Raw genomic sequence first — 288,358 nt, forward strand, 5'->3', positions numbered from 1 at the left:
TCACTGACTACATTTTCCATTTTAGAGTCACTTTCAGGCACGACTCCAGGTGGCCAAACATTTCACATTAGGTAAATAGAGTAAAACAAAACCTTTGTCCATTGAGCAAATGGATTTGCCTCATCTCCAACATTTCCAGTCGCTCTCAAATCACTGAAACAGCATGATATGATTTCTATTAAAGGACACTCCATATTTTCATTTCATTTGGCTTACTTGAATTTACCGAGGACTTTACTGTAGCTAATCCTAATCAAATTAATTGAATTAATTGAAGTTGAAGCCCTAGTATCTATGAGCACTTCCAGCCCTTTTGCTTGAATGTTTTGCTGCTTTGCCTGTCTCTTCTGAATTGGAAGTTCTAGATTGTTGTTCCTACTATTACAGTTTTTCACGTAAAAACTCTACCAAACCAGCTCTTAACTAGGTGTGTATCCCAATCACAATCTCTTTATATCTGTCTTCTGGGCACACTCAAACAAGATTCTGACTTAACTGGTATAGAGTGGGTCCATGGCATTTTAAAGTTCTGTTGTGCCCCATCTACCCTGGGCTTCAAACAGGACCAAGTATTTCTTTCATCTCAAATACATTGCCCTTAAATTTAGTCCAAGTCATTACCATTGATAAATAGATTTCTATAGACCAACCTCTCCCAAATGAATACATTGTTGTATCAAACCTACCCACAACATCTAACTCTTCATAGGAATTGAAGGGCTATAAAGTTAATGCTTATCCTACTTCCAGAATCTAGGTTGTGATCTGGGCACTGGGATTTACAATTTTTCTCAGGTGATAGTAATGGTAGCAATGGCACTCATAGCTGAGAACCACTCTATAGGGCCTGGACACTTAAAATTCAGGTCTTGCCTTGTCCATTACAGCACCCACTTTCCCAAAGCAGTCCCAAGGGACACCTAGTAAGGGATAGTGACAGAAAAAAGGAAATAAAGCACAACCATTATGTGTGCACATACGCTTCTGCTTTTAGAGCTGTAATTTAAGGAGACCTATGTTGGAGTTTATTTCCAGACTTCTGTCTCCAGAAAACATATTTTCCCTCCTCGATTACAGGGTCAGATCTAGGAAAAATGAAATAGGAAAATATTTTTCATGACTCTTTCTCAGTTTCTTTTTTCAACTTCCCTTTTGTCTCCTCTCAATATCTTTACTAATATCTAGTAATTTCTCCTAGGTCACAATCTTCAAGACCCGTGTTCAAGAACAGGTCCTTTTAAAACTTTGCTGGAGGGCGGGCAGGGAAGTAGGAGCAGCAAATCCCATTAGGATGGGGTGGGGCTAACACCAGTGGTTGGACCATGTGGCCACCTGGCTTCAGCAATGGCAGTGGGGGGGTAGAGCCTAGGATGGTGTCAGGGTGTAGATCACACCATAGATAAGACTGCGCCATTTCCCTAACAGACAGAAATAGACACTATTAAAATCCTAATAATATACTCCCTTTCAAAATTTTTCTTATTTATGTGGATACCTATTCATGCCAAGAGAAAAATATCAAAGATCCACTTCTGTAAAGCCAATGTGCTTTATCTCTAGACATAAAGCTCAGTTCTGCCAATTCAAGCTTCCCTTTTACAGACTCTGTGCACATCCATTCTCCTCTGGAAAGAAATCATTTCTTCACATAGAACAAGCATGGTTACTGACATCTAATCTTCCTCAGTTCCACTGCCATCGGGTTTTGCTTCCTTCCGTTTGCAGCAGATGGTCTTTGATCATTACTAAAGAACAATGATCTTATCTCTTGTAATCTGCTTCTTCCTTTTTTAATTCAATTCTTGTAATATCAGTATAATTTGGGGTATCTCCTTACCTCATATTAAATTCCTCTCTCTCTCACCAAAGTTCCAGTGTGTCTTTTATATTCTATATTTGTATGCTATATGTAATAGAATAAAAAACAATAATGGAATTACACTATACCAACAAATTTGTATCCTACTCTTTTGAAGTCTAATTATGTTTTTAATCTACATTAAATAATATTTATGAAGTACATGTAAGATCAAATTAGTAAAAAAAAGTTTCTACTGCCAAGTTTTAAACTTAGGACGTTGAAATACTGTGAAGCTCACCTTCTATGACCACTATCTCTTTCCCTTCTGTACTTCTATGGTTCTGTGGGTCCCACAACTAGCCTGATCTATCCCTTCTCACCCACTCTCTTACTTTGTCTTGTGTTTAAAGACAAATACATACATTTCCCAGTCTCCTTTTTCCTCCAATGTCTCAGTAGGCTAGCCAGTGGGAGAGAGTGGGGAGACGGTGCCAGGGGAACACCTCTCCCTGTGGGATTTCCATTAAAGCCTGCCTCTTCTGTGGGTCCAACTCCTGCAGATGACCCTTCCCTTCATGAACCAGTTCCTACAAGGCAATGATGACCTTAGTTCGAGCATCTGCCTGAGGCTCTGGCCTTGTGGTTCTAATAATAATGCCTTCTAGTCCTAAGAGCAGTAGTAGTTTCTTTCTCTTGAGTCACTGAATCATCATTCCTCATTTGGCTTCCATCATCTGTGTAATCAATTTCCTGTATTAAATCATTTCTGCATGAAAGACCCAGAATACTTTCTGATTTATAAGTGGACACTAACAGCTCTTCTATTTCTAGTTACCTAAGAAGATTTATCATCCTTAATTATTTAATTTTACTGAATTTATATTCCACATCTACTGAAATGCTGATTTGTTTTTCTTCCTTTAACTTGTTAATGTGATGAATTATATTTATAGATCTTTTTATTGTGAAAAATCTTTGCATTTATGGAAGAAGCCCATTTTCATCCTATATCATCTTTTTAAATAGATTATTAAACTTGGTTTGCTAATTTTTAATACAGAATTTTTTTCATAGGTTCTTGAGGGAGCTTGGCCTATAATTTTTCTCTCTTATACATTTGTTGTGTAACATTGGGATCAAAATTCTCTTGACTTCATAAAGTGAATCAACGAATGTTCCTTCATTTTGCTATTCTGATACAGTTTTTTTCCTAAGATGAAAATAATCTATTCCTTGAAATATTTTATAGAATTCACCAGTAAACATATTTAGGCCTGTTGGTTATCTTTGAGGGGAAAAAATACTGGACTTCTAATTAAATCTTTTTAATAGGTTTTTAGGTTTTTCTATGTCATTTTGAAACTTGATGAAATATAATTATTAGTAGTGCTGAGGCATTAGTTCCTTGAATATGACCTCTCCCTGATTCTGTTTTTCTGTTGTGGAGCAGATCTGAAATATACTTGGTGCCAGTGCTGGGGCCCAAAATGCCAGCATCCCATATGGACACTGTTTGAGTCTTGGCTATTCCACTTTTGATCCAGCTGCCTGCTAATGCACTTGGGAAAGCAGCAGAAGATGGCCCAGGTGCTTGGGCCCCTGTACGCATGTGTGAGACCTGAAGGAAGCTCCTGGCTATTGGCTTTGGATCCTCCCAGCTGCAGCCATTGCAGCTGTTTGGGGAGTGAACTAGTGGATAGAAGATCTCTATGTCTCTATCTCTCCCTCTTTCTCTGTAACTCTACTTTTCAAATAAATAAATAAATCATTTTAAAAATATAGACTGTATTTATTGTTTCACGTAATCCATTTTTCCTTTCATTCTTGCTTGTGCTGTATTGAGCAAAATTTCCTCATGCCTAACTTCCAATCCACATGTTTTCCCTTTGGCTCTATCTAACAGGCTATTTAACTTGTCCATTGAGTTTTTAATTTCCATTGAATTTTTTATTTCTAAAGTCTTTTTTAAATTAATATTTATTTGTTTATTTATTTGAAAGGCAGAGTTAGAGGGGGAAACAGAGAGAAGATCCTTCATCTTCTGTTTCACTCCACAAATGGCCACAATTGCCAGGGCTGGCCAGGCTGAAGCCAGAGCAAGGAGCTCTATCAGGGTCTCCCATGTGGGTGTGGGGGCCCAAGCCCTTGAGCCATCTTCCTCTGCTTTCTCAGGCACTTAGCAGGGAGCTGGATTGGAACTAGTGCCCAAATGGGATGCAGAAGTGATGGCTTTAACCACCATACCATATCACTGGACCCTCTTAAATTCATTTCCAAATTTGCTTAATACATATTTACTGCTTCTAATTTACATTACTGTTATACCTCATTGTTTAACAAGATTAAGTATAGTTTTGTTTCTATTTTTAAGCAGAGAGAGAGATAACTCATCTACTGATTTGCACCCCAAAAGTCCCCCAACTACCTGGACTGAGCCAGATCAAAGCCAGGAGCTAGGAACTCTAGCTGGGTCACCCACATGGGTAGCAGGGACTCAAGCACCTGAGCCATGATCTGCTGCCTCTCATAGTGGGCATCAGCAGGAAGCTGGATTGGGAGCAGAAACAGGACTTGATCCCAGATACTGCAATATGGGATGTGACCATTCCAAATTGTGGCTTAATCAGCTGTGCCAAGGACTCACACCATATTCATTCCTTTTCAAACCAGTGATACTATTTTTAAAAAAGTACACATTTTGATATTTGTTGATTTTTATGGAGCAGGTTCATGGACATCTGCTTTTTTAAAAGCATTATATCAAAGCATTTTTCTTGCTGTTAGTACTTGTTATAAATGTATTTTTAAGTAACTGTGCAGCATTTGTTACATCTTTTTTGTCATATGTTAAGTGGTCTATTCCCTTGTTTCTGAAAGTACAAGTTATACTCAGCTTTCAATTTAAGTAATGCTACAATAAGCAGCAATCTACACATGCATGAATAACGATTTTCTGGAAAGTAATTAGTAAATTTTGTTCAAGAACAATTTTGAGGCTGGAAATACATATTTTCAAATTGCATATCAGAAATGATGGCAACAACTTATACTCTGATCAGCTGCATGTTGTAGTGCCCATTTTATTTCACTTCACTCACACTAGTGTAAGCTATCACCATTTATTTAAAAGATGTATTTATTTATTTATTTATTTGAAAGCCAGAATGACAGAGAGGGAGAGCAGAGAGAGACAGAGAGAGAGATCGATCTTCCAACCACTGTTTCACTCTCCAAATGTTCCCAACAGCCAGGGTTTGGCCAAGACAAAAGCTAGAAACTTCACTGGGATCCCCTACATGGGTATCAGGGGCTCAAGTACCTGGGCAATCTTTTGCTGCTTTCCCAGGTGCATTAGCAAAAAGCTGGATTGGAAGTAGAGCAGCCAGGATTTGAACCAACATTCCAGTATGGGATTCCAGTGTTGCAAGCAGTGGTTTATCCTGTTGCACCACAAAGCCAGGCCCATTACTGCTTTTATACCTACAAATATGGTAATAGTCTTAGAAGGCATCCTATTATTTCATATTTCTTATTTATCAAAGTACTAAATTACTCAGCATTTTATCATTCATTTCAAATACAGCATAAAACATTTTCTATTGTTTTATATCATTACTTTATTCATCTAAAATTATTTTCTTTTGCAAAATTATACATTATTGTTCTATTCCATATTTTATATTAAATTTTTCTCCTTTATTTTTATATCCTACAAAATCTGTCAGAATTATATATTATTTATGAACAGTTGATCTTACATAATATAATGATTAGGATATTCTCTCTAAAACTCTGAATTTCATCATTCTCCCTTTAAATAGCTTTATAGAATTTCCTCTGATTTTAACATTTGCAGATAAATGTCCCTCTTCTATTTCCTTTTGCTTTGGATCTGTGGCTTTCTCATTTGTCTTGAAATAAATAAAATTTTAGTCCCAGACTCTACAATATACTGTTTCTTACTCTCCGGCTCCTACAACATTTGAAGGATTCAAATTGACCATATCTCCTATTCTTATTTCAAGGTATCAGCATGTCAATACCTGAGAAATCTCATCAAAGGTTTAACAGTCCATACCCTAGGATTCATTCTTTATTTCAAGTTAATCTTTCTTATTCTCATTCAACGTCTTTTCCCAGCAATATAACTTCTTCCAGATTTTTATTTCCTAACACATTTCTCAAAATAACAGCTGTAACCCTTGTTTGCCCTCGTTCAAAGAAAAAAATGTGCTCGGTTTCTTGGAAACTGATGCATTGATAAACAAGTGAAGAACTAAAGATCATGTTCCCCACAAGCAGAGTAAAGCTAGGATTTCTTAGGACCTCAGAGGTTTCATTTTTTTAATGTGTTTATTTTTTTTTTTTAGATTTTATTTATTTAATTGAGAAACAGAGTTATAGACAGAGAGGGAGAGACAGAGCAAAAGGTTTTCCACCTTTGGTTCACTCTCCAATTTGCCTAAACAGCCAGAGCTGGGCCGATCAGAATCCAGGAGCCAGGAGCTTCTTTCAGTTCTCCCACCTGGGTACAGGCGCCTAAACGCTTGGGCCATGTTCCACTGCTTTCCCAGGCCATAAGCAGAGAGCTGCATCAGAAGAGGAGCAGCTTGGACCAAACCAGTGCTCATATGAAAGCCACGGGCAGAGGCTTAGCCTACTAAAACATGAAAACAAATTGCTTGTCAGAGTGAGTACTGTGGTACAGCAGGTTAAGTTCCTGCTTGGGAATGCCTGCATCCCATGTTGCCGTGTTTAGTTCCAGTCCTGGCTATGCTGTGCTTCCAATGCAGCTTCCTACTGATGTACCTGGGAGGCAGCAGTGATGGTCCAGGTGCTCAAGTTCCTGTCACTCCTGTAGGAAACCTACATGGAGTTCACATACAGAAGATCTCTGTGTGTGTGTGTGTGTGTGTATGTGTGTGTGTGTCTGTCTCTCTCACGCCACTTCTCAAATCAATAAATAAATCTCAAATTATATATATATATATATAATACAGCTTTTCAAAACAAGTTTTTCTATGCTTCTCTAATACAGTTATACATGGTTACACTTGTCTAATGTTTTACATACATTTTATTCATTTATTTTTCATCTATTCATATATTTATTTTATTTGAAAGGCAGAGAGACAGAGACAGTCAGAAGGAGATATCCTATCGGCTGGTTCAATTTCCAAATGCCCAGAAGAGGCAGGTCTGGGCCAGGCTGAAGCTGGTAGCCTGGACCACCATCTGGGTCTCCCACGTGGGTGGCTGGAATTAGAGTACCTAAGCCATCATCTGCTGCCTTCTTCCAGGGTGTACATTACAGGAAGCTGGAATCAGAAACAAATCTAGGACTCAAACCCAGGCACTAAGATATGTGAAAAAGATGATCCATCCCTACTTGCCTAATTTTTTTTTTTTTATTTTCTAGGCTTTGTTGCTAGAAAAGGGGACAGGGGAAGGAGGGTCTTGGGATCTATCACATCAGCTTTACTTGAAGACTTGTTTGAAAAGCAGAATTTGAGGCCCGCCTAGATCCACTGAATCAGAATCAGCGATTTTTCAGGAGCTTTGCATAATTCAAGTGTACAGTTCGGTTTGCAAGCACAGCTCTGGCAGACTGGAAAATCTATCTGCTTCATGTAAGCCGCAAGTGACATCAGTTAATCAAGCAAAAACAAGGCATTTCTTAATGAGAAGAAGGAAACACTGAGTATTGTTTTGATGGATCAAAATAATAAATAGTAAAACAGGATATTCAATCCCAGGTACAAACAGAGATGAAAGAGACTGAGATTAAGATTTTTAATTTGAGACTCACCTTCCATGCCATTGATTTGCTGAATGAAAACCAGCTGAACAATTGGATAAAGCTTTCTTCTTTCTGCTTCTTGAGGTGAGGGGAAGAAACAATAAGCTCACAGAACTCAAGGAACTGGATGCCAGCTAGCAAAATATGCTATCCAACTCCCCCATTTCACCATATTGTTTTATGAAAAACACTGAACAGAACTAATTAACATTGTTTTAAAAACCAAATTCCTCTAATTATATATAAAAATAGTAATTTTATTTCAGAAGTTTTATAGAGTACTATTTACAATAATTTTCTTCTGGTTTCATTAAAATCTGAGGGGCCAGCGCTGTGGCATAGTGGGTAAAGCCGCCGCCTGCAGTGCCAGCATCTCATGTGGGCGCCAGTTGGAGTCCCGGCTGTTCCACTTCCGATCCAGCTCTCCACTGTGGCCTGGGAAAGCAGAGGAAGATGGCTCAAGTCCTTGGGTCCCTGCACTGGTGTGGGAGACCTGGCGGAAGCTCCTGGTTCCTGGCTTCAGATTGGCGCAGCTCAAGCCATTGCACCCATTTGGGGAGTGAACTAGTGGATGGAAGACCTCTCTCTCTCTGCTTCTCCTTTTCTCTCTGTGTAACTCTGGCTTTCAAATAAATAAATAAATCTTTTAAAAAATCTGATTAGCAGTACATACAATTTGTACTTTATTTTCAGTCAGTAGGCTTTCTTCTGACAAACATTTTTCTTCTATTAACTTTATAAAATGTGATTCTGACATTAAGCATGCCCTGGAAAATAAAACTTTGTGATCCTGGATATTTTTCAAATTGAAGATACAAACCTCTTGCATCACAAAACACCCTTAAGATGCTTTACAGTGCATTTAAATGTTCTTGGATACAATGTACTTGGCATCATGGTAACAAACCATTTGTTTTTCTACACCAAATGAGATGTGATGGAAAAAGAAAATTCTATCTAGTACTCCTACTTTAATATTACACAAATTAGGGACATATATATTGTATTATACTTACAAGTTCTAGGGCTTTTCTCTTAAAAGTTGAATAATCAATACATGTTCATCATGACACACATGAAATATGTGTATGTTTTTAGAAGATTTATTTATTTATTTGAAAGGCACAGCAATGTGTGGTGGGGGAGAGGCAGAGAGAAAGAGCCAGACAAACAGAACTCTTCCAATAGTTCATACCCCAAACGGCCACACATAGCCAGGTTTGGGCCAAGCCAAAGCCAGGGGCCAGGAACTCCATCTGGGTCTCCCATGTGGGTGGCAGAAGCCCAGCTGTTTGGGCCATCATCCACTGCTTCCCAAGGCTAATCAGTAAAGAGCTGGAATAGAAGCATAGCAGCCAGGATGCAAACTGGCACTCCAATATAGAATGTCAAATGCCAGCATTGAAAGTGGCATCTTAACACACTGCCCCACAACACCAGCCATCCCTGTGACTGTATATTTTGAAAAGAATAGGCAGATCTAAAAATCAAACTTGGGGACCAGTGCTGTGGCTCAAGTTAAGCTGCCACCTTCAATGCTGGCATCTCATATGAGTGAGTGCTGGTTCAAATCCTGGCTGCTCCACTTCCAATTCAGCTCTCTGCTAATGTGCCTGGGAAAGCAGCAGAAGATGGCCCAAGTGCTTGGGCTCCTGACATCCGTGTGGGAGACCTGAATAGAATTCCAGGCTCCTACCTTCAGCCAAGACTGTGGCCATTTGGAGAGTGAACCAGGGGATGAAAGATCTCTCCCTTTATCTCTGTAACACTCCCTTTGAAATAAACAAATAATACATCATTAAAAACAAAATAAAAAACAAAATTGCTGAATTGTCACTTTTTTTAACGATTTTGTGTTGAAATTCAGTAGCATATAAACTGAGTATACAAACCAAAATTAATCCTTTTCTTGATTAGTTACAATTATCACTATACAATTAAAATGTGATATAGTTAAGAGTTAAATACTGGCAGCTGATATGGAATTACTAGGCAATTAGTTGAGGGGCCTGCGCTGTTGTGTAGTGGGTAAAGCTATCACCTGCAATGCCAGAATCCCATATACACACTGGTTCATGTTCCAGTCTTTCCACTTCTGATCCAGCTCCCTGCTAATGGCCTGGGAAAAACAGTAGAAGATGGTTTAAGTGTTTGGGCCCCTGCCACCCACATGGGAGACCTGCAAAAGGTTCCTGGCTTCAGCCTTACCCAGCCATTCATCATTGAGACCATCTGGGGAATGAACCAGCAGATGAAAGATCTTTCATTCTCTTTTTTTAAACTTATTTCAAAAAGGTTAGTTTAGCTGGAATTCTTTTTTTTTTTTTTAAATATTTATGTGTCTGAAAGCAGAGTTACAGAGAGAGAGAGAGAGAGAGAGAGAGAGAGAGAGAGAGAGAATCTTCCATGCTCTACAGTTGCAGCCAAGGCTGGGTCAGGTCAAAGCCAGGAGCCTGGAACTCCATCTGGGTCTCCCACATGAATAGCAAGGACCCAAGCAATTAGGCCATCTTCTGCTGATTTCCCAGAAACTTTGGCAGGGAGCTGGATCAGAAGTGTAGCAACTGGGAATCTAACAGGTGTTCATATGGTGTGCCAACATCAGAGGCAGTCACTTAACCTGCTGAGTACAATGATGCTGTCTCTTTAACTAGTGGATTAATACGTCCACCTTCCCAGGATGCACCGGTCCCATCCAGGATCAGGGCATGTGCTAAGGCCCCATCCTGTTTGTGTAGCCGATTGGGGTACCACCCCTTTCCTTTTAAAAAGAGGTGGAAGGCGGGAAAGAACTCTTTCTCCGCTGTGGACTGCTCTGCAACAGACTTCTCCCATTTGTGCTTAAAGGTACCATTCTCTCTCTCTCTCTCATTCCTGGACAAATCTTTGACCCACTCATGATGGATATTTCTCTGTGTGTTTGCATGTGAATGTATGTTTATTACCTCACGGTAAATTAATTCTATTTGCACATTTCTATTTGCACATGATACCGGTCTTTGCTTAGAAATTTTATCTCTGTGGGAGACAAAAATCTGGATTGGAAGTTAACACAACCACTGCTTTTCAGGACTTCAGGGCATTTTGTGGGGGAGTAAATAGCATATGAATTGAATAGTAAATCAGGTTCCAGTAGAACTGGGTCTTCTAATATGTGAATACTATCTTGCTTTTCCTGAACCACAAGGATTTCCTTAGCCTTTGAACTACATCCACTTGTGTTTGAATTTGCCTTATGGGTGCTGATGTCATAGGTTAAACCATATTAGTGCTGGTTGGAGTCCTGGCTACTCTATTTCAGAACAAGCTTCCTATTAATGTGCCTGGCAAAGCAGTGGAAGACAGCCCAAATAGGTGGGCCCTTGTTACCCACAAAGGAGACCTTTATGGAGTTCCAGGCTCTTGGCTTCAGCCTGGCCCAGCACTGACCACAATAGCCATTTTTGGGAATGAACAAGAGTATGGAAGATATTCTCTCTCTTTCTCTCTTTCTCTCCCCCCCCCCTTCCTCCCTGTGTGTGTGTGTGTGTGTGTGTGTGTATCTGTAACTCTGCCTTTCAAATAAGTAAACCTTTAAAAAAAGAATAATAATTTACCGTATAATCATGAGGCATGACAGGCTCTGTTTTTCTGTTCCACATTGCTGAATCAATAGTCTGTGGTTGGGTCTTGCCTTTTCTGTTTTGGCCCATTTTTATTCTCGACTTCTGAATCTTATTTCTATTTTACAACAAACATAGGTGGCACAATATTCCATTAGGTAAAGTAGATGCCGTTAAGTGGATGCCATTAAGTAAAGTGGAAAAAATGCCTAGGAACTGTGTTTAATGTTTTTCTTATCACAAACCAGACACCATAAAACAATTCAGGAATATGCCCATGTTCAGTAGCCTTCAGTACAGTTAACACTGGTCCAAAGTTTTCAGGAGCAAGTTTTTTTGGAAGATTCATTAGGGCTATCACAGAATTTTAGAGCTTCAACTGAGTAGTAATACAAATGAGTTTTAACTGTATCTTTTACTCTCCTATTTCCTCTGTATGTGGTGTTTACTTTGTGTATGTGGTTATTGTTATCAGATCAGAGACAAACAAAGGTGAATCATGACCTTTTAACTTTTTCTTAAAGATGCAATTTCCTGCCCAGTTAATGTCTGTCCTTTGCTTTTCTCTGCAAGATTTAGGGACAATTAATAGAACAGTTCAGAGTGGCCGTATTAAAGATAAATCTATATTCAATCAGTTCCATTTTTAGAAAAGATATTGGTAAAATTACTTCATATTTTCACATTAAAATCATTACACAGTTTCCAGAGATTGAGAACAGGGTGAACGTCTTTCTCCATTCTCAGATGGTAATAAAGAAAACTGAGTCCATAATAAGAACCCAATGAAGACAGAATCTTTGGCTGACTATTTAGCTGGGATTTCCCATTCCTCTGTGCTAAGAAATCCCTGGTACTGTTTAGGACCCTTTTCTCAATGGATGAATCACAAAGGAATACGACCAGGCATGTAATACCATTTCCCCTTTGCTTGTCATTGTGACCTGTTTCTGACCTCTGAGACACAAAAGGAAATATGTTGAGAAATTTGGGAAAATTTTTATCCATAAAGCAAAACAAGGTTACCCAGGAAAAAACCTTCTCTCCCCTGTATCTACCTTTGTACCTTGGAAACTTTGAAATAAATATGGGCTCTAGAGCTGTAGTAGCTATTTACAAGTAGGAGGTAATGACTCTCAAAAAGAAATTCAAAGTTCCAAGGAACACAGAGTAGAAGGTTGGAACTGAATTTTCAACACACCACTAAGCCATAAAACCAACATTAAGACCAACTGCCTTAAGACTTCTCGTTAAATACAAACCAAATGCTGCTAAGTTTATAAGGTTTTCTATTGCTTTCAACCAAGTTCATCCTAACTGGAATAATCTGAAATGATTAATCGTGTATAAAATATCTATTTGTCAAATTGACCCTGATTATACACTGTTACAGTTTTAATGATTTTGTGACTATTTTAAATCAACTCTATATAAGTGAAGTTGAACATCATTTCATTTGGTTGTTGTTTATAGCCCTGCCTATTTTCCTGCTGAACTGTGGTCTTTTTACTTTCTTATTTGCTGAACCGTTTTGGAATACTAAGCCTTTAACTATAATGTAAATTAAAAATATGCCATTTAAAAAATAAAAGGCCAAGTTGAAAAAAATTCAACAAACATTAAAAAATCAATTTATTTCTAAAATTCAATAGTTCCCTTGTTAGAATAATTCCATATCCATATAAGTAATCAATCTTTGCTTGGATTATAGTTATGATAATTCCTGTTATTGCACTTTCTATTAATATTCCCATTTATTTAATATGCTGTTTGCCTTCTCTTGCATAATGTAACCTTCCAATATATTGTTTTGAAATATAACTAAAATAAATACCTTAAAATTTGAGACAATCCTCCTTGGGAAGGTCAAATCGTACCCTCCAAAGTGAAGGACAAATTATACAACTTTGTGTCCTTGACCTCTAATTAAGAGCTTAGATGCTTTTGAGATCTTTTGGGATTTTAGAGATCTCAGTTTCTCACCTGGGTCTTCTTACTTCACAACTTGTAATACTGCCATATTTTGATGAGACTAAGACCAAGAGAATGATTTTTAGGTGTCCCAGACAGTTGTGTCCCTTGGTCCTTTTTACAATTTTTCGTTTATTTATTTCCACTTTATCTGAAAGGCAAAGAGACAGAGAGAGACACACAGAGAGACCGACAGACCCATCTACTGGTTCACTTCCCCAAATTCCCACTAGAGCCAGCCTGCACCAGACTGAAGCTAGGAATCCAGAACTCAATCTGGATTTCCCACTTGGTGGCAGGGACCCAAGTACTTGAGCCATCATCTTCTGCTTTCACAGAATATGCATTAGCAGTAAGCTGGAATTGAAAGTGGAGCCAGGTCTTGAGCCAGACACTCCTACATGAGATGCAACACCCCAAGTGATACCTTAACCACTGTGTTGAATACCCACTCACTTCCCTTTGTTTCTTATACCCAGCTGCAACTGAGACTCTTGCAAAACAAAACTGTTCATATTAGGATTTGAAGAAAAAAAATTCTTCCTTTGGCAAAGTTTTTTCTTTCAAGAAACAACTCCTGATTTGATCCTAAGCCTTTGTAGAAACAGAAGTCCTATCAGTGGGACAAAGCATGCCAGCACGAGCTGCATATCACACAAAGACGTTGTCCAATTATCTAGCCCACTCTATCAGAAGGTGGGAATAATATACTGTAATTCACACTTGTCTTCACGGAAAATTACATATGTCAGTTGATTAATGAGGAGAAAATTGAGTCTGATTTGCAGAAGTCACAGTGTGATACCACACAGCACCAGCCAAAACTAGATTGCTTTGGTTTTATAGCCCACTGAGGTGCAATCTTAAGAGACCTTCAGGCTATATAGATGGCTGTGCACTATGCTTAGAAGTAGATATTGTTGACTTATGTGTGATAGTTAATCATTTGGCTAGATGATTAGGGACTTGGAAGGAACAAGACTGGAGGGTTGGTGGCAATGAGTTTTAGAAAGCAATATGTGAATGAACCACTGAGAGTAGACCAGAGTGTGAAAATATTTCTGCTTAATATGAATGCTTACCAAACTATTGTCAAGGTCATAAATCAGATATGTAGGTGTGAAAGAACCTCATTACCTTGCTTGCTCAGTAGGCTAATGAACAAAGCAAACATAGCAGTGGCAGTAAAAAACATACATAGGTTCAATAACAGGCACTCTCTCTTACCAAAGCCAATGTAGCTGTCAAAACTGTTAGGTGTCCAATGTACAAACAGCAGAGACCAAGGCCAAGAACATAATAACAAATCCAGGATGAAAGAACCACATACCTTGTGCAAGTTTGTTGACTATACTGAATTTCTCTATCACAGAGAGAACAAGGAATCTTGTGCTGGAATAGACATTTATTCTTAGGTTACATTTTCTCTGCCTGACACTGCACTTCTCTGTTCACCACTTTTCCATGGTTATATTCAGCATCCTACATGCTGCCACAGAATCCTACATTGTTTTCACTCAAGCATCTTGTTTTAAGCTGAATTGCTGGTGTGTGGGGTATGAAGCAGTAGATGGGAGTGCTCACTCTCTCTCTCTCTCTCTCTCTCTCCTCTCTCTCTCCATTTCTTTGGTCTGTTCCTCTGTCAAGTAAATAATTTTTTAAATAATAGAAAAAATAGTATAGTGATGATGTTAGAATGACAGACATCACCTAGAATTCTTGGAGTAGAACCTGTGACTAATGAGATTTTTTGATTGTTCCGTTGCTGAAGAAACTGTAGGTTTATGTTAAATTATTGGAGAACTTCTTTCATTCTGTTAAGAGAAAGTTCAGATTTTTTTTTTTTTTTGACAGGCAGAGTGGACAGTGAGAGAGAGAGACAGAGAGAAAGGTCTTCCTTTGCCGTTGGTTCACCGTCCAATGGCTGCCGCGGCCGGCGCGCTGTGGCCGGCGCACCGCGCTGATCCGATGGCAGGAGCCAGGAGCCAGGTGCTTTTCCTGGTCTCCCATGGGGTGCAGGGCCCAAGCACTTGTGCCATCCTCCACTGTACTCCCTGGCCACAGCAGAGGGCTGGCCTGGAAGAGGGGCAACCGGGACAGAATCCGGCGCCCCGACCGGGACTAGAACCCGGTGTGCCGGTGCCGCTAGGTGGAGGATTAGCCTAGTGAGCCGCGGTGCCGGCCCGAAAGTTCAGATCCTTTGTGTTTAATTTCAAAAGGAAAATCTATATTGAGATTGGGCAAATGCAAACATGAATATTTATTATTATTATTTGACATTTATCCCTGTGTTGGAGGAGTTCCCTAGCCTACCTATTTTGAAGAGATCAACAAATCACCAACTGCTTTAGAAGCGATAATGCCAAATGCTTGCTTTCTCAGCCTCCTTTGCAGCTAGGGTACAAACATATGATTTAGGTTCTATCAATCTGTTTGCCTCTGCTGAATTTTGACTTAAGAAAAAGAAACAGATTCAGTCAAGCTTTTTCTGCTCCAAATGGAGGCAGTAAAGCAGCTGCTAAAGTATCTGTTGTGTCTTGAGCAAGCAGGAATGAAAATGGTGGTTTCACAGTTGACCTAGGATTGAGCAACTGGTATACTTATTCCTCTATACAAGCTGCAGTAGTGGTGGCAGCAGTTTCCTCTTTGGACGCTTGCACAGTCTGGCTTAGGGCGTGTTTCCTGGCTGTTCTGCTTTGAGTTTAGCTTTCCAGCTCTCTCAACAGTTCTTTAAGCTCTCCAGTATCCCTCTGATAAATGTCCTGATTGTTAAATAGATTGTAATAATCTTCTATACTTTATAATTTTGAAAATCCAAGACATACAACATAACAGATGTCAGCCAATGTTTGTCTTTTTAAGTTAAGATGTGATCTATGTCACATTGGATAGAAGAGAAAGAACTCAAAAAGTAATTGAGCTAAGGACCAAAGATACCTTAAGCCAGCTGGTTTTAAAAATATAAGTGAATAGATCTTAGGTTTCTAACCAAGTAGAAAATAATTTGGGTAAAATCAAATAATATATTAATATTCTAAAAGGTCTAGAGTGTTTAAATGCTCAATATAACCTTATGGGGAAAACAGAACATGAAAATACACTGAAAATATTGAACTGTATTTTTCAACTTTAGAAACAGTTTTTCACAGGTTTTGCAATGGGCACTATATGGGAAAAATGGAATATATGTTTAATAAATATGAAAACTTTGGGAATAATCATAATTAAATGGAGTTTTCCCTTAAGATGTTTAATATGTGATGTCTTGTACATTTATGAAAATGTAAAAGGCTTAGTATTTTCTAAATGGATATGAATGTGGAGTATTTTACCCACTATAAAATTAACAAGTAAATATTGCCCTAAACACTCTATAAATACAAGTATAGGTCAGTTATGCCCTCACATAGTGGTACTAATGTATTAGGATAATTTGGTTGCAGGTAACAGAAACCCTAACTCAAACCAGCTCTTATGAAATAAAGCTTTTGAATAACAGTAAAGACTCAAGGGTAGTTTAATGTAGGAATTTAGCAATGACAGAAAACCGATGCTCCTTCCCTCTTTGTTCTTCCACTCTGTTAGATATTACAGAGTGAATCTTTGTGGTTCCCCAAAATTTGCACATTGAAACCTAATGTGATTGGATTTGGCAATAGGGCTAATGGGAGGTGCATAGGTAATGGATAGAGTCCCCTTGAAATGGATGGGAAGGAGTGACCTTGTTAAAAAAAAAAAAAAAGCCCCAGAGAAATCCCTTGCCCTTTCTACCAGGTGAGGACGTAGCAAAAAGACAGCTATGTAAGAACAAGGAGGGGCCAGCTCCGAGGCGCAGTAGGTTAATCCTCTGCCTGTGGCACCAGCATCCCATATGGGCGCCAGTTCTAGTCCCGGCTGCTCCTCTTCCAATCCAACTCTCTGCTGTGGCCCAGGAGGGCAGTGGAGGATGGCGCAAGTCCTTGGGCCCCTGCACCCACATGGAAGACCAGGAAGAAGCACCTGGCTTCTGGCTTCAGATCAGTGCAGCTCCAACCATTGTGGCCATTTGGGGAGTGAACCAACAGAAGGAAGACCTTTCTCTCTGTCTGTCTCTCTCTCACTGTATGTAACTCTACCTCTCAAATAAATAAAAAAAATCTTAAAAAAAAAAAAAAAAAAAAAAAAAAACAGGAAGCAGGCCCCTACCAGACATCAAGCCTATTGTCTCCTTGATCTTGGGCTTCCTAGCTTCCCAAACTGTAAGAAATAAATTTCTATTTTGTGTAAAGAACCCAGGGGGTGGTATTCCAGTCCAGACTAATGCATCAGATCTGTTTTATTCTATGGGTTGAAATCCATGTCATTACAAGAAACTGCCAATTCCTTATATCTCTTGCTTCATCTGCTGCTTTCAGAGAAGGGCATTTTCCACTTGACCATCGAATGGAAAAGCCAAACTTCCTTCTGACTTGACTAGGATAAACTTCTGCCACTGCACCAATTACCGTGTCCAATCACTGGCATGGGGATAATCCATGGGGAGCATCCTACTCAAAAGCTGTGAGACTGAGAAACTCATGGCTTGGTCAAGAGTATGTGTTGAGAGGGGACCACTCAATCCTTAGGAGGCCACCAGAGTGTCTATTGCAAGTACTTTCATCTCAGTAGACTTTCCCATTAAGATACTACTAGAGGGACAGGCATTTGTTCTTGAGGGGAAGACATTGGATAAGATGCCCACATCCTGTATCAGAGTGCCTAGGTTCAAGCCCAACCTCTGATTTCTACTGATGCAGAACCTAGGAGGCAGTGGTAACGGCTCAAGTAATTGAGTTCCACCTATGTGGGAAACCTGGATTGTATTCCCAGCTTTTGGTGGCCTAGTCCTGCCCACTGTGGACATCTTTCTCAGTCTGCCTTTCTGACTCTCAAATCAATTAATGCAACAAAAGGGAAAAAATATTCCTAGAATGAAATCAGAAGAGCAGCTTTTGTTGACCGGACAAAACAAGAGTTTTTTTTTTTTTTTTTTTTTTTTTACAGATTTATATATTAGAAAGTCAGAGTTACACACAGAGAGGAGAGGCAGAGAGAGAGAGAGAGAGAGAGAGAGAGAAAGAGAGAGAGAAAGGGAGGTCTTCCATCTGCTGGTTCACTCCCCAAATGGCCACGTCTGGAGCTGTGCCGATCCGAAGCCAGGAGCCAGGAGCCAGGAGCTTCTTCCAGGTTTTCCAAGTGGGTGCAGGGGCCCAAGGATTTGGGCCGTCTTCCACTGCTTTCCCAGGCCAGAGCAGAGAGCTGGATCAGAAATGGAGCAGCCAGGACTTGAACCGGTGCCTGTATGGGATGCTGGCACTGCAGGTGGCAGCTTTATCCACTTTGCCTCATCACCAGCGCCAAAACAAGAATTCTTGTAACTGAACAGTTTTGAATTTCACATATGCCTACATGCCCCAGTTCAATTTATTTTAAGTAATCTTTAGATTCCTTTAGTTTGGTATCCTGTTTGCTTATACATGTGTGTACTATGTTTAAGATATGTAGTATATGGGTATGTATGTATAAATACACCCCTACTTATACACTCTCATACAAAATTGTTTAAAGAGTAAAGAGAATAGATGGGTACAGTAGCTGAAAATAAGCATTTATGTACATTTATAACATTTACATCAAAATAATAACTTACAGATATATTAGTATTTTAAGTGGGTGCTTAACCCACTGTGCCACAAAGCCCACCCCACCCCCCAAATACTACTCTAAAACAAGTACATAATTTTCCTTAAATAATTTAGGCTCTCAAGATACCAAGGTATATCCTGCATGTAATTCGCATAACAGGGTCTTCCATTGAAATTTAAAAGGCTCCTAAAGTTTCAGAATGGGCCTAACAGATGTACTTGCCCTCATGCCCTGTGGTCTACAACTGCAAACCAAATCTGAGAGCGTTACAGGATGTTACAGAGAGCAGGCACCTCCTGTGTTTGTGTTAGTTTCTACTAGTTTCTGCATCTTTCTTGTGTGTCTGACTGCCGGAGACCAGCTCCAGCCAGTCCAGGGCCCCAAGGTGTGACAGGTTTCAGCGCTCGAAGAAATGAGAGACACTCACAGCAAGGCTGATGGCAGGGCTCTGACTTTCGAGCACCAGACTTTATTTTTATATCATAAGCCACACAATGATTTTTTCTTCTTACAATGAAAAGCCTGTTGTCCATTTTTTCTAATTACAATTTTTTTTGATTTTCAAGGACATATTTAGAGCATGGGTAACAATCACAGACAGGTGCAAGATAACAGGCTGCCCACACAAGCCAAGGCCTCGAGTGCTGCTGAACTATGCAGAAATTGGCTACATAGGCTAGAATAGCACCTTCCTAATCTAATCTTTACTAGAAGCCCCAAGTTCAAAGCAGACCCTTTTAAAAATGTATCCCCTTTGCAGTTCTTTCTGTAATTTTTTAATTTCTTTATTGCACTTATTTAAAGGTTCACTTAGCTCTATTCTACAGTTTTGACATCCTAACCATTGTAGTATTTGTAGCATATAGTGAATAAAAGCTTTATTTATATCTATCTTTATTCTAGTGGGAAGTATATACCAGAGAGCCTGTTGCCTTTTAATTCTTTTCTACAAACAGCTCAACCTTGCATAAGGCATTAACCCTTTCTTCTACGCTAACATTCTGCTTGATTAAAATTCTACAAGGCAATGGACATTTTGGAGGTTATGAGACTAAGTGCTCTTCCGTAAAATTCGGAATACAGCAATCATTAGCAGGACCACCAGGAAGCTCCAGCTTGTAGTTCCCATCAAACCTAAAACCACCAAGAGGACCGCAGCTGTCCTTCTCATGCCTTGCTGAGACAGACCTTCTGCTGTGACCTTGTCAGCCAGCTGAAGTTGCCTTGGCCTCGTCATCTGACACATTCCCTGATACTGTTTTTAAATGCTCCCTTAGCTACAGAGCTGATGGGCTTGTATCTGTAAGGGGTTTCATGTGAACCTGTAAATAATTAAAGATGCATTAGCTCCCTGGAGGGCCACCATGATTCCCTGAATGAGCCGATATGCATAGAGACCTAATAATACAATTTTCCTAAGAAGTAGCCTCACTTTGAGGTGGAAGTCACATCACTCAGCAATGAGTATTGTAATTACTCACAGCAGTTTGCCTGGTGCTATATAACATCCAATTTACAGAATTAACGGTAATGTAATTCAAAGAAAAATGGCTAGTTTTAAGGAATGAATGGTCACATCAACTATTTGCCATGTCTTTGGGTTAGAGAGTCTGTATTAGAATTTTACAAGGTTTACATTCTTTAATTAATATTCTATTCAACTTGCTGTAACTTCCACTGAGCTTTTCTAAGGCAAAGTAAATCACAATTTCATGTTTGACTATAAGCCAAAAGCAAGCTGAAAGAAAACTGACACAAATTTTGAAGACCAATGTCTATCAAGGATCACTGTTCTAAGAGGGTAGAGACTAATGAGACAATAAAGACCAGATACAGACAAAAATGGAAGGAAATAACCAAGAAAACAATTTTTTTAAGAAAGAAGGGTTTAGCCCATTAGAAGAGTCAGACATTTGGTGACCTGGTACTGCTAATTTCAGGGCAGGAAAAAATCAAATAAGAATTGCTTAAACTATAAATGAGGCTTTAAATGTTTTCATAAAGAATTTGGAAGCTGAAGTACACTGTTTTTAGCATTGCATTAATATTTAATTTATATTCCAACCACTTAAAATTATACTTCATTGTTATATTAAATTATTTTATTATAAAAACAATAAATGTAATAACAGTAGATTTAAACAACTGATTGGGTTTTAAGTGAGAACTAAATATCTTCTTCTCCACTACCTGTAATTGCATTACTTGGAGGTAACTGCTAATTAAAATTTCTTATTCATCCTTATGTTTTGCATTTTTTAAAAGAACTATACTACACTAGCACACATACCCTTGAGCCTTGCTTTTATCACTTAATAATACGCCCAAGTACTCGTTTCTTTAAACCCTGGATCTTTGTCCCGTGCTGTCAGTGATTGCTTCATGCTTTGTTCACTTGATACTACTTGCCCTCTCTTATTGATGATTACTTTAGATTATTTCCAGTTTGCTCTTGAAGGTACTGCAATGGATATCCTTATACATGTATTATTTCAAATACCGCATAATGGTTATTCTAAGAATGGTACCCTGCTGATTTTGTTAAATACCACTAAATTGTGTCACCAAAAAAATTTCATCGTTGTACATACTTTCCAAAGGTATATAACTCTTCTGTGAACAACACTAAATTTTATCAAAAGATAAATTTTGACAATTTATTAATTTAAAATGACAGCTCAGTGTTATCAGATTTGAACTGCCAGTGGCATTGGGCATCTTTTCACATAATCTCTGGCATTCTGTTTCTCCTTCTTTGTTTATCTTCTCCTGTGTAATACTTGCTCTTATCTACTTTTCGGAAAATTGGATTCTTCATTGTCTTTTAAAATAATTTTTAAGTAAATAATCTTTTTATTTGCTTCAGAAGATTTTAATTTTCCTCAAATTGTGTGTCTTTTAACAATGATGATTAAATGTCTTGTTATTTTGGAATATTTTAAAAATATTTTGTACAAACCAATGTTTTTTCTTTGCCACTAACACTTGAAGGTTTGGAATCTTCTAGCCTCTCCACAGACCACCTACAGGAAATTCTCCTCAGAAACACTTCACTTTTCCAGGACTTTGTCTTCGATCTTTATCTTTCTTTCTGTCTGGCTTCAGCACAAGTTCTCTCCTTTGCATTTTACCTTAGGGAAGCTAGTCTTTTCGACTAGAGATCCACCCTCTGGGATTTCTGATACTTACACTGCATTATAAACAAAATCTCCATGTCTCAAAGAACCTTTCCTTAATCTATTTGCTTTAACTAATGAAAACTCAATTCTTCTCCCTGGAATTCTGCTCCCTGATATAGTGTCAAATGGAAACTCTTTATTTGAGAGCTTGAATTTCACTGTTAGTTTGAGTTTTACATTATAGTTTCCCTGTCAACATATGCAACGTGCATATGCAGGCTGGCCTTGTGGCATAGCAGGTAAATCAGTCCCCTGCGATGCCAGCATTCCATATAGGCACCTGTTCAACTTCCTGCTGCTCCACTTCCAAAACAGCTTCCTGCATGGCCTGGGAAAGCAGTGGAAGATGGCCTAAGTGCTTGGCATTTGCGTCCACATGGGAACCTGGGATGAAGCTTGCCCAGCCTTAGCCATTGCAGTCATTTGTAGGGTGAACCATCAGATGGAAGATCTCTCTATCTTTTCCTCCTTGTAACTCTGACTTTCAGAATAAATAAATTAAATCTTAAAAAAAAAAAAAAAACTAGTTGGATTTAAGTAGTTGGACTAAACTCTCTACTAAACCCTCTACAGCTCTTAGGTAGACATGATAGAAGTTTCTAAAGGGACAGTTTTGGGAGGTGTTTTTTTTTTTTTTTTTTTTTTTTTTTTTTTTAAGAATGTCCTACAATTTCCTCACTCTTCTCCTCCCACAGATGTCTTGCTCTATTGCAGCAATCTGGCTTCTACTCTCCTCATTCTATTGAAACTGTTCTAGCAGAGGTTCCTAGTCATTTAATTAACAAAAGCAATAGACATTTAAACCACTGACAACATATTTCTTTAAAAAAGTGTCCTTTTCAGGACATGACTTTTCTCCTGAATTTCACCTTACTTCCTCATTATTCCACTTTTCTTTCTCTTCTTACCTTGCCAAAACTTAAATATGGTGCTTCCCAGTATCCCACCCTTGGCTCTCTTTAGTAATCTTTCACTGAACATTATTCTATTTTGCAACCTCACCAATTCTCTTGGCTGTAGGTACAACCAGATGACTCCAGAAAGCTACCCTGTATTCCATCCTCCATGGAAAATCTGCACCCAGATATGCACAGGCATCTCAATCTCAATTGTCTCTTACACTTACTCCCTAACTCCCTTCTAACTCTCTGAAACCACTCATTCTGGTTTTTCCTCTGCCTGCACTGCACAGCCAACTCAGTCACTCAAGTCAGATGCGGAACACATTCAGAACCTCTTCCTTTCTCTCCAATTGTATTTCCACTTGGTTAAAGAATTATTAGGTTCTTCATTTTTAACTTTTCTCTGACCCTTCATCTTTAGATATAGTAGCCAGAAATCACACACTACCTCATGGCAGAGATGGGATATATTCCTCCTTTCTCCTGCTATCAATTAGCATATTGTTTGCCTCTTCATGTTGTGTGAGGCACTAGGGAAATCTTATCACTACATAATTTCTTTATATTCTCCCAACAATCCCATGAGATATGTGTACCGTTTGTTTTTCCTATGTTAAGGATGAGGAACAGGTTTAAAGAGCTTAATTTTTCTAAATCATAAAACAAAGCACAGGGCTGGCACCGTGGGCATAGCAGGTAAAGCTGCTGCCTGCAGTGCCAGCATCCCATATGGGTGAGGATTTGAGTCCTGGATTACTACACTTCTGATCCAGCTCTCTTGCTCTGGCCTGGGAAAGCAGTGGAAGATGGCCCAAGTTCTTGGGCCCCTGCACCCATGTGAGAGACCTGGAAGAAGCTCCTGGCTCTGGCTGCGGATCAGCCATAGTTCTGGCCATTGTGGCCATCTGGGGAGTAAACCAGCGGATGGACTCTCTCTCTGTCTCTGCCTCCACCTCCCTTTAACTCTGCCTTTCAAATAAATAAGATAAATTAAAAAAAAAAAGTGGTGAGGACAGAATTCAAATCTAGTCAACCTGAATCTGAACTTGAGCATTTTTCTCACAGGTATGTTCTGTTGTGAGTTAACAGCATCTACAACCTTTTGCAACCTGTATTTGTTAAGGTCTCTCTCTCAAAAAATCTACTATAAGATAGGGAATGTGTTAAAACTTCTCTGCACTCCCCAGATAGCATAGGACCTGGAGCAAAGAAAATCATAGAAAACAATTACTAAAGAAATTGTTTTTTCTGTGATAGTTGGTATAACCATTTAAGTAAATGTGACTGATTAACAATTACAATAAGAAAGTCCAGAGAGATGGAAATTATAGGTTTTCCCTCAGGAAATTTATAACTTACTTGGAAAGGTAAATTATATATGCTTAGAAAGACGTAGGGGTATTTACAGGAGGGTGTATTAAAAATGAGCCAAATCAAGTTTGCCCATGGACAATCAAATTAGTGATTTTATTTTGTCTGGCCAGCCAGTTAGATTTTTCCAAGATTTTGATTTATGCTTTAATTTTTAAAAAGTATTAGATTGAGTTTCTAACTAGTTAAACCTCAGTTTGAACCCCATATTTGGAAACAAGTTATTACAGAGTGAACAATTAGGATTAATTTTATTCTATGCTACCGTGAAGCAGAAAAGACAGATTTTAAACTGTGTGCCTGAATTCATTTTAAATGATGGGGAATAGGAGGTGTGGCAGTATACTTGGCTTTGAAATAAGATTGTGATTCGATCTCAATATAGATAAACTATATATTCTAATATTTGGCCCTAGGAAAAAATCATGTATCACATTGTAATCGTGCCTTAGAACACAACTTTTTAGTCTTGTTCCCTGAATTGATATCTTTCTACTTCATTCCTTTGATGAAAGCAGACTCAAAAATGAATAGGAGTAAGCATACAGCCTAGCAGTTAAGATGCCTAGGACACTTGTCTCCCACATTATAGTGCCTGGCTTCAATTTCTACCTCTGCTCCTGTTTTCAGTTTTCTGCTAATGCATACCATGGGAGGCAGTGATGATGGTTCAAGTAATTGACTTCCTGCCATCGATGTGGGAGACCTGGATTGAATTATCAGCTTCTGCCCAGGCCCAGACAGTCCAGGCATTTGAGAAGTGAACAAGATCTTTCTGTCTATAACTCTTAAATAAATTTTAAAACAATTTTCAAGGGAAGGATAGTCAGCTGAAACTTTTCTTCAAATATCACTTTCCCTGGAGTGAGAAATTTAATCAAGGGATCTAACCATCCATATTGAGGTCCTAATACTCAGTATCTCAGAATGTGACTGGGGGCTGGTGCTGTGGCGGAGTGGGTAAAGCTGCCACCTATAATGCCAGCATCCCATATGGGTACCAGTTTGAGTCCTGGCTGCTCCTCTTCCCATCCATGGCCTGGGAAAGCAGCGGAAGATAGCCCAAGTTCTTGGGCCCTTGCACCCACGTGGAAGACAGGGAAGAAGCTCCTGGCTTCAGATCAGGGCAGCTCTGATCATTGCAGCCAATTGGAGAGTGAACCAGTGGATGGAAGGTCTTTCTCTTTCTCTTTCTCTCTCCCTCTCTCTCTCCTCTCTGTGTGTAACTCTGCCTTTCAAATAAATAAATAAATTTTTTAAAAAAAGAATGTGACTGTATTTGGGACAGATTTTATAATACATCTTTATTGAAGAAGACAAGAGGCAGAGACAGAAACAGACATGACTCTCATCCACAGGTTCACTCTTCAAATACCTGCAACTTCCAGACCCAGGCTGGCACCAAAACTAGTAGTTGAAAACTCAATCCAGATCTCCCTTATAAGTAGTAGGAACCCAGTTAGTTCAGCCTTCAAGCTGCCTCCCAGGGCCTGCATTGCCAGGAAACTATAGTCAGAAGCTGTGCCCAGGTAATCCAACGTGAGATGATGGCATCTTAACTACCAGGCTAAACACATGCTTGTAGGGATAGAGATTTTAAAGAGTAATTCAGGTAAAATGAAGTCAATCTGGCTGGCGTCCTTACTAGGAGAGGAAATTTGTACACAGTCAAGCATGTGCACAAAGAAAAGACCACAAAAAGCTGAAAGGAGTAAGTAGATATTTATAAGTCAAGGAGAGAGCTCTCAGAATTAACTGACCTTATTGAAGCCTTGGTCTGACACTTATCACCTACAGGAGAAAATTTCTGCTGTTTAAATCACCCAGTGTGTGGTAATTGTTATAGCAGCCCTAGCAATTGAATACAGGAAATATGTATACTTATTTAGATATATAGACATAAAGATACATAGATAAACTATCCTTTCCTGGTATTAGAGAAGAAGAAAAAAAATGTCAGATTTAACTCCTTTCAGCTCTTTTTGAATTGTAGAAACCCTTCTTTCATAAATAGAAAAAGCAATAAAATTAACAAAGTAAATAGAATGCAAAATAATACTGTTACTTTTACTCTTTGTAATGTTTGCAAATAAAATTATTGAAGTATTGCTTTTTATTTACATTGAGATGTTGATGCTTGGAGCTTTTAATAACATGGAAAATCCATTCGTACTTCAGCCATTCAGAAACTATAGGTGAAATATCATAAAGAATCATTTTAAGATACGTTAACTGGGGAACAACATTTGGTCTAGTGGTTAAGAAGCCAGTCATTTGGTAATGGCCTCACCTGGATTCAATACTCGCCTCTGACTCCTACCTCTGTCTTCCTGCTGTATCAGATCCTGGGAGATAGCAGATGTCTTAACCAACTGAGTTCCTGCCTCCATGTGGGAGACCTGCATTGAGTTCCCAGCTGCTGTTGAAGCATTTGGGGAACAAGTGGGGGAGAGGAACTCTGTTTCTGTCTCTAAAATATATATTTTTAAATACATAACTTGGTTAGAATAAGAGAAAACTATGTACTGCCCCCTCTGGGTGCAAAGTCAAGTATTGTACTAGGGCCAAGGCAGTGCAGGTTGCCAGAGGATCTGGTTCTAAGGACTGACATTTGGATTGGGATATAAAATGAGAGAGAGAACAAAGGATAACCCAAATTAGATTAAATAATGTAGGCAAACTAAGTAAGTGGCACATGGTTATTACTGGTGCTATCTTAGTTTTTTCATTTCAAAACTTTTCCGACTTCTTTGTAAACTTGAAATGATTTTCCAAAAACATTGTTTTAATTTAAAAAAAAAAAAGGATACTCTGTGGTAATATTTTTTTTAAATGTTCAATTTCAACTGCTTGGAAAGCAGAGCCAGAGAGAGAAGGGATGGGGGAGGGAGAGAGAGACACGACCAGGCTGAATCCAGGAGCCTGGAACTCCCTGATGTGAGTGTCAGGGGCCCAACACTTGCACCGTCCTCTGGTACCTCCCAGGATGCATTAATTATCAGGAGGTTGGATTGGAAGCAAAGGTGCTAGAACTGTAGTGGGCACTCCAGGATCGGATGCAGCGATTTAACCCACTGCACCAGTGCCTGCCCCTCTGTGGTTAACATTTTCACACCCTTTTAGATTGCTCTTCAAAGCTCACTGAACACATGTGACTTTGTCCTTAATGGAGAAAGGCATTTGCTTCCTCTCCAAAGAAATCATTGCAACCTCACTACTCCAAGTGTGAGAACCTCTTTCAGTTCAATTATTGGTTTCTTTCCCCTACTTATGTGTATGCGTATAAGTATGACACCAGGCATCTCTTTTACTTATTTGAGTCCAGACATCATCTCTTCTGGAAATCATTGCATTCTCAGTAACCATGAGGAGTTGGGCTAAGTCAACCTGGCTAACTATTGACTTCATGGCAGTTATTTGGTTGGCACATTTATTTGTAAAATATTTTATGCTTAGTTGGAGAACCTGCATACACAGCTAGGAGAATGTTCTTGGCAGTGTCTGGAAACTCAGATCTTTCTTCCTTCAGTGAACAAACAAATAAAAATATTCAGAAATGCAACTGTTTTGCTCATGTTTGTAGATGGCTTGTGAAGTAACCCATGAAAAGCAAATGATAAGGGGAAAAAGGGTTATTTCTTTTTTTTTTTTTTCTATTTTATTTCTATTTGAGAGGTAGAGTTACAGACAGTGAAAAGGAAAGACAGAGAGAAAGGTCTTCCATCTTCTGGTTCACTCCCATTTGGCCCCAATGGCCGGAGCTGCACCAATCTGAAGCCAGGAGCCAGGCACTTCTTCCTGGTCTCCCATGTGGGTTCAGGGGCCCAAGGACTTGGGCCATCTTTTACGTCTTTCCCAGGCCATAGCAGAGAGATGGACTGGAAGTAGAGCAGCTGGGACTAGAACTGGCGCCCATATGGGATGCCAGCACCGCAGGCAGGGGATTAACCTACTGCACCACGGCGCCGGCCGCAAAAAGGGTTATTTCTTAAAAATCAATGCTGAGAGAGAGAGATGTAAGGAAAGGGTAAGAAAAGAATCATTATGTCTTATCTGTGTTAAAATCTATTTGTAAAGAATTCCTGACTTAGTAACGGTTAGGATGTAGTAAAATATTCTTTTCTTCAGATCATCTGACATCATCATAATAATTTACTACCTAAGAATAAAAATTACATTTCATGAAAAGACAGAATGACTCCAAGGACCTGAGCTCTCAAGATGTCTGTTAACAAATGTGGATCTGAAAAAACCAAGGAATAGAAAAAGATTTGGGCTTGGTGTTTGTAGAAATTTTAGGTCCTGCAGAAGCACTGTAGCCTATTTGTAAGAAAACCGGAATTGGAGTAACGTCAGGAAGAAGAGATAACTTCCAGTGGAGAGTGATAGCACATAAGACAGAAGATGGTTTGATCACTTGTGACTGCAGTGAAAGGAAGGCATGTGAGGTTTGATGGAACTTGTTTTTAAAGATTTATTTATTTTATTTGAAAGGCAGAGCTACAGAGAGAGGATGAGACAAAGAGTGGAGAGAGAGAGATTTTCTGATGGTACTTTTTGAATACACATTTTCCAAAAATAGTTAATTCCAGCAACCCTTGCTCCTTTCCAGCTGAGGAAATGGCAGATTTGTGGACAGATGTTTAGGCCTTTCTAGAGAAGAAAAGCTAGATACTGTCTTTTATTTATTTTTTTTAAAACATTTATTTATTTTATTTGAAAGTCAGAGTTACACAGATAGAAGAGAAGCAGAGAGAGAGAGAGAGAGGTCTTCCATCGCTGGTTCACTCCCCAAGTAGCTGCAATGGCCAGAGGTGCAATGATCCAAAGCCAGGAGCCTGGAACTTCCTCCAAGTCTCCCACGTGGGTGCAGGGGCCCAAGGACTTGGGCCATCTTCTACTGCTTTCCCAGGCCATAGGAGAGAGCTGGATTGGAAATGGAGCATCTGGGATTTGAACTGGCGCCCATAGGGGATGCCAGCCACAGCACCAGACCCTTGATAGTGTCTTTTAAATCAAGTACAGGAAAATAATCTTGAGGGGATAAGGACCCCTCTAATTTATTTTTTATGACTATCTACATCTCTGTAATGTCAGTAGTTTATTTTCTATTTTTCTCTCCTTCCCACCAAAGCCTTTCAAATATTTTCTAAACCATTTTGTACTCATTGCCTTTGTGGACAAATGTGAAAAGAGAAATAGAAGAAAAATGTTTTTTTGGTTTTGGTTTCTGAAGTTCTAAGCTTATAAGAATACAGAGAGGATTCAACTTAAGGTATTTAGAAGATTTTTCTCCCCATCTTATTCCAAGAACAAATTTTTAAAATCCAAAATCCTCTGTACTTAAAGTGGAAAAGAAGAGGAAGAAGAGGAAGATAACAAATGCAGAGAAATTTATCAGGGTGAGAAAGAGGGAGCCACGCCTAAAGAGCCACTCTGATAAGAAAGAGGAAATACCAGAAGCCAGAAGTCTTGCTGGGGACCCAGGAGAGCCGAGACTGCATCAGCACTCACAGCCTTCCCTTGCAAAAGTGAGTATATTGCCCAACCACAGGGGCGAGGCTCACTGAACTTCCCCTCTGTGACCTGTGCACACTTCCCTGAGCAGCAGGTAGCACTGTGCCTGACAGTCATTGATGACCCCTGTCATTGCCCAGAGGGGTAGAAAATGACATCCCCAAAAATGCTGCAGGAGAAAAAGGGTGTTGGAGAGGTTTACACAAAGAGAAATTCCCTGCTCTTGAACCTTAGCACAACATATCCCTATGTTTTATAGCTCCTTCCACTAACATCAGATAAACAATATCTAATGTCTCCCTAGAAATGAGTTTTTGCAGAAGTTCATTTTTAAAAAAAGTCCTTTTTTTAAAGTTGACAAAAGTAGTGTCAAAATAAAATGAGAATTTTACTTATTGTAGTGTAGCAATATTAATTTTCCAATGTTTGTTTTTGCTGTTCTGAAATTTCCAGCATGGGAAAATATGTAATCACTTTTTAAACCTACAATTTGAAAATCAAACTAACTTTTTATTTTAATGTAAACCAAAATGTTTTAAAATTCTGTCAGTAATCTATATCATTATTGAAAAATGTAAATACAGAAAAAAAGAAATAAAAACATCAATAACATGACCATCCAGAAATAATCACCTTTAAACTCTTGGTCTGATTTCCAGGTACATAATGGAACATAGTCATTCAGAATTCAAGAATCTGACTTTCTAAAAATTTGATTTTGGGCTCTTGCTTCATTTTACAAGACTTGGGTTAAATAAGCCAAAAATTGGGGATGACCATGAAAACATGAAGGCATCTTTGCATGTATAAAGTTGGTGATTGTCATGGTAGGTTTTCTCTGCAAGAAAAACAGTTTTCTAGTTCATACCAACAATAATCTGGTGGACTGTATTATTTTTCTGAATTTATTTTACATTTGCTCTTTGTTTCATTCAGCAGTTGCCACCATGATGCTAATTAACAAACCATACTCAGTGGTTTAAAACAACAACCTTTCTCTGAAGGGAGGAGAGAACTTCCACTTTGACCATGGCCTTGTCTAAAAATTATCAGAGTCAGTGAACTCAGGGGGCTTCCATAGCCTTGGCAGCTCATGACAAGAGCCTAGGGTGATTACTGATGCCATAAACAAGAGTGTCAATTTGTTAAGTCAACAACAGGAGTCACTGTGCACTTACTCCTCATGTAGGATCTTTGTCCTTAGTGTGCTGTACATTGAGATTTAATGCTATAATTAGTACTCAAACAGTATTTTTCACTTTATGTTTCTGTGTGGGAGCAAACTGTTGAAATCTTTACTTAATGTATGCTAAACTGATCTTCTGTATATAAAGAGAAACGAAAAGTAATCTTGAGGTGAATGGAAGGGGAGAGGGAGTGGGAAAGGGGAGGGTTGCGGGTGGGAGGGACGTTATGGGGGGAAGCCATTGTAATCCATAAGCTGTACTTTGGAAATTTATATTAATTAAATAAAAGTTTAAAAAAAAAGAAAAAAAAACCAACAACCATAATTTATTCTGATTCATATGTCATTGCCTGATCTAGGTTGGGTAGGTTGATGTTGGTTCCAAGTTGCAAGCTGAATCTTGGTTTGCCCTATACGACTTTTATTCTTCCAGCAAGCAGCAGATTACCTACAACATATTTTTCTCATGGTAATGGCAGAAATGCCAGAGAGAAAGTCCAACCACACAAGCACATTGTAAGTCCCTGCTTGTTTGATACCTGCCAACAACCTATTGGTTAAAACAAGCCAATGGGTAAGGCCAAAGTTAAGGGATTGCAATCCTACAATGCATGAAGCCAAAGAGAGTGTTATATCCAACAACAGTTTAAAATGCACATTTCCCTCATGCAGATTCGTGAGAAAATTTTGAGTGATAATGTAGTCTACTCAAATAAGCTTCAATACGAATATTATATATCATTTTGTGTAGATTCTTGAATTATATATATTATATATAATTATATGTAGAATTACATATATACCTATATAAATACTACTAATGCAGTTGGGTTCTGATTTACAAAACCTTGGCCTGTGACAGTTTTTTTCACAGTTGATGCATATTCATAACACAGAAAAATAAAATTAGTCTTCAATGGGTTTATCCTTACCACGTTGCTCTGTAACTGCTTTTCTATGAGAGCAACTGGTGACAGCAACACTGATTCTAATTCCTGGTTCTACTACACATTTTCTTTGCAACCTATAAGCAGTTTAAACATAAAGCAATCAGTTTAAATACAAAGCATTCCCAAAGTATTTTGTCCAAAGACCAAAAGAGAAGAGAGTCAAAAGAACAGCAACTTGGACTCTGTGGGCTGCTTTTAGGGATCAGAAACTAAGGAAAGGGGAAGAAGACACTTTGACTACTATAATGTCAAGTAAGAAGTTTGAAAAAGCCTGTCCTTAGGCTTTTGTAGAAGTAAAACCATAAAGAAAACCACATGATTTTAAAAGAGTGAGCCAATGCAATTCTTCAACAAATATGTAAGAATACTGCTCCCATTTCAAGCTGGTAGAATACCTCCTGTTAAGAAGCATTATACTCTTTCATTCCACCCATCCTTTCTTTCCTAAACTTTAATATTTATATATTCATGGGTTTGAAAGCAATGTGAAAACACATTTAAATCATACCTCTGGCATTAGGCAAGACCACACCTAAACTAAACTACACTGAAGAGAAAAAATATGTCTAGGGTTGACAACCTTTTTGTTGGAAGCTTGCTAATGTCAACATATTAGGAGACTGGTATGCTAAGTGGCATGAAGAAATATACTTGTACTGTATGAGATATATGAGCTATTGGTTTTGATTTAAAGTAGTGTTGCTATTGTTGCTACACCTGCTCCTGATGTGGTCAAACTCAGATTGGGACTGGCATCGTTCTAGGCTAAGCTTTAGGCTAAGAATGATTTGCTAAAACAGGCAATAACTTTCTTAGAACTATAAGCATTTACTGTAGGGTAACTGTTTATGCAACTTTCTGCCAAGTTTGCCATACAAAACTATTGTTGAAGGATGCTGGCCAACAGATATTGAGCAACTCATGTCATGTGTTTTCCCTTTCGAAATCTTACAGTTGGCTAAGAAATTCAGATATTTGTGCTTAACATACAAGTTCTTTCATGATTTGACTTACAAGTATCTTTACTTAATGATATTTAATATATATATATTTGAGAGAAAAAGTGTCATTATCTGCTGGTTCCCTTCACAAATGTCCACAATGGCCAAGGCTATGCTGGGGCTGAGGCTGCGAACCAGAATGCAGTCTCCCAGGTGGGTGGCTGAAACCCAACTAATGGAACCATCACTTCAGCTTCCCAGAATGTGTCAGCAGGAATCTGGAATCAGGAGTTGAAACCAGGCACCGCATTGTGGGAAGCATGTATCCATTAGGTTACAAGGCCACTGGCTCTGCGTCCCTCTGCAGCCTCATCTGCAGTAACATCCCTGTCCCATTCATGCTTACATGTAGTGGCATTATAAATGTTCCAACAGTCGGCTCCTGGTAAAAAACAGAAATGTCTCCTTGTAGTGATTCCTGTTTCTGTGGTGTAAATATTCCCACCATGGCTGACTTCAAGCTACCACTGTGAAATCACTTAACATAGAGTTGGGAGAAAAGTGCTCAGTTGTTGCCACAAGCTTATGTGAGCCAATTCTGACACACAAGCCTTCCCACGGCACCAGTGTCCTTCGCTCTCTTCACTCCTACTCTTCCTTGCATACTCAGCATCACTGACACCTCCAATCCTCCCTCCCCAGCTCAGGCTCAGTTACATGCCTTTCATCTGTGTTTCTATTTTGCACCATGGCACAGAGAAGGGTTGCCAATAAAGAGCATAGGCTGCAACTATAATTACTGCACTGTGAGAAGGAAACCAGAAGAAATCCAAAGTATAAGGAACAAAATCATCCTTTTCTTGACAAGATTCACCACCCAAAGACATGAGTGACTACCCTGGATCCAGTCTAGAGAAATGCAGTGAAGTGAATTAGCAAATGGTTTTGTTAATCAGACTAGTAAGAGACTGCCTTCACCCTGTCCCACATGCTGACTCTGAACAGCTAAGTGGGTACTTGACCCAGTTCTAACTTCACAGCACTTCATCCGCTTAGCAACAATGTTTGCCTGAAAGGTAGATCTTTGATCCTTATTGGGCAACGAATTACATTATTTTTATTCTGGGATTAATATATAGAATCTGGGGGAAAAGAAGTTAGCCTTCCCCGACTGGGTTTACTACACTGGAATGTTATAGGTTTGAGATTACTAGAGGACAAATTTTCCCATTATTTGAAAGCAAAAGAGAAATGTGAAACAGGAAAGAAAATGGGAAGAGAAAATTCTGATTGAGCTGAGTGCTCTAGTGCAAATCCCCAAGCCCCTTTTTCCTCTAGTTCTTGCTTCAGTCTGCTAGGCCACCCAAGTAGGATTTCCATTTACAGACGCCAGCAAAATGTGTCCAGTCTTTGCTGGTTTGAATGAAAGTTTTGTCATGCATCTGAATATTTCCCAAAAAATATAGTGACCCTGGATGAGACCTCAAGGAGACAGGACTGGACTGTGACTGCCAATAAAAAAATTCACTCCTTGGGGGAGGCACAATTATGTCATCTTTTCTCTCCTCCTCAAATCTGCCTGGATTCCCAGATAGCACCAAGCACATGAAGATTGCAAATCTCAATAAGATGCCCGTAGGCTGAGACTTACAACTTGCAAACACATTCAGGAAATATGACAAAGAACTACTGAATAAACTGTGGGGAAGTGAGGAAGTGAGAGACTGAATAAAAATGGCTCAATAATTACATCTTATTAAGTAATTTTGATATTTCTCTTTGCATGTGTTTATCTCACTTAATTCTCTTTTACATATAGCAAGAGATAGAGCCTTTGTTCTTCCCATTTTTCAAATGAGAAAATTGAGATTTTTGTCACAAGAAATTGTGCATCTTGCCAAAGTTCATGTCTAGTAGGTTGTGGATTCAGAAGTTGAGTCTAACTGTTTTACTCCAATAATCAGTCACCATAAGTCTTTCTTAAGATAAGTGTTAAAGTGTTTTACAATTGTATTGGCCGGTGCCGCTGCGGCGCCGGCACACCGGGTTCTAGTCCCGGTTGGGGCACCGGATTCTGTCCCCGTTGCTCCTCTTCCAGGCCAGCTCTCTGCTGTGGCCTGGGAGTGCAGTGGAGGATGGCCTGAGTACTTGGGCCCTGCACCCCATGGGAGACCAGGAGAAGCACCTGGCTCCTGCCTTCAGAGCAGCGCGATGCGCCAGACGCAGTGCACCAGCCGGGGCGGCCACTGGAGGGTGAACCAACGGCAAAGGAAGACCTTTCTCTCTGTCTCTCTCTCACTGTCTAACTCTGTCAAATTAAAAAAAAAATTAAAAAAATTGTATCATAAAGAAGAAAAATAATCACTTTTACGTGAATTTAATATTACTGAAATTATAGAAACATAATTCTTGAGTAAAGCATTGCTCAAATCAAACTCACTCAAACACCGAGTCATCTAAAATGTTTTGAAAAAAAAACACATCAGGCATATCAAAAAGTCAAAAGTATTCAGAGAAATCTAACTTTATTCAGTCCATTTTCTCCCAAATTTACTTGGATCCAGGACCATTTTTTAGGGGAAATCTCATTATATAATATGAAACTAATATCTCATAGAACACTCTGGAAAGATTGCTTGTCTTTTGTAAAGAAACATGCAGTGTTTCAGGTTAGGATAAAATGAAATCAATCAATAAATGAATCAATGATTATATACTGTGTACTCCCAATGTACTCAGCATTGTTTCTAGGACCACTTAGGGGTAGTGGACACAAAGAATAGGTTACCAGTTCAATTTAAATCTCAAAGAATTTAAGATAACAGCAATAAAAATAATAGTTAAGACTTCACATCAACTCAATAAGTATCCATTGAACTATCATGTAGTATATTAAAATAGTCTCTCTGGTAAGCTCTGCAGCACTTACTAACATGAATGTAAACAGTTTCTGCCTTCAAGGAACTTGTAGGCTAGAAATAGGAAGTTCAGGGAAGAGAGATTAGTGAGTTGGAAAAATCAGCAAAGATCTTTTGGATAAGGTAGTACTTGATCTGGAGTTAGCTTTAATTTTTTTAATAAATACTGATTTAAGAGTTTTATATGACTAAGGAATATCTATAATATAAAAGGGATTGCTATCTGGAATATATAAAGACCTCCTGCAAATAGATATGCATTTTTAAGATTTATTTTGAAAGCAGACTTACAGAGAAAGAAGGAGACATGGAGAGAGATCTTTCATTTGCTGGTTCACTTCCCAATGGCCACATGGCTGGGGCTGGACCAGGCCAAAGCCTGGAACTCCATCCAGTGCTCTCACATGGGTGGCAGAGGCCCAAATACCTGGATCATTTTCTGCTGCTTTTCCCAGGCCATTGGCAAGGAGCTAGATGGGAAACAGAGCAGGTAGAACTTGAATGGGCATTCACAGGGGATGCCCGCCTTGCAGGTGGAGGCTTAACTCACTTTGCCACAACACCAGCCCCACAGATATTTTTAAACAGAGCCACAGTATCCAGTATGGAAGGACACAGAATAGAAAAGAATGTGACGGGTAATCCCAAAGAGATTAGGCAAATTACCAATAAACATTTAAAATGCTCCACCTCATTAATATCAAGGAAATAGAAATAAAAATGAGATGAAAACATTTCATCCTGCTGATTTAGACAAATGTAAAGATGGATGATAGTTGAGAATTCCTTAGAGAATTAGGTATTCTCACAAACAATTGGTGCAGTATAAAATGACAAAACAATTTTGACAGCCATTTGTTTATATTTATCAAAGTTACTTTTAATTTAAGTTTTTATTTGAAAGGAAGCGGGGTGGGGGAAGGGAGGAAGGGAGGGAGAGAAGGAGAAATGACAGAGATCTTTTATCTGTTCGTCCACTCCTCAAATGCCTGTAACAGCCACGGCTAGACCATGTCAAATCCAAGAGTCCAGAATTCAATCCAGGTCTGCCACATGGGTGGCAGGGACCCAAGTACATGAGCAATTACCTGATGCCCCTTGGAGTGCACTTTTGCAGGAAGCTAGGTATGCAATGGAGGAGCTAGGACAGGATGTCAGTCACTCTGATATAGGATGTAGGTGTTTCAAGCTGTTTCTTATCTGTTACACCAAATGACCATCAAATTTTTAAATTGTCAATTTCCTGTAATCCAATCAGTCCATTTCTAAATATCTATCCCAAAGTAATGGCTGAAACTGTGCATAAAGATGTGCATTTATTGCACCACTTTTCAGGAATCAGAGAGCATTTTGAAAAAGTCATTGTGACAGCAGAGGGATGGTTAAAATATATTATGGCATATCCATAATTCTTTGCAATGACTAAAACAAAGGAGCTCGATCTCTTTGCACTGATGTAGAAAGTGCTCCAAAATGAGTTAAAAAATCAAATTACAGAACAACAGGTAATATGCAGTTTTATTTAAATTGGAAATTCTTGTGTGTGTGTGTATAGATACATGAATGGAAGAATGGATGAATTTCCAAATTACTTCTAATATTAGTGCTGGGGTGAAGAATGAAATTAGGAGTTAGGATGAGTGGGGATTTTCATGTTTTCAAGTTTATTTATTTTCATCTATTTGAAAGGCAGAGTGAGAGAGAGAGAGACAGAGACAGAGAATCTTCTATCCACTGATTCACTTACCAAATGCCAACAACAGCCAGAGCCAAGGCCAGACAGAAGCCAGGAAGTCAGGCACCTGGAATTCCATACAGGTCTCCCATGTGGTGGTGTGGCTCTAAGAACTTGAACCATCACCTGTTGCCTTCCAGAATGGTAGTAGGAAGCTAGATTTGAAGCAGAGTAGCTGGGACTTGAAATAGCTCTCTGATACCACATGTGAACATCCCAAGCACTGGTTTAATCCTCTGTGCCACCATAACACCTGTTTCAAATCACTTACATATATTCATGCAGTACTTACCACTATTAAGCATAAAGAAAAGGAGAGATATTTCAAAATAAGGAATTAATATGAATGAGTACAAACTAAAAATGAGTTTGCTTTCATGGGATGAAGTATCTAATCTAAGTAGGGTGTAGGATGCTTCAAGGGTAGAAAGGAGACTTGAAGTTTGCTGAGAAAATACATGGGACTACATTAAAGCAAAAAATAGAAGAGTTCACACTGTTGGATTTTTTTGATTCAGAGGATTCACACTGTTGCTTTTTTTGATTCAGTGAGGTGCTAGACAGGGCCATAATCCTTCACCACCACTGTGCTGCCCTGTTTGACCTTAGCTTAGAGGATATGGTAGGGACCAAATTGGGACAAATGTCACATCCAGCTACCTAAAACTCACCTCTTTACTGTCAAGTTTCTTCAAGGTTGACTTTAGTTTGCTCACACTCATACTTCGATTGCTAGGCCTACCAGATGAGGTCAAAGAGAGAATTGCCCAATTCTACCCTACGAAGCAGCAGCCGGCGGGGCTTAGCAGGCATTTTAAAGTTCACAGATTTCTTCCTAGTACAGAATGACAGCAAGAAGGGGTTATATAAATCTAATAATCAAAACAGAATTTCGATATAATCTTCCTTTCAATGGCTCCCCATTTCTCTCACCCCACTGTGCCCTTCTTCAATGATTCTGCCACGTGAGCAAGCTATTATAGGGCCTTCACTATGGCCCCATGAGTCTGCTGGGAAATCCCATAAAGTGTTTGCTACTGAAAATCCCATGATGCATTTGGCAGGGGCACTCTTGTCTCTTTTGCTGACCTTGCTTCCCTTCATCTTTTCTTAATCCCCCTGGAATAGGAGAAGCCAGGCTTTTACTATGCTTAAGGCTTCACCAACAAACAGGCCTTTGGGGTAAGGGAGTTGAGTGCAGGAAAAAAAAAAAATATGACTGCCACCAGCCGAGGCTATTTTGAGAGCCAGTAGGCCCCCAGCTTCCCTACAAATCCAATATAAGGTTTCTTGTTGGCTTCACTCCTGGCATGCAGCCCTTGGTGGGGCCAGGTTCCTTCCCATGGAGGCTTCTGCACATTTATCTTCCTTAAAGTTCAGTTCAGCAGCTGAAAGGTTTGGGGAGAGGAAAAAAGTTCATTGTAATCCATGTCCTGGGGTAGAGCAGTTAATGATCCCCTTTGCTCCTAAGTTATTTCTTTTGAAAAAGGTGATTAATAGTAACAGCTATGCTCATACATGGAGTATCTGTAAATATTAAATGAGTGGGTATAAGTAAAGCTTTCAGAGCAGGATCTGACAGTAAGTTCTGGATGGATGGGAGTTAATTAATATTCACATCACACTGTTGCACTTAAGGCTGCACGTCCATTACCTTATACTTCTGCAGTCAGAGCTTTCAGCATAGGCAAGTCATTTACAGTTTTCCTCTAATAAATTCTATCTGTTGGCGTGCGATCATTTTTCTAAACTATTTGACTAGACTCTGTCATCCAAGATATAGATGATTATCTTCAATTTACTATGCAATGCAACCTGAGTGCTTCCTTATTGTAAATGTTGAATTTCATTTATCTAACAAAGTTATGATAGGTCTATTACATTCTATGTACCTGACTGTGTATGTGTATTTTGTGTACATATGCTAACACCCTTTTATCTCAAAGCTGGGTATAGTTTTTAATCAACATATCCTTAAATAATAAGGAGCACACATCATGCAAATAAATAGGTGTCAAAGAGGTGGCGAGGTTAAGAGAGGTACTAGCTGTGGGTACAGTTTGAAAGAATCATTCCATAAACATCTAGCCTGGCACACTGATGTCTTGGTATACTTTTTACTGGAGAAACTTATCTTGCAGAAATGCAAACTAGATAAAGAAGTTAGTTTCTCATTTTTTATCTTACTCCTTAAAATGTAAAAATATTCAAATGTATCACACCTTAAGGGCATGAGGGGAGTGAGGTTAGCTTTGTTTAATAAAAACAGGTCAGCCTGTGAAACTTGAAAAAAAAAATCAAATACAGGGCAAATCACAGGAAGACCTATTGTGTGGCTCCAGTAGTAACGTAAGAGTCAATCCATACAAAAAACATGTTGGTAGCTTTTAAGCTATTTCAAATTATTGGTAGTAAGGGGTCTACTTTAAGAATGTAAGCCCTGTGGATAGACAACTATAAAACAAATTTTTGAGGGTTAATAGATTTTATGCCTTTTAGAGACCTTAGAGTATATGTTGGAAGAAGAACACACTTGTGATACTGAGTGGTGATATGGAAGAGAACAAAGTTTTTTTGGTAGCCAAGGAGGCTATCCAATACAGCATAGCCAGGAAGGACTTGAACCTGACAGAGGCTGGTCAGCACCCATTCCAGGAGAGGACTGGGCAGGAGGTGTTAGCCTATGTGACTCTAATGCGTCAGAAACAAGACCAGATCTTGATCATGCAGAGGGAGGTGTGTTTCCTTTATAACTCACAATGACTATAGCTGTACAAATCATTTCATAATATTTTCTTTTCTGCAAGAGGCAGGATCAAGAATCCATGATATATCATTGCCTTTGACTAGTAGAATCTTAAGAATCAGTCAGGGATGACAGCTATTCCTCCTCTCCTACACATCATGGTACCACTGTTAGAAGGAACTGAACAAGGGTTTGAGGCAGTTTGAAGGAAGCTCCTTGCAACTCCTTGAAACTGGCTGCGAGGAATGAGCATTCCTGCACGCAGTCAATACCCAGGGCCCCCTCGTGTATTCCAGGCACTGCACAAGGCACTGGACATGCAAGGCAAAGTGAGACACGGTCAACCAGAGGGAGCATTCTCAGTGGAAAGAAACGTGCCCCGTTGGAGGCCTCTCCATACTGCAGACGGTAACAGAGGTGGGGCCCCACATTAGGCTGGGGTGTCCTTAGGCAGAACAGCAAGTGACCATCAGAGCAATACCACGTTTCTGATTAAGATTGTAGGTGCATTCCCTTGACCAAACGGCAAGGGGGGGTGACTTTAAAAAAAAAAAGCCAAACAGATGTCCATCTTTTGGTGAGCCGCTCCAGTTCCCTCTGCCAATTTGTTTTAAATGAATAGAAATACCTAGGAGCAAATAAGTGGGGAGTCTTTGGGAGTGTGCCCCAAAGGGGCTGAGCCACTTCTATCTGGAGAATAGAAAACCTCAGGCATTAACGAGAACTGGGAGGGTGCAAGTCTGGAGTAATTTAAAGGCTTTTTCCATCTTGCCTGCTGGGGCAACAAGGAGAGATTTGTTCGCCTTATTTATTTATTTTTTTAATTTCTAAAGATTTTTTTTTCCCTCTCAGCCACTCCGGTTTGGGTTTTCCATATGACTCATAATTCCTTCCGAAAGTGGAGTCGAATTCATAAAAGTGGTGGTGTGTGTGGGGGGGGGGGGGTGCGGAGGGAAGGCTGGGAGCCCCAGGGAGTCTTCACTACCTACACTGCCACTCAGCTCCCAGCGCTGAGGAGCGGAGGGCGGGGGTGTGGAAACGCAGCCTGCGCGGGATGGCGGATACTATTAAAGCCCCGGCTGCCCGCGGCCGGGCCGGCTGACGGGCGGCGGGCGCGGGAGGGTCTGCGGCGGGCGGGCGGGCGGGCGGCGCTGCAGCAGCCTGGGCACGGCCGCCGCCGCTGCCGCCGCCGCCCGCGGGCGCGAGTGTGCGCGGGTGTGGAAGGCCGGCGCGCGGGCCGCGAGGGGTGTGCGCGCGTGAGTCGGAGCGGGGCTCGCCCCTCGCCGGCGCCCGCCGCCCCGCCGGCGATCGCTCCCCGGCCGTTCCCGGCACCCTCGGCCCCCCAGGATCGTTGGTCCGGGCGCGGGGGAGGGAGAAAGTGAGACTCGGTGTCATCACCATCCATTGTCAGAAGGGGAGGAAATTGGAATCCAGCAGCGGCGAGCAGCAGCAGCTGGGCGGTCACATCTGGGAATGCAAAGCCGACCTCCCCCCCCACCTCCTCCTCCACCACCTCCTCCTCTCACACCCAGGAGCACTTCCGAAACCACTTCGCCTTCGGCCCCTGCCTCGGCCAGAGGTTTCATTTTTTTTTTTTTAAACTGAATATTTACGAAAGCTGGAAGCGTGCGAGGGGGGTGGGGTGGGGTGGAAATAGCGGCTGCTTCTTTTCCAGGGATTTCTTTAATGGGGATGTGTTCAAGGCAAGAGCGAATTCAGAAGGATATCGACGTCGTGATCCAGAAGTCCAGAGCCGAGAAGGACTGCCTGTTTGCAGGTGAGTTCTCGCCTTCCCACAGCCTCGGACCCGGCGCCGGCTTCCTCAGCCCGGCCGCCCGCCTGCCCGCGCGGCGCCCTTCGGTCAGCGACGCGTGTGAATGGGGTTGGGGGTGGTGGGTGGGTTGCACGTCCCCATTCCCCCGGTTCCTTCGGTTCGTTCGGCAGCAGGAAAGCGGGAGCCCGAAGGGGGAGGGGGCGCTGGCCTCTCCCCGTCCCCTCCCCCAGGTCTGGGGCAGCCACCGGCTTTGGAGGCGGATCCCCGGTGGCCCGAGCCTCCGAGGTTTAGGTGGCCCGGCTGTGTATGGTATTTCTGGCCCCTCGCCCCCGCCTCCCCACCACCCCGTAGATGTCCGGAGCGTCCAAGCCAGCCTCCGGGTTCCAGCGGCAGCGGCCGAGCGGGCGGTCGGACTCGCCTGGTTTGCGCAATGGGCTGAGCGGCGGCTTCGGGAATGGAGCCTGCTGCGCCGTGCCGCGCTCCGCTGCTGCGCCGGCCGGCGAGGACCCCGGAGGGGCGGCGCTGGGCGGATCTTCGGTCTCTCCCTGTCGTCTCCCCGTCCGACTGGCGGCGCACTACCCCGGAAAGAGAAGAGACATTTCCAGGGTTACCTGAGGCACCCGGCGCCCCTTGTCTGGGGGTCGCCTTTCGTCCATCTTGCTCCCCTGGGCCGGGGCTCGGATTTTGCTTTCGCAGCCCGAGCCGCGCGGCGGGGGCAGCTCCCGACCTCCCCAGTCGGGAAATTCCCGCCGTTGCCATGGCACCCGGCACTTGTTGCAGGGGGCGGCCTCGCGCAGCACCCGGCCGGCCCGGGGGTGCAGCGCACCCCTAGGGCGCGCGGGGTAAGAGGGCGCATCACCGCTCTCCAGCCCGCGGCTCCCGCCGGGCCAGGCCTCCCCTGGAACTCACTGAACTGGGGCCCCCAAATCTCGGTCGGGATTGAAAAAAATCCACTCCACGGGTAGTTGTTAACAGGACTTTTCCGTTTCAGATTTCAGATACTCAGACTCCACCTTTACTTTCACCTACGTTGGCGGCCCCAAAAGGTATTTATTTATGTGTCTAGAGTTGCTTCATTTCCTGTCCTCACGCCTCTGTTTCCTTTGTTCTTCGCGTGTTCCCTGTGGGATATTGTATTTGCTTGCTCTTTTGGTTTAATTCTTGCTGCTGATGGAAGTGTTTCAGGGACCAGGCTACAGGCACTGAGCTGAACTCTTCGTGTTCCCATTCCCACTGTTCTGCCGCATGGATTGTTCTCCAGGCGTTTTGGGGTTGTTAGAGAGTCAAGAGGGTGTAAACACAATGCATAAAAGAAAAATGTCACAAAATAGTTGCCTCACGAGTGGGATTTTCCTGGTGAGTTGGTGCCGCTCGTTCCCGTGTTTTGTGAAGGTTGACATAAACATGCAGCCTGCCAATTCTCTGAACTGTTTTTTTATTTTTTATTTTCAACGAATGGTATTTTGGTTTTCACATTTGTTTGTACGAAAGAACTTGGAGAGTTGTATGAAGCTGCAGTGGGTGACTTCTTCCCTTTGGAGGAGGCATGAGAGAGACACATCTTAAAACCTAGTGGTAAACAGTGTGGAAACAAGCCCAAATCCGATTTTGTATTGAGAAAGTAGAATTAAGATGAAAGGTAGCAAGGTAGCCACTGATAGATGACTTGCTGTCTTCACTTGTTAGGATTTTCTGCTCTGTGTTCCTTAGGAACACAGTGTTAGGAAAGAGCGGCGGCCACAGTCAGGGATAACCTCGGTGGAATCCTCAGAACATACGATTTGGTATTTAATATTAATTAAATTTGGTATTTAATATTATTTGACCACATTACAAACATCTCTTAGCTGATTCACACTTAGAAACATACATTTTGCAAAAGACACTTTCTTTTGTAAGTACTTTCAGAAAGCTTAGTGTTACTGTGAACCTTTAAAACAGTGTCTGTATTGAGTTGTACATCTTAAAACAGCTTTAGTTAAGACAGTTGTCAGATTTTGCTTATATACAGTATGCCTGAGCCCCAGCGTTAGTTTATCTATATATACCAATGGAAAATAGAACCAGAAGGTGCCAGACTAAAATATGTACTTTTTGGGAGGGAATTAAATTACATGAAGGCCCGCGTATAGAGGCTTAGGTACCCAAGGTACCTTGGGGGAGTAGGGCCTAGTGGAAGTTCTTTAGTTATTCGGAATGTGTCCTCAGAAGGTATTTCCTGGTTGTTAACGAAAGCCTGTGTTTGGGCTCACCTACCCTCTGCTTCCTGGTAGCTTACATGATCCTTTTCCCCATGTGCTCTGCCATCCATCTTGGGGCCCTCACCAGAGCCTGCATTACCACTTGAACTTTTAGCCTTCAAGGTGTAAGCTAACTAAAATTCTTTCCTTCACGAGTAGCTTGTCCTGGTTATTTTGTTTTAGTAGTGAAAAGTCAATATATAATATTTCTTAGTTTATGATCATATTATCATCTTTGTAATTATGAGTAACAGTAAGTTAGAGGAGATTTGATTAAATTATTGCTGGAGATCCAGAGGGTGATAGTGTATGGCTGATATCTTTTGGAGTGATTTCAGTAGTTAAAATATGCTCGGTAGCCCGTTTAAACACCCCGTGCAGTTAGGTGAAGATTCACTGGTGTCCAGTTGTTGCTGTTCTTTCAGGGAGGTGTGTGGTCAGGAATGCACTGAGTGAGACTATTCAACAATCCAACTTGCCGAGTTTCCACAAAATGATGCTCTTTTTTAGGCCGTAGTTTGCTCGCTTACCTGTACTGCCGGGGGAGGAGGGGAGGCGGCGGTAAAACCATACACTTCTTGTCTGAGATCTATTAGATGCTGGAATTGATTCCTTGTTAGTAAGTTCTTTTTTTTTTTAATATTTATTTATTTGTTATTTGAAAGGCATAGTTACAGAGAAGCAGATGCAGAGGCAGAGAGAAAGGTCTTCCATCTACTGGTTCACTCCCCAAATGGTTACAACGGCCATAGCTGGGCCAATCTGAAGCCAGGAGCTTCTTTCAGGTCTCCCATGGATGCAGGGGCCCAAGTACTTGGGCCATCTTCCACTGCTTTCCCAGGCTGTATCCGAGAGCTGGATCGGAAGTAGGGAAGCTGGGACTCGAACCAGCGCCCATATAGGATGCCGGCACTGCAGGTGGCGCCTTTACCTGCTACACCACAGCACTGGCCCCATGTTAGCATGCTCTTGATCAAGCATTAACAGTTAGAGGTGGAGAAGATATGAATGTCTCCAAGGAGCAAGGCTGTGGTGTTGGGGTGAATAGTTAATCACAGTAACATTGGTTTTCCCTGAAGGAACGAGTACCACGGTTGCTCTTAAGGTAAGAGGTGTTTCCTTTTCTGTGTAATCCTATTAAGAGGTGATATTTTCTTTAGTCCCTTGTTAGGATTTGTGTGTCTAATGTGGAACCGTCTGGCCAAAGACAAAGACAACTGGTAAAGCTTCTAGGATGATTGTTTCTCTTCTTTAAAGCTTATGTGACAGTACAAGAAACAAAAGGCTGTTTTAGTGTGGTAACCATAAATCATCTCTTTATGGTTTGTACTTAATGGCAGATAAGACATTTTTCTTTCCTAAAAATATAGAATACTTGTTTTTATTACTTACATTAGAAACCAATATTTTTTTTTTCTTTTAAACTTAGATTTTAATTATGTACATAAATAGCAACATGAGAACAAGACGTTCTAAGGCCCGTACAGTATCTTTAGGTAAAGGGGATTTGGATTAGTCTGCTTGTAGTATGGCATCCCCAAGATAAAAGAGTCCTAGGATAGCTTTTCCTGAAGAAGAAAGTCAGTTTACTACATTCAGCACTGACTCTTCTGCACTTGTCTGTAGAAATACCGATTTCCCATGTGGTGCTTTTTTTTTTACCTACAACTCATTAAAATGAGCAGAGCATGGAGTTTTCTACTTATTTCCAGGTGAATTCTTCACATTTCCTGGCTTTTGAAAGTTCTCCTTCCACAAATCTTTTACAACGATATATCCTCGTAAACCCCAGTCATACAATTTCTCCCCACTGACCTGGGCAAATGCGATGGTTTGTTGTGGGTAATAGATAGAGGCAGCTAATCCCATGAAACCAGGAGGATACACCAGCTTCTTTATTTTTGAACCTCTAGCCAAAAGAAGTCCAACAAGGCCAGCAAAACCAATAACACCAAGTCTTGGAAAAAATCCAGGAGGTGCATTTTGGAGATATTCATAGCTGTCTAATCCCCATTGAGCCAAACTCTGCATCTTGGGCTTAGTTTGAGAGTACATTTCCTGACACCAACTTGTATACGGCTCGCAATGATGTCGAAGCTGTGAGATGCTTTCTTCCAGTTGGGTCTTTGGCTCCTCCACATACTTGGACTGACCCTCAGGAACCGAGTAGAGTGAAAGCTCATCAACCTTCATGGAGCTTTTGTGAGGCGAGTCCTTTTTTGGTGCTGCGTAGACTCTGAAAGTGAGCAGGCTCAGGCTGGCTGGGCCCATGGACCTCTGAATTACCTTGAACATGTTGCTGGCAGCGGCGGTTCCGGCAGGGTCCAGAAACCAATATTTATTATCTTTCTCATCATGACATTTCAGACATTTAAAATTAAAATGAATCCACCCTATTTGTTTAAGGATTCATTTTTTATTTGAAAGGCAAAGTTACAGAGAGAGAGGGAGATAAGGAAGGCTTCCATTTGCTGGTTCACTCCCCAGATGGCTACGATGGCTGCAGCTGGGCCTATCCGAAGCTAGGAGCTTCCTCTTTGTCTCCCACTGGGTCTCCCATGCAGGTGCAGGGATCCAAGGACTTGGGCCATCTCCTGCGGCTTTCCCAGGCCATAGCAGAGAGCTAGATCGGAAGTGGAGCAGCCAATACTCGAACCGGCACCCAGATGGGATGTCGGCACTGCAGGCGGCAAATGTATCTACTACACCACAGCGCCAACCTCACCCACCCTATTTTGATTGCCAGTTTGTAATATCAATTAGTTGTGTTCTTTTGAGTAAACGAGACCTTCACCACTGAAGGAAGTGAGAGTTGTGGAGAGAAAGTACATCATTATCTTGAATTGTGTTTGACTACCATTTTCATCTAAACCATTGAGAGTATATTTCAATAATAATTTTCAATTCAATTTGTAGATAAAACTTAACATTCCATTTCCTCTCTTGGCACTTTGCAAAAATGAGCTATGCATTGTTTTATGGACAAAAGTTGTTCTTACATTTGAATATTAAGAATGTTTTTACATGTACTGTTTTTAATGTTTATTTGGAGAAAAGGAAATGCCAAGAGGTGATTGTGTCAGGACTGGCTGCTGGCCTAATAAATTGGTCTTTATTTGGTCATCAGAGGGACAGAGTGCCTGTTAGCATCTGCTAGGCTGTGTTGGTGGATTTTCCGTGAGGAATGATGGGGAGGAAATGGTCAGCTCCAAGACTGAGTTAATCTGATTTTGCCTGCTGGGACAGCTTCTGCAGTAAGACCCTCACCTTTGGATGTGCAGACTGAAGCTCACAGAGTTGAAGATATGTGGTCAGATTCACTGTGATAAATGATGGAGCTGTCGTGTAAATGCTGTTCTGTCGTGCTTCTGAGACCTGCACTCCTGCTTTCCCATTAGGGCTCCTGAGATTTTTGAGCATGCAGACACTTTGACAACCAAAAACTGCATGCATATTTACTTGAACGTTATAATTTTGATGTCTGTTGATCGGAAATCATGAAAAAGAAGGTTCTAATTATTAGGAATTTGATTATGAACAGCATCTACAAATGCTTAAAAACTTGTAGTATGTTTTTAGTAAGATCAGTTTGGTCTAGCAGTGATCCTTATACCACCGCTGTGTTCCAGACTCCTGAACAACTCCACAGCCATCAGTAGTTGAGAGCGCGTCATAGACTGCTACCCAGTGCTGCTTCCCAATTTCAGAAGTGTGACAAGAACTATAAACCAAAGGCCTCAAACTTATATTTTCTTCTCTACCTTTTGTCATTTGTATGACCTCCTGTCTCTTTCTTCCTTAGTGATTAGTAGTCAGCTGTCTTGTAACCCAAAAGATTTCAGGTTCTGATTCCTCGTCTGGCTTGCCCTTGGACTTGGTAGAAGAAACAGAAGGGAGGAGGTGGGTGGTGACAGCTACTGAGGCTGAGTCCCTGGGGCCAACAGATACCAAAGACAAGGTGGGGAGTGGAGGAGGCTCATGGGCTTGACGACTGGGAGTCCCTGAGTGTGAATTTCAGGCAAGAAAGTATTGTAAAAATAGAACTGAACTTTTAAAAGTGCATGAAGAATTGTTTGTCATGAAAAGAAATTAGAAAAGAGATATGCCAAAAAGAAGAAATAACAGCCACATGATTCCCAGTTTGCTGTTAATACATTAGAGTTTACTCTTAGAATTTTTATGTGTCCATATGCATACAGCATATTTGCATCCAAAGATTGTGTTATATGGTTTTGAAACCTCATTGTTTTATTGCCCAGGGATATAACATTAATGCCTTTTTAATAAAGGATATGAGAATAAATAAATGGTTTTAAAATTGGGAGTTTCCCAGTGAAGGAGTATGAGTGTGCATGGCAAGAATTCTAATATTTATATTAGAAATAATTATAAGATTAGAAATTTGGTATTTGGCAGAGTGTTTGGAGTTGACTGCCAGTGTGCACCCTGTATTGTATGAACACTGATGTGGTCATGGGTAGAGGAGTACTTATTGATGTGTATCTTCCTTATTTTAGGAGTTCCTGGCCAAATGATTGTTTTGGAGCAGCTGATGTAACACTAATAATAATAATACCCCAATGAGGGGTCATGAGGACATACTGTTTGCTCTTTCTACTTGGCCTTTCATTGTGCATGTTTTCTGGAACTCCTGTCTCCATCTTCTCCCCCATCTCATCCCTAGCCAGCCCTGATTGTTGAGATCTTTGCTCAGCTAAATTCTCCTTTGAGAAGGCATCCGCCCTTGTTTGTTTCTGCTAGGTGTTTCTGTAACTATGTTGTAGCATTATACAGATATTCCTTGACTTATGTTCTGGCAAGCCCATGGTAAGTTGAAAACATCAATTGAAAATGCACTTACTACACCTCTCCTTCCAAACAAAGCTTAGTAATGCAGTGTACTATAGAAGATGGGTTGTTTATCCTCCTGAGAGTGTGGCTGATTGGGAGCTGTGGCTCATGGCCACTGCCTCATCTGGTAAGTGTCCTACCTGTATCGCCAGCCTGGAAAAAGAGACAAATTCAAAATTCTAAGTATTGTTTCTGCTGAATGTGATTTGCTTTTGAACTGTTGTAAAGTCAAGAAATCATATATGGAACCATCCTAAGTTGGGAGCCATCTGTACTGTAAATGACTACTTACCTCTGGTTGTCTGTGAGCCTCTTGGAGAACTGTCTCTGACATATTCATTGCTGCTGTCCTGTCCCTTGCATCAATATGTAGATGTTTAATGAAGCTGAGAAAAAGAATGCTAAGCCATCCTCTGGCTTTTTATAGCCTCAGTGACCAGTTGTGGAGATATTCAAACACACACAGTGTATTGATATCACTTTCAGTGAAACTTTATAGGAAGCCAGAGTGATAGACAATGACAGGCAAGGTTGTAAGTCCTGTTCTCTGGGTCATGAGTTCAATGCTTTAGAAGGATGGACAGACAATGCAGTTGTTGAGGATATTAGGGAGTTATGAGGACTATGGCGTACTGGGAGTGTTTGGGCTCTAGACGTAATTAACTCATTCGGAAAAAATAAGAAGCACTTTGATAAGTAGGCAAACTTCCTAGGAGCTCTAATCACCTTGGGTCCCCAAAGTGTAATTCCATAACTCAGGGGATGCCAGGGAGGGAGACAAATGGCTTGCTTGCAAAAAACCATTTGTTTTCTTTGGACTTCCTTAAAAAGAAGTGTCAGTGTGGGCAGGGGCAAAGAGTGGGGAAGGTGTAAAAGCAGTAGTATCATCTTAAACAGAGTTATCAGTTTTCACTGTGAAAGAAGCAGGAATGTGCTCACTCTAGAAATCCTGTAATATGTGGTTGTTTTGAAACCATCAAGTATTCTTCATGGTGTCAGAATGAAAAGAGTGATCGTTTTTTAAGTAGAAAATTAACATGATCCTCTTGGCAGTGAGGGTTCACCATAATTTTACATCAGTTTTTACCCAAAATATTGATTTTTTTTTTAAAAAAGCGTGTTCCTTGGAGCCCTGGGAAGCCACTTCTGATGCTGGGGGAGCTGGGGAAGGGGTGAAGGAAGCTGAGTCAATGAGTGGGAACAGCTGCTCTTTTTCTCTTCTGTATGAAAATTGTTTTGATAATGGTTTCATTGTTAAATGAGTTTTAAAACCACTGACCTAAAGTAACCACTGGTTTAACCAGATACAACTTTATTGAAGCTTATGTATTAAAAAAAAGTTTACATTCCATTTATTTCATGGACTAAGGCAATACTACTAATGAGGTTTCTTGAGCATAGTCCCTGGAATACTTTTGTTTGCCTTCTGTCATTCCTGTATTTGCAACAAACAGGCATTTTATCAGCTATTTTACATTTTATCACTAAAGGAACTGAGGCGTGGATAATTTAGACGCCTTACAGTTGGTTAGAAAGAGGCAGTGGAAGGATCCATTTCAGTGTAAGGCAGTGTTTGTGTAGGGTTTAAGGGGCGTTGGCTGACCTGATATGACTTGAATAACAGGGATTGTTTGAGGATGGAGAAGGATTGCTAATGGATGTGTGCCAGGGACAGTGCTGAAAATCTACTGGTTGGCAAAGGAACTGCCTGAGCCCCATGTTAAGTATAATAGTTGGAAAATTGTGTACATTGGCTGTGGAATCCTCGTGCAAATATTTGGCCAATCCGTTTAAATTCCCCATTATTTCTCTTTAGCAAGTGAAATTTCATCAGTCCTAAAAAAATATTTTGTAATTCTCTGCCAGATTTGCTTTTGCCTTAGTAGATAAAGCTTGTTTATGAGATTTGCCCCTGATTTAGTCAATTCATTTTAGTCAGTTTTAGTCAAGTTATTGATCTTCTTTTTGTCCATACTCTGAATCTTGGGTTTCTTTTAAAGTTGCATTTATTTTCATTCTGTAAATTTCTTTTTTTTTTAAGATTTTATTTATTTATTTGAGAGGCAGAGTTACAGACAGTGAAAGGGAGAGACAGAGAGGAAGGTCTTCGCTCCATTGGTTCACTCCCCAAATGGCCGCAACGGCCAGAACTGTGCCAATCCGAAGCCAGGAGCTAGGAGCCTCTTCCTGGCCCCCCCTTGTGGGTGCAGGACTTGGGCCATCTTCTACTGCTTTTCCAGGCCACAGCAGAGAACCGGGTTGGAAGAGGAGCAGCCAGGACTAGAACTGGCGCCCATGTGGGATGCCGGCGTCGCAGGCAAAGGATTAACCCACTGTGCCATGGTGCTGGCCCCATCATTCTGTAAATTTCTGAAATCTCACTTTCCATGTTCCCAAGGAAAGAATAGTAAGACATGTGTTTTTATTTTTTTTTAATTAAAAAAAATTTTTTTTTGATAGGCAGAGTGGACAGTGAGAGAGAGAGACAGAGAGAGAAAGGTCTTCCTTTGCCGTTGGTTCACCCTCCAATGGCCGCCGTGGCTGGCACACAGTGGCCGGCACACCACGCTGATCCAAAGCCAGGAGCCAGGTACTTCTGCTGGTCTCCCATGGGGTGCAGGGCCCAAGGACTTGGGCCATCCTCCACTGAACTCCCTGGCCACAGCAGAGAGCTGGCCTGGAAGAGGGGCAACCGAGACAGAATCCAGCACCCTGACCGGGACTAGAACCCGGTGTGCCGGCGCCGCAAGGCGGAGGATTAGCCTGTTGAGCCACGGCGCCGGCCTGACATGTGTTTTTATTAATAAGTTACTTGTTATCTCAGTTTCATTGTGACATGATACAGTTTTCCCGTTCAGTTGTCTCACTTGAACGCTGCATATTTTCCCTCTTCACTTCAACCCAGCAATCCCTCATTTCCCTCTTGAAGAGAAACTTCTCTCCAATCTGCCTGGTCAGTAGTCTATTGCTGGAGCCAGATGTGGGGATCACATCTCAGGCTTCACATATCCCATCCTCCTTTTCTCCATCTCAGGTTCTCCACCCACCTCTACTTCGTAATCATTGCCAGCATCTGCATTCCTCCCCATGTCAACATTTAGTCCATGCCCTGTTGGCTTCGTTGTAGATTAATCACTTTAACCCAGTGTTTCTAAACAATTCATTATTGGCCTCTGGCTCATCTGGCTCATTTATGCTAATACTCTTTAGTTATGAATTTAATCATATTTATCTGTTCAGAAGCATCCAAATGAGACTTTTTCTCAATATCAACCTCAAATTGCAGTTCTTGGCTTTGAAGAGCCACCTTCCCTGCCCATTCATGTATGTTTCTCATTCTGTTTGCTTGCTGACCCCCCTCTCTCCATTTGCAACAGTTTGTATTAATTTGGCACACAGCTGTTCAAGGTTATTGATTGATAATATCTGCGTTGCATGGTACAGTGGTTTGCATATCAAAATTATAGTTTTTATTATCATAAAGACCAGTGCATTTAATCTTATCTGTGCCCACAAATGACTGTTCTGTTCACTAGAATGTGTGATATATTTATGCACAAGAGCATGGAATGAGAACATGAGTAGAACAAAGTGAGGAATGAAATTTGAAGAGGATAGGATGGGAATGTAAATAGATTATCCCATCCATTACTGATTAACACCAATCATACTCCCCTTGAATGTCATTTATTTCCATATGAGTGATCCCCAGTTTGTGGCTGACACCTTCTTGGAATTAAATGGAGGGTGACATATCATTCAATATTAAATTTAAAAGGGAAACACCTGCTAAAACCTTCGTGCAGTCAGGTCATTTTTCCCTGTAGTGGAATTAGCAGAAAGCAAGCTGCTAGTTGACTTTCCTCAAAATAGGATTGTTTCTGAGCATTCTGAGTGTATATTGAACATGTTAAATGCGGTTGTTGTTATCTTCATCATTATTTTAATATATAAAAAAACTATATATTCTTATTATCCAAGAATCGCTTATTGAATATTTATTGTATATGAAATATATAACTCAAACAGACTAATATAACTACATTTGTGGTCTTCGCCCATCTGTGTAGAAACAAAAATATCATTAAGTACAAAGCTGCAAAAGAGTCAAATTTAAAAAATGGTCACACAGAAATAAATACAATGTTTTGATTAGAGACTAGAATATGGTAAATATTTTTTAATATTTCTTAAATGATTGGACAATAATGTTCCTATGTTATGTGGTAGTATTTCCCAGACTGTTAATGTGATGTTAGGTTTGTAGCCAAGTATGTCTGGGAAATGCTTAAACAGTTTTAATGGTTAGTGTTTTTTTAGGACCTTTATATAATAGTGTGCATTATGCATCTCCAAGAGGTGAATGAAGTAGTCAGGGTTTTTCAGACTGACTTGATTACAGATCTGGAACATCTCAAGAGACTTGTTTTGTGGAAAACACTTTGGCAAACTCTGAGTCTTACTCATGAAAAATAGTTTTTGGGTAAACAGCAGTGTAATAGAAATGGAAATAACTGATTCATATGCAGTGCTGAGAAATTTATTTTCAGCAATTTTTACAGAAGTTGCTTTATGACCATGAAGGCTTTGGTTAAAATGCACTTGGCATTCATGGCACTAACTTTCCTACGTGAGCATTTTTTTCTCTGGTCCACTCAGTCTCTCTTCAGTTGTGCTGGATCCATTTATGATAAGGGCTCTCAACTATTATTATTCATCAAAGTCCTGAAGTTCGAAGAGCCCTCTTCGGTTCATGATTGGAAGTCAGTCTCCTAAGGAAGTGTTAGCGATAGATAATGATTCTGTGTAGCAGAAGGACTCATTATGTCCTCTTAAATTCTGTCATTCTGCGGTAGAGCTTCTTAGTGAGCAGTCTGTGATGGAGTATGCTCTTGGAGAAGTTCACGATGAGGTGAAATCTGCAATTTATCTAATTTCATTTCTTTGATAAACTACATTTAAAAAAATCAATGAGGGTATCTGTTTGGAAAACCGTTGTCCCCCAAGTGATCAAATGAGAAATGTGGTGAAGGCCTTAAAAACACTTCTCAGAATTTTTCAGTGTTAGGAAGTGCATTCCCTTTTTGTGCCAGTGGCATCACGTCAAGTCAGGCCAGTTTTGGGGACAGGTGATTGGAGAGTGAAACCAGAGTTTTGAAGCCCATGCCTGTGGACACAGGAAGAGACATGCATTTCATGTGATTTGTGTTAGTGGTAGGCATTTTCTTGTATGCATGCCTCACAGTCTTTGAGATTCAGGGGTCTACGGGACCCTCGCAGGTAGGAAGAACCCAGTAACTCTCGTTTTTTATTTGGCAGATCTTGTGTGCAATCTTGACGGAGTGAATTCTTTATTGTATGCACACATTGTCAGTCTTTATGTGTCCATGTCATTGATCTTCTTGAGAACAGAGTCTTAGATATTGACTGGGAGACCTAAGCTGAATGCTAAAATCTGTTCATGGATAAAAGCTGATGCAGTCATCATTTCTCATTAAAATGCACCACAGTTAGGGGAAAAAAGGCCCTCCAGCTGAAAAGCAGTCATTACTTTATTATCACCACAGAATTTGAAACGATTTCTGTAGTGAACGGTCAAATTTATTTTTAGTTAGCTAAGGAAAAAGTTTGAATAGGCCCCTGTAAGCCAAATTATTTCTTCTTTTTGGAGCAGTACATCCTTCTGGGAAAACCAGCCTCAGATGGTGATTTTCGTGAGTACCAATTAGGTGACTTCAATGAGATCGCATATTCTTACTTGAATTTGGCTTCAAAATGATGAGACGTGGGCCAAGAAAAAATTTAAATTTAATTTTTTGAAATCATACTAGTTTGATTTAATATGAGCTTCTTGTGTTGACTTTCTATGCCATTAATTTAAAATTTCCAGTACCCTCAAATCTGGGTGCCTGTTATGCACAGACTGCTTTCCAGCTGCAGGTAATTGGCAGGGAAAAATCTACTTATGACAGTAGTTTCACAGAGGATTTTTTTTAAACTGAGTAATGTTGTCATTTTCAGACTCTCGGGTGCATTTTGGGAAATGTTAATTGCAAATATACCTTTAAAATCTAACAGCAAGAGTTTTCTGACTTCTAGATAAGGATCCTGTTTTACAGAAAATTTAAATTTTTTCTGTTACACTAGCATATACATTTGAAGAAGACAAATATAAAACTGGATAGTTCCTGGTACCTTGGCACAAAACCATATGTAGCTAATTACATGAAAGTAAATCAGATTTGATATTATTGAAAATCTTTCATTTTCATTCTTACATTGATTATAAAACTTACTAAGCAATAAGTAATTATTTAGTATCACAAGACATGTTAATAACTTAAAAAATTCTATGCCTACTAATTTTCTAATCACCATAGAAATGTAATACTTAATAATACCAGTGCACTGTTCACGCCAATTAAAAAATGATGCTATAAAAGATTTCTGTGTTTGAATACTGAGCCAAACATAAACCATGTTTGGAGTGTGTGTTTGCCTTCCTCTACACCTTCATTCACATGCCTACAACACATCATGCAGTTGTGTACGCTTTCCATGCCAAATACCCAAAGGTAGCCTTATGAACTACATTTTTAGACATTAAAAATGTATTTCTCTCTGTACTTTCTCCTCTCTCGCTCTCTGGGTGCATTTATATATATATATACACACACACACGCACACATAAATGTCATATTTACTGTCTATAGGTAAATATAGGTATCTGCATGTAGATAGGTATATAGATACAGATAGGTAGATGCAGAAATACAGATGGATATATGAAAGAGATGGTGAGACTGGAGATCTCAAAAATGGGAAATGTTAATTGCAAATATTAATGCAAATGTTAATAATTGGGTTATTCTGAAATAAAAGTTTTTTGTTTTACTTTGTTTTTGTTTGAGGAGGTCAGGGATAGGTAAATAAAAGATTCAAAAGATTTCCTCAGCAATTTTAAGATCATTTTATTGCTTTTGGAACCACCACAGACATATATAAATACATAATAAATATAAATTGGACTGACTTTGTGGATTTATTATAACCAAAACATTTTCAGGGTTCATGAAATTGTATTTTCCAAAAAAAATGTAGTGAATGTTAGCTCAGTTTTAAGGCTTTTTCTTAAGCATTCTTTATAACTCATAACATTACAGTATTGTGTAGCAGAATGAGTATACTGATTTTGATTTCTTCTACCCAACCAAATTACCTAATCTCTCTGAGTCTTGATTTTATCATCTGAAATAACAGTACTTTTGCAGGAATTTCAATATTGACATATATAATATGCTAGGTGAGGGGGTTCCCAGGGCCGCTCTCAGGCTCAGTGGTTCACATAGAAAGACTCATAGGACTCAGAACAAGCTATTACATTCACAGCAAAGGATATGATCAAAGCCATCAGAGGACAAAGGTTCTTGGGGCGGAATTTGGGAGAAAGCAGGTACAGGCTTTCCAAGTGTCCTGTCAGTAGTTACGTAGGTGCTCTCAGTGTTCCCAGGGACTTTGTGTGACAGCACATAAAGACATGGCTGGCCAGAGAAGCTCCCCTGAGCTTTGGTTTCCAGGCTGTTTATTGACGGACAGGTGCATACAGCACCTTTGTGACTGGCCATACTTACTCAGACACCAGCCTTGCAGAGTGAAAAATATTCACTTTAGTAAATCACGCTTGTTAACATAAAATATCTAATCAAACTGGTGTCGGGTGGCCCAGGCGTACTAAACTACTCTTAGCAGCTGGAATATTCCAAGAGCACAGAGCTCATTTTCTAGTTGCTGGCAAGAGCCAGACCTAAAGGCAGTTCCTGGGAATGCACAGGGTTTGGACAACCAGGACCTGAGGAGTTAACCCTTTCCTGCACATTTGCTTGCAGTGTCCATCCCAGGGCCAGAGACAGGAGGCAGTTCTGTTAACTTGATTTATAGCACCTACTGAATTCTAGTTCCTGGTGACTGTGGATAACATGAATAAGGGAAAAACATTGCTCTTTTGTAGGGCAACTGGTCTGATTGAAAAATACAATTTTCTCAATTTAAAATGATGATTTGTAAAAAGAGTATTGTCATCAAATAATAACTTCTACTAGAAATTTACACTAAATGCATGCAGAAGTGAAAAACAAAGTAGCAGTGCCGGATGTCCTTTCCTGTAATTGCATGCTACTTATTTTCAGGGCCATAAAGTCCAAGGCCAAACGTTAGAATCTCAGGATTCTCCAAACTAACTTTTGGCCTTTGGGATCACCACAGCATTCCATTGATAGTGCGCTCCCTCCCCATTTTCTGGGTTCCTGGTCTTCACCTGTAGCTATAGCTAGCTGTGCAATAGACTTTTTTTTTTTTAATTTGAAAAATTCTGGATTTTGGCCCACATTTCTTATTTATTTAACCTTGTATGTTTTCAGTTTCTTTAACACAATTACATGTCACTGAAAATTAAAATTTCTCTTGGACGTCAGCTTAAACCTATTTTAGGGTCGCCACAAGAGCCCTTTTCTTGGCAGGTGCCTCAGATTGTACCAGCCTCCCCTGTCTTTACAAAGCCTATTTGTTCTGCTACATTTGACAGTTTGTCCTGGCTCTTCTTGTATTGTCTGGCATGTATCAGTCTTCCCTATAGAGGGATGAAATTGTATTTCCGAGCTGCATCACAGCTTTCCTGAACAGACAAGTGGTGACTCCAGTGCAGAGAACACAGAGACAGCAGTTGCACAAGGCAAAGCATTCCATTGAGGGCTGAGTTCTCATTTCTGTTGACAATGGCAGGTAGCACCATAACTTCCTCCTGTCTACAGTGATTAGGAAGTTGATTTTACAGACTTAACATAGACAACATGAATTTTGTAATAAAAAACTCAATGCAGTTACTGAATGAATGAAACTGATACGGAATAGGCAAAGGATTTGTAAATACTTCCTAGTTCTTGCCTCTAAGTAATGATCAAGTGATTCCCAGTTAATTTCTCCTGGAATCTTATGCAGAAAAGGCATTAGAAAGAAAGGATGGTTGGAACCACTTCATCGGTATTGACAGCCTGAACTGCTGCAACATTTACATTTTAATTTTCTGTTTCACAGATTAATTTTAAGCAGTTTCATAACGAGAAAGCTGTTCAGAGTCTGTGGCAAAGGGAACTGGGGACTGGAAAGCCGCTGTCAGATTGGCCACTTCCGCCTCCTTCATGACTCCTTTCTGCTTAAGACCTTGCATGCTCGTTCCCTCCAAGCTCGCAGGTTTGTTTCTTTTCTCTTGGAGGCTCTTGGAAGGTGGGAAACAGGAAGGGCAGATGAGCATAGACATCATTTGTACATTTAGTGCTGCCTCATTCACTCTGTGCCTATGCCTGTGTTTTTAAAATGTACAATACATGCACAGAAGCCTACAATGTTTGTAGAGCAATTATCACAGTTAAAGCCTGGAGGAAAGCAGTATTTTTAAAAGCAAGTACCAATAAGCAAATAAATAAGTTGATTCATCCTCCTCCCCCAGCTTGCTTTAGTGCACTCATTCTGTTTACCTAGTAAACAAAAACATTACAAGCTCATTAAGTATGTTTTACTTTACATAGTCTTCTACATGTCAATAACTTAGTGCCCCCTACTCGCCTTTAAAACAGATTTGTTTATTTGAAAGTCTGAGTTATAAGAGAGAGAAAGATCTTCCATTCACTGGTTGGCTCCCCAGATGGCAGCAATACCCAGGGCTGAGCTAGGCTGAAGCCAGGATCCAGGGACTTTATCCAAGTCTCCCAAATGGGTGAGCCATCTTCTGCTGATTTTCCCAGGCCATTAGCAGGGAGTTGGATCGGAAGTGGTACAGCCAGGACTGAAACTGGCACCCATGTGGGGTGCTGATATCACAGGTAGTAGTTTTACCCACTATATCATAGTGCTAGCCCCTAGGCTCCTCCCTGTTTTTAAAACATTATTTAATGTATACAAACTTAACATATTTCATATATACAGATTTTGAAACATAGTGATACTTCTTACCCTACCCTCCCTCCTGCCCAGGCTTCCACCCTTCTTCCTCCTCCCTCTCTTATTCCCACTCTTAATTTTTACAAAGATCTATTTTCAGTTTACCTTATACTCGTAAGATTAATCCTGCACTCAGTAAAGAGTTCAACAAAGACATTGTATAAAGGCAAAGACATTGTTTCTCAGTAGTCGAGACTAGGACTGTAAACAAACATGGAATCTCAAAATGTCAATTTTACTTCTATATATTACATTTTAGGTACTCTATTAGTTACCACAGATCAGGGAAAACACAGTATTTGTCTTTCTGGGACAAAAAGCTTATTTTACTGAGTATGATGGTTTCCAGTTACATCAATTTTGTTGCAAAAGACAGGATTCAATTTTTTTTTTTTACTGCTGTGTAGTATTCTATAGTGGAAATATACCATAATTTCTTTATCCAGTCAATAGTTGTTGGACATCTTACTTGATTCCATCTTAGCCATTGAGAATTGAGCTGCAGTGAACATGGGGGTACAGATAACTCAGATGCTGTTTTCATTTTGTTTGGAGTGGCATTGCTGGGTTATATGGTAGATTTATTTTTAGATTTCTGAGTATCTCCATACTGTCTTCCACAGGGGCTGCACCAGTTTGCATTCCCACCAACAGTAGATTAGGGTATCTTTTTCCCCACATCCTTGACAGCAATTGTTTTTTGATTTCTGTGTGACAGCCATTCTAACTGGGGTGAGGTGAAGCCTCCTTGTGGTTTTGATTTGCATTTCCCTGTTGGCTAGATATCCTGAGTATTTTTTCATTTGTCTGTTGGCCATTTGAATTTCGTCTTTTGAAAAATGCCTATTCAAGGCCGGCGCCGTGGCTCAATAGGCTAATCCTCCGCCTGTGGCGCCGGCACACCGGGTTCTAGTTCCAGTTGGGGTGCCGGATTCTGTCCCGGTTGCCCCTCTTCCAGGCCAGCTCTCTGCTGTGGCCCGGGAGTGCAGTGGAGGATGGCCCAAGTGCTTGGGCCCTGCACCTGCATGGGAGACCAGGTGAAGCACCTGGCTTCTGGCTTCTGATCAGCACAGTGTGCCGGCCACAGCGGCCATTGGAGGGTGAACCAATGGTAAAGGAAGACTTTTCTGTCTGTCTGTCTCTCTCACTATCCACTCTGCCTGTCCAAAAAAAAAAAAAAAAAAAAAAGAAAAAGAAAAAGAAAAATGCCTATTCAAGCCCTTTGCCCATTTCTTAGCTGTACTGTTTGTTTTGTTGTTGAGTTTATTGAGCACTTTACAGATTCCGGATTATTAATCCTTTATCAGTTACATAGTTTGGAAATATTTTCTCCCATTTTTTCAGTTGCCTCTTCACTTTGTTGATTGTTTCTTTTGCAGTGCAGAAGCTTTTCAACTTAATTTAATCCCATGTGTCAATTTTGGCTTGATTGCCTGTGCTTTTGGGGTCTTTTCCAGGTAGGCTCCCAATTTTAAAGGATGGTGTATAAGTGATACTGGGAGCCATGTGGTATGAAGGGGAGGACAAGATTAGGAAATCAGATTTCTGTAAATAAGTAAAATCCAGTGTGTTTGGTACAGACCCAGGTAGCCCTTATACTTTGTTAAGACCCAAAGGTATGCTTGATTTTCATATAGTCAGTGCCTTGCCATTAAAACAAGCAAAAATTCTATCTGATACTCTACCTGAGAGGGCCTCAGAATACCTTAAGCAAAATTTTTTTGAATACTTGTGAATTCAAAAGACAGATTTTTGTATCTTGCCAACTGTTTTGCATAGATCATGTACCATATACTAGACCGTAAGTGGATTTTAGTTTCATTTAAAAAGAATACATATCACCATGGATGGAAGAATTGTAAATATTTTGACCCAATTAGAAAATAATGCAGGGGCCGGTGCTGTGGCTTAATAGGTTAATCCTCCGCCTGTGGCACCGGCATCCCATATGGGTGCCGGTTCTAGTCCTGGCTGTTCCTCTTCCGTTCCAGCTCTCTTCTGTGGCCTGGGAAAGCAGTGGAGGATGGTCCAAGTGCTTGGGCCCCTGCACCTGCATGGGAGACTGGGAGGAAGCATCTGGCTCCTGGCTTTGGATCAGCACAGTTCCGGCTGTAACAGCCATTGTGTGTGTGTGGGGTGGTGGGTGAACCAACAGAAGGAAGACCTTTCTCTCTGTCTCTCTCACTGTCTATAACTCTATTTGTCAAATAAAAAAATAATGCATTTTCTCAAAAATTTTACAGGAACTTAATGATCTTGAATTTCTTTTTCATTTTTAAAAACTCTAATCAGCTACAGTTGAGCAGTTGATCTTTGTTTCCTCAATATCTGTAAGCTTTTTATTTTGACTTGAAATTGAGGACATTTGGCTTTAGATCCATTTCATGAGTTCTGGAAGGTCTGGTGGTTCACTGATCTGTGAGGCAAATGTCATTTAATCATCCTTCATGTGGTTAGTGACTTAAAGCGAAAGAGCTTTTTGGGAGGCTGACAAGAAGGGGTGGTAAACCATCCTCTTAAATATCCACAGCAGCAGGTTTGTATGTGGTTCATTATGCTTTCAGCTGTGAACTGTTGAAGAGTTTCACATAAAATTCAATTGCAATTTCAACTAGTTAAGCATTTGATCCAAAATAAAATACAAGTCTTCTCTTTGAAGTGAAAGAGGAGACTGAAGAGTCAGAGCAGGCTTGCTTTCAACCTGGAGCTCTTTAAGCTTCTATGAGTTGAAAAATTAAATGAAGAAGCAAGCCATTTAGTGTGATTAAGGGGAAACTATCTGGTGTCTTGGTGTAAGCTGGTTAAAGGACATTCCAGCTCCTAATGCTCCCCATTTCTCTTCTTTTGTCTCCTCACGCTCCCACCCCTACCTCATGTTCTTCTTTGCCAATTCGTTGCTTTTGTAATATGACGTGAACAGAAACCAGTTAACCAAGCATGTTAGAATCGTGCCAAACATATGGCTGGCGTTGAGGTGTGGTGGGTTAAGTTGACCTGAATGCCGGCTACACAGGCATGCCATCCACTTGGTTTCCAATCCAGTTCCCTGCTAATTCATCTGGGAAAGCAGCAGAGGATGGCCCAAGTAATTGGGCTCCTGCAACCCATGTAGGATATCTACATGGAGTTCCAGGTTCTTCCTGGCTTCCGTCTAGCCCAGCCCCCGCTGTTGTGGCCATTTGAGGAATGAACCAGCTGATTGAAGATCTCTCTCTCTTTCACTGTATCTATATGTCTATGTCTCTCCCTGTCACTCTGCCTTTCAATTAAATAATAAATACATAGTCTTTAATAATAAAAATAATTGTGTTCAAAATGATACAGACTTTGTTAGAAGACCTGATGGAGTTTAAGGATATGGCTTCGTGACACGTTTTGTGATGATCTGAAACTTTTTTGTTTGTTTTGCTTTTTCCACGTTTAATTTGTAGGTATTATTTCATATTCTCTGACTTGGAGGTTTGATTACAAAACTGTAAATGTTGTACATGGCTACCATTTGTCAATGGCAGATGACTATGTGTAGATGGTTTGATTTTGCTCTTTGATCAAGACTATATCAGGGGCCGGCGCTGTGGCGCAACAAGTTAACGCCCTGACCTGAAGTGCTGGCATCCCATATGGGTGCTAGTTCTAGTCCCGGCTGCTCCTTTTCCAATCCAGCTCTCTGCCATGGCCTGGGTAAGCAGTCTGAGAAGGCCCAGGTCCTTCGGCCCCTGCACCCACGTGGGAGGCCTGGAAGAAGCTCCTAGCTCTTGGCTTCGGATCAGCACAGCTCTGGCCGCTGAGGTCATCTTCTGTGGAGTGAACCAATGGATGGAAGACCTCTCTCTCTGTCTACCTCCCTCTGTAACTCTGTCTTTCAAATAAATAAAATAAATCTTAAAAAAAAAAAAAAGACTATGACATTGGAATTTGTCTTCCCAAGTATGGAATTACGTTTCCCTTTTCTTGAGTGGACAAACCCAGATCTCATCAGAGTGTAACTGACATGCACAATGGCAGGGTCGTGGTGGTGGGTGTCCAACCTTTAACACCACATTCTTTGCTTGTAAATTGTTCATTTCGTTTGAATGTTAATAAAAAGATTTTCTGCCGAGTATATGAAACTAACATTTTGTTAAGCTGAATTTTAATGAAATAATTTAGACCTTTTTATAGGCACTTAACATTTTCATTTCATGTGTTAATACTGATTGTACTTGCTGAGAGAATGAAATGGTATTCAGTCAGAAAACTGCCTTGTTACTACAGAAGGGTGGAAGTTTTGCATTTTAAATATCTGCTGTTTTAAGTTAAAAAAAAAAGTTGCCTATGTCCTACAGCACTGAGATCACTATATGTTGGCCTGTGTCCCTTTTTCATCTTTCCCGTATAAACTGAAGCCTAGAGGCCTTATACAGTTTTAAATTTTCAGAATTAGGTCACATCAATGTTGTGTCAGACTTCCGATTCACAAGTAGTGTCTTTATGAATAGTGAAGATAGTATATAGATTTATATCCTAATTGTTTATAGATTTATATTTAATTGTCCCAGGGTCCCAGGGGTGAACACATGGCAATAGCAGCATTTTCAATGGTTAATGAGCAGTTTTTCTGTGATCTCTTGTTAAAAGTGTGATGACCCTTTTTTTTTTTTCCTTCCTGAACTAATATTGGAACATATGGTCTAATAAGTGTGAGTACATTTGGGGAGGGCGGGAGAGAAGGCTTCAAATCAGGACTGACCTGGAAAAGCTTCGGTGCCTGCGTTTGTGGATCAGGAAGGGGAAAGCCTGGCAAGGAACTTTAAAAGCAGTGGAATGGCAGAGGGTGTAGATCGGAAGCCAGAAGCAAAACTCCATCATGAAAAGATTGAGGAGCCTTCGTGCCATTAATGCAGCAGGGCTCAGATTGAAAGCCGTCCTCCTAGGATGTGATTTAAATTCCCTGATCCTGCTGGATTTTGAATGCTGTATTTATTTTGAGGAAGTTGTTTAACCCTTCTCACAGATTCCATCAATTTCAGAGTAATGTAAATACATTTCCCCTTTGGCTATTTTACAAGGACGTTGAGGATTAATTAAATTTAAAAGAAAATAGTGCAGTGAACTCCCAGGAGAGAGAGGGAGCTATTTATCATTTTTCTCATCATTCATTTCTTATTCATTCACTTTACAAATATTTGTTGAATACCGATTATAATGAAAACACTTTACCAGGTGCCCTAATTGGGAATACAAAGATGAATGATTAAAGTGACTTCTGCCCTCATTATATGTTCATATTTTATTTTTAAAATTCCCAGTATAATTTGAGTAATTGTGTAGGGATATAATATTGTCAGCCTCAGCAATAGTTGAGTTGATCTTTGACTAAATCACTGACACATATTTTTCACTTTGTATATTCATTTTTCTTTTCTAAATTTATGGCTAGTTCCTTTTCCTCTGTAAGAACTACACAGCATAATTTCTTTTTTTTTTTTTAAATCGTAATCAGTGCTAAATGAACTATTTTTTTAACCAAAATAATAGTAGCAAACTGAAATAATCTCCTTATGGATTACATGTCCCACTATAAATATCTGGTCTTATTTTAATTTTATTTATTTATCTCAAAGGCGGAGAAAGAGAGTTCTGTCATCTGCTATTCATTCCCCAAATGCCTGCTGTGGTTGGGACTGGTCTAAGGTAGAAGCTGGGAGCCATGAACTCAATCCAGGTCTTCCACCTGGGTGTCAGGAACCCAACTGTTTGAGCCATACCTGCTGCATCACTGGGTGTACATTAACAGGAAGTTAGAATACTTAGGAAAGCCAGCACCTGAACCCAGGTACTGTGTATGGGATTCAGGCATCCCATCTGGCCAAATACTTATGCTGGTCTTGTGAAGATCGTCATGTCATTTAACATCCCTGTTAGCCATCCCACTTGCTCCAGACTACCTAGCCACAAGCCCCTTTTTCAGAAATGCAGATTTTGTGATACTCCTAATCATTCTCTTTGCATGCCATTTAACAGTATTCTTTGTAATTCATTAGAGAATGGGAATAAGTAAGCTAGGATTTCTGGTATGCCAGATCAGTGCCCCTGCACATGGAGAACTCCCCAGAGCTGTGTCTTGACTTTTGGTGTGTGTCAGGATCTTTTCATTAGCTAATGACAGAATACAACTCAGACTGGCTTAACTAAAAGGGAATTTTGTTGTCTTTCTTACTCTGGGTTCAGTGGAGAGTTGGCTCTCTGGGTTGAGTGGTTGAAGGCTTTGTGATACCTTCAAGGATTTGGTTTTCTTTTCAAAAGGTCCACTTGCGGTGGTCCTTTGGGGCAGCAGTTTAGATGCTACTTGGGATGCTCACATTGCCATATCAGAATGCCTGGATTTGAGTTCTGGTTCCACTTCTGATTCTAGCTTCCTGCGAATATGCACCCTGGGACGCAAGATGGCTCATCTGAAGGAGTTGGGTCCCTTCCACCCACATGGAAGACCTGGATGGGTAGAGTTCCTGCCTCCTGGCTTTAGCCTGGCATGATCCTAGATATTATAGGCATTCGGGGAGTGAAACCAGCTGATGGGAGAGTTCTCTTTCCCCCTTTCTCTCCCCCCCCCCCACCTCCACTCCTCTCTCTCTCTTTCAAACAAATAAAATTTTCAAGACCAAAATTAGCTCTTGCCTTCTGTGTTAAAAAAAAAAACAAAAAAACAAAAAAACAACCTTGTTTCCCATGGGATTGCGAGACAGCTGCATTCAACTCCAGTGGTTCTTCCTTTCCCATATCTGGTGGGAGCAGAGGGCGGTCTTTTTAGAAGCTGATTATTTTAGGCCTAAATTCTATGTCTCATCCCTGGAGTCAGGAGTCAGAGGGAAAATGACCTTTCCTCAAATTAGCTATTCCAAGGAAACTATGACATAGTAATGAATGGCAGGAACATTTCTATGAAAACATTTCTGAAGGGTAGATATTGGTGTCATAACCAAAGTCCATGGAGGGGGTGGGTGGGTTTCTGTTCTTATTTCGTAATTTGCTTTTCTTCTTAGCCTCAGAAAATCTAGGGAAAACTCAGACTTATTTTATGCAAATAAATATACTGACTTTGTGAGAATAGTTCACTCTGGCACAGCATCAGTGACACACATAAAACATACTCTTTGATTTGAGTGTGCCCAGGGTATATACTTCTGTGACTCTTATCAGTATTTCTGCCATGAACCTTAAGGGTCTCCAGTGAGCAGGCACTGCATAGAAGATGCTTCAAAATAGACTGACTTTCATGTAATAATGTATCAGAGCATATCATGATGAATATCTTCATTCCACTGCATGTGATGGAGATAGTGATGTGCAAATATTTCTTGGATATTGAATTCATTTTGAACTTAAATGTGATTTTGGTGTAGGTTTCAAACACACATGAATGATATAAATTGTATATTGAAATAAGAATTGTCTTATCTATATAAAATTATGAAAATTCACAATTATTTATGTAATAACCTGAAAGTAATTGTAGGTTGACTCTTAAACTAGCATTTAAATTTTTTTTTGTGAAAGAAAACCACTTAACTACATTGTATGATTGTATATACATTTTATTGTTTTAATTATATAGCTTTGTCTATTAATAAAATTAAGAATGTTGTGATATTACTGGTTGAACTGTGGCCTAAAGCACTCAGACAAGAAATTGATAGCTTAGGTGTACTTGATCTTGGACAAATACTGCCACCTAAAACTGCTTCCTTATTTGTTCTAGGGGATGATATGAGGTTTTAGAAGATGCTTAAATATGAATAATTTTTCTTGGTGAGTTCTCCTGGGTGTCTTAAACTGCTGTTTTGACCTTCTGGCTTTGTGAGGGAAGCAATTTCTTTAATTCATTGATTGCTTGAAGCATGATTTTCTAAGAACAGGCTCTTTGAAGCTGTAAGCTGGCTATTTACTTTTTTTCCCACTCTGTCCACTCTTGTCAGTTGTCACAGCTTTTGATTTTCTTGGACATCACTGAAGTTTTCTACATTTTCCATGTATAGCTTAGGCTATGTTGCAATCACTAAGTAACTGAACTTTGAGCTACTTAATTCCACCAAGGTTTATTTCCCTCTTACTGTCTGACTGGTGGGAGACTCTGCTCTACATAATCACATGGGGATTCACATTGAAGAGCTTTTATCTTGTATGTGTGTTATCTGGAAACACTCTCTTTTCGGTCTGCATTTCTTTTTCTTTTTTTTTTTTTTGACAGGCAGAGTGGACAGTGAGAGAGAGACAGAGAGAAAGGTCTTCCTTTGCCTTTGGTTCACCCTCCAATGGCTGCCGCGGCTGGTGCGCTGCGGCCGGCGCACTGCGCTGATCCAATGGCAGGAGCCAGGTGCTTCTCCTGGTCTCCCATGGGGTGCAGGGCCCAAGCACCTCCCATGGGGTGCAGGATGCCCAAGCATCCTCCACTGCACTCCCGGGCCACAGCAGAGAGCTGGCCTGGAAGAGGGGCAACCGGACAGAATCCGGCGCCCCGACCGGGACTAGAACCCAGTGTGCCGGCGCCACAAGGCGGAGGATTAGCCTAGCGAGCTGCGTCGCCGGCCTCGGTCTGCATTTCATGGAAAGGGAGAAACTCAAGAATTCTAAGTGGATCTTTCACTACTTGAGTCCATAAGAGACACAAATCACTTCCTCTCACATTTCATGGGCCCACATTAGTCCTTTGGACCTGCTCAGCTCTAAGGGTGGCAGTGAAGAGGAGCAAAAGGAAAATCCATTGAGCCCTACTACATCTGCTCTATTTTTTATATGACCCCTAAGATTTTGCAATTTCTGAATACCTGGTGAGGTGTTCACATCTTCACTCACTACCACACTTGTTGGAAAAGTCTCTTGGAATTCACTGTTGCAGATGCCTCTTAAATGAGGCATAGCTCCTACCATGTACCTGGGTTGCATGAGGTTTCTATTGAGGCTTCTTTGGGAACACTTTTCTTCCATCTTGAGCCCACTTGTACTGGTATTTCTGGCAAAGGTCCCACTATTGATTCTTGGTTCATTCTATATTTAAAGCTCTCTGCTCATCCGTCTCTGTACTCTCACTGCCTTTCTCTTCTACTTCTCTATGAACCCAAGGGGACAATGGAGGCTATTCTATCCTCTGTAATGTGGGAGAGAAACCCTTAGACACACTCTAGCTTACTGCTTGCAGCCTTTAGAGAATGAGCTGTCCTGAGGCCATCCTTCTTGCAATCTCTCAAGAGGACTACTCACATGTTCATACTCATTTGCACTGTGGATAGGAGGTAGGATCTGTGAGTTATTAATGTATAAATAGCAATAAGATAAAGGACTCCCTACCTGATGGCTTCTGTTTCTTTCTGAAAGAAGGTAGAGGGATAAATTAAGAAGAAAAATGTGGAAGAGCCACTGTGAAGAAGTGTAGAGAGGGGAAGAGAGATCCCTAGTCCTGTTTTGTTTTCCATCCTGTGCAAAATCCTCTGTTTTACTTTTTCAAAAGTTTTATTTATATATTTCAAAAGCAGAGAGACAGGGATGGAGGGATGGACGGAAGGAGGGAGGGAGAGAGAAAGAGAGAGAGAGAAGGAGAAAGAGAGAGAGAATGAATCTTCCATCCACTGGTTTACTCCCCAAATGCCCACAGCTGTCAAGTCTGGGCCAGACTGAGGCCAGGCCATATGGCTGACCCATAAAGGTGGCAGAGACCTGAATACTTGGGCCATTGTCTGCTGCCTTTTTGGTGATATTAGCAGGAAGCTGGATTGGAAGGCAGAATCAGGACGGGACCACAGGTACTTCAGGTACTCGATCAGAAATGGGTTGTGGGCATCCCAAGCTGTAACTAACTCTGCTGTACCACAATGTTTGCCCTCTCTGCCCTTTTATAGCTCCAGCTGGTTTGGTATGCCACTCTTTTCTTTTCTCTTGCTGGTCTTTATAGCACATCGAGTTATTCTCCCTTGATATTTGAGGACTTTGGCTGTGGTTGCAGTCTTTCAATTATGATCTAAATCTAGCAGCACATGGTCAACTTGAGGCTGCACATCAGTGACCTACATGATGTCCAAAGCCTCCTTCACTCATTGACTGTTGCAATGCTTGTATTTTCACATGCTCAAGAACTTGCCATCCTTCAACTGGCACATTTAACATGTATCTCTCACTTTCCGACAACAGTGTCCTTTCTTTCCAACTCACATTACTACTGCTTCATTGAGACTCTTGATTTCATGGCTCATTTACTCTTAAATAAAAATCGAGGGCACAGCTATAGGTGGATAGATACATAGATAGATAGATAGGTAGAGAGACCATAGCCTTCTTCCCTGGTTCACTCCCCAGGTGCCCACAACAGCCAGGAATAGGCCATGCTGAGGCTTGAAGTCGATAATTTGTTCTTGGTATTCCAAGTGGGTGGCAAGGCCCCAACTACATGAATCATCTCTGCTGCTTCCCAGGGGGCCAGCATTAGCCAGAAGCTAGAATCAGACGTCAGAGCTGGGCCTTTACAGGGACTCTGATGCGAGATGTGGGCATCTCAACTGCTATGACAAACGTCCATCCCCCAACCTCCATGCGTATGTTTTTAGTAAAAGATTTTATTATCTATTTATCTATTTATTTATTTTTTGAGAGACAGAGTGACTGGGGAATGGGATGTGGGAGGCAGATGGGGAGAGGGTAGGAGAGACGGGTTCACTCCCCAAATGCTGGTTTGCTTCCCAAATGCCTACAACAGCCAGGGCTGGGCCAGTGTGAAGCCAAGAGCTAGGACCTTTATCCTGGTCTCATACATGGGTAGTAGGGGCTGGCTCAAGTTCTTTGGCTGTCTTCCTCTGCGTTCCTGGGAGCATTATCAGGGAGGTGGATTGGAAGCAGAACAGCCAGGACTCAAACGGGCACTCAGTGGGATGCCAGCATCGTGGCTTAACCTACTGAATCACAACATTGGAATCCTATGTACTTTTCTATTAACTTCCTCCTAATTTTCCTCTTCCTTTTTAGCCATGTTCCATCATTTCAAAGACTCATTTGCCAATATCCTATTAACTTCCTTGCCCTTTTATCCGTTCATTGGACCCATCTAGCAAAACCACATTTAAAGATCTATCCACTTAATCCAGTCTTAGGCCAGGCTGATTAACATTTCTGGAAATAGGAAAGTGAGCAGTGACAATTAATATCCTGACCGTGTCATCTCAGCTCCAGATGCCACATAAATGGCCGAAAGAAAGGAAGTGAGAAACGAGCACACTCTGTTTCTGGGTCAGCCCACCCTCTTGTGTTACCCATAATAAGCTGCCCTCCACATAAACATTCTCTGTGCCTCCACGACTTCCCTTCCCGGTGCTTCTCAAATTTCTTATTCCTCCATCTTCTTCCAGATGACATTACACCAAAATTCGCCTGAAAATCAGTCACCCAAAGGCAGCAACTCTCCTTCCTGTTTGCCAGATTCCTACAACCCTCATGTATAGATCATCCTTTCCTTGTTCAAATCTCACTGGAAAGGAGCTCCTGGCCAACGCCTGACACTACTCTTCTGCCTTCTGCCTCTTTGGCTCACTGTGTCACTAGCTCCTTTCTGTCTTTAAAAAAAGCCAACAAGCACATCAGTGAAAACTCAGCTCCCTAGTACTCTTGCTCCTGACTTTCCTAGCCGGCAAAGCCAGATTCTGACATAAGTGTTTGTGTTCCTCTCTTCACATCCTCAGGTTTTCTCTGCAGCCTAACAGCAGTCTGGCATTGCTTCCAGAACTCCACTGAAGCAGCTGTTACCTGACTTCTCATGGTTGAATGTTGCCTTTGGCAGGTTAATTACTCCTGCCTTTTGGAGATGCTCTCTCCTTTGGCTTCTTCAATGGACATCTGGTTTTCAGCTCACATCTCTCAGCCTGCCGTGCCCCTCCACAGGACTTGACTTCCAATTGCAGTCTCTTAAGTAGCAATGTAGTTTAATGTTCTCTGCTGCTGCTGACCAGCGTTCCACACCCTGGAAAATCTTCGTGGAGCCCCTTGTGTTTATTTCCTAGATTGCAGCCCAGAGATCCCCCAAATTCTTCACTTTTTTTTTTTTTTCTTTCTTTTTTTTTTTTTTAGCTGCTGTTCTTCTGTAATCTTTGTGTCATCCCCAGATACTAGGCATCACATCTTGGATGTTTTAAGACTCTTCAGACTCACTATATCAAAAATGAAGCTACTGCTCACTCATGTTTACTTATGTAAAAACCCGGAGCAATCCAAGGTGCATTTCTTTCTCACACTCCCTGCGTACGGTCAGTAACCATGTTCTTACTGATTTTAATGTCTTCGTATCTGTCAAATGACTGACACTGAATGGTGGCTGCTTCCCATTCTAAACTGTCTCTCCCTTGACTCCAGCCACTACTAGTGTTTTTTGTTTGTTTGTTTTTACTTTATTTTAAAGGCCTTTTCCAAACTAGTCTCTGTTCATCCACTTTTATGTCACTCGATTCCATTCAACCCATAGCAAACTTACGTTAGGTATCAGTCTGTTTATATTACTTCTTCCTCTTAAAGCCCTTCCTAGATGCTCCACTGATTGCAAGGTAAAATATAAATTCATCATATCATTAATAAGAAAAAGAGGGTAGATTGGTGCCTTGTCATATGGGGCACCCAAATGTTAGGAAAAGAGGCGCAGAACAGAGATAAGGCAGAGTACAAATCTGCAGGCAGACCAAGTTTATTCAGAAAAAAATAAATCTGCAGGTGTGGCTGACCAACTGCCAGCGTGCACAGACTGGACATGTGGCAGAGGGCCCTGACTCCAGGGGCTGGACCTTTTTATATTTTAGGTAGGCTAGAGGTGTGTGGGGCAGTAGGCAGAGATGCGCTTCTCCATACTGGTTCTTCAGATTTTGCCCACTGGCTTCCAAACCTGGGGGAGAATGCAGGGGTAGAGTGGGGGACAATACAGGATGTGAGACTGAACTGGTGTCTTGAAAGAAGGCAGGGGTGGGGCCGGTGCCGTGGTGCAGTAGGGTAATACACTGAAGCGGTGCCGGCATCCCATATGGGCAATGGTTCTAGTCCTGGCTGCTTCTCTTCCAATCCAGCTCTCTGCTGTGGCCTGGGAAAGCAGTAGAAGATAGCTCAAGGCCTTGGGCCCCTGCACCCACGTGGGAGACCTGGAAGAAGCTCGTTGCTCCTGGCTTCGGATTGGCATAGCTCTAGCTGTTGCAGCCACTGGGGAGTAAACCAATGGAAGGGAAACCTTTCGCTCTGTCTCTCCCTCTCACTGTCTGTAACTCATCTAAAATAAATAAGTAAATAAAATCTTAAAAAAAAGAAGGCAGGGGTAACAAGAACCTAAAATGGCTGAGGCTTTTGTCCTTGTTCCATCAACCCTGACTCTGAGTATAGATAAGGAGATGGGGCACTGTTTTCTTTCTGGCTGCTTCCTGTTGATACGGGGCATTGAAACAGCATGGGATATCTAGACTCTGGATTTGATTGATTGAAGAAGAGCAGTCTTGTGATGTTCCTGTGTGATGGTATGGGATATAGCGGTCATTCATTCCTGTACAGACTTTTGAAATATGTTAATTATCCACAGTAAGAATAGGAACACTATGATCATGAGGGTGAGAGGAGAAACTAGAAACATTGCCCATGGTGGAGAAGATGACCAAAATGAGGAGGACAAAGGGGGATACAGGAAAGCGAGAGTCCTGTCCATATGCCTGGTTGCCAAGAAGAAAGAACACTCCCAAATCGTTTAGTGTGTACATGCTGGCAAGGGGCTGTGGGGTGGAGTTAGTCTGGTCTGCTTCTAGTCCTGGGCCTTGTCATTTCCTCCCTCTGCTTATGGAAACCCTAGCTGCTGTCAGGGGTTTGGGCGAGGACTGAAGCTGAGTTCTTCAAGCTGAGTAGGGGCAGAGTAGGGACCCGTGGTCAAGACAGAGTTCCAGCAGAAGGTGGCCTCTTGAGAGGGCTGCAGCACTAGCTCACAGAAACTGTCTCATCGCCGGCGCCACGGCTCACTAGGCTAATCCTCCGCCTTGCGGCGCCGGCACACCGGGTTCTAGTCCCGGTCGGGGCGCTGGATTCTATTCTGGTTGCCCCTCTTCCAGGCCAGCTCTCTGCTGTGGCCTGGGAGTGCAGTGGAGGATGGCCCAAGTGCTTGGGCCCTGCACCCCATGGGAGACCAGGAGAAGCACCTGGCTCCTGGCATCGGATCAGCGCGGTGCGCCGGCCGCAGTGCGCTGGCTGCGGTGGCCATTGGAGGGTGAACCAACGGCGAAGGAAGACCTTTCTCTCTGTCTCTCTCACTGTCCACTCTGCCTGTCAAAAAAAAAAAATAAAAATAAAAATAAAAATAAACTGTCTCCATTCAGGGTTTCATGTGCATGGCCATCTAGAATTTTATTGCCTGGAGCAAACAAATCAACCAGATTAAATACGCATGGTCTAAAATTAAGGCCAGAGTCATTATTTGAGGATCTAAGAAAGGTGCTGTCCAAACCAGGAGGGGGTTTTCCCATTGCCAGGCAAACAGAAACTGACAGGAGAGGCTTGATAATAATCATGTGGGCGTTAAGACTTGGCCAGGTAGATATGAGGTCCAGACCTAGCTATCTCTTCACATGTGGTACTGGATGAGACGTCAAAAGGGACATGTGAAACTCCTCAGGGAAGGTACCCTGTTGGCTTTGATTACCTAGCTGGTCCAGGAGGAGAGCTGGCTTGCACAGGTTAGTATTGAATAAGTGGCATGTCTAAAAGCAAGCCTACAGCTCTGCCTGGACTGTTACTGACCCTGGCTGTCCTCCCGATGATGGTGGTTACTTCGGAAGCTGGGCAGAGTGAAGGGCTTTTTCAGCTTGGGGCCAACTGGGTATGTGGTTCTGACCCAGGAGTCCTTCAACCTCTAGAGCAGTTCTGTTTCCAGTGGCTTGGTTCTTGGTAGAGCTGACATAGCTGACGGCTGCTTGTCCAATGCCCCGGCTGCTTGTATCAAAAAGAGTTGCCGTTTGGGGGGTGGCTTGGCCTTGTTGGGCTTCCTTGATATCAGATCATCCTGTAAAGCAACCATTAATTGGCCTGCTGCCTATCTCTACATTGCTCCTGCTGCCTCACTCTTTATCCTGGTCTCTGTTAAAATAGAACACAGAGGAAGCCTTTAGGAATGTCAGCCAAGGGTGAGCTCAATTCCTTCCTTGCTTTTGGTGGCCTGAGATAGAAAACTGTGGTCACAGGCGTGTTACAATATTCTTCCTGAGAGATAAGATAGTGCCCACGAAGAAATCTATGTCCTTCTATGTAAGATCAAACATTAAGACCACGTTATCCAAACTGTCTTATATGAGGTTTAAAGATCAAACTGTACATCCTGATGGTGAGTCCTTCAGAATGGAACTAGTTTCCCATCTTGGAGAGAATAGAGGAGATATGAAGGAACAGGTTTCCCAGATTTCTTCATATCAAGGGAAAACTTAGTAAACAATTTTAGCTGTTAAATAACTTACAAAAACATTTACCAAAAGGTCCAATGCCTTCTATAAATTTTAAGAGTACATTAGTTGGAAATATTTCTTGACTATCTAACACAAGTGTAAGCCAATTAAAACAGCTGTTAATACATTTTGCATGTAGACTTACAGTAAGTATACACTGACAACACGTTACAGGAGAAAACAACAAAACAGTCTCACTTATTAGCAAAGAGATGTTGGCTGCCATCAGTCAAGGCAGGGGAAAGCTAGACGGCTAGGCATGGAGCGTTCTCTGGAGCAAAGTTGCTCAGGACTTACCACTGTTCTGGAGTTTTTCTTTGCTAGCCCTGACAAATATATGACTGGAGATGGCTGAAACAGTGGTTTTGTCTTCATGCAAGATGTGGCTCCATTATGTTAGGTTTTAGGACTTTAGTATTCGTAGGAGAAGAGGAGGTGGCTAGTTAAAGAAGACTTTATTTTAGGGAAGACAGAATGGGCGGGGTGGGTAAAGGGAGTGTAGGGGCTGAGCTCACCCGGACAGAGGGTGGAGGTGGAGGTGGGGGTGTCGGAGTCAGGCTTTCATTGCATTTGAACACCAGGCAGAATCCTTTCTGGAGCTGCTCACTGGGGGAGGTGCAGAGCACCACATGGACCCTGATAAGGTGGGTGGGAAAATGTGAGAAAGGCTCCTGCGTGAAGTTTAGCATTTCCCCTAAGTGCGGGAAACCAGCTGAACACCCCAGGCTCTACAAGGGGGGATGAACTGGCCCGACTGAACACCCTGGGCTCTAAAAGCAGGGATGAACCAGTCACGAGCATCGCCCCAGCACACTTGAGGCAACAGAGAACACTCTTACCAATCCGGTGGGTTGGGAATTAGGTCCAGTGTAGGCATGTAGCAATGAGATCTGGCAAAGGCTCTGGCTGTGAATTCATTGGGAAATTAGAAGGGCAAGCAGGAGGGAAAAAGTGTTCTGGAGAGGCGTCTCTCAGTGCTGTGCCAGTCAGAAGGGAAAGAGGAGATTGTAGGAAAGAGAAGGTAGCGGTGGGCAGAGGCAGAAAAAAAGGGGAAGAAGTTCAGAAAAGAGAAGAAAGTTTGGAGGAAGGGTGGGAGATCACAGCTCTTACCCTGAGACTGGGCCCTCTGCCCTCCTCACATGGGGCACCAAAATGTTATAAAAAGAGTGCAGATTTGGTCCCTCTTCACACAGGGCACCAAATGTAAAGAAAAGGGGCACAGAACAGAGACAGAATACGAACTCACAGCCAGACCAAATTTATTCAGAGAAAATAAACTCTCAGAGGTCAACGAACTGCCATCATGCTCACAGATGGCAGAGGCTTATGTCTCCAGTGGCTTTGTGATCCAAATCCTTCTCAAGATTTATTCATTGATTAATGGGTTAATCTGAAAGGTAGAGCAAGGCTATACACACACACACACACACACACACACAGATTTCATCTGCTGGTTCACTCCCTAAAGGCTCATAATAGACCAGACTGAAGTCAGGAGACAGGGGCTCTATCCAGGTCTTCCACATGGAGTGCAGAGTCCCAAATACTTTTCCACCTTCCTCTGCCTTCCCAGGCATGTTAGCAGAAATGCTGGCTGGAAGTGGAGTAGCTGGGCCTGGAACCAGCATTCCAGCATGGGATGCTGGCATCCTAAGGGTTGGCTTAACCTGCTGTGCCACCATGCCAACCCTGAGCTCTCATCTGTTGACCTTCCTAGCCTTACCTCACCAGGTCTCACTACTTTATCTGTAAGTTTTGATCTCTATTGCTATTTTGCATAGTTACCCTGTTTTGTCTACTTAGATGTCACTTCCTTTCTGCCCTGATACCCTCAGTATGATTAAATATCACTCTGGATATTACTGTACCTCTAAGATTTAGTCATGGGGTGATGGCAATCCCTTGGCTAAATATCTCTATTTATGACTCTCTGTTTTGTATTCCTTTTTAATTTTAGGATTTATTTATGAAGAAATATATTTAGGGATTGCCATCACCTATGAATAATTCTATGTTAAGTAAAGAGTTTGACCAATGGTATTAAGTAGAAAAAGAAAATAATAAAAAAATAAGATAATAACCTGTTCTTTGACAGTCAAGATTTGGGAGGTAGAGTTACAGACAGAGAAAGGTCTTCCATTCACTGGTTCACTCCCCAAATAGCCAGAATGGCCAGAGCTGGATATACCTGAAACTAAGAGCCAGGAGCTTCTTCTGGGTTTCCCTCGAGGGTGCAGGGGCCCAAGCGTTTGGGCCATCTTCCACTGCTTTCCCAGGCACATTAACAGGGAGCTAGATTGGAAGTAGAGCAGCTGGGATTCAAACGGGTGCCCATATGGGATGCTGGAGCCCTAGGCAGAGGCTAAACTTGCTATACCACAGTGCTGGCCACTGCATTCCTTAAATGGCTTCGCTATTTCATCCAAAGTCGATTGTTGGAAACTGAATCTGTAATCCAACAGTGTTGTGCTTTCATTTTGAAAAGTCTCTTTTCCCCTTGACTTTACTAACATCACTCTCTGTGTTTCTTTCTTCTTCTCTAAATACTCCTCCTATTTCTACTTATTTATCTGTTTGTCCCTTAATCTGTTGCTCCTAGCCAGATACTAGCACCATGTTCTTGGAGTTGTCAGTCTCTACATCTGTGAGCCAAATTCCATTGTTCATGAGCAACCCTGTTTCAGATATTCTCTGAGAGCAACGCAAAATAGGCTAAGAAAGCTCTACCCTTCTCCTCTCTGATCCTTTGGTCTCAATCATGCTGTCTGAAAATGCAGCTTGAGTTGTCCTACCTGGCCAGTCGTGGCCCTGTCTAAGAGGCACTAACTCTGTACCCTCTTAGCACCCTGTGCCTATTTGCCACAGCATTTAAAAAATTTTTTGTAATCATTGGATATCCTGCCTTAAATTCGTTGAAGCAGGCAATGTTGTTCTTATCTGTTTGTAAATGACTAGCTCAGGAAAAGAGCAACCCTCAACATTTTTCTTGTAAGGTTGTTGGACTCCTCCCTTTGGAATTTTTTGTATAAATTAAATATCAGAGTTCTCAACATGTTTATCTAGCCAAAATACCATAGGTAGCTTTTAAACCAAGTTACAAGTTGATAAAAGAAAGAAGTGTTCTAGATGCTTTTTTTGTGGCTTTAATTATTTAGTCCAACTCAGTGTAGATTTCCCTACTGATTTTTTAAATGTCCTGTCTCAAATAAAACTTGAATAAACATGAGAAGCAGCTAACATGGGACAGCTTTTCTCATTGTTTTTCCATTCATTTAGCACTACAGTTCAAAGCATGCTCAGGCATTGGATGAACTCCATTTAGCCAGTATTTTGAATCTAAGCCTTGCACTGAAGCCATTAGGAAATTAAATCTACCCAGGTGTTGTTGATTGTGCCACTTGTCATCTGAAGTCACGTCCCACCTCATGATAGAACACAATGACACTTATAGAACATATTCAGTCTAGACTAATATCATAGAATAAATCCAAGCTTTTTTGGTTTATTATATTCATTTCTGCCTTACCTGTGATTTTAGACTTATCCATACTTGAAAAATCTTGACCATACAGAAGGATGTGAAGAAGGAGTAAAATTCCATTATAACAGTTGGATGTGTGATCTTTCAGTTTTTTTTCTGTTCACACACATACACATAAACCATGCACATACTTGTTGTTTGTCTCTCTCTCACTATCACACTTCTATTTTTTGTCTAAAGAAGGATTATCCTAAACCTCTAAATGATATTTTATAAGTAGTGCAATAAGTAATTGTCTACATGTTTATGTTTAAGTATGTATTTTTGAACTTTTTTATTTTTTGTTTCCAGTAAACTGTAATGAACAAGGTTCCTTGTATTTTATATTCATAATATACTCATAGAAGTAAAAACTCCAATTGTTTTTTTTTAAAGATTCATTTATTTGAAAGACAGAGTTACAGAGAAAGGTAGAGCCAGAGAGAGAGACAGAGAGGTCTTGCATCCTCTGGTTCACTCTTCAGTTGGCTGCAGCAGCCAGAGATGAGCTGATCCGAAGCCAGGAGGCAGGAGCTTCTTCCAGGTCTCCCACATGGGTGCAGGGGCCCAAGGAGTTGGGTCATCTTCTCCTGTTTTCCCAAGCCACAGCAGAAAGCTGGATTTGAAGTGGAGCAGCCAGGACCCGAACTGGCACCCATATGGGATGCCGGCGCTGCAGGCTGTGGCTTTAACCCACTGTGTCACAGCGCTAGCCCCAAGTTCCAAGTCTTGTGACACATGTTGTGAAATTGGCCTCATGGAAGTGACATTTGTTACATTTCTGCCACTACTCTCATGATTTAGCTAGTGGAGAGTATTGGAATGCCTGATTCTTGCCAATTCCATGTATACAGTGTTAAGACTCATTACACCTTTAACTTGCATTTTAAGTAATTTATTTAATTTGATTGTGTTTTCATGTGTAGTTTATTCCCTTGGATTTGATCAGAATCCCTTTAGGAGGTGTAATGGTTTGGTTTAGTTTGAATGCCCCCCAGTGACTCATACGTTCTCAGGTTGATACCATTGGGAGATGGTGAAGCCTTTAAGAGGTGGGGCCCATAGGAATTCCTTAGGTCATTGGGGGTGTGCTCTGCTATGGTAGTTATGGTGTGACTTCTTGAGTTCTCATGAGAGGGTTGTTATAAAAACTAGAGTTTGGGCCCAGTCTGTCTGCTTCGTGGCCCACTTATGTGATCTTTCCTACATGCTCCACCATTACCACCTGCCACCTGCAGTCCAAGACAGCGGGGCCTTCTGATCTTGGTCTTCAACTTCCAAAATTGTAAGCTAAATAAACCTTTTCTCCATCTAAAGTTAGTTGTCTTGGGTATTTCATTATAGTGACAGGAAACTGAATAATACCAGGGATCTCATAACCACATTTCTTATGGAGGGAACTCAGCCCTTCTTGCATATATTGGGTGCCATAGAGGCATTTCTTTAGGGTGATGTCAAGAGCCTCAGTTCTAATTATGAGCCTTTCTCTTGAGGCATTTCCCTTCTAGAAACTCTACATGGCTATGTAGAGTCTGTAAAGTAATCGGCTCCCAGGTATTGAAATGGAGTTGAGAGTATTACACTGTGGCCTTGACTGTAATACTGAATTGTCTTTACTCATGGAGGTTTAAATTACAGTGACCTTGTGACCTGATAAAGCACCCTCAGTGCTTAGAAAATGACCAAAGTACCAGCCTAGTGTAGGTTCATGCTTAGTCATTTAGTCTTCCTCAAATTATGAAGGAGGTTGTAAATAGTTGTTGGAGTCTGACCAGTTTAGCTAATTGAATAGGACACACTTCATAAAAGTAAATTAATAGGTTCTGTAATTTGCAATAAAAATCTTTAGTAATTATTTATATAGTATTTTCAATAAAAGAGCAAAACAGTTGTGTAAGCTAATCTTTTGTGATTTTTTAAAAAATTAATTTTGGCCGTCACCGCGGCTCACTAGGCTAATCCTCCGCCTTGCAGTGCCGGCATACCGGGTTCTAGTCCCGGTTGGGGCACCAGATTCTGTCCCGGTTGCCCCGCTTCCAGGCCAGCTCTCTACTGTGGCCAGGGAGTGCAGTGGAGGATGGCCCAAGTGCTTGGGCCCTGCACCCCATGGGAGACCAGGAGAAGCACCTGGCTCCTGCCATTGGATCAGCGCGGTGCGACGGCCGCAGCGTGCCAGCCGTGGGCGGCCATTGGAGAGTGAACCAACAGCAAAGGAAGACCTTTCTCTCTGTCTCTCTCTCTCACTGTCCACTCTGCTTGTCAAAAAATAAAAAAAAAATTAATTTTATCAATTATTTCCTATAGTTCCTTTATAGTTTCATTTTTTCAGTTTTTTTGTGCCCTTCGTTCTATAATTAAATAATGGGTTATTTCTAAACTTCTTCCCTATATAATAAATTATTTTGATTTAAAAACACTCAGAAGATATGAAATTATTATTCACTGAATCTCTACAATTTGATTTACTTTTGAATATGCAAAAATAAAACCTTAGTGTACTTGAGCAATGTTTTTGTGAATTAGGGTTACCACGAGAACTATACATTTCAGATATTTTCACGTGAGTGAATTTAAAACTATTCTCTGCCATGGCATTATCTTGATATATTTCAATTGAGCTTACTGCTTACTTTTTAAACAAAAACATGATTTAGATGAAAGAAGTATATGCTGTATTGTTAGCCTTATGTAAACCTTATAAATTATATTGGTACACCAGCACTTCAAGAACATAATTTAATGTTTATGAAAGAAAGAGTAAAGATTTTAACAAGGAAAAAGACACAGTTACATCTAATTAATTTCAAGTATATAATGGAGCCAAGGATCAAGGAGAATCAAATTATACCATAGCTCCTTCTGTGGTTTAATTTATCTTTTATTAGTTTATATTCACTGTTTTTAGACTATTTAGGCCACTTTATAGACGTAGCAAAAAATAAAATAATTGAAGCTCTATCTGAGTGAAAGTTAAGGTTAAACTTGAGTAACTGAAAACTTTTTAGATTTGAGATTGAGTGAGTATCCAAGGTGCCATGTTTTAAGGTATGCAGAAACATATATTACATTTCTTGAATGATCAGCCAATAATCTTCAGTTTATAAAACAGCCATAATTATCTTATCTATAAAGAGATTACATTCTGCTACCTACCAGCCCTGTCCCTCTCTCTGGCCATCCTTAAATGCCTTGCCCAGTGTTTATTTCCCATTTACTCTGTAAGCCCTTACCACTCTAACTGTTCACCTACTTTATGTCTGCAATTTTGAAAAGTCTTTTTTCCCTAGACTTCACTAACATCTTTCTCTTCTAATTCTGGTTTTCTTCCTCCCACCCCCCATCACTTCTCAAATCTTTTAGTGTCTCCATTTGTACTTCTTTACCTGCTTGTGCCTTCTGCTTTAATTGTAGCTTTTGGAACTTCTTATTCTCTTGCCAACTTAGCTGGCTGTCAGCTCCCTGTGATGTGACCTTCTTTACTCTGTTCCTTTGGATTTCTTTCTTTCCTTTTTTTTTTTTTTTTGACAGGCAGAGTTAGACAGTGAGAGAGAGAGAGACAGAAAGGTTTTCCTTCCATTGGTTCACCCCCTCAAATGGCCGCTACGGCTGGCGCGCTGTGCCGATCCAAAGCCAGGAGCCAGGTGCTCCCTCCTATGCAGGGCCCAAGCGCTTGGACCATCTTCCACTGCCTTCCCAGGCCACAGCAGAGAGCTGGACTAGAAGAGGAGCAACCGGGACAGAACCTGCGCCCGAACTGGGACTAGAACCGGGGATACCGGTGCCGCAGGCGGAGGATTAGCCTAGTGAGCCACAGCACTAGCCATGGATTTAACTAGTCTTGCCTGGAGTGTCTTCTTTATGAGAGTGAGACTTAACGTTGCCACCTCAACTGTTTCTCAGTACTTCCTTCCTAATCAAAAATTACAGATTATTTTGGAAATGTATTGAATAGAATGCCAAAATGTTATCTGGAAATCCTGTCTCACTTGTATATTTCTTATCTTCATTTTTGCCAGTATTTTTTTTTAAGATTTATTTATTTATTTGAAAGGCAGAGTTACAGAGAGGCAGAGGCAGAGGCAGAGGCAGAGGCAGAGGCAGAGAGAGAGAGAGAGGTAGAGAGGTAGAGATCAGGTGTCTTCTATCCACTGGTTTATTCCCCAAATGACCCCAATAACCGGTGCTGGGCTAGGAGCCAGGAGCTTCTTCCAGGTCTCTCATGTGGGCCTAGGGACTTGGGCCATCTTCTACTGCTATCCTAGGCCATAGCAGAGAGCTGGATTGGAAGTGGAGTAGCTGGGACTCAAACCAGTGTCCTTATGGGATGCTGACACTGCAGGCAGCGGCTTTACCCACTGTGCCACAGCACCAGCCCCTTTTGACAGTATTTTAAAGAAGAAAATTCGTACTTATATCAAGATGTCAATAAAATAAAAAGGCTTATTCATTTCAACAAAAACTCCCAAGTTTATTGGTATAGTTTTTTTGATAAACTCTGTTGGTGTTGATAGTTATATTCAAAGCTGTGTGTGTATATATATGTATATATGTATATAAATATAGTAGATATAATTCTAAGGACATAATGATCAAAGGTATATTTTTAAAGTAATATTCTCATTTGCTGTAAGTAAAACATTTTGGCATGTGGCTTATAAATTACCGTAATATCCTCAGTTTTATAATGCAAATATCTACTGTGTTGGACTGATGTCACTAGTATCTTTTCCATCTTAGTATCCATTAGGTCACCATTGACATGTTAGGCAGGAAAGCTTTTTTTCTTTTTCTCTCTCTGTGATTCTGTTACACTTCCCTGTTGGGACAACTACTTTGAAACTGCAGTTTTACACATTTAGATGTGACTTTTGGATTATAGTTTAATTTCTTTCTCCGATTGTAAACTCCATGAGGGCTTTTGGTACCATGTATTTGGCTTACAGTACATGGTAGGTGCTCAAGAAATGTTTCTCAATCAAATACATGCAAACAAATGAGTGAATTGGCACTTCATGTTTAAATTGGAGGTTTATATTTAAATAAAAATCTCAGAGTAAAATGTGTAAAATACTTCCTAATTGATTGATTCATCTTCCATTCTAGCAGAAAGACAAATTCACCACGACCCTTGCACTTGAGTTGTCCATTTGGATCTAAAGTTTCTATTTTTGGTTTTAGGGTTTCTTGAGAATCCTAGAACATATTATTTTTGAAATGCCCTCAAATGAATTCCATCCAGTCAACTTCTTAATATCGCCTTATTGTTGTGTAGCATCTTTTCATTTGTTACTCTGATAAACTGACCCATTGCCTTATATAAAGCCAGAAATGATACCTGAGCATTTTATATGCAGCAGAATCTCAGCGGACATGGAATGACACATTTTTCCCCAAGAGCACAATGCAGAGCATGCAAAAGGCTAGGGACAATTTCCACTCAAAGAATGATCAGTCTTTCATCCTGATAAAATACTCGATTTATCCCGTCTCTGAATGGAGTGAAAACCCATCAGAGGAATAAAATGGCAAACAAGTCTCAACAGGAGAGTATGGAGTCAGGGTTCCCTGAAAAGGTTCAGAAAAGAAAAATGGTTAGAAGACTATATGTTTTATATGATGCGCCAGCCAAGATGAGTTCTAGCTTCTAACTATAAATTAAACTTGGATCAAGTACATGTATTCAAGACATGTTTCCCTTCCCCTGGGTTAGAGTTAGGGCAGGATTTTATTAAGTTTTACAGACAGAAAGAAAAGTTTTCTTGAAAAATATTTTCACCTTGCCTCCTCTGAACTGTAGTGAAAGGTGTTTTCCACACCCCTTTGTTCAGGAAAGAGGACCAGGTGGTGGCAGTGATCTTGGGTGTCCTGCTGGAAGAGGGTAGGTTGGTAGCTGTTCCAGGAGTCATGATCCTGCTGATTCCACTCCAGCTGGGTTGTGTCTGTCCTACTGCCTGCTGACCTAACTTGAATCCTAACACAGCCTGGTGCAAGTAGTGCTGAAGGATAGTCCATTTACAGATGGACTGAGAAATGCTGGAGCATGGGAAACTTTCGATTCTTCCCTTGCTTGATTCGTCACCTCAAAAACATGGGTCTTTGCCAGTTGGAATCTTCAGAAATTATCAAACATAGTATGAATAGATATTGAAGACTTTAGCATTTTCAAAGTGTCTCAACATAAATTTTCCATATATCCTCATTTCCATAGCTGCCTCTCCCTATTTAGCTTGAGCAGATCGGTGTTCAGTATATAGAGGTAGTGAGATCAAGGAAACACACATGTACCTGGCCATCCTTGTTAAGATTTTGTCACTTGCTTAGAACTCCCACATGCAGACATAAAGAGATTAAGCAAATGATTGACAACGCTAATGTCACCAATACGATGAAAATACAAGTGTGGTATGCATTCAGTGTCACACTTGAACGTCCTGGGAGTTCTCTGGGTATCTGTGGAGTTGCACACTCAGATTCATTCAAGTTGGGATGGGTCAGAAAGGGATGGGCTTATTTTAAATCAGCTCTAGATGAGCTTATGCATCTGGACTGTGGGTCAGATTTGGGTCAGTATCAAGTCACGGGGACATAGTTAGTATGGGTGCGGCTCTGGCCTCTCATTGGTCTGCTTTTGGCTGATACATTCTTGATAGGATAACATCACCAGTTGGATGAGTGAAAGTTCCATTAACACCCAGGACAGACAGCATGACTCATGGAACCTGCCTTTGTTGAAAATGAGCAAAATACACCAGACTGAATATATACTCATTTCTGAAAGTCCAGCCATAGGCGGTGAGGCTGTCAGACGTGTTCACTGGTTCAAGGTCAAGAAAAAAGTGGGGCTTAAGCCATTAAGGAATTTTAATGGTTTAGGGGTGAAAAAAGAGTACTTTCTGTCTGTAGCCCATATGCTGAAAAGGGAACTTTTTGTAGCTCTCTTTTTTAAATTCTCAGAGAATGACACTTCTAAGAGAAAATCAAGTTCCATCTAACAATTGATTTTTCTGTAGATAGCTTCATTCACAGTTGAGAGACAAGATAATAAGTTTGCACATAAAAACAGTTCTCATTGAATAGCCTGTGGTTTCCAAATGTAGATTTTTGTTTGATTTTTCTGTAATGCAATGAAATTGGAGACTTAATTTTATCAACTACCGGGAAATAACCGTTCTGCAATCTAAATTTACTAAGAAAAATGCTTTAAGGCAAGTATTTAAATTTATAAGGATTAGAATACATGTTTGATTTTTCTTGTATTATAACTCTATTTGCAGTCTTGACTATTGCTTATATTAATTACTGAATATTTGTGTCAAGGCCTCATTTCTCAAAATTATGTTTTCCCCCTTATGAATACAGTATCAAATATTAAATTAATGTATTAATGCTGGTTCAGCTGTTCCACAAATTTCCATGTCTTTTTTAACCTGGCAAAAGCCTTCTCTCAGGATAATCATTACACTTAATAATCCTCACTCTCCTACTTGAAGTAGTTACTAGATAATCCTCCAGCATCTCTCCAGATCAGTCTGAGTACTCATTAAAGCACTTTGTGATGCTATGTGAGTTTCTGAATTCCTGTAACTATGAGACAGTGGAAATTCCCCAGTTAATGCTAAGGAGAATTTTTTGTATTAGAATTTGTATTCAAGTCTTACATTGGTTTCATACTCGCTTCCAATTGTAAATATGCTTTCCACCATTTTTTTTACTGCCTACTGTAAATTCATATTATGCAATTTTAAGTTTGTAACTCAGTTAACTAATACAGATTGAAGATTGGATAGTGTATGTAATTGTCTCTACCTCCATTTGTTAAATTAGAAGAATGATAAAATAGAAAGTGTCATAATTATGTTTAATAATAGGAGGCTACTGTACTAATGACTATAAGAATCCAAAAGAGTGGAAGAGTTGAAGAGATATGTGGTGCAAAATTGCAGGATTTGGTGTTGGTTGGATATGGGAGATGCAGATCAAGGTGAGACATTAAAATAAAAGTCAAAGCATAGTGAATTTGATTACCAGGAAATAAAGCCTTTAATTCTTCTTGTACAAGAATATGCTTTTATGTGAATTTTCTTTATAGATATTTCTTTCCTTGGCAGAATTTTCACAAATGGCCTGAATATATGTGATATTCTAATTATGTAACTGCATTTACAGTTTGAATACCATTTTAGAAATGATGCTGGTTAGTAAGGGTTGTTTCTTTTCAACTCTGAAGAATTCTGGAGGTTGTTAAAGAGATAAAGTTAACTTGAAAAGCATATTTTAAAATGTGTTGATTTATGACTCCAAAATAAACTGTTTATTATTCTGCACCATTATAGCCCTGTCCTGGGGAGATCTCAGGACAATGTTGAGGTTTTGTTGTTATTATTGGTAAGTAGCATGATTGTACCCAGGCATTTAGAACTTTTTTATTTAGAACCTTTTATGTCATAATTTTATTTAAAAATAATTAGAGAATTTGACCTTGTTCTGACAGTTCTGATTCATGAAAATTATGGGCATAATTGTGTAGCTGTGATTTTTATCTTAGAAACATAAACTCATGCATTTCCCTTGTTTTGACAACTGACCTTTTTAATAAAACCACATGCAGTTTTTCTACATTTTGGGTCCATTTTGTAGAATACATAGTTTGGAACCTGATGAAAATGCATTCATCTTTAGTTGTACAGGTTTTACGTGTTCTTAAGTCAGTTCCTTTTTAAAGGATTTTCTTCCTTTAATTTCTAAAAGATGACATCTAACATTAATTAAATCTTACGTAAGTCAGTAAATTATGTTTTCTAAAAGGGAATATATTAAATGACACTTGATCATATTTTGGCAATCATTAGACCTATTTATCGTTTGACAGTAAATAACATGATCTGTGACCACTGATAAAGCATGAAAGTACAATAATGATTTGATTAGCTAAATGCAGTTCTGTTTCATTGGTGGCCACTAAGCAATACCACTGTTGGACTCGCATCTGCCTTGGAGAAATGAAAGTAATCTAAAAAGACGATTTTCAGGGCTTCTCATTTCATTATATGATTTTCTAATGCATTTTTATTTTTTAAACGATATTTGAAATTCATGTAAAGAAATCACTCTTGTCTCTGTGAAAAAGTTTATCAATCCAGAAATCCCAGTTGCTGCAACGTGGCTCTTGTTCTTCACTCAGTTTCTCTGTCTACTGTCTTCAACAAAAGTGGTAGGCATTGTGTCTTTAATTATTATAGCCTCAGACTTCTTTAATCTTCTTATTGAAGTAATTGGGGTACCATATAACACTAAGTGCAGAAACAAAGATTAGGTGTACAGAAGAGAAAACAGTAAGGGAAATATCTGTCTTCTATTCCTCTAATTGTCCCTCGAGTGCTTCCTCTCCACCAGGCCAGTAGTTATATAGTGACAAGGCTGACAGGGACCCTGCCTTTATGGAGTTTATCAACTAAATGGGGCTGGCAGATAGACAATTACACTAATAAATAAAGCAAATAATTAGAGATGACAGAGTGTTATAGAAGCAGATTGACAGGATGATATGATAATCACTAGGAAATGATGCATTTTAAAAATTGTATGTATTTATTTGTGAAGCATAGACAGAGAGTGAGCAATAGAAAAAGCTCCCATCTGCTGCTTCATTTTTCAGCTGATGTGGGGCTGGGGCCAAAGCCAGGAGCTGAGAAATATAGTCTAGGTCTCCCATGTGGGTGGCAGGAGCCCAATTAATTGAGCCTTCCAGGGATTGTGTTATCTGGAAGCTGGGGTCAGGAACTGGAACAAGTGTGGAACGTGGACATCTTAACCACAAGGCCAGATGCCTACTCATGGAAATGTTCTTTCTGATTAAGGAAATGATTTCTTTGTGTTCATGATTCTTTTCTATATGCATGGTGCGTTATGGCATTTGAACTTCCCAATCAGTTCCTTTCTTGTAGGTCTACTTGGGGGTTTGATTTGCCTCTCGTAAGGACTTCTTATATTATCACTGCCATAGCTTGCTCATGATTCCACAGATACTTATTGAATGTCTGTTGTATTTCCATCACTCTTCTCATTATAGAGAACAAAATTGTCAAATCTCCTGATTTCAGTGAACTCGTCATTTGTTTTCTACTTCTTTGATAAAATCCGGTTTCTACTCCTTTGATAAAGTCCATCCTCTGGAAGATGCCTGCAATTGGGATGTTGGAGTGATTCATCCTGAAAACTCCCATTTTAGGTTTGCACGGATTATGGAACTACTTGTGACAGATGTCTTAGTCTGTTTTTCTGTTACTATAACAAAATGCCCGACACCTGTTACTTTATGAAGAATAGAAATGTATTTGATGCAAGTTTCTGCAGACTGGAAAATCCAAGAGTACATTTCTCCCCATTGCCTAACATCTGGTCTACTTTTGGTGAGGGCCTTCTGACTGCAACATATGTGGTGGAGGGCATTGCCTGGTGAGACAGAGCGAGCCCTCCAGCTCAGGTCTCTTTCTCTTACTAAGACACTAAGAGCTCCACTCTCATGACATCATCCAGTCCCAATCACCTCCCCAAAGTCTAGTCTCTAGATTCTATTAATATGAATTTGGGGATTAATTTTCCAACATACGCTCACATTATCTCCATTTTCCTATTCATATTGGCCTTCAGCCTTTTTTGTTTGTTGGTCCTTTTAATTTTAAAATTTCTTTTGCTTTAGACTTTGAGCTTCCAAAGTGTTCTGGAAATTCAGGGATTGATGTTTCTTTTTATTTGGGTTACTGTTGAAATAAAATATTGTCATTTGGAAAAGTTTTCTAGAGAAGTCCAGAAATGGGTGCATTTCTGATGTATTGATTCTGTAAGCTTGTATTTATTGACTGTGCAGCAGGCCCTTTGCTGGACGCTAACCATGTAATGGCAAGTACACTCACCCATGTGTTTGGCTTCATTATGCAGTCAGACAGACAGTATTCAATGAAACACTGCCAGTCCTATTGTAGAAAATTGATACAATAACCATTAGCATGATCCTGGTTCTTAAGAAAACTATAATGGAACAAAGCTTATAAAATTGAGTTTAGTGAAGAAATTAAATTGAAGCAACATGAATGTTGTATTACTGCGTGTATTGTGGAAGTTCAAAGAAAGGAACCTTTATCGAGGACTTGGGATTTTAGAGATGAGTGTAATTCAGAAAAGCTTCAAGGAACATAGCAGTGGCCTGGCTCAAGTTTTTTGGACATTTGCATTTTGCAGACAGGCACACACACATGCAGCCACCCACAAACACACACACACTTGCCGGTGACATTTTCAGATTTTGAGCTTTAGCTTCTACAAACAATTCTGTTATTAGGTACTTAAACTTTGTAGGGAATATTTTCTTTTATCAATTATGTTAGGAATTAATTGAATTGAGATAGTATGAAAACACGACATAAACAGGAGCAATTCATGTTATGGGAACTTCTTACATAATCAATGTAATATGAGAGAATTCTTACTTATTAGTTATAAAAAACTGATTTTATTTTATCTTTTATAAGCAGAAGTCATTCATGTTTTTAGAAGTATTTACTTATTTGAAACGCAGAGTGACAGAAACAGGGGAAGAGAGAGAGAGAGTGAGCAAGCAAGAGTGAGAGAGCCTGGGAAAGAGTAAGATCTTCCATCTGTTGGTTCACTCCCCAAATGTCCACAACAGCTAAGGCTGGGCCAGGCCAAAACCAGGAGCCACTAACTCCATTCGGGTTTGCTATGTGGGTGGCAGGACTCAAATGCATGAGTCCTCATCTGCTGCTTCCCAGGCGCATTAACAAGGAGTTGGATCAGAAGTGGAGTAGCTGGAGCTTGAATGGGCAGTCCAGTACTGGGATGTGGGCCTCCCAAGGGGCGGCTTAACTTGCTGCACACAACACCCATTCTGAGAAATGATTTGAAAAGAAGCAACTTTCAAAAACCTTTTGGCAGAGATTTTGTTACCTTTGGCTTTTTATGTTAGATAATCCTTATGTTGCTAATTGCTCCAAGGGCTGCTTTGGCTTTTTACTTCTAACTGGAAGGTAGGAATGTTTTGGAAGTAATGTTTTTTGTTGCTGTTTCTATTCAAGTGTTTGTTCTGAGATGTGTGTAGAAGGCAAAAGTGTCCTGGATTCAGCATCTAAACTGAGAAATCTTTGTGTGAAACAGGTAAGGAATACAAACTTTAGAGAGAGACAAGATTTTTCCTAGGTCACTCAGCTTCCCTGGTCACACAGTGCCCAATATGATGTATAAAGCCACATTTTCCTACTCACATTAGGATTTTTTTTTTTTTTACTGTATGTGCCTGTTTGCTGGAGGAGAAAACAAATCTGAAAAAGGAACCATGCCCTCTTCTTCCCGCCTTTGAAAGCATCTGCTTATTGTTAAAAAAAAAAAAAAAAGAACCTCTGAATAAAGAGATTTCTTAAATAATCTTCCATTTTTGAAACTAATAGAAGATGGGAGTAAGTTCAAATTATGGTCTTGTTTCTTATATTGATAGACATGATGGAGGAGGAACTATAGACACAGCGAAATTAAACAGAAGGCTTAGTCTTGCTTTATTTGCAGTGGCAAAAGACTACTTGAGGAGGGAAATTAGGAAACGCCTAGTTGGCTTTATATTTAAGTTCAGGGAATATCTTCCCTGTGTTATGTATCTTTTCAGTTTCCCTGGCTTTTTTTAAAGATTTATTTCTTTATTTGAAAGTCAGAGTTACACAGAGAAGCAGAGGCAGAGAGAGAGTGGTCTTCCATCCACTGATTCACTCCCCAGTTGGCTGCAATGGCTGGAGCTGCGCTGATTCGAAGTCAAGAGCCAGGAGCTTCTTCTGGGTCTCCCACACGGGTTCAGGGGCCCAAGGATTTGGGCCATTTTCTACTGCTTTCCCGGGCCATAGCAGAGAGCTGAATTGGAAGAGGGGCAGCCGGGTCTCGAACCAGCGCCCATATGGGATGTTGGTATTGCAGGCGGCGGCTTTACCCCCTATGCCACAGCACCGGTCCCAAATTTCCCTGGATTTTATATTGAAGTTCAAATTCTGCTAACCACCCAAGCCTTATATTTGTAATTTCTTTTCACAGCCATTTGTAGGAACAGAGAAGCGTGATACCTTTCCTCACCCATCATAAAGGTCATAGCTGATGCTCCTACAACAAAAGACAGGTTAACAAGAGAAAAGCGTAACAGTTTTATTTAATCAAGTTTTATGTGACACAGGAGCCTTGGGAGATAGACTCTGGGAAAATTGTCTATTTTCTCTCTCTCTCTGTCTCTCCTTCTCTATCTGTGTAACTCTGACTTTCAAATAAATAAATAAATCTTAAAAAAAAAAAAAAACCCAGACAAGGCATATTTTGAAGATCATTTTGGGATTGTAGGTGGCTTTTCTATTTAGGGTCGTTTTTGTAAGAGGATTATTGAGTTCAGGGAGGAGCCTTTTTTTTTTTTTTTAAAGATTTATTGTATTTATTTGAAAGAGTTACAGAGAGAGGTCTTCCATTCTGTTGGTTCACTCCCCAAATGACAACAACAGCCAGAGCTGAGCTGATCTGAAGCCAGGAACTTCTTCTGGGTTTTCCATGCAGGTGCATGAGCCCAAGAACTTGGGCCACCTTCTACTGCTTTCCCAGGCCATAACAGAGAGCTGGATCAGAAGAGGATCAACTGGGATTCGAACTGGCACCCTTATAGGATGCCAGCATTGCAGGCTGGGACTTTAACCCACTGCACCACAGCGCCAGCCCTGGGAAGAGCCCGTTCACAAATATGGCCAACCTTTTTAAAAAAATTATTATTTTCAGAGTCCAACACATCTGAGTCCAACACAGTTACCTTTGACATAATCTTTGGAATTAATGTGTTTTCCAGCATACATGCCTCTTTAGGGAGTTTGACTTTACTGATGGCATTGTCTTGAATCTGCCTGCACACATACTCCCAAGTTGTTGCGTCACAATTCTTAATTTGTTCTTGCTTCATGTTACTTAGAATTACTAAAAGTACTGAAATTTGAGAAAAAATCTAGATCAAACCATTTTGAGTTATTTGCTTTTTCTATGTTAAGTGAGAGTTCATGATAGAATATCCCCTGAAGTCAGAGGAAAAGGTCAGATTGGTCAGATTTGCAGATTTGCTGTCCATCAGTTAACTTCTAGGTCCTCCTCCTTTTGCTTGGGTGGCTGTCACCAGGTATGTGGTGACAAGCGAAATGTGGTGGGGTGGAAACATTTCAGTGTTGTCTGTGGAATTATAACTCCTTAACACAGAACTGGAGATGTAGCTCCCTGACAAACAAGAATCCAGGGTAACTGCAATAAGTTTGCTGAGGTCTGTGGCTCAGTGCCTGCATAGCTCTTATAGGAAAGATTCTGTGAGGCTCTTCCCAGTGCCTCAGTTGCATAGCAGTCTCAGTATCCATTCCTCAAACATTAGTATTTCATATAGAGGCAAATTAGGGGAGAAAGTACTTACTGTATAAAGCAAGATTTAGGAAAAATATTTCATTAACAATTATACATTTACGGGGTGTGATGTGACATTTCTTTCTTTGTGCTCCTAGAAACATTTTAAAGTTTATTTAAAGGTTTAACAGTTTTAAACACTTTCACATAGTCACTTCATGTGGGGATATTATGTACATACACATATGTACCATTTTTTTCTTGAAAACAGGGATCATAATAGCCCATGATGTGGAATTCACGACAATGATCATAAAGTGAGGGAAGATGGTCTATTCTCATGTCGATTGTCTAATTCAGTGAAGACAATACTTACAACAATGTAAATACTAAATACTATGAAATTCACAGTTTTTAAATTCACTAATATATGAAAGTATGTTTTAGAATGATCAATTTTACTGTGATTGTTGTTAATCCGGGATGTAATATTTGGCATGTGTTTAACTTACTTTCTGAATCACCTTGGAGTGTTCCCTACATTTAGAAGTCGCCTGGCCTGTGTAGTATGCAGAGAGACTGCCAAGTCTGCTTAGCTTGGAGAGCCTGTCCTGCCGTAGCCTTTAAGACTGGAGGCATGTCAAAGACCTTATCACGGTGGCTGGGAGATCTAATATTTATTGACTTGTTGGGGCTGACTCTTCAGTGCAGTTATCCTAAGGATATCTGTATTTCCCGATCACGAGCCTGATAGTCAAAAAGCCATGATCAGAAAATGATCATGATCAGAAAACGCTGCTTATTTTTCTGACATCTTTGAAAAAGTGTTTTGACCAAAATTACCTGGGTGAACACAACGACTATTTACTTTGAATCTTCACTCTTTATGTTCTCACCTCTAAAGACCTGCAGGAAAAATTTCCATATTCCATTTCTGAATACTACTCCTTTAATCTGCCCTTCCCCAAATAGTAGCCACCTCCAGACTTGGCTATTGAGCACTTGAAATGTGGCTGAGCTGAAATGTGCTATACAGGACACACTGGATTTCCAAGACTCAGTAGAATAAAAGAATGAAGTAGCTCAATAATTTTCATATTGGTCCTATATTGGCATGATAATATTTTGAGTATATTGAGCTAAATAAAATGTATTAAAATTTATTTTATCTATTTGTCTTTAGCATGACAAAAATCATAAATATTTCTTGCAAAATGTTTCTTTTGGACAGTGCTGCTCTAGCAGAGGAATGCATATGGAATGTTCAAAAATGGTTTTTGGAAGCCTGGATTCACTGACTATTTGCAGACTTGCAAGATTACTTTAGAGTAGTGTAATGTGTAAATTTAGAACTACTTTATGATCAGTAATTTGTTTCTTATAAAGCTAATGAAAGTTTTAATATTGCATATGGGATTATCATATATTCATTCTTCAAATCTTAATTTTTCATACTTAAACATGAATTATGGGAGAATTTAACTGTCATCCATAGATAAATGGATCCTGATTATATATTCAGCATAGTTTGAGACTAAGGTAAACAATGGAAAATGAGTGAAAATTTTATTCTTAGAAAGTAGTACTTTAAAATTTTGGAAGTCGGACACGAATCATCCTATGCTGGGGTTTGCTTTCAGTATGTACAATGTTGTGATGAATATCTAGACACTGACATAAACTAACAGTTTTTCTGCTAGTGAGTTTTAGGAGCCCAACTTGATGGCAAGTGAGTAATCATGGCAGCCAGTTAGCTTACTGCCTTTTTTTTTTTTTTTTTTGCAGGCAGAGTGGTGGACAGTGAGAGAGAGAGAGAGAGAAAGGTCTTCCTTTGCCGTTGGTTCACCCTCCAATGGCTGCCGCGGCTGGCACGCTGTGCTGGCGCACCGCGCTGATCCGATGGCAGGAGCCAGGTACTTCTCCTGGTCTCCAATGTGGGTGCAGGGCCCAAGTACTTGGGCCATCCTCCACTGCACTCCCGAGCCATAGCAGAGAGCTGGCCTGGAAGAGGGGCAACCGGGACAGAATCCGGCGCCCCGACTGGGACTAGAACCCCGTGTGCTGGCGCCGCAAGGCAGAGGATTAGCCTAGTGAGCCACAGCGCCGGCCTCTTACTACCTTTTAATTTCCATTCCTTAATGCATCACACAATAGAAAAAAGAAAAATTACTAATTTGATTAAGATGTCTGACTTTTAGTCAACTGTGCTTATTGTTATTTTTAAAATCAAAAGGCTGTGGTAAATGATATAATAATCGAAGACATAATTGTATCAGGCAGTTTATGAAAATAAAGTTTTTAAAAAGCAACTACTCTTTTACTTAGAAAAATAGTTCACTGATCACAACAGTTGCTGTAGCTCAGGCCGCGTGGCTCAGGAGAATGTAATTATAGAGCTGAAAGATGAGAACATGGTGATGCCTTTTGGTCAAATGTCTAGGGACTACTTTGTGATGCCTCGCTCAGTTTTGAAGGGTAAAAGGAAGTTGGGTTATTGACAAAAATTGATGCATTAAGAAATGGGGATTGAAGTATATTATTTCAAGGCACAAAACTGCAAGTCAGTTGAAACACTAATAATTTTTCTACAGATCTGATGAAAACAGTAAGGGTGGTAACATAAGAAGATGGAAATTATGTGGCGATAACCAGAGAGGAAGTAAAGATGAATAAGTTGACAAGGAATTGATGGGACTGAACTAGGACTTTTCATTATAAATTGCACATCCCATTTGATTTGTCTTCCCTTCTCTACTCTCCCTTCAACTCCCCTCCTCGCCCCTCTCCTCTCCTCTCTTTCCCTTCCCTTCCCTTCCCTACCTGTTGGTTTACTCTCCAAATTCCTGCAATGGCTGGGGGCTAGGACAGGTCTCCCACATAGGTGGCAGGGACCCAGTGACTTGAGCTGTTGCTGTTGTCCCCAAGGGTCTGCATTAGCAGGAAGCTGGACTTGGGAACTGGAGATGAGACTTGAATCTAGAAACTCCAATGGAGAAGGCAGATGTCTAAACTGGTGCCTCAACTGCTAGGCCAAACATCTACCCCTGCCTGCATTTCTTCATATTTGTAATTTGGTCTAGGGCAATGTTATGTATAGAATACAAAAAAAATACATAGGAACAAAATGAACATCTGTGATTTGATTGTTGTTTTCAGTCCTTGTTTATACTTCTGTGGAATTTTGGTCTTTCTACTTATTACATGTTGAATCTTAAGGTTAGTGTTACATTAAGTCTGTGATTATAGAGTAGACTAAAATTATATTTTTACAATAATTTAAGATAAGAAGAAAGGAGGGGGATGGAGAGAAGGAAACAGGGAGGAAAGGAATTATGATTCTTTTCTTAGAATTGTACCGTTGAAGTACATAAAATTCTTTACATTAATACAAACTAAAATAAAGTAAAAAATGTGGTTGATTTGCATCAGATTTAGTGGTGTGAATGCTAAATGTAAATTGCTAGGTTCCACCTTAGAATGACTGAATGACATTGTTTGGATGTGATACTAGAAATCTGTTTTAACTTAGCTTTCCAATGGACTCTTTTTTTTTTTTTTAAGATTTATTTATTTGAGAGGCAGAGAGAGAGAGAGAGAGAGAGAGAGAGAGAGGTCCTCCATCTACTGGTTCACTCCCTAAATGGCTGCAGTAGCTGGAACTGTGCCGATCTGAAGCCAGGAGCCAGGAGCTTCTTCTGGTGTAGGGGGTGCCCCTGGAAGACTTGGGCTGTCTTCCATAGCAGAGAGCTGGATCGAAGGAGGAGCTGCCGAGACTAGTACCATGCCCATATTGGATGCTGGCACTGCAGGAGGCTATTCCACAACACCAGCCCCCTCCGCCAAGTGAACTCTTGAGAACTGTAATGTGTGAGAGCATCTGTAAGGTTGTCAGGGTATAGTTCCTTAAATTTCCTTTGTACATAAATAATTACATGCAAAACATTTCAGCGCAAAGTAAAAGGAATGTGCACTATAACTTTATTGGGATTGGTGTAATGTATAACTGTAGCCAGCCTTGCACTGCATGATGGTAGGATTTACAGAGTACTTTTTAAAATTAATTGAATGTAATTGAAGGAGGTAGAGAGAGACAGACAGACACTCGACTCTTCTTGGTTGGTTCATTCCCCCAAATGCCAGCAACAACTTGGGCTGGGCCTGGCTGAAACCAGGAACCTGTAACTTAATCCAAGTCTCTCATTTAGGTGGCAAGGACCCAATCACTTGAAGCATCACATATTGCCTCCCAGAATGTGCATTAGCAAGAAGCTGGAATTGGAAATGTAGCCAGGACTCAACTTAAGTACTCTGATATGGATGCAGGCAACCCAACTGGCGTGTCAACTGCTGGGCCAAGTGCCCGTCCCACAAAATACTTCTTTGATAGTGCTTATTAGGACCAATCTCCCATATCAGTAGCAAGATACCTGCCATTTACTTCCCAAATCATTCACTAAGCAAATCTTCTTGGTATTTTGTAATGACAGCATTGTAGGGAGAACATAAAGATTTAACCTGATACAAAATGTTTTTTAATAGGATCATGGAATCTGCTGCGATCATTATCAGGGATGGCATCTTTGTCTCTTCCTGGTTTCCTGCTTTACAAAGAAATATGTACAGTGCTTTAGCTACGGTATTAAAATATTTTCCTTCCTTCCTTCCTTCCTTCCTTCCTTCCTTCCTTCCTTCCTTCCTTCCTTCCTTCCTTTCTTTCTTTTTTCTTTTTCTTTTTTTAGCAGATTGAGAGACAGGCAGATAGACAGACAGACATCTTTCAGGGGCCAGGAACTCCATGCATATCTGTGTCTTTCAGGTGGGTGACAAGGGCCCAATCAACTGAGACATCATCTGCTCTTTCCCCAAGTGTGCCTTAGCAAGAAGGTGGATCAGAGGTGTAGTAGCGGGACTCAACCGGAACTCTGATAGGAGATGCAGACATCCCAAGTGGCAGCTTAACCTATTGTGCCCCAGTGCCCACCCCACCTACAACATTTTGACTAAGTAACAGAAAACCTGGACTCAAACTGGCTTAATATGTGGGGCCTTTGTGATCTCAAATGACTGGAAGACAGAGCATCGGTTATCTGCAGTCAGCATGTAAATCAGGACTGAGTGTTGTCCTCAGGAAGCCTGGGCATCAGGCTTTGTCCTAAGGCTAACTTCCTTCTTGCCTTCCAGATGACTGCCATTCCTAATTGGTACTGTGTTACAGTCTTGTTCAGGCTCAATAGAAAGAGTAAAGAGAAATTGTTATCCAAGCCAAAAATTTGGCTCCATCCCTGCAATCTCATTGGGCCAGTTTGGAATAATGCTGGGGTCATTTTATTGTTGAGTCTTGAAAGAGGAAGAAATGGTGCTTGAGAAAAAAATTAGGAGTGTTTTTCCATGAAAAAGGCACATTAGGATTTTTTTTTCCACGAAGAATACACAACACATGCATTATCTGGGGCTGGTTTTGTAGCAGACTGTGTTAAAGCACCACCTGGGACACTGGCATCCCGTGATGGAATGCTGGTTTGAGACCAGGTTGCTCCACTTACAATCTAGCTTCCTGCTAATGTGCCTGGGAAGGCAGTAGAAGATGGCTCAAGTACTTGGACACCTACCACTCATGTGGAAGACCCAAATGGAGTTCCAGGCTCCTGGTGTCCACCTGGAGCAGCCCTAGCTGTTGTGGTCATTTGGGGAGCGTGGCCACTTCTAGCTAATACAAGATCTCTTTCTCTTTCTGTCTCTCCCTCTCTTTTTGTCCCTCTGCCTTTCAAATAAATAAATCTTTAAAAAAAAAGACAAAATGAAAATGCAATAAAGATATATAATACTTGATGAGCATTTACTATATGTGGAACATCATTATGGAAGTTTTAATGTGCTAAATCCTATAATACAGCAGTCTGCTAAATGAAGCACTGTTTTCCTGCTTTATGCATTTTAGAAAACTTTTGAACATACTTGCTCTATAACCAACGCTATCAGTTGCTACTATATAATTAGCATTCAGGGGCTCTGTGAGGTTGGTCATCTTGGGGGACTGTGGTCTTTGAGATGAGGGTCATAGCACTTATGAATAAAGTTGTTATAATTCTTTATCTCACTGATGTTTAGAATAGCTTTTAGAAACTCCATATTAATTTTAAATTGAAATGGAGTAATTTCACTCAAACCATAGTGTGGTGGTTGGTAATCAATAATAATAGTAGAGATTGAATATTTCTTATCTGAAATGATTGGGACCTGTAGTGTTTCAGACTTTTGATTTTTTTTCAGATTTCATAATATTTAAGTATACATAATGAGCTATCTTCTGGATGGAACCCAACTTTGAACATTAAATACACCTATGTTTTGTATACACTTATATACATAACCTGTAGGTAATTTTATACAATTTTTTTAATAATTTTGTACATGAAAGAAAGTTCCATGGTGTGGAATTTCCCACTTGTGGTATCATATTGGTGCTCAGAGAGTTTTGGATTTTTGTGCATTTGGATTTCAGATGTTTATTTAGATTTGGGATTCTCAGCTTGTAGTAATGTGGAGATAATAATGATAAAACAAACCTACTTTCCAGTTATAAAGTTCTTTAAATTAACTTGTATTTATAGTTTGAATCACTAAGGTGATTATTTAAAATTTCTTGAAGCCATGTTTTCATTTTTCCCCCATTTACACTCAGTTCATTGATTTAATCAATCAATGTTTTTGTATCCTTTAAGTGTAACTCTATGAGTAGCAGTTATTTGAGGATAAATAAAAGCACCATCTTTACTTTTAGTAATTTTATGGTCTGGTTAAAGGACACACACACAAGTCTGTAGCAGTCATTGGGGGAAATAAATACTGAAATAGAGAAATGGAAACCAGCATTAAGAGGGAGTTCTGGTTGCTGGGAAAGGGGAAAAGTTTGGAAAAGTTTTCACAGGAGAAAGGTGTTGAAAGATGAAGTGGGAAAGTGTGATCTGGAAGGTTGGATAAAAGACTTCAGGAGACATGGCGAGTATATGCAAAGCCACTGAAGACTGAATATCCTGCATCTTTGGGGTAATGTAAAATACTTTATAAAGCCCTGAAGAAACATTGAGAGGAAGGTGGTAGGAGGCAAATATTTTTTTAAATGTTAAAATTTGTAAGATTTCCTGAATTTTAAGTCTTCAAGATGTGCTTATTTGAGTTTGAGCCAGAGACATAATTTTAACCTTCAATGTCTTGAATTCTGTTTTAGATTTAAAACTCTTACTAATTCTGGACCCCCAATGTTTAATAAAACAAATAAATTAAGGGTCGTTAGTCACCTTGCTGTCTTATCTTTACTGCATATACATGTAAGAACTCTTAAATAACACCAGATGTGTTTTAAAGTACTGGAGTATGCTATTTGAAGAAAAATCGTTGAATAATTTTATATTGAAATGAGGATCCAGTTTAAACACATATTTTGAGTACACCATACTAGAAACACACATCATCCATAAAGTATGGGTTATATCTGTTGATAAACTGTTGGATGCTCTAATGAGATTTTTCATGGTAGTAGACTTAACATATTCCACTATTAACTAGATGGTTGTTTCAAGTATTATTGTTTTGTAACTAAATTTCTTTGATAGAATTTAAGCATACAGAAATACAATTCATTGAACAATAATATTTTCATTTTTATGTTTAGTTTATATTTATTTTCACCTATTTGAGAGGGTCTCTCTCTCTCTCTCACACACACACACACACATACACACACAAAGAAAGAGAGATTCCAGTCACTCCCCAAATGCCCATAATAGCCATGGCTGTGCCAGACTGAAGTCAGGAGCCTGGTACTCCATCTAGGTTTCCATGTAGGTGGCGTTGTCCCAAGCACTTGGGCCATGATCTGCTGCCTCTCAGGATGCATCTACAGGAAGCTGGATTGGAAGTGGAAGCAGCAGGACTCAAATCAGGCACTCCAATATGGGATGCCAGTGTTCCATGTCACAAACTTAACTACTGCATCATACGTCTACCCCTGGAGACTTTTGGTTTGTAAAATTATGATTAATGTCAGAAACAAGCGTACTTAACAGTTTTAGTGGCTAGCATCAATATTTTAAGAATTCAGAATATTTTTTGAACTCAAGCGCTTCATGAGCTTGGGTAGTCACTTTCCTAATTTCAAAATAGGAATAATAATATGCTAAACATACACACACACACACACATACACACACACACACTACACACAGTCTCTCTAACTTACATTTACAAATGCCACAGATTTTGGAAGTGTAGCCATAGTAAATTGAAATAGTAGTAATAATAAGAAAATGAGCAGCATCAGCATTCATTTTGTTAAACACCTTGTTTTTAGGGTGCTTTTGCATAAATGAAACTTGATTTTTCTGAGCATTACCTAATTCAGAATCTAATAGTGCATTACAATGCTAGTACACCATGATTAATTTGTGCAGTTTTTGTATACTGGTGCACATATATCTTGCTTGTTAAATCCCTACTCAGGGACTTCATAATTTACACAAAAATCTATATAGCTATTTTTTATTGGGTGTATAAGTGTTAGATTTGTGTATATTTATGCAGCTCACTAAATATGTTCTTTGTAAACTGATGTAAAATCTTTTCACACACATTTATAAAAGCATTTATTGATTTGATAAATCAGTTGCTTGTCAGACATGCATCAGTGTAAATTATTGTTTGTATATAAGCATAATTCTTTAGACACTTAACATAAATATATAAACAATCAGTAGTTTATCTCCCAAAGGCTGCCTCTTGTAGGAAGGCAGTTTTTCTGGATATGTAGAAAGTATGATAGTTGTTCATTTGATGATTGTCCTAGAGTGGTTTTCCTTTCTGTAGATTGTTTTTGAATTTACTTTCATTTATTTGAAAGGCAGAGCAACAGAGAGAAAGAGGGTGAGAGCGAGAAAGATCTTTCCTTGGTTCATTCCCCAAATCCCAATGGCCTGTAGTAGCCAGGGTTGGTCCAGGCTGAAGCCATGTGGCAGGAACTCAAGTACGTGAGCCATCATTTGCTGTCTCCCAGGTGTACTAGCAAGAAGTTGTTTAGGAAGTGAAGGTGAGACTCAGTCTCAGGTACTCTGAAATGGGATGCAGGCATCACAAGTGATGGCCTGACCTGCTGTGCCTCGATGCCTGCCCTTCTGTAGACATTTCACACTTATTTTATTATTCCTTATTTCAAAGTAGCAATTAAATAGACTTGACAACCACCTAGGATCCTAGAACAGAGTATCTTTTCTCAAATATGGTAAGGCAAATTGTGATTGTTTGATTTAAATTCCTAAGTCATTAGAATATACATTTTAAAATCTGAATATAATTATTTAATGTTTTGAAGGTTTACCCTTGAAAAGAGAGCTCTGCCCTCCCCAACACACACACGCACACACGCACACACACGCACACACAAAACAAACACAGGTAGAGAGAGAGAGGCCCAAGGGGGATACGCTTTGGTTCTTTCCGGTGAACTGTTGTACAGTAGAGAACATACTACTTGTCAAGTTTATCCTTTGAGAATTGACAATATTGACTGCTTCTTTTGGATATGAATGAATGCCTGTATCATCCTGCTTCTATTTGCTGTGATCTATTTTTATCTCTGGGGTGTGTTTTTTCTAAAGATGTGTATTTATCCAAGTAGAAAAACACCCAAGTATGGTCATAAAACCAAATAAACCAATGGTTATAAGAGGCTTATATTTACTGTGTTTCAAAATAGTATGCTTACATTACTCTTTACTTGCACCAATGTTAGACAATTTCTATTTAACTGAACTCCCATTGTATTAATGAGTATCTGTCCTTCAACTCACTAGCCAACGATCTCTCACCATCCTCATTTCACAACTTGGATTACCTCAATAGCGCAGTGACTTACTCTGTTTGTTATACCATATATATATGAAATATATATATATATATTTCCCTTACAACTTTTAATTTTTTCAGATTTAAAGATTGCTTATGTTTTTATTAGCTTTTATTTTATTATGTATCAATTCTTGTTTTTTTTTCCCAGTAATTTCTAGATGTGTCATAGCTTTCAACAGTTTTCCCAATTGGTCAGACACATTAAGTAAGTTGTAAGTGATGTGTCTGTCCCTCCTCCTCCCTACTGTAGAGGCTTCTCAGAGCTCTGTTTCTTCCTGGAGTCTGAACCATTTTCTCCGCAGCTCTGTTGTGCATTTTCCTACCTTCTAACAGCATTATATTGTGTCCTCTCTTATTTAGATCTTATATTTCCCATGTTTTGTTGAGACATACACTCTTTTTAGCTGCCAAAGAAAAGTTATTTTGAAGATCTTTTTTTTTAGTTCTGGGAAAATATCATTAATTCATAGATTTTTGTAATTTTTGTTAGAACTCATTGTTCCTCATAATTTTAATGACCTCGCTCTATGATTGTCTGGGATCCAGTGAGGCTCAGTGATCCAGCGGCCTTGTGAACCTGATTTCTTTTTATGTAATTTATCTTTGTATGAGTGTCTCTCTAGAAATTTTCCTTATCCTGAAAAGTATCCCTTAAAGTCTGTGGCTTGGAATAAACTTTTACAAAAATTTATGTCCGTCAGGCTTGACATTTATAGCAAGTCCTTTTAGGGTGGATATGGCCATCCTTCTGGGACGTTGTGTCTTTAATATTTTGTTACCTCCTTCAACTCCATCTTTTGAGGGAGACTACCATTGCACTTTGTGTAATTATCCTGTACATTTTTTATCGTTTTAACAAAGATCTTATCTATCTATTATAAGAGCTAGAGTTACAGAGAGAGGGAGAGACAGAAAAGTCTTCCATCCACTGGTTCACTCCTCAGATGGCTGCAACAGCCGGGGCTGCGCTGATCCAAAGCCAGGAGCCAGGAGCTTCTTCTGGGTCTCCCACATGGGTGCAGGGGTCCAAGCACTTGGTCATCTCCCACTGCCCTCCCAGGTCACAGCAGAGAACTGGATCAGAAGAGGAGCAGCTGGGACACGAATTGATACCCCTATGGGATGCTGGTGCTGCAGGAGGAGGCTTAACCTACTATGCCACGGCACTGGCCCCAAGATTTCTTTATCTTTTAAAATTTCTCTTCAAATATTTTAATTTTCTGAGGTCTCTTTTCTAGTTCTTATATTGTTTTTCTTTTGGAAATGCTTTTCAGAGCATCTTTTGTTTTATTGTACTCAATAAATTCTGGTATTTCTATCTCTGTACCAATTTATTTTTCTACTTTCATATTTCTGTTTTCTCCATTTCTCTTTTTTGTTTGTTTTGATCTTTACATTCATGTTGGATCCTAACTGCCTGTTTGTGTTTAGAGTAAGGCAGTGAAAATAATGTATTGAGAGGATCATCATAGTGGGAGGCAGTAACTAGTAAAATTCTGTAGTGCAATAGCCATAAGATTTACAGTTAATCTATCTTCCTCCTCCCTCATTAATTGCTTGTGTCATTAAAGACTGCTAATTATGCAAAAACTATAAAAAGAAAAATCAAAATAGAAGAGACCATAAGATCAGAGCATCAAAACAGAGAGTTATTGACTAAAAGTCAGAGATGGTTGGGTAGATTGTGTGTACCCATAGGGTGTGTGTGTGTGTGTGTGTGTATGAAAAAGTGAGCGCTAGCGAGCTGCCATGGCAGCACAGTGGGTGCAATGCGATGCCGGCATCCCGTACCAGAGTCCTGTAATCCAGCTTCCTGCTAATGTGCCTGGGAAGGCAGTGCCACCCATGCGGCAGATCCTGCCAGAGTTCCTGGATCCTGGCTTTGAGCTGGCCCAGACCTGGCCATTGCAGCAATTTGGTGAGTGAACCGGTGGATGGAAGATCTCTCTGTGTGTCTCTTCCTCTCTGTATAACTCTGCCTTTCAAATAATCTTTTTCTAAAAGGATTTATTTATTTATTTATTTATTTTAAAGGCAGAGTTACAGAGAGAGAGGCAGGGGGAGAGATAGAGTTCCATATGCTGGTTCACTTGTCAGATGGCCACAATGGCTGGAGCTGGGCTGATCTGAAGTCAAGAGCCAGGAGCTTCTTCTGGATCTCCCACTTGTGTGCAGGGGCCCAAGCACGCGGGCCATCCTCCAATGTTTTTCCAGTTGCTTTAGCAGGGAGCTGGATCACAAGTGGAGCAGCCAGGACACCACACAAGTGGTGGCTTTACTCACTATGCCACAGCACTGGCCCTTCACATAATCTTAAAAAAAAAAAAATTAAGGAATCTGAAGCAGAATTAGAATATGTATATGGATGTTTGATTAATGACCCTTCAATTCAGTAGAGACAAGCGTTGTTCAGATTTTAGCCAGAAAAAAAAAAAAAAGACAAAGAGGGGCAATAGTATTAATAACTTTTCTCAGGCAAATTGTTAGGTTTTTGTTTGCTTACATCATTACACTCCTGAAATATCCCTTTCTCACTTATCTAAAGGTGATAAAAATGAGCACTTTCTATCAGCTCATTACTTACGCGTTCCTTTTCTGCTACTGTTACAAGGAGATCCACTTGTGTGTCTGAGTCATTCACAGGTAAATAGTGAATCTTCTGTACTTTGAAGGATCTTGTCATAGATCCTTCTTCTACTAATTTTTGCATATTTTTCAGATGATTTGACAGTTGTTTTTGCCTTAGAATTTTATCAACAACATTGTTAGAGAAATAACCACATACTTGTTATTTATATACTTTGTATTTCTAAGGATCTTTATTACGAGAAGTTTCTGTTTTGTTTTTTAAGAAAATCTTTTTATTTAGAAGAGCTGTGGTACTGGAAGCTCACTGGGTTGATTTTCGTTGCAGGTCTGGTAGGAACCTTCCTTCCATTAGGAAGCTTTTTGGAGAAAGATAAGGAACAGCTTCACTGGTGTTATACTCCTTCTGGTATAAATTTTCTCGGATTTCAGTCTCCTTTTTCGAAGTCTTACTATTCATATATAACATTTAGCAGTGTCTTTGGTATTGACTTTTGAAAAAGAACACAATTTTATTTCCATGTCTACAACTTACATATTTGGTTAAAAATGAATTGTATGTAATACATTTTTGTTTAAATGGCGTATTGTGTAGTCTCAGTATAACTGTCTCTGTCTCGTCCTTCACGTCTGTCTACACACATATATGTATATGCCCTTCAGGATATATATTTGAATGCTTTGCTGGCCTCAGCATATATTAATGTGTTTAACTACTTGTTGGGAAATGAATGTGTTGTGATTGGCCACCTGTAAAATTGCATCCTAACTCCGTGGTGTAAACACTGCTGTGTTATCATGGACCCTTCCTGTCTCATCCTACCTCCCCAGAGTTTGGTAAATTTGCTGATTGTGGTGCTGACTCTTCTGACACCTTCCCTGTTTCAAGCATTGTTGTTGATCAACTATTCATTCCTAGTTTTTTCCAGGCAAAGAGAAAAGCGCTTTGCTGCTCAGGGATGAAAGCTCACCAGCTTAAGCCATTCATGCGATTGTTTTCACTCTTGCTTACCTCACCCTGATTAATTCCGGTCTCACTGTGGGACACATATTAGCTTCTGGGATATGAAGAGTTTGCTGTGAGGCTTCTCAGACTGATTCCTGTGAACTTAAGAAGGAAAGACACAAGAAGTCTCTTTTGTTTTATACTTTCTTGTGTTTAAATAGGATATTAGTACAGCAGCACCCTTGTGGGCACTCAAGAAGTTAATCCAAAGAGGAAACCAATACACTAAGAGAGACAGAAAAAAGACAAAAGGAACTTGAGTCCCTGATAACATAGCGAAGCTGCTGAGTTTAACAGTCACAGGCCACTTCCCTGCCATACTCCAATGTACATTTCTATACTTTTATAAGAAAATCAGGGCACTTATTTCTTTTTAAAGATTTATTTATTTGACAGGCAGAGTGACAGAGACAGAGAGATCTTTCATCCACTGGTTCATTCTACACATACCTGCAACAGCAGAGGCTAGGCCAGGACAAAGCCAGGAGCCTGGAACTCAGGGTGGGTCTCCCAAGCGGGTGGCAGGTACTCAACTATTGGAGCCATGATCAGATGCCTCCCAGCGTACACGTTAGCAGGAAGCTGGTTTGGAGCTGAAACTCATTCCCATCCACTCAGATACAGAGTGTCCCAGGCAACTTCTGCTCCTCGATACTTGTCCTGGGTTTCTTTTTAAAGTTAGTGCAGTTGGGGTTTTTGGCAGTGGGAGCCAAAAACATCATTGCTGAAACACATTAGTGCTTTCACTTTTTTCCACTTTCTATAGTGATTAATAACACTTGTTAGCCCCCTTTTTTTTTGCTCTTAAGCCCATAAATCATGAGCCAGGATTTGGCCTAGCATTAATGTGATGATACTATAACCTCCAGAAAACATCTCGGGACCTCATCACATCTTCCATCTGACAGATCTTTATGGTGCAACATGATTGTCTTATTTATCAATTTAAAGAGGAATAAGTTTTATTAATCTCCAGGTTGTTCAAGATGATTTGAAATGGGAATGGCAGAAACTAAATTATGTGATATGCTAGATCATCAGAATAGGGTGTGCTGATGCATGTGGCTATTGATGACATTTTTAGACTGCTCCCAGAATTACATATTTGGAAATAGATAATTGACATCTTATTTAATAAAAACCTTAGGAAAGGGTCTTTTGTTTATCCATAGTACATGCATACTTTCTCGTGAACACCTGTAAAACAGCAAAATGAACTGTTCATGTTTTTCATGTTTTGATTACTGTTGATTGCAGAAACAAAATGAACATTTTAGAATCTCTTCTACTTCATATTGATATTATTTTATTAGGCAATATTTTCTTGTAGGAAATGTATGAAATAATAATATTGTAAAGATTCTTGACCAAACAGCTTAGCAGGTTTGCATATTATTTTTTCACTCATTCAGTAAGCATGCACCAGACTATAGAAAAGTCCCAGTGAAGGCACTTACAGACCAGGGGATAGATAAGGAGGCATCCATATAATGTTCTAGCTGACACTGCAGCTAAGTACAGGGAGCTGTATAGGATGGGAACCAAGTACAAAAAGAAAAGATATTTGATATAAGGAATATTTAAGTAGGAAAGTGTGAGGAATATAACTTTTTAAAAATCATATTTCTAATATTGAGCTTGATTGTTATGGTTGGAAACTTTACTACTTTTTTAAAAAAATTTACTTATTTATTTGAAATGCAGAGTGACACAGAGGGAGAGACACACACAGAGAAAGGGACAGAGAGATCTTCCATCGGCTGATTCAGTTCCCAAATGGCCACAACAGCCAGAACTGGGTCACACTGAAGCCGTAAGTCTGGAATTCCATACTGGTCTCACACATGGATGGCAGGCATGCAGATACTTGGGCCGTCATCCACTGCTTTCCCCAGACACAGGAACAACGAGCTGGATCAGAAGTGGAGCAGCACTGGAGCTGGAATTTCAGTATAGGATTCCAGCATCCAAGAGGCAGCATAACCTGCTACAACACAGTGCTGGCCCTTGGAGATGTTATTATTTATGTTGGTGACAGTGGATTAATGTAACAAGCTCAGTGAAGAGATACAGTTCCTACACTAAAATTTATTCGGTGTTTATCATGTTGGTTACAAGGGAGAAGGTGGGAGCCAGACTGCTTCATATTAACCCACTTGCCGAAAATACTTGCTGCAGGGTTTGATTCAAGCATATTAATGGTGCCACGCTCTCCTGGTCTGTAAAATGAGGGTGAGAGTCATCAGTGTGCCATAAGTTTGCTGTGAGGTCTCAGTGAGTTAGTTCTCTAAAGGACTTGAAAAGTACTTGCTCCTATTGAGCATTGAGTAATCATTAGTTACTGCTTTTACTTGGATAACCACATTTGATCTTTCAGTAATCTGGTAAGGCTGAACAGTGGTCATCCTAGTCCACATCCTACTCCATATCCTAGTCCTGGAACCTGTGAATATGTGGCTGAAAGGCATCTGCCCGTGTGATTAAATGAAGACCTTGAGATGGGGAGATTATCCTGGATGCACACAGTGAGCCCGTGGGAACCATCAGGATCCTTCTCAGGGGCAGGAGAGTCCGAGCAGGAGATGTGATAAAGGAAACAGGGAGGAAGGCTCAGAGTTGAAGATGCTATGCTGCTGCCCACAAAGATGGAAGAGGAGCCACTGGCCATGGCGTGAGTACAGGTCTGGAGAGCTGGACATACAAAGAAATGGATTTTCACCTGGAGCCTCTGGGGAAATGTGACCCAGCTGACACTTTGATTTAGGCCTGGTCAAACCCATGTTGGAAGTTTTTTCTCCAGAACTGTAAGATAATAAATTTGTGTCATTTAAAGACACTCTTTGGGGCTGGCGCTGTGGCATAGCAGGTAAAGCCGCCACCTGCAGTGCCGACATCCCATATAGGTGGTGGTTCGAGTCCCAGCTGCTCTGCTTCTGACCCAGCTCTCTGCTATGGTCTGGGAAAGTAGTGGAGGATGCCCCAAGTCCTTAGCCCCTGCACCCTTGTGGGAGACCCGGAAGAAGATCTTGGATCCTGGCTTTGGATCAGCGCAGCTCTGACCATTGCGGCCAATTGGGGAGTGAACCAGCTGATGGAAGACCTCTCTCTCTTTCTGCCTTTCCTTCTCTCTCTGTGTAACTCTGCCTTCTTTTTTTAAGATTTATTTTGTTTATTTGAAAGTCAGAGTTACACAGAGAGAGGAGAGGCAGAGAGAGAGAGAGAGAGAGAGAGAGAGAGAGGTCTTCTATTCATTTGTTCACTCCCCAGATGGCTGTAATGGCTGGAGCTGTGCCGATCTGAAGCCAGGAGATAGGAGCTTCTTCCAGGTCTCCCACATGGGTGCAGGGGCCCAAGGACTTGGGGCATCCTCTTCTGCTTTCCCAGGCCATAGCAGAGAGCTGGATCAGAAGAGGAGTAGCCAGGACTAGAACTGGTGCCCATATGGGATGCCAGCGCTTCAGGCCAGGACTTTAACCTACTGCGCCATAGTACTGGCCCCATGCCTTTCAAATAAAGAAATAAATCTTAAAAAAAAAGACACTCTTCATAGTAGAAAACAACTCCAACTAGGTGTTATTCCCAATATACAAATGAGAAAGTGAACTGTAGGCAGCTAAGTTACTGCCAAGGTTATTGGAAACGCTGGGGCATCAGCAGGACTTATGGACTGAAAGGACATAAGGTAGAGGCACTTAACAGGCCCACGTGCCACCCCTTGACCAAGCCCTGACTTTCACCTCCCTGCTTCTTGCAGCTTACTGTGCTCACACAACCTGAGGTTCTTCAAGGCCTTATTGGAGGCAGATCTCTTCTCCTAGGCCACCACTAGCTTTTCCACTCTGTTAAGTCACTTAACACTTCTCTAGCCACTCTGTGTTCCCATAGTATTAATAACTCTCTTTTCCATTGGTTGCGCTTCCATCCTTCCTGTCATTGTCAATTTTTGCTTTGCTTTTTTCTTTGACTCTGCTTTTTAACAAGTGTGCATTAGGAAACAGCAGTGGGTCCGTCGACCACTTTCAACCCACAGGGCGTATGCGTTTTTGACCGCTGGCAGTGCTTCCTTTCACTCTGTTACTTTCAGAAAACTGTAAACAGTAGCATAAATTCAGCTCAGATGACCACAGCGGAAATGTCTAAGACAGGCTTCATGAAAGCACCCACAGTTCTTATTCCCTTCAGTAACCTTTCTGTACAGTCTCAAGGTGAAGCAGGAGGGGGGACTGCCCTTAGACACCCTACCAAAGTACACATAATGATTACCGTCATCTTTTGGATAAATTCCTATGAATTCACATATATTTTCATGAGCTTTCCAGTAATTTATTCCTCTTGTTATGAATTGCTTCTGCATGTTTGAGGAGAGAAAGGAAATTGCAATGAATGCATTTTGGGGAGTGTGTGTGTGTGTGTGCACGTGCTAGAGTTTGATGCTATTCATAGGGACTTTATAAACTTGTAATTACTGCAAGTAAAGATTAAAAAACTTGGTCATTTACTAAGGAATAGATTGAATGTGTCTAATCACAATTTTAAAAAATATTTTCAAACAATTATTTTTCAGGCTTCTCCATCACAAACAGTAGTAACAAAAGGAATAAATAATTATTGAGAAAGTAAAAAAAAAACTTGAGTGTTTAAATTCTGATGCACAGAATATTTACTTTTAGTGTATGTTAACAAATCCCAGTGCCTGTATGTGGTGGGAAATTGTAAATGCTGGATCTTTACACACCTGTGCAGTTTCTCCCTCCTTCTCATTCTGTGCACATAGATAATTTGTGTTTTTTTTCTTCTGCTGTTGTATTCTGCCTTATTCATCCATCATGGGTGACTGTCCATTTTTGGGGGTGCTTGTTTTAAGGGTTCAGTTCTGAGCTGTTGAACTGTGACTCTGTTCCTTTTTAACTCCTGCTCACAAAAAGGGCGTCTGAATATGTGAAGCTGATGTTGTAGCAAGAATCTCAAATTTATTGCACTTTTACCGAATTGATAAAATTTATTATGTTGTATCAAAATGAACAATTCTTTCCAAATTTCTTCTGCTTCAAGTTGATCCTATCGGACACCTGTGGGGCCTGGTTGATCCTTACATTGGAAGACAAAAGAAGCTACAAGGCAAAAGATCACTGCATGATGTGACACAGAGCTTTACAAGTGATTCAGTAATTATCTGCTATAGGGTAGCTCTGTTGATCAGAGAATAAAAATTCAACAAATCAAGTGTATGATTTGATTGGCTTTTGTTATAGATACTCACAAATTGGGTGGCTTCTTATCTGTGGAGCAGAATGGCACTCTGCCAAGCTGAGCAGAAAGAGTTGGCTTTTTAAGCAGAGAAAGGCTGAAGTAGGAATAAATTTGCTCATTTCAAAGTTACTTCCTTACAAGGTTAAAGCGAGGGGAACTTCATTATCCCACGGACTCAGGTAATTTAGATCCCTTTCTCTTGGTTGCTGTGCAGTCTCCTGTTTCTTGGAAAACAGTTTGATTACACGGCACCTTGTGTGAGTGACTGTTCTGGTTTGATCTTGTCTTTGGGGATTAGTGCAGGAGCTCAGTCCAAAACAATGTTCTCTCATAAATTTTGCGTAACATGATGTAATGCCTCTGACAGTGCAGTGAATATCATTGTTTTACCTGTTAGCCAGAGGGTTTGAATAAATGATCTAATTAATGCCTAAGATTCTCAGCTTAAAGGAATGTGGTAAAATGCTTAGTTTCTTGCTACTAGTGACTGCAAGCTGTGTTTGAATGATCATACTGTATGTCCATTCTGTGTTTTAATTTTCTTCTGTTCATTAATTTAGTCAACAAATATTGATTACACATCTACTTTGTGTTAGCATCTGTCCTCAATGCAGTGTTGATAATAAGTGAACATGGCAAGGTGAGCAGGGGGTGGACCATGTAGGACATAGTAAATAATTTGGATTTTATTCTAACTACAAGGGAGGCCATTGGAGGTTTTTAAGTAGGAAAGGTATATAGTTTGTAATTATGTAATTGTGAGTAGATCATTCTGGCTTCTCTGCACACAGTGGCTACAGTCATGCATCACGTAACAATGGGGATATATTCTGAGAAATGCATTATTAGGTGATTTCATCACTGTGCAAACATCCTGGAGATAGTGTAGCCTACTACATGACTAGACAATTGGGTATAGCCTGTTGCTCCTGGGCTACAAACCTCTGGGACGCATTTTTGTCCTTAATGCTTTAGGCAGTTTTAATACAATAGTAACCATTGTGCATCTAAACATAGAAAAGGTATGGTAAAAATACTGAATGATAGGAATTTGCCAGCTCCATTATCTTATGGGACCACCCTTGTATATGTGGTCTATTGACTGAAATATTGCTAGGTATAGTGTCACTGTATCTGAAGAAACAAAGAGCAAGCTGACAGGGTGTAAGTTATTAAAACAGCCTGGGGCAAAGAGGATGGTGACCTAGGTTGACTTAAAAAAGAGGAAATTCAGAGACTGGGTAGCTTCAGAAAGTTGTGTCGCTAAGGTGGAATAGATAGATGCAGGGAGTGAGGACAGGAAAGGAATCGATCATGATTGAATTGTTTTTAGTAAAGAAGGAAAAGTCTGGGGAAGAACATATTTGAGAAATGATGGTAAGAAGTCAACAGGTCAAATAGAAAGTTAGATTTCTAGTCTTCTGAAGTTGAAACAGAGATCAAGGGAGGAAGAATTGATTTGGACTAAATTGGAATAGAGATGGCATTTAAAGACCGGGACTAGTGGGGTGACACAGATGATGGCATAGAAGAGAAAGGGTTCTGAATCCAAGCCCTGGACTGTTTCCATAATTTTGAAGTCAGTGAAGAAGATGTATTGATCAGTTGATGTAAGTAGGAACAGTAGGCACAGAAAAAAGGAGATATGGTTTCATGGAAGCCAAGAAAAGGAGTTTTAAAAAAGAGAACATCATTAACTGTCCAGTGCTACTAAGAATTCAGTTATTGATAGGGAGAGAGAAGTGATCATTGGATTTAGGATCATGGAGATTGGTTGGGTTAAAGGGAGAATGGGAATGAAAGAAGTGAAAATAGTGAGTATTATTCTCTGGCAAGAAATGCTTGTTGTAGAACGCAGTGATAGGATGGTAGTTAGAGAAAATAAGACCAGATTATACTATAGCTTATACTAGAGTGTGATTAAATGATAATACTATAGATTATACTACAGAATATGGAAATGATTCAAGAGATAGAATCTGATGATGATGAATAGCCTAGTTTCACAGCTGAAGCTGAGATATAAATTTTGGGTAAAATTTAGTGAATCTTGACATCTAACATTTTAAAAGTGATGTAGGTAAACTGATCTTTTAACTTCATTCTTTCAAAGAACTAAATTTATGTAATGACTTCTTGATAAAAATCAAAAACATTTTAATGAATAAGTAGAAAACTTTTAAAACAATAATGAGGCTGGCACCGTGGCTCAATAGGCTGATCCTCCACCTAGTGGCGCCGGCACACCGGGTTCTAGTCCCGGTCAGGGTGCTGGATTCTTTCCCGGTTGCGCCTCTTCCAGGCCAGCTCTTTGCTGTGGCCCAGGAAGGCAGTGGAGGATGGCCCAGGTCCTTGGGCCCTGCACCCCGTGGGAGACCAGGAGAAGCACCTGGCTCCTGCCATCGGATCAGCGCTGTGCGCCGGCTGCAGCGCGCCAGCCGTGGCGGCCATTGGAGGGTGAACCAACAGCAAAAGGAAGACCTTTCTCTCTGTCTCTTTCTCTCACTGTCCACTCTGCCTGTCAAAAAAAAATAATAATAATAATAATAATGAAAACACACACAGTCTTTGTTCTTTGAAGATGTGCCAAGAGGAATTTGGACAGAGAATATTGTTGGTATTTTTGGCTCCTCCATTGTAGGCTTTAAGAAGAGTTTTCTTAAAAGTTGGGCTTTCCTTTTCTCTCAGAAGATTAGTAATATAAAAGGATAAAGAGGGGAATTATAAAAAGAAATATTTTAACAGCTTCCCCAGAGAAAGAATATCCCTTGGTACAAAACATGAAACACAGCTTCAGAAATGATTTTCATTTTGAAAAAGCAGAATCTGCTCCAGATGAGTTTTGTGCTAATAATTTGAGTTTTAGGAGACGTAACAGCACCTGTAGTGTCCTGTCAAGTATATAACTGTTATAAAGCTTGCAACTCTCAGCCAGAGGTTCTTGAAAATATCTGACGCGTTTCCACCCTCATTGGGAGTCCCACTGAGTGGAGTCTATCATTGTCATTAGTGGAGAACCCTGCAGAAGTATGGTGCTTAGGAAATCTTCCTTATGTTCATCACTCCAACAAAAGAGCAGCCTTCTATCCCTTGCTCACATGTGAAGAAATGTTTCACGGGTCACAGTTAAGGTCTAATGCAGGCAACAGTTTGCATTCAGTAGGAATCTAGGCCATATGAGGAGGGACGTTGTGCATTTTGGTCTTCTTATTTCCTTGGTGTGCATGCTGCACCTCTCAACTTCCTGCATCTTCACGTTGCAATTGGGCTCACAAAAAGTTCACAGTTGTGTTGGTTTCAATGAGAAGCTTTCCCTTCTCATGGAGGTCTTTCTGGGCTGATGTGATCACTGCTCGGGGACCCAGGCCTTTCCCCCTCAACCTCTTTCTAATGGTCCAAATGATTTTCTTGTTTCCCATAAGAAGGAAGAATGGAGGGAGCAGAAGGCAAAGGGCCATCTGCCGCATACCACCTAAAGATCCTAGAAGCTGTTGCAGGAAGCTTTTGCTTCTACTAAACTGATGAACACTTGATTCTGTCATAATTCCTTGGAGCAGAGAAATCTAGAAAATAACAGTCTTGATTCAGCACAGCCACATTCCAAGCTGAACATCAGATTTCTATGGAAAAATATGTAGTTAAATACTGAATTCTAAGAGCCAAAGCTGCCACTCCATCCAATCCCTGATGCCCCTGGGGTCTGCATTTCCATGACAAACACTGTGCTCTGGAGATGATCTTTCCTGTGTCCCTTCCTCACACCATACTAATGATTTGATGTGAAATCTCCAGGAATACGAAAATGGCGTCTCTTAGTCCAGACCACACTGTACTAGGATGCAAGGCTTGTTGAGTAGAAAGCAAGTTAGAGAAACACTGTCTTGGGAACCCACAGCCTGGAGTCCTTGGGCAGTGCACAGTTATACAGGTGAACATGACAGCCCTGTTTCCTTGCTCTAAAATGTTATCTTCTCTGTCCTCTGCTACTTGTAGGGGGAAGAGCAATTGAATGGTCTAATTAAAGAAACTCATCTTAGATTAAAGTAATTGATTTTTTTTTACCTTCCTTCAGGAGTATGTACGAAGTTTTTAAAATATTTATTTTATGTATTTAAAAGGCAGAGTTACAGAGAGAGAAGAAACAGAGAGACAGAGAGGTCTTCCATACAGTGGTTCACTCTCCCCACATGGCCAGAACTGCCAGGGCTGTGCCAGGGCAAAGCCAGGACCCAGGAGCTTCTTCCATGATTCCTGGGTGGGAGCAGGCACCCAAGCACTTGGGCCATCTTCTGCTTCTTTCCTAGGCACATAAGCAGGAGCTGGATTGGAAGTGGAACAGCTGGGACTCAAACCTATGCTCATATCGGATGGTGGCATTGCTGGTGGTGGCTTAAGCCCCTATGTCACAAAGCCAGCCCGTATCAAATGTTTTTGAGTTGGATAAAACCTTTCCAGTCTTCTGACGCTCTTCTGCTTGAAACTTTGCAATGGCAGTATCCCTGCTGTCTCAGTACAGCTTTTGTTAGATGGTTGCACAGTGGATCCCTCCTCTGTTTTCAGAAACACACCATTTAGACACTAATGAATGCAGAAGATGCTCTTTTTTTCTTTTCTCTCTCCGTTTTTTAATTCCAGAGTTAAAATTAACATTTGTAATGTACCTGTTCCCGGTAAGTGATTTATTGAAACATAAAAATTGGCCAGCTATTTAAGCAGCATTAAACTGATTGTGGCTTCTGATGTTGCCTGTGTATTCTGTGATTTGTTCCAGCATACAGAACCCACCTAAGTTGAGAGAGAGAGAATTCAGATCAGTGACTATTCCCCTCCCACTTTTTTTTTAAATTCCAAAAGTCGATTACCTGTGACTTCGTAAATAACCAAATGTATTGTTCTTTGCCTTGTGTAGCCTATGGCTGATTCATTGAGATGGGTGGAATCTAGCTGCAGTCTATGGCCTGTACTAAAGAGGGAATGCAATCAGGAGTATTCTGTGGCTGAACATATCTGCTTCTCTTGTAGCTCTTTAGATGGTTTCTGAACTCAGTGCTGTCTTATTTTAGCAAGAAAGGATGAATGGATTTATAAAATATCTTTCTCATTAATTAAAAAAGTTATCAGTTGGTAAGAAATCATGCTTTTGTAAAATGCAATGATAAAAAATGGCTAAAATTGGATTCTGATTAAAAGATTGAGACAAAAGAAAGGCATGAGGAAGGAGGAAGGAAGGAAAGTGAGGGTGTGTTGGTTTTGTCTGTGATGGCCACGGCTGGGCAGGACTGAAGCTGGGAGCCAGAAATTCAATCCAGAACTCCCAAGTAGGTGCCAGGAACCCAGTTACTTGAGCCATCTCCATTGCATGGCAGGATGTGCATTGGCAGGAAATGAGTCAGGAGCCTAGAATAGAACCCAGGTACTCACATGGGCCTTGGGCATCTTAACCATTAGGGTAAATTCCTGCCTCTGTTTTCTTTTTTGTTTTTAGTTTGTTCTTGTGAAGTACACTCTGTTCTTCCTTGTGTATTTTATGTCACTTATGTGTCCATATTCCACTCTAAATTTTTTGATGCTTTGTAAGTGTATTAAGAAATATGACTAAGTAGATGAATCAAATTTTATTTTTCATGCCCAAGCTGTTTCCTTTTTCTGTGTGTCTAATTAAAATGTTACAGTTTTCTCAGTGAATGTTTCAGTGTAACATTTGAAGGATAAGGGAGGGCTGGAATGAACAGTTGTTTTTGAGAACATGTTTTGGGTTACTGAAATCTGGTTTGAAATTTACTTGTAGTTGTTTATCTCTGCTGCCACTAAAAGCCAAACTCATGTAGCTAAGGAAAGAATTTTCAAAGTAATTACATTTTACAATCGACTAAATGCATTCCTAAAGGTAAAAGATCTTGTACAGATGTGTGCCTTGGGCACACTATTTCCCATTCTTTGTGCATGGTTGGATCAGATCATGCACTTGAGTTCCAAACAGTGGACTGTGGGTGGAAGTGATGCATGCCTTTTCTTGACCTGGCCCATGAAACTCTTCTTGATGTCCATGTACTGTTTCCTACAGATGACTGAGTATAGATCGCCCCCTCTTCTCTAGATGCTGTGATATGGATGGGAAATCAATCTCAATTGTGTCAAACTCTTGAAATCTAATATTATTAATGTCCACCTACCCGCCTTTTAAGAATCAGTACCAAAAAATATATGCTTCCCAGACCCCTTGGAATCATGGAATCCAGCTGTGTGCTCTGGAGGAAATGCTAATGGGATGTGGTGGACACATGGTGCTGTCTCTAGCAGTGAGGTTTTGTCAACATTTTCAAGCAGGGACACTCTATGTGCTTCAAATATGGGTTCTATGCACCTGGTAACATCCTAGCTGTTTCCTAACCCAGCAGTGTGATGGGAATTGTATATTCACCAGGAATGTCAATTCTGGATAAATTATAGATTCCTATGCTAGTTCTGTCTCTTTCTTACTGTGGAGTACCAGGGCAACCTATCAGCTTCTCTTTGCTTTCTTGTTCATTGATGTCTATAAAATAAGTTACAGGGTAGTGTGATTCATTGAATTTGTGATTCACCCTTCATGGATAGTACCTTTGCTGTTATTAATTTAGCAACACACTTATGTATGACATCATTGATCACCTGAGGCTCTTGGCATGAGATGTCTGGGCTGTGGAAGTCTTGAATCCACAGACCCCTGTCTGTCTTCAGACAAGGCCGTGAGCAGAGTGGAAGCTCTCCCCTCTCTTCAGAGAAGAGTACATCCTTCTTTGATGACCACTTCTTCCCATTGGGGTCTCAACCACAAAGGTCCTTCATGGAGGGACATCTTTTTGCAGCAGTGTTCTGTCTTTCCATGTCTGCAATGCTCTCGTAGGCTTTTCAGCCAGACCAGATGCCTTATAGGCGGACTCTGAAGCCAGCAAATGTTATTTAACAGCAATTGCAATTCTATGAGTCTGCAGTATGGACTGCTTCCCATGTTGGAGCATTTTTCCTCTTCACCTCTATCTACATTATAATGAAACACTTAAAAAGCTTCTCTTACCATCCAGCTCAAGAGGATTTGAGATCCCATGGCAAGTTTTCAAACTGTATCCTTAGAAGTATGTAGCAACATGTGCAGAGCTATACAGCTGAACAGTCTCTTTGTAGGACCTGAGAGGATAAAAACAGACATGGCTTTTCATGAGCCTAATTATTCTGAAACCTGTGACTTGTATACATTGCGTTAGCTATAATTTTGACACCTTAGAGTTTACATTTGTACACAAAATGGGGTCCATTGTTTTACCCAGCCCACTGAGGGGGCTCTCAATTTTTTTTCTTCCTTGTCTCTTTATCCCTAAACCATTGTAAAGCCAAAATCCCATACCAAAATAAAAAGACAAACACTGCTTAGTCTGAGAAACACTATTCCAGACTGCCACGCCATTCCTGGGTTACTGAACCCCAAGTGGCTACAAATACCAGGTGTAACCAAAAAAAGACTGAAATGAAAAAATGGGGAGCCTGAGACAACTGCACGTAGACATAAAATAAGACTAAAGTAAAAAACCAGGAATCCAAGAAGACCACAACAAGTACGAAGAAAAGAAAATAACAGACTAAAATAAAGACATTAAAACAAAATAAAAAGTCACTCTGCCAACCAGGCATGCAGCATGTGACCAGCCATGGAAGCTACCATCTTGGGAGTGGGGTCTGTTGCCCATTGTCTGGAAAGGGTGGGAGTTCCCATGGGGGCTACCATCTTGGCAACCATGTGTTAGTAATGGAGACTGCCATATTAGGGTGGAAGTCCCCATGGGGGCTGCCACCTTGGCATACATGTTTTTAAAGGAGGCCACCATATTGGAGCAGAAGTCCCACGCTCTGTGGCAGGAAGTGGAACCTGGGCCATGTTTGGAGTCCTGCCTTCCTGATGCCATCATAATTAGTAGGCAATGGGACTTGTTCCCAATCAGAAATTAGTAATTGAAAAGTCATCTAGCGTGCCTGATTTGAAAATCAGAAACCTGAAGCAAAGCAATTGTAGGTAACCTTAAACCAGCCCTTGAAACTTAATTAAGTTATCCCTAAAAACACATTACAAACAACTTGGAAACTTCTATATATTGACAAACACTAGCAAACTGGCCCCACTTTCTCCCATCTTTCTGCCCAAATTCCATTAATGCTAACATCCTGTTTTGGTCTTTGCTCTGCCAAAGCTACCAACATCAGAAACTGAGAGAAGAGAGACTGGGAGACAGAAAAACTTTCAGGATTTAGAAACTGTAAGGTGGTGAGACAGAAACCATTTGAAATCCGCTTACCATGCTGCTGCCTTTGACACAAATATCAAGTCCTTTTGTGGTCACCAATATATTGTGGGCCTAAAAATTAATATCTCAGGCTCTTGCCTTTTACTTAGATTAGAATTTTAAACATAGGCTCAAACACGGCGTGCAACAGGGTAAAGTTGAGTTTATTTAGAAAGTGAGAAGAATACATAAGAACATGAGGGCATTATTAAGGAAAAGTGGGCCAAGAAGGGTACACAGGGACCAGTCATTTCCAAGGGTCCACCAGGAGAGAGAGAGCAAGCCAGAGAGCACGAGTGAACAAGTAAGAGTGCAGGGGAGGGGGTGCTTGGGCAAGAGAGAGAAGGCAGGCCCTGCACCCTCCAGGCCTCTTATTTACTTGCAAAAGGGGAGTGGTTTCATAGTCTGATTGACAGATGGGTGGATGTAGGTGGGATTACGGTTTAGGTAGGAGAGCTGGGTCTCCAGCTCATGAACCTAATCAAACTTCGTGAGCTGTCCCGTGTCGGTCTCCTAGCTGTTTCCTAGCCCTGCAGTGTGATGGAAGTTACACATTCACTAGGAATGTTTGGGGCAGTCCAGACTCAACAAGGAATTTCAGTTCACTTTAAATCATGAATATTCCTGCATCAGAAAATTAAATTCGGTAATTGTATTATTTTAACATAGCCAGATAACTGGAATTATCTGTAATGTAGTTTGGCAGCAGTGAACAGTTATCAGATGCCATTTGAAATAATTTACTGATTAAAGATGTGAGTTATTAATTTTTGCTCAGGCTTTTCACTTGAATGTTAAAGTATATTTGTGCCTCTGCAATATGGTAATGGTTTTACTTAACATGCAAATATTAGTAGTAAGTTAAAAATTCCTTTGCATTCCAAATCAACTTGTTAATGGATTTTTTAAAAATTACCATTTGATTCTTTGAAAGTCTGATATTTTAAAAAGCTTAGGAAGCAGTGGAAAGGTTCCACACTCTCCCAGTGTTTCATTTAGGAAATACTCTGCAGGGTACAGATTGTTCCCTCTTGGCCTATGCATCAGTTACTTTCTCAAGTCTTCAGTGATGATGATGTCAGTGATGATGATGAAATGACACTAATTTCATTGAGTGTTTGGGAATGAAAGGCCAGAGGCAGTTCTTTTCTAATAGAAGTTGTTTTTTTTTTTCTTGGCTGATTCATATTTAATTTCATTTAGGTAGCCTTGAATCTGGATAAATAATAAGATTCCTGTGCTAGTTCTGTCCCTTTCATGCTATGGGGCATCAGGGCAACCTATCAGCTTCTCTTTGCTTTCTTGTTCATTGATGTCCATAAAATGAAAGTTCTAGGATAGTGATTCGTTGAATTTGTGATTTACCTTTGGTGGGCAGTACCTTTGCTGTTGGTGGTAATGATTCCTCAATTCAAGGGAATACATTTTTGAAGAAAGTATTAAGAAAGAAAACCCAAAGTGGAAACTTCACCAAATAAATTTATTTATATTCCTTACTAGATTGTAAAAATATCTTGTAGGAAGAAGCAGGTGTGTATGTGTGTGTGTGTGTGGCAGAGGGAGGTATGGAGAAGGTTAAAAATTTTTTAAATATAAATATTTGAAACATTGAAATATTTTCTACATTTTTAAAAACAACATTTTTGTTAAAGATTTTTTCTTTTCTCTTTTTGTCATTTAAAATATTTTTTATTTATTTATTTGAAAGAAAGAGTGAGAGAACTCTCCAATTTGCTGGTTCACTGCCCAAATGGGAGTGGCTGGGAATGGGCCAGGTTGGAGCTGGAAGTACAAGCACCTAGTGTAGGTCTCCCACATGGGTGGCAGGGCTCCAAATTCTTGAATCCTCTTCTGGTATCTTGCAGGGTGCAGATTAGCAGGAATCTGGAAATGGGAGTAGAGGTGGATCTGAAATCCAGGCATTGCAATGTGGAACACAGGTTTTCTAATCAGTATTTTGAACACCATGCCAAATTCCCACCCATGTTTCTCTTTTAAATTTTATTTATGTAGTTTTAAAAATGTTTTTTATTGATTTTCATTCTGTTTGGAAAGCAGAGAGACAGAGACAGAGTTTTTCTGTCCACAGGTTTATGTCTCAAATGCCCAAAGCAGCTGGGGCTGGGACAGGCAGAAGTCAGGAGCCTAGAACTCAGTACTGGTCTCCACCATGGGTGACAGTTATCCAATTTCCTAATATTACCTGCTACTTTTCAGAGTGCACATTAGCAGATAGCTGGAATCAGAAGCAGGTCCAGGATTTGAACCCAAGCTCTCCAGTATGGAATGCAGATATCTCAACTGGTGTTTTAACCACTAGGTCAAATGAGAGCCTCGCCCTTTAGAAACTTAACAATTTGAAATCTTCCAGAAGAAATTATTCTTTCTGGGCCAACCTTCTGCTGTTCAATAACATGCTTAATAAGTATGCGTCAGGACCAACTGCAGAAATTCTTGAAAATATGATTGTCTATTCACATTACATGCCTTTCCTTTCTGCTTTTGGAATGAACAAACAAATACAGCTCAGTGAAATTATATTGTATGTGTGAAAATTGATTCTTTACTTTTACCTAGCTCATTAAGCATGCAAATTGCTAACTTTTTACCAGATGTCTTTAAAATAAATTACAGGTAATCAAATGTGTGGCTTTATTTCCTTTTAAATGACACTCTGTATGTGTCAGCAGAGCAGAGGAAAAAAAAATCAGCTTAGTTATTCGTTACTGAAAATGAAAGTTGATTGGTTCAGAAAAGGGTTTGCAGCTACATGAACTGGTGTGTAAATAAGCAAGAATCACAAGTTGTCAGAAACAGTTGTTCATGATAAGTCATTGAAGCATAAGATAATTCTTACTTTTTCTACCTATCTATCTACAATTTTGTTCTTTTGTTAATGGAAAATATTATATTTGTGTTAAATTTCTTTTGGTAAAATAAATAGAATCTTTAAAAATTTCTTTTAGTAAAAGCATTACATGTTACAATTTTGACTGTATTATGACACTTTACAGTATAATATTTTATTTCTTTTAATATTTTCATTATAATTGTTAAAGTGTTTTAAATTTTTTGACGTAGTTTAATATCAGCTAAAAAGCTTAATTATTTTTCATTAAGCATATTATAGAATGTGCATGTATTAGCTAGAGTTAATGCTGGTTAATATTTAAAGTAAAAAAAAACAAATGGTGAGTTATCTGTTTACATTTTTAATAAGATACATGTACACAAGTTCAAATGAAAATTTTATAGTTGAATTCTTACTGTTAACCTGGGAAAGTATTTCTCTAACATTGCTCCTTAACATGAGTTCTTGTTCAATCAGAGCATATCTGTGAAATTCACACCTAATTTTGGGTTCTGGCTGCCAATGCAGCTGTTAGAAAAAAAATAGTGTGCTAAAAAACTTAAGTTTAAATGTCATTTACTAATTTGCTAGTTGTTTTTCCAATGACATGTTTTTCAGTGTTTATACAGTATACAACACTGCACTAACACAAGGGCCTTCAGTTCAGGTAAATTGCAGTAGTAGTAGCATATCTGCAGGTCTTAAGCCAGTTTTTATAGAATAAAATCAGTGTACTCTGTTGGTTTTTGTGTTTCAGAAATGGTACTGTTATGTTGGCAGTATCAGTTTGCAAGCAGTAATGTTTAAGGAGCATACAAAGTTAGTTTTTCTAATTCTATGTATTTTTGCAAGTGTTCCTTCAAATCACAGCTTAGAGAAGCAACCTTGGAGGTATTTTGGTGCCTCATTTCTAAAGCTGACATTTTGATTGCTTTATATTTGGTGATTCCACAGCTATGTCATGGGATCTACAAAATTGTTCTCCTCTCAACTTTTTTTGGTTTGTTTAATTCTCTTTTACTTAGTTGTGCATTGGGCAGACTTGAAGTTGAAGCTTTGCTTTAATTCCACTAGCAGCACAGTGATCTCGGGATTGTCTCTCAGGTTGGGAGTCTATTTCCTTGACTGTACAGTAATAGTGAACTTACGGTGTCTTATTAAATAACATGATTAAGAGCTTGGTGCCTAGACGTGTTCAGTAAGTCTGTGGAATGAAAGACACATGTGTAATCTGTTCCGTTGTTTATTTTCCTATTTGATGACTATTCTTGTATTGGTAGGAGTATGCAGATTTGATCTCAGACTTTGCTCAGCCACACTGATTAGCATCACTAACCACCGTAACACATATCATACATTGCCAATGATGTCTCATTAAAAACTCCCCTGGGAACAAAGCTGTATTAAACAAAGTTGGCTTGGGTGCAGGTATGATTGGGAAAGTGGTCCCGTCCCATGCAGGAAAACCCACAAGGGAGCTAACTGGCACACTGGTCTCATGTAGACTTTGCTGGCTTCTGAATATCTTCTGATGAGCAGAAGCACCAGGAATTGTGCCAACAAGTTATGTGCAGATGTGAAAGGTACTAGCCCTAGGCTGCAGGTCTTCTCTGTCTCATGCTGGAGACACTTCCTGAAGGGCAGAGGCCAGGCCCCTCTGTTGCCCAAAAGTGGATGGTGGAAATACTGTGGAGGGAAATTGCATTTTAGAGTAATACAGCCCTCTGTTTTCCAATATTGTGTATTTCTGTGGAAATAACCAAAATAGCATGCCGATGGAACACTACCCTTTTTCTTAAGGATGGGATAATCCCACGCTGTGTGGTCAGGATGATATTCATAGTTAGTCTGAGATTTCTCAGGACTTCGGATGCTGTGAGACTAACACAGACAGTGATTCTGTAGCAATGTTCTGCGAGTGACGGCACACAGCTCTTATGGTATATTTTAGTAAGTATTTATTTCTCAGCTTCCTACCACTAGTAGGACTTCGGTATTTTCATGACCCACCCCTTCCCCCATTTACATGCATGTTTGAGACACTTCCTTGTACCAAGAGCTGCAGGCACATTTGGGCACATTGTGAGTCAGACCTAGCTCCTACGTGCCAAACACTCCTTCTGCTGTTGGAGTGTGCCCAGTGCCATGGCCTGCTGCTGCTTCCCATGAGGCCTTGGCTTCCTTTTGAGGAGACCGCCACTAATGATGCTCGGCTGTGTCTCTTTTCTGCTCCTCTTCCTTGTTCAGGTACTGGGTGGAATACTTTGATGGAGGACTTTTGGCCAGGGTATATAGGGACTGTAGTTTTCAAAAGTGTAATCCTTCAGGCAATCTTGTAAGCTTGTTTTCAGTTAATTTCAGTAAAATGTGCTAAGGTCCATTATAGTTTGCACCTTCCACTGTGTCAGGGGCTACAGATATACCAAGGAATAACATAAAAAAATAAGATATTCAGCATTTGACTTGGGACGATCAGTTTGAAAACTGAAAATTTCAAAGAATGAAGAGTGTACATTGGAGTTCCCTCAATCCTTTCCATTTGTTTTATTTATTTGAATGGCAGAGAAATAGAGCAAGAAAGAGAAACAGAGAGACAGGGACAGAGATAGACAAAGAAAGGTCTTCCATCTGCTGGTTCACTCCCCCAATCCCTGCAACAGCTGGTGTTGGCCCAGGACAAAGCCCAGAGCCTGAAACTCAGTCTGGGTCTCACATGTGGATGGTAGGGATCCAATGACTTGACCTGCTGCCTCACAAAATGTATATTAGTAGGAAGCTGGGATTGGAAGTGGAGCCAGGACTCTACCCCAGGTATTCCTATACGGATGCAGGGTCTTGAGCAGTGTGTTGACCTCTGCACCAAGCTTCCTCTGCCCCCTCCCCCCAAGGCTTTTCTTTTACTCATCATCTGTTGATCCAGGCGACTTACTCTGTGCTGTGTGGCAAGACAATGTGCCCTTATTTTATGCTCTGTTTTATGGTAGTCTTTCTTTAAAGCATTTATCACAACTCTGGTTTCCACTTATTTGTGTGATATTTTTGTGTTTTTCCTCCTTAGACTAGAAACTTACTGAGTGTTGGCACAGAGCAGATCTTCAATAATCATGTTTTCCCCAATTATTGGAATAAGAGTTCATGCTATTAATGACTGATGAGAACCTAATTACTGAATTCATGTTCTTATTACTACTTTTCCAGTTGAATGTGAATGACATTTCTCTCAGGGTATCGTGTTTGTTATACAGCACCTATCATATTTGCTTTAGAAGTTTAATAATGTTTTTAGTCATAAGGAAATGATAATCCATTTGAGTGATCTCCCGAAGGTTATGTTTGTGATTGTTGGCAAGTGTCAGGATGGTGCATACTTGGGAAAGAAGGTCTTGGCCTTGAAGGTGAGCAGACATAGACATAGCCAGGATTGATTTAATCCTGTGCCAGTCTCTAGGTAGAAGCAATTGATGGCATAAGTGTTTTCCTTTCTATTCTAATGAGTACTTCTTAGTGATTATCCCATTTCCTCCACTAAAAGAGAATATCCAGTGCAGAAGCTATGCTGTTCGTTGTAGTTTTAGGTGTCAGAATGGGTCTAGGTAATGAATTGATGCCATTGAAATCAGACTTAAATAATTAAACTTTGAACTTAACCTGTGAATCAGCTCTTAAGAATGATTCTATTGATCTTAACATTTTGAGTTCTGACAGAATTTTCAACATTATTTTCAAACTTTTGTGCAATCCTTTAAAATCTAGATGATTCTCATTCCTTTTTCCTGTATAAAATTCTGAGTACAGTTGAATTGGCAGCTATGTCAACTTCACTTTTTCAGTTTATCTAATATCTACTTACAAGGTGTCTGGTGCGTAACAAATCATCCCAGGCAGACGAATCAATTAATTCACAAGCTTTTATTGGGATTCCGCTCCCAGGCGGGGTTCCCCGGTCCCAACAGAGCGGGGGCAGGGAAAGTTGCGCATCAGAAGTTGGGAGCACTCCTTTTATAGATACAGGGCGTGGGGGTTAAAGGTTGAGGCAGGTCTGAGCCTCATAGGTTGACCTTTAGGCACCCGTGGGGGCCTTGACAAGGACTTTTCATCCCTGGAAGTGCAGGTAGGGACTCTCCATTCCCGGAAGTGTAGGCCTTCTCTCCTTGCAGATCCCAAAGCTACCATCCCGACCTTTTGATGATAGGAAAGGGGGCAATGATGAGTCTCTCTGGATACTTCCTGCTGATTGGGGACGATGAGGTACTCTTCGCTGACATGGGGCGATGTCTCAAGCAGCTGTCTCCTGGGTGGGGAGCCAAATATATCCCTCTAGCAGCATTTGGTTGACGACCTGGTTGTTGAAGGCCAGGGCTCTTCACAAGCTGACTTCTGCTGAAGCCCAGGCTTACCACACTGAAAGCCAATGCAGTGGACTGGCCTGTTGGGTCTCCTTGAGGGCAGCTCACTGTACAGAACAGCCACTAATAGGCTGCCACCTATCTTTACATTGCTTCTGATGCCTAGCTTTCTTTTCCTCCTGGTTTTTGTTAAAGCAGACCAGAGGATGCAAGTCAAGGGGGTGCTCAAGTCCTATCTCTAATCTTTGTGGCCTAAACTAAAGTCTGTATTCACAGGCATGTTCTGTAGTAGTTTATGTTGAGGCAGACAATGCCCATGAGGGGAACTATGTCCTCACTTTAAAACTTTATCTCCCTTTGGTCTGAAAGGGAGGTCTTCCCTGTTTACTGTGCTAATGGTGAAGTAGATCTAGCTGTGAAATTATAATTTAAGCTTTCATTTTGGCTATTCTATTATTACAGAAAATGTTAGCTATCCCTTTTATAAGATCTAAAAATCACATTTTTCATCTTGGAGAGTCCATCAGAATAGAATTAGTTTCCTCCCTCAAAAGGAATAGAGAAATGAGAGAACAAGTTGGACTTAGAACAGAGAAATGAGGGAGCAAGTCCTAGATTGCCTACTGACAATAGCAATATCAAATGAAAACTTAGCAAGCGATTTCAGCCATTAGATAACAACTTAAGAAAACATTTACCAGAAGGTCCAATGCCTTCTATAAACTTTAAGAATACATATATTTGGAAACATCTCTTAAGTATCTAACATGGTGTAGCTTGTTTAAACAGTAAACTTAAGCACAAACATAAAATGTTTTTAGTTTCTTTCCACCAACAAGTTTAAAACATCTGATACAGAGATTCAGGTCACATGAATCAAATATAACTTTGATTAATTTTAGCTGTTTAAATTTATGGGCAATCATGAGAGTATTTTAGGCATGGAAAGCCAAGACACTCTGGCAAAAAAAACAAAAAAAAAAAACAAAAAAAAAAAACACACTAAATGAAAGATCTTTGCGAGTGAGATCCCAGTAGAAAAAATGGGCCATCAAAGAAGGAGGTACCTGTGGGGAGCAACCGGACTAGACTGAGTTACTGGAATTAAGACTTATTCTATGCATCTGCTCTCCCGCAATATGGCGCTGGGAGAGAAGTAAACAGCTTCCGCACAGCTGCCTCCAGTTCAACTAATAAACTGTAGGACTTGCTATTGATTGGAGGAGAGCAGCGTACTCGGCGTGTGGGCAGCCGAGTTAGGATTGGCGGAGGAGGACTATAAAGGAGGAGAGAGACGGCATGCACCGGGAACATCTATGGGGAACATCTAAGGGAACCCGTGCAGCCCCCGAGAAAGCCGGCCGGCGGTGTGCCGCTCCCCTGCGGAAGTGGGGAATGTGGCCAGGGGGAACTGCCCTTCCACGGAGGTGGAAGGGATAGTAGCCAACCCGGGAAGAACCAGCAGCAAACCCGGGGAAGGCCGAGCAGACGAAAGAACAGCGCAGGGTCCTGTGTCGTTCCTCCACGAAGAGGGGGAGCGACATAATGGTGCCATGCCTCGGATATGAAGCCTAGGCAGGGCTTAGTGTCGTTCCTCCACGAAGAGGGGGAGCGACAGTACCTTTCTCTGAAGGGAGGAAAGAACTTCCACTTTGACTATGACCTTGTCTAAATAAGATCGATGTCTGCAAACTCAAAAGGCTTCCATAGCCTTGGCAACTCATGACAAGAGCCTAGGGAGATTACTGATGCCATAAACAAGAGTGTCAATTTGTTCAGTCAACAACAGGAGTCACTGTGCACTTACTCCTCATGTAGGATCCCTGTCCTTAATGTGTTGTTCAATGTGAATTAATGCTATAACTAGTACTGAAACAGTATTTTACACTTTATGTTCTGTGTGGGTGCAAACTATTGAAATCTTTACTTAATATATACTAAATTGATCTTCTGTATATAAAGATAATTGAAAATGAGTCTTGATGTGAATGGAATGGGAGAGGGAGCAGGAGTTGGGAGGGTTGCAGGTGGGAGGGAAGTTATGGGGGGGGAGCCATAGTAATCCATAAACTGTACTTTGGAAATTTATATTTACTAAATAAAAGTTTATAAAATAAATTTATGGGCAATCTTTTATCTACAAGCCAATTAAAAGAGTTCTTAATAAATTTTCCCCTGTAGACATACAGTATGTATACACATATAACATAATAGAATAGCAGATTCAATAATAGCTTTTTAAACTCTTTAACTGTTTTTTAATTTACCAATTGACTCGAACTACTTTCTGCTGTTAGTAACCTCAGTTAACCATACTTTCAGTTGGTACCTATAATACATTATTGGCTTCATCTGTTTACAGAGCCATCCCAAAGTACTGAATACAATAGAAGTGGCTGGAAAAAGTCCATCGGAACCTATAGGAGGACAGCTAAACATAGAACCAACAACGTTTTAGTTTTATGAGCAGCATATATGATATATAAAACTGTGGATGACAAAAGACTTTAAGTTGCCACTTTTAAAATTATAAACTCATTAACCAACCAGAGGCACTTGCTTACTTCACACAGTATTTTTGAAAGCACCTGTAGGATTTTACAAAACATTTAACTCTTTAGGCCTCTGGGGCTTTCTCTTGACACCGGTGGTTGGGCCACGTGGCTACCTGGCTTTCAGCAATGGTGCGGGGAGACAGAGGGAGAGGCAGGACTTAGCGGCAGGGCAGAAGAATGTGCATATTGGGGTGGGAGGTTCCTGGCTAGCTGTGGAGTCCCCAGGAACTCAGGAGGGTCCGAAAAGATGGGGGGAGAAGAGTTTGGCAGTAACACAGAAGAGGCGTCCTTAGGAGGTGGGGGCCCGATCTTGGCCAGCAAGACCTGGGCTGCGTATGAAGAAAAAATAAAAACCACTGTTCCACAGTGGAAGAGATAAGGACTGTAAACAATCATCAAATCACACTTTCAAAAGTGAGGTCCTCCACTCTCCTCAGTTCCTAAAAAATTACACAGTTTTTATTGGCACTCAAGTGAGACTTGGAATTAGTAATGGCTTTTCTTCTGATATGGAAATATTTCCCAAAGAGAAAGCAAAACTAGTATTTCAATTATATTTCTGTCAAGGGAATTAAATATTTTTGAATTAGTAGCTTCACCACCAAAGTTCAGAATGCTCCATAATTTTTGATATTTGATTTTGACATCACTCTTTTTTTAAGATTTATTTATTTGAAAAACAGACTTTATATATATATATATGTACACACACACACACACACATATATATATATATATATATGAGAGAGAGAAGACTTTTCACCAGCTAGTTCACTCCTCAAATGGCTGCAATGACCTGAGCTGGGCTGAACTAAAGCCTGGAGCCAGGACTTTTTCTGGGTCTCCCATGTGGGTTCAGGGGTCCAAGGACTTGGGCCATCTGCTGCTGCTTTCCCACCCGCATTAGCAGGGGGCTGGATCAGAAGTGGAGCAGCTGGGATTCAAACCTTCACCCGTTTGTTTGGGATGCCGGCATCACAAGTGGCAGCTTTTCCTTCTATGCCACAGTGCCTGCCCCTTAAAATAAATTTTACATTAAAGGTTTCAGAGTTTTTCCGCATCATTTTGTATTGGAAATACATGTGTGTTAACTTTGAAAAACATTTAATATTATGGTCAGCCAAATCACAGATCTTCACTTATGTAGAAAAGACCACATTAGCTCATAATTATTCAAAGTGAGAGTTAAACATTTTTTTTTCACAAATTTGCTTTGATATATGACAGTTTTATGGTCCACTCCTCCACACATATTAACGTGCAGTGTTGAATATCACTACTCTTTTAGATTTTTTGCTTTCCTATTGCTTTGGCATCTATGGGCTAAGTAAAAATAGTTTTCAACAGAGTTATCTTGTTAGAAGAACTCTGCTTTGATAAGTAATCTATTTGCAAAACTGTGGCCAAATAAAGTTAGTTTGATTTCTTTTTATAAAAGTGGCTTGCTAAAGAAGATTAAACAATTGTTTCTTTACACTTGGCTGTTAAATGCACTTTGTTATTAGTTTTAACTGATTTCTGGCTTGGAGCTTGAACTGGTGTTTTGCCACCTATATATGTTAGTAAACATGCTCAAAAATTCAGTTAAATACTGGAAATGATAAAATATAAAGTAAGGCATCTGGACCAAAGAAGACCTAAGTTGTGGACCAGGTGCTGTGAACCGTATGGCTAACTGATAGACCTTTCTTGGCCCTTACTTTCCTTGCCTGTAAAGTGAAAGGAACAGATCGATGGCCTGTTTTATAGCTATAATTCCATGGGTGTTATGGGAGTAAATTTTGTTCTCTGCAGTTCAGAAAGCTTACTCTGTTTGAATTATTTCTTTTCAGTTGGGTGTGAATATCTCCTTCAGGCATCTTTCATCCATCTCTTCCAGATTACCTGTCTCAGATGTTTTTCCTTCCCTTTCTTACCGGTGAATTTGTCCTCCTCCTTAACGCTGGTGACAGCCTCAGTATTATTCCTGACACTTACCAATTTTAAACATAAAAATGCTCATTGGTCTTATAAGGAAAAAATAGTATATATTAAGACTATGAAGTCTGGCCTTGGGACACTTCTTATCTTTTATTAAATATCCATTACTGGAACAGAATTTGTTTCAGAATGCAGAAAGAGAGGAGAAGGAAGCAAGATACATTTTAGAATGGAAGCATTGCCAAATAAACATTTAAAATACTTTCTGAATGTGAGCACTCAGAAAAATAAGTTAACTAAGACATTAAAAAGTATTTTTGCTTTTGGACTATGAATCAGGGCAAATAGGTGGTATATTTCCTTTTCCTAAATTGAGCCACATCTTTAAAAACATGAAATTTAAAGGCTTTAGTAGCATTTGGAGAACTTTAACCCAATTCTGTTGATGTGTTTTCATCAATTATTTTGTTAGTGTATATAATTTTATAAATGTCAAATGATTTTTATTTCTTGAAAACAGCTGGTGTAACAGACCTGCTGTGCTGATTATTAACCAGTACTTTGTTTTGGTGAAAACTGAGATATTTTTGTTATATTTTAGGTGATTTCTTTTGAGCAGACTGTATACTTATAGAATATGAAGAAGCTCCTTTGTTAGTGATGATCAAAGGTGAAGCATAAGAAGTTAAGAAACTATTGCATAAACAGGCTTATTAGTGAGAAGAACATGTAGGAAAGCAGCGTGTGTGGAGTTTGGCTCACATGAGCAGTCACTTTATTCTGTTGACCAGATGTTTGGAAGCATATAGAGCAAGAAAAATCAGATCTTGTTGCAGAGTAATCAGAAATTTCTTGCCATAGCAAAGCTCAGTGAAGAAAAATCACAAAAGGCCAAGTAACAGAAAACCTGGCTCTGCCAATGGTTCCACGTGGAACTGAATGGGTATCTCTAAGTCTGCTTCTTCATCTGTAAAGTGAGGGGGTATGGGTAATCTGTGACTTTTATTTCAACCTAAAACTCTGAAATCAAGATCATAATGCATATGTCTGCCACCACTCAAGCCATTTCCCTAACCTTTTATCCTTTGGGCTTCAGAGAGTAAAATCAAAACAAGTCTCTCCTTTTGAATTTCCTTTTTCAGTTGAGTTTTTCTTTTGCTCTTCTCTCCAAAAGAATGCATATGTTGTTCTGTTAAATTTCAGTCACATAAATTCCTAGCAGTGTGCATTTGTTTGTGCAGACCTGGCTTGTGTAACTCTGGGAAGTCTGGAAGAGTTCTTCAGTTTATTTGTATGCTAAATAAGAAAAACGTGCTTGTTGTGCCTGGAGTAAAGAGTTACCAGAGAGCTTTTCACAATTTTCTTTGTAAAAATAGTGTCATCCTAATCTTTGTAGGATAGGAAATGTTTGTGATCTGCTTCAGATACTTCTAGCTTTTCTCTTTCCTCCTCTCCACCTCTCCTCCTCTCCTCCTCTCCTCCTCTCCTCTCCTCTCCTCACCTCTCCTCTCCCCTTCCCTCCCTTCCCTCCCTTCCCTCCCTTCCCTCTCCCTCCTCTGTTTCCTTCCTTCCTTCCTTCCTTCCTTCCTTCCTTCCTTCCTTCCTTCCTTCCTTCCTTCCTTCTTCCTCCCTCTCTCCCTCCCTCCCTCCCTCTATTTCTTTTTCTTTCTTTCTCTCTCTTTCTTTCTTTCTTTCTTTCTTTCTTTCTTTCTTTCTTTCTTTCTTTCTTTCTTTCTTTCTCTTTCTTTCTTTCTTTCTTTCTTTCTTTCTTTCTTTCTTTCTTTCTTTCTTTCTTTCTTTCTTTCTTTCTTCTCTTTCTTTCTTTCTTTCTTTCTTTCTTTCTTTCTTTCTTTCTTTCTTTCAATTTAGTCATTAGGGAAGCATAAAGCATAGAACTCAATAGTTATTTATAAATTTCTTACTATACTCAGTTATGCATTCACTTAATTACAGAACTTGGCCTCATGAATCATTCTTTTGGATATTAAATCTTGAACTATATGGATCAGATACAATTTGTTATCCAGTATTTCTAATCCAAAAAGCTCTGAAAAATGAAGCAAAATTATTTTGAAAATTTGGCCCAAACATATTTAGTGGCAATCTGATTGAACTGATGTGAGGTTATTTATAAACACTCTGAACCTTACTTACTGTTTGCTCTAAACCATATAATGGGAACACTCAAGCATCTCTCTGCAGAAAATTGTTTTTTTTTTTTTAACAGTTTTTTTAAACAAGGCTTCTCACTGGGGATTTGTATTCTGTTTCTTATATATGAAAAGCTTTAAATTTCAAAACACATCTGGCCACCAGGATTTCAGATCAGAAATTTATGATAGGGGCTGGTGCTATGGCGTAGCGGGTAAAGCCACCGCCTGCAGTGTTGGTATCCCATATGGGTGCTGGTTCGAAACCCAGCTGCTCCACTTCTGATTCAGCTCTCTGCTATGGCCTGGGAAAGCAGTAGAAGATGGCCCAAATTCTTGGGCCCCTGCACCCAGGGGTACAAGGCTCCTGGCTCCTGGCTTCTGATCGGCAAAGCTCTGGCCATTGGGGCCAACTGGGGCGTGAAGCAGAGGATGGAAGACCTCTCTCTCTCTCTGCCTCTCCTTCTTTCTCTGTGTAACTCTGCCTTTCAAATAAATAAATAAATAAATATTTAAAAAAAGAAATTTATGATGGTGATGTGAGAGATTCACATAACAGTTTTTATCATCATTAATTTTCCCAAAAGATTAATGAATGAACATAAAAGCATGGATTTCTTGGTATTGTTGATAGTGGAAATTCAACACAATAAATAATAGTTTGGTGGTTGATCCTAAGAAAGGTTGAATCTAAATTTGGAAAATTTACGTACAAAAAGTAAGGGAGAGAACCTTAAAAAAATAGAACATGTGGGAGAACGTATCTGCAGAGTTGATGAAGACTACTTGTGATTTTTCTGTTTAAGTTGTAAAGACGAACACTGTTCAGATTTACTAAAAACAATTAAAAGAAATTCTGAATACAAATAGTAGATGTGTAGAACAATATTAACATAAAACACTAATTAAGTCACTGCTTTGGAGGAAGCACACCTTATTTCATGGAGTGATTTGACTTTGAAGACAGAATAGTAAAAGTTGTATTTTAATGACAAATGCAAATGACATACAATAGCTTTGACTCAGCAGATTATATATATATGTGTGTATATAAAACTACAGAAAATGAAACTGAGTAGATTTACAAAACGTGCTTTTTAAATTTCTGATCAATGGTCGCAGAACTGTTTCAAATTGGGAGAAACTCGTTCCTGACGTAACAGATGATGGCTGTTGGACTCTGATGGACAACCTGACTTTAAAAAAAGAACTGAAGATTCAAATTCTATACACCTGAACTTTTTACGAAATACTTATCTTTCCCTTAAAAAATAATTTTTACATTTTAAAATTCTTGAGGAAGCAGTTTAAGATCTTACGTGATTTCCCTGGTTGATGCTCTTTAACTTAATATTCTTATTATATAAGAAGGCATTTTTTGGAAAGATTATATTAAGCTCTAGATAGCAGTATTTCAGTCTAGATTTCAATTAAACTGTGCTCAGGGACAGAAATAGTGGTTGTTGAATAATGTAGAAAATGGCTCATCAATTATTGACTCGTAGCCTCACAATTTGTTGTATCTAAAAGGGCAATTTGTCAATATCTACAGTTGAATCCGATGTCCTGATTACCGAAGTCTCTCTCTTAGCATGCAAGGCTTTACTTCAATAGTCAGTATAATTATCCCTCTACCAAGTCATATTCCCAGCAGCTTCCAGCAGATCAGGTTTCCACACAGGCTTGTTTTCTCAAATCTGTAATACTCACCAGTTTTGTGTGCTCTGAAATGCCACACACCCTGATCCAGCAGCCTTCCTTGAGTGGCCTGATCTGTGTGCAGCACTTGCTCACTTATCCTCACATTCTGAATAGTAACTCGTACATATCACTAAAGAGGATGAGTTTGAAGCATGTGTTTGTTCTGCAGAGTACTTTGGAATTCAATCAGAAAGAGTTTCTGTTTTAATACTTTTTTTTTTTTTTTTTTTTTGACAGGCAGAGTGGACAGTGAGAGAGACAGAGAGAAAGGTCTTCCTTTTTGGCATTGTTTCACCCTCCAATGGCCGCCGCGGCCGGCACACCGCGCTCATCTGATGGCAGGAGCCAGGTACTTACCCTGGTCTCCCATGCGGGTGCAGGGCCCAAGGACTTAGGCCATCCTCCACTGCACTCCCGGGCCACAGCAGAGAGCTGGCCTGGAAGAGGGGCAACCGGGACAGAATCTGGCGCCCTGACCGGGACTAGAACCCGGTGTGCCGGCACTGCAAGGCGGAGGATTAGCCTAGTGAGCCGCGGCACCGGCCTTGCTTTAATACTATTAAATGTAAACATTTTGAAAAAAAATTTTATAAAGGCTTTCAAGCTTGAACTTCTCCCGTTTCATGTCCACCTTTTTTAATTGGTGCATGTGAAACTTGTAATGTTTTATCAAGGATCTCTTTTGAGGGTAAGGATGGGGACTGGGAAAACTCAGGAAATTTTGCCTCTTTCCTTCCTTTTGTGGCTCTCCGGCACTCTTCAGGAAAAGAAAGGAGACAAGGGAGAAGGAAAGGCTTATGCCGTGGTACAAGAGTAGAGTGACCATTTCTTCATTTAAGGCTGTCAGTGGAGGATTAAAACATACACAGTCCTTCGTGATAATGGTTTCGGTATGGAGGTGAATGATTTGCTCAGAACCACATAATCATTTCAAACAAATGAGTGTGTCAGTAATGCACTTACTGTTTGGGTCTCCTTTTCCATTTCATGGCCTTATTTATTTATTTATTTATTTTTTGACAGGCAGAGTTAGACAGTGAGAGACAGACAGACAGACAGAAAGGTCTTCCTTCTGTTGGTTCACCCCCCAAATGGCCGCTACGGCCGGCACGCTGAGCCGATCCGAATCCAGGAGCCAGGTGCTTCCTCCTGGTCTCCCATGTGGGGGCAGGGCCCAAGCACTTGGGCTATCCTCCACTGCCTTCCCGAGCCACAGCAGAGAAATGGACTGGAAGAGGAGCAACCAGGACAGAACCGGCTCCCTAACCAGGACTAGAACCTGGAGCACCGGCGCCGCAGGCAGAGGATTAGCCTAGTGAGCCGCAGAGCCCGCCCATTCCATGGCCTTATAATTTTCATCCAAATTGCAAATATTCCCAGGATGAGTAACATATATCTTCTACCTCAGATTAAACAGATAAATCCTACTTTCTGTTTTTCTCTGCATTCTACACCCTGAGAAAACTCATTGACTTATGTGGAGCTATGGTTATATAGACGTGACTTTCCATAGGTGTTGGAGTTTTCTCATTTTCTTCAGTGAATTCATTGTGCCAAAATCCAGGATGCCAAGTATTGGATTTACTCTTTAAATATACATTGCATGGAAGGAGAAACTAGACAGCACATTATTTATGCCCACCCTAAGATTCAAACCTGAACAAACAATATTAAAATACACAGATTCAAGTGCTAGACAGTACTGTATTCTAGGGCCTCAATATCATTTAGTGTCACTATAATGTATTGTTGTAATAGAAATTCATCATGGACAAGAGGGTGCATAGTGACTGAAAGAACATTCCTATAAACCGGATTGATGGTTGTTTCTCTCCTGAGGTAGTACTAGAATAGGATCTCAGTGCTCATTTGTCTGGCTCCTGGGTAGCTACCTGAACAGAATATGTATTGCACTGTAATTTATTTTACACCTATTTGCTTGGCCTACAAGTATTGGCATTTCAAAACTTTGGAGGACTCTTTGCAGGTTTTTTTCTCTCAATTTTATACTCATGGTTGCAAATATCAAGTGTAATATTTTTATGATTTGGGGCAAGCTGAATTATAGATGAATGCACTTGAACCCTCTGCACGTAATGTATAAGCAGACAATGTGACTCCTTTGTTCTCTTCACATTATACAGCACAGCAAAAATTCCATTACAATGACTTGTTTCATGCAGATGCATCACAGGTCAAACTGTGTCCCTTAAAATATTGTGGATGTCAAAATCTGCTCCTGTGCCTGAAAGACAAGTTTTACTCATCTCTCTTAAAATCAGACTTACAGACAGATATAAGTTAATTGGATTTAGGTGGTTTATCTTTGATAAGACTTAAAATACTTTTTGTTCTGCCATAATTTGAGCATTCAATGCACATGGCAAGGGAGCTATACATATATTTGAATGTTTGTCTACTTGAAAGGCAGAAAGAGAGAGAGAGAGAGAGGGAGAGAGAGAGAGATCTTCCTTCCATTGGGTCACTCCCCAAATGGTTGGCCAGGCTGAAGCCAGCAGTCAGCAACTCCATCCAGTCTCCCACACAGGTGGCAGGGGTCTAACCACTTGAGCTGTCATCTGCCACCTCCCAGGACACACTAGCAGGAAGCTTTGTAGGAAGCAGAGTAGCCAAGACTGGAACTGATGCTCTTCGGTGGGATACAGTCTGCTGTACCACAGTGCCGGTCTCTATACCTCTGTCTTGAACACCTTTTAGGATGCAAATTGAATATGTAGTGAGCATCTGGGACATGATAGTGGTGTGACACGTAAAGAAATTAGATCTAGTGGGGGAAAGAAGCTTTTACCTGATATTCATCCCAATACAATTGTGGAAACCTTGAGCAGCTTTACTATAGGCTCTATGAAAGTGTATGGTGAGAGGTCTTAACTTCGTGTGGGTCAGATGGGACAATGTGGGGTGGAAGCTGGGAGGGAGGGCTTGAGAGAGTTAAAATATAAACTAATACTTTAAGGATGAGTAGGTTCGAACCAGGAGGTGTTGGGGAGTTTTCACACATATTTGTGAATATATTTTCACTTGAACTATGGAATGTATTTTTTTAATTAAATCTAGCAGTTTTCCCTTTTGTTTGTCATCAGTTACTATTAAAAGAGTTTATTCAAGACAAAAATAGACAAAAGCAAACACTGTCAGCAATAATAGCAATCAATGAACTTTTTCCGCTAAAAGCATAGCCCCAGCGCTGGCACTGTGGTGTAGAAGGTTAAGCCTCCGCCTGCAGTATCAGCATCCCTTACAGGCTCTGGTTCGAGTCCTAGCTACTCCACTTCTTGTTTAACTCCCTGCTGGTGGCCTGGAAAATCAGCAAAAGATGGCCAAAGTGCTTGAACCCCTGTACCCACAATGGAGACTTGGAAGCTACTCCTGGCTCCTGGCTTTGGCTTGGCTCAGCCCTGGCCATTGCGGCCATTTGGGGAGTGAATCAGCCGATGGAAGATCTCTCTCGATCTCTCTCTCTCCTCTCTCCTCTCTCCTCTCTCTCTTTCCTTCTCTCTGGTGTATCTCTGCCTTTCAAATAAATAAATACATCTTTAAAAAAAAAAGTAAAAGCTTAGTCCCTCTTTCTATGAAAGCCCCATGTCTTTATAAATCTGTACAGAGAGTGGGCTTGTGATACATTGAAATATGTGATTTAAAACACTTTTCTGTGCATATATGTACATTAGTATATATATTTTTTAAAACCAGAAATTGTGTTATAGCCTCATTAAATTAGTTTTAAATCCCTTTTAATGGCCTCAGCTTCTTAGTATTGGACACTGTTGAAGTTGTATTGATGCTGTTTAAGTAGTATTGATGCTGGTCAAGTTGGCTTGAGCAGTTTAGCATCTAGGTTAGTCTGAAATAAGGATACAATTATGCATTTCAGAGCATCTTTGATTGTGTTTGCCTGCTAATGATGGTCCAAATGAGAACTGGAGGCATAGACATTTAATTCATTGAGATTAGCAGACAGAATTTGTTTATAATGCCAAGAACAGGAACCATTTGCATTAATATCAGTCCTCTACGATTTATGCTTTGCAGTACCCATTTAAAAATACCCAAGATCTTCTTTGCTTATTTTTAAATTTTTAAACTTTCCCTTAGAGTCTCCCCCTCTGATCATAAGCAATTTTCAAAGGTAATTCTTCATTTAATAACAAAGCTGCAGTGACAGTATTAATTAGCTAGATGGGTCTCCTGGAGTTTACAAATCTAGAACCAGGAACTGTTAAGCATCTATTCAGCAAGGAGATAAAATTAACTTGTTTCGATATTTTCATGTGCAATCCTGGATTGGACTTTTAAAAGCCTTCTTTAAGGCTAGAAAGACAAAAGCAAAAAACTTTCTTCAGCGTATTTCACATTTCATAATCAGATCAATTTCCGTTTAGTTGAGGCTTCCAGGATCCATATGATTCTTGTCCTGCCAGAAAGCCACCTTCTGGGAACCAACTGTTTAGATCTAGGCCAATTTTCTTGGGAGAGTTGGTTGGGAGTAGTGGGTCCACATAAAAAATCATACCTTATTCCTCAATAGTTGCTTACCATTCTGATTAAATGCAGATATTTTCCAAATATGATTCTCTATCCAGAGATAACTTAAGTTACAATATTTGATGAAGAAAGAAAGTATTCTGGTAAAGTAGGTCATATGAATGTAACTTTATGGCCAGGATGAAGTAGGGACATTCAGGAGTTTCTGAATTCTGAATGTGTCATTGAGAATCAGGTGCTATTTTAAAGGGTTTCTTTGTTTTTGTTTTTGAAAGAAATCAACCGCTAATTTATTAATTATATTGAATAGTAAGACAGTGCATTTAAACATAGGCAGTTAAATAGACCAACCATGGAGATGGAAAGTTAATGAGGAAATACTAAATTTAAGCTCTGTGCAGTAGACCTATCAGACGTATATAGAGCATTCCATTCACTAGCTGCAGAACGCACCTTCTCAGCTGCACATGGAACATTCTGCAGGACAGATTATATGTTAGAACACAAAACAAGTCAACACATTTAAGAAGGGTGAAATCATATCAGCTGTCTTTTCTGACTGCAGTGTTACAAAAGTAGAACTTGATAATATGGGGAACTTGAGAAAATTTACAAATGTATGGAAGTCAAATAATATACTCCTGAACAACCAGTAGATCAGTGGAGAAATTGAAGGAAAATTTAAAAATGTATTGAGATAAATGAAAATGTTAACACACTAAAATTTGTGGAATGTAGCCAAAACAATTGTTAACATGGAAGTTTGTAACAATAAGTTCCCACATTAAAAAAAAAAAAGAAAAGTCTCAAGCAACCTAACCTTGCACTAGAAGGAACTAGAAAGCAAAAACAAACTAAGCCCAAAGTTACCAGGAGGAAAGAAGTAATGAAGATCAGAGAAGAAATGGATGAAATAGATATTGCAAAAACAATAGAAAAGATCAAAGAAAGAGTTTTAAAAATTCTTATCACTCAGTCATTTAGGAGGCAAATAGAGACCTCTCATCCACTGGTTCACTCCCTGAATTCCTGCAATAGTTCAGGCTGGGATATGCCAAAGTATGGATCCAAGAATTCCATCCAGTTTCCTATGAGGATGACTAAGACCCAACTATTTGAGCCATCACCTGTTGCCTCCCAGTGTGTGAATTAGCAGAAGCCTGGAATCATGAGCAGAGCTGGGACTGGAACCCAGGCCCTCTGATTTGAGATCCAAGCATCCATAATGATTTTTTTTAACATTTATTTTATTTATTTGAAAGAGTTACAGAGAGAGGTAGAGACAGAGAGGTCTTCCATCCACTAGTTCACTCCCTAGATGGCTGCAACAACCGGAGCTGCGCTGATTGGAAGCCAGGAGCCAGAAGCTTCTTCCGGGTCTCCCACGTGGGTCCTGGGGTCCAAGGACTTGGGCTGTCTTCTGTTGCTTTCGCAGGCCATAGCAGTGAGCTGGATGGGAAGAGGAGCAGCCAGGACTAGAACCGGCGCCCATATGGGATGCTGGTGCTTCAGGCCATGGCTTTAACCTGCTGTGCCACAGCGCTGGTCCCCATCATCATGTTTTAATCACTAGGCCAAATGTCTCCATCAGAGTTTGTTTTCTAAAAAGATAAATCAACAAATCTTTAGCTAGACTAACTGAAAACAGCGGGAGAAAAGATTCAAATGTTTCCACAAGCAGTCTCCACAAAATTCAGTTCAATATAACTTTAAAAAAAAACACTTCCTTATATGTCCATTAGAAAATCTGCAGAATATTAAAACACCACCAATTATAACTAAACAAATAGCCACTATGGAGTGTCCTTCACCTCTAACTCATTCTTACATAATTTTTGTTTCTTTGGATCCTGGGTCAACAGTCTGCTTTCTAGAAGCTTCCAAAGCAAAAAATCTACATACTAGTGTTCAGTTTTGATTTGTATTCAAAATGGGCACTATCGTTGTAACATTTTTGTTTAACCTTTTACCTTTCTTTGGTAAAGCCAGTATACATGGCTGTCTTAGCTATTTGTAACTTTGAAGCTTTTATTTGTGTATTCACTACTTTAATAATAGCATTTGCTAATTATTTACTAATCAGTGAACTCCATGGCCAAAATATATCATTTAAGCACAGTGCTGTTGTTTTCAAATAATTATACTTTCCACTTTAATCTTTTAAGAACAAAACATTTTTCAAAAACTTAATGAATAGCACGAAAGGCTAATTGATTTTGGTAAGCACTTGGAAATACTGTTCTAGAATTTGAAAATATTACCACTTCCCTAAATTTTGTTGTGTTCCCAAAAGACTGTAGTCCAAAAAGAAAGAAGAAAAACAGTAGATAAGACTATTATTTCCCAATGCTAATTTTACACCTATTGCCGATTTAAACAAAAAAAAATGAGTCACTGCAAAAATTGCATGTATTCAGTATGGAAAAAAATGTTTGATTAGGGACACACGTTTGGCCTAAGTGGTTAAGACATTTGTGTGACATATCAGTGTGCCTTGGTTTGATACCTGGCTCTAGCTCCTGACTTAAGCTTCCCTCTAATGTGATCCTGGGAGGCAGTGATGATGGCTCAAGTAATTGGGTTTCTCCCACTCACCTGCATTGATCCCTGTGGCTCATAGCCCAACCCACAGCTGAACAATTGATAGCATTTGGAGAGTGAACTGGTTCATAGAATTCTAGTTTTGGCAATTCTGCTTTTTAAACTCATTCAGTTAATGTATGACTATGAAGAAAGACGAAATGTCTGTGTATATCAGTATTTCTGCAAGTACATTTTTGCAAAAATGCTGCGGCCGGCGCACTGCGCTGATCCGAAGCTAGGAGCCAGGTGCTTCTCCTGGTCTCCCATGCGGGTGCAGGGCCCAAGGATTGGGCCATCCTCCACTGCACTCCCAGGCCACAGCAGAGAGCTGGACTGGAAGAGGGACAACCAGGACAGAATCCGGCACCCCGACTGGGACTAGAACCTGGGGTGCCGGTGCCGCAGGCGGAGGATTAGCCTATTGAGCCGAGGCGCCGGCCTGGATTTCTTATATTAACAGAAAATCCCAGAAGAGGTGTGGGTTTATGGACTATTTATAGTAGGTGCATGGGTCTTGATAAAAGGGTAGTCTAGGAGAGAAGCACTATATGAGAATAAAAGTGATAATTGGTGGGAGAAGGAAATACTGGAATGCCTTGAGCAAGTAACCTTACAATGTCATCTATATTAATGTGTAAACAAAACATTATGATGATATTAGAAAGTTGTAAATGCTTGAAAAAATACCTTATCAGGAAAAAAGCAAGGGAGTCTGATGCATGGGTTCTGGCCTTACTGAGCAGAGTTGTTAAAAATTGGTTTGAGGACTTCTCCATATGGTGCCATTGTCCTTTCCAGCAGCACTCAAAAGCCCAGGTGTAGGAGCTGAGAACACAAAACATGACTTACCCTACGGTGTTGGGCTTGTAGGATCAGTTAAGTCATCTGTAGGGGAAAGACAGGAGCTGTTCAGTTACAGAGTTGGAGCTGCCGTGGAGAGCCCAGTTAAGTATCTATAGTCATAAAGCAGAAAATGAAGCCTGGAGGGACTGATAAAAGATAAAATGAGTGAATGCATGGTTTGAGGAAGCCAAAGTGGAGAAATACAGAAGAGTTGGAAAGGGATAAAATTGTGGCTAGAAAGTCAGATGCGGAGTTTGAGCTTTTAGAAGGGGAGCGTTTGCAAGTCAGGGTTCAAGATGTATTCTTGGATTCGAGGAGGTCAGGGTTGGTGAAGTGTGGCCATGGGACCATGGACAGCTTAACATTGTCCATATAGATGGGAGTAAAGGGAGGATTTTTAGTAAAAAGAATGTCCTAAAATCCCTAGTCCTGGATAAATGATATAAAGAGTGTGGATAATAGTGGTGACTGAGGGTGCTGCAGCTGGGTGAGCAGGACAGTTAGAAAATGGTTTTGGAAGATGAGAATGATGACAAATATGAAGGTCTGTGTCTTGGAAATTGGATGGCATCGAAATAGCAAATGTGCACCTTCAGTGTCTTTCAAATCACTTTCTAGCTTTGAAATATTAGAATAGGTTCCGGAGGTGCATAGTGGGGCAGTTGCTCTTTCACCCTGTAACACTGAGGAGTTGGAAGACAGAATTCTGAGTGCTGCAATGAGTTTTCTTGCAGTCTATCTGAAGGTGAAATATGGAATGTTCTATTCTCAAGTTTCAGCTGCTGACTTGTAGTGGAACAAAGAAAATTGAGCCACAGTATTTGTTACTTCCTGCATTTCTTTCTTTTATGTAAATTCTGAAAGTCTAATAAGAGATGTAAAGATGTGCAGTTTATTGGAGAAACTGTTTTAGACTTTAGAGGGTAGAGTGAAACAAGGCATTCCATGATAAAATACTTTGAAAACCTTTGGATGTGGTTGGAAGAGTGCGAACTGGGGATCCAGGGGTTTTTTGTTACAGATGGCAGACATCACAGCATTTTGGGTCTCACACAATACAGAAAAACTGAAAGGTCTTCTAAGGCTCTTACTTTCAAATCACAGGTTCCATCTGCATTGCGTTAAAACTACCATCTTTCTTGAGCTCCCTACTATTCCTAAAGAATTTTCTTCTAGCCCTGTACTTGCAAATTAAGACTAAATTGTACCTATTCTTGGCTCTTTGCAGATATTTTAAGAGGAAAGGGATGATGGTGGAGCAAATACTGAGTTTAAGTACAGGAATGGCCTTATGAATAATTTCAATTATGGAAGTAAATAAATACTTAAGGAAAATAAGTGATTAGATGAATACTGAACACCTGATGGCTACCCCAGGCACTCCTTCAGGATCTGTTAGCTATCAAGATGCGACTTCTGTTGGGCCAGATGCTTTCAGAAGAATAAGAAGAGATGAAAATAACCATTTTGTGTAGAAGTTGTTAATGTACAAGAAATGTAAATTCTAGTGTCAAACTTGTGATTTTAAGAACTGTGCACCATGCTGCACATATAGGGCATCTCAAACACAGAATGACTTGGCTTGAGTTTCTCTTGAAAACCACCTAGATGTGATGATATTTTAACGTATTCTAAAACTCTGAAGGCCTTTTCCCCCATATAGGAATTCTGAGCTTGCTGTTGGTTTTTCTTCTCATGTTTACCCTACTTACTCTCCCTTTTTGACAGTATTTTTTGACTGCTTTTATAATATTAGGTACAGCAGTGCTAACCATACTCTTAAATCCATCTAAGCTTTGCCTCTTTGCAATTTTTTTGGCACTGCCTATTAGGTCCTTTAGCTTAATCATCCATGTCTGCTTGTACTAGATTATTTCCTTTAGACCCCTGTAAGCCACAAAGTGAAACTGATTAGGATTTTACAGTCCTGGTGATTTTCCTTCTGGTATACTATCAAGAAAGCACCGTAGCCCAAGGAGCTGATGAATCATTTTGCAGGGCTTTTGTTTTCTATTTTGTACTTAAAAAATTAGGTATAGCCACGAGCAAGGGAATGTCTCCTAATATCTTGAAGACAATGCGATCATAAAGTAAAATCACCAGTGTCAGCTTTGGTCTCTGATAAATATAATACATCGTGTTTGTTTTTAGCAATTCGAGTTCCCCAGAGAACATTCATTCATGTAAAATTTCACTTCTGTAAATTTTAATTGCTCATACTGGAAGCTGACTAAAATTACTGAGCACCTGCTGCTGTGTGTCTGGCATTGTCCTGGGGGCCTTACACCTGTTAAGCCATTAAATCATCACAGCAGGTTCTTATGGTGGAAGTATGGATTTTCCCATATTACTGAAATAAGATTGAAGCTGAGCATGGCTAAGTGCCTTTTCCTATGCCACCCAGCTAGTAATCCTCAAAACTGGAATTTGAGTCCTGTTTGACTCTAACCAGAGCAGGCTGCCTATCTGGAGGTAGACAAGGGAATGAATTAAGGCTTTGTTTTGGAGTTAGACATTGATTTGGATGAAAAATGAAGCTAGCTGCCATTGGTTGAGATGGTAGGCTGTTGGGAATTAATTCAGCTTAGTACTGAGCACAATTTCTGGCATGCTGCCAGGCTTCTGTCACATAGTATTGCCAGAGCAGAAGGAGTACCTTGATCATCAGCAATTTCATTTCTTCATAGTACATCCCCAATGTATAATAGGGTGAATCATGGGAAAACAGATTCATATGGGGTCATATTAGATATTTTCCCTAGCTTGTTTGAGGCACCCCTGGCATGGAGAGTTGATCTTATTCTTGGCATTTGTTTTCAGAACCATGAATCCCAAAGCTGGACACTTGGCTGCGGTCCAATATCTGCCATTTGTTCCTGCCTTTGTGTTCCCTTTGCATACCTTCCACTTCTATTTGCTCATATTTTACTACTGCAATAGCTTCTTAACCTGATTGTTCTTTGGTTAAATCTATCCTTAATATTGCCTATTTTTCAAAATACTAATTCTGCCTCAGAGTACTGTTTTGCTTCATGTTCTGTGATTCCATTTACATAACATTTATCAAATGGCAAAATTATAGAGATGTAGAACTTATTAGTTAATGTCTGGGATTAGAGATGTTTGGGTGAAGGGAGACAGATGTGACTCTGAAAAGGGTAGCATGAGGAAGTCTTTGAGTGAGTGAATAGCATTGTATCTTCATTTGCATAGTGGGTAGGTGATGCACATGTGATTAACTGGCATAGAGCTATACATAAATTGTCTCATTAAACCCATTCTTGTTTGGTACTGTACCAAAGACTATAATATACAAGCATTGGGGAAAATGGGATAGGAGAGAGGAGACTACAGTCTCTGCGATTTCATACAATTCTATATTATTTAAATATTTAGAAAGAAAAAGAAAAATATGATTGTACTTTCAAATGTTCATGTTCCTTTGTTTATTATATTCATTATATTTCATATTCTCGTCTATGTTTTGAGCTAATCTTCCACAGTTACGCTTCTGTTTTTTTTCTACTTAAACCTAATTGGGTGTTAAGACAGTATTTGACTTATACTAGGTTACCAAATATGATTCTTGAATTAATAATTAAACCATTAAATATGCTTTACGAGAGAAAACACTTAAATACTTGGTCTCATTACTAATCATCCTTCTTTGCAATTCACCTGTTTACCCAAAATTTCTTCAAAATGGCTAATCTCTTTCCAAGAACCAGGTAGCATGCCAGAATTTGGTAGAGTCTCAGGAACTTGGACTTGCCTGGGAGGAATACATTGTGGCCACAGTTGCAAAGTCTTAAGTCTAGTCACAGATTCTGAAAGGTAGTGACTTTCTGGGGGGTAGTGGGAGGGGGGAGGACACAAAACCTTGGTGTCATAAAGGCAAAATGAGCTAGCAAACCCAGAGTTTGAGCTTGGTGAACCATATCCATCCACCCATTCAGCGGTCTTGAGACTTGTGTTACAACTCAGCATATGATGTATCTTGACATTCTGTTCTGTGAAAATCAATTACCAATTTCAGATCTTCTGTGTCTTGATTTTTTGGGGGAGGAGTCTGGTTCTGTTAGTTACTTAAACTGTGATTGTTGCAGTATTTATTTCTCCCTGTAATGCTGCTAGATTTTCTACATATATTTGGACGCTCTGTTATTAGATGCCTACACAATTATGATGGCCATGCATTCTTCCTGAGGACCTGATCCACTCATCATTCTGAATCATCCCTTTATATCTTTGTCCTGAGGCATCCTATGCTTGCTGTTTGCATGGTGTATCCACTACTTTCTTTTTTAATTTTTTAAAAATATTTTATTTATTTATTTGAGAGGTAGAGCCACAGACAGTGAGAGGGAGACACAGAGAAAAAGGTCCTCAATCCTCTGGTTCACTCACCAAATAGTCCCAAAGGCTAGAACTGAGCCGATCAGGAACCAGGGCCTCTTCCGGGTCTCTGCGGGTGCAGGAGATCCAGGGCTTGTGGTATCTTCCATTGCCTTCACAGGCCACAGCAGAGAACTGGATCAGAAGAGGAGCAGCCAGGACTAGAACCAGCACTCATATGGGATGTCTGCCCAGCAGGCAGAGAATTAACCTACTACGCCATAGCCCTGGCCCCAGTCCTTTACTTTGAATATATCTGTGTTGCTTTATTGAATGTGGAGCTCTTAAAGAGGTCCAGCGTAGAGTTGGATATTGCTTTTTAATCCATTCTGGTCATCTTTTCCTTTTATTCAGTGTGTAGTCCATTAACATTCAATACCATTATTTATATGGTTGAATGCAGGATCCATTTACTTTTTTGTTTGCTGGTTATTCTTTCTGTTTTTTATTCTTACATTCCTCCTTTACTGCCTTCTTTTGGGTTAATTCTTGCAAAATGATTTTTCAAATTCCATTTTAATTTATCTGTTGGCTTTTTAAGCTATTTGTGGGTGTATGTGTTGAAGTTGCTTTAGGGATTACCATACTATGAATACCCTTAATTTTTCTTGGTTATTGTTTAATGTTAAAATATGCAATTAAGTGTGGTCATTTTTTTACCCTTCCTGTTATTATTGGGAGTTGGTATAATACATATTGGGACAATACAGTTGTCAAGTCCTATTTACATATGTTCTAACTCCCATGATATGAAGTGTTATGTTTTACCTTAATCATATGTATTTTTAAAATATCAAGAGAAATGTTGTTTACAATTTCTGTTGATCTTTTTTCCATTTAAAGAGGTGACTTTTCTAATTGTCTTATCTGAAAATTTCTTTATTCCATCTCCATTAAATTTTGCAAAGAAAGGTTTTTATTTTGAAAGCCAGAGAGATGGGAGAGAAAGAGAGTCAGAAATATATCTTTCATCCACTGGTTCACTCCCCAAATGCCTGTAACAGCCTTAGCTGGGCCAAGGCAAAGCTGGAAGGTGGAAATCCAATAAGGTCTGTCATGTGGGTGGCTGGGACCCAAGTACTTGAGCTGCCCAAGTACTTGCCTCCCAGGGTGTATATAAGTAGATAATTGGAATCTGGGGTGGAGCAGAGACTCAAACCCATGCAATGGGATATGACATGCTAGGGTCCCAAGTGGTGCCAACTCGCAAGCAAGTTCTTCATTGTTCATTGGTGGGTGACAACTCCATGCATGGATTCAAATAGCTAATATTGAATGTGTTCTGTTTGTCATGAACTAAAATAGTAGCTGTTCTACAAATAGAAAAATAGACCTTAACCTCAAGAGACCTGCAATCTGGTAGATAGAAAAGTGAACAAATTAGTATGATAAACTCCTGTATGTCATATGAGATAAGCACACAGAGGCAATGGAGTTAAAATTCAATTTGAAAAGTGATTTTTGAAGCAACTCAGTCCTACTGAGAATAGAAAGGTTTTTTATTTTTTTTTGTAAATGGTGATGAAAGATTGGTAATAAAGAAAAAATAATACGAAAAAAATTATAAAAGGTCATATTCATTTTTTAAATTCTTCTAAGAAAGCATTTTTGCAAACCATATCATATTGTGGGGAAGCAATATTAAACAAATGTTTAGGGGCTGGAGTTGTAGTAGGAGTTAAGCAGCTGCCTGTAATGCTGACACCCCATATTGGAGTGCCAGTTTGAGTCCTGGCTACTCCCTTTCCAATCCAGCTTCCTGCTAATGTGCCTGAGAGAGCAGCAGTACTTGGGCTCCTGTTTTCCACATGGGAGACCAGGATGGAGTTCCAGGCTCCTAGCTTCAGTCTGGATGGCCCCGGCCATTGCAGCCCATTTGGCTGTTGAACCAACAGATGGAAGATTTCTCTCTGTCTCTCTTTCTTTCTCTCTCTCTCCTCTCTTGCCCTCCCCCTTTCTCTCTGTCACTCTACATTTCAAAAATCTAAAAGTTTTAAAAAGAAATATTTCTAAAATAAATAAATTTAAATTCTTGAGTGTCACTGGTTTTTTGGTAAGAAAAGATGATTTGATAAAACCTGAGAAAGCCAAACAAATGATTCTAAATTAGTAGATATTAGACCTTGCTGAGATAAAAAAGCCCTGTGTATATACTAAAGAAATTTCAATTTTGGAAGAAAGATTTCATGAACATTCTAGAAATACACATTTAGATGCATTGAAAAATGTATCTTTAAAAGCTTTTTCTTATGTCAGTTATCAAAAATGTTTTTAATCCACCTGAGATATCATATATTTATACACATATCTGTGCAAATGAATGGGAAAATGAGAGGTGCTTTTTTTTTTTTTTTTCAGAAAATTTACCTACCTTGGCAGTAACTTGAACCTTTTCTTTTTCTCCTGTCTTTAACAGTGTATCTTACTCAGTTCACGTGTCTGAAGATTACCCAGGTACGCTTTTATTCTTTTTCATTTTATTGTGGATATTCATGGTTATTTTTCTTGTAGAAATGTAAAGTTTTATATGGGTGAAACATTAGCACATGAAGTCTTAAAAATATAAAAGAATTCTGTTGACTGCCTATGAAACCCGTGTCCTTTATGAGATGCAGACCAGAGTCAAAAAAGTATCCCAGTGAGTAGCTATTTGAGTGGCCCATATGATTGCTTTAGCCTGAAAGTTTTACATCATGACAACAAAGATAAAGAATCTCTAAACCCAGTTGTTAGTTTTGAAACATCATCTGCCTTTCATAAATCATAGTTAGCATTTACTTGTTTCAGTAATTTCTTTAAGTTTTATCAGTATATATACATAATTTAGAAACATAATTAGTTCATAGTTTGGTTTAGAGTTACTGTACATTTCTTTAGTATTTAAATGTTTTCTGTAGCAATTTGCATTAATCATTTAATCCTTTTACAAGTTTAACTATCACATTTTAAAGTAATTTCTTAAATCATAAACCTCCTCACAGTTATTTTGCTGTAGTTTCTATGTATTGTAAGCATAGAGTCCTAAAAACAATTGTACAATGATTCATTGAGATTCGTTATTAAGGGTATGCCTATTTTTAAATTAGTAATATAGAAAGTATTCTAGGTAAATTTCACCAGAAAAAAACAAGACAAGAAATCTTCATAAGAAAAGTATTTTTTTTTTAAGATGGCTCTGCAGTCAGTTCTCTCTCTACTAAGGTATACTGTGTTTTTGATGCGGTGTGTTTGCTAAGTACGCTGGAAAAATAGAAACCTCACTGTTAAGTGCAAATATTTCAGTTGTTTTGCACAGGGCTTTAAATCAAGGTGATAGAAATAATTCCACTCATCAAAGCCTATCCTTAGAACAAAAGTGAATTTTTCAAAAGTGTGGGATATGTTGTAGTAGAAGATGCCTTTAGTAAGCCAAGTGGCTCAAATGTTTAGCACCCTCTTGTGGCCTACAAATTTTACTCATGCTCCCCCTCCTTCCTACCTGTCCCCCAGCTTTATTGGAGCCCCTTTTGGAAGTACTGAAAATTTCAAAGAGAGCATTGGTGTTTCATTTGTGCTGTTTTTATTGAATTCCCTTCTTGGGCAGATTTTTAGTGAATTTCCAGTGTGATGTCAAAAAAGTGGGGAAGAGTTAGTATGTATCTGTTTGATCAAAGTAGGTTCAGTTATGCTGCAATAAAACATAAGGATGGGAGAGAGAGATGTGTGTCTTCTGGCTGAAATACTAGGGCAGAATTTTGAGTTGGTTGACGTAAGCAGTACACCATAGTACACTGTACAGAGCACAGTTTACGAAGTGTTTCCATGTACGTAATTTCAGTTGATTCTAAATGCCAGTTGGATGATAGGCAAAAATGGTAAATATGACATTCATACTTTAAGAAATGTGCTGAGAGGTATTAAATAAAATTTCTCAAGGGGACATGTTCTTTGTTGGTAAAATGGATTATAATTCAGTTCTTTGCTTCTGGGGAAGTAGTATTAGTTTTTTGATGGAGCTTTCTTCAAAGTGAACATTCATAGTCATATTTCCCATTATTAAATTTTAATCCACATTTATTTGTGCTAAGATGTGTCAGTCAACATGCTGACTTTTCCCATGGACAATATTTACATAAAAATTAATATATTTGTTCCTCCTTTCCAGTACCCCTTGTGGTCCCTGCCTCCCCCCTGCACTGGCTAGAACGTCTGGAGCAATTTTTAATAATAGGCGTGAAAGTTGAAAGCTTTGTCCCCTTTTTGAAGATCAGCTTGCTTCCAGTTGTTTTCCTTAAAGAAAGTGGTATTCTTCTCATTTACCAAGTTATTTCTTAAATGGATGAGTAGTAAATCTTTATCAAATTCTTGCTTGGCATGGATTGAGTCATCATATATATTTTCTTCTATAAATGTAAGGTGGCATTTTATTAGTAAATATCTTAATGTTGACATATAAAATTATGTGCATTTTGACAGTACTTTGTTCTGAAAGACTTCACCATTGCCAACAGAATTAAAATTGTTCTTTGTGCCCTCTATTCAGCTTGTGAGCAAATCTTCATAGGAATGGTTCTGGGGCAGTTGTCATATTTTCCCAGCAAGATAATGATCTCTTTCTGTTCCTTAGCCATTTTAAAAAATACTTTCTTCTTTCAAGTCACAATGTTGAGGCTATGTTCAAACACGTAGTAAAAATGTCTTATAGTATTTATTCTATAATTGTAGAAAATCTTCCGTGTCTCTGTGGTTATTTCTCCTTTTTCATGTCTTTTGTTTATATTTGTTCTTGCTTCCCCCCCGCCCCCGCAATTTGGTTTGTCTTTCAAAAAGATTGACTATTTTAAAAATTCTTTCAAGTATTTCTAAATGCAATAATCTCTGTTACCTTTATGAATTCCTTTTGATAATACTCTTTTGGCTTATTTTCCACTTTTTCTAGATCACGTGGTTCAATTATTAGCTCATCCTGTAAGCTTGAAAACACAGGATTTTCTTTGCCTTAGTGTGTCAGCATTATCCTGTGAAGTCAGGATTATGTCGCCCTGGCTTATGACCCTAGGAGGAGATTTGTCATTTTATAATTTTGATATACTAATTAGCCTGGGTCATCTGTTGGCACTTATTTCATAGTTCTTGTGAAACTTTGAAGTGTAAAGAGTTTTTATTGAATTAGGCTTAACAAAACGAGAAGTAAATAAAATGATAATATGCTTACTTTGAAATAAAGAAATGAAGCAGCCTTCTGGTTTACCTGTACTTCTTTGTTGATTTTATGCTGAAGATAGTTGTTTGCCTTAAGATCAAAGATTAGAGAATAGGTGCATATATTACAAGTCATAGTTTGGCTCTGGTCTAACAAAACAATGGAAGTCTTTAATTCTCAATGTTCCCAACATTAATTAGGAGTGAGTTCTTTCATCTCTTCTACATTTCCCACTAGAATCTAGAGGAGTGAGGGGATAGTTTCTAGATTCCCTGATATCTGTTAATATAATTATTATTTATACTCAAAATTTCTCTTGAGCTACAGTCATGAAGAATGGAATGACTTGACTTAATGACACTAAAAGCAATGGTTTAGGAGATGCTTTTATGTATCTCTTCTCATCGCCTTTTGCTGTCCATGGGAGTTCTTACAATGTCTTCATCCTCTGGTAGGGAAGTGAGGAGAGAATACGCATAGCATTGATGTTTTTAACAAAGATCTTCAGGTCCTCTACAAAACATATTTGTTAAAGAAGCCAACTGTCCCCAGAGGTTAGAAGGAAGAAAGCATTGGCAGCTCTGGAGTCAAGTGGGAGAATTCCAGTGAAGGAACTTGAGTTTGAAACATCCTTATTCTGTCACTGACTCATTCTCTTACCTTAAGTGCATTTGTTAATGAAGATGATGTTATTGCAGATATCAAAATAGTAGTAGGAAAATTCAGAATTGATTAAACAAACAAAACAGGAAAGAAAATAGAATGAATTCAAGGGACTCTTGTGTAACATCATCACAAACCTCCTGATTGCTAAGTCCCAAACCTCTTCATTTAATAAGTAGAACTGTGGCTTAGGTTAAAAGAGATCAACCAATGGTTGGCATCAACATCTAGATCTTGTTTAAAAAATAAAATATTTAATTGTCAAAGATTGAATATACTTAGTGCATATAACATGATGGCTTGATATTTGTATATACTATGTAATGATGACTACTGTTAGTGAACACACTCATCATCACGCATTAGATACTCAGAGCTTGTTTATCTTATCACTGAATGTTTTTATGCTTTGACCAATATTTTCCCCTTTTTCCTCAACACCCAGATGCTGGCAACCATGGTTCTACTCTGTTTCTATTAGTTCATTATTTTTAGATTCTACATAAATGTGAGATCATGCAGGATTTCTCTTTTTGTGTCTGGTTTATTTCACTTGGCATAATGTCCTCCAGGCTTATACTTGTTGTTGCAAATGGCAGTATTTCCTTTTCCTAATGGTAGAATGGAATATTCCATTGTACACAGGTATCACAATTTCATTATCCAGTGAAGCATTAGTAGACAATTAGGTTGTTTCCACATGTTGGCTATTGTGAATAATGTCACACTGAGCATGAGGATATAGCTACTTCTTTGAGAGACTGATTTCACTTTATTTAGAAAACAAAAAAAGGGGGATTGCCAAACTGTATAATTTATAATTTCCCAGATTAATGCACCTGGGAAAGCAGTGGAAAATGGCCCAGTGGCCCAATGGCTTGGGCCCCTTCACCCACATGGGAGACCTGGAGGGAGGCTCTAAGCTTCTGGCTTCAGCCATCTGGGGAATGAATCAATGGATGGAAGATCTCTCTTCCTCTGTCTCTCCCCCTCTCTCTGTAAATATGCCTTTCAAATAAGTAAATAAATCTTTTAAAAATACAAGCTAGTAGAAACTTTTTAGTAAATGGTATTTTCAGGCATAATCTCATCCTTCAGTATTACAAAACACATCCCTACCACCTATATTCTCTTGAATCTGATCTTACTACCTTCCTGGTAGAAAGTCCCTTAAATTGAGTTACTCAATGTGTTTTTTCTTAAATGTGATGTCTTAATTTACTTGCTTCTTGAGGCTGTAGCAAAATCTCCATCCTGCCTTCACGGTGGGGATATTGTGCAATTCAGCATCAGCTTGTTGGGCTTTCCTAGATGTGGAAATGGTTATCAGCTTTTACTTTTGCTCTAATTCTCCCTTTTAAAAACTCTTTCTATTCTTTTCTTTGCTTCAAGGAAGAAATTTGCAAAGAAAAAAACATAGTATTTAAGTAGCAAATAATTACAAATTGATAAGGCTTTAGTGAGGGTTTAAGAAAATAAGATCTGGCTCTAATGGAAAGACTTTGATACCCAGCGTATGAGATTGCTGACAGAAGAGACTCCAGATTAAGTGGTCAAAGGCTCCCCTAACATACTAAAACACCAGTTCAAATGAATTTATATTCCATTTGTTTCTTAATCTGTTGTCCTACTTGGTGAACATGAAAATACGTCTTCCTTGATGGTATTTGAAAACCAAATATGGCAGAGTTATTTTGTTTCTCAAATCAAATCTATACTCACCCCCATCACCTTCCTGAGTAACTATTAAAGTCATATATATATAGAGAGAGAGAGAGAGAGAGAGAATGTCTTGCAGCTAAGCTGTGCAAAATATAACTATCATTTTCTCGTACTTATAGTCTTATAACAGTACAGATGTTTCTTAGAAAACAAAATAATGATATATGTATCTATCAATTAAAAATCATGTTCTGACTGTACTGACACAATATTATGAAAACTTGGCTCAAAAAGATCTTTTAATGCATATTCATCTAATCATCTGAACACTAATTGCCCTTAGCTGAAATTGATCCTTGCATCTATTATTTGTTGGTGATGTTTTGTACTATTTAGTAGGTCATTGATGGGCTCATTATAGAACCATAATTAATGAATTAATGGAGTGTTTGTTAAGTAGTGGTTTCACAGATGCCCTGCAATCATCAATTTACAAAGTAAAATAAACACCTGGTGTCATATTACCCTGAAGATCCATATTTAGCAGAAAAAAAAGCTAAACTTAGAAAAATGCTAATTTTTTCACCAGTGGAGACACAGTGAATAAGAAACTTAAGGATTTTGTGGATGAATTTAATGTTCTTTGCACTCGTACATGTTGATAAGATTAATTTGTTGAACAGTGATAATTGTGAGAATTTATATAAATTTTAAAATACATATGAGAGCTATACGTAGTGTATGATTTAAACAAAATCTTCAGGACAGATGTTTCGATTACTTGATACTGAATATTTTCTTATGGCATCAAGCATTCCTCTTTAGCTTTCTCATTCCGTTCACTAACCCACTTCCTGCAGGTGCTGAAGTGAGAAAGACCATGTTTGGCTAGTGGAAACATCCAGTTGCATCCAGATGATTCCCTGCCACATTAGAAATGTACTTGGACAGCTTCTATCCAAAGTCTGTATTTCTTGAGGAGATGCAAAAATCTTTGAAGAGGCCTTTACACTTCACATATAAATTCACTTCATAATTTTTTCTGAATTTAATCAGAATAGCTGTGTGTGCTTTATGGAATCAGTGTGATGTGGATATAACTGAATTATTATGTCCATAAAGGATTGTGTATTTTTAGGTTACTGTGTTTTTTAACTATCTATGCTTCTTTGTAGATAATACATATGTGTCAAGTTCAGAAAATGATGAAGATGTGCTAGTTACTACAGAGCCAATTCCAGTAATTTTTCATAGAATAGCAACAGGTAACAGCAATACGATATTTTTCTTTATTTTCTTAAATTCTGGGTTACTTTATCTTGATTCTAGGTAGCTCTGTCTTTCTGTTTCTTTTCAATGCAGTGGCTCTTTTTTTATCTTTAGCATTACAAATCTGAATCTCTTTATAAACTTTCATCCGTTTGTTTTATATTTTCTTAAATGTATGTTTACAGCATTTCACAGACATCTTGTTTAAATATATTATGCTGATATTGTTGTTGTGTAAATGTTTCCCTCTATAGTGACACTACTAAACAAACTGAATATTTAAAAACCACATTTATGGCAATGAAGATGCTGTGAACTGTATAATGAGAGCTAAAAGAATCTGTTTACCAGTACTTTATTTTGAACATACTTTTATGGATAAGGAAAAATCAGGGTATCTTGCATGTGATATAACTCTCCAATATCATAATTTGAAAATAACCCTTAACTCTTTTACAAAGAAAAAGGAATAACCTAAGAAGTATTTTCATACAGAAACTCTTAAATGTGAGTATATGGCTACCAAAAAACTCAAATAATTTTTAATTATGACTTTTTTTTTAGAATTAAGGAAAACAAATGACATTAACTGTTGCTTATCCATAAAATCCAAATTACAAAAGGAAAATGGGGAGGTATGTAAATTGCATTGTTTATTTTTCAAAATTATATATATATATTTTAAATTTACCAGCTATGTGTAATTACTGTCATCATTGTTATCTGGAATAATATTGTGAATGAAACTCAAGCTCATGGCTTGGGGACTTTTTGTGTAATAAGGGGAATGGCTCAAAATTAGCCCTAAGAAGTTCTCTTACAAATAATAAAAAGGAATAGAGAGGTTTAAATCTAAGTAAAATGCATACAAAATTTTAAGTATTCTCTACTCTTTCATCAAATAACGTAGTTGATGAGGAACACTTATGTAATGTACTGTAACTATATATGAGTACATAATTTAAAATTGGGTTCATAAAAATTGATCTCTTTAACCAAAATGTAACCAAGGATGGGTATAGTCTTATTACTATTGGCCAATGTTAAATAACAAACTCATTCCTTTTCCCTCCTTTAAAAATTTTAGCTTGAATATACAAATAAATACAGAACATTAAACATTAAAACATAACAAGCATAAAACATTAGAAGTGCAAATTCTTTACCTTCAAGCAAATACATTTGATACGACTTTCCCTTCCAGTTAATGTTGTATCATTCATTCTTCTCATCTCTGTCTACACTGAGAATCACTGATTTACGAAAACTTAGAATGTCGTGAAACCTAGATTCCCAACTCAAGGTTTTATTTTTATTTTCCTGAACAACATGAAATTTAAGAATGATTATGAAACATTAATGAATGGAATCTTGTGTGTAAGAGAAGCTGCCTTTCTCCTACCCATGTTAATAGAACCAGTCACAGGAATACCACCATGGATTTCTATGCTTGTTCTTGAGACACATCCAGTTGATGAGAAACTCAGAGTTAAAAACATGAAATCAAATAATAGCCATTTGGAATCTGAATCCTAAAATAATTTGTGGCACAGTCATTGTGCAGCAGGCTAATGGTTGCCTCCTGGTTTGACTATATCCCAAAACAGACTTATAATTTGAGCCCTTGCTGCTTTAATCCTTTCTTTTTAAAGATTTATTTATTTATTTGAAAATCGGAGTTACACAGAGAAGAGAGGCAGAGAGAGAGAGAGAGAAAGGTTTTCCATCCACTGGTTCACTCCCCAATTGGCTGCAACGGCCAGAACTGCACTGATCCGAAGCCAGGAGCCAGGAGCTTCTTTGGGTCTCCCACGCAGGTGCAGGGGCCCAAGGAGTTGGGCCATCTTGTACTGCTTTCCCAGGCCATAGCAGAGAGCTGGATCGGAAGTGGAGCAGCCGGGGTCTCTAACCAGCACTCATGTGGGATGCCGGTGCTTCAGGCCAGGGCGTTAACCCACTGTGCCACAGCTTTACTTCCAATCTAGCTTCCTGCTGATACTCTTGGGAAGGTAGGGGATGATAGTTCAAATGCTTGAGCTCTTGTCACCTACATAGGAGACCCAGCCCCAGCTACAGGAGCCATCTAGGGAGTGCACTAGCAAATGGAAGATGCGCGCGCTCTCTCTCTCTCTCACTCTGCTTTTCAAATGAATAAATAATCTTTGAGGATAAAAGATAAAACAGTTTCTCTTTACTGAAAGTTACCTTCATAATATGATTCATACTTATTTTCATAATTCAGTTTCTATATTATGCATTCAGTTTCTTTTCTTTCATACCATTGTTTAGAGTTGGCAGTGAAAGCGAGAACATTCTGGTATAAATAATGTTGAGGAACTTTTTAATAAAAATTGAATCAGTATGACTTTGCCAAGTGTTTTATCAGAGTAAACCTGAAAGTGTAATAGGTTATATGCAAGTTTTTAATATCCATCAAACATTAAAGCACATAACAAAGATGTACTTTACAAAGAGCTGAATGGACCTAGAAAACTATTTGTCTTCTGTCACCTTTTTTTGGGGGTTGTACTAAGCCAAGAATGTTCTATATATAAAATCCACGTAATATGCATAAGACCTGCCTATTTTGGCATTTTCTGCTTTATTTTCAAATAGGAGCAAATTAGTTTGACCACTAAAATGATCTTACTGTAATATTTTTAAGGAGTCTCGACAGAATAGTACAGTCGAAGAAGACTCTGAAGGCGATAATGATTCTGAAGAATTTTATTATGGAGGACAGGTAAGTTAAGCTGGTCTTCCAAATACCCAGTCTCAAAGTTATCCTAGCCATAGCTGTGAAAGTTCTGGTCAGAAACCTGTGCCTGAGAGTTAAGAGACCTTTGTATTATTCAGAAATCTTAACTAACTAGAAAGATGGTCTACTTTTTGTTTTTTATTTCCTACATGTTTTCAGAAATTAAAGTTAACCTTTGCAAATATTTTACCTATAATCATCCATTTATATTCATCACTGAGATTTTATAAACAGCATTTGATTATGCTTTTAACTTTCACATTTCTTAAGCACAGCATGCTCAATCAATATTGTGAAATGTTGACACTTCTAGCAAAAGCATCAGTTGTCAGTTTTAGATTGACAGTGGTTAACCTCGGTATTGGACATCATCATGCTTTATTTGTATTCACTGTGTTGAAAAATTGTTATGGAAGAATGCCATCATTTAAATGTATGAAAGTAGCCTGGCCACATTTATAAAAGAACACATCAGGTTTTTTTTTTTCCAAGAATAATGTAACAAATTGATACTGAGCTGTTGGATATGGCTATATAATAAGTTAGTTTGTTTATATAAACTCCTTAGTCAAATTGCTTTGTAACTTGGATACTGTATGGAAGGGTAATATGTTAAAAGGGAAGTAAAGCCAAAGTTGTTACATAAATGAATGCAAGTAAATATGTTCATTCAGAATAAGAAGACAGTGGTTGTGTCTGTCAGGATTAAGCAAGGCTACCACTAGAGATAGGGACGTAATAAAACCAGAATCTTTTCTCCCAGTAACAACTTTGTAGCAATGGGATGGTTTTCCTAACAGAATGATTCTTTAACCAATATAGCACTTTAACGTTATGTAAAATACTTCTTCCAGTTTGATATTTGTTCATACAATGAATTTTTAAGGAAGGGAAGCAAATAGTTTCTGATAGTCTTACATGTTCATTTTACAAGTTTTTCAGATGATCTGCAACTTCACCCATTTTTAGCATTTTATATCAAAATAGTGTTGTTTCAATTATTCTAGCCAGATGTGAATATCAGAACTTTAGTGAGTATACTCCTGAATTATCTGGGGTGTTTCACGAAGCTGTAAATGTCCACGGCAGAACACACAGGGTGAACCATCCAAAAGTCTGTATTGGTCCTTTTGAGTCTGTGTACCCCCCATTCACCTCTTACCCCTCCCTCTTCATCAGGTGAACTATGATGGGGAATTGCACAAGCATCCACAGCTGGAGGCAGATTTGTCAGCAGTGAGGGAGATATATGGGCCACATGCAGTTTCTCTCAGGTAAATCAGTACCTTAGGTGAATAAAGATTAAAATTACTAGGTAAGTCATTGAGATTTTCTGCTAGAATAATTGAAAGGAGATTTTTTTTTTTTGAATCCATCACATTTGAAACTGAGAGAGGTTCTGTTGTGTTTCTACTTAAAAACTAGCATTTTTTTTGGGAGGGTGTAAAGTACATATGATTTAAGATAACATTAATTGCATTAAAGAAATTATTTTGGAGCTTTGCTTTGAATACCAATATTAATTAGTTTCAAAATTAATTCCTATAATATGTTTGGTGAGCTGGTCCCATACTGTTAATGTAAATGAAGGCTGTATCCCTGAAAAATAAAAGTAAATAATGCATATCCATGGTGTCCAAATCACATTGTGATTGGATTCCTAAAAAAAATAAAATAAAATCTAGGTTTGCTCAGTTTCTTTGAATGATAATGTTATTTCATTCTGCAGCTACCTAATGTATTACTTGGTGATAAATTTGTAGACTATTTTTTAATTACTTTGAATTATTCAGAAGAATGCACCATCCTTATTTGCCTTTTATTCTGTCCTTATTGTAAGATAAAAACCTTTTCTGCCACCATACTAGCTTCTAGGAGTCAGTTTGGGTTACTTCAGATCCCTGTTCCTTGCTTGCAGCATAATTGTTTTTTAAGTCTCCTTGGAAATCCAGACCCTACCCACCCCAGTCTAACCTCAGTTCAACCTCTATCCACTCAAACCACTCCTATGCCAATTTTTTTTTCTCTTCTGGCATTTGTACAAGCAGTCTCTCTCTCTCTCTTTCTCTCTCTCTCTCTCTCTCTCTGTCTCTGAAAGAGGGAAGGGAAGAGAGAGACAAGACAGAGCCACCTTCCATCTGCTGGTTTACTCTCCCCAAATGGTCGTAGTGGCTGGGGCTGTGCCATGCCGAAGCCAGAAGTCTGGAGTCTCCTCCAGGTCTCCCATGTGTAGGAGCTGAAGTGCTTGGGCCATCTGCTGCCCTCCCAGGAACATTAACAGGGAGCTGGATCTAAAGTGGAGCAGCTGGGGCTTGAGTCGGCAACCATGTGGAATGCCCGTTTCGCAGTTCTCTATTTTTGAGGATAACTTTCCTCCAAATTCCATGTCTCCATTCAAGCCCTGGTCCAAAGCTTAACTTCTGTTTTAGCCTTCTTTAAATCTTAAATGCAGATTAGTTATTAGTTTTTCCTACTTTTTTTCCTTTTGTTTTAGCTTTTACTCATTCTTTTCAGCTCGTTGGCAGCGTGAGGCACGCATGAAATGCAGACTTGAAGATTCTTGATTATTTCAGTGGCAACATCTCCGACAAAAGATGTTCATATTACCTATCACATCTCCAATGCATATATCCATATTCTGGAAGAGCAGATACTTGTAACACAGCTATAATTTATAATAGCCAAATATTTCAATTGCAGAAACAGAAACTCGCTAGCACCCATGGCCTAAGAAAGCTGGAATTGTGTACTGAGACCCTCTCTCCCACCAATGGTGGTATATGGGGCTGCAGTTGAGTGAGTGGGATTAAATTTGGCATAGCAAATCTTTGCAAACTTGAAAGTATGCAAATTAGCTGTGATAACTTCAGAGTTGATGTCTGTCATAGTGCCTCACTAGGTTATATTGGTATTCAGTAAGTATTCATGGAATGAATGTATGAAGAAGGCAATAGGGGCTCTAAACAAATAGTCAAAATAATGACTAATTTTTTTAATAGTAATTGAACTGCTTTCTTAAGCAAAATAAGCTCTCAAAAGACAGTAGAACATAATTAACAATAATAATACAACACAGAATTTGGCCTTTTTTCATTTGAAATACAAACATACTTTTGGTTAGAGGATAAATGTAGCACACGTTGAATGCTTCTGTAGTTAAAGATTTTTTTCTAAATCATAATTTCTGTTACACAGGCCTCAGTTATACTGTCATATGAGTATGGAGTATTCTTTGTTTCTTCATGAAGCATTCATCAAACACCAGTGATGACCTGTATCAGTATTTTTTTCAAAATTATTGATAATTATTAACTGTTGAAATTAAACATATATTTGGAATTTTGGTCAGATGAAATGCCTGAAGTCACGAATGGATTGGGTCATTTTCCCTTGCCTACTTTGCTTTTAAGAGTTTAGATCCAGTCTAAACCTTAATGCAAGCCACGTTCTTTTCCTGCTGTCAATTTTCTCTAGCTGTGGAGGACATTTCCAGAAGAGATAACCTCCCAGAAGTTTCATAGTATAAAGGTGAATCATGGCAAAACTAGTGTGATTTACTTAAGTCAGAATGAATTTACCATCTAATCTCAAATGCTGAGACTTAGACTCATGGGAAAAGGGATAGTTAGGCATAAGGTCCTGCAGTCATCTTCCTTATGAAGTTCTAAGTCTATTGAAAACAGGCTGTTCTAATTAGCTGTTCTTTTGCTTAATTGAAGCTTATAAGAACTTAATGGAGTTTGAAGAGCAAAAGTACCTCAGTATGCACAATAAGCTATTTGGTGTCAATTTTTTTTATGTGACATCTAATGAGAAAGGCAGCTAACCACATCTCAGATCTCTCTGAGATGGAAATAACTGAATAACTAAGGTTGCCTAGATTGAAGCACAGCCCTCCTAAAGTAGGCAGAAGGAAGATACAGAGAAAGTGACTGATGACAGAGTTGCCACTTAAGTAGATATCGACAGCTCTATCTGGCCGTCCCATCCAAAAGCAAGATGCTGACAGTGTCTGAACCAGGCATGTAAACATTAATGAGGATGTGAGTAATACGGTCTCTCTGGAGCAGAAACTTTGCAATCGGTTTGAATATGTCTCATTTTGAATCATGCAGCAAAAATGCATTATGTATTTTCATTGTAAATACACTGTCACACTCATGTATACATAAAAATAATATTGATCAGTGTCACCTGAAAATAATGTGAGGGTAATAGTTTTAGAAATGTAGGTAGGTACAGCTCAGGAAATTCTTACTCTTTGGGGAAAGAAATGACTCTGAGAGTTTCCTTCCTTGCGAAATTGAAAGCTTCCATTCCTTACAAAGTATCCTTTGCTTTATGGTCCTGCCATCCTTCATCTGAGAGACTGTGACCATATGAGTAGCCTAGCCTTTTTATTGTGAGTAATGCCTCATGGAGGCTGGAAGCTCCCAAGGTTGCTGCCCTGCATTTCAATCACGTTTTGTCAGTAGCCGAGTGCAAGAGGGCCTTTTCCAGTTGCTGTTTGGAGACTTAGATCTTTCTGAGGATTTTTGATGGTTTGAGGAACCTACCATACATCAGCATGCATGCTGTTATCATTTCTGTTGATTTCTGAATTCCCATGTTCAAGAATGAAAAGCACTGATTACAGATCCTCTGATTGTCCTGCTCAGATCCTGTGGTAGGGTTGTATTTCTGTTTGCTTTCATGGGAAGCATGGAGCTGTAATTATTTTGACCACTGAAATGTGAACATAAGCACCAATGTGTGGGTTCCTATGTCTCCTCATTTGTCACCCTGGACCCCTTAGTTATGATAATAAGCTGCGGCCCTCACTCCTCAATTTTGTATTAACCCTGTAGTGTGAGTGAGGTATGAATCTTTTTTTGTGTTAAAGTACTGAGGTTTCTGATGATGTTTGTTGTTTCATCCTAACTCCGCCTACACAGAAGTGTGTCATTTGTTGAAATGAGATCTTGAATTGGATCTTGATAATATCCCTTCCGGCATATTCGTCTCCAACCTCTGCCTCTGAGCCAAGGAATAAAACACTGTGTCCCTGAGAATCAGGAAGGCGATGTCAGGAGGCTCATAAGGGAAAGAAACCAAGGGGGTGGTATTTTCAGAAACACTGGAGCATAATCTAGACGCAAGCTGCAGACAACATCCTAGAGACTCGTCTCTGCTCCCAAAGCCTGTGTTTCCTTCAAGAATTTTTAAGGTGACTGCAGAGTTGTTAGCAACTGTTTATAGTGTATAGTTCATGCACTCTTTTTTTATACAGGCATCTTTTCTTATCCAGATCTAATTTTTTTAATTTCTTCTCAGTCTTGTTGTCCGTTAGAGAGTTTTATAGCTACTTTGGATACAGTCTTGTGAATGCTTGAATCTTGCCAAGATTTTTTTTCTCTGATTACTTAGTTTGCATATTTCTTGGCCCATTCACAAGCATCTCCCCCACACATTGAGTAGGCCTGCAGAGATAGACAGGCAAGCTGTGGAGTTTCAGATGTCATGGGGAGATGTATGTTTCTTTACAAAATGTCTTTCTTTTTGAAAATATAGCTGCCCATTATGTTGCAGGCAGAAATGACTAAATAGCAGCAGAGGTTTATGTCCTAAGAACCTGATTTTTTGTGTATATGTAAATTTTAGGTAAATATGTATTTACTTTGACAGTTGCAGAAAGGCTAGAAATCTCAAACCTATTTTAGAACCACATGATCACTGCTGCTTTTGATCACATTGTATTATAAGATATTACAGCAGCAAAATGAATAAGCTTAAAGTGTGCAGAGAAAAGAGAACCAACATCTAATATACTGTGAATATGTATGTATGTGTCTCATTAATAAGCATGTTGTCCTGATTTGTTCAGTTAAGAATAGGAGAATGAATTACTGAGAATTGTAACAGCGTGTATCCTCAAAAGCACATGGTTTTTGAAAAACCAGCATTTTATAATGTGTTCTTAAATAAACCTGGCCACAGTAAATATCCAAAAGCAAATGATGAGATTTCAGGATTCGTAGATTCAAAGACTTGTGCTCCCAGAATTGAAAGTATCACTAGATTTGGAGCATTTCTATTCAGACCCTCATTTCCAGAGGGAAACAATTGTATCAAATCAATATGTGTATTGTTTCCTTTGTCTTAAAAAAAAAAAAAAAAATTCAAGTTCAATTGAATGTGATGTTTTCACAGGGAATAAATATAGGCAGTGCTCCAAATTATTTTTAGTTATTAGAAACTCAGTACTTTGTTCAGAGTTCAATAATATATCTAGTTTCAAAATTCAAGTCGCATTCATATTTCAGGCATTCAACTTGGTTCTTCATTTGCTATTCATGAGAGCCCGGGCTACTGAAAGTTATTCAGATAGAGAAGCAATCCTGATGACTGGGTCGCTGCATCTGGACAAACTGTAATCATGCTTTGTAATCTGTCAGTGGGAAACATGAAATTACTGGCATTATATAAAAAGGGCATCTCAATGGAAGTGGCTTTGCATATACACAGCATCATTTGTGAATTCTTTGAAGTGTGGCATAAAAATGAAAAAAGTAACTATTTACAGATCTACACCTGCAGAATCTAGTTAATTACAAAGCTTTAGGGCCTCTGCCTCTTTAAAATTTGGTGTTCATGCTCTGCAGTGGCAAGGAAGAGTGCTAGTAGTTCTTATTTCATTTTTGATCGAAGGAAATTTACGTTGCTAGAAACTGAAATGATAGCAACTTTTGACCAAAATTGTTTAAGAAATCAAACGTAGAATATTTTAAAATTCACATTTGAAAAGATTTTTAAAAGCAGGCCTGGTACAGTCTGCTTAGACCTTTATGGTGAATTCTGTTAAAGTGGTCTGGAAAACTAGTTATAGAGAAAACACTCGTGGGCAGGGTTCTCAACGGTTCTTGTTACCTCTGATTCCTTCTGTGTCTGTAAGCATGTCATACTGTTGCCAATGTCAATAAATTCAAGCAAAAGTTATTCTCAGAAATGAAATTGGCAAAGGTGGGAGAAAAGAAAAATGCCTGGGATATGGGAAATGGTTGCTGTGATAACCTGGCTCGGGTAGTTATGGTTGCGACACTTTAAAACAGTAATCAAACAATACTTATCAAGAATCCCAAATATAGTCATACTATATTTAACCAGGAACTCTAGAAATGATTCTATGTGAGGATATATGCATATAGATTTTTTTTTTATTTAGAGGACTCTGTGTCCATATTTATAGTGTAAAAACCTAAAGAGCAACCAAATGTTTTATTATACAATTGTCTTTATAAAAATGCCACCATTTAAATTTATGATTTAGAAGAATATTTCATAATATTGAAAAATATGGATCAGAGTAGAAGTAAAGGAACAGGACAAAAAATCTTTATATACTATAAATCCTGTGTATACACAAGACATTGGAAAGGAATATAAGCAAAAACAATTGTTTCTGCATTGTAGCATTACAGGATTTTTTGGTGTATTTTTCTGTTGCTTATGTTTTATTAATAAACCTGTATTTATAATTCAAATAAGTAGGGGTTTTTTTTTTAAAGATTTATTTATTTATTTGAAAGTCAGAGTTACATAGAGAGAGGAGACAGAGAGAGAGAGAAGGAGATCTTCCATCAGCTGGTTCACTCCTGCAATGGCCAGACCTGTGCTGATCTGAAGCCAGGAGCCAGGAGCTTCTTCCAGGTCTCCCATGAGGGTGCAGAAGCCTAAGCGCTTGGGCCATCTTCTACTGCTTTCCCAGGCCATAGCAGAGAGCAGGATTGGAAATGGAGCAGCCAGGACTATGGGATGCCAGCACTGCAGGTGGTGGCTTTACCCTCTACACCACAGCCCCAGCCTCGGTATTTGGCTTTAGAACATATGTAACTTTTTTTAATAAATTGAGTTTTGTGCACACAATTTATAGTTAATATGTAAATACTTATTACTTTTTCTATTATTTTCTTGTTCCAATTTTGTTTTAAAAAGTTTTTATGTTTTTAAGTAACTAATATGTTTGTGACATTTCTCCCAGAATGTTAAATATTTTCATATAAACTTTTAAAGCAGTGGGTAAGATTTCTTTTTTATTTTATCATATCAACATAGGATGGTTCAGTTGAACATTCCTTTATCACTTGATATTCATTTTGTTTCCAATTTCTGCTCTTACACAATCAACCTAGATGAAAGCTTGCAACCGTTTTTTATTTTCTTAGATTAACTCCTGTAGGTGGATGGCTGTAATAAAGGCCTTTTCACCTCCCTGGAAATTTTCTTGAATATAATTCATCATCCCTTCTCATCACTGCATTGAGTGGACTTTCTTTGTACATACCTAACAATAGATATTTGATCTATTATATTTATGGATCATTTGCCAATGTTTGGACCATGAAATTATGAACACTCGATTGTGAGGCCTGTTTTGTACAGGAGCTACAAATAGTTTTTGCTTTTTCAAAAGGTTGCAAAAAAGAAAGAAACCCATCCATAGCAAAAAAGAATATTCACCAGAGACTGTATGTGGCCTGAGAATTCTAAAATATTTACTAGCTTGAACTTCACAGGAAAAGTTTGCTGTACCCTGAACTAGAGGCATAGAATTGGTTCGTTTGCTTGGTCCTTATTTGTGCCATATCTTCTGGATAATTTCATTTCTATCTTTGCTTGCCATCTTATCTTTTATCAGGAACAGATGCTGTGGTGCTTTGATGATTTTTATGAATCAGTCCCTGTGTAAACAGGCTTTACCTCTTTTGTCTTTAACCTTTCAAACCATCACCATGAAAAAGCACAATGTTATAAAGAATAAAAATGCACCCAGTGTTTTGAGATACATATACATATATATATATATATATTAAGCAGAGATGGGAGAAAGTACACAGTCTGAATTATTATATTCCAATATGCTGCTCAGTCATTAAAATTTTCTTCTCTGAACCTTAAAAAATGTCATAATTGTGTATTATATTTGTTTACTTGGTGAGGTTGTGAAGAAGTGATGATTCTCATATACTGTTGGTAGGAATGTAACTTCATACAGACATTATAGAAAATAATTCAGAGATTCCTCAAAAAACTAGAAGTTGCACTACTGTTTGATCCTGCAGTCTCTCTACTGGGTGCATATCCCAAGGAAATCAGTTTAGTATGTCAAGGGGAAGTTGGCACTCACATATTTATTGCAGTGCTATTTACAATAGTCAAGACAGGAAATCAGTGTAGATGTCCTTTGACAGATGAATAGATAAAGAAAATGTGGTATAGATACACGGTGGACTATTAGCATAAAAAAGAGTGATATGCTGTAATTTACAACAGCATGGATATAACTAGAGGACATTGTGGTGAGTGAAATGAATCAGGAACAGAAAGGAAAACACCACATGTTCTTATTATGGAAGCTAAAGTTGATCTCAAGGAAGCAGATAATATTACAGTGCTTACCAAAATTTGGGAAGGGTATGTGTGTTTGTGTGTGTGTGCGTTGCCCAGGGGTGGAGTAGGGGGATGAAGAGAGAATTGTTAATGGGGATAAGGGTGGGGTTGGAGAGGAGGAAGAGCTTTTAATATTCCGTAGCACAGTCGGATAACCATGGTTGAAAATAATAATCAAGTATTTCAAAATAGCCAATAGGATTTTGGAAGTTCTTAGCACAAAGAAATGATATGTATCTGAGGCGATAAATATGTCAGTTACAGTGATCTTATCATTATACATTGTATATATGTATTGATATGCAACACTGTACTTGATAACCCTGTATGATTACTGTGCATAGGTACAAATATATATTAAGGGGTATTGTTGTGGTACAGTAGGTTAAGCCACTCCGTACAGTGCTGAGATCCTGTATTGTGTCCCTGTTTGACTCCTTCCACTCTACTTCTGCTCCTGCTTTCTGCTCTTGTACCTGTGAAGGCAGCACAAGATGGCCTTAGTTTTGCCGGCTTTGGCCTGATCCAGACCTGGCTGTTGCAGCCATTTTGGGAGTGAATCAGCAGATAGAAACTCTCTTTCTCTCCATCTTTCCCTCTTTCTCTGTCACTCTGTCTTTGAAATAAATAAATCTTTTAAAATATGTCTTTAAAAAAGACAGTTTCATTGAGTAATTATTATGTGCCAGATACCATACTTGACAGAGTTGTGAAGTTGGACTTGGGTGCAATGCCCGACTTTCCCACTGACTTCTTATCTTCCATTTGGCAACCCCAAATCTCGAGTTCCTCATCCTCAAAATGAGTACAATAATATTAACCACCTCTCTGGGATCTGAAGAATTCCTAATAAGATCTTCCATTAACATTTGAACTGATTTCCAATAACAGTGATGGTTTCCCAAATATTGAACCCACCTAGTGCTTATATCAATAGCTAGAATGCCTGTGCTACAGAGTGATGACGGGTAAGTTACTTTGTTGCTCTGGACTTCAGTTTATGTATGTGTAAAGTGGAGATAGCAGTATTACCTAGAATGTTTTATATTAAATGACCACATGTATGTAAAACTGTTAGAACAATTGCTGGAATATAAGTGCTCAATAAATATTGCCCATTAACTTTTATAATTTCATTTATTTCTGTGGTTCTGTATGTCACTATGTACAGCATTCATGATTTCAGAATTTTCCAAGAATGTCAGAAATAGAGTTGTGTGTATAGGGAGATAGTAAAGCTTTTATAGTCTGTCATTAATTTTAAAAATATGTTACCTGTATTGTGTTAATGTTGGTCTTCACAGTGCCTTCATGTGGAGCATAGTATGGTTTTTTGTTTTCAGATGTGTCGGACTTCAGACCTGCCTATTAAAACAGTGAAATTTAAGAGGTAGAACTCCTGGGTCAGTTTCAGAACCACTGATGTGGAACGTGGAGAGAAAATCCGTGGACACGTTGTTGTCTGCCCCTACATTCCTTTGCAACGTCAGATGCTCCTTTCTTGCTCTTAGACGCAGCTTCACATTCTCAAAGTGTAATCAAACAGAGCACGCACATGACAGCTTTAATTTGCTACCAATAATTGGTAATATTTGAAACCTTGAACCAACTGACTCTTTTTTTTTATTATTCAATAAATGTGAATTTACAAAGTGCAACTTTTGTATTGTTGTGGCTCCCCCACAACCTTCCTCCCTCCCCCGGCCCTCCCCTCTCCCACTCCATCTCCCATCCCGCCCTTCATCGAGTTTCATTTTCAATTACCTTCATATACAGAAGATCAACTTAGTATACGCTAAGCAAGGATTTCAACAGGCTGCCCTCACACAACCTCACAAGGTATAGGGTATTGTTTGACTAGTAGTGTTGTTTTTAAGTTTCATAGTAAACCACATTAAGGACAGAGATCCTACGTGGGGAGCCTGTACCCAGAACCAACTGACTCTTGAGTTTATGTGTATGTAAAGATAAAAGGCTGTCTATATAGCATAAATAGGTCACAGAAAACAACAGGTTGAATTAGTTATGTCTGCATTCAGCTCTGAACTACCTGTGGAAGTCAGGAATCAGAATTAGTGGTTTAATTTTAATTTTAATTAAATTTAATTAATTTCATTTTAATAAAAATGACCTAGCACATATTCTTTTTTAAGGAAAATTTAAAACTTAAATGTTAATTTTTGCTTTCAGGGAATATGGAGCCATTGATGATGTAGATATTGATCTGCATATTGATGTCAGCTTTCTTGATGTGAGTATCAATTTGTTTAATTCGATACATTTAAAGTACGTTTATTTTTATTACAGGTAGAAATTCAATTTTTGGTTGTTTTACCAACAGATACATGTTGATTTTGTTGAACTGATATATTGAACAGATTCTATGGTTAAAAAGGCAGAGATTACATATATTTTTTCTTTTATCTTTGTTCTTTAGAAGTACTAATGGGTGCTTATATAGTACTTACATAGTTTTCATTTTTATTTTCATACATAAAACCATACAATTACTTTAGCCTTCTCTTCACACAATGATGGGTTTTGAGCTGATTCATAGACATTCATGTTATACTTTATGCATTTCTTCAACATAAGTTTTAAAATTTTTTACTCTTAAAAATGACTAAATCATCTTTTAAACATATTTGTGCAGGAGGAGATTGCTGTGGCTTGGGAGGTAATTCGAACAGAGCCCATAATTGTCCGACTACACTGTTCACTTACACAGTATTTAAATGGCCCAGGTGAGTTTTACTTCTCTGTTTTTTGAAGATTAATTAGCTGTGCATTGTGCCTTAAGCAAAATGAGTGCTCATTTGTAATTCTGAACATAAGTGCTACATATTTTAATCATGATATTTTCAAACTTAAATCTTAAGAAAGATGATTTATTACTGATATAACCTAGGGAAATGGAAGCATGGAACATTTGGTTATGTAGGTTTTTGGAAATTAACAAGTTTCTGTGAAGCAAACACAATAAAACCCAAATGACTGGTTTGCATATAGTAGAAACTCAGCAGGTATAATTTGGATTGACTTTGATAAATTATTTCTCTGGCTTTGAGAGTTAATTTTAATCTTTATTTATCTGATTACTGATGAATTTAGCCTAACTCAATGTAGCATACTTTTGTTTTGGACAACAGGGATCATAATAATAGTTTTTGTTTTCTGAAACCTTAGAGAATGACATATCCCAATTGATAGCTTTTTACAACAAAGGATCCTATTACATGTTTTGCTAAAACAAACTGAGTTAAGATGTTTTCCCCTGCCTTCTAAGGTGTGTATACACACATGTGCACACAGGCACACACACAATTTTCTCTACTCACTGTTCCTGTTGTCTGCTAATGCACTGCAGAACACCCGAAAGCTTAGTGACTCCCAATAACGTATTACTGTTTGAGGGGCTTAACTGGTTAGTTCTTGTTTGAAGTCTCTCCCGACTTTGTAGTCAGGTGCTCAGTGGGCTGGGCTCATAGAAAGGCCTCAATACATTGGATGCACGAGATGCTGGACTTTAAAATGGCTGATGCAGGTGTCATCTGAATGATAAGCTGAGGATAACTTAACAACAGTACCCTCCTTACGCATGGCTTCTCCCTTTGGTTTGGGCTTCTTGTAGTATGGTTATCAGTATTCAGAAGTGTTTCAAGAGATAAGATGCTGAAACTACTGAGAAAAGGCACAGTGAATCTTCTGTTGCATTCTATGATTAAAGCAGTCAGAGCGCCCGCCCAGAATCAAGGGGGCAGGGACACAAACAGCAGCTCTCAAAGCTTGCCATATGTGTGCTACCATGGTGTCTGCAGGGTTTCTTGAATCATGTCACAGATCATATATCTACTTTATTTCACATAGATACTTGTTTATTCAAATTTATGAACTACAGGAAAATCACTTTGAAAGTGAACCACTTTTTTCTGGTATTTATATAATGCATTTTATTTAAGTGATCAATGTTAATATCAGATGGTAACTGATGTTATTTACTGTTAGACAATAAGTAGATATTAGATATTTTCATTCTTATTATTTGAAATATCATGAAGAAAAAATATAGTTATATAGAGAAAACTATTTTGATGGTGTTTGTTTTCTGTGTACATGCAATTTATTTTCATAAAGTTGGCACTGAGTTACGTAAACAGGTGTGTACCCCTTTCTGTTCTGTCATGAGACTGCCGTCAAAACTTTAAATAATCTTAAAGGAATATTCTAACCTGTAGATGTATGTGTTTTTACTATTTCCCCGCAGAGTCTGTCATTGGGCTAACTTCTTTCTTGGTTTAGTCATTTGAAATGTACTCACTGATTTTATTCTGACGATGATGAAAAGAAAAAGAACCCCTTACTCTGTGAATTTTTAACTTTTTTTTTTTTTTAATATTCAGGGTTAGGAATATAATTGGTCCGTTAATCTCTACTCACTCAAACCTATCTGTTTGACATGATAATACAGCATGCCTTTATTTAATCTTACTACTGATACTTTCGTTTTTGATATAATCTTGAACTTTCGGTGCAGACTTTCCTTTACAATAACTCTCTAAGGTCTTTTTTTGTATGCTTGCTTGGTTTTATAAATCTTTTAACCATCATTTAAACTCATGTTTGATGATTTTACTGTTCAGTTCTACTTCATTTTTTAATGAAAATTTTAAAATTTTATTTGAGAGACGGATTGGCCAGGGGTTGCGGGAGGAGAAAGAGTCTTCCTTCTCATTGATTTACCAACACCCACAATAGCCAGGAATGGACCCAGGCTGGCCCTTTGTTCCTTTACTGCCAACCTTGGAGAAAACTGCCCTGAAGTAGACCCCCTGCCTCTTGGTTCATTTGCCTCCTTATTTGGGGTGTGTTGGTGGTGGTTGGCCTTGGTCTACCTATTCTTTCACAGAAGGACTAGTCGTTTGTGGCCCCTTAAGATTGTTTCCACCTGCTCTATTTGTAGCAAAATTTGCTGGAAGTTTCTCACAAAAAAATGACGTCTTTCTGAGGGTCTGGTCCTTTTGCTGATTTCCTCCTGTTTCTATAATGCACTCACTGGTTGTGATGCACATTGCTGTGTCGCTAGTAATTTCTGCAAAGTTTTTATTTTTTTCTCCTTTTTGGAAATTTGAAGGAAAAAACAGGATTTATAGTACTGTGTAATATATGACTAGAGTTAGAAATAAAGGAGCATATATCACTTGTGATTCCAGAAGAAATAATTAGGTTGTTATCCTAGTTTTTAATTTTAATTATTGCAAGCAAATAAAAAGGTGAGAAAATATTTCTAAAAGAGTGTTTTGCGATGTGTTTTTGAAGGTCTCAAAATTTATAGTAAAATGAACTTGCAAAAAATGTCTAATCCAGAATTTAGACTGACCTACTTAACTGCTCTTTCTGAAAAGCATTTATTCCTGTCTTTTGGAAATGTCTTAGAGATCTTCAACCATTTCATGGAAAATGTGTACTACAAAAACAAAATGCACATGGAGTCTAATTTTTCTGCTCCAGAATAAACATATTTTTAAATTCTCCTTTCCTTGAACTTTTTGACACTTCCTTCTATGAATAACAGCTTATTTGAACAACAATTTTTGGCTAAGGCTCTTGTGACTATATCCACGACTGAACAAGAATTACAAAAATTGGACAAATACCTCCTTATTCACTTTGAAATTACGGATAAGGATGATTTTCATTGTGTGTGGGGAAACATACTTTAAACAAAATCATGATATAATTTGTTTGGTTCTTATAGTAATATATATATTTTCCAGAATTTCTGATATGTAATTCTAGTTTCTGATCTCAAGGACAAGGCAGTTTTTTGTTAAAAAGACGAACAACTAACATTATTTTAAAATGTTTCTCTGAAAATCGTCTATTGATATCTTTACACTTAGATGGTCTGAGTGTTAGAATAATTTATGCCCACCTTGTACAGCCCTCACTTGTCAACTCAAACTTTATCAATGGAGGAAAAAATAAGTAACATTTACCCTTTTGAGAACATGAAAATATTATTACTATGTTCTGTCAAGTTCTTCCTCATCTTTGTCTCTCTCCCCATGAACTATGCAGAATTTGATTATGTCTGAGGCAAAATTGTGAATATATCTGTTTAGAGTAGACATTTCTATATTTATTTTGCCTATAAAAGAGTGTTTGTTTGTGTTGTCTAGATTTATATATTAGTACAGTTTGTTCCTCTCCTCTCTCAGAGATACTAGCTTTGGTCACCAATTTTAGCTGAGTTTATTCCTAAATGCTTGTTTGCTCAATTAAACTTTTTATCTAATTTCTAACTCATTATTACTGATCATCTGGAAGCTATTAATTTTTAAAAACATGGCTAAAATTAAAGTGTTTTTAGATACAAAGAAAACTGCAAATACAGCACAAAGTTCACATATATGTCAGTTTTTCTGATTGTTAATATTGACATGAATATATTAAGTATAATTAATTGCATTAATTTCAAAAGCAATTTGTGATTTTTCACGTGAATTTTGGAACCTTTTTCAAAGTAGCATTTTGTTAGATCCTTTGAAATAGATGCTTCTTTAGATTTTATGCTAATAATTGAGTCAATATTTATAATTTATATTTTCCTTGGAAATATATCATTTGGATAAATATTGACACAGTTTCTAGTCATGCATGCCATGATTAAGTTTTTTAAGTTAAATTCTAAGAATAATTTGTTTATTTTGAATAAACATTTGCATTTCTTTTATCTCTTCTCTCTGTCTCTCTAGTCTTAGTTTCGATCTAGTGGATTTCGGATTTTTTTTGCCTTTTATTCCCCACCAGATTCTTTTCATTTGTATGCCACCCTCTTCCCAATCACTTTTTCTTTCTGCCTGTGAAGAGATAATGTCTTATGTCTTGTTAGACACAGTATTGTATATTCCTATTTTATCATCTTTTCCTTTAAAAAGTAATTCCACTGAGTGTTCCAAGTGTTAGAATTTATTTATTTTTATTTATATTTTTAGCCACTCTTCTATTTCAGTTGCCCTGGACTTGAGACAGGTGGGATCAGGGATGTCTGTTCTGTTCTTTGCTCTCTGTATGAAGATCAGGGTATTCCTCAAGAAGGGACTGATTGTTGCCATGTACTAACAACACATTTTCTTGATCAGAGGATTAGTAAGGGTCAGTATGGGGGTACTGCTTTGATGTAAAGTGTGGGACATGTGTGGTCTGAAAATGTCCTACCTTAAAGACAGTGCTTGCTGTAATCAGCTGTCAGTGTGATTGACACTTTCTGTGTAACGTTTCCCTTGTTTCCATCCTCTTTGACCTAATTCTAATACCATCCCTGCAATTCTCCCTCTCCTTTCTGTACTTTTAATTTCCCCTTTTTCTTTGCCTGAAGATTCCTACTGGTAGACAATATTTTTCTTACCTTGAGAAATGCCCTGTTGACCTTGAATCCCCGCTTCCCTTAACTGTTAAGTTTTCACTAGAATTGTCTATTAGCTTCCTTCATTTTCTTTCCTCTTTCTCGCATTGAATTCACTTAAGGTTTAGTCCCATCACTTCACAAGCTGCTCTTGTCAATGTTACCAGATATTTGCTAAGTGACCCTGTTGCCTCAAAGTCTCTATCTTGACTGACTTATGAGCATTTGGTAACAGTTTGCCTCTTCCTTGAAAAAAAAAAAAAATGTGAATTTGTCCTCAGATCAGTGGAACTCTGAAACCTTTCATCCTCCTGGCCATCCCTCTTCAGCCTTCTCACTGAATGCTCATATGCACAGGTACCTAATCCGCAGACTTTCTCTCCTTTTCATCCAGCTTTGTGCCTTTAAGTGCATATACCCTCCGGCTATTCCACATGAATTCCTTTAGTATGTTCCTTTCACCTGGACATTTAGCCGCTGGCTTTCTCTATCCAGATGACTAGTCTTCTCCACCTCTCCAAACCTGCTCCTCCTGCAACATTTCACATATCAGGGAGTAGTAAATTGCACCTTTTAGTTATTTACATCGAAATTCTTGCATTCACACTTGATTATTCTTTCTTGTACCTCATGCCCAATCAATCAGCTCTCTTAGAAAATGGAAGCTGTGAAAAGTTCATGAACATGGCTGACCCAAACCACTATACCTCTTGACTCAAACTGCAATTAGTTTTTGACTGATCTTCCCGTTTCTCCCTTGGACCAAGAGATGTTACACAGCCTGTTCCGTGGTATTTCTCTGCCCTCATCTGCTAACATGATACCTTGTTCGTTCCTCTCCTGGAGCTGGTATCCAGCTGTTCCTAGACTACTTAATCATGTTTCCTCTTCAGAGACATTGCCTTTGGTATTTCCTGTGACTGGGAGCCTTGTCTTTCTGCCCATTCTTTTCCAACTTTAAAAACTGTGCCCACACTCCCCACGGTCTCAGTTCCCTTTCTCCTCCCTCCTGAGAGTCTTCAGTGCCATTTAACGTTGGGCTTGTTTTTCACCTGTCTCCTCCACTGCATGGTAGGCTGCTTGGGAGCAGGGATATTCGTGTGTGTCCATGTTTTTACATAGTAAATACTCTTTAAGCCAGTGAATAATAAATGTTGTGTGACATTTTTGAATGAAGTTACTGATTTCACAATGATTATAGTTACTGGTTTAAAGAAACATGTATATCTGGCAAAAATGTACTCCCCATGAGAGGGTAGATGCAGCAAAGTAAGTGTCCTATGCATCACCCTACCTATTGTATTATTATATTAAAATGTTTTATATTAAAATGTATGGACATAGAAACACGTGTCTCTTCCTCTTACAAATAGTGCATTAACTGTCCTACACATGGCTGTTCAAGTTGTTCCTTATGTTGGAATTCCTCATCATGAGAATAATATATAACATGTAAAATATCTGCATGACTATATAGTGACCAGTGCCTTCATAGATGTAACGTAGTTAGCGATGTCTGGGGCTCCGCGTGTGTGCCTGCGCATGTCGGTACTGCTAACCCATTCTTTTCAGGGCATGTGGTTGAGTTTCAAGTTGATATTTAACTGTGATTTTTCTCCTTCCCAGTGCCCACTGTTGATGTCTTTCAGATCTCCACAAAAGAGCGGTTTGGATTGGGACATCAACTGAAAAAGTAAGTTGACTAAAAGTGAAAAAAAAAAAAAGAAATTCCTGTTCAAGAGAACTGGGTTCTCATTTTGCTCATTTATTTTTCATTTTTATTCTGTGAGAGCATTGCAAAGTGGAGCCTCAGGGGAGGAAATGACACTAACCGCAGCATCACCGTTTAGGCAGAAGAGCTGGCCCCTTGTCTTGCCATCCCACACCTACTCTTCGAAGGCTGGCTGTGTCTTTGATGTGGCCCACAGAGAAAGGAGGGAGAATAAGATGGGAGTATTTCTTGCCCTTGCCCCAGACTTTAGTGGGTCCCCTTGGGTTGACCGTCCTCAATTCAAGTTTACTGCGCTGTTCCAGCCTGGAGCCTGTGACTTTGTCCCTTAATAGGTTCTGTTGGTGGTTCTCACTGTGTGTTCACTGGGGCCTAGAGATGGTAACAGTGTGCCAGCTGCGGGCTTGGGCTACTGTACTGTACTTCCCATTCCTACTTTAATGTTCATTTTGTAAGTAAATCCTCTGTTTTTTGTTTGGTCCTCCATGACTTCAGTGACTCAGTACTGGAGCTCTAATAGATATACTGGGTTCTTAAAAAATAAAGTATGTATGTAATTAATTTGAACATACATAATTTTTACGAATAATTTATTGGAAGAAAAGGAAGTTTCTTGCAGGGATTCCAACAGCTGTAGGGAAGGGAGCAATAGTTAAAATCCTACCTTTTGGAAGGATAGGGTGTGCTGTAATCACAAACTTCCGATTCTGGGTTCTGCACATTCATGAAGAGAGTATGCCAGAGGAAAGTCCTCCCCCATATCCTGCATACAGAGCTAGAGTGAGATTCATTTCTGCTTGTTTTTGATCCTTAGGCTCAAACATGTCAACCTCATGTTGGCAGACATTCATGCACTCATTCAGCTGTCTCTGCAGTGGCTCAAAAGCTGGAAGGGCACCTTGAGTATGAATGTGCAAACTAATCTTACTCTGAAGGATGGGTCATAGTGTGACCACAGAATTCCACGTCCAAGTTCCTCATGATCACATAACACAGAGTTTCCTGGGGTGTGGTCCCCCTCGTGCAAAACAAATGTCGCACAGTGTCCGTTGTTCCATCTGCCTGCACCATTTGCAGGCCTGTCTTCTCAGCATCAGCCAGTGAGGTCTTTAATCTAGATGTTTTTCTCTCCGACTCTTGGTCCTCTTCCATGATGGGGGTGGGTTTTAGGATCCTCAGGTGGTGGGTGCCCCACCACTACCATGAACCATGGTGGGTGCCCCATACTATGAACCATGTGGGTGAAACAGGAAGGAAGGCAGATGCATTTTTAATATGTTATAATTAGTACCTGTGGAACCACATTTATGCAATCACTAGGACTCTGGCACACTTTGGTAGTTTTAAGAGAGCTGAGAGAGAAATAAATGATAATGGGTTTTGAGTTGCAGAAAGGGGTGAAGGAAGCCCTTGCATAGTGCCTCATAAAATCTCCCCGAGGTTTACTGATCATTTTCTCGTTGTTCAACTCTAATTTGCTTTTCTGTTCTGATTTTTAAGCCTATTTAATACAAAAACTGGTTTTTTTTAAATAAATAAAGAAAACACTGATAGATTCAGAAGCAGCAGCAGTGGGAAGAAATTGCATCTGAGAGACAGAATGCTGATAAATTGCAGATACAAGAATTCCCTTTCAAGTCTTTTTAAAGTCAGATGATCACTGTTGTGATTTGAGGCATGGACCTTAGGGGCCGGTTGGCCCATTTGGTGTGAATCCAGAGGACTTGTGGTTTTCCCTGAAGAAAATAATCATGCTGCCCACGCATTCGCCTCTGGCCACCTTCCACACAGAGCAATGAGGCTTTCTCTGCAGACAGAATCTAGATTGGCCTTGACCTTACATAAAAGGGCATAAGATTATCCTCCATCAAATTGACTTTGACTTAGTTATTTTTAATGAATTTTAAGTTCTTAAATCAACAGAGAATATTATATATATATATTTAAATTGGTCAACATGGTGTTTAGAAAATATTTACACTGTGTGATGGCTAAATCCAGCTAATTAGCAAATGCATTTCTATGGTGAAAGCACTTAACATTCATTCTCTTTGCATTTTTCAAGAATTGACTTTTAAACCATAGGCACATACCTCAATTAGCCACGGTCAGAATATAAGCCATAAATCCTGTATTTGTCAAATGATAAACTTTTGGAAATTGCACTTATTGAGAATTCCTGAGGAATTGTTTTTCCTTCTGAATCTGCAAGTTTAGCTTAAATTTAAATTTTAAAGAGACCATTAGATAATTTTATACTTGAAGACATGGCAGAGAGTTTCAAAATGATGTGGTCCTCATTATCACTTTTATTTCAATGAATTTTAATTTAGTGTCATATCTTGGCCTTTATGGAGCTGTATTCTGATAGAAAACACTTTGAAACAATCCATCTCATTTAGTAAATAGGAAACTCACTGAGATCAATTTATCTGATGTAGGAAGCCTCATGTATGATGGCTAGGATTGTACATGTCACAGAACCCTAGAACTGTTTCAAGCTATTATGACTTTAACTTGAGGGAGAAATGGTCAGTGTGAGTTGTGCATGGCCCATATTTGAAAGGATAGAACATTCTTATGAATCTCCAATGTTGGACTGAGTTTCAATACGTATAAATATAAAATTAGATAATGAGCCCTTAATTTTTAGAACTGTGTTTCTCTAAAACTAAATTCAGTTTTCAATGAATACTTAGCACATTATATTATTCCATGTTATCTGGTGAGGACTCACAGGAGAGATTTTCTTGATTCCCTGTTCTAGAACGAGGCATGCTTTCCCAGTGCAGTTGGCTATATATTTTTTACTTTGGGTTTTATTCCCTGCATTGAGATCGTATCTTACACACCTGGGGATGGTCATGGAGCCTGCCTGTATGTTTGGGTGCCACCTCACCTTGTCACATTTTGATTGCTGTAGTTTTTCCTCTCACCGATTTCCTCCATTGTTTTTATATTATTCTACTTTATATTCTTTTGTAAGACACTTAAGAATTTGTTTTTAAGTTGGCTGGGCTTGATCAAAATAAGACGATAATTATAAAAGCACAGATATACAGGAATAAATAACTTTCTACCCTTTGTGGCTTTTGAATATATCATAGAGGCTCAGAAAAAAATTATGTATATAACTGCAATCCTGAGAAATTCAGAAAAGTTGTGTGCTGTGTTTGTTGTTTAAATACCTAGAATATTTTACATTTTACTAATAATTCTATTCAAATTATTAATGTTTCTAAAAATTTACCTTCTTTATGGATAAATTTTAGCTATGTAGAATGTTCATTAATGGAGACTAGAATTCATGATTTTTGATAAATTTTAGTCTTATATCTGTTTAAATTTCCTGAACTATAAATAACTGAGTTTCGCTGTGGTCCTTATGTTCCCTTTTAGTCTAAGATTATATTATATATATATATATATTAAAATATCTAATCTCATCCCCAACAGTAATTCCTGAAAAGAAACTAAAATATAACCAGGTTCTTTTCCAAGAAACACCCAGTAAGTTAGGAATGCAAATTGAGAATCTAGGCTCTGTGTTACTGCCTAAGTTTGTTTTTAGCAAATAAGAGACACTCATTAAACTTGTTCTGTGTACCTTTGTCCCGGTGTGTTTGGAGCAGCAAGACAGCCATTTAAAAACAGCAAATGCTTATGCAGTGCTGACTGTGTCAGGCACTAGTCTCTAAGTTCTCTACGTTTAGTAGATCCAGAAACCATTATCGAGTGCAGGTACTGTTACTGTCACATTCTTAGATAATGAAACCAAATCCCAGAGAGATTAAACAACTTGAGAAAGAAAACAGCAAGAGCAGCTGTTTGGCACAACAGTTAAGACACTGCAAGGGCCTCCCACATCTCATACCTGAGTGCCTGGATTTAAGTCCCAGCTTTGTTTCTGGTTATAGCTACCTGCTAATGCACACCCTAGGAGTCACAGACAGTACTTAAGTACTTAGGTCCCTTCCACATATATGAGAGATGCAGACTGAATTCTTGGCTCCTGGCTTCAGCCTGGCCCAGCCCTGGCTTTTGTGGGCAATTGAGGGCTGAACCCGCAGATTGAAGATCTCTGTTTTTCAAATAAAATGAAAATGAAAAAAATAATTTGATGGAAAAGGGCAGAGCTAGAATTTGCCCCTATTTTTGACCCATATGGTGATTTGCCTCTTACAGGAACCAAGATGTCTCCTTGCCTTATATAACACCTGGCATGCATGTTTGCCATTATTATGAATATGGTGAAAATGTGAAGTCAGTAAAACAGCCTGAATGAAAAAAATATCATATTTTCTCATGGCCGATCTAAAATCAATTCAGTTATCAGTTTTGTATAGAATATCTGTCTTTCAGAGGATGAACATATTACAGTAGAAATTAACTTTGTATGACTTTATGCTGTTTGTATTGATCAAACTTGAGTTGTGTCTCAAGGTGGAAAAATACTACATATTTCTTGTTTTAATTGTGTGAGTTTGACATAAAATTGGATATCATTTTTTATCTACAGAGTTCCACATTTATAAAACCAAATTCACTGAGCAACTTGAGTGGAAATCAAAACACCCAGAATTCAAATTAGTACTATTACTTCAGTTAAATGAATGATATTTACTGGGGATGTTTCACCACCACAGTCTGAATGTAATAGCAGTTGCTCTGTTGCATAGTTCTCTTGAAATCAGCAGGGAGACAACCATGATACCATACATATGTGCTTACTTTTCTCTAAACTGCCATGAAACCTTTTTTCACATAGCTGCCTGTGACATCATCTGTTCTTCACTTGATGTCAGTGTATGGTTTACGTCAAACGCGTTTTGTCTTCTTTTATCATCAGCCATTGGCAGTTGTAGCAATCCTTCTTGGTGCCAGCATAAACACAGCAAGCAGAAACTCAGAGAGGGGTCCTAAGGTGAAATCTCTTGGTGGCTGCAGGAGCAGGTGACCACTGAACCAGATGTGTTCACATGGATATTTCACATGACCACTGGCGTTCAACACAGCATTAAATCTCCCATAGCAGACAGTTCACTCATTTTCATCTCAGAACAACTAGGAAGATAGATATCTTTTAGTTGCTAAATTGACACATGCTAATGTAATTAAAAATTGGGAATTTTTTTGGCCATTTTAACCTGTTAATTTTTTTTTTTACCCAATTTGCTTGTCAAGATAAGGCAAGCATATGTTGGCTTCTTTAGTGCATAGAAACAGCAACATTTCATAGGAAGAAGAGTCCTTATCTACTTGGTACAAAGGGTGGTGTCAGTGGAGATCTCAGATTAGGTGTGGGGAAAAATTATGATTTTACATTACTGCGTCATTTAAATCCTGCTGAAATCTTTGGAGGAAAAAACCTCCAGACCTGAAGGGTAAAACAAATCTTTTTGTCCTGAGTTCTAAGGCAATGTGAATTTGGAATCAGGATGTCAGTCATTGCATTTTTACCCCCTTTTCCTCACCACTTCTACTGATTAATGGACTAAAATAATTCTATGTGAGATTGTTTCTTCCACTGAACTCAAGGAAGCCTGTAGAACAGTGGTTAGGTTTGTAAACCTGATTGGTATGCTTTCTGGCAGTTTGTGTCAGTTTAAGATTTGAACAATATTGAAGATTTAGTAATTGGTCTTTTGCTAAGAGTCACGTTTGTCTCTCTTGAACAACCAATGTTGTACATACATCAACCCCCACTTGATAATATGTGTATTGCAGCCTTGTCTGTCACTGTTATCCAGGCTATTCTGAGCACATTCCATTTCCTTACTGTATTTATAAAATGTGTGCAATGCTAGCTACCTTCCAGAGGTGTCCTGAGAATTAAAGGGGGAAAAAGTGTGTACATGTGATTTTACTCCCTGGCATATTGCAATTGGTAAGCAAATGTTGGTGCTACGTTCTTGTTTCAAATGCAGTCTGTGTCAGAAAGAAATGGAAGAACATGAATAGCAAGCCATGCTTAGTGATTTTTGAGAGAAAATCAAAATGTTTAACTTCACTTATTGCACATCTATTATTTAATTATAAAATGTCATGTCTACGTTAATACTTCTGTTAAGAGGCCCTCCTCTGCTGTCACTTAGAAGTTGAGAAACAGAGAAAGTATCCCAGCCTGTCACAGTGCTATGGCAAAGTCTTTACTTAAAGCATTGGTGAAGTGGTCTTGACATGGAAAACACTGAAATTAGGAATTAACGAAATTCCTGCTTTATAGTAGTAACTAAAAATGTCTAAGAATTCTCCAGATTTTAAAACAAGCACGGTGAAAGGTGAATGGACTGTACTTTTAAATATAAAATTTGCTTACCATGTAATTCTACATAAGCCAGTTTTGCGTGGTGTATTTTTACATGAAATTGCATTTTTATTTACTTGATTTATTCAAAAGGCAGAGAGACATAATTTACAGATCTTGCAGTTTTATTTTTTGCTTTTTTCATGAAGTGAAGTGAAATTGGCTTTACTTGCATCTTAATAAAAAACATTGTAATTGGTAGTGAACAATTTTGTTGCAGCACCAACAAAGTAATTCGGTTTTTTCTTTTTTTGCTGTCCTTATAATTCTCTTTATGTTCTATTTTTATATCATCTGTTCTTCCATTAGGATTATTAATAATATCATAATAACCTTATAATTTAATTATTTTAGTGATTACTAATCATTACCATTTAATGTGATATAATTGGTTAAAGGACTGGTAATTTGATTGCTAACATGATGTTTTCCTACATATGAAAAATTGTGATTCCATATTAGCATCTCATGATGATATGAACTTATTTTTCTTTGGTAAATGCATTCTATACATAATACATGCAGAATTATTGATTTAAATTACCTTGGAACTGGGATAACAGAATTACCTTTGGATTGACAGAATTATGCAGACATTTGTTACACAGCAGTGGAAACAGAGCAAAGAAAAATCCAATTGCCTGCACAACAAAAAGTTATCAGAGAAGAAAGTGAAGTCTCCCCTGCATTTATTTTCTACCTTGCGCAGGTTGGTAACAGAAAACTTCATCATTGTCTCACTAAATGCTAAGCCTGTAATAGTCCATCACTATTCAATTTTGAGCGTTCTTTTCTGTGGTCTCAGCACCTGTTTATTTTCTTTATGACTTCAAACAAAAGACGTAAGTTACAGGCATCCCATCAAAAACACAGATATTCATTTCTGTGTTTGCAGTTTTAATATCTTTTTGGAGTTTCTGCTACCCTATTGGTTCCATGTAAGACTCTGGGATGAGGAACCAAAAAAAAATCTTAGAAATATTTTTTCCACTCAGGAAAAATGCAGTTCAAATCCTGTGTCACCCTGCACCTACCTTTGCTTTCGCTTTTGACTGGGTAGGCTACCTTGAAATGAGGTGGTAAAATATGTGTGGCAAAGTTGAGTCAAGTTTGAGCATGACAGTGCCCTCCGTGCTCTGTTGGTCACTATCTGTCCTGTAGTAACTGTTGTTCAATTTTGAAGGTCGCCAAGTTACCCTCCCCCTGGTTGTGGTAAAAGCAAATCCAAGCTGAAATCTGAGCAAGACGGAATCTCCAAAACGCATAAGCTGTTGAGGAGGACTTGTTCCAGCACAGTCAAGACTGACGACGTGTGTACCACAAAGTCACACAGGACCTTTGGTCGCTCCCTGTCCAGCGACCCCAGAGCTGAGCAGGCGATAACGATTAAATCGCACAAACTCTTGAACCGTCCTTGCTCTGCAGCTGTTAAGCCGGAGGACTGCCTCACCCTCAAGTCGCATAAACTGTTGACTCCATCTTGTTCCGGAGACCCGCGATGTGAGCACAATACCAACTTGAAGCCCCACAAACTGTTAAGCAGGTCTTACTCAAGTAATCTCAGAATGGAAGAATTATATGGGCTGAAAAATCACAAATTGCTCAGCAAGTCTTATTCCAGTGCCCCCAAGTCATCCAAAACGGAGCTTTTCAAGGAACCTAATGCAGAGAGCAGGAGGCTCTCTCTCACCTCAGGGCTTATTGGTATCTTAACACCATCTTCATCTTCATCTTCCCAGCCTGCTGTGCGTAAATATTTTCTCCTTGGGTTCTTAAATGTTAGCTAAGTTTTTGTGTCAGAAAGATCTGTGGAGGAAAGAAGTAAGATTTTTTTTTTTTTGGTGGTGGTGGTTATTTTTAAACCTGTTTTACATTTGAGGAAACTGTTTTGCATACCAGAGATTTGCGACTGGCACCAAAATGTGAGTTTTAATTCTGACCCAATAAATGTGGTGATTGATTTGCAGTCCTGTCCAAATTCCTGTCATAGTAATGAATGCTACTAAAAATGGAAGGAAGTCACAGTCTTTTTCCTTTTATGTGAACATACAACAATGATGTTTTATTGAATAAATGTGTCTAATCTCTGGTTTTTCTCACATGGGTAGTGGAAAACATGTTTGTCTTATAACTCAGAGTAACCTCCTTCTAGTTAAATGTGAGAGAAGAACTTTGATCATGAGTCTCTTTAGTGGTGGAGAGAAGCAATCTTTACATGTGTATCCCAGAGCTTCATCTGAAGTTGTTCTTAAAGTCTGCTGTATACTGAAGTCACTTTTCTCTGGAGCTGGTTAGAGGGGATATGGGTCCAGGAGGGCAGTGTATTAATATCTTAAATCCTAGGCTGATGTTTGTTGGGGATCAGTCTTAAACAAAATTTACCTCTAAAGTGACTGGCATTACTGCTGGTTTCAAATGCAGAAATAGACATCTTTTATGTAAATTATACAATCAAAAGGATTGATAAAAATTTGGTTTACTTAATATGTATGTGTGTATGTTAGCAATGCTTACTTACCTCTAACCCTATACCAGACACGCCCATCAGTATGTGAAATTGGAAAAAATAAGAAAAAAATAGGTCATGTTTTCAGAAAGTTATAGTAGTCTTATACACTTATAGATTTATTTCTAAAATTAAGTTGTAGCTTATACCACAAGATTGATAATTTTATGTGAACATCCTAAATTCAGCCCATTTCTATCCAGTGATAAACTTAAAGGACATGGAGAAAACAGTGTTGAAAATTTTTATCATGGTGGTGTCGCCCAAGAAAGATAATTTCAGATATCTTGTAAAAGAAAATGTCATCATGTCCTTCCACATGCCCAAGCATAACCTGTGGTGTAGTACTGTGCCACTCCCTGTAGCTGTCTCAAAGTTCCCATGAGGAATACTTCTGTATCTGGTTGTGAAATAAATTCAAATTGTCTAATGAAGAGGTGTGGGCATTTGCAGCTGAATAATTGAGGAAATGAATTTTTGTGATCATATAAAGATGCCATTTTTAACTGGAAGATCAGAAAAATAAAGGGTGTTATTTGTTTAGTTTAGGCAGAGGTTACAATAGTAATGACAGAAAGGTTACCATAATCAAAGATATTCTTAAATCTTGATATAATCAGTGACAATTCATATTTCATAGCTTTATAGAAAGATCACTTAGATATTCACCATTAGAAAAAGATTATAATTTGTATGTTTTCTCAATTAAGATATCGTTCTGTTCTTTCACCTTACTTTTTTAGCCAAACGGTGCAAAATGCATTCCAGTGCGAGACCGCGGCTTTCTAGTGCAGGTATGAGCAAGACTCCATCCATGGCAGAAATATTTCAGTCCTTTCTGGGTTTTCAAATCATATGTGAACTTGACTTAATTATTTCTCTTTATTGTTCTGTTCAGACAATTGAGTTTGCTGAGCAGCGGATCCCCGTGTTGAATGAATACTGTGTGGTTTGTGATGAGCCACATGTGTTTCAAAATGGCCCCATGCTTAGGGTAAGTTCTTATTGGTGGGATGTCAGTGTCGATTTTGAATATAAATGGAAAAGGTTAAAATATAAATTTGTGAAGAAGTGCAGTTTAAAATTAATAGTCTCTATTGAACAAATTCTTGAACATATCAAGCGGGACAATTGTGACAAAATGAATTAGTGTTACTTCTGAAAGAGTCTGAAAAAGTGAATAGTTTGATGTTTTTTACTGTAATTCTTGGATTTGTCTAATCTGACATCTCTCTATTCATTTATACCTGTGTCAGCCTGGAGCATCTTAAATGGTAGGGTTTTGAAGAAATGCTATTTACAAAGATAAAGGTGCTTAAATAATTTTTCTTCAAAACTCCACCACTTAAGATGCTTAATTTAGAGATGACAGTGTAGTCTGCCAGTTAAAAGCAGTGCCCAGCAGCATAGGAAGAATCAGAGTAAAGATTTCCAAAATGCCAACTTGCTGACATATGCAGCACATTACCCAGGGAGTAGGCAAAAAGTAAAAAGGAATATATGTGCGTATATTACTTTTGGGAAGAATTACTAAATTTCTGATTTTTCTTGCCGTTTTTAATGGGTACGATTCACATAACATATACATCACTATTTAAAGTGTATAATTCAGTGGCTTTTAATATATTCACAGTGTTGTGCATCCATCTTCACTTTGTAATTCCAGAACATTTTCAGTACCCTGGAAAGAAATCCCATAACTGTTAAGTCACTTCCAATTTCTCCCTCCCCTTATTCCATGACAGTTGTTTATCTGTTTCCTGTCTCCATGGATTTTCTGATAACTAGACATTTGATGTAAATGAATTCATACAGTATATGGGGTTTTGTGTTTCTGGCTCATTTAACTTAGAAAATGTTTTTATAGTTCATCATTGTGGCATTTGTCAATATTTTCAATATTGTCAATATTTTATTCCTTTTTATGATGGAGTAGTATTGCATTTTATGGAATTGCTGAGACGTATTAGCTCTGTTTAACTTCCTAAGGAATGACCTAACTGTTTGAATAATGTGTCTGTGCTATTTTACATTCCCACCAACACTGTCTGACAGCTTTAATTTTCCACAACTTCTTACTCTCTTTTTTTTTAAAATCTTAATTATATAGCCATCATAATATGTATAAGGTGGTATCTCATTGTAGTTTGGATAGGCATTTTACTAATGCTTTCAATATGATTTTGTAGTTTTCAGTATCCAAGTCTTGGACTTTCTTGGACAGATTTATTTTTAACTATTTTATCCTTTTTGATACCATCATAAGTGGAATTTTTTATTTTTGGATTGTTCTTTTGCCTAGTGTATGGGAATATAAGTGATACACATCAGTCTTGTATCCTGCAGCTTTATTCGCTTACTTATACTCTAATAAAATATTTTCAGATTCTTTAAGATTATGACATCTGCAAACAGAAAGTTTTACTTTTTCCTTTCCAATCAAGATGCCTACTTTTTCTTAGTGGACTGGCTAGCATCTCTAATATGTGGTTGATTAGAAATGGAAAGAGCAAAAATCCTCATCTTGTTTTAGTCTTTTCACTGTTGGTTGTGGATCTTTCATAGACGCCATTAATTAGGCTAAGAAAAATTCCCTTCTGGTATAAGTTTGTGAATTACTTTTTAAATCATGAAAGCATTTTTGTTTGTTCTTCCTTTGTCTGTGTTTCTTGACACCTGAACATATTTTCTTTTATTCTAATAATATGGTCTTATTACATTGATTTTTCATATGTTGAATTTGTATTCCTGGGTCAAATCCTAATTGATCATGTGATGTAATTAATTATTAGATGCTGCTGGATTCAGTTCATAGCTTTATTTGTCAGATATACTGATGTGTAGCATACTTTGCTTTTGATGTCTTTGTCAATATCTGAGAGAGATTGTATCAATTTCCTTAGACATTTGGTAGACTTCTCTAGTGAAACTACTAAGGTCTAGAGTTTTCTGTTTTAGAAGTTGTTTTTCTGTTTATGAATAAGATGTTTTATTTCATTCAGTATAAACTAAACAGTTTGAATTGCTCTGTTTATGCTTTGTAGTCCATTATGTCTCAGTTGTCAAATTTACATCATTAGATTTATTTTTAGTATTCTTTTTATTATCCTTTTGAAATCTTCATAGTTTCAATGACAATGTTTGCTTCATTCCTAATGTTGAAAATTTGTATTATCATTTTTTTTTCTTTAAGGTACAGGCTTGTTGGTTTTATCAATCTTTCCACAGACCAACAGGCTCTTTGCTTCAGTGGTTTTTCTCTGTTTTTTTTTTTTTTTCAATTTCATTATTTAAAGTGGGAGTATTAAAATCTTGAATTATTAATGTTGAATTGTCTGTTGCAACATATAATTTTTTCACTAATTAGTGCACTTTGGGGGGCCTGTTGTGGGGAGCATACATGTTTATAAATGTTATGTCTTCTTAATGTTTTGATCCTTTTGTCATACTCTTTACCTTTAATAACAATTTTTGTCTTCTGGTCTCTTTGGTCTGATATTAATATAAACACTGCATCTCTTTATTGGTTACTAATTGCATAGACTGTCTTTTTTCCATGATTTTATTTTTAACCTATTTTTGTCTTTAAAACTAGAGTGAATCATTTGTTGATAGCAAATTGTTGCATTCTATTCTTAAATCCATTTTGCTAATCTATTTATTTAAATGAAATTACTAAGTAAAGCTTGGTGTCATTTGATTTATATATATATATATATATATGCACACACAAACACACACACACATATACTTGTTTCTCTGTTGTTTCCATTTACTGCCTTCTTTTGTGGATTAAATACGTATTTTCTAATATTTTCATTCCTATGTTATAATCTGTTAATCTGCTTTGTCAGTGGTTGCCATGGGGATTAAAATTAACATCTTAATGTTTTAAAATTCACTTTGGATTAATTCCAGCTTGATTTTAATAAACAGAAAAAGCTTGCTCCTACATGGCTTCAGTCTCCCTCGCTTAGGCTGTTATGTATAAAATTGCAAACTATATGTTCATATGTGATATGCTCATCAACGTAGGTTTAAAATTATGGCTTTATTCAGTTTTCTTTTAAACCAAATGGGGTAAACATAAAAGTTAAGTGTATTAAATATATATTAAACATTTTAAAGTACATTTAAATGGAGTCTTTTGTATTTGCATATTACAGTTTCTTGTACACATGCTCTTCATTTGTTTGCATGGTCTCTCTAGTGTCTTTTCAGTCCCAACGTGAAGAACACTGTTTGTTGTTTCCTATAGGAAATCTTTGCTCGTGGTGAACTCTTTGTGTTTTCATCTGAGACTATTTTAATTTGTCTTTTATTGTTTGAATAATAGCTGTGCTGTACAGTAAAATTCTTGGTTGAAAGAGGTTGTTTTTGTTTAAATTCCTCTTATCCCTAGAACTCTGAAGATGTTACCCCACTTCCTTCTGGTGTTCATTATTTATGATGAAAAATAAGCTGTCTTAGTGAGGATCCCTTGTATACGATGAATTGTCTCTCTCTGATTTGGGGCATTTTGTTTAGGAAATGTATGTGTCATTGAGTTTATCGTATTTGGAGTTCATTGAATTTCTTGGAAGTTCAGATTAATATTTTTTCATGAATTGAGAGTGTTGTATTTATTTAGATATTCTTCCTACACATTTTTTCCTCTTTTTACCTGGAATTTCCATTATCTATATTTTATATACTTGATGTTGTTCCACAAATTGTTTAAGCTTTGTTCATTTTTACTCATACCTTAATTTTGTTGGTTCTTAGGTTAAATAATCTTGGTTGACATATCTCGAAGTTCAAAGGTCTCTGACCCTTTTTTTCTGCTTACTTAAAATGGCTCTTATAGCACTTTTAGTGAATTTTTTATTTTTAGTTATTGTATTCTTCAACTCTAGAATTTCTGCTTGGTTCATTTTTATGAATTCTATCTGTTCTTACTCTTTTGTTATTTCTTTAGCTATCTAAAAATAATTTTCATTTAACTTTGTGAACATTTTTGGAAATAGGTGATTAGAAGTACTTGTCTAGTAAATACAATATCTGTGCTTTCTTTGAGATCCTTTCTATTGATTTATTTTATCCTATGGATGGACCTTACTTTCTTATCTCTTTGCATGCTTCATATTTAGTTGCTGAAAAATAGACCTTTTAAATATAATAATGTGGCACCATGGAATAGACTTTGGTCCTTCTTAGTATTTATTTTCATTGTTATATATTGTAATTTGTCGTATGATATTCCAAACTGTTTCTATTATTTCTCTGTTTATCATACTTGGACACTTAGATTTTCTTCAGTTAATAGTCAGCTAATTGTTTAAACTAAGTGTTTTGTGTGCATGTTGGAGCAGGCCTTCAGTACTCAGCCAGTCAGTTTACAGTTCTTCCATACTTTTACTTCCTGCTCATACAGAGCCTTATGGTAATACAAAGCTGACTTTTAAGACTCTTTAAAGTATTTCTTGAGTACGGTGGTGTTGGAAAGCATGTGGTCTTCCAGATTAACAAGAACGTGTGTGCATTTTTCATAGTCCTATGGACAACTCATTCTCCAGCCTTTCTTTCTAAGTTTTTGGTTTAGTATTTTTTTTTCATTGCGATTGTTACCTGTTGCTTCCCATAGCAATAACTAAAACATTTGCTGTAAATGTTTTCAGTCTCCACCCTTGTATTGAATTTCGTTCTTGGTAAGTGCCAAGTCATGCAGAAATAAGGAAGTGTTTTGAGCTTGCCATTCAGAGAGCTATTAGATGGATCCAGAAACAGAGTTCTTTGCAAAGGAGTTCCATTCTACTTCCTCCAGTATCAGGAATATATCTTATTATTCTCAAGGCTGCCATTGAAATGGGGAATGGGAGACAGGATTAGAGTAAGTTTAAACATACACATTTTGTAGCTCTTACAAGACTCAGCCATTTTCATTGAGTAAGTATCTTGAGTTGCTGTAAGCTTTCAGTTAGTTTTCAGGCCATTTTTTCTAGTTTATTTAAAAAGATTTTTAGAGAGCGGTGAAAATTTGGGTTCCTTACCCAGCCATTTTTGCTGATATCAGTATCTTTAAAGTCACTAGAGTTTAGGGTTTGAATTTGAGAAACAAAAATGTAGATAAATAGTAAGATAATGATTGAGCTAGTATCTGCTGCAGTTTACAGGGTAAAGGTGATTTTAACTTGCTGTGTACCAACTGCTGTGTGCAGATATTTTGCATATTGTGTCCTTAGTTGATTTGTATGGAACTCTTAAGGCTTAGATGTTTTTGCTCCTGTGGTGCAAATAAGAAGGATTAAGGTTCACAGAGGTTAAGCAATTTGTTCAGCATCACCCAGATAGCCTGGAGAGAAGCTGGGCTTTGAACATAATTCTTTATGACTTCAAAACTTTGCATCATGAATGATTATTTAAGGCTTAATAAGTAGAAGACAGTAAGCTACATGTTGTGTTACACTCTTAAGAGACAATTTTCTCTTAATCTTTGGGAATATATGCCTGAAAAGATAAAGCATAAAAAGTCCAGAAAGTGATGATCTATTAGAATTTTGTTCACATTTCAAGAATTTTTTTTAAAACTTGTTTAGTAGCTATTTTATGAACACAGTTGTCAAGTTTATGTTTGTTTCACTTTTAGCAAAACAAATGTGAAGCAAGAATTTATTCTTGGTAATCTATGGTATTTTGTGTCAGTCAACTTTTCTCTCAGAAATATAACACTATTCTGAAAATCCAATTAATTAAAAAAGCAATTCTTGTTAAATGATTGTGCAGTTTTGTTGTTCCCATGTGACACATGAAATGTTTGCTTATAATGAGAATAATCTTTAGATCATCTCAGCCTACCACACCTAGGAGCTACATTGTAACTGTCAGTGTGCATCAGTTGATCTTGATCTGTTGCTTGATCCGTGGCAATACCATCTCCTTTGCAGAAGATAATAGTAATGATATCAATAGCAAACCCTTGTTGAGTATTTTTAAGTGATTTTATGTTCAGAATGCTTAAAATGCAATATCAGATTTAATAGTCTGAAAGGTAGGTCTTAGTATCTCTGCAGATGAGGAGAGTAATGATTTAGTGAGTGTTACTTTGCTGTAAGTAATAGGAATGGAACTTTTACATTGGCATCATGGCACCAGGGTAGGACATTTTCCTGTTAGCTCATGTACTTGAATTAATAACATTTATGTCCTGGAAATTTTCTGCACATATTGAAGGGCGCTCAGTCTTTATAGTTTAATGGCTGATAGTTTGTTCCTATAGGAAGTGGTAGAGATATCATAGTGTCTATTAATATGAGAGGATTTCAGAAAGGTAGTGAAAAATGGAATGAAAAGATAAGTTTATTTTGGTGGAAAACAAATTTTGAAGTCTATGCATGTTTTTTCACAATATATATTTTCCATGAGCTTTAAGAAGACTCTGTGTTTGCATGGATTTCAAATAATTTTTGCTACAAAATAAATTTATCTTTTTTTGAAGAAAAGATTTATTTATTTGAAACACAGAGTTACAGACAGAGGGGAACAGACACAGAGACAGAGAACTTCCATCTGCTTGCTGGTCACTCCCCAGCTGGCGGCAACAGCCAGAGCTGGGCTGATCCAAAACCAGGAGCCAGGAACTTCTTGTAGGTCTCCCATGTGGGTGCCGGAGTCCAAGCACTTGGGCCATCTTCCACTGCTTTCTCAGGTGCATTAGCAGGGAGGTAGATCAGAAGTGGAGCAGCTGGGATTCAAACCTTGCCCTCATATGGGATGCTGGCACTGCAGGTGGCTGCTTTACCCACTAGGCCACAATGCCAGCCCTTAAAATTCATCTTTTAATTTCACATCCTTCAAACTTTTTAAAGTTTTTTCATATGGTTGTATCCAACTCCAAATTTTGACTTTATCTGTATCTGTATCAACAGTTTGCTTTTTCTAGAAATAGAAGTTCTTTTGTGAGCAAGAGAGAAAACATTTTCTTAATAAATATAATTTAGCTAGTTATCAGATGGTCTAACATTACTGTGATTTATAGTGTTATATAAGGAAATCTGAAAATGTACTCTGGTTTCTTAAATAGTAAGATAAGAGATACATGAAATCTGATAAAGAACATAAAGCCAAAGAAACTTTATGCTCAAACAAAAAGAGATAAACAGAAATGTCTCTTGATTGCCTTAAATAGATGTTTTACTTAAGTTGGGCTTACCCACTTTTTCTGTGTCTCTGCTGTATTTGTATTGCAATATGTTCAGCTGTAAATTTAAGACTACTATGTTAAAATTCACGGTCAGTGTATATTTTCTTATAGGGTATTAACTGACAAGCTGACACATTGACCACTTATCTAGCTAATATGACACATTACAACTGTAATAAATCCCATAGATATAAAGAGTACAGTTATTATCCAGTTAGTGATTAGATAGGTTAGAATATAATTGAATTTGTATAAAAATCTGTATCTAATGTATTAACACATTTTTTAGCACTTCCTCTTTCCACATCCAGTCTTTCTTACATTTTTTCCTCTTTACTTCAAGCCTGATTATTTTTTAAATCACATAGACCCACTTTAACCTCCGTTCTCCAAAGTCTTAAAATCTGTAGTGACCACTTGTATTACTCTATCATTCTACTGAGTGGCCTGGGTTAACACGCCACACTTCTGGCAACACAAGGAACTAAACTACTTATTTAGAAACACGGCGATCTCCCATTTTCCCCTTCTGCATATAAATGTCACTCCTGGGTTTGAGTCTCGACAAAGGACACTTTGTATCTGCATGTCACTGGTATTACCACCAGGAGAATGGTTCAGAATCCTGGATTTTCATCTTGGTATTGTAGTTTGGAGTGTTAACAGAAAACCAAACCGAAAACAAATGAATGGTTCTCTGTCTTTTGGAATCAGCTTGAATGTTGCTGCAGCAAACGGTTCTTAATGTTGATTGTATCTTCACAGTGTGATTCTGGAAAACAAGAAAACAAGGAATCAGTGCCAGAAATGACAGTTCTATCAGCCTCTAAATTCTTAGTGCTCATGTCTTTTTGTTAAACGTTAAGCTTAAATACCCCAGTCTTGGGTCAGTGCAATTGTTTGTCTTCTTTGAACTGAAAACCTATGTTGCTATATTCAGCTAGTGAAAACCATATGGCTCTCTAGGTTGATGTCCCAGTGTTAGACCTCTGTCATTGATACTTGGTGGTCATTCTGCATGTCTGATACCCATAGACATTCCCATTTCCCACATTAGCGTATTAGGATCTCATTTTCCTCTCCTATTGTGTCAAAATGTCTTGGATTGCTTGCCCCTGAGTGGTTGGATCAGTCGTGAGATTCCGCTCCACTGGTTCTCAGACGTGTTTGCGAATGTCTATCATCCACTTGAACGAAATGTCTAATTCTTTTTTTTTTTTTTTTTTTTTTTGACAGGCAGAGTGGACAGTGAGAGAGAGAGACAGAGAGAAAGGTCTTCCTTTGCCGTTGGTTCACCCTCCAATGGCCGCCGCGGCCGGCGCACTGCGGCCGGCGCACTGCGCTGATCCGATGGCGGGAGCCAGGAGCCAGGTGCTTTTCCTGGTCTCCCATGGGGTGCAGGGCCCAAGCACCTGGGCCATCCTCCACTGCACTCCCTGGCCACAGCAGAGAGCTGGCCTGGAAGAGGGGCAACCGGGACAGAATCCGGTGCCCCGACCGGGACTAGAACCCGGTGTGCCGGCGCCGCTAGGCGGAGGATTAGCCTAGTGAGCCACGGCGCTGGCCGAAATGTCTAATTCTAATGATAGAATCTCTATTGGAAATCCTGGGAATCTATATATATTTTTCTAAATAATTTACTTATTCATTTTATTTGAAAGGTAGAGAAAAACAGAGAGAGAGCACTTTCCCAGACATGGGTTCACTAGCAAGATCTGGGCGTAGGCCAGACCAAAGCCAGAGGCTGGGAACCCAGTCTGGGACTTCCACAAGTGTCAGGGACCGAACTGCTTCAGCCATCAGCTGCCGCCTCTCAGGATGCACATTTAGGAAGAAGCTGGAAGGAGGAGTAGAGCCAAGATGCAAACCCAGGAAATCCAATTTGGGATGTATGTGATCCAAGTGGTGTCTTAACCACTACACAAAGTGCACACCCTTATCCAGCCTTGCTGTGTCCCTTAGACAAATGTTCACGAGGTTCCTATTTTCTGAATGAAACCAGTAACCTTCAGTTATAATTTGGTCATAGCTAAAAAGCATTCCTGTGAAAATTGATGAGAAACTAGGGATGTGCCATTTTATCTTCCAAGCAGAGAGGTCTTTTTGCATTTAGGTCTGACCTTCATTTTTGAAAAGGAGATGAAAATATGTCCCAGTAACACCTCTCCCCTCCCTCGAATCATGGAAGCTCAGATTTCAGGTTCTGAAATACAAGTGAAACTAAAGTGTGAATTATGCAAAACACTTCTAGTTCAAAAACATGTGGGCTTTTTGTTTGTTTTGCATCTAAACTGAGTTGAATTTGACTTCAATGCTCAAACATCTTTTGTTGCATGAGACAAATAGCGATCTCTGTGTTCAGGCCTAGTTAGGTATGTTCCACCTTGTGACTGTGGATCTGCTATGATCCCTGTGGAAACTGTGTCTCTTAGTGGATGGTACACCTTGCCCCACCCTGTGTCTCTCCACCACTGAAAGATTCCAAAGAGTTTACTATTAAACTGGAAATACAGAGAATTAAAGGCTTGTAGGTTTTGTAGTTCTAGATGCTAATGCTAAAATGATTCTTAAATTATTAATACCAGTTTTTAAATCAAGAACTTACATTTACACTGCTTATTTCATTTTGGACAGGATGGATTATAGCAGTAAATTGAATTTTGATAAAATATGGATATGAGAATAAAAGTACCAATTCAAATTTGCTTCAAGTCAAAGTATTTTTATTAAATACGTATCTTAGTAGGCACACTGAATGAAAGCTGCCATAGGCATGTCTTCTCTGAGTTATCTTATATGTTAATATTTATCATTTAAACAGTTCCCTGTAACTGGAATGAGCTCATTTTATATATTGGGCTTCTGTGAATATTTTGCTTGAAAAAAAAGCCAGAAATATTTGAAAACCAGTCACCTACACCATGCTTATCTCTCTACATAAACACATTAGCTAGATTGTCTAGAATGTATCACTTATATTTTTAGTAGAGGGTACTTTAAAAACAATGAAAACACACATTTTCTAAATTACACTGAAGTTCTAAAATATTCTTGAGAGATTGAAAATAGTTTTCAAAACATGTTTTTTGTGTGCACATTTCAATTGCTTTGATTCAAATAAATTAAAAATACATTCATTTTAGGGACACATACAAAAGTTCCCCATGCTTTTAAAAGGTGCATAGTAAATAATGCAGACATTATGGATATGTTGATAATAAAGGGATTTGCCTTGGTATTACAGTCTAAATTGTGAAACTAATTTGCCTCAAGGCTATTTAATCATAATAATATAAAGAATACATAGTATTTTATAAATTTAATATTTATTATAAACTAAAAAATGAACTGATACATAATATAAAAGTTGATTTTATATATATATATAGGCATACATACTTCGTATTAAAGCGTGTCTGAAAAACACATGATGACACTCCTCTGGTAATAGCAACAAATGACTATGTACTATTTTGGTAGCATTTTCTGTGTAAGTAGCATAATAATAACAGAATTTGTCAGGAAGGGAGTTGGGTGGGAATCTGTTTAAGGTGGGAGAAGGCTAGTCAACAGTGTAAGTACTTATGTTGTTTGGGAATAGTAATCGCCTTTCTCTTCCTTGAATAGGATGAAAGTCTTAGCTGAGCAGAAATGCCTAATCTTGAGAAGTTTAGTGCGCCACCTTGTGTTGGCATTTTGAACTTCTTTTGAATAACTGTAAAAAATAATTTACAAATACATGTCTCAAAATTAAATTCATTTATATCTTGGATATCCCTTGAACTTTGTGGTAAAAATGAGCAAAAAATATAAAATATACCATTATTGTTTAAAACTTTTACTAGCATTTATTTAGAATTGTATTTGTATTATATGTGAACTAATTATAGCATTATACATCTGTAGTTGCTATGTTAGAAAAAAAGGGAGGGGAAGAAAAATCACTTTACAAGAATGCGATGTGTGCTTTTACATCTAATTTTCAGTATGGCAACAGAAAAACCCAGTTTTTTTGTTTTGTTTTGTTTTCATTTCCAAAGAGCAAGTTTCCTAGCCTACCTACCTTCTGCCTGATTTCCTGCTTCACTGTGTTGTGATAACAGGAAGTTCCTGGAAATCAGCCTGCCACATTTTAAGTATAGATAGAAGGATTACTTTCCAGCCAGAAACACGCATACGAGAATACAGTAACCGCAAGAACTCGTGGTCATAGTGTCAGCATTAAAATGCTCATTTATTATTTAAAATAACGTAAGTGGCAAGTCCCTGGGATTTGGAACTTCAGAGGTTTGACTAAGAAGGGGTCTGAGAGGGAGACGAAGCAGAAATTTAGAGAAAAGCGTTATTACACAAGCCCTGGAATTTTGCTTGTTGTGCAAGATGGAGAAGAGGGCAGTCTGGGTGAAACTGATAGAAAACATTTGGAACAAAGTCAGAGTGGCACAGGAATAGCTGGGGTCTGTGACAGTGTGCAGAGAGATCTGTGAGAATGCTTCATGTCTATCATGTTTTCCCCTTACGTCTTTGGAATTGTTTATTAAAATGATTTAAATTAAATTTTTAGTGTAGTGAGGTATTTCAGTTCATTTTATTTCCCTTTACAACCATAATTTAGTACTGATATGTGGTTTCTGTTGTCATATTCCCTGGAGATAGATAGATAAATAGATAGATGATAGATAAATAGATAAATGGTTGGTATATAGAAAGATAGATAGATAAACACAAAGTAAATATAGCTGATGTGTGAGGTTCAAGTAAAACTAATCGTTACTCATGTCCTTCAGTGAGCCTTATCCTATTATTCAACTTTGGGGTTGATGTATTTTAGTCATAAAACAGTGATGGTTATTTGACAAGGGTATTATTAAAAAACAAAATAGCTTCTGTGTGTCACTGTTTACTTCCTCAGGGAACTCTGGGTAACTGGCTCATGAATAAATTCCTAGGGCCCTTTGAGGTTTCCAGGGTTTATCTTCTGCCTGGATTCTTGTTTGTATACGGTCTCATTATATTTGGACACCACCGCGGCCCTTGGCACGGTTGTAAACATGCAGCAGTGTTTGCTGCTCTTGTTTCAGGCCATATCATGTTCTAAGCCTCAGAAAGTGAACAAAAGAAGCAGTCCAGTGTCTGAGAGGGAAATTGAGGCTAGCACGCAGATAATACACAAACATGGAAGGTTAAGAATGAGTTAAATACTCATACTGTAGTGGAGACTGAACAGTCTGTTCTGTGTATATCCAGCAGTGTGTAGAGCTTGAGGGTGGGTGCAGAACTTTCTCCAGTTAATTTCCTCCTCCAGTCCTGATGTTTCTGAAATGGCATCAAACTGCACTTTTAAGACCAACAAAGGAAATACACCAATTGATTCTTTTTCTAGAATTCTCTTTAGGGGAAAATCAACCAGCAACATTGTGATCAGTGAGACTTTCTCGCCATCAATCCACACATACGGGCTCATTCTGAACATAAACTAGATGTCCAAAATGGGGCTGTGGCCAGCCAGGAGACCAGGTTGCCCTCTGGGAGCAGTGGCACTAACAAATGCCTTTTGTCTGCTGTGCGCAGGTTCCACGGATCGCATCGTGTTAGGCTTCATCAGCTACCTAATGCAGTGCACCATGGGAGATAAGATAAATCAGAGAGTTGACACTATATTAGATTTGAAAGATGAGCACTCTTCCCAAGTAATTGCAGAGTGTATATTTCAGTGCTGTTGACTTCAGGAGGTTATTGAAGTCAAAAGTCTTTGCAACAAAACCAATCTTTCAAGAACTGGGTAGCGAGCAAGCAGAGTCATGCTTATTTTTTCCCAGACACAGTTTTCCTGGGAAAAAGTGGAATTCTCCTTTGAGTATTGGTTTTATGCAACGTTTGTGTTTAATATTAATTTTTCTTTTTTCTTTTTTTTTTTTTTTAATTTTTGACAGGCAGAGTGGACAGTCAGAGAGAGACAGAGAGAGAAAGGTCTTCCTTTGCCGTTGGTTCACCCTCCAATGGCCGCCGCTGCAGCCGGCGCACCGCGCTGATCCGATGGCAGGAGCCAGGATCCAGGTGCTTTTTCCTGGTCTCCCATGGGGTGCAGGGCCCAAGCACCTGGGCCATCCTCCACTGCACTCCCTGGCCATAGCAGAGAGCTGGCCTGGAAGACGGGCAACTGGGACAGAATCCGGCACCCCGACCGGGACTAGAACCCGGTGTGCCGGCGCCGCAAGGTGGAGGATTAGCCTATTGAGCCACGGCGCCGGCTTAATATTAATTTTTCTTAAATCGCCAGCTTATGTCTTTGTTTTTTTGTAACTATGCACCTCATGGTCAGATTTGTATTAAATAAGTGAGATTTTCCTACTCAAGAATATTTTCCATCTACTGATAAGTGGTATTGCATGCAAGTGCCTAAACTAAGTGAAATGGATAATTCCTTATCATATTTGTGACTATTTTGCTAATTAACCTTTACTCATTGTTACCTAGATTTAGGGATTTGCTTTTTTATTAAAGAAAGTAGAATATTTTGTATTTTTCTTGCAAAAAAATTTCTAAAACTTTGCATTTGCTATTTATTATGTGTAATGTCATAAATTTAATTTAGGAATTAAGAAATGGGAAAAAAGTCTGTAATAATGCCCCACCCCACCCCCGCCTTGTTTTGTAGCCTACCGTGTGTGAACGAGAGCTGTGTGTATTTGCTTTTCAAACCCTGGGAGTAATGAATGAAGCTGCTGATGAAATAGCAACTGGAGCTCAGGTAGTAACACAGGACACTGATTATTTCTTACTTGATTTGAAAATTTTGTTCCAGTGCAGTAGTTACCTTCATTCTGTTATTCTTCAGGGAAAAGTTTTGATAGCTTCTTGTTAAAGGCAAACTAACATTTGATATTTTCTTAGGTATAAACTAAATTTTCTCTCTTCATCTAGAGTGTGCTTTGTCATTTCACAATTTCCAAAGGGAGAAATTAAGCCGCCTTTCTGTTGTATGAAAAATAATTGTAATTCTTTCTTTATAGTGAAGTTGAGGTATTGAAACCCTTGTACATGCATTATGTAAAACTTCTTTGTAAAGTTATACTGCCATAAAATGGGAGGCAATTTAGTTTTTTTAAATATAGGCAAAAAGATAATGGGCAGATGATATAAAAAGAGAACATTCAGTTTTACAGCAGTGTTGTTTATGAGATGATAGGAAGAAAACATAAAAACAAAGAGATAACTTGAAAGTATTGGAGCATTCCATGTTTCTAGGAAATAACAAGTAAATTTTAGAGGCCAACATTGTGGCGCAGTGGGTTAAGGTGCCGTGTGCGATGATGGCATCCCACATGGTTGCCAGTTTGAGTCCCAGCTGTTCCACTTCCAATCCAGCACTATGCTAATGTAGCTAGGGAAGCAGCAAAAGATGGCCCATGTGCTTGGGCTCCTGTTACCCACGTGGGAGACCGGGTGAAGTTTCATGCTCCTGGCATCATCCCGACTGTTGTCAACATTTGGGGAGTGAACAAACAGATGGAAGATCAATCTCTCTCCCTTCCTCTCTCTCTCTCTCTCTCTCTGTCTCCCTCACCCCACCCCCATAACTCTGACTTTAAAATAAACAGATCTTTTAAAAAAACTAAATTATAAAAATGCCAAGATATATTGTATGTTACAATTTGAGCAAATTTTCTTTTTTTCACTTAGTAACCTGATAAAATTACTAATTCATACAAAAAATCAGAAAAAAGCATTTAAAAATTAATGATAGTGTGACAGGCTGGATCAACCATATACAAAAAAATATATAAAATTATAATATTGTAATAAAGCGCAGTATTGCCAAGGAATAGGATGTTAAAAATGACAGATTATTCCCCTAATGGATTGTGTCACAGATAAATTTAATATATACTATAGGAGGTATCACACCCTCACTTACTACAGAATTATTTAGTAAATGAGGTGGAAACAAATGCCCTAAACATGGTGGAGTGGGACAGGGGAAATAATTAGTTTAGTTATTTGCACTGTGTACAAAAGCAAGTTCAAAGTGACTTAAAGAGCAGTTTTACAAAATAATGTTCAAAGTAGAAGAGAATGAAATTGACCATGCACAAAAAGCATTCAGCTATTAGCAATCATAAAGAGAAATCTCATCAGATTTGAGTTCATACAGACTTTACATATTTTACCTGGAAAAATAATGAACCTTAAGAGTGAAGTATGAAAAAGCTACTTTTACTACAAACATAATTGCATAAAAGCTCAAAAAACTTGAAAGCATGAAGATCACAACAGATTAAGGGAGAAAACCAATGCAGGTTTTGTAAAGAAACACAAGAAAATATTTAGTTGTGATAAAAGTCAATTGGAAGGAATGACCAGTCTCTCATTTACAAAATTCATAAAAATGAGTGGGAAAAATGGTCATGTAACAGATGTAGCATCATTCTTTCAAGAAGTATAGCCTACTATAAGGCAGGTGTTGTACTTGATGAAGTACAACAGTTAATTAATACTCATGTATGAGGCTTCAAGAATTTACATGTCCCTTAATCCAGTTACCAGACCATATGATTCATTTACTTGATGAAATATGAAGGGACATATATATATATATTTTAAAGATTTGTTTTATTTATTTAAAAGGTAGGGTTAGAGAGTGAAATAGAGAGAGAGGGAGGTCTTCCATCTGCTGGTTCACTCCCCAAATGGCCACAACAGCTGAGGTATGCCAGGCCAACTCCAGGATCCAGGAGCTTCTTCAGGGTCTCCCACATGGGTGCAAGGGCCTAAGGACTTGGACCATCTTCTGCTGCTTTTCCCAGCTTCATTAGCAGGGCGCTGGGTTGGAAGTGGAGCAGATGTGTCTCAAACCAGAGTGCCAGAGAGAATGAAAGAGAAAAAGGAGAGAGAGACAGAGACAGAGAGATATCTCTCATCCCCTGGTTCACTCCACAAATGCTAACGACAGCTGGGGTTGGACCATGCTCAAGCTGAGAGCGGGGAACCCAGTCTCTGTGACCCCAGTGAGTGAGTGGCCGAGATCCAAGTACTTGTGCCATCCTCTGCTGCCTCCTTGGGTGCTCTTCACTAGGAAGCTGAATCGGAAACAATTACTCTGGTATAGGGTGCAGACATCCTAAGCAGCAGCATAACTATTTGTGCCACAGTGCTCTCCCCAAAGGCAATATTTTTGAAATAATGAATTTTAAATGAAAAATAAAAGGCAGCTAGATATTGCCCCTACATCCAACATGCACAAATTTGCATATTAGAGGCTCTGAAAAACACCCAAAACTAAGAAAATAATCTGTACTTAAGAGGATTTCTCAAAAGCATCTAATGTGGAGCATTTTCTTTTCTTTTCCCTTTTTTTTCTGTTTTTTAGTGAAAATTCTTCTTGTCCATTGGAAGTGATGTTGCTTAAAAAAAGAAGTTGTACACCAGGGTTGTGCATGTGTGTCTGAATATACATACATGTCTGTTACCTATCTATGTGTGTGTGTGCATATATGCCCTTATTAAAAATCATTCAAGTAATACACTTAAAATCTGTGCATTTATCCAAATGTAAATTTTTCCATAAATAAAACAATTAAAGCGTAGAAATAGTAAAGTATTCAAAAGGAAATTAACATAGTGCTAACAGTAGGCTAGGTTGACAGAATAATAGGTAGCTTCCCATGGCAAACCTCTTGGTAAAAGCTGAAGAATAGTAACTACCTTATGTGTATATTTCAAGGTGGTAGATCTACTAGTATCCATGTGTAGGTCTGCGTTGGAATCTCCTAGAAAAGTTGTCATTTTTGAGCCATATCCTTCTGTGGTGGATCCAAATGATCCTCAGATGTTGGCCTTCAATCCCAGGGTAAGTAGTCACCCCACACACCAGTCAAAGGTTTCCTTTCACAGTGATGGCAATTTTAGCCTCATTGGTCTTCCTCTTTCTATCTGAATCTCTGTGTCATCAAACACACCCATGATTATTTTAACTTCATTGTATATTTTGGGGGATTTTAACTTCTAATTTTAAGAATCATGGGTAAAGGGACATGTTTTTCTTTTGCTTTTGTATTTTTGCCCCAACCCTGTCCTCTTCTCCTTTGTCAGCTATCTGAAGCTAGTCAAAGTTGAATTCATATTATTAGGGGCTGGCATTTCCTAAGAACACAATTTTTTAAATATTTATGGAGATTAGAGAGAATCCTTTTGAACTAACAAAATTTTTAAATTACAAGACAGCTCAATTTACCTTAGTTTCTATGCTAGTCATCCTGAGCTTATTTTCTAGCAATAGGTCTATATAATTTCCTTGTAAGAACTTTCCTTCATTAAGTTGCAGTAAGGCACCTGTTTGTGCTGAAAAATCAATTGTCAGTGGAGTGCATGTTGTCATTTGTACATTGTCATACCCTTTTGGTGACAATATTCTAATCAAAAGAAAATTAAAGCAATTGTGAGATTTGAAGTAGATTTTTTTACTTTCAGAGAATTCTGTGATTTTTATTCACTATGGCCAATGTCTTAGTTGTGAAGGCCTGAATCATGAACTTTGTGTATTTCTAGATCTTTCTCCCACAAGCTGAACATGATTTTATGTACTTGTATAAGGGTTGGAATCGTTTTCTTTTTTCGTCTCTCTTACTCAGGATCTAAATATTACATCATTGAGCCATCTTTATTACAGTCTTTGCCTTCATGTACATAAAATAGTCATTTCTTTCAAATTGACCCTAATGGAAAATTCATGAACAGAAATAATGTTTCTCTAGTGCTGCAGATTTACAAAGACTGTAAGTGAGTATTGTTTTGTGTCTTGTTTTTTCATTAAACAGAAGAAGAATTATGATCGAGTAATGAAAGCACTGGATAGCATAACTTCCATCAGAGAAATGACACAAGTAAGTATGTCAACCTTGTGAATTTGTACAGTTTGTTTTGCTTGAATAAAGTCATATTTTAAAGCTCAGAATAATAGCCATGTAGTGAAATGCAGATATTTCCATTATGTAAGGTGTAAATAAAATCATTAAAAGACTGTGCTGTATTAGGATGTTTTAATTAAATTACACCAGTACATTGGCATGCCAGTAGCATCCCTTTGGAAGGGTAACTGCATATTTAGAATGCTAGTACTTTGCTCTCAAACTGGAGCAGGAGCGGAGCCTTTGAATGAAGGTACATATTTTAAGGCAGAGGTTAAATCTGGTACCATCTTCCTGGCACATCAGTTTTAACTAATAGTAGTAATTTCAAGATCTTATTTTTATATTCAAATTTTAAAAAATTCTATAAAATGCAAATTTTGTATCAATATTTGCGATATAACCCAGACTCTAAAAACCATTTTGGAAGATGCCAGACTCCCAGACAGTACCAGTTTATGTTTTTGGTCACTAATGGGGCTTTGATGGAAAAGTTGGATGAACAAGGATCAGAGTTTGTTAGAAAATCTAACACATTCCTGTGCTGAAGTCCAGTACCTGGAAAAACACATAATATTGAATCACTGAGGCTTTCCACTGCCAAAGGTGTGAAAAGAGGTTTAAAACTCGTCATTATAGGGAGAAATTAATAGTTCACACCTTCCATGTGGTGATTTCAAGGCTTACACTGCCCCAGAGACCCTTGAGGTGTGACAGTGAGTGCTACACTCAGTTACTTATTTTCTCCATCAAAAGAATAGAAGATTTTCCTGTCCCAGGGCCCACTGAGCTGTGCTCCTCCCTCCCTACACCCCCAGAGTCACCTCAGCTCCCCTATGTGAAGAGAGTATTCAAAAAGTACATGTATTTGCCTCTAGTTTAGATTCTTGAGTCTTTTGGTCTTTATTCATATAGTCAAATACATATTCATTCATTCAGCAAATAAAATGTGTCAGGCGATGGTCAGCAAAATATTCTTTAATTCACAGATGATATGATTTACTTAAAAATAACCTTCCCTTCTGCTTGTGGTTTTTCCATGCCTGAATGCTTTCTATGTTATGGGAATTCTTTTTTTAAACAAGCATTTCTTATTTGTATAAGGAATGAAAACAATAAAATGTTTCTCAATATGGAAGGAAAAAAATAAGAACTTAGAGTTAAATAAACCTTTATAGTCATCAAAAAGACTTTTGGGAAGGGTATTTATACTATACCCTAGACCCAGATCATTCTGGAATTTAAAAATAGCTGTAAACCTTGAGTCTGGATTCGGCTCCATGCCAAAAATTGCTTCTTTTATTCTGGGTCATGTGTAAGCTATTTTAATAGGAGGCCACGTAGACGACTGAGAGTCAGCGTAGGACGGTAGAAGCCAAAGTTGTGTAACTTGCTTGTCAGTGCTATGGCCTGTGACCTTGGACAAGCTGTTTAATGGCCTCAGTGTCTTTACTGACAAGGTGGAAATAGTAACACTACACCCTCTTTCCATGTGTGCCTCTTGAGGATGCTGTCAGGTTTTATTGCATCAAATTCTTTAAACCCTTCCAAATAAATGTAAGATGGCACAGTCCTATTTTCCAGAATGTACTACCTTATAGTTAGCCCTAACAGAGAGAGTGCCATTTGTTCTATGAAATACTTAATTGTCTGAGTAAATTCCATTAAATGCTTTAATAGAAGGAAACACATAAATTATGTCCAGTTTTCCTGTGTACAGTTCTACACCTAAGTCTCCTAAGATATGAGCATGAGTTGTAGCTGTCGCAAAGTTTGTGTTCATGTTTGTTAAAAATTAAAAATGGTCATTGCCAAACATTCCAGGACAGTTGTCAAAGGTATTTAGAGTACTGCAGTGGAGGAGAGAGACTGCAGCATAAACTATGCTCAACTCCAACTAAGACAGAGGGTCTGAAGTTTATAAAGTTGGACAAGGGAACCAAGGAGGGCCATGGGAAACGGAAAAAGGAGTCAGAGAGAAGGGACAAGGGCAGTTATGTGGAAATGGAAACTTAGAGAAGGGGGTAAGTGCCGAATTACTGGAAGTGGCTTGGCAGGGCAGGTTGGCACGATGCATATTTTGTGGCTTGGCAGCATTGCGTTTTCTTGAGCAGAGTCTCATCTGGGGATGTGGGCATGTGCTTGTCCAGGACAGGGGGTTTACTCTAGTGACATGACCTGGTATGAATGGAAACCGGGCTAAAACCTGGTCAGGTCTCTCAATATAATGTTTGGGCAAGTCCTTTGTACCTCATGGAGATTCACAGTTCCTGTCACTCTGGGGGCCACCATTCCAGGGAGCTGTTGTTCTTCTCATCTCAAGACCAGAAAGGTGCAGTTAAACCTAGATCAGGCACATCTTTCAGTATGTTTTTCCATTTGTAGAGGAAGAAAAAGGAATTTTTTTTTAATCTTTTTTTTTTTTTTGACTTTACTTTTTTTTTTTTTTAAACTTTTATTTAATGCATATAAATTTCCAAAGTACAGCTTATGGATTACAATGGCTTCCCCCCCATACCGTCCCTCCCACCCACAACCCTCCCCTTTCCCACTCCCTCTCCCCTTCCATTCACATCAAGATTCATTTTTGATTATCTTAATATACAGAAGATCAGCTTAGTATACATCAAGTATGGATTTCAACAGTTTGCTCCCACACAGAAACATAAAGTGAAAAATAATAGATGATTTTTTTTTAAATGATGATGAAATCAGAGCAGACCTATTGTCATGTTTAATCCCAGTGAGAGTCAACTTGGGAATTGATAATTTCTTTTTTTTTTTTTTTTTTTTTACAGAGGATCAGTTTAGTATGCATTAAGTAAGGATTTCAACAGTTTGCACCCCCATAGAAACACAAAGTGAAATATATTGTTTGAGTACTCGTTATAGCATTAAATCTCAATGTACAGCACATTAAGGACAGAGATCCTACATGAGGAGTAAGTGCACAGTGACTCCTGTTGTTGACTTTACCAATTGACACTCCTGTCTATGGCATCAGTAATCTCCCTATGCTCCAGTCATGAGTTTCCAAGGCTATGGAAGCCCTCTGAGTTCTCCGACTCTTATCTTGTTTAGACAAGGTCATAGTCAAAGTGGAGGTTCTCTCCTCCCTTCAGAGAAAGGTACCTCCTTCTTTGAAGACCTGTTCTTTCCACTGGGATCTCACTCGCAGAGATCTTTTGCCAGAGTGTCTTGGCTTTCCATGCCTGAAATACTCTCATGAGCTTTTCAGCCAGCTCCGAATGCCTTTAGGGCTGATTCTGAGGCCAGAGTGCTATTTAGGACATCTGCCATTCTATGAGTCTGCTGAGTATCTCACTTCCCATGTTGGATCACTCTCCCCTTTATTTACTCCATCAGTTAGCGTTAGCAGGTACTAGACTTGTCTATGTGCTCCCTTTGACTCCCAGTCCCTCCACCATGACCAACTGTGAACTGAAACTGATCACCTGGAACAGTGAGATGGCATTGGTACATGCCACCTCGATGGGATTGAATTGGAATCCCCTGGTATGCTTCCAACTCCACCACTTGGGGCAAGTCAGCCTGAGCATGTCCCAAATTATACATCTCTTCCCTCTCCCATTCCCACCACCATGTTCAACAGGGATCACATTTCAGTTAATTTTCAACACTTAAGAATAACTGTGCATCAATTACAGAAAAAGAAATTTATCAAGGCATATAATGATTGCTTATTTTTTCCAGGCACCTTATTTGGAAATCAAGAAGCAGATGGATAAACAGGACCCCCTTGCGCATCCCCTCCTGCAATGGTATAAAACTCGAGTTTTCCTCTTAATGAAAACAGCATCTCTTTCCATGGCCTGCTTTAAAGAGAGAGAGAAAAAAATAGAGGCCTATTTTACAAACCCTGCAATGCTACAGTTCTACAAGACTGTGAGACCTGGTGATTTTACAATCCGGGAGTCCTTAATGACTCTCCCTTTAATTAAAACTCATACATCATAAGGGGAAGACAATGCTGTCATCTGCACTACTAGGGATGTACAATGCATTTGACAGCAGTTTGTTCACAGTTTTAAAGGATGTGATTAACTAGAGTACATGCTGAAGACATTTTGGTTCATTTCATTTTCTAATTCAGTGAGGACCAAGTGATAAAAACTCGCTGTTTTATCCCTTATCATTGAAAACCTTCCTAAAATAGGTTTTGGATATTTTGTTCCCTAAGTGTGGGCAGTATAAATTTGATTTGCTCTGCAGAATTTTCACTGTTTCCAAGTGGGCCTGGTGAGGGATACAGCAGCAGTCCATCTTGGATTCAAAAACAAGAGTTAGACTATGGTGAGGAGAGGTGGCTTAGTAATACCTTGCTGGGATGCCTACATCAAATATTTTGCTCATGTCTCATTTGCAAAGCGACAACAATAGCATTTACTTAGCAAAGCTTAGAGGAGTTGTATATACTTTTCTCTTTAAAATCACTTTGAAAACTCAGACTATGGAATGTATCAGTGTTATCAGACAGGAATGCAAACATAAGGATTTGAAGAGATTGGTCTGGATGAGCCTTATTTCATGTTACAATGAGGAAATTTCTAAAAAATATGTAGAAATGAACAGAGAAAAAATAATCTGGCTTTCTCAAGATTCTGGTAACTTTTACTTAGTAAAAATTTTATGACACATTTAATTTAGTCGAAGACCATGACATCGAATTCTATTCTTTCATATCTGTTAATGGTCTATCATTGCTCGGTCATTAACATTTTGACAAATTAAGTAAAAAAATAAAACTTGATCTACATTTTAATATTTTCTTGTCATATGAAAAAAGAAGGCAGAAATGTAAAATATCTCACTGTTTTCTTTTTCCCCTGGGTCAGTCTGGTTGTTAACTTCCAGTTGTTAATGATCATTTCTTCCAGCTTGTTATTCACTACTCTGTCAGGGAGAAGAAAATCTACAAATGTTGTTGGGTTTTTCCCACTTAATATTTTGAGAGTCTAAAGCATAAAGGAGCCGGCGCCGTGGCTCACTAGGCTAATCCTCTGCCTGCGGCGCCGGCACACGGGGTTCTAGTCCCAGTCAGGGCGCCGGATTCTGTCCCAGTTGCCCCTCTTCCAGGCCAGCTCTCTGCTACGGCCCGGGAGTGCAGTGGAGGATGGCCCAAATGCTTGGGCCCTGCACCCGCATGGGAGACCAGGAGAAGCACCTGGCTCCTGGCTTCGGATCAGCGCAGTGTGCCGGCTGCAGCGCAATGGCCGCGGCGACCATTGGAGGGTGAACCAACGGCAAAAAAGGAAGACCTTTCTCTCTGTCTCTCTCTCACTGTCCACTCTGCCTGTCACATTAGCAGAGGGCTGGTTAGAAGCTGAGTAGCCAGGACTCCAACCAGGCACTCTGATATGGGCTATAGGCAACTCAAGCAGTAGTTTGACCTGCTGCACCTCAACACCTGCCCTAAGAACTCATTCTTAATTTAAGCAGGGTAGAGAGGAGCAAAAACAGCAGATGTGTAAATCAGTTTCTGATGTTTGCGGTTAGGTTATCATTACTTGAAAGTACATCCAGGAATGTTCATTGTAGTAGTTGAGGTTGTGCTTGTTAGAAACTGTATCCTAGGTTTTAAGGAACCACTACTAAATGTGTTTTTTTCTGATTAAAATGTTACTGTTTTTGTTTTATAAGCTGCCTAAATTGTTTCAAAACACAAGCAAAAAATTATATAATTAAAAATAATTGCTACTAAATTTAGTTTATGGAATAGCAAAGATAAGTTTTAATCACTTGCCAAGTAAGAAGAGAAAATTCAAATATATTTGACATATATTTTTGACTGATGGATCATTTTAATTTCAGGGTTATTTCAAGTAATAGGTCCCATATCGTGAAACTTCCAGTTAACAGGGTAAGTTGTTTTCTTCCCAGATGCGTATGGAAACGGGAGGGTTACTTGTTATTTGGAAGAACTCGCTGACCCCTGTGCTTTTTAGAAAGCCTCTCCAAGAGCTGAAATAGATCCAGTTTTAATCTAATGCTTCTGTTTGAAATTGTCACTTGTGTACTAGCTCCAAGCCTTTCAAAGATGTCAAATTCAAATTCAGGCTGTTGTGCTGACCTTTAAAGTAAATAAAAACATCAATATGAGAAAATTTAGTCATTACACAAGTGATAGAAAAAATTATGTAGAGGTTGATCAGAAGGAAGTTAATGGGCTTTTCAGTTACCAGATTCAGCACTGGCACCTTTCCCTTTTTTTTTATATCTGAAAAAATATTGTCTCATGATACACTTATCTGCCTAGTAATCTCAAAGAATAGGAAAGCTAATGGACTCAGATTTTGGCTTTAATCATGTCCTAACAGTATCTAAAATCCATCTTTCTGTCTATAAATCTCTAAGGGTGAGATTCTTATGTATAATACAATTCTGTACTGTATTCCTCTATAAGTATATTCCCAGGTAAAAGATAAACAATCAGGAAATTTTGTCAAGCTGTTAATCCAAAAAATTCCTTTGTAATTTATTTCCATGACAAAAGAGGGAAATTATATTTGAATATAGTCAATTTCTAGTGTTATAAATACATGCAAATATAGCATAATGATAATGTTTACCATTTTAAAACCTCACTAACTTCTCTGCTTAGCAAACTCCAGTTTCCTCAGTTAAATGGCTAGTGTATACTTAAGGAATTCAGTAATAAAAATCTTAAAAAGCAGGAACATACTTTTTAAACCAGTAAAATTTGAAATTGTCATCAGCCCAATTGTATGTTACATTTGACATTCTTTCGTTGTTTTGTTTTGTTTTGTTTTCAAATGACAGCAATTGAAGTTCATGCACACTCCACATCAATTTCTTCTCCTTAGCAGTCCACCAGCCAAAGAATCCAATTTCAGAGCTGCTAAAAAACTCTTTGGAAGCACCTTTGCATTTCAGTGAGTATGGCTTAGTGTTCCTGGGGACATGTTCCACGCAGTGTTCCAGAAATGTGTGGGAAGGAAATGTTCTCTTTGGGTAGTTGGCCATTAGTGTTGACTAGCCCACTATTGGTCACTTGGCGTGGAAACAGAATTTGCAGACGGCATCATGGTTTACTACCCTTTGACAACATGACATTGACTTGCTGGTTCTGCTTGTTCCTACCTCTCCTTTTTTTCAGTGGGTCACACATTGAAAACTGGCACTCCATACTGAGGAATGGTCTGGTGGTTGCTTCTAATACACGACTGCAGGTGAATTTTCTCAGTGCTTTAACAAGAGCTGGTTATTCTTCAATACTGAGGTGCAGTAAACAAACCTGGTGTTACACTTTCACCTGCAAAGGCAGAAGCATGTGAGCTTCAAAATATTCAGCAGGATTTCCTAGAGACCTAAATATTTTTCTAGAAAATAAATCAGGCAGAATTGTTCTACAGCTATGCCCAGAAATTATCTGTACACCATGAAAAACAGAAAGTTGAGTTCTCTATAAGTACACAATAAAAAAAATCACACTTTGAACTTAAATAGGAAAACATTAGCATGCACAAGGTAATATCTTTGAAGGCCTTCTGTTAGTCCAAAATGCATTTCTGGGGTACTGTGCCTCAATATGAATGCTTTTAGAAAAGATTATGTAGGAATTTTCAAAGCAGAGGTTAAGTACCAAAAAAGCCATCCCATTCCTGCTTTTCAACTCCATTGCAGTTCTTGCTGTGGGAAGGTTGTTAGGGGTCTGTTCCTCGTCTTTGTTTATGCCCTTCTCTTGTGTATCCCACTTCATGCACACAGCTGAATTTTTATCTGACAGCATAAGGAAATCCGAATATATGCAGCTCAGTCACCTGTGCTGGACGTCACAACACAGTGGCCTTAGAGAGGACAGAGTTAAATGCAAATTCCATTAATGTAGTAATCCATTAGTGTTCAGTCCATACAAATAGGACGTAGGGGCCTAGAACGTGAAGATGGTAAGAAAAAATTACACTGGTTCTGAGTAGTTTCTTAGACTGGTTAGAGATGTTAACAAAACTCCTTGTAGCTTAGTGCTATATACTAAAAATCTGAGAAAGACACTGTTTACATACTAGCATCTGGATTCTAAACAAAATGCCTCATTGTGTATTTCAGCAAGTTTTGATTTTAGAATTTTAGATTCACTAAGTTAAAAACAACTAGGATACTTTCTAATAAGTGACTCTCTTTGTCTCTGGTAATGTGGAAAACATTTATCAAGAATCCTTTTTCTTCTAGCTATCATTTTTCACATATCAACTCATTGTGAATTTTAAGTACAAGGATATTAGTACCATTTTCAATGTAGGCCTTGGAAGAGGAACACTATCATTTTTCTAAGACTTAATGTTCCAACGTGAAATTAATTGCCTTCTGTTGTAAAATATTAACACTTAAACCATTGACTGACCTCTCTCTCCCTGTGTCTTCCCATTTTAGCTCCACGGTGCAATGTATGGAAGTGGAATCTATCTTAGTCCAATGTCAAGCATATCATTTGGTTACTCAGGTAATCCTGTATTTCATTTCCAACTTCAAATTTATTAGGCCTTTGTTCTTTTTTATTGTTACATACTCTAGGCACAATGTTCTATCAAGTGACTGGAGTTTATTAGATCTATTTGTATTAAATTCATTTGATTCATGTCAGAGGCAAAAGCAAAGCTCAGATGTCTGAATGATTTTATAATACTTCTCCTGTTATGTGAGATGAAATATGTTTTGTTAACTAAAAATTAATTTATTTCACTATGTCTACATTTATGGCCTCCACAAATAGGCACTAAGAATATAGTACATGCCAAGCATTATGTATGGCAATCGAAAAGAATACATACACAATGATTTCAACTTATGTAATTCCATGTCATGTCAGCTTCTTATCTTTGGATTCTTATTCACTCCATTAAAAAATGTTGAGCTTGTTTGTTTCTTCGAAATAGAAGAAAATTCCTAAGTCATCCAACTTATTGACAACTGCTTGTTAATATTTTGGTGAGGTGGTGGGAAAAATATTTTGGAGTAAATTGAAAGCATGTCCTGAGGGTGACCTTGGTAAGGTCAGAATGATAAGGGTTATCACCAAGTAGATAAGTAATAAGCATTGGGTGGTGGAATTTGTGATAATTTATTCTTGCATTTTTAAATTTTTGTATGTTTTGCAATGATCATTGTGATTTATCTAACAGTTAACCTGTTCTAAGTATGAGTATTTATGCTCATTGTAAAGCAATTCAGTCTTAAACACAGAATTTCAAGAGTAGAAAATGAAAAGTTTCCATAATTTCCTTGGGTTTAGTGTATTTTCCTTTATACTTTATTTTTTAAAGATTATTTATTTGAAAGTCAGGGTCACAGAGAGAGAGAGAGAGAGAGAGAGAGAGAGAGGCAAAGAGAGAGGTCTTCCATCTGCTGGTTCACTTCCCAAATGGCTACAATGGCCAGGGCTGGGCCAGGCTGAAGCTAAGAGCCAGGAACTTTATCCGGGTCTCCCACAAGGGGCGCAGGCGCTCAAGCACTTGGGCCATCTGCTGCTTCTTTCCCAGGTCATTATCAGGGAGCTGCATTCGAAGTGGAGCAGTCAGGTCTTGAACTGGCACCTATATGGGATGCTGGCATGGCAGTTGGCGGCTTTCCCCACTTCACATCGGTCCCAGCCCATCCTTTACACGTTTGAATGCTTTAATATTTATAAACCTACATATGTCATTTGTTTTGCATAAGTGCTCATGTGTGTATGTGTGTGTGTCTGAGTGTATGCATGTGGTTATATATATATGATAACATTATACAATTTCAGGGGATACTGTGTACATGGTGCCCAAATGATAAGTCTTACATCCTCATGTATAAAACAGAACACTTTGAAACATCTAATGATAGGTGAACCTCAAGCATACCTACCAGTCTTAAATTGTTTGGCAGTGTTCATGCTCTTTCAACCATAGCTAGTTGTTTTTCAGTGATGGGAGAGTAAAATTGGCATGTTGCCAAAAGAAAATAATAATGATGACAGAACTGCATTAAAATGCTGATGGAGAGTGACTTTTTTAAAAATTAAAAGTTTAATAGTTTACAAAGAAGAAAAGCTAGATAGAAAATACATAATGAGAAATTATAAGAGCATATATCCTGATGATAATTGAATTGCTGCCGTGTAACCAATCACCTCAACCTTAAGAAGAAACAACAACTCTGGTATGCACATAGATCCTTTGGGTGTGGAATCTGAGATAGGAGCTGAGTAGGTGGTTCTTTTGCCCCTCAAAGTGCCCATGCAGAGAAACTAGGTTGGCAGCAGGGCTGCACTAGCAAGTGCTAGATATCCTAATTCATAGGCAAGGTCACTTGGTGGAAATGAACTAATCACTCCAGGCCCCTGTGTGTGCCCTGTCCAATGTGCTGAACCCAGGATTGTTGGATTTCTTACCTGAATCTTTCCAGTGCGCTAAGAGCATCAGATGGATTTGGTATGACAATTTTTGACCCAGATTCAGAAGTCACATGATGCCATCTCCTGCAAGGATCACTGGTCAAAACAGACATGAGTCTTTCCATATTGAATAATTAGAGAGTTAAAAAACTTCATCTCCTAATGAAATAGAGACAGGTCACATTATTGCAGTGCATATGGGTTGAAAAATATAGTTGCCATGATTTTTGAAAATACCAGTAGTCCAAAATATCAGTAGAAAATAAATACCAAAAAGTGCAAAGATAAGAAATAAAATAAAATAGTACAAGGGCCAGTGCCATGGCTCACTTGGTTAATCCTCCGCCTGTAGCACTGGCATCCCATAAGGGTGCCAGGTTCTAGTCCCCGTTGCTCCTCTTCCTGTCCAGCTCTCCTCTGTGGAGGATGACCCAAGTGCTTGGGCCCCTGCACCCGTGTGGGAGACCAGGAAGAAGCGCCTGGCTCCTGGCTTCAGATTGGCGTAGCTCCAGCCGTAGCGGCCATTTGGGGAGGGGGGTGAACCAATGGAAGGAAGACCTTTCTCTCTCTCTCTCACTGTCTGTAACACTACCTGTCAAATAAAAAAAATAACATAGTACAAAGGAGAAAACAATTAAAATCAGACTATAAGTCTTACAAAAATGGCACAAAATAAATTATTAAAAAGTCACTTTAAATAGATCCTCAGTGTGGATAAGGAGAAAAATGCACAAATCATCAAGTACTGTGATTTTCTTCCTCTTCTACTGGTTGTGTAGACTCTTAGATGGACTCATAGAAAGGATTGTGGGGAGTTACAAACTGTGTGAATGGATGTAAAATTTTGTGTTTGTGCATTTATATGAGAGAGAGTCCATAGCTTTCATTGCATTCTTTTTTTTAACTTTTATTTAATGAATATAAATTTCCAAAGTACAGAATATGGATTACAATGGCTTCCCCCCCATAACGTCCCTCCCACCCGCAACCCTCCCCTTTCCCACTCCCTCTCCCCTTCCATTCACATCTAGATTCATTTTCATTTCTCTTTATATACAGAAGATCAGTTTAGCGTACATTAAGTAAAAATTTCAAGTTTGCTCCCACACAGAAACATAAAGTGAAAAATACTGTTTGAGTACTAGTTATAGCATTAAATCTCAATGTACAGCACACTAAGGACAAAGATCCTACATGAGGAGTAAGTGCACAGTGACTCCTGTTGTTGACTTAACAAATTGACACTCTTGTTTATGGCCTCAGTAATCACCCTAGGCTCTTGTCATGAGCTGCCAAGGCTATGGAAGCCCCCTGAGTTCACCGACTCTGATCATAATTAGACAAGGCCATGGTCAAAGTGGAAGTTCTCTCCTCCCTTCAGAGAAAGGTACCTCCTTCTTTGATGACCCGTTCTTTCCATTGGGATCTCACTCGTGGAGATCTTTCATTTAGGTTTTTTTTTTTTTTTTTTCCCCAGAGTGTCTTGGCTTTCCATGCCTGAAATACTCTCATGGGCATTTCAGCAAGATCGGAATGCCTTTAGGGCTGATTCTGAGGCCAGAGTGCTGTTAGGACATTTGCCATTCTATGAGTCTGCTGAGTATCTCACTTCCCATGTTGGATCATTCTCTCCCTTTTTGATTCTATCAGCTAGTATTTGCAGACACTATTCTTGTTTATGTGATCCCTTTGGTTCTTAGTCCTATCATTACGATCAATTGTGAACAGAAATTATCACTTGGACTAGTGAGATGGCATTGGTACATGCCACCTCGATGGGATTGAATTCGAATCCCCTGGTATGTTTCTAACTCCACCGTTTGAGGCAAGTCAGCTTGAGCATGTCCCGAATTGCACATCTTCCCTCTCTTCTTCCCACTCTTATATTTAACAGCGATCACTTTTCAGTTAAGTTTCAGCACTTAAGAGGAATTGTGTATTGATTACAGTATTCAACCAAAAGTATTAAGTAGAACAAACAAAAAAATACTAAGAGGGATAACATATTAAGCTGCTCATCAACAGTCAGGGTGAGGGCTGATCAAGTCACTGTTTCTCATAGTGTTCATTTCACTTTAACAGGTTTCCTTTTTGGTGCTTAGTTAGTTGTCACCTATCAAGGAGAACAAGTGGTATTTGTCCCTTTGGGATTGGCTTATTTCACTCAACATGATGTTTTACAAATTCCTAACAGGGATCACTTTTCAGTTAAAATTTAAACACCTAAGAATAATTGTTTGTTAATTACAGAGTTCAACCAATGGTACTAGAACAAAAACAAAATACTAAAATGGATAAAGTATTACATTGTACATCAACCATCAGGACAAGAGCTGATCAAGTCACTGTTTCTCACGGTGTCCATTTCACTTCAACAAGTTTCCCCTTTGGTGCTCAGTTAGTTGTCGCCAATCAGGGAGAACATGTGATATTTGTCCCTTTGGGACTGGCTTAATTCACTCAGCATGATGTTTTCCAAATACCTCCATCTTGTTGCAAATGACTGGGTTTCGTTGTTTTTGACTGCTGTATAGTATTCAATAGAGTACATGTCCCATAATTTCTTTATCCAGTCTGCTGTTGATGGGCATTTGGGTTGGTTCCAGGTCTTAGCTATTGTGAATTGAGCTGCAATAAACAACCCAAATGCCCCTTGAATTCTTAAAGGGCTGGCTTTGGATCTGAAGAAATTGTGAGAAGTCACGGCCACAGACAGAAATAGCTTCTGATTTTGAGGCTGAAAATGTAAGGGTTGGAAAGCAGAGAAGCCGCCCTACATATGATACCCTTTGCCTCCCTCCCCCACAGGCTGCAAGTTGGAAATCCCTGGCCTGTTGCTCAGCCTGACTCCACTCACCTCTGTACCTTTCCAACAGTGCTTGCCTTGTAAGGAGTTAGATAACCCTTCCTTGCACATTGATAAACAGGCGTATTCCCTCCTTCCCCTTACCCTTCTGTCAACCAGTTGGTAAGAATGAAAGTTAGGTTCCAAAAGCCTTGTAAAGCCAAGTTTTAAGAATAATTTTTCTAGTTATATTAATTTTATGCAAAAAGATTCCTATCCCTAGTTTCATCACAAAGAAAATTAAAGTGAGATTTCAACTTCCTAACCCACTTAGGTCTTCCGAAGCCTGCTGAGCTCCCACTGTAGGTAAAGAAGGCAGGAGAGATGCTCCTTTGGGAGTCCACTGTGATCCAGTACCGTCAAACCTTTTACTAAAGTCGAACTTCCTTCTGTAGAATGGATTGTACTTTAAGTTGCACCATACACCCTGGTCCCTAAATTGTTGTTTTGCTGATGTTGTCAGGGATGAACAAGAAGCAGAAGGTGTCAGCCAAGGATGAGCCAGCTTCAAGCAGTAAAAGCAGCAGCGCATCACAGGTATTGTAGCAGTTCAAATGACTGTGTCGAATTAGTGAACTGTGGTCTCATTAGCCAGCGGGACTTTGATAAACTCTCAGGCTGTTAAACTCTGCAATAAATTTTTAAGTGGCCATTACTAATAAAGGAATAAAACTCACCCCAAATTGCATCTCTAAAATAATTATTAAACTGATATTTCTTGATCTCATACTGTAATACTAGAGACTCTTATTGGCATTGGGTACAGCAGAAAAAAAAACAAATATTGCAGTTCTTTTGGATCATAGATTCTGTGGAGGGGATATGGGCAAATTAAATATTTTTTAGGTATATTTCTAGATGATGGCAAATATTATGGAAAAATAAATCAGGGAAAAGGGATGTTTAATGCTGTAGGGTGGATGAGGGTACTGGGATGATTGTGGTTAGGAAAGGATCCTCTGAGAAGGGGATCTTGACTCAAGACCTCTGGATGGTGAACGCTTGCACCATGTGCTCGACTTGCCGGGAGAAAAGCGGATCCAGGTAGAGAGAAGAGTGAGCAGACATCTCATGTTTCAGAGAAAACGAGCATATTCCAGGCAAATCAGAAATCAATCTGATAAATAATGTGACTTTTAAAAATATATAAATTTAATAACTAACAACACAAATTAAAGATTTACTCCAGATTTACTTTGTGAGGTGTTTCTGAAACCCTGTAGCTTAGTAAATAATGCTATAAAAGTGGGTTGATTTTGGATAGTTAGATAGTCTGGAATAATTGATTTTAATTTTTGAAAACGTCGTGCCCATTTAATTTTGTTTACATTGAAATGAAGAGATCAGTCTTCCAATAATAATAATAATAACTTTGAATTTTAATTCTATGATGTAAGACTGTGAGCTATAATTTAGCATTTTTAGTTCACTTGAGAGTAATTCAAATAATCATTATGTACAGAAATTGATACTGCAGAAAACTTGATGTTAAGAGAGTGCAAGAATATTGATTGCTAGTTTTGTTAGGCTTTTTTTCTTGAACCATCATAGAGGCTTCTTTTTTAATGATAAGCAATTTTTTCACTAGAATTACTGCCCCACTTTGACTCTAACTTTTAAATTCTTTTGGAATTTAGTCACAGAAAAAAGGACAGCAGTCCCAGTTCTTGCAAAGCCGTAACTTAAAGTGCATAGCCTTATGTGAAGGTAAGTTGAAAGCTTTGCAAACCTCATAGTGTTTCCTCTCCATCTTGTCTGCATTTAAGAATCTGCATATTCCTATAGAGCACTTGTGGTAGAATCATGAAAACATTTTTCCTTCTTCCCATCTTGAACGGCACAAATGGAAAACAAGCATAATAAAGATCACGAAGTTTAAAACCAGTTCACCAAATTGGTATTTTGTGTTTTATTCCTGGCAGATAGTTCAGAACATTAAATTACATCTTTCTGATCAGCTAGTGCTTACCTCTTTTGTTAAGGTGCTATCTTCTTCTAAATGTAGTATTTGGATATTGAAATATTTGAAAGAGAACCAAACAGTAAGAAGGTACTTCAATAGATATCTTTTCTTTTTCCAAAGATGTTACCCTCCATTCTGAACTTAGGACAGAAAAATTGATAGGTGATTTGCCTGATCATGCACACTTTGTTCTTGCCTTAAAATTTGATTTTGGCTAAAAATTCATTTTTTGATTCTTCTGTTAGAAGAAGTTTCAATAGCCAATGTCAAACATTTTTTAAACTTCCAACACTTGACAGTTATGTAGGATGCTAAATTGCTGTCCTCAAGTTAGGATCTATTTGCTCTTGATAATACTCAAGTGATTTCCTAACTAATACTATTCCTTCCAGTTGTTATTCAGGCAAAAAAGTGGTCCATGACTTTTCATGGCTTTTATTCATGATTTTCTGGATAGCTAATAAGGTTAAATGTTTTTCATATGTTCATTTGTGCATTTTGTAGATTTAGCTTTCAAGAGAAGGGGTACAATTGCTTGGAAAGGACTGGGATTTCTTTTCATTGTTTTTTTAATTTTATCTTGACTTATACAGTGATCACCTCACCTGACCTGCACAAGCATGGAGAGATATGGGTTGTCCCAAATACTGATCATGTCTGCACACGATTCTTTTTTGTGTAAGTATAAATGCTCAAATTTGTATATCACTGTCTTCTCCACAAATGAGTTAGTGGTGACCACATTATTTTTTGATCACTTCTGCTGCTTTTCCCAGGCCATCAGCAGGGAGCTGGATCCGAAGTGGAGCAGTCAGGACACAAACCAGCACCCATGAGGGATGCTAGCATTTATTGCAGGCGGTGGCTTTACCTGCTACTCCACAATGCCAGCCCCTGAACACTGTTTTTCTAACGATATACATTTAATGTGCTATCAGTTTCAGCAATGAGTAAAATTTATAGAACCCCACTTTTGATCATGCACCTTGAATCCTGACTCAGTAGTAACCAATAAGTTGACTTTAGCCAAGGTGTATAATTTCTCTCTAAGTATCAGTCAGAATACAACAGGAAACAAATGGCCATGAAAATATAATAATTTATATCATCTCCCACTAGATTATATGCAAGGATATGGTTTTAAGGGAACCACAGGTCTAGTGTGGTAACTTGGTTCTGGTAGCATCTGGGCTGTTCTGTGTCCTCTGGTCCCATGGGATAAAAGAGGAAGCAGTCCAGCTGGGATTCCTCATTGGCAAAATGCTCCCAGATGCCAGAGGGCAAGGAAGCAAACTGACAAGCTGAAGCAGGTCTGCCTCCTCGGGCAGAGTGAAGGCAGAGAGGGAAGAGAATCTGGACGCTCCCAGGGAAGCTGTTTGCACATCCTGTTCACAGTCCTGCATGAGGATTAATTTAGCACAATGTAGTGCTGAAGGAATCATTAAATATCCGCCCCCCCTTTTTTTTACCGTCTTATCTTCTATTAACTGTTAAAAAGCTTGGCCTTCCAAAGGGAAACCTCTAACTGCAAAGTTATTTCATTGAATGACCTTGAGATCTTGATGGGAAAGTAACGCCAAAGTATTTTCCTTAGCCTGTCATCTAATCAGTAAATCTTGGCAAAATTCAAATGTTGTGAACTAAGTATACAGCCTGAGATAGTTAAGTAAATGATTCCACTTCTCGTGTTATTTCACTTGAAATTTCACGTTATATGTAAAATGCACCTGTGGTGATATACACCTGTATTGCAGACCAGGGATATTTACTAGAGAAAAGGATGTCTGTATTATGAAAAACTGATTTTCTGTTCTTTTAAAGTTTTTTGTTTTTGTTTTGTGTTATACAGAAAATTCTCCTACAAGAAAAGAGTTGATGAAAAACTACATGAAAAAATAAGAGAAAATACTTTCATTATACTCAGATTTTTCCCAAATAATACAAAGGAAAAAATTGTATTAAGATAATAATTTCCATTGCTTTATACACACAAATGAGGTTTCTTCTTTTTTCTCTGCACCCTCAGGAGAGCCGAGATTCATTAAGGAAAACTGATCAAATTCAAAACACATCAAAGGCGAGAAACTATTCACTGATTAATGTACACTCAAATTACAGCCATGAGTTTCTTGCTGTATAAAAGATAGAATCACAGAATTCTCCTTGTGTGCCTCCCTAATGAGTGGTAGCATCTAGGTAGGGAATACATTGATGAGAACGAAGTGAGTGATCAGACAAAAATTCAATTTCTGTTTTTATTTTAACTTTAACTTTCTTAAGATTACGTCATCCCTGTTGTTAGAGGCTTTGCCTGAAGACTAGGATATGAATTAATATGGTTTTCTTTTTTATCCATATTAAAAATTAAAATAACTTCCATACTAGTCTGATTTCCAGCGTTGAGATAATAACAGTTATTTAGCATCCTAATTACATTCTTTCCAACAAGTAAACACACAAAATAAGAGAAAAATTAAGGATACAATTTTAGGAAATAGACTGGTTTCTCAGAATAAATTGAAAGCAAGAAATTTTTATTTTTTAGCACTTAAAATATTTTAAGGAAGAGAAACAAAGAGAGGGAGAGGAGAGAGAGAGGGATTTTGATTGATTCAATCCACTGATTCACTCTCCAGGTCTGGGCTGGGCCAAAGCCCACTGAGTTTCAGAGACTAAAGCAAGTACCCCAGTGAAAAGAAGTGGTCATCAAAGAAGGATGTATTTTTCTCTGAAGGGAGGCGAGATCTTCCACTTTGCTTATGGCCTTTTCTAAACATTAAAGGAGTTTGTGGATTCAAAAGGCTTCCATAGCCTAGGCAGCTCATATCAAGAACCTCGAGTGATCATTGACGTCATATATAAGAGTGTTAATTTTTTGCAAATTGTTGAACTCTTCACTTAGTATAGAGCTGGTCTTCTGTGTATGAAGTTAATTGAAAATAGATCTTAGTAGAGACTAGAACTGGGAATCGGAGAGGGAGGAGGAAGAGGGGTGGGAGTGTGGATGACAGGGTGGGTACTTGTGGGACGAATCACTATATTCCTAAGGTTGTACTTATGAAATGCATGAAGTCTATATTTCTCAAATAAAGGTTTCTTGGGGGAAAAAAAGAGGAAGGATTTGTAGGATCAGAACTGTATAATAATCATTAAAGAGAAAAATCTTTAATCATGATTTGATGAAAGATAAACAATATTCAATTGGTTTCGTCATCAGAAAACAACTAATTTTTAAAGTTAGAGGGTAGAATAATGCAAGCGCTTCCCAGTGAAGGCATTTCAATGTGACATTAGAATAAGATCTAACAGGATCAGAGAACTTTGCTTTATTCCCAGGCTATAATACATCAAATTTCTCTGTTTCCAACCCAAATCTTAACAGTCTTCACCACCTGCTTGCTGCCTGTAAGATGAAGTCCCAGTGCCTGTGAACTGACTTCTCAGCCCTGGGCTCTTTTGTCAGTATCACTCCCTTGGGAGGTCAGGGTGATCTAGTTCCCAGCCTTGTGGCCCACCATTCATTTCTCACCTCAGGATGTTACCATTCACAACCTGAATTGGACACTGTGATTTTCACACACTTAGCTTTTTATGGGTTCTGTCTTTTATTCCAACCCCTCCTACCTACCTGTTTAATTCCGTTCCTCTTTGAACACATGCCTTCCCTGCACCCAGAAGCTTCCCTTGACCTCACTGTGCTTCCCCATGGTTGCTTGCAAAGCCCTGCACCTGTTTTTATCATTGGGTTACTCCATGTGTTTGCATGGTCTTCTCCATTGCTCTGGATACTTCTGGCAGTCAGTGACCATAGGACTTGTTTGGCTTTGTATCCCAAGCACAGTGCTTGGCAGGTGAGTCAGAATGAAGGAAATGTTCACATTATGAATACTTGATGAGTATTTGTGCTCAGACACATTCTGATACCTTAAAGTCTGCACATAAGAGTGGAGCCCATTGTTGTAGTCCCTTCGCTGGTTTCTCAACTTTTCCAATCTATACAGTAGTTTTGTATGTTGAAGAGACTTGAACTTCAGCTGTGGCCTTCGGTTTCTGTTTGCTTTCTCATGATAGTCATAAGTCCACACATTTATCTTCCCACAGTTTTCTGCCATTAACACCTTTATTCCATAAGTATATCATTCTCTGCCCCAGAGTATATATCAGAGTTTGCTAGTGTTCTTCATCACTCTCAACCTATTTTGTGTGATGCGGATTCATTACCAGTATTTTATTAGTGATCCCTCTTGAAGATTCAGAAATTGAAGATAATCAAGAAAAGTTAAAACTGCCCATACTGTCCACATTTGGCATTAATTGTACTTAATCTTTTGGTGTATAGCCTTCCTTTTCATGAATATAAAGTTTTAAAGCCATACTATTTATACCACATTAATTTTCCTGAAGTGGTATTTTGGTGGTTTATTGCCCATTTGGGCTGATAGTTACACATGGTACTCTACAACATAGAGCCCATGCTTTTTAGGGTAGTAATGTAGAATAGAAAAAGACAAGGGAAGGAGACTTGCCTATTTTGTTTTTTAAGATTTATTTATTTATTTGAAGTCAGAGTCACAGAGACAGAAGGAGAGACAGAGAGATCATCTATCGGCTGCTTCATTCTCCAGGTGATCACAATGGCTAGGGTTGGGCCAGGCTGAATTCAGGAGCCAGAGGTTTCAGCTGGGTCTCTGTGGGGAGCAACTCGGACTAGACTAAGTTACTGGAATTAAGACTTATTCTATCCATCTGCTCTCCCACAATATGGCGCTGGGAGAGGAGACAACAGCTTCTACCCAGCTGCCTCTCACCAACTTGACAAGCTGCAGGACCTGCTCCTGATTGGAGGAGGGCAGCGTACTCGGCGTGTGGGTAGCAGAGTTGGGATTGGTGGAAGAGGACTATAAAGGAGGAGAGAGACAACATGCACGAGGAACATCTAAGGGGAACATCTGAAGGAACACCTGTGCAGCCCCCGAGAGAGCTGGCCGGTGGTATGCCGCTCCCCCGCGGAAGTGGGGAAAAGTGGCTAGGGGGAACCGCCCTTCCACGGAGGTGGAAGGGTCAGTAGCCAACCCGGGAAGAACCAGCAGCAAACCCGGGGAGGGCCGAGCAGACAAAAGAACAACGCAGGGTCCTGTGTCGTTCCTCCACGAAGAGGGGGAGCGACAGGTCTCCCAAATGGGTGCAGGGCCCAAGCACTTGGGCCATCTTCTGCTGCTTTCCCCAGGCTATTATCAGGGAGCTGGATCAGAAGTGGAACAGCCAGGACGTGAAGTGGTATCCATATGGGATGCCGGCATCGCAGATGATGGCCCCACCCACTCCATCACAATGCTGGCCCCAGCTTAGACCTGTTCTGCCCTACTTCATTTACCAGTACAGTCTGCTGTTCAAGTGAAACATGTGCAGGCTGTTGCTGAAAACAACCTGGAATCCTATTCCCGATGCTTGTACCTTTGCTCAGGCAAGGCAGATGATCGGCTTTCTCACCAGCAAGGCCTTTAGTTTGTTCTCCAGGGCTAATCCAAACACTTCCCTCCCGTCCCAGTCAGAAATGGCATCTCTGCTCAGGACTTTACTCGCCCTGCCTTTATTCCTCTCAGGCTGCTGTGTCCTACAGTTATTTGTATGATGCTGTCTTCTCTTTCTGTCTGTGTATGGGATTCTCAAATAATGGCTTGTACAGAACGACTTCATGTATATTGAATGAAAGCAATGACAAAACACCGAATGGTCCAAGTTAATGAGGAACTTAGACATGCACCCTGAAGTAGACAGTGTACTTACAGCATTGGCTGTCTTACAAGAACTTTGGATAAGAGGTGTATTTCATCAGTTCACAATAAATTTCTCTTCTATAGTGCTGGTGATGCCATATTTTGGGGATTCCAGAATTAGGTGAGACAGAAGCAGATTTACATGTGCCAATGTTAAAACTCTTGTAGAAGATGCTATATCTATTTGAGAATAAAGGTTGTCACTGCCTTGAAAATCTTTATCATGGAAATTTCTAACATACCTAAGAGACTTTGAAGACAGCTGAATTCATTCGTCTTATTTTTTCCTTAAGTATTTTAAAACAGATTGATTTAGTTTTCATTAAAGTCTTAGTCATCTTTTTTACTCCTAGGAATATATTATTTTTGTCTCCTTTCAGATATTTTCACTTTTCCTTCTACTAAAATCCCCAATCAAATGTATCATTTTCATCTCCCTGTTGAAATTGTTTCTTTTATTTCCTTTTTTTGTGGTTGCTTTCTGGACATAAATTAGCTTTACTGTTACCTTAGCGACCTAGTGTTTGAAATCCTGAGAAGTGGCTGCAAAATATTCTGTATACCCCATTACAACAAATATTCCAATGCCATCAGCAACTCATCACTCTGAACCTTGCTAGTTGGGCAAATAGTGGTTTGGTTTTTTCTTTATTATTATATATGCTTCATAGCTAAAAGCACTTGAATTCCTTTGACCAATTTTGTCCTTCAACCCAGAACTGTTGGGCTTTCTTGTGTGTCATAAACAACGGGAAAATACACATTTTTCTTTAGGAATTTCTGACTTCTGAGTTCTCGGTCTCTGGTACTCACGCTTTCATTCTCACTTCTGCTCTCTCTGCCTACCCTGTGCTTTTTCCGTCTCAAATTACTATAGTTATTTCAATGAATGTGCATCTCTTCTCTGTTAATTTGTAATCTTGTTAAGTGTCACTGAGCATGTAATGCTTGAGGAGAAGGAACCTTTCCACTTAGTTGAAAGTAGGGGCCAATGTTGTGGCAGAGAGGATAAGCGGATGCCTGTGACGATGGCATCCTATATGTGCACTGTTAGTGTCCTAGCTACACTACTTCTGATTCACTCCCTACTAATGTACCTGGGAAAGCAGTGAACAATGGCCCAACTGCTTGGGCCTCGGCCTCTGTGCCCATGTGGGAGACCTGGAAGAAGTTCCTGGTTCCTAGTTTTGGCCCGGTCCAGCCCCAGCCATTGCAGCCATTTGGGGAGTAAACCAGCAAATGGAAGATCTCTCTCTCGATCTCTCTCTCTCTCTCTCTCTCTCTCTCTTTCTCTCACCCTCTCTCCTTGTGACTGCCTTTCAAAGTAAATAAATCAGTCTCTTGGAAAGGAGAGGAGAGGAGGGGAGGAGAGGGAGAGGGGAAGGGAGGGGAGAGGAGGGGAGGGGAGAAGTGTGTTGTGGCTGTGACAGGATAATATGACATGGTTAGAGAAGAAGTTTGAGTGTGGATTATGGAACAGCTGGTAACATTGAATTTTGTTCAATAAGTAAGGTAGAGGTCAATTAAAAAAAATTTTTTTTTGACAGGCAGAGTCAGACAGTGAGAGACAGAGAGAAAGGTCTTCCTTTTTCCATTGGTTCACCCCCCAAGTGGCTGCCACGGCCAGCGTGTTGTGGCCAGCACGCTGCGCCGATCCGAAGCCAGGAGCCAGGTGCTTCCTCCTGGTCTTCCATGCGGGTACAGTGCCCAAGCACCTGGGCCATCCCCCACTGCACTCCCAGGCCACAGCAGAAAGCTGGACTGGAAGAGGAGCAACCTGGACAGAATTCGGCACCCCAACTAGGACTAGAACCTGGTGTCCCAACCGGGACTAGAACCCATGTGTGCCGGAGCCACAGGCGGAGGATTAACCTAGTGAGCCGTGGTGCCAGCCAGAGGTCATTTTTTTTAGTATAACCTTATCAAGGTCATGAACAGTTCCCATAACAGGAAAGACAGAGAGATCAGTTATGTTGTTCCAGTAGTCTAGTTTTTCCATTAGTGGTAGTTTTACTCACCACAAAGATAAATGTTTGACATTGTGACTTTGGAAAAAAGATAATACTTTCCAACTGTAGTGACATCAGAATTCCCTATTCTAATATCATAAAACTGCTAGTTTGGGCAACCTAAATCAATTTCAAAAACCGATAGTTGGGTCTGGTGCTGTGGTGCAGCGGGTTAATGCCCTGGCCTGAAGCGCAGGCATCCCATATGGGTGCTGGTTCGAGTCCCAGCTGCTCCTCTTTCAATCCAGCTCTCTTGTATGGCCTGGAATAGCAGTAGAAGATGGCCCAAGTCCTTGGGCCCCTGCACCCACGTGGGAGGCTTGGAGCCTGGCTCCTGGCTTCAGATCGGCACAACTCCAGCCATTGCAGCCATCTGGGGAGTGAACCAGCGGATGGAAGACCTCACTCTCTGTCTCTACCTCTCTCTCTAACTCTTTCAAATAAATAAAATAAATCTTTAAAATAAATAAATAAGAAACTAATAGTTATATGTAGCCTGCAGCTTAAAAATCACTCATTAATATGAAAGGGAATGAAAGACTGAACAAAGGCAATGATAACAAGAAGAGACACAACTTGGAAATAATCAAGAAAATGGAAGCAAGAGAACTTGATAATGACTAACTAGACTTAGGCACAAGGACGTACCAAGAATGATGACATGGGGCCAGCCCTGTGGCATAGCAGGTAAAGCCACTGCCTGCAATGCCAGAATTCCATATGGGCACTGGTTCGAGTCCTGGCTGCTCCACTTCCAATCCAGGTCTCTGCTCTGGCCTGGGAAAGCAGTGGAAGATGGTCTAAGTTCTTGGGCCCCTGCACCCATGTCGGAGACCCAGAGGAAGTTCCTGGCTCATGGCTTTGGATTGGTGCAGCAATGGCCTTTGTGGCCATTTGGGGAGAGAACCAGCAGATGGAAGACCTCTCTCTCTCTCTCTTTCTCTCTCTCTCTCTCTCTCTCTCTTTCACTCTGCCTCTCTGTAACTCTGCCCTTCAAATAAATAAATAAAAACAAAGAGAATGATGACATACGTGTGTAGTTAGTTAGAAGGGGGTATTAGTTAAAGTAAAATAAGGATAGAGGAAAAAGGAGCCTCCCTAGTGTCAGAAATTGAGCTTTTACCATAACTGTGATGTCTCATGGATATTTATAGTTATAGAAAGATGTAAGGATTGGGGATACTGTTCTAGGAATGTGAACTTTCTTTTTAGCATAGAGCGATAGTTAAAATTTGGGGAGGTTGAGAGAACTGTGTCTCCTTTCAGAGTACGTGGATTTGATATGCATCTCTGGCTCCTGACTCTAGATTCCTGTTCATGTAGACCCTGAGGGGCAGCAGTGATGGCTCAAGTGACTGAGAGCTTTATGAGAGACCCAAATTGAGTTCCTGACTCTTGGGTTTGGCTTGGCCCAGCCCTAGCTATTGCAGGCATTTTAACCAGCAGGGGTGAACCATCAAATGGTAACTCTTTCTACTTGACTTTTTCCCTCTTTAAATAAAACTTGAGAGAATCTGAAATAAGTGAGAGTACATATCAGAAAAAGAGAAAAATGAGAAGTGAATCGTGTAAATCCATCATTGAAATGAGACCAAGGAAAAGAATGCAGTGAAAAATACTAAGAATTAATAATCAAAGAGCTAACTAGGAAATGAAGAAATAATATGAGACGTCTCTATAAAGCTCATGGAAAATATGTATTATGAAAAATTGCCTGGATTTCAAAAAATTGCACTAAAATTAACTTAACTTTTAATTTCATTTTTCATAAACCGTTTTTTAAAAAGATTTATTTTATTTATTTGGAAGACAGAGTTACAGAGACAGAGCAGGAGAGACACAGAGAGAGATCTTTTATCCACTGGTTCACTCCCCAAATGTCCACAACAGCCGGGGTTGGGCCAAGCTGAAGCCCAGAATCTAGGTGCTGCTTTTTTTTTTTTTTTTAAGATTTTATTTATTTTATTTGAGAGGTAGAGTTTCAGATAGTGAGAGGGAGAGGCAGAGAGAAAGATCTTCCATCTGTTGGTTCACTCTCCAAATGGCCTCAACGGCCAGAACTGCGCCGATCCGAAGTCAGGAGCCAAACGCTTCTTCCTGGTCTCCCATGCGGGTGTAGGGGCCCAAGGACTTGAGCCATCTTCTACTGCTCTCCCAGGCCATTGCAGAGAGCTGGATTGGAAGTGGAGCAGCCCTGTCTTAAACCAGCACCCATATGGAATGCCAGCGCCACAGGCGGAGGATTAAGCTACTGCACCACGGCACCGGCCCAAGGTGCTTCTTCTGTATCTCCCACATGGATGCAGGGGCCAAAGCACTTGGACCATCCCTCACTGCTTGCCAAGACACATTAGCAGAGAGCTGGATTGGAAGTGGAGCTTGAACCAGCCCCTGTATGGGCTGCCAGCCCTGCAGGCAGTGGTTTAACCCATTATGGCACAGTGCCGGTCCTTCCACAAGCTTGTAAAAGTACCTTCTACAGCTTTGAGAAAAACAGCAGTCAGTTGTATTATATACTGCAAGCCTAGGAGATAAAGTCTTCTGAATTCATCAACTAGGAAGCTGTGACACCTTTGTCAGTATTATTTTTTTTTTTTTTTCTGTAGAATAGTAGGGTCTGAAAAAATACTGCAGTAGGTTGAGGCTAAGATGAGAAGTTACAGTATGCTGAAGACAAGTCTTGGTCAAACATCAGGTTTGAATTATGCATGCCTTACCAACATTGTGTAAACCTGTATTTAATGTGATAGGTGTGTTGAATGTAGCAAAAATAAAATAATGGAGATAGATAAAACACAAATTGGGAAATGTGGAATGAAGTTACATGTTAAGAATTATGTCTCAGATTGGAAAGCCATAAAAAGCATCAACCGCTTTCAGACCTGAACTTCTCACCCCCATCTCCTAGCAGGTGGTTTTGTCTACTTCATTCTCCTTGCCAATCTCCTCTACTTTTCCATGATCTAAAACCCAGAAGAAGCTTAATCTGTTTGTCTCAGTCAAACACTTTCATCTCCCTAGGACTGCATCTTCCAGCCAGGTTCCCTCTTCTACCTCTATTCAAAAACAGAGATGGCGTATTAGCTTTTCTGGTGCAGTACCTAGCAAGACATATAGAAGCCAGACTAACATATTTTATGCACTCAATAAGCTATACCTTTAAACAATTTGCCACCAATGCCTGATTAGATTTGAAAAATTTAAATCATATTATGTTATGTTAAATATTTCCTGGTTCTTAACAAGGTACTTGCTGTTGAATTGCCTGAGAAAATACATGGAATTGGGCTGTGTATCGCATAGTCTGTTCTTTTGCTTCCAGTAGTGCCTCACCAAGATATGCCAAGTCTATCTAACATAGCAAACTTTTATGATGAGAGTTAACCAAATTGATAGGCAACCCTGAGTCATTTTGTTAGGAGTGTAGACTTGGTACAGATGGAATTATCACTTGGCATTTAAACAGTAGATTATGTAAGGAGCTGAGTTGTCACTACTGTATGTCGTCACTTTCATTTTCCTGTATTGTGCTATTTCAGGCAAGTTTAAATGTGGTGAGGAAAAGACAGTGGCGTGCATTAATCTTTGAGACAATGTGCTTACACCCCTGGTTATCTATTTTGAAGTAATTACCACTTCTCTAAAGCTTCTGTCTTGAAGCCATTTTTATAAAGTAAAATTAATTCATCGCCTATTCCACTCTGAATATTATCATGAAAGTTTGAAAAATTCATCCTTGCAAAATTCTTACTGCTGAATAAATTTAGTTGAGGAAATGAATTATCATCTAAAATGTAATTATTTCTTTCTAAAGAACTTAGTAATTGCTGTCCTTTATTATTATATTTTTATTTCTACTGCACAGCTAAATTCTGCAGGCTTGCATTCTTTTGTGATGTAGGAACATAAATGAGAATGCATTACAGTCACACTCAGTAGAGCAGGGAACCTGTGATAAAGAAAAACATGCAACACTGATTTTAACTGAGTAATAGTTAGAAGGTGAGCGTGGCAGTGAGGCAGTGGTAAAGAATGAAGTGAGTGGCACCAAGCAGAAAAGAAATGACTGAAGTAGGAGAGTGCAGTTGAGAAGTCCAGAAGCTATGGAAGTTCCTTCACAATATGCTTCGTAACTACTGCTGTGGGTAGTGCTTGCAAGGCCAAGACACGGGTGCTTCCTTTAACTCAGGCAATGCTTTATGTAAGCGGAGATAAATACTTTAAGACAGAGGGAAGGGGGGAATTAAGATATAACGCAGAATGAAAGGCTGGCCTGCGTTTAGTAATGAGGTACATTATTAAATGCCACTGAAAAGTAACTGGCTCCTTTGCTTTGAATTCTCTGGGCTGTGTTTTTGGTATCAAATAGTATTTCTCACCCATTTTCAATGTGGTCATCATTTTGAATTATGTTTCTGTGTTTTGTATTTTAGCTATGAAGACGGCCAGGTGGGAGATGCAAATATTAACACACAAGAAGGAGGCATTCATAAAGAGATCCTCCGAGTAATTGGTAATCAAACTGCTACTGGTTAAAGGACCACCATTTAATTAACATGATTTGAAAGCCTTCCTCGGGTTCAAAGCTGGATTTTGAACTGAAGAAGATGATAAAATAATTTATTGTTATTATAAACAAAATTAACCCTTTGAATACTGATTTTTTTTCTTAGTATTTCTAAGTATCTCATTAAATACCCAAAATGGTTTAAAGTTTATCAATTGTAGGGTTATGGAATCTAGTAATAAAATTACAACAGCACTTAAACTAAAGTTTGGGTTGCTACACAATAAACAGATTGAAAAAACAGTTTTGTGCTGATATTTTTATATTAAATTCTATAATTGGCCATTTGGTATTATATACTGACATTTTAGGGTACCAATATAGAATTGAGAAAATTTTATAATAGTGATGTTGCGATTGGATGTGCGCACATTCTGCTGCACTATAGAATTAGTGGTATAAACCTGTCAATGTTTGGGGAGGGATGTTCCCTATTCTCCTATTTTTCCATATACAAAAACCATTAGGTCTTAGAAGTAGTGCTTTCCCCAAAAGGATGTAACACACTCCAGAATGTGTGAGTGTACATAAATGTATGTATATTCACACATAGGGATTTTGACAACAGAGATAGCACAACTTTGCCATTCTGTCATCATGCAGTGGAAAGAAGATAATGTTTAGTAGGCAGCACATCTGGACATTAACCAAGATATGAGACAAATTTACCACCATTCATTCACTGAAGATAATTTCAGAGAATTTTTGTTTGTTTAAAGAAATGTCCCATTGGTTAATAGGTAACCCTTTTAAAATGCTACCTAAAAGTCATAATTTGGGGAACATTGGTGCCCCTGGTAGACTGAACGTATATTAAGGTGATCAAATGTTTAAGAGAAAACCATTAAGAACTGAAACAAACAATATATATTTTTGATTTCCTGCAGTGGAACATTTAAAAATTGTTTATACGACACCAGCATTTTTATATTTATTTATCTAATACCTCTGCTTATTTTTTCCATATTGAGAAAGAGGACAAACTTTGAAGCTTCTTTATATTAAAATAGTTTTTAACCTAAGTTTATAGAGAACAGTAAGACCAGCTCTGAGCATGTCTCATCAAAGTCATTTCAATTTCTTGAGTCCTAGAGTTCTTACTCATTTTAAGTTTTAATTGACAGTATTTGTTTTCCTACATGATGTCTTTGGAATAAGGCCATTTATGAAAGCAGTTTAATTAATGAGTCTGCCACTCTATTCAGACTCTGAATTGAGGCTCATATCTGATTTTAATTTATATAGGAAGAAAAAGTAAAAATGTGTAGTCATTTACAAGTATAATGTGATAACTTCAGTGTTTATTCCCTTTGTCTGGCTTAAAAGGGGAGAAAAAGGTCATACTCATTGTTAAGGGTTGCAGCTTAGGAAGTATTTACCAATGGTTTGTTTTTCTTACATTGTAAAAAATTGATATGCTACTATCTCTGCAAAAATGGGCTTGGAGTGGTTGGGATATTATTCATTTTGATAGTATCTATTAAAATGTTGATCTATTCTGACTTGTGCCTCTGAACTCAGGGCCAGATTGAGGGATAATATTAGCATGGTACAGACAATTTAATGTTGTATGAGCAGTTATTTGAAGACTTGGTGTAGGACAAGAGAACCACTTCCTTCTTCCTGCTAAGACTTCCCACATGTCCAAAATGATTTTACCCATGTTGTAAAGACGTTAAGCAACAGTTATTTTTCACATTAATTCTTTGGCACATCCAGTACACGACATAAACTTGAAGTCCAGGATTTGGGAGTGGGAGTACTTAGAACCCTACCTATTTGGCCACTGGGACCACTGAGGCACCTCTGAAAACTGTGGAGAGCCTCCAAGCATGCTTTAAAAACTGCTGTCCAAATCCTTTATGGTTGTATTTAACAGTTCCTTGATCTATAAGAAATATAGTATCAGAATCTGAAATAGAAGAGTAACTTAATAGGACTTGACAGAGACAATTTACGGGAGGAAAACTGACATAATAAAAAATGGTGCCAACTTGAAAGAATAAGAATAAAATGCCTTGTAGACAAAAGTAGATTCATCTATCCAAGGATGGAAAGTAGTTGATCTTTCCATGACTACTAAATATTAACAACAATTGGAATCTTTGGCAACGTAAAATGTCTCCTAATGATAATCTAATTGACTTGTATTACAATGACAGATTTTCTCTGCAAAAATTGTGCCAGAACCTTTGTAAGCAAACATTCTAAGGAGAACCAAACTTTCAATTGAATTTTAAAACACTGGGAATACTTCTAGTGTACTGATGAAGACGCTTATTTTTATTTCTAAAGAATATGATGTCATAAATGCCACTGATAAATGACCACCATGCTTCCAAAATCCACACAGGTCTTTAAAATTTAAAAGCATAGACACTATTTTAATCTTGCCTTGATTCAATCAGCCCATTAAAAAATTTGCTAATTGCTTATTTTATGATTCCAAACATTTGCTATTGTATTGTATTTCATTTGAAATCTGTCCATTGATGCTTTGTAATATTTATGTTAATAATGTAGCCATTGCTACTAGATATTAACCCACTGAGCAATGACAGTCACTTAGTTTCAATGTTGAAGTAGGGGAAGAAGAACTTTATTAGTTCTTCTTGCTCCTCCTGTGTTACTGGTTTTGTAAACATTTCACTATAAATGATTTGTCTTTTTTTCATTGAACAACAAAAAAATAAAATAAAACATTTGAGAAGAAAAAATATTAATACACAAATATCTAATGTTGTAGAGGCCTTCAGGTAAGGCACTTTTATTGCCTTAGGCTTAATTATGTTGGAATAAACTTTATTTTATTGTTTAACAAATCTCACTCAAATTTTGGAATTGGAGGTGATTTTCCAATTTAAAATTTAATCTTAAAACTGTAACATCCTTACAGCTCTTTCAGAGCTGTGTTGTATAAGAAACCCACCCAAACTATTGTTAATACTCTAAATGTTTCTCACTGAAGAAATTAAGAATTTGGAGATTAAATTCGTCAGTTTTTCTCCCCCTTAATATGTAAGTCTGCTCATATATAAGTTAATATCACTGAAGGAAATTAAGCAGTTCTTTATATGGTAAAAGTGTATGGAAAACCACAACTTATCTTAGGTCATGATGTTTCAGGAAGCTGTAAGGAAAAACTCAGTATCCTTGTTAAAGAGTCTTGATAACTTCATTGGAAAGTGATTTAATATTTCTTAAAGGGCCATTCAACCTTAGACAGTACCATCTAAGTAAATGCAAATTCCGTGTTGCTGTTTGAAGTGCATTTTAAAAGCATTATGTTGTTCTAGTGTCCTGCTGAATTCTTCATTCTAACACTACCTCAAGACAAATTCTGGACTGTTAAGGTAGATTGGGGTTCCAATGTAAGGAATAAATAAAAGTGTACAAATAGAAGTCATCAAGTAATTCAACAGTTAAAAACGTGTTGGACATAAATACTGTCAGTTGCTCCTTTACAATACTTTAACGTGGATATTTCAGACACTAGTGATAAATGACATAGTTAAAACACAATGAGTGACTTGAAAAGCTTTCAAGTTGAAAATTTAGCTTGTTCATTTTAAGATTAGTTTTCTAAATAGGCCAATTTTATGTCCATTCACAAGTTAAAACTTCCCACTCTAAAGCATTAAACATTAAAAAACCCAATTGCTCTCCCAGAATGGCAGCCTGAATACTCAAGTGTTTTGTTGGCATTTTAAATGCCTGCTACATTTTTGTTGGATTATATATAGTTTTGATGTATATTATTACCCAGTAAATTTTTCCTGGGGATTTTGTACACACTATGAAACATTAGGAGAAACTTTTGTAGGTTAAAAGTATTTCAAGTAGTTTTTAGACAAAACATATCCATGAGTGTGAAAAGCTGTGTTGAAGAATAGATTACATTACACATTTACCAGCAAGTCAGTAAAAAATAGTGCTTATTTACATAGTCAACATAATTTAATGTTCTAAAAATAATTTCCTCAATCTGCCCAATATTTAATGTATCATTTGAGATTTTAAAAAATGCAGCCACTCCTTTATGTAAACATTGAGATATGCCTATGTTTCTTTAACTATATAGCCTTCTTTACAAGAAATTTCTTGACTTTTGTGCACAAAATAGTATTGCAACCTGCTATATAGCCTTTGGTGCCTTAGAGTTATTATAAATATTTAACAATATGTACATAATGTAAATACTGCCAAGAGAGATCACTAAGGCCAAATATTTTCTCTACTCACTTTTTATCGCACTTGCTTTCTATTGCTACTTAAGCCTCTTTTATCCAGCTTTGTAATAGTTCTACCATTGTAGCCAATGTAAATGTTTACTTTCAATAAATCTGAATTTGTTCAACAAGTACGGTATATGTGGGCACTATTTTGAAAACTTGATTAGGCTTTAGATACCGTTTTTGATGAATCTTGCTTCTGGGGGCTACATATTGAAGGTTATTACCAAACTAAAAATGATATTGCCTCTTTCCACTAAAAATACTTTTAAACTAAAAGGGAAAAAAGGAAACAGCTTTTTTCAATATTCTCCATATAGTTGCAATCGAATTAATTGGTTGCATGAGTGCCATTTTATTTCAAATTCTGCCAAGAAGTTTAGGATTGAAATAACTGACTTTGTATAGTTTGTACCTATGCTCTATTTATAGCACGTGGGCATAATATCAAAAGGAGCGTTTCAAATGAACCATCCTGAATTTTCTATGTATTTCTGACTTGATTAGTAAGTGGAAAAGAATTTTTAAAATACATCTCATTAACCAAACAGGACATTACTAAGTATGGTTCACTATTAATAGTAAATTTTTATGAAGACCTAAGTTTATATTCTCATAATGAATTTTTTTACTCCTGGCAACTGTATAGCTGAGCGACTTGAGAAAGCAGACTTCAGTTTATTAGAGCTGATTTCAGTAACTAGAAACACATAGGTGTCCAGTATGTTTGTTTACACAGTAGGTCTGAATAGTATTAGACTTTTTGTTGCCCCAAAGGAACCTTCAGTCTAACTGTGAAATCTTTAGTCTAATTGCGAAAAGAAAGCAAACAGTTGGAAATAAGGCCGAGGATGCTGAATGGAAAAGACAAATCCAGGCAACACTTGGGGAAGGAACAAATCATCTACATTACAGCAATGGCAGGAATGCCTTGGAAGATCTGTGGCATTAGCAGGACTCTCAATATCCAGTAGACTGTCGACCTTCTGAGGACTTTAAAACAACAATGAAAAGAAAATTGTCGTGTCTATGGAAATCAATTTAAAGATGTAAAGAAATTGAATAAACTTTAAAAATAAAAAACTTTCTGTTGTTTCTGCACTCATTGAAATGAAAAATGCCTTCCCAATGATATTCTGAGCCCTGAAGTTAGTCCTAATGAGTAGTGTGTTCTTTATTTCCAGTTACGTATTCAGAAGACACTATTCACAATTCTAACATGAAATGCAAAAACCTCTACATCTTGTACTGTCCATCAAGATGCATAATAGACTCTTTTTTTTTTTTTTTTTGACAGGCAGAGTGGACAGTGAGAGAGAGAGAGAGACAGAGAGAAAGGTCTTCCTTTGCCGTTGGTTCACCCTCCAATGGCCGCCGCGCTGCGGCCGGCGCACCGCGCTGATCCGATGGCAGGAGCCAGGAGCCAGGTGCTTTTCCTGGTCTCCCATGGGGTGCAGGGCCCAAGCACCTGGGCCATCCTCCACTGCACTCCCTGGCCACAGCAGAGGGCTGGCCTGGAAGAGGGGCAACCGGGACAGAATCCGGCGCCCCGACCGGGACTAGAACCCGGTGTGCCGGCGCCGCTAGGCGGAGGATTAGCCTAGTGAGCCGCGGCACCGGCCGCATAATAGACTCTTAAGCAGTTCTAAGTATTTGAAATCAAAATACTTTTGATATATTGTAGATAATTTTTGTATTAGAAATCACTGATTTTTCATTCAGATTTTTGATGATGTCTTTTCTAGTTCATGATTCAATCTCACTGACTGACTGACACTGACCTGCCTTACCCCTCATAAAATTTAGCTGACCTTTTCCAGCTCCATCACCCTTTTAATAATCACTGGTTAGTTTGATGAAATCAAGTTTGTTTTTAAATAGTTACATAGGCTGCTTTACAGGATGCTGGAGTTAAACAAGACTGACAATTTATGGAATATTTATTTGGCCTATATTTCTGTTCCCACCTTCCAGGTCTCTCTTTTTCATTATTTCAAAAAGCAATGACTTACAACTTATATCTAAGAAGACGGACATTTTCAAAATTGCCAAGTACATATATTTGTAGTTTAAAACTCATTTATTCTTGAATTTCAGATTCAGAGAAATTTTTTTAGATGGCATTTATTCTACATAGTACTCTATAATATAGAAAATCTTTATCAGTTATTGTCGCTCCCCCATTCGTGGAGGAACGACACTGGACCCTGCGCTGTTCTTTTGTCTGCTTGGCCCTTCCCGGGTTAGCTGCTGTTCCCTCACTCGCGGAGGAAGGACTCCGTCCCGGGTTAGCTGCCGGCCCCTCCACCTCCGTGGAGGGGTGGCACCCCCTGCTGCTTTCCCCGCTTCTGCGGAGGAGCGGCACACCGCCGGCCGGCTCTCTCGGGGGCTGCTCAGATGTTCCTCAGGTGTTCCTTCAGATGTTCCTGGTGCATGTTGTCTCTCTCCTCCTTTATAGTCCTCTTCCACCAATCCCAACTCTGCTGCCCACACGCTGAGCATGCTGCTCTCCTCCAATCAGGAGCAGGATCAGCTCCTGCAGCTTATCAAACTGATGAGGCAGCTGCGTAGAGGTTGTTTGGTCTCTCTCTCTCTCAGCGCCATATTGTGGGCGAGCAGATGCATAGAATAAGTCTTAATTCCAGTAACTTAGTCTAGTCTCAGTTGCTCCCCACAAGTTATCTTGCATTTCTTTCAAAATAAATCTATGAAATATATTAGGTGTCTTATGTCCTATAGATGAAAAATTAAATAGCTGGCTCAAGACATTGCCATCTTCCAAATCTGTCATGGCTGCAAGTCTCATCTCTAAAGTCCTTCTAATAAACCAGGGTTTTTAGTGCTAATATCCCAGGTCAAGAAGAGAGCAAAGACACAGTAGAGAGAAGAGTCATGAGGAGCTAGATCTGACTGTCCTCGAGCTCTATCAAAGAAACCTGAAATACTGTCGCATAGGCTGACTGTGATTTTATTCTACAGAGCTTGGAAGGAAAGATTTGTGCTTTTGATGTAATTGGCCGTGGAAAAATCATTGTCAGCCCTTGAGTGAGTGACACCGTGAAAGTGGGATTTGGAAACATGCTGGCAACTGCATGCAGAGAGACAGGTGGGAAACAAGAAGAAATGTTAAAAAATCTGTTGTAATTGTGGCAGGAATGAAGACCTGAAGAAGAGGAACTGAGAAAAGAACAGATAGAAGAGACAATGAGGAAGAGTTGGGAAAAAGCAGTAAGTTAGGAAGCAAGATTCTTGATTAATAGGTTAAGGAATAACATTATTGAGGATAATTTTCCACTTGACCTTCTGTTAGCAATAATTAAGATTTTCCTATGCTGTTTACTATTCAGGGAAGATCTGACTGAAGACACATGACCTGGCAATCCTGTCTCTGTTAAATCTGAGTACATTTTTAGCCAGTGATAGGGACATAGAAGGAATACTCTGAATTTAATGGGAATTTGTTTGAGAATGAATGTCTCCTCCTCTTTTAAAATCCAAGCTTACCAAAAGCAATTCTGTACATCTTATATCTGTTTAAAATGATATATCATTGCCAGGATATACCAGATTTTCAAATTGTGTGTGTGTGTGTGTGTGTGTGTGTGTGTCTACCATGTAGTATAACCTGAGGGACTCACCTTCAGGGGTGGTAGGGTCTTCACTGTTTGCACTTCATCTGGGAGACACAATCCTTTGTGAGTAGCTTCAACTCTCACCTGTAGTCCCTGTGACTACTAACTGTGCAACTGTTTCCCCCATTTCTCCCCTGAGCTTCAAAATCATATACCACCAAACTTTTTTTAAAAAAAAAGATTTATTTATTTATTTGAAAGGCAGAGTTACAGAGAGGCAGAGAGAGAGAGGTCTTCCATCTGCTGCTTCACTCCCCAGATGGCCACAATGGCTGGACCTGGCCAACCTGAAGCCAGGATCCAGGAGCTTCCTCCAGGTCTACAATGTGGGTGCAAGGGCCCAAGCACTTGAGCCATCTTCTACTGCTTTCCAGGCCATAGCAGAGTTAATACCACCAAACTTAATCTGAATATGTGAATGGTCGACAGTATCCATCTGTTTCCCCAAGTCAGAAGGCAAGTCATCCCACTCCTTCTTCCTCTCCCTCAATCTATCATGCAATCCTTGTCCATATCTCCTGTGTGTCTTCAGTAATCATGATCACTTGTGACTTCCTGTAAGTTTTATGTTATATCATATCCCCCAAGCAGCACTCCTTGACTGAGCCCCATACCCTCCACCAGAAACCGATTCATCTAGCACAGGCAAATACAGAATTAATGATTGGTAAAATACCAAATACCACTTTATGGTAGTGAAGAGACATTACCTAGAATCTCATATTATTCAGATGCAGCTACAAAAGGGTTAACTCAGCACACACAGTGCCTCCCTCCAGTACTGTGGTCCTGATAAATAAACTACTATATATTTAAAAAATTGTTTTTAATTTATTTAAGAAGTATAGTTACAGACAGAGACAGAGGAAGAGGTCTTCCATCCGTTGGTCCACTCCCCAGATGCCCACTATGGCCAGAGTTGGGCCGATTCAAAGCCAGGAGCCAGGAGCTTCTTCCGGGTCCCCCATGTGGTACAGGGGTCCAAGGACTTGGGTCATCTTCTACTGCTTTCACAGGCCATAGTAGAGAGCTAGCTCGGAAGAGGACCAGCCAGGATATAAACTGGCGCCCATATGGAATTCTGGCACTGCAGGTGGAGGCTTAGCCCAGGGCACCACAATGCCGGCCCTCCAGCTATTATATATTTTTGTTCCACCCCTTCCCTGATTTGCCACCCTTTCATAATGCTGAAGCTAAAGAGGTCTTTCTAAAATGTAAATCTGATTTTGTAATGTCTTTGCTTAAAATTCTTCAGTGTATCCTGGTGTCTCATTCAATAAAAACTTTTCACCAAGCTTCTCACACAGGGTCTTCATGGTCTGAACCTTTTCTCTCTTCAGTCTTGTGTTTCACCACTGTGATCTGTAAACTCAGCCCTGGAATCACACTGAGTTACTAGCAGTTTTCAGCACAGTCCATTGTTTCTTGCCTCCTCTCACATGTCTTTTCTGTCCACCCCGCACTTCATCTTCAACTTCTAATTCTCTTGGCTCCTCAATCTATTTTCACTTCTTCCAAAACCTTCCTTGTATTCCTAGTCTATACTAGACAGTCCTTCTAAATATTCTCAGAGTATCTGACAGTACCTCATCTATCTCTCTAGCAAACAGTGTTGAAAAGGTTTATTGATTTGTGTGCTTCTTTCCCCCAGCTACTCCTACTTCCCCCAGACACAGATTATTTCTAATACTTAATAAATGTTTGCAATGTAGGAGACACACACATACCAATGTACAACATTATAAATATCGCATAAATACGACCTTCAAATCAATGTCACTAAAATTGAAAATCTTTAGGATATGTCTTCTACTTAGCACATACTGTGTTCATAAATCTAAGTAAATTTCCATCAAGGGGGCAAATATAACAAGCCAAAACCTTTGTCACCACCACCACCATCATCCTAAGTTCCAGCTCCATCTCTGCGGGAAAAGATAAGGATGACTAGATGCTGCTAATGTCTACTCTCTCTCACTTTCAAAGTAAATATTTTCATCTTTAGGTAAAGCAGTACCTGGATAAGAAGGTCATTTTGAGGACCCACCAAAAAAAATAAAACCAGTACTTTCAAATTTATAATTTAATGCCAGTAATTTGCATAGCCAAAGGACCATTGCTTTGCTAAATAATTACTTTAAATAATGAGCTTCCCTAGCACATTTAAGAGTTCATTTACAGATCATTAAATACTTGACACACAAGAAAGAGCTGCTTTAAGCTATAGTACAAATATTACCAATAAAAATAAATCAATGATGGAATTAAGCACATCTATAAATATATGTCAATGGGAAAATAAGGCTCCTTGCAAAGGAGTTGCATTCTTCTAACATAGTATAAATCGTAACAAACCTGAATTTTATTGCACATACCACTCGATGACATCTAACTTAATTTTTGCAGCTGTGTAATGGGGAACATTTCTATTCTTTATGCATTTCCTGGTTGACTTTAAGGATACATATTTCATAATAGTTGTGGGCTTACAGCATAGTCAATTTTCTGGTTCTAATATACAGCAGCCCTGAAGTGGTATAGCTTTCTGCAGTTCATTATTTGGGATCTCTCCTTGAGTTGCAGCCTGTTGCACATCTACCCATAATTCAAGGTCAAGTTCATGTACCCTCAAGTATATGAATACTTCCTGGATCATTCAGCCATAAAAAATGTCTCTCTGCTCCAAATTCCTGCAACACTTTGCAGTTATCTTGGAGCACAGACTTAGGGTTGATGCTATGTCTATATCTCTTTGTTAAAACAAAAATGCCTTCCTGAGCAGTGTATTCTGCCACCATCAATAACCTCTCTGTAATATTATACTTAATATCATAAATTTAATGTGTTAAGTATTCAGTGTCTAATTTTAAAAAACTTTGTAATTAAATACCATATTAGATTTCTGTTAGTATTATTAAAGAAAGTGACTGCATTAGTCCTGCCACTTTGAATTGAAGAAGACCACAGTCTCTCTATCTTCTTCAATACTTTCTCCACTTCCACCCAGGATAATTTGAGGGGAGCAAAAAAGCAGAGTTACCACTGAGCTCCCTACTGCAAAAATGAATAATGGGTTCACAACTTTGCATCATCTCTCTGGGAGTTTCCTTAATTTGTCAAGCATGAAATAAAACTGTACATTGAACATGGATAGTAAACATTGAATATCGACATTCAGAAAGCATCTGACAAATACAGTTATTTTAATATGCAGAATTTTAAAAATATATAAGCAAACGTTTCACAAGCATACTGATTTTGAGGTTACTGTCTGATGTCTATTTATAGGATCAGGTATGCTATTTCACACCTGAGAATGAGGGTTTAGAAGAGTGCCCCAGCATATTTTCCCATCCCATCAAAGTAGCAGCGCTGATTTCTTACTGGTCACCATGTTTCTGTTCAAGGCATTACCATTCCTAAAGTCACCAGGCTGAGTACCATTTCTCTTGCCCACTATGTTCACTCAGTCACCAAGAACTGTCAAGATTTGTCCAAAATTATCTGTGATTCATCTGATCTACCACAGAATGTGTCAGCTCTGATCATTTTTCAGTTATCCATCACAACACCCTTTTAATCCATGAGATATACCAGATTCTAAAAGTGTTCTCTAGAAGCTAATCTATTTGAAAGACTTATTTGTTTTATTTGAAAGACAAAATTACAAAGAGGAAGAGACAAAGAGGAAACACATCAATTTACTATTTCACTCCCCAAATGGTCATAACAGCCAGGTTTGGACCAAGCCAAATCCAGGAGCCAGGAACTCCATCCAAGTCTCCTGTTTGGTTGCAGGAGTCCAGGCACATAGGCCATCTTCAACTGCTTCCCAAGGCATATTAACAGGAGCTGGATGAGAAGTGGAGCAGTCAGGTCTTGAACCAGTGTTCATATGGGATGCCAGTATTGCAGGCAGCAGCTTAACCCACTGTGCCACAGCACCAGCCCCTAAAAGCTCATCTTTCACCTTCAAGATATGGCTCTTGCCTTAAAAGATTCTACAGTTTACAAGACAGTACATACAAGAGGCAGTTGCAGTTTAGTATATTATATGATATCTGGGAGTTTGTGGGAGGAAATCTGTCACTCAGCCTTGAAGACCATGTAAAGTACAACCCTTATGACAGGCTCTTGTGGTTTCCTTTAATATACAGGCCTACTATGTATCAGAGCATAGCATTTAAGCCCTCGATGAAAAACCTAAGCAGTTCTCCATCTTTATGAAAAAATTGCATTCCTTTCATTTTCAGCCAAATCAGGGTCCCCATTTATTCCTAAATCTATCAAACCTTTAGATCTCTTAATTCTATACCTTTCCTCCTTTTGTTTCCCCTTGATTCAAATCATTCAACCCATTCCCACTGTCACATATGCTTGTTTTCTTTCCTTGAAATCTAAAAGGAAGTCCTACCTTCTCTCTGAAGCCCTCTGACTGATGGAATCTTTTTCTTCTGCACAATCTGATAGCCATTAATGAACATTTCTTGGAAGACTCATGGCATTCTGCCCCAGGTAACAATAGCACCGGCCTTGTCTTGTTTCTTACACTGGACTGGAAGGGAGACAAGGTCAAAAGCAACAACCAGCACATGAGGAAGCACAAGGAGGCCTCTTAGTTAATCTGAGAGCCCCATGACACCAAGGAGAGTACTATTTATTAGAAATATTTATTTCTCAGACCCCTACCTAGAAGCCCCAGTATGAACCTTGACTGTCCCATACTTACTTCTCATGTAACTGTTTATAAATAATACCTAGCTTTTGGGTTTTTTAGAAAACTTTTATTTAATAAATATAAATTTCGAAAGTACAACTTTTGGATTGTAGAATCAACCCTTAAGGCATTCAGATATAGCTAAAAAGCCCATGAGAGTATCTCAGACATGGAAAGCTGAGACACTGTGGCAAAAAATGATCTAAATGAAAGATCTCTGTGAGTGAGATCCCAGTGGAAAGAACAGGTCATCAAAGAAGGAGGTACCTTTCTCTGAAGGGAGGAGAGAACTTCCACTTTAATTATGGCCTTGTCTAAATAAGGTCGGATTTGATGAACTCAAGAGGCTTCCATAGCCGTGGCAGCTCATGACAACAGCCTCGGGTGATTACTGACGTCATAAATAAGAGTGTCAATTGCTAAAGCAACAACAAGAGTCACTGTCCATATCTGCAGGCCCACACTATACTCCACCTCCTTCATGAACTCATCTCAGATCACCTTCTACATTGTTCAGAGGTGTACTGTGAGAGTTTTTTTTTTCCTACTTAATATTTTGTAAATGATTGAGTGAAAAGAAGTATCATTTATCCTTTAGATTTATGCAAAGTTCAACATACACCAAGTACTCAATAAATAATTATTGAATAGGCAAACTCACTTGACCAGTTAGTTGAGTGTTAAGAGAATGAGGAAATAATGTTTGAGGAAGACTGGACATGTAGTAAAATTTTACCTGTATTCATTTAATTTAGTCACTCCTACTTCTCTGGAAGTGTGCAACTGTTAGCAAGTAGAGGGTTCTGTTCATTTTATTCCACTTAGGAAACACACTTGCCTTGTCCTTGACTCATTCTCCATTCACTTTGAATTTACCTTTCTTATCTGCTTATTTCCTTTGTCTTCTCCATTCTCTACTCTTAAATTCCAATTACCCTGAAGTACAAACTCAGGATGGACAGTGAGAGAATGGGGGGACAGCCGAGAGGCCAAAGGCTGTGTGTAGTACCAATTTTCCCCCAATGAAGTTAGGGTCTCTTTACTAGGATATGGTCATCAACTAGAGGTATTTCACTGTATCTGAAAATGACTTTCTATGTTTATTTATTTGTTTATTTGAAAGAGTCACAGATAGAGGAATTCACAGAGACAGAGAGAGATCTTCCATCTACTGGTGCACTCTCCAGATGGCTGCCATGACCAGAACTGGGAGTCAGGAGCTTCATCTGGGCCAGGGACCCAAGTGCTTTGGCCATCTTCCTGCTTTTCTCAGCTGTTTGCTGGGAGCTGGATCAGAAATGGAATAGCTGGGACATGAACCAGCACCCACATGAGATGCTGGTATTGCAAATGATAGCTTTAGTAGGTCCCTGAATATAGCTTTTTTTTTTTAAGATTTATTTATTTATTTGAAAGGCAGAGTTACAGAGAGGTAGAGGCAGAGGCAGAGAAAGAGAGATCTTCCATCCTTGATGCTGGTTCACTCCCCAAATGGCTGCAACAGCCAGAGCTGGGCCGATCCAGGAGCCAGGAGCCTCTTCCAGGTCTCCCATGTGGGTGCAGGGGCCCAAGGACTTGGGCCATCTTCTACTACTTTCCCAGGCCATAGCAGATGGCTGGATTGGAAGCAGAGCAGCTGGGACTTGAACTGATGCCCATATGGGATACCAGCATTGCAGGTGGCAGCTTTACCTACTATACCACAGTGCCAGCCCCTGAATAAAGCTTTAAAAAGGAGAGATTGGGCATTTGCACTAGTGATTAAGACACCTGCTTCCCATGTAAAAGGGCCTGGATTTGAGACCAGCCCTCCAGCTTTTGACTCCAGTTTCCTGCTAATACAGTCCCTGGGAGGCAGTGATGATGGCTCAAGTAATCAGTTCCCTATCACCCATTTATAAGACCTGGACTGGGTTCCTGGCTCCTATCTTTGACACTCTTCTCCTCTGGTCAGTTGTTGTAGACCAATGAATAGAAGATCTCTCTCTCTCGCTCATTCTCTCTCCCTCTTCACTTCCCCTCTCCCTCCCTCCCTCCCCCTCTCTAAAAATATTAAAAATTAAAATAGATACATATGTATGTATTATGGCCTAGATAAATACGTGGTGGGTATAAAAGTGATGATGCCTCAATCCTTAATCTTTAGTGGTGTGTAGTCTCTGCAATGCTTATTAATAAAAATGATGACGATGATAATGATGATGTACATGATACAAGGCATCGTTCTCACTATTCCATATGCTTTACATTTTTAATACTTAAAATAACCCTAGAGGTTGATACCACTATTCTCCCCATTTGATGTATTGGAAGATAAAGACAGAAAGGCATAGGGATTTGCCCAAGGTCACACATTCAGTGAACGGTGGAACCAGCCCCAGCCAACTCAAGCTCACGCTCTTCACTGCTCTGTGATTTCATCTCCCTCACCCTCTGCTCAGCACAGTTCCAGCACTGAGTCATGATGTCAAAACATTTTCTGAAATGAATCACTTTGTATGCAGCATTCATGAAAGCTCCTCATCTGTGCTTTTGGAACTAATTTTGGCATTAATTATGGCCCAGGAAAAGACCTTGGTCATTTCTTATAGGAAGCAGAGGAACAGCTGGTAATAGAAATGCTACTCACAACCCTTAGACAGTTTTTCCAACGAATTCAGCAGAATCTTGGAAATGCCTGCTACAGAACAGCTTGAGATCAATTTCAATGCCTATCCCGTGCCCATGCTGCAGAAGGTAAGTCCTTTTCTCTGCTCAAAGAACTTCGAGTGCAGCACCTGCAGGAAACGCTGTTGAGAGAGGCTATGTTCAGGAAAAGACGACAGAATGAAAGCTAGAACTTGTCATAACAATTCACATTACTTGGAATATAGTAAAACTAGTACGCCTCAGGGCTGTGAAGCCTGGGAGTAATGGCAGATTTCTGAAGTCTAAAGCAAAACACCACAGAATATGCAATGTTTACATAGAACTCAGATACCTAAGAGTGAAGCAGTAGCTGTACTATGTTTATCTGTTATCAAGCAGTAAAGCTACCCTCCAAAGTGTTTTCTCTTGAAGCAGTATGTCAATGTTTTTTTTTAAAGATTTATTTATTTGCTTGAAAGTCAGAGTTACATACATACACAAACAGAGAGAGAAAGAGAGAGAGAGAGAGAGGAGAGTGAGAATCTTCCATCTGTTGGTTCACTTCTCAGATGACCACAACATCCAGGGCTGGGCCATGCTGAAACCAGGAGCCAGGACTTCATCCAAGTCTCCCACATGGGTGGCAAGGGCCCAAACACTTGGGCCTCCTTACATTGCTCTTCCCAGGTCACCATCATGGAGTTGGATTGGAAGTGGAGCAGCCAAGACAGGAATGGCACACACATGGGAAGCCAGCATCACAGGCGATGTTATCCTCCATGCCACAATGCCAGCCCCAGTATGTCAAAGTTGTAGAGGGAACTATTAGATCATAAAGATTATTTTGTATGGTTCATTTCATTAGTTGAAGAAATCAGAATGTATTTACTAGTAAAGCAATCAGAACATATGTACAATCGCCATATATATAAGGAGTTAGAAATACAGAGTTAAAAAAGAATGAAATGTTCGTACTATTTATGAGGGCAGAGGAATTTTTTCTAACTTACTCACCATTGTTCATTCTTGAGTGTTTTTGCCTTCAGACTCATTCTGTAGTCCTCTGAGGGCTGTGCCACACTGCTGGGAAAGCTGAACCTACAGATTGTATTTCTCATGCTTCTTTATTTACTGGCCTCCTAAAGGAGATTGAAGAGCAAGAGAAAGAAGCCAGGGCATTTCTATTTCAATTTGTTCTTCCAGTGGTGTCACCAGTAAAAGCTCTTTCTCTTCACTGACTATAGCCAGTTGTTGGGGGGAGTTCACCATGGCTGCAGTCCTGGAAGGGTAACCCCAACCCTGGGTTCTTGTACCAACAACACTTTCAGCTTTTCCTGTCTTGGAATTATAGTGGCTTCTTGATATTATTTACTTCTGAGCTGCTTCTCCATGCTCTCTATGAGTTCTAAACTGTTCCACCATTTGAATTTTCAGTCTTTTGTATTATATTCTCTCTATTGTAAATGTTAAAATGTATTTTATTTTAGATCCTGTTTCCCTAGAACACAAGACCATATATCTGTGAACCTACCACATATCTGAATTAATAAATGAGTTGATGGCTGGACAGAAATGTATGGATAATTATAATATATACAAGCTCACTAGGATTGATAAAATGGATAGGCACTATAGGAACACAGGGGAGTTTTGAGAGTTTATGGATATATTTGAAGGAGAAATTTTCAGGTTCACCATAAGTAATGTGCTGTGCAAGTACCAGAACTCACATGAATAGAGAGAAGGAGACAAGAAAGAGAAAGATAAGAGTGCTTGGGGGTGTGCTTTGTATTTCTTCATGAGTAGGCTAGAACACTACTGTCTGGATAGTGTATCAATTAAATTAATAGATAATCAGGTTTAGACTACAAAAGGCCTCATGTCCAAGCCAAAGAGTTTGGATTTATCCTGCAGAACTACTGAAAAATTGCAAGCAAGGAAGTTACACGATATCCGTGATATGCCCATCCAAAAGGAATACAAGCATTTTATGATCACTTAATGTCCACCTTTTCAGTTGTTGCTTTTGTCACAATAAACATCTTACTGAAACATTTTGTCTTAAAATGGTTTTCAGTGCCAATGGATGTTTCAATTTGAAGAGCCCTTTGTGAATAGTAATTAGTTAATACCCTTAGGTTTTAAGCTGCTATATTAAAGTAAACATGAACCACCTTATGTTTTGTTTTTAACCACTGATACGTCATCTTATGTCAAAGGTGTGCTTCTTCACCTGCTGCCAGATGGCTACACTGTGACAGTTGTTTAAAACTCACAAGAATGTCATCTACAGCCTAGAATTATGCAGAAATTGGGAAAACAACACTGCAGGGTTATGAAAGAGCAATGTTTTTTACAACCGTGTTAATTTGGATTCTACATTATAGCCCCATTTGCTTGGAGGACTCCTGAGCCTGTACCAGTGCATATGGAAGAATCAAAGCAAATAATGATGACTTGGATCTATGAAGTATAGAATTCTATGTTACCACTTGCCATGAAAAGCCTCTCCTAAGTATTTTATTGCTTGTTCACCCCCTTGAACTTTATATATGATTGGCTTAAATGCTCAATTCAGTGCCTTGTTGAAATCCAAAGCGTGACTCAAAATTTTTGTAGTTTGCACATATGAAAGGATCACCGTTACCTCCTGGATTCCAAGCATATGCTGTTTCTGTGCTATGCATGGTTATCTCCAGTTCTTCACTTTGAACATGAACACTGAGACAAGTACAGCACTGCAGCACAAATGACTCTGTGTCAACATTAGCAAGTTCTTAAGTCTTTTCTGCCATCTGTCGCTGGGATTTTTTTCAGCTGGCTCTTTACTGTGTTCCCATGTTCCAACTTCCTCACTAGATTACTCAACAAGGAATTTAAATGACAAATTTTCCAACTTCCTAAAAGAATGCCTCTTTATTCTAGCTTACCTATCAAGTCCCATCTTAATTCATACAAGGAAGAAGCTTTTTGGAGAAGTTAAACCAGCTTAAGTGATCAACATAAGTGATCTTATTATTGAGGATGTTGCTATGGTTTAAACATTGTTAGGTCCGAGACCCCTTGAGAATCTGGTGAAGATGTTGGGCTATTGCCTCAAAGGAATCCACACGAGAAACAAAAGTGTGCGTACAATATTGGGAGGTTCAAGCACAGACCAGCTACATGAGGTCTGTGGACCAATTTTGGGTAGAAAACACACTGCTATTCCAGAAGTTGTGCCCACCATCACTTTGGTCTCACTGGGCTGCTCCACTACCTGGGAATGCCTGTTTAGAAACACTTCTATGAAATCAAGTATAATTCTGATGGTGGCAAGTTATGTTACAGTTTTCTTTTAGATGAGAATGCCATGGTTTCTCCTGAATATCTGAATGATATTGTCAATAGATATCTAAGGATTCTGGGTTCAGATTTTTTCTCTCTCTCTCTCTCTCTCTCTTTTTTTTTTGCACTTAAAAATATTGCCCATTTCATAATTTTTGTTTAGAAATCTGCTGCTGTTAGGATAGTTTTTTCCCCTCAAGGAAGAGGTCATTTCTCTTTAATTGCCTTCAAGTTGCTTTTCCTCCTTCCTTTTCAGTAGTTCAACAATGATGTGTACTGATCCTTTGTGCTTATGCTGCTTGGATTTGCTCCACTTCTTGGATCTGTAGGTTTAAGTTTGTGCCAAATTTTGAGATATTTCCAAGCCATTATTTCATTGAGTACTTTTAAAAGTCCTGCTCTCCTCCTCCTCTCTTCAGACTCCAATGACATGAATGTGAGATCTTTTGTTCATGGGTCTTGAAGCATTCTTTGTTATTTTAGTCTATTGTCTCCAAACTGTTAATACTGAGTTCTTTTTATTGTTCAGTTTCAGTTCACTAATTCTTTCCTTTGTTCCCTGCCTTCTGCTGTTAAGACTTTTGTTTCATTTACTGCATTTTTCATCTGAGTCTTTGTATCTCCTGCTTCTCTGCTGAGATGTTCTATTTCTTTGACAGACTTCCCATTGTTTTCATTTATATTTATAATTAATGCATTATTTTATGATTCTACTTTATTTTAAATTTACATCACTGACATTTCTATTTTCTTTATTTTTATTTTATTTAAAAGGCAAAGAGACAAACAGACAGAGACTTTCTGTCCTCTGGTTCACTCCCCAAATGCCTACAATTTTGGGGAATGGGCTACATTCATGCCAGGAGCCAGAAACTCCAGTCAGGTCCCCCATGTAAATGGCAGGGAACCAACAAATTAAGCCTTTACCAGTTGCCTTCCCAGGGTGTACATTAGCATGAAACTGGATTGGAAACAAAGCTGAAATTCAAACCAGGCACTCCAATAGGGGCAGCAGACATCCCAAGTGTCATCTTAACCTCTGTGCCAAATTCCTGCCCTGATTTCTGCTTTCAAATCTTTATCAGAGAATTCTAACAGTTCTATCATCCAGATGTTACATCTCTTGCCTTTTTTCATTGTTTGAGATCCTCCTTGTTCTTATATAAGAAATAATTTTTAATTTAAATCTAGACAACTTGGGTGATCAGTATAATATTCTGGATTCATTTAAAGCTTCCATTTTAGCTAGAGGTTGTTTGACATCTCTTTGGCTAGGGAAGCAAAGGGATTACCTCATTACTGCCAGATTTGGGTAGAAGTCCAGGTTCCCTACTGGGCCTCCACTGATGTCTTAGCTACTCTTGGATGAGAGGGGAGTTCTGGCTCCCACTAGGTCTTCTGCAACACCTCCCTGGCTGTGAGTGGTAGGAGTTCCTTGTTACTGCTCCCCACATAACTAAAATCACAGAGCAGGGCTGGCCTTACCACCACTAGACAATGAGGGAGCCTAATGCTAGGTGACTTCTGAACCACTCAGCAGGGACTGCCAGGGACACTGAGTTATTGCTGGATGGGAATGGAAGCCTATGCTCTCCTGTAGGCCTTTGTGGGGCAATGCCTGGCTAGACTTGCATGATTGTTATGTAAAGCTTCTCTTTCTTGCTAGGCTGCTCCTCTGACTGCAGAGAAGAGACTTTTGTTTGGGCTTCATTTGTCTTTTTGTGCTGACATTTCCAGATTGCCAGCTTCTTTAGCTCTAAGGCTAGGTTTTCTGAAGCAAAAAAAAAAAAAAAAAAAGTAAACCCAGGGTACTCACTATTTTGTCACTTATGTCCTTAGGTCTTTTGCCCATCTGCTAACTTCTATCCATTTTTCAGTCTCTTTATGTCTGTTTTCTATATAATGTGCAGGAATTTTAGTTGTATTTAATGGACAAGTAGAGAAAACATATCTATTCCATCTTCTAGAAACTAGAAGTCCACCTATTTCCCAGTTGTATGAAATTCCTTCATATATGTTCTGTTTAAGATCTTTACATATTTAACTATTGAATTATCATTGCTATTTTTATTTTATTGCCTATTTGTAGCTTAAGAATTATTCACATAGGTAGATGTTATGGCACAGTGGGTGAAGTCCCACTTGGAATAAAACCATATCCCAAACTGGAGTGCCTAGTTCAGAATTCTATCTCTTCTTCCAATCTAGCTCCCTGATAAGGAGTGCTCTTGGGAGGCAGCAGGTGATGACTGAGGTAGTGGGATTTCTTTCACCCACATGGGAGACCTAGATGGAGTTCATGACTCATGGCTTCAGCCTGGCCCAGCATTGGCTGTTGAGGGTATTTGTGGAGTGAAGCAAGCATTGGAAGATCTCTCTCTCCTTCTTTCTCTGTCATTCTGCCTTTCATATATATATATATATTAGATATAGATATAATAGATAATTTTTAAAGATTAATTAATGATATCATATTGATTACAAATACTTTACCACATGTCCAATGGACTTTAATTTTATTTGTAATGTGAATATATAGAAGTTACAACATTTATGCAATCAAATCCTTTGTGATTTTTCTCTTACGTAAAGCTCAAAAGGTCTCTCTCTATCCAAATACCAGATAAACATTTGTTCACATTTCCCTTTAGGTTGTTAAAATGACAATCTTTTTCTTTTCATTCTTTTATTCATTTAAAATCAATTTTGATTTATAATGTTAGGAAAGAAATGTTTTGAAGAATGATTTTAGGGGAAGAATTCTTGATTGTGTTAAAGATTTGAAAATGTTCCCAGCTACCCTCAATCCAGTGCAAATTCTTGATGCAATAACTGGAGACTGCGCTATTTACTTCCTATAAGGACTAACAGCACCAGTTCTTCCTAACAATGCATCTGCATTTCCTTTAATTGCTGTTGCTGTTGAAGGGGGTGGGGACCTTGCTTGAGCTGTCAGGAATGTGCTTCAGCTACACAGGAAAATGTCCAGACTGAAAAGCCTGTGTGGATGATGAAGGATGCTTTGAGCTGGACTGTCAGGCTATTGGTTAGGGCACCATGCCAAGCCTCCTATTATTCAGCATGCCATTCAAAGATTAGCAACAGAAATTAATTCTGGTGAAATACTAATGAAGGGATTTACTGTAAGCATCTTGATTCAAATTTAAGTGAGATTTGAAAGACAATCAAGGCTCCTTACATTTCCCTCACAATCGTTAGTCTTTGTTAGGGATCCTGAGGCTGGACCAAAGTCATTTCTTGCCCCTTGTATGAAGGCCAAGCCACTCTGACCATCACTCAGGTACAAGTGGGTCAGTGTGGGGCTGACTTGTTGAGATGCTAGGAAGGGATTCCATGCAACAGACACACAACTAAAAATAAATTCCTATGGCTCTCCTCCATTGCCTTTAAAAAAAGATTTATTTATTTGTTTGAAAGTCAGAACTACACAGAGAGAGGAGAGGCAGAGAGAGAGAGAGAGAGAGAGATCTTCCATCTGCTGGTTCACTCCCCAGTTGGCTGTACCAGCTGGAGCTGTGCTGATCCAAAGCCAGGTACCAGGAGCTTCTTCCGGGTCTTCCACGCAGGTGTGGAGGCCCAAGGACTTGGGCCATCTTCTGCTGTTTTCTCAGGCCATAGCAGAGAGCTGAATTGGAAGTGGAGCAGCTGGGACTCGAACTGGCATCTGCAAGGTGTCCGGCGCATAACAAATCTTCCCAGGCAGACGAATCAATTAATTCACAGGCTTTTATTGGGGTCTGCTCCCGGGCAAGGTTCCCTGGTCCCAACAAAGCAATAGAATGGGGGCTGGGGAAGTCGTGCATCAGAGATTGGGAGAGCTCCTTTTATAGATTCAGGGCATGGGAGTTAAAGGTTGAGGCAGGTCTGATCCTCATTGGTTGACCTTTAGGCACCTGCAGGGACCTTGACAAGGACTTTTCTTCCCCAGAAGTACAGGTAGGAACTTTCCATTCCCAGAAGTGTAGGCCTTTCCTCCATGCGGATCCCAAAGCTACCAGCACCCACATGGGATGCTGGCACTGCAGGTGGCGTCTCTACCCACTGTGCCACAGCACCGGCCCCCATTGCCTTTTTATAACCTGAACTTCTAAGTTTCCATCAGAAGCACAGACTGAATAAACAATAATTCTTATCTGTTTAATATGTCAGGTAAAGGAGAGAATACAGAACTTTCAGTCAACTAGTAAAAAGTAGTCACAAAAGAGAATCCTACTGCTGAAGTGGGATATAAAGCTATGACTATTACATGAGACTGTTATAGACTTTCTAGAATACTGGAGAATATTTCTGAGGTACACTAAACTTAAAAACAAAGATGCAAAAACAGTGTGCTCACCACATTGGCAAATAAATAAAAATTGTTATGGTAATAGTAGATGTCTAATGGTTTCTTTTTTTTTTCTGTCCCTTGTATAATGTTTCATATTATGAAGATATCCTAAAATCATATTTTTATTGTTTTTATTAATTAATGAAGGTGAATTATAGAAAATAGAGAGAGTTACCTTGATGTCCTGGAGTTGATTCCAGACCTAGTGACTTTAGCGTTCACATGGCCTAGCCCTACAGCAATGAAATATTTTTTCCTTGAAGTGTGTCTCATCATTGCTTGCGTTTTTATTGCTGCACAATCCGATGGTAGATTAAAAGCAAATCCAATGTTACAGTGATTTATAAATTTTAGTCTTATTTCGTAAGCAATGCCCGGATGGAGGTAAGCACAAGACTGAAAAGAGCTTTGACTACTTCCCAAAGCAGCCCCTCTGCTGCTCTCTGAACTATGAGACGGGTGTATGAAACCAATGAACCCAGAAGGTACCACAGAGGAGGGTTCTTTCCTTGGGGTGTGCTTCTCACAGAGGTGCTTTGCCCAGAAAGTCAGGTGACATAATTTCTTTAGAGAATACTAGATCCTTCAACCATGCCAAAAACTTGTTGGGAAAAAAAAAATTCAAGAAGCATTTTGCACTCCAGGGGCAGACATTGGTGCAGATGGAAGGCAGATCTATGGCCATGTGTATAACTTGAGGGCAAGTGAGTTTCATGCTTCACAGTAGAACCAGCACAGCCCAAGTATTTTCTGCAATCTGGGACCAGAAACCTATACAAATGCAAAGGTCTCCAAAAAGTTTATGGGAAATGTATATTAGGAGCAAACTATGCATCTTTTCAATTCCATTTTTCCTTTTTGAAGGTCCTTCATGATTCATGACAAAAAAAACCTTCCTAAGTAATGTTTTAAAAACAAAGAACACACACACACACACACACACACACACCCATCTCAGGGTGAGTGGTGATGTAAAAGCATATTTGATAAACAGAACAGAGAAGTCCTCTGGAGCCAGAGGAAAGTTAAATAATCTATAAAAAGAGCACAGAAAGGAAAAACGAAAGAGAATACATTTGGTACTAGGTCTCAGTCATGCCCTTATGTCTCTTGACAGAGAACATTGATCAATTCTCTCTGAAAACAAGTAAACTCAGACTTTTCTAGTAGCTTTGTGAAAAATCCTTATGTGTGGTGGAGAGAATCTTAACATGAGAACCATATATTTATTTTGCATTTATCAAGAAAATACTCTGGCTTTTTTTACAACTCTTGGTTAAGAATTCCTATCTTTTAAAAGATTTATTTATTTATTTGTGAAGCAGAGTGACAGAGAGAGAGAGAGAGAGAGAGGGAGAGACAGAAAGAAATGTCTTCCATCCACTGGTTCCCTCCCCACATGGCCACCAACAGTGGTGGGTGGGCCAGGCTGAAGTCAGGAGCCATCGCGGCAGGAGTCTGGGTACTTGGGCCATCATCTACTGCCTTCCCAGATGCATTAGTAGGAAGCTGGATTGGAAGTGGAACAGCCAGGACTGGACCCAGCACTCTGACACAGGTGTTGGCACTGGAATCACTGGAATTAGGCAGAAGCTTAACCATCTGTGCCACAATGTCAGCCCCTTGGTTAAGGATTCTAATAAAGTTCTATTAAAAATTTGTGCCATATTACTGTAAAATTCTCACATTGAGGAGTGATGCCCAGACAATACCAAATGACCCTTCAAGAAGAAAGGAAAGACATCATATTCCCATGGGCTATCTTCATGGTTCTTGCTGTATTGCCACTGTCATCACACATCATAGGTCAGATAAGACTGCTCATAGACTTGCCTAAGGCCACATGGCTGGAGCAACTGAGCTATGACTTGGAGCACAAGTTCTCTGCTTTCCTGACCTCTTTAATTTATTTATACTCACATTTTCAGTTACTTTAATGCCACTTAGAAAGTCCTCTCTGATACCATTTCTTCAATATATCCTCGAGGGGCATAGTCCTCTGATATTGGTCCATGGGCACCAATAACAGAACCTAGCAAATTCTCACTTCTGTGTTCTGTCAGCTTCCACTGAGGTCATTTTAACTCTGTAGCTGGTCTTTCCTTTTCATGTTCCCTGATGGGTAATTTACATGGTGAACCAGTTCCTCCTATTAAAAATACATGCACATTTTTTCCACTAAAAACTACACTATGTATATTTAGTTTAGAAAAATGAAAAGGGTAATATAAATTTTCCAGACCAGTATTTCTCTAGGAAACATTTACCTACCTATTTTTTTCTACTTGCCTCACTATTTTTCCATATTACAATAATCCTTAAATGCCAGCATTATTCTGGTATGTGTCACTATTCACCTGACACTTTCTTCTTGTTGAGATATTCTATTTGCATGCAACTGCATAATGCTACTGTTGATGTCTCTATCAGATTTTAAAATCTTAATGTTATATCTGTCACAATAGCAATCAAATCAAAAACATAAATACTGGAGTATTGAAGTCTCAAAAATAATCAAAGAGCTACATCTCTCATAATCTTTCACTTTTAACAGTAATTTTTCTATTGATTGGATTTACAAAGAGAAGCAAGAGAAATAATTGCATTTAAAGTTATTGTCTGTGTTGTTTCTTTACCACTACATTTTTCCTTCCTTTATTTTTACTTCTGTTATCAACTTTTTCTCTTAAAAATTGTTAATTGTAGTGCTTTGAAATGTGTTATTTGCAGTACATTGAAGAGACAAAGTTGACAAACATGTTTTGCTTCATAAAGATTGATTTTTCTTAGCTATATTTACATAAGTTGAGTTTCACTTTTTGACTTATTTATTTTATTTGAAAGCAGAGTTACAGAGAGAAAGAAGGAGTGACACAGAGAGAAAGGTCTTCCATCCACTGGCTTACTCCCCAAACTGCCACAATGGCCAAAGCTGGGCCAAACTGAAGCCAGGAGCCAGGAGTCAAGCGTTTCTTTCAGGTCCCCCATATAGCTGCAGGGACCCAAGTACTTAGGCCATCTCCCACTGCTTTCCCAGGTGCAGTAGTAGGGAGCTGGATTGCAAGTAGAGCAACCAGGACTCAAACAAGTGCCCCTATGGGATGCTGGCATGACAGCCAGTGGCTTTACCCACTGTGCCACAGTGCTGGCCTCTGTGAGGTTTTTTTTTTTTTTTTTTTTTTTTACAGGCAGAGTGGACAGTGAGAGAGAGACAAAGAGAAAGGTCTTCCTTTTGCCGTTGGTTCACCCTCCAATAGCCGCCACAGCTGGCACGCTGCGGCCGGCGCACCGCGCTGATCCAATGGTAGGAGCCAGGTGCTTCTCCTGGTCTCCCATGGGGTGCAGGGCCCAAGCACCTGGGCCATCCTCCACTGCACTCTCTGGCCACAGCAGAGAGCTGGCCTGGAAGAGGGGCAACCGGGACAGAATTCGGTGCCCCGACCGGGACTAGAACCCGGTGTGCTGGTGCCGCAAGGCGGAGGATTAGCCTAGTGAGCCGCGGCGCCGGCGAGTTGTATTTCTAATATAGCATTATTCCTTTTATCATTCTCTTGGCCATTTGCTCAGGAAAAAAAATTTGAAACTTCAAATTCAAAATGCATTATGTCTGTTCTCTTGAACCAAGTAAGTCTTTGGAAAACATTCTTCCACAAAACGTAAAGCTGCCTAAGGCCAAACTCAGGAAGGCTTAAGCATAGGTCCAGCTTTCTTGAGCTGAATTGTCCATAGCCTGAGCTCCTACAAGGATTCTCAAGTTCTGTTGATGGCACATGACTTTGTAGAGATTTGAGAACTTCAATGTAGTGAGTATACAGAAGAAACATTAAGATAGTGGTGAAAGTGGATGGGCTGAGCATGCAACCTACTTTTGAAAGGAAAGACAACAGTGGTAGAAGGCTTACCATTTAATCTAGAATGTTCCTTCTCAAAGACTTGCAGGCTACTCTAAAGATGATTCTTAAATTCTGTATGCCAGTATTAGAACACATAAAAATGATTGTGTAACAAATTACCAAGACCCTGGGGGAACTTAAGTTATTCCATAAGTAATACAGGTTGCTTATGATATTGTATTTAGCAATCACTTGTTGGAACCCAAGAAAACTTGCCTGTTTTGCACTGCTGATTCTTCTTCATGTGCTAACAGTCTTCTTTGTTTTGCAGATAGAGTGGTGGCAATAAACTTTTACCTGATTTATGATATTTTTTTAAACTTTTATTTAATGCATATAAATTTCCAAAGTACGACTTATGGATTACAATGGCTTCCCCCCCATACCATCCCTCCCACCCACAACCCTCCCCTTTCCCACTCCCTCTCCCCTTCCATTCACATCAAGATTCATTTTTGATTATCTTAATATACAGAAGATCAGCTTAGTATACATTAAGTATGGATTTCAACAGTTTGCTCCCACACAGAAACATAAAGTGAAAAATAATAGATGATTTTTTTTAAATGATGATGAAATCAGAGCAGACCTATTGTCATGTTTAATCCCAGTGAGAGACAAGTTGGGAATTGATAATTTCTTTTTTTTTTTTTTTTTTTTTTACAGAGGATCAGTTTAGTATGCATTAAGTAAGGATTTCAACAGTTTGCACCCCCATAGAAACACAAAGTGAAATATATTGTTTGAGTACTCGTTATAGCATTAAATCTCAATGTACAGCACATTAAGGACAGAGATCCTACATGAGGAGTAAGTGCACAGTGACTCCTGTTGTTGACTTTACAAATTGACACTCCTGTCTATGGCATCAGTAATCTCCCTATGCTCCAGTCATGAGTTTCCAAGGCTATGGAAGCCCTCTGAGTTCTCCGACTCTTATCTTGTTTAGACAAGGTCATAGTCAAAGTGGAGGTTCTCTCCTCCCTTCAGAGAAAGGTACCTCCTTCTTTGATGACCTGTTCTTTCCACTGGGATCTCACTCACAGAGATCTTTTGCCAGAGTGTCTTGGCTTTCCATGCCTGAAATACTCTCATGAGCTTTTCAGCCAGCTCCGAATGCCTTTAGGGCTGATTCTGAGGCCAGAGTGCTATTTAGGACATCTGCCATTCTATGAGTCTGCTGAGTATCTCACTTCCCATGTTGGATCACTCTCCCCTTTATTTACTCCATCGGTTAGCGTTAGCAGGTACTAGACTTGTCTATGTGCTCCCTTTGACTCCCAGTCCCTCCACCATGACCAACTGTGAACTGAAACTGATCACCTGGAACAGTGAGATGGCATTGGTACATGCCACCTCGATGGGATTGAATTGGAATCCCCTGGTATGCTTCCAACTCCACCACTTGGAGCAAGTCAGCCTGAGCATGTCCCAAATTATACATCTCTTCCCTCTCCCATTCCCACCACCATGTTCAACAGGGATCACATTTCAGTTAATCTACTCATATCTACCCTTCACTTTTCCAGTCTAAAATTAAATGGGTCAGCTATAATGCTGCCCTTCCCAGCACCAACCAACTGGCCACCTTAGGTTTGTTTTAGGCTTCAATTCCATCTTCTCATCAGTTCCAAGAAGAGAGTTTACTGTGGGAAACGTGGAGTTAGAGGCCTACTTTGTCATCCATATGCAGTTTGACTTGATTTCCATGAGGCTATTCCTGTTTTTCTACACCAGTAATCCTCATGGTTTGGCACAGGACTTTTCTGGGTCCCAGAGAACATTTTGAAGAGTATATGAGGCCAAAATTATTTACATAATATTATTGAGGAGTTGTTTATATTTTGTCATCTCATGCTCTTGTAAGCCTAACATGGAATTTCCCAGAGGTTATACAATGTGTGATAGTGCAACATAAGCAGACATGAAAATCCAGCTATGTGCTCTTTAGCCAAGCAATAAAGAGATTTTTCAAATAGATAAAACGATACTCTTCTTACCTCTCTTTATTGAAGATTCACCCATTTATTTGAATGTGAGAGTTACAGGGAAAGAGAGGGAGAAGCAGACAGAGAGAGAGAAAGAGAGATCTTCCATCTGCTGGTTCATTCCCCAGATAGCCACATCAGCCAGGGCTGGACCAGGCCAAAACCAGTGTCCAAGAGCTTCTTCCAGGTCTCATACATGCATGATAGAGGCCCAAGCACTTGGGCCATCCTTTCCTGCTTTTCCCAGGCCATTAGCAGGGAGCTATATCTGAAGTGGAGCATCTGGGACACAAACTGGCACCCAAATGGGGCTGTAGACATCATAGGCAGTGGCTGTACCTACTACGCCGCAATGCCAGCCCCACTTTTAATTCTCTTTTGTTTGGAAAACTTAGATGTTTTTCTTAAAAATACATTATAAATGTTAATATAAATAAAAATATCATTATCTATTGACATGACTTTTAAATGAATTAATAAATATGTAAAAATTTTTCTCAGTTCTATCCATTTAGGTAAATATTAACAGATAAAAGTAGCATGAGCTAAAATTCTTTTTGTGTCCTCAATAATTTTGATTAGGTTAAAGCAAAAGTTTGAGAACTGTTGCCCTGAATTCCCCTACCGTCATCCAATCCTTTTTCCTACATAATGTGTTTTATCTTTGGGTGGCTGAGTCTTATTTCCAAGGCAAACATTAAATCTACCTTCTCTAGCTTGTCCACAAACTCCATCTCTTCTCAAGCTCCCAGGCTCCCTGAGGAAGCATACCCACAGGGTTTTACCCTCTTATTGTACTCAGGGGAAATAAGAATGTGGAAGATAAAGAAGGAAAAAAGCCTAGTCTCATAGAAAAAGCTCTATATGTAGGTTCTGGTCCTTCCACCAGGAAAGTGATTTAATATCCTTTGTCTGTTCAGTGAGAGAGGATACAAGTTATTTTCAAACTACATTCCCCAGAGATTTATGGTTCTGAAGCTGTGACAATGCTTTCAAAAGGTTAGTGAAGAGGTTGGATGGGTAGGCTTTTTTCTCCTCTGTTTCAGCTAACCAGAGCCAATTCTAGATCCTCTTATGTATCAGAGTTCAGGGTAAGACATCATTTGATGAAAGGGATTGTGCACAGAGAAGTTTGGAAACCACTGGCCCAGTTGATTCTGAGAGCCCTTCCAGTCACAAGTTGACAGAAGAGCAGTTATTCCTTTGAGAAAGTGTGTCTGTTTCTTCTAAGGCAATGCAGTTTTGATTTCTGATCCAAACCTTGTGAGTTAAGGAGGGGTTGCAAATGAATTTGAGATGGAAGCTGGGTTCAGATCCTAACAGAAGAGGGTATGGGGGGGGCTTTTCCTGACCTTTACTCATGATATGTGTTTGTTCAATATTTAAAGACAACCCTCCCACCAGAATCTGACTCTAATACTTGAATATAGCCTCTTTAATGAAGTCCCTAACTCCTGGGTTTACCTTGATCTGGTAGGACATGACTGAGTAACAAAGTCAGGAACTTGTCAGAGGAGATTTCTGTCCTTCGCTGGAGTTTATGGAACATTTGTTTTGCTATTGAGATGTGAAAAATAATTTTTTTGGAAGGAGAACTTCAAGATCTAAAAAACAATTGAAATGAAGTGAACTTTTGTAGATGAGTCAGAGCAATTAAATATTGCAATGAAGTGGCATTTTTAAATTTTTGTCTTGGGGTTGGCGTGATGGTGAAGTGGGTTACACCATTGTCTGTACATCCCATTTGGGTGCTGGTTCAATTCCCTGCTGCTCCACTTCTGGTCCAGCTCTGTGCTAATGCACCTGGGAAAGCAGCATAAAATGGGCCAAGTGCTTGGGTCCCTTCACCCAAATGGGATGCCCTGAAGAAACTCCTGGCCTCTGGCTTTGCCTGTCCCAGCTCTGGCCATTGTGGCCATTTGTGGAGTGAATCAGCAGACGGAAGACCTCTCTCTCTCTCTCTCTCTCTGTGTGTGTCTCCCTCTCTCTTTAAATCTGCCTTTCAGATAAAATAAATAAAAATCCTTTAAAAAATTTTGTTTCACAGAGTCTTTCTTATATACTGTCTCAGCTGTCTTTCCCTCATTTCAATAAAATATGTAGACAAGATACTCTCTCCTTTTGACAACTTAAAACATTGAGGCATGGAGAAGTGGAATAAGCTGTGTGAATTCACTAGCAATAAACATGGCAGCTACAAAGCAAGGATTTTGATTCTTATTCTGTGTTCTGTTTCACAGTCAGAAGAATTGGTTTCTTTCTAACCCTTAGAAGTATCCCAGGAAAATATTTTCGAAACACAAAATATTTCCTGTAGAAACAGTTATCTTGTTTCATTTCTGGCTCATTTTCCACCTTCCAGACCAAGAATCCAGCTTCCTCCACTTTTTGTGTGAATAAGCATCTTAACTATTCTAAACTAAATCAGTTTCAAGGAAGCTTTAATTACCAGTTTTCCTGAGAGAGGGGCCATGATTTTTTTTTTTTCAGTTTTAAATGTGTAGAAAATGCTTGATCCTACAGGAACATATTCTCAATGGAAGAAGGCAAAACAAGGTGTTCTAGGCTTATTTGAGTTCTAGATTAAATACTATTTGAATTCAATTTCTCTGAATTCAAAAAATTCTTTTGACTCATATCCCATGAGATCCTTTTAAAGACAATAGTCGCTGTCTGTAAACAAATCACAAAGTTTAAGAATCTTTAATGAAAAATTGTTTATAATGATTTTAAAACATTTTCCTTATCCATCAGAGCTGTGTCACTTTAAAGATGTGTGTTTTCCTACAAAGCTCTCTGTATATTTATGACATATCTTTATTGTCTGATTTCTCTCTCACACAAGGAGTGCTCAATTTTTCACTTGGATTATGAAAGAAAAGAAAACTTGAAAGATAAACTGCATTATGCAGTTCGGATTTGACACTATTTACTGTTCCACAGAAACTATGAATGGGTTAGTCATTTCCTGCAATTATTAATGACCTTAATGTGATCCCTTGATGAAAGTCATGCTATGCCAGTTGGTTAATATCAGGTTCTTTTGGGAGTTTTTCTTTTTGGTTTCTTTGGACCAGTTCTAAAGTGAACTCAATTAGTTAATTTATGCTTGCTATTCCAGCTCTAAGTTACATATAACCCATTTTTGTGTGCTTATCTGGGAACAATCTATTATTGAGATAGTTTGGAGTAGACCTAATGTACTAATCTTAGTCATCAGAAATATGCCCTACTTAGAGAAAATTTCCATTCATTTTTTTAAATGCACTGACCACTTTGAAGCCATCAATATCTGAAAACAACAGAGAGTTGTTTAAGTTCTATCCTTTAAGAATTTATCATAAGCCATAAGATAATCTGACATACCCTTGTTCATCTAACTTATTTGCCTGAAGTAAATTTCAGTATAAACTCTTAGATGATTAATTGAAATTCACCCAACCACTTTCTTACATAGTTTCAAGATCTATAAGAGAACTAATGGTTATATTTTGGGAAGAAAAAAATATGGCCTTAATTGCTTATTTCACACACACACACACACAAAAACAAAGTAAAACCACTTCATTTTATAAATGTTTATAAGCATCTAGATTTGAAATGAATATGAGTTAATGCTTCTATATTACAGTCTCATCTTAATTTCTCATTTTAATTTCTGTTTTCACTTCTTCCCTTTCACACAATTTCCACCTTCCTTTGTCCAATTTTCTGCTATATGGAATGTCCAACATTTCTTTGAGTAACTGCAAAACTTTTTGGAACAAGGCCTTGCTTCCTTCTTTCCATATTTCTCTTGATACCTTATAATTTTAAGGAAATGTGTTCTAGAGCATGAGAAGACAGAGTGTATCCAATGGAATATCCTATCACCTGAAAGTCATGTTAACCCTGTGGGGAGGAAAAAAGCAAGCAAAGTATTTCTTTTCTCCTGTGTTCTTGGTGGAATCCTTCTAGCATGGTCTGGCATCTTCTCCATATAAACACTCAAGTATTATATTCAGGATGTGGCAAGGATGGCATTACCGCAGGAAATTGGAGGAGCTTTTCCACTTATGCTAGGATGAATGAACACTCTTCATTTCTAGAGGACAATGTGGATGCTACATTCTGTTTCTTTTATTTAAGAATGGAGTTAACCCAAGGGGGTGGAATATTAATGATCAGGAATTTGAGACTTGGTGGTCTTCTAGCTACCTGCAACACAGCAATTTATAGACTTCTATATTTGAAAAGAAAGATTAACACCTAACTAGAGAAAAAAGCCAAATTGGAAATAGCCATCTGCTAGATTTGGTGTTACAGTAGGGCTTTCAAAATATATATTTTGAAATGTATGATTTCAAGAATATGATTTCAAAAAGTTTATGGAAAATGAAAATAAAGGCAAGTTTATTTTGGTGAAAAATATTTTTGAAATCCATGGATTTTTTTCATAATATACATTTTCTATGAACTTTTTGAAGGCCCATCACATCTATATATAAGTGTATACTCTAGGGAGTGTTTATAAATATGTGTGTATGTATATATATATATGTGGGGGGGGATTGGTGTGTGTGTGTGTGTGAGAGAGAGAGAGAGAGAGAAAGAGAGAGAGAGAGAGGGAGAAAGAGATATTTCTTCTAAGGAGTTAGCTCAGATGATCATTAGGGCTGAAAAGTCCAAAATGTGCAGGGAGGTTGCTGCAAGGCTAGAGAACTACAGAACAACTGATGCTGCCATCGTCAGTCCAAGGTTGATCCGAGACAGAATTGCTACTTCCTTTAAAGGACTTCAGTCTTTTCTCTTAAGACCTTCAGCTGATTGGATGATACTCTATTTTGATCAAAGTTTATTCATTTAAATGTTAATCACATCCAAAACACCTTCATCTTCATAACAATATCTAGACTGGTGTTTGAGCAAATAAGTGGACACCACAGTCTAGCCAAGTTAATACATAAAATCCCAAGTGGATTTTAGAATACACTGGTGGTATGTGAGAGCATCACTATGTCCGAGGGCACAGCTCATGTTCTTGATGAAAGTTAGCCACTCTCAGGCATCTAATGAAAATAGTGATGTCAGCCAACCTCTCCTACAGTAGCCACATTAACATGGAAATGATCAATCAGCACCATAACAATCTCTTCAAACAACACCATCTACTTGATGTATGCAAGAGATGGATACACATTGTAAATGTTCACCTTCCTAAAGGCACAGAGCCATAAACACAGTCCCATGCATTGGTTTAGCTTTTTGAATCCACCAAATATTACTGAAGGCATGATTTCTTACCATCATCAATTTAAAGCAGTGGGTTCACGTTTTGGTGATGAGGGGGCTCCTGGACCCTTTCTTCAATTGAAATGTTTGGAGGCAAACAGCAAAATGCAGCAACAGCAGCCCTCCAGCTCAAGTGCATTCCTATCACTGGCTCTTACCCTCACCCCTATCATGTTAAAACACCATACTGCTGTAAGCAAAGGCTTTGCTTTTTTGTAGTTCACATACTGGCAATATCAAATTTTCATAATCAAGCCATGGAAAAAACCAAAATTTTCTCTGGTTACTTGAATTTGTTATTGCAAAGCCCCTTTTCTGTAAACCAACATTTCACTTTTTCAGCCATTGTGTGCAGCCTTGTTGGTCCAAATTTGTTTTTCTATCAGTCACTAAACCCAAATACATACTTTCTTAGGTCACAACATACTGTAATAGTGAATAAGCCCCTTTTTTGAAAGCAAAGCTATGAACTAAATGATCTCTGAGACTTTTTTCCTCTGACCTACAGGGAGGCATAGTTCTCATGAAACCTGATGAGAAGACAAAATAACCACGGGAAGCTCACAAAACAGAATTACTGAATGGAGATGGAAGTTTGTGTTGATAATGAGTCAAAATTTGTATTCAACACTATCTTTTTGAGAAAAAAAGTTAATTTGAAAGGCAGAGAGAGAGAGAGAGAGAGAGAGAGAGAGAGGGAGAGAGAAGATATAGACAGAGAGACACACACAAAGAACTCTGATCTTCGTGTTCAATCCCTGAGTGCCCATAATGGCCAGGAATGGGGTCAAAGCTGGGAGCCTTGAGCCAGGAACTCAATCCAGATCTCCCAAGTGGGTTCCAGGAACCTGGTTACTTGAGCTGTCACCCCTGCCTCTTGGAAGAAGGTGGAGTTAGGAGCCCAAGCCAGAAAGAAGCCCAGGTACTCTGATGTGGAATGCATGCATGTTAACCTCAGTAGCTTCTCTTTGGTTGAGAGGAGTACTTTAGGAAGCTTCAAGAAGACTTTGGCATAGAGCATGAGTATGAAAGTGCTTTGTTTTTCCAGTCCAACTCAATTTCAGCATTTGCGACACCATGGTGCTTGCCTTTGAAGAGAACTTTTCATTGCAGTTAGAGAAATGTAATCAAATATAAAAAGGGTCATTTGTAATTAAAGAAAAACAATACTAACTGACTGTAGCTAAGAGTTGTTAAACACTTCCTCTGTTTCAGGCACTGTTCAAAGCATTTCTCAGCTAAAAAAACAGAAGCATGAAAAGTTTCGTAATTTAAAATTATAGTACTAATAACGGAAAAGATAGGATTGACACCCAGGCTGTCTGGTTACAAGCTCCATCCTTACTCCAAAGGCTGTACTCCATCAGGATGTACTCCACACTCGGGTACTCTGGATGGAGTAAGCTTCATCCAGAAGTTGGTCAGAAAAGCCTTGTGGAAAAAGCAATTCTTAGTCATGGGGGGACCAAGGAGCTGTGAGAGGGCATGGGGAGATAAGAAGCATTACAGAGAAGAGCAGCAAACATCCTTGAGATAAAAGATGTGACAAAGTTCAAGGAAAAGAATTCTGGGAATGAGAGTAAGGAGCTGGAATGAAACAGGCAGGGACAGGCAGTTGATGGAGGGCTAAAGGCTGAGTCCAAGTTTGGACTTCAATCCAACAGGACTCATGGAACCCCCTGGAGGCTTATGAGTGTGGAGAGTTTACAAGGAAAATGACTTTGGAGAAATAAATGATCTGGGTAATTTGGTGCCACAGAGTAAGGGGAAGCTGATTGGAAGATAGACCTGGACTGCTGTGCCTGCCCTAAAAGTGTCTGCCCTAAAAGCTAGTTGCTCCAAGAACACAGGTTCAGGTTTACATAAAATTTCTTTCAGTTTGGTAAGGAGGTGTTTCCCACATAATTTGCCAAGACAACCCAGGGCACCTCCGGGAGCTCACTGGGGCACAGCAGAATATTTTGTTTTCAAGGGGGACAAGGCAAAACTTAAGGCTCTGATGAATGCACCAGCCTCCAAAACTTTTTTTCCATGTCCCTCCTTCCGCTCTCTGTGTTCTCAGCAAAACAATTTCAATATTTTCTGGAAAACATTAACAGAATCAGGTTATTTCCTTGCTAAACCCCTCAGTAACTTTGCATTTCACTTTATGTGAAAGGAAATCTAGGGGCTGGCGCTGTGGCACAGTGGGTTAGTCCTTCACCTGTGGGGCCAGCATCCTAAATGGGTGTTGATTCTAGTCCCGGCTGCTCCATTTCCCATCCAGCTCTCTGCTATGGCTTGGGAAAGCAGTAAAAGATGGCCCATGTGCTTGGGCCCCTGCACAGCTTTCCAGGGAGTCCTGGAGGAAGATTGGCCCAGCTCCAGCCATTTTGGCCATTTTAGGAGTGAACCAGCGGATGGAAGACCTCTCTCTCTCTGCCTCTTCCTCTCACTGTCTGTTAACTTCACCTGTCAAATAAATAATAAAATCTTAAAAAAAAGAAAATCTAGGCCAGTTATTAGGACAAATCAACACAATTTGTTTTCTTCTACTTCTCTGGCCTCCTGTGTACATCATGCCCTCAGATCATGTGTGCCAGCATACAACACTGGCGTCTTTCCATTTCCCAGGCGTGCCCAGCTCTTCAGCAACTTCAGGCTTTTCACACTTCTGCCTGCAAGCTACCAGCGATCAGCACCAACATATCCAACCCCTTTCATCTGGCAGGTACCAACTTAACAAAACTTTCCCTGACCACCATAAGTAGACCCCTCAAGCCATCTTAACCAGAAATACCCTCATAGAAATACTCACAGTTTTTATTTAGAGCTATTCATTTGCTTCTTTATTGCCTGATTGGCTCCATGAGACTGAACAGTTCTAGCATTGGTTTCATCAGTGTATACCTTAGTATCTAAAAGTGTATCTGGTGTTCAATAAACACTTGATAATGATTATGGATTAATGAAAAACGGAAGGAGTAAATGGGAGGAGGCCCTCTACTCTCTCCACCTATCAGGTATGTGGGCTGAGATGTGGGGATCCTCAATGGACTCTGAACCACTCTATTAACCTTTCCTTCTTGCCCCACCATCTTGTCCTTGACCCCAGAATCACCTGTAGAACAGAATTTTAAATGACCCAATAAGCCTATAAACTGGAGATAAATTTAAGTACACAAACAAGGAAACAGTTGTCCCCTTTTCCTTAATTGCCTAAATGTCCCAACCTTGTGAAAGCAAATAAATTAATATTTCAAACTGCTTTCTTCAGATTGCATTTTGATTATTTCATCCTAACAGCTTGATTATTTTGATACTTTTAAAACAACTTGAATATTTACCATATACAAGTTGACTTCAAGAAGTTCATGGGGAAATGGAACTAAACATTAAGTTTATTTTAGTGCAAAACACTTTGAAATCCATAAAGTTTTTTCATCGTACCCATATCCATGAACTTTTTGATCTACCTTCATATAATGGAGTTCCTGAGCAGCTATATCTTTTGTGCTGAAAATTCTATTCTTGTTTTTTTTTTTTTTTTTTTTGATAGAAGTGGCAGCAATGATGTTCATATGAATGACACAGGAGCAAGAATATGGGAGCATCTGTTCCATACAGTGTGGAGGATGTTGCAAAGAAATATTTCAATTTTCTGAAAATAAATCTCATCTCCAACCTTCTACTCTAATAAAATTGCCATTATCACCAAAATCCTGGGGGAAGAACCTCCATTTTTGATGCCTGCCAATGATAAGAAATTCATGCAGAGAGACAATGTAACAGAAAGGAATTTTGAAAGAACATGCATTTGTACTGCATGGTTTCAAAGTGTTTTAATTGTTCTTAGTCTTAATGAAGTATGTGCATATACTATAATTAATCTAATTTTTTTCAAGTACATAAATATATATATTTTTAATACTAGGGGTCAAACTCTTAATAAATACCAAAAACAAAATGAAAACACTTAAGATCTGGTTCTTTTCCAGCAGGAGTTTACACTCTGCCTGGGGAGATTAGCCCTGGACATATATGCATGGCAATACTATGATGTCATTTGGAATGGAATTTATATGCATAGAACCCCTCATAGGTGGAATAGGAATGAGTGTGGGGCAAGAAAGGCTTTCTTGTAATACTTTCAGGTAGTGAAAATGCCATGGAAAATACGGGATGCTTATTCATCCTTGAAGGCTAGATTTCTTTTTAAGTAGAAATTTTAAAAAATTCTTCTATGCAGAAGGAATGAACCAATAACAGCTATTCTCAGAAAGAATTGCCAACGGATGAAGAGCAGCAGCAGATGTCAGAGATCTCAACCGATGGTCTGTGCTGAAGGATGGCCCAAATTGTTGGCAATTATGGGATCTGTCATTTACTTCAAGCATCAGGGTACACTCATAGAAATGATACCCTGGTGGCCAGACCCTCCTGGCTTTCCACCACTGCTTAGCAAAACAACAGCAAGTCCTTCCTATCCTTCTGCACAGAATGAAATGGAAGTAGGCAGATAAATGCATTGTTCAGAACTTCCCCAATGTGCAAGATTCAATAGGATAGATACTGGCTCTTTCTGTTGACTCTTGCTAATACACTATTGGCCTGCTCCAGGTTGCTTTGTGACAACTAAAGTCCCAAGAAGAGAATTTCCAGAGCAAACAACTAGAGTTTCAGTGACATAGTTTCTACCAAGTGTTTGCCTTAATAGCATTTACCCAGAAGAATCTTGGATCCTTATCTCTCGGTGGGAGCTTCCACTTATCCTCTTAGAAGATTGTTCCGATTAGGAAAAACTGTTTCAGTGGAAGAGATAAATTCAGATGAGGCTGGCAACAGAACCTAAGACTGCTGACTGTAGCTTTTACTTTAGGTATGACATAATTTTGTTTTCTGTTTTATTTAATATATTTTAGCTTTAGTACAAAAGTGGGGGTTTAGTATTTTCTAAAGATCATTCAAAATTCAAAATAGTCTCTCCACAAAATAAAGAATGGGAAATAGATTGTGTTTATGCCCTTCACTGTTCAGTTGGGAGATTCAATTTAATCTAAAAATGCAATTAAAATGTAAGTGCTTTGTGCCCAGTTTAAGTCAATAGGCAATAGATGTTACTATGCATAAGGTACCATAAAAATAGCTGTGGAGGATTTGAGAAATTTAACGCAAGGTCTCTGCCATCACTGGGAAGAGGAGATATAATCACAGGAAACACAAAGTATATAAGGCAATATGTAAGCACCAACTTAAGGGATTCAGCAATTTAAATTTAAAGACTGAAAGCCTCATTTTAATTGCAAATTACATAATTGCATTTTCATGTTTTACAATAAGCGAGATGAGTTTCTCTCCAAATTGTGCTTCTCTTGGAGAGGCTACTTGGCCTGAGTAAGTCCATGCGGAAAGCCAGAGCTGGCACCTCTGGCAAGAGCATCATTTTGCCAGAGCTTCACAGCCCCACAGGCACCTTTTGGGTCTGGGGTGCAAGGTGATGAAAAAGATTCAATCAAATAAAATCTTGGAAAATGCAGTTACTATGGATGACTACGTTTTGAAATAAAGAGGACTTTATTTCTGTTTCTAGGACTATGAAAGCCAGTCATTATGTTTTTTTTTTCCAGTAAATAAGCAAGAGAATTAATTTGTGAGTGATTATACACTGATGTTTAAAATTACACTTGGATATTTCGAGTGTTTATATATGAGGATGAGCTATCATTCAAATGGATGGGATTTTTTTGGTTACTTAGTTAATTTGTTTCAAAGGCAGAGTTACAGAGAAAGAGAAGGAAAGACAGAGAGAGAGATTGTCCATCTGCTGGTTCACTCCCCAGATGGCTGCAACATCTGGGTCTTGACCATGCAGAAGCCAGGAGCCAGGAACTTCTTCTGGGTCTCCCACATAGGTGCAGAGGCCCAAGGACTTAGGACATCTTCTGTTGTTTTCCCAGGTGCATTAGCAGGGAGCTGGGCCAGAAGCGGAGCAGCCAGGACTCTAACCAGCACTCATATGGGATGTTGGCCCTGCAGGCGGCAGGTGAGCTGTTAATCCACAATGACTCAGCACTGAAAAGAAGTAATTTAGCTGTTGTTGACAATCTGATTTGTGTTTGCTGAAGTGTTCCAGAAGCCCCTTGTATGAGACCCTTCCTGAAGCTCTTATTAGCAGTGGAAGTATGTACAGTTTAAAGATAAAAATTTTAGGGTAAATGTTGTATAATGGAAAAGGTGTGGCTAAAGGATCATTTGTACTACCTGATATATAGTCGCTATTGTCTTTGGGTATCTTTGAGAAGCAAGTAAGCTAAACCATGCACGCTAGTTTGTGTGCAAATTATTATTTTTATTTTTTTATATATTGGGAGGCTAATTTATGCATTAAATTGCAAGCTTGAACCCAATTTGAGCTCACACTTGGGATTCAGAAATGTTCAAGAATTTTTGACAGATTGGTAAAATAGGTGACATATATTCATTCACACTTGTTGATTCCAGGAGAGAGTATGTGTATAAAAAAAGAGGAAGTGGGAGACCAGGAAAGGCTTCAGGTCTGACTTTGCTATGGGCCCCATGGTGGACCCATTTGGATCTCTGCTCAGTCCATTGAGCCTTCTCACTTTGAATTTTACCCTCATTGCATACAGGCTGATGTCCTATATTTGTACCACATAACTGTTTGGGGCCTGAAGCGGACCTTCTATTCAAGATGGGTCATTCTGATTTGCTTTCCTGAGAGTCTGAAATTGAAGAAATTGCAGGGCAGTCACGAAGTCTCTCCTTGGGACTGAATCATTAAATTGTTAATTTGTAGACACAGGGCTATTGTCTGCCTGGTAAAATGAAAGCAGAGGAAGAAAGAAGAGTGAAATAGGTTCACCAGAAACCTAAGCTCCCAGCCTGTGCTGCTGTTGGTGCTGGGGACAAAAGCTAACCTACAGAGGAGAGAAGCAGTCTTACACTCAGAGTAGACGCACCAGTGGCATAGAAAACAATACTCTAGTGGAGGCCACATGGAATACCAGCAGTGCTCAAGAACACATGGACGTGATGTTGAGGATCAGATTAGTAGATGCCGAAAGAATAGTGCTGATTGACTAACCAAAGATATCACCTAAAGGCCTCAAGACGCAACTGTAAGATGTACATCTATGAGATTAGGAGAGTATGAGCCACTAACTTTGGGGTAACTAGCATTACAAGGCTCCCTTTAGTACCCATGATTGGTTAGGGTTAAGGAAACTTGCAACCACATGAGAGCAAAAGTCTATGTTTTCTGAGAAATTCCTCTGTAAATAGTATCCAAAGACAAAAGCACAGTGATAGCTTTCTATTTTGATGCACTTGTATTTTGTAATAGATCTCATTCACTGGCCAGCTAGCCTTTACTAAATCAGTTACCTTCTCATTTGTAAAATAAGGTACTTGAACAAAATGGCTCATGTGGCTTCTGGGTCTGAAACTTGTATTTCTATGAAGCTATAAACAGCTCATGTTTGTTCCCCTCGCTCTTCAAAAACATTCTCACAAAAACTCTTTTATGGTAAGCAATTATATTTTGAGTCCTGAAGTGATATTAGCAATTGGATATGTATGTGTGTGTATATATATACATATATATATATACCCTTTATAATAAGTATTGACCAAACAAATAGATTTATTGGGCAGTTTATTATGTGTTTGGATGATGCCATAACTATATAGAGGAGGACAATCTAATACTTTTCCTCAAAAAATATTTTGTAGTAACTAATTGGCTTGTGCTTTGCTTTCCTTCTGCTTAGAATTTATTGTCTGTCTGCATTTTATTATAAAGCAACATTTGTCACAATCTTTCTTATAAGATGAAGTCCTAAGGAACAATTTTACTAAGAGTAGATATCAAAAGGGTAGGGTTTTTTTTTTTTTCCTGTGGATTAAAAAAAATAGCATACTGAAATGAATCTTTCCTCTGATGTATAAAATCTGAAATCTATTATAAACATGCCTCTGGTTCATGTCAGTGACTCAGCACTGAAAAGAAGTAATTTAGCTGTTGTTGACAATCTGATTTGTGTTTGCTGAAGTGTTCCAGAAGCCCCTTGTATGAGACCCTTCCTGAAGCTCTTACCAGCAGTGGAAGTGTTCCAACAGAAGACTGCCAGTGGAAAGGCTGGTGAGAGCGGTGGAAGAAAGGATAATAAATACATCCAAATCTTTGATAGTCTGAGGAACATTGTGCCCTTCATAAATCCTAGCTTGGCAGAGAAATCAAAAGAAAAAAATATGGAGACACACAGGTGCAGAACAAAAGATTTCCACTGGAGAAACAAAACAAGTAGGAAATGGTGCAAAGACTAGCCTACCTACATGATGGTGTCAAATTAGTCTTAGGGAAAACTTGAATCAGTTAAGGTGTATTTAAGACTGTCTCCACTGTGCTCCAATACTAGAAGACTTCTTTTCCAAGATATTTTTATGTGTTAAAACACCATCTTCAATTCATGAATTGCAAAGTTACAGCTTCTACCATAGGACTAGGGTTCATCAATGCTTTTGAATTTCTCTTTTGCTAAACTCTCAGTGTTCATGTATCCTGCAGAAATATAAATATCCTATAGAAAAACTGGAGTTTGAGAAGTAGTTGGTTGCTGGCATTGTGGCATAATGTGTTAAGCTGCTGCCTGCAATGCTGGCAATCCTTATGAGTACTGGCTCAAGTCCCAGCTGCTCCACTTCCCATCTAGCTCCTTGTTTGTGTGCCTGGGAAACAGAAGATGACCCAAGTACTTGTTCCACGGACGCCCATGTTGGAAACCTGGATGAAGCTCTTGGCTCCTGGATTCAGCCTGGCTGTTGCAGCCCTTTAGGGAATGAACCAAGAGAAGGAAGATCTCTCTCTCTCTTTCTTTCTCTCTCTTTTTCCCCTCACCCCTCCCCTTTACATCTTTTTTTTTTTTTCAAATAAATAATTTAAAAAGAGAAGAAAGTACATTAGGTTGGAAAGCTAATGAAGAGGAGAAGACAGAGAGGAAAAAGAAAGGGGAAAAAAGGAAAATTTAGAATTCCCGAATGGTATCAGAAACACTGCGGGACCCATTCCTAAATGTGATTTAATTTTTAAGAGACTATGTTGAGTGCTGTGAATCATGTGGAATGAATGTCCTTCCTTTGAGAAAGGAATGGAGGTTTTAAAACCGGGTATTCTGTATCAAGGGACACAATATATATATATACATATATATATATATATATGGCCATGGGTATAGCAGTCTGGGAGGTATGTGTTTGAGTCTGCTGCTGTACTTGCTGGTTGTTCTAAGAACCAGTTTCCTACTAACCAAGCACCAAAAAGGAAACCTGTTGAAGTGAAATAGACACTCTGAGAAACAGTGACTTGATCAGCCCTTGCCCTGACTGTTGATGTACAGTTTAATACTTTATCCCTTTTAGTATTTTTTTTGTTCCAGTTAATACTATTGGTTGAACTCTGTAATTAACACACAATTATTCTTAGGTGTTTAAATTTAACTGAAAAGTGATCCCTGTTAAATATGAGTGGGAATAAGAGAGGGAGGAGATGTACAATTTGGGACATGCTCAATCGGACTTGCCCCAATTGGTGGAGTTAGAATTGTGACAGGGGATTCCAGTACAATCCCATCAAGGTTGCATGTACCAATGCCATCTCACTAGTCCAAGTGATCAATTTCAGTTCACAATTGATCAAACTGATAGGTCTAAGAGTCAAAGGGATCACACAAACAAGACCAGTGTCTGCTAATACTAAGTGATATAATCAAAAAGGGAGAGAATGATCTAACATGGGAAGTGGGATACACAGCAGACTCATAGAATGGCAGATGTCCTAAACAGCACTCTGGCCTCAGAATCAGCCCTTAAGGCATTCAGATCTGGCTGAAGAGCCCTTGAGAGTATTTTAGGCATGGAAAGCCAAGACACTCTGGAAAAAAAAAAAAACCTAAATGAAAGATCTCTGCGAGTGAGATCCCAGTGGAAAGAATGGGGCCATCAAAGAAGGAGGTACCTTTCTCTGAAGGGAGGAGAGAACTTCCACTTTGACTATGACCTTGTCTGAATAAGATTAAAGTCGGTGAACTCAAAAGGCTTCCATAGCCTTGACAACTCATGACTAGAGCCTAGGGAGATTACTGATGCCATAAACAAGAGTGTCAAATTGTTAAGTCAACAACAGGAGTCACTGTGTACTTACTCCTCAGTTGGGATCTCTGTCCTTAATGTGTTGTCCAATGTGAATTAATGCTATAACTAGTACTGAAACAGTATTTTACACTTTGTGTTTCTGTGTGGGTGCAAACTGATGAAATCTTTACTTAATATATACTAAATCGATCTTCTGTATATAAAGATAATTGAAAATGAATCTTGATGTGAATGGAATGGGAGAGGGAGCAGGAGATGGGAGGGGTGCGAGTGGGAGGGAAGTTATTGGGGGGAGGGAAGCCATTGTAATCCATAAACTGTACTTTGGAAATTTATATTTACTAAATAAAAGTTTAAAAAAAAAGAACCAGTTTCCTTCTCTACCAAGAGATCAGATCTCAGTGGTTGCAGTACAATGTGATAATGTTTAAGTTTCATATATAGTTCCTCCCAGAGTAAACATTCTATACCCGTTAGATCATTTAAGCCTTGTAGCTAACTTTTTGGAAAGATACTGTTATGTCCATTTTACAGGTAAGGTATATTATGAGCTGAAAACTTAAATCTCTTTCCAAAAGTCACAGCTGGTCGATGTCAGCAAATCCGTTTTAGGACTCTGATCCTTCAGCACTTTTGCTCTTCTGGGATTTTGACAAGAGAAGTCAGAGCTAAAGCAAGCAGAAAGAAAATGACACGCCACTCCTTGCTTCATCATCCAACTCAGGCCAAGTTTCTTTGTGATACTAGAAGTTGCATTTCAATATGGTTTCTCTTTGTAGTGGCCCTTACCTGATGCTTTCCTCTTCTTCCAGCTCCCTTCAAAATGGTCTGTGCACTTGTCCCTGGGTGGACACTGTCTACCATGGCAAATGTGAAGTGGACACTTGTGTTACAATGTTGTTCCACAATAATGATTATGGGGTAGCTTTTCCACCTTATCTCAGGCTATGGCAATGGATTCCAAACAGATTCAGAAATTCTTGACTTTTGCATCCTCCTAATATCTTCATTCTCTACCCACTATATTTTGCATTCTCTTAATATTCCTCATTCTCTACACGTTGAGTTATTCACCAAGAGGATGACTCTTTGACATCGTATTTGCTACTGCTCCTGTCAGCTGGCCTCCCAGGGCCTTGGGAAGCAGCATATCATTGTGAGGATTACCCCCACATCGCCAGTACTGTACCCAGATATAATAGTACTTTCAGCATCAGTAGGGTTTGTGTTGGCAGATCTCATTTTCTTAGAACAGGTATGTCACTCACAGGCCTACCCACATAATTAATCTTAAAAGACAGCAGACAGCTTGCCACTTCTCTAGTTAAAAACCTCCTGGAGCTCTCACTGCCTGGTTAAGGTCATCTGAAAGATGAGAGGCCTTGCAATTCTGGTTGTTGATAAGTCATAGAGAACCTTTAGAATCAACATTTGCCAGCTTGGCCATCCCCAGCTGTGCACACGCAAGTCCTCAATGCTCTGTTTTTATGACTCATGTCTTTAGGTACTTCCTTGAGAGGCTGCCTGAGAGTCTAACAGATCATCCAAGGCTTTTGATCTATTTCTGTCACCAGTCTGCCTCTCCTGCCCTGAAAAGCTGAAGCCAGTGAAACCTATGCTTCCAATAGTCACCACATCCCTTCTTGATCCTCCCCCATTTCCCTTGCTTCTCTTGCTGCTGATTAGCCCAGGTGACCACCACACACATTGATTCCCCTTTTTCCAGGAACCTTAGTAACAATAGTAACATAACAGGCTGCTGTCCAAAGCCCTCAACAGTTTGACCCCAATCTACTGCAGCCATATTTCCTTCCTCTTCCTATGGGGAATTGGTACTTAGGCCAAAAGTTGTTTCTGAGCTTAAGACATCCTCTCTGCTTAGAATGATCTCTGCACTCACCTCCTCTAAGTCCTTCCCATCTTGCAAGGTTTAATCAAACCTTCACCTACTCCAAGAGCCTTCCCTTACTACCTCATTGAGACTCAGTTGCTTTGGTTTCTCTCAATAGCAGTAACTTATTTTTTGTATTCTACTTAGATATTGAAATACTGTCATAGCTGACTTTTAAAGCCAAGGCTTCAGCCTTGCTACAGACTTCCTACCATTTAGGTACGATTTTTATTGGTTGCATTTCTCTAAAAGTCTAAACATTAAATGCATATTACTTGGGGCATAAGACTGGAGGAGAGACAAAAAGCATAACCTTGTTTTATCTTTTAACTTAATTCATTATTAGACCTTGAGGTGATGAAATGAGGGACTACATATGAATAGAATCTATTTTCTTATTGTTGGCGACACTCTTCTCACAACTACTTCAAGGGGCTGGTGCCATGGCGCAGTAGGTTAATCCTCTGCCTGTGGTGTCGGGCATCCCATATGGGTGCCTGCTCTAGTTCCAGCTATTCCTCTTCTGATTCAGCTCTCTGCTATGGCCTGGGAAAGCAGTGGAAGATTGCACAAGGCTTGCGTCCCTGCACACACGTGAGAGACCTTGAAGAAGCTTCTGGCTCCTGGCTCCTGGTTCCTGGTTTTGGATTGGCTCAGCTGCAGCCTTTGCGGCCATCTAGGAAGTTAATCAGCAGATGGAAGACCTCTATCTCTGTCTTTCCCTCTCACTGTCTGTAATGCTACCTCTCAAATAAATAAATAAAATCTTAAAAAAAGAACACCCATGCGGGTGGGAGAGATGTTATGGGGGGAAGCCATTGTAATCCATAAGCCGTACTTTGGAAATTTATATTCATTAAATAAAAGTTAAAAAAAAAAAAAACCACCCAACTTCTTCAAAACATTATTGAAAACCCTAAGTAAAGAGAATGGAACGTAAGCATAAGGCAAAAGGAATTCCAGCGATGATGACTGTGTTTCTGCTTCTTGTTTTTGTTTTATTTGAAAAGACAGAGAGAATTTTCCATCTGCTGATGCAAATACCTGAAACGGCCAATGCTGGAGAACCTGGGAAACTTAATCCAGGTCTACCACGTGGGTGGCAGGAACCTAAGTACTTGAGTCACCACTGCTAGCAAGAAGCTGGAATTGAGATGCAGGGATCCTAAGCATCAGATTCACCCCATTATCAAATGCCTGACCCTTGCTTCCGCTTTAAATGCTAGAAGACAAGCCCAGGTACTAGATTATTTAGCTAAATATTTTCACAGACAAGCTTAGGATGTATAGAATTGACATTTCCCTCCCCTTGAAACTAGGGGACTCCATGACCACTTTGACCAACTGAATGCAGAAGAAGCTCCACTGTACCACCATCTAGGCCAATGCTTTGAGAAACTGCCAGGTTTCCCTTTCAGCCTTTTGCAATGTTCATACCTGGAATTGGACCACCTAAGTAGAAAGAAGCCCAGGCAGTTGTACGGAGAGACCACACAGAGAGGAACCAAGAGCCCTGGCTGAGTGCCCAGGGCAATTCCCAACTGTCAATCAGCACATACTTGCTGCCCTGGACATAGACCATTGGTGAGCAGACCCTCCAACGCTGCTCAAGCCAGTCTGTCTGAGGCTGCAGGCAGCAAGAATGAGTGGTCCCCACAGAATCCTGCCCAAATTAGATCAATATTTTTTACAAAGATGAATATGAGTGGCTTATTAGGTAATTGTAGACAACCAAAGCGTAGCTAAAATTTGCTCCTATCTTTTTGGTTGAAATCAAAATTGTTTGACTTGATTTGAGAAACTTCACAGTTTTATGTTGCACACAAAAAATGTAGATGTTCTCATACCCAATGTTTTTGCCAAAAAAAAGTACAAACAACACCAAAAGCATCAGGCCAACTTCTCAGTGAAATTATACAATAATATAGCTTTCATTTCTCATACATATTCTGCAAGCTGGAATGGAGCACAAATGCCTTTAAATGACTTTGCCCCATCTTTTCAGGACAGGACATAACATGAGGAGCCAGTAGAAATGGGACCTGGGTAACTGAGTTCTTCTATTGGAGAGGATATTTGGATACTAGCAATATTCAACCCCTTCAGGTCCTGATAAGAAATGGAAGAATTTAGTGGAATGCTGTGTTTACCAAATAGTGAGCATCAATTATTATGTCAGGCATCATACTGAGCTTTAGGGTGACAAAGAAGATATTGTCCCTGTTTAATGGAGCTTACATTGAGTAGAAGGGATAAACTGATGTAAACCCCCACATACCAATTAACTATCATAACAATTTTGCTAAGTGCCATAGAGGGGAAATATAGAATATATTAGAGGATTGATCAGCAGAATCTAATCTTGGCAGTAAAAGACATTCTCCTTAATGAATGGCACGGACTGTGATTTACAGGGTAAGAATTAATGAGGTGGAACTTTGCTTCAGCAGTTAAGTTGCTGCTTGATAAGGTACCTAGCCAGAGCAGAATGACCCAAGTCAGGAGTGATGGGAGTGAAGTTGCATGGGCTCTCAGTAACTGGAGCATTCATGTCTTTAAAAATCAAAGCACAGCAAACCAAACCAAACCAAACCAAAACAAAACAAAACAAAACAAGATTTATTTATTCATTCAAAAGGCAGAGAGAAGAGAGAGAGAGAGAGGGAGAGAGAGAGGGAGTCAGAATCTTGCATCCCCTGGTTCACTCTCCAAATAGCTGCAATGACTGGGACTGGAACAGACAAAAGCCAATAGCCTGGAACTCCATTCGGGGCTCCCATGTGGATGGCAGGTACCCAAGTACTCATCTGCAGTGAGTTGGATTGGAAGTGAAGCAACTGGAACTCAAATCGGTGCTCCCATGGAATGCTGGCAACCCAGGTGGCAGCTTAACCTGCTGCACCACAACGCAGACCATGAGCCGGTCGTTTAAGACATGATAATTATTTTCAATTTTAATCCTAAAAGTGAGGCAATACGTATGACTGGTTTTAAGATGTGAAATGATCACATTGGTGTTTGTAAACAATAAATCATAAGAAGAAAGTTCCGAGCGTGATGTCGAAAGTGAACTAGATAGATCCCTCAACAATGGCGTGTTGAATCTGAAAGGAAATCAGGGCAATGTGGATTCTGGACTGCCCCTGTCTAAGATGTCTGCCCTGAACTGACCTGCTCTTTCCAGAGACTCTACATTCACAGTCAGGAGACTCCCCCTGAGGCAGCCAGCTGCTTCAGCTTCCTCGGGGTTCTCTCTGGCACTCATGATGGGGAGAAGAGTGAGACAATGGGGCAGGTGTGAAGAATGGATTATGATTCGCCCCTTTCCTATCCACTGAAGCTGGGCACATTGCAGATACTCTGTTGCCCACCAATAAAGAAATAGAACTGATTATTCCATAGATGGCATTTTCTTTTTCAGTATCAAACTAATCAACGTCCTGCTGTGGAAGCAAGAGATGCTAAATTGCTGAACTGGCTGCTTTTCCGATGAGATAAAACTGAGCACCTGCACTTAGGGCCATAAATAACTGAAGGTTATTTTCCCTGGGGACTGAGTTGTTGGTCCTAATGTTCCCTCCAAATGCTAACTTAGTGATTACACTGTGTCTGACTAAAATAACATTGTAATTTCAGGAGTAAAGCTTTGGTTTGGCCAGAGCAAAAAAAGTATTTTAAGGAGCACAAGTTTATACTTGAACTCCGACTTTTGGCTAAACAACCCTAAGTGAACAAAATCCAAGAAAAAAAAATAACTTCCTATCATTGTTATTGATAAAATTAGTGTAGATCCTTACTTACTTTAATCTTATTCATAACCAAATAAGCAACATTGAATAATGGCTGTTCATCTAAAACTATATTAACAATCAGTTAATATAAAACTTGAGTGCTTTTTAAAAATTAACCTGGCTTAACTTAAGCCTAATTTTTTTAGAATGTATTTATTTGAAGGCAAAATAATACACAGAGGGAATGATAAGAGATACAGAAATGTTTTATTCATTCACTCACTCCCCAAATGTCAGCAATACCTAAGGCTATGTCAAACTGAAGCCAGGAGTAGGGATTCTATTTGGGCCACCATGTGGGCATCAGGGACCCAAGTCCTGGAGCCATCACTCATTGCTTCCCAACAGTACTAGCAGCAAGCTGGATCAGAAGTGGAATAGGCAGGACTTTCAAATTGGCACTCCGGTGTGGCATGCAGACACCCCAGATGGTGGGTTAACCTACTGTGCCCCAAAACATTATTATTATTATCTGTAAATCTGCTTTCCCATTTTTGTCTCTCTCTCCATATAAACTCCCAACACATGTACAAAACTCCTATTTATTTCAGTAGCATGACTTCATTAATGGTATTTCTGTCTACACAGTGCTCTTTTAATTCCAGGAGTTCAAACCTTGAACTTATGTTAATATCTTGCTATAAACCCACATCCTCTACGAAGCTTCTCAGATGTGTTAAACCCACATAGAGAGTGAAGGAAAACATGTCTGCCATCTGAATAAAGGAGTAAGAATAAAACAAGCCAATTACTGTTAACAAACTCAGGAGCATCACACTGATCTGAAGCTGCAGAGGGTGTGAGCCCTGGGGGAGACCACAGAGGCGTAGTTTGGAAGTTTGTCTGAAGTGCAGAGGGGGACTGTGCAGTACAGCTGGTGACTCTTCCCTAGCCCCAGAAGGATACTAAGGATTCCACAGAGAAACTTAGAGAGGCAGCAGACCTACGAACACCTGGCACATGGAAACAAGGAACAGGCAACACTCCACAATGAATTAAATTAAGTTTTACGAAATGAAATAAAACTGTTCAGCAACTGCATCCCTCAGTTTTAAGAATATTGTGAAACAGTAACATGTCCCAGACAGCAGACCAGGAGAGTCTTCTCAGGAGAAATCAAATAATCGCAAAGGAGGGGAAGATGGTGGATTCTGATAATTGGTAGAATTCTTTAACAAAATATCCAGATTTTTACCCAAGTTTTCTGTAGTGCGGTCTACCAGATACAAAGTCCTGCCCAAGCACATAGAGATTGCAATCAGCATTTGACTAATTTTAGAGAAGTCCCTCCTTGAAAGACTACAACCATTCTAGAGAAGGAAAGGAATACCTCAATAACACTGCTTATAAAAGGAAAGAAACCAGTAAAAAAACATACAGACCATGATAGTCTTTATTTTTAGACTGTAAGTGGTCTAAAATCAATTTCTATCCATCTACTCTTTAATTATGGCTGCTTATGAGAAGAATTTGTCTTCTATTGAATAATTGTCTGTGGAGTTCCCCATATATTGTAGAGATTATGCATATCATATACCTTGTTTACAAATATTTTCTCTTATTCTATAGATTTCCTTTTCATCTTGTTGATTGGTTCTTTTGCGGTGTGGAGAATTTTTAGTTTCTTGTGGTCTCATTTATTTTGTTGTCACCCATATTTTTGGTGTCATAGCCACAAAATCATTGCCAATACCTATGATTCTAGGACAATGCTGTAACAGTTTCGCAGTTTTAGATTTAATGTTTAAGTAAAAAATAAACATAAAGAGAATTACCATATGCTGCAAGAGGCTCATTTCTGGGCATTCATTGAAAAGAAGAGAAATAATGGTCTCACAATTATATTATCGCTCTTTTGTTAAAAGATTTATTTATTTATTATTTGAAAGTCAGAGTTAAACACACACAGAAAGAGTGAGAGAGAGAGGGAGAGAGAGAGAGAGAGAGAAACAACCGATGGTTCACTCCCCAATTGGCCACACGGCCGGAGCTGCGCTGATCCAAAGCCAGGAGCCAGGAGCTTCCTCCAGGTCTCCCACACAGGTGCAGGGGCCCAAGGACTTGGGCCATCTTCTACTGCCTTCCCAGGCCACAGCAGAGAGCTGGATGGGAAGTGGAGCGGCTGATACATGAACCAGCACCCATATGGGAAGCCGCGCTTCAGGCCAGAGCATTAACCCACTGTGCCACAACACTCTTACCTTTATTGCAGCACTATTCATAATAAGCAAGATGTGAAAACAATATAAATGATCACTAACAGATGAATGGATAAAGAAAATGTGGGATGTATACTCAATGAAATACTGTTTAGACTTAAAATAGAAAAAAATCCTGATACACATAACAATGTGGATTAACCATTAAAACATGACACACAGTGAAACAAGATAGTCACAGAAACACAAGTAAAAGGGGCCTGTGTTGTAGCCTCTATTTGTAACACTGGCATGCCCCCATATCAGAGCGCAAGTTTGGGGTTTTGCTGCTCTGCTTCTATACACCTCCTTGCTAATGTGCCTGGGAAAGCAGTGAAAGATGGCCCAAGTATTTGAGCCACTGCCACCCATGTGGGATACCAGGATGGAGTTCCTGACTCCTGACATCAGCCTGGAACAGCCCTGACTGCTGCAGCAGTTTAGGGAGTGAATCAGCAAGTGGAAGATCTCTCTCTTTGTCTTTCCCTCTTTTTGCTACTCTGTTTTTCAAATAAATAAGTAAAAATTTTTTAGAAAAGAAAGACAAACAGTACGTTATTTAAAATAGTCAGGCTTGGGTGTTGTGGTGCAGCAGGTTAGTCCACTGCTGTGACACTGGCATCTCATATCAGAGGGCCAACTGGAGTCCCAGCTACACTGCTTCTGATCCAGCTCCCTGCTAATGTGCCTGCCAAACAGTGGAAGATGGCCTAGGTGTTTGGGCCCCTGCCACCACGTAGGAGACCTAGATGGAGTTCCTAGCTCCCAGTTTCTGTCTGGTCCATCCCTGGCTATTGTGGAATGAACCAGCAGAGAGAAGATCTCTCTCTCTCTCTCTCTCTGTCTCTCCCTCTCTCTCTGCCTTTCAAAGAAATACTTTTAAAAAATTAGTCAAATTAATGGGATTGAGGAGTGAAATGGAAGTCGCCAGAGCTGGGGGGATGGTGAACTGAGAAGTTCCTAACCAACAGGTATGATTTTTTTAATCAAGAAATACCACATAAACTCTATGAATCTACTGTTGAGCACTGTACCAATAGTCTATAAGAATGTAAAGTACATATAAATATTGAAGATGGTAAATCTAATGTTAAGAGTTCTTACCATAGTAAGAGAAAATACAAATAAAAGAAATATTTACTGTAACAAAATAAGGAAATAAACCAAAATGAGAGAAATGCAGACCTAAGAAGCATGGAGTAGTCTCACAGCATAACAACTCCTGCAGGACAGTTGGACAGCCAGACTTAATTAATAAGGAGGTTATCTAGGAAGATCTTAAGTTAAAACACCAGTATGCATCTGCGTACATTTTTAGAAGTTAAAACGCATACAATTGTAAACAGTTTCTATTTCTATTGCTCTATAAACTAGGCTAAGCCTACCTATTTCATCATGAGCACATCTACATAAAATGCAGCAAATGGCAAACTCTCACATCACCACCACCACCACCATCATCATCATTATCATTAAAAGAAGGTGGTGATGTTCTGCCCCAATCCAGTTTTATTTTACAAATATGAATTGTTTTTCTCAATTCAATATGGAGGTTTTGTTTGTTGGCTTTCCCTAACAGGCTTCTTATGTATTCATTCCACGAATGTAAGCTACATTTAGTGCTGTGACATGTCCCCAGTGAATCATCCCTTGACTAAGGTCCTGTTTCAGATCTTCCTCCTGTTGTTAGTGTCCACAGACTTCCCCATCTGCTAATATCTTCCCTCTGTGACTTCTCCAACGTTGTGAAAGTGTCCAGAATGCCAATATCCTAGTCACATGTCTTGGAGAAGCACTGATTGAGCCCATCTAAATCCTCTTTCATTCCACCAAATGTACAAATTCCTTCCCAAATTGACAGCACTACTTAAATTTTCATCATATCAAGAAATTCCTTCTGTCATTATGCTCAAACTCTTGGAGAAGCAGAGTTGTAAGAATGATTAGAAATGTTGTCAGTAGAAATTATATCAGTTTCCCTTTTTTTTCAGTGCAAAAACAAATGATGCAAGGCATCGTGAATTTGGCTGACTTCATTAAGAGTTAATGTGGACAGACCTGATTAGCTTAAAAACCATCCTTGTCTCTTTCTTAATCTTTTGCTGAGCTTGTCATGTTAATCAATCAGATAAATTAAGCCACGGGCTGCAGCATCAATTTAAATTCATTTTGTCACACTTATTTTAGGGATTTCTTTAATTTTTTTTTTAAATCAAAGATACTATGTTTAAATTTTACAGTTCAGTGTATGTAATCATCTATTCCTGTGTGAATAAGGTAGGTATTTATAAGCTCGCTCTGTGTGGGGGACTTAAACTGGTGCTCATATGGGATTCCAGCACTGCAGGCAGTGGCTTTACCTGCTACGCCACAGCACCGGCCCCACAGTTCTTTATTAATGCGATGTTAGGTTTCAGTGTATATAGTAACTTAGTTTTGCAGCCCTTGTCTATTATTTAGGAGTGCTATTACATAGAGAGGGTTTCAATAGGTGATTATTATGAGCCTTTCATGGACATTTTCTAATTTTCTCAATTCTTCTATTATCTACATGAGTTTAAATATTTCATTTATTTATTTGAATAGCACAGCTACAGAGAGACAGAGAGTAAGGGATCTACTAGTTCACTCCCCAAATGCCTGCAACAGTTGATGCTGGGCCAGGCTGAAACTATGACTAGAAACTCCATCCTGGTCTTCCATGTGAGTAGAAGGGAACCAAGAAATTGAGACATCATCCATCTACTGCTTCCCAGGGTATACATTAGTAGGAAGCTGGATTGGAAGCAAAGATGGGACTTGATCCCATGCAACTGATGGGCGATGAGGGTGTCCTAACCAGTTGCTGAACTCCCTGTGCCTAGACCTGTCCCTGACATGAGGTTAGTACTAGTATCAGAACTGTGTTGAGCAGCAAACTGAGGTGTAGTGAGGCTGGATAATTGTTTAGGGTGACAGCAAATAACAATTTTTAAACCTATTCCATCAAACTCCAAAGTCATCCCGTTACTCATGATGTTGGCCTGCTAATATCTTTATAAAGGTTTTGTTTCAAGTGTCTCTACTTTCTAGTCGCTCTGTATTACCTACTGAATGTTTCTGCATCCCACAGCCTCAAAGTCATGTTAGAATCCTACCTCCCCCTTCTGAAAGTGTTAGGTGTGTATAGGGAGTCTTTGGAAGGTGATGAAGAATAGAGTTCTGTGAGGACAGAACTCTTAGGAGTGGGATTATTGACCTGTAAGACTCCCTCTAGACAGCTTGCTTCTCTGAGCTGTCCATCGTGGGGG

General features: G+C 39.1%; 1 protein-coding gene and 1 pseudogene across 4 annotated transcripts; one reads left to right on the forward strand and one right to left on the reverse strand.

The window, feature by feature from the left end:
- Positions 1-41,490: 41,490 nt before the first annotated feature.
- Positions 41,491-237,360, forward strand: PARP8 (poly(ADP-ribose) polymerase family member 8). 4 transcript variants are annotated; one of them, XM_008262187.5, is made up of 27 exons: positions 41,491-41,862; positions 41,959-42,060; positions 43,049-43,103; positions 149,858-149,895; positions 156,124-156,213; positions 156,782-156,852; positions 158,883-158,960; positions 160,155-160,249; positions 170,592-170,652; positions 171,055-171,145; positions 177,433-177,499; positions 184,426-184,551; positions 185,026-185,587; positions 187,092-187,142; positions 187,247-187,342; positions 201,186-201,278; positions 204,252-204,377; positions 205,345-205,410; positions 209,149-209,216; positions 211,267-211,315; positions 212,236-212,348; positions 212,573-212,645; positions 213,847-213,916; positions 219,148-219,221; positions 220,322-220,391; positions 221,241-221,325; positions 232,867-237,360. In XM_008262187.5, exons 1-27 carry the CDS (start codon positions 41,757-41,759, stop codon positions 232,967-232,969), a joined length of 2,679 nt encoding a protein of 892 aa, XP_008260409.1. In that variant the 5' UTR covers positions 41,491-41,756; the 3' UTR covers positions 232,970-237,360. The 4 variants fall into 4 exon arrangements, with proteins under 4 accessions (XP_008260409.1, XP_089169290.1, XP_089169293.1 ...); XM_089313164.1 differs by having other exon boundaries at positions 41,544-41,862; positions 41,959-42,366; XM_089313167.1 differs by lacking the exons at positions 41,491-41,862; positions 41,959-42,060; positions 43,049-43,103 and adding an exon at positions 66,898-66,929.
- Positions 45,780-46,620, reverse strand: LOC149122383 (MICOS complex subunit MIC26 pseudogene; annotated as a pseudogene).
- Positions 237,361-288,358: the final 50,998 nt, after the last annotated feature.

The sequence above is a fragment of the Oryctolagus cuniculus genome, chromosome 14, assembly GCF_051225735.1.
Source record: "Oryctolagus cuniculus isolate XC-2025 breed Fujian yellow rabbit chromosome 14, ASM5122573v1, whole genome shotgun sequence".
Lineage (NCBI taxonomy): Eukaryota > Metazoa > Chordata > Mammalia > Lagomorpha > Leporidae > Oryctolagus > Oryctolagus cuniculus.

Bases quoted from the DNA above. Each gene is read 5' to 3' on its own strand.
- PARP8 (XM_089313164.1), top strand. From the start codon at position 41,757: ATGCAAAGCCGACCTCCCCCCCCACCTCCTCCTCCACCACCTCCTCCT. The intron at 184,552-185,025 runs GTTGGTAACAGA...TCAATTTTGAAG, and splicing joins TTATTTTCTACCTTGCGCAG to GTCGCCAAGTTACCCTCCCC. The intron at 221,326-232,866 runs GTAAGTATAAAT...TTTGTATTTTAG, and splicing joins TGCACACGATTCTTTTTTGT to CTATGAAGACGGCCAGGTGG.